The 288358-nt window shown below is 43.6% G+C and overlaps 3 protein-coding genes across 4 annotated transcripts; all 3 read right to left on the reverse strand.

Moving 5' to 3' along the window:
* Positions 1 to 66735: 66735 nt before the first annotated feature.
* On the reverse strand, positions 66736 to 67568 carry LOC147431465 (uncharacterized). Its single transcript, XM_086494062.1, has one exon. It carries the CDS (start codon positions 67558 to 67560, stop codon positions 67141 to 67143), a length of 420 nt encoding a protein of 139 aa, XP_086350188.1. The 5' UTR covers positions 67561 to 67568; the 3' UTR covers positions 66736 to 67140.
* Positions 67569 to 67977: 409 nt separating this feature from the next.
* LOC147431466 (uncharacterized) lies at positions 67978 to 69814 on the reverse strand. The gene has a single exon (XM_086494063.1). It carries the CDS (start codon positions 68548 to 68550, stop codon positions 67978 to 67980), a length of 573 nt encoding a protein of 190 aa, XP_086350189.1. The 5' UTR covers positions 68551 to 69814.
* A 17565-nt stretch (positions 69815 to 87379) lies between these two features.
* On the reverse strand, positions 87380 to 212974 carry ILA (putative protein kinase regulator ILITHYIA). 2 transcript variants are annotated; one of them, XM_086494064.1, is made up of 60 exons: positions 212716 to 212974; positions 195910 to 196289; positions 195696 to 195830; positions 195238 to 195619; positions 193825 to 193971; positions 193563 to 193747; positions 193358 to 193484; positions 192921 to 192994; positions 177915 to 177991; positions 177798 to 177837; positions 177547 to 177713; positions 177139 to 177322; positions 160742 to 160819; positions 160284 to 160403; positions 160135 to 160194; positions 159796 to 159918; positions 159563 to 159662; positions 159239 to 159417; positions 158528 to 158827; positions 158252 to 158368; positions 157630 to 157731; positions 157406 to 157555; positions 157149 to 157313; positions 156883 to 157059; positions 156663 to 156785; positions 156464 to 156544; positions 156272 to 156388; positions 156027 to 156199; positions 155838 to 155915; positions 155599 to 155746; positions 155130 to 155252; positions 154981 to 155037; positions 108716 to 108826; positions 108427 to 108618; positions 108179 to 108352; positions 107994 to 108104; positions 107680 to 107749; positions 107519 to 107597; positions 107336 to 107438; positions 107074 to 107244; positions 106847 to 106969; positions 106656 to 106769; positions 92102 to 92208; positions 91833 to 91884; positions 91648 to 91754; positions 91501 to 91560; positions 91038 to 91152; positions 90807 to 90917; positions 90531 to 90668; positions 90340 to 90462; positions 90177 to 90248; positions 89975 to 90087; positions 89721 to 89879; positions 89495 to 89591; positions 89232 to 89411; positions 88804 to 89001; positions 88547 to 88723; positions 88297 to 88429; positions 88110 to 88188; positions 87380 to 88025 (listed from the first exon to the last, which is right to left on the reverse strand). In XM_086494064.1, the coding sequence occupies exons 1-60, from the start codon at positions 212819 to 212821 to the stop codon at positions 87986 to 87988; spliced, it is 7884 nt and encodes a 2627-aa protein (XP_086350190.1). In that variant the 5' UTR covers positions 212822 to 212974; the 3' UTR covers positions 87380 to 87985. The 2 variants fall into 2 exon arrangements, with proteins under 2 accessions (XP_086350190.1, XP_086350191.1); XM_086494065.1 differs by having other exon boundaries at positions 159563 to 159659; positions 212716 to 212970.
* Positions 212975 to 288358: the final 75384 nt, after the last annotated feature.

Here is a 288358-nt window from a genome sequence, read left to right on the forward strand (position 1 = left end):
AAAACTACCTCCTGATACGGACAATGATATACAATCCTTGTATGGGGATTGCGGCTCTGAAGCATCAGGAATGTCTAAACCAATGACTCTAAAAACACTACCCTCTTACTTAGGAGACAACAAAGATGAGTGTAAAACCACTCAGGAAAAAAGAGCAGAACAAACCCTAGAGGTAGACAACATCCATTCAATCATGTCTACACCCATTCAATGCACTCTTTACCTTGGGAAAAATGTTAAAAATCAGATCAAATTTATGGAATGATTTACAAAAAACTCTAGAGAAGGTGGGAATAACAGGGCTAATCGCAAGAAAATTAGTTAAGTTGAAATATGAATGGGATAACAAGAAGATTAGATCCATCCCCATGAACAAAGTTGGAGAATACTACGAAAGGGAAGAAGGAAACACAACCCTTCCGGTGAGATATAATGATGTAGAGACCATGGCAATACTAGACAGTGGGGTTCGCATAGCCATAGCCACAAAAGCAGTATGGAAATCATGGAGAAAACCGGCCATTATACAAACTTGAATGAAATTACAATTGGGTAGAAGCATGTTAACGTGTCACTTAATATGTTGTCTCGGACAGTGCTAGTTACTTGTGCTTATTACCATATACTAAAAACGGATGGGCAAGTTCTTTGAATTTCAAATGTTCCATTTTAAAAAAAAATTCTCCTCGTGTGCTTCTGTTTTCAGTTATTGAAGACGACATGGGAGTCTCTCTCTCTCTCTCTATGTGTGTGTGTGTGTGTGTGTGTGTGTGTGTGTGTGTGTGAGACTAGCAGGCGGTTTGCTGAGTCTCTCTCTCTCTCTCTCTCTCTCTCTCTCTCTCTCTCTCTCTCTCTCTCGTGTCAAGGAAACCGCAGATCTGCACTGTTTGTCCCTCCCAGGCTCAAGGGCGGGCCTGTGGAGGGGTGCTAAGCCCTCAAGTTTGCCCACTACCACAGAATCAAAGCAGACCTCTTGCAGCTCGTCTCTCTCTCTTGACCTGAATCTTTTCGACCTATTGGTTCAAATCTCGGGAGCTGTGAGGACCTGCAAATCTTGCAAGCTGTCATTCTCTGCAGCTCCCTGGCCGCCCACCTGACCTACCTGTAGCCCGCTCGCCCTCTGCAGCTCATTGGCCGCCCACCCGACATACCTGCAGCTTGTTCATCTTCTACGGTGTTGTTGCCTTTTGCAATTCATTGGCCCACCCGACCTACTGTGGGGACCTGCAACTTGGTTGGCTCTGGCTCTGTCCACATACGAGCTGCATACCACCCACTTTCAAAATCCTCCAAGGACGCTGTTCCCACAGCTTCCCCCCCAAAAAAACAACAAGCACAATTGTCAACATTTTTCTAGCTCTAGAGAGGCTTGACCACATAACAGAGATTTTAGATTCTCCGAGGGATCAAAAAATAGAGATTTAGACTTCAATGTCCTCCTTCATCACACCGCTTTCCAGTGCATGCAAGAGTTTTCTTGCGGTGGCAGCTGCACCCAAGAAAGATCCCACCACTCCCCAAGATGCAAGGCTCGTGGCCCTCAAAGATCAACTCCGAGAACTTCTTTTGGAGAATGCCAAACTCAAAGAACACTTGAGCAAGCTTGAGACGAAGGCGAAGGAGAGTGAAATTTTGCTTGCAAAGACACATGAAGTCGAAGCCTCTCTCACTGAGACGGTCAAGAAAGCCCAAAAAGAAGACCACTAGGAAATACATAAGAAGATTGATAGCAAAATACAAGCAGCCTTACAAGAATGCCGACTACAAGAAGCCCTCGGCCTCAAGATTTGGATTGGAGGGCTTTGCTCACCATGGTGCACAGATGAGGATACTCTCAAAGAAGCCATCACCAAGCTCAATGACATTGTGCAATCAATCAACATCGAGCCAAACACTGTCTCTTGGATCAACGATACACAAAAAAACTCCCTCAAATATTCTCTAAAAGCAGTGTTTATTAATCTTTGAAAAGTAGCAGGGGCATTGGTTAAGCCAAAAGCCATAACACAAAATGCGAACACTCCAAATTCGGTTATAAAGGTTGTTTTAGGTTGGTCTTCTAGCACAATTTGTTCTGAATATGGCAAGGAGTAATGGTCCCTCCTAGTGGCGGCGTTGACCTTCTTGAGATCCACGCACACTCTAAGTTTCCCATTCTTTTTCGGTACAATCACTATTGGAGACACCCATTCTAAATGCTCAATAGGGTATATGAATCCGCATTTCACAAGATTTTCAATCTATTCTTGAACGATCTTTGCATATTTAGGATTCATCGGGTAGGGTCGTTGTTGAACTAGTTTAGCCATGCTATTCATGGGGATTGTGTGATGCACCACAGAAGGTGGAACACCTTTCATACATGATAAGTCCAAGCAAATATATCCCTAAATTCCTTGAGAAGTTCTTTAGGTACACAATTCTTAGTCTCTGTCAGATCTTGGGCAATGAAGACAAGTTTGGACTCTTCTCTTGGGTTTGCTAACTCGATTTCCTTAACTATCATGGGACTGTCATAAACTCCATTTTTTCCATTGACAGGTTTTCTTTGAGACTTTGTATACATAACTTTACTTTCCTCTGTGGTGTAGGATTTGAAATGTTCAGGTACAGGGTGTAAGTCTGTGGGGTCTGGTGTTCTGTGGACTGTGATTTCACTTCTGATTCCTTTTGTTGTTGAGCTAACTCTCGATTTTGTCATCTCCTTACAATACGGCTTGACTTTGGGTTCTTTGTAGCCTCTAGTTGTGCGATGTCAATGGGTTGTGGACTACACCACATAAAGCTTTGAAGGTATTCACCCCAGTTATCTACCAACTTCCGATGAGCATCACATGCCCCTATATAATTAAGCCATTCTATGGTAGATTTCTTTTCCTTTATTCTAGTACGCACATTTGCTCAATATCATCACCTCTTATATCTCTTACTCTTCTTGTCCAATTTTTTATTACGGCCGATCTCTAGTGAAGAGTCACTTGATGAATCGCTACTTGTGTCTTCTGCTCCCTTGGATAGATTGTCATCTAAGGTACCACTAGGCCCTGAATGGTTTGTCCCCACATTTACACTAAGATTTAACTCAAATTCTTTGTCCTCAGAGTCAATTTCAATTGATGATTCTGACCCCAAATCGTGTGGGCTATAGTCTTGTGAGATGCTACTGGTTCCAATGCCAGTCAGACCTTCATCTTGTAGGTCATCAAAAAAGCTATATGCATTGCTTCTAGCATATTTAAGGGTACGAGTGGTGGCATTTCATCCCACTAAGGTGTTACCCAGGTCGTCCCCCTGTTTCCCCAAGTGTCTATGGTTGCTGCTAGGTGGATCCAATCCATATTGTCCGATTCAGTCATCCCAGGTAGTACATCCATATAAGGAGAATCTTTCCCAACATCAGTGTCCGCTTTACACGTGTGACAATACTGCAATGGGACTGAGTGAACTGTGTGTCAGATCTATGATCAATTATAAACCTGTTTCCTAGAGGATGTGCTCGACCAGATACAAGATCCACTCCAATGACAGAATCTTGGAACTGCAACCAAGTAGACATGGTTTTTAGACCAGTCATGCACCATTTTGCTTCCCTCATGAAAGGACGTCCTAAGGTCATCTCTGATGCGATAGTGTGATTGGAGAAATCCATAACAATGAAGGTAATTCTTATTTTATGTCCAAAGACCTTGACCTTGAGATCTTCTAGCATCCCAATAGGTTTAACAATAGACCCATTGGCCATTACTACTACTATGGTTGTGATTCCAAGGTGAGGTCTCCCAACAATTTTTAGTCACAATGCTAACCCTAGCGCCACCATCAAGGATTCCCTTCATAGTTAATCCCTTGGTAGTGATTTATATGGTTGCATTGGATTCATCTCCCTCAAATTATTATCCCAACTTGTTAACATGTATTTCTACCATAGATTGGGTTGTGGATCTAAGTGTTCCTCCTCTATTGGAATCTCCCTAACTCCATCCATCTGTGCAATTTGTGGTAGCCCGACCTCAATTCTCCATTGAGGAAAGCTCGAAGAACTAAGAATAGCTTAGGGTCTCTAAATAGTTTGGACATGATGGTGGTTCTAACCTCTGAAGCCATGAAATCCATCAACTTGGAAATATTTAACGGCACCTTTTGGGATTTAGTCCCTTGACGTGGGGAAGATGGGATCTCCATTTCTTCGATAGGGTCAGGTAGTCCCTTTGTAAACATTCTTTCCAACAAGAAGTGAGTATGTCCACTTTTCCATGATTTTAAGTCACTTTCTTCTTGGATGACACTAGGTATGGCTAGGGGTCTATGGAATTTCTAAGGTTATTGTTAGGTAGGGAACACTATGTCTGTAATCTGGATCTGCCTAGGTGCTCGCTCTAGATCCCTTTGGGTATCTTCTACCAAAATCCTTAATTGCTTGACCCGCTTGATCTCCTCTGTAGGGTTTGGACAAGTTAATATCTTCTTCTTGGATCCTGGCCATTGTGGCTCATGACGATCTTCCTTGCTGGTTTCTTTCTTAGTGGTTGTTTTGATCTCCGCGGTTTCACCTGTATCAGAATCCTCTTTAGCATCATTCATATATACGGGGTCATCACTAGTTCCTATGTTGGTCTTTGAATTGGGATTTGACTTCACTGCTTTTTGCGATCTCTTCCTTCATGTTTTCTTCTTCTTCTGAGATTGGGCAATTGATACCGTGTCACTTTCCTCAAGAATATAATTTTGTTTTTGGAGCATCGATCGTGTGAGTACGTTTACTGGTACCACAAGCGTACTTTGTGATGGCTCCTCGATAACCTCAATCAAGTTTAATGGCGTGATCTTCAGTGCATTTGGATTATTTGGACATTGTGCAATCAAATGATCTATGCCACATCGATTACACATATCTGTATTGTAGACGTGCTCGCTTGATTGGTTTGCAATAGTGTGGCGTTATTTTGTAGCCTAATAGGACACTCCGCCACAAGATGTGGTCCTACACACTCATAGCATTGAAGAGGTGGTCTCTTAGCACTTTAATTGATATTTTGGCCTCTTGCAGCAAGAGAAGCTACTTGATAGACAGGTTTGACTTGTCCCCAATAGTCCTCCATGTAGTATTGTGGACTTTCTTCAAGTGCATCCATCCCATAGCAATATTAGGGTCTATATCTTCCTCACAGCCTTCCAAACAAGCAATAGATGACTCACAACCCACTTGATTCATAGAAGTGATTTTTGGATGTGGTGGTTTCGGTCCTAGCACTGGAGGTGGTAAGGGTGTTGTATGAACAACATTTTGGGCCCTAGGGACCATGTGTTGTGACGTTTGTTCAAGAGCTGGGGTTGGCATCAATGCAGGCACTCGAGGTGTGTCTGTCCATGCTAAGGTCAATCTATTGGCCATCACGTGCTTAAATACTATGCAATCCTTAGCTTGATGACCATACCTCCCACAGGCATTGCAATTCCCATTGAATTTTACTCTAAATGTAGGCATTCACTGGTACTATGTAGACCATAGCATATTGAGCACCATCGTTGTTCCCTTCTTGGATACACATGATTGTTTTGTGGAGCACGGTTGTCTCTAAGACTCTCTTGAATGGCCTTGTAAAGATCTGCTAAAGTCATCTTAGATATGTTTGGCTCCTTAGCAATAGGATTTAGGATCATTGGCTCATGCCCCGATGCTTGCAAGCTAGTGGATTTAGGCTCAACAGACACTCTTTCTCCTTGAATCATTAAGTTATCCTCCAATTGTATCGCATTGGTAATGACTGCTTCCCAAGTGGTGATACCTCTAATGACTAGGCCATTGTCGATATCCTCATGTTGTAATACCCTAATGAATCTATCAAGCAATTGATTATTATTGAAGCGCTCATTTGGATAAAAACAAGAATTTAAATGCTTTAAGCGACTAATAAAGTCTCTCACCGACTCTCCTTCCTCTCATTGGGCTTTTGGAACTGAGAGGCTACATCCCAAAGCACTCCCTCTTGTATGTATTCTTTCAAGAACAGTCTCCTAAGAGTAGGGTAAATTGTTTTTTCTTCCACCCTTAGGGTTCTATACCAATCCCTTGCCTTCCCACTTAAGGTTAGGCTTAAAGCATTACTCTTATGCAGGTCATTGTGTTCTCCTAGAGAATCACATATTTGTTCAAACACTTCGATATGCTTTCGCACATCCCTGTATCCACTAAATTTTTGTGTGAGCTTGGCTATTTGTACTGCCTTACTTCTAGGTTCTCTATCAGGCCTGTTATGTATATTCTCAACAATACATCGACCGATAGCTTGAGCAAATGTTGCCAGGTCACCTAAGTGAGCAGGCACCGTGGGTGAAGGCGCTCCAGAGACTACATGTGGAGTAGGTATTGGCATTGGGCTTGGCGCATATAGGAAGCCCTTGGGTTCCATGTTTTGTACGGTGTTGTGCCATGTGGCAACCCAAAGTTCATATGTGTGGCCCTAGGCATAGCAAGCGTCGAACATGACTTGCTAATGCTAGCCGGTATGATCCCATGGAAATAAGAGCTTGGATGTTGTGGTTGTGGAGCATAAGTTGTTGAAACAATGGGAGGGGTAGGAGGTACATGAGCATGAGGACCCATAGGTACGTACAATTGATACACACTTGTAAGGGCTGTTGTCGGCATTGAGCTACTATGTAGCAGTACTTTACTAACAAATAAGGTCCATGGCGTGTTTTTTGGAATGCCCATCATTGGGGTAGGCATGGTAGCCGTGGTGTCATCAAGGGAAAGATGATCTAGACTTGGAAAAGTAAAGCTATCACTTGTGGACTCAAATTGCACTGAGACCCCTGGCAAAACAATATATGGAGGATCTATCGGACTTAACGAGGGAGTCTCCATTTGCGTAAGGTTGGTTGTTTAGCCTTCCCTGTATCCAAGAATCTCATGAGACCCATTGAAGGCATGTGGATCCCCTTGTTCTGTCTCTCTAACTCAATAACCCTATAAATGATCTCACAAACTCTTTGTTGTTGATCCTTAACACTAGTAGCACCCATTGTGGATTGTAGGACATCTAACCAATCCACGTGATAGGTGTGACATGTGTATAGGCCGGTTAGAGTTTCCGTTTGTTGTTCGTACTCCTTGTTCTCATTTAGGAACGCCCCATCTAGGATTAAGGTGCTAGGGGTGTCCTTTGAATTAGATGCAATGTGGCTCTCTATGGGTTGAACCTTAGTGGTCGCTAATTCAAGAGCACTCGATTGATCTCCTAGCAATGATATTGACATAGGGGGTTTTGCTATTAACTCTCTTCGGTGCTCCACCATGTGTAAGCTCTCAAATTCTTTTTCCCTAGCTGCAATGATATACCACTCAACTTCTTGTACTTTGTTGGCAAGGCTTCTACCATTAGGTAATATAACCTCGGAGGGGAATAGCTCTGAAGACTTAGGGGGTGTAGTGAATGGAGTATTCATGTGTGCACTCTCCAGGAGCATGGGGTCTATGTTGGTTATGAATGGAAAATTTAATTCCCCACCCCCCTCTATTACATCATTAGCCCCATGTTTGGAGAGAGTGGATCTACTAAAGGTTTTCTTCAAGCGGCTAAGCACGCTTGGCCCAGAGGGTGGGCCCATGGCATGCATGTCTTGGCTTGAGCTATTGGGATTAGGCATCAGGTAACCCTCCATGACGTCATAGTCAGAGGAAGAATCACTAGACACAATATGTTGGTCCTGAGTGGTACTACCTTGAGCTCCCGCTAAGGGCCTAGAGCCTAAGGTAGAGGAATAATGAGTGCCCACGTAAACGAAGACGCTCTTGATGTGCCCATCCTCTAGGACATGACCAAAGCATAGGTGCATGTGACCTCAACACTCTAGAGGTGTTGGTGAGTGCCCGTGAAGGCCGCTCACCTAGTTTTTTAGGTGTTTACAACCCAAATTTTTTGTATTTTTGGTCCCCTTTTTTTAAAAACCGAGCCACAAAATATGACGTGCGATAGCTCAAAGCGAGCGTCTTGGCTAGAGGGACGTGCCGTGCTTTACAACCCCCAATTTGGTTACGTACATCCCTCGGAATCCTAAAACTAGTCTTTCCTAGGTGGGGAGAGGACTAGAATTAGTAAGTCCAAAGGGTGAGTGTGAAGGGGATTGTGGAGGACTTGAGGAACTTGTCCCACATGCCCTCCCTTCACTTGAGATCCTAGTCTTTATATATAAGGTAGTGTAAGTTGTATATCATAAGACTGAGGATTGAGGCCTGGGCCTGGCGTTGGGCTTCTGGCCTTGGGCTTGGGCTTGGGAAATGATCCCGATCCTTTCCTTTTAGGATAATAATTTTTTATTTTAATTCTCAAATTTCTTTTTGGTCCCAAATATCTGGAGCATTTTTTTAATAATAATTTTATTTTAATAACAATACCGTGGACGGTCGCGTGCAGTTTCAGTGGCCTTTTTGGGCTACACACACACTAAACCTTTACCTACTCTCCTAACTAACCTAACCTTATCTCCTCTATAGCTAACTACTCTGCTAACTAAGCTTAACTACTATGCTAACTACTTTGTTGAGTACTAACTGACAGTGAAGCTACCTACTCTGCTGACTGCTTACTCATTCAGTAGCTAACACAGTATCTACTAACTGTGCAAATTAACTTTTTTGTGTAAAAGCAGACATTGGTAGAAAACAAGCTATTCACTAACTATGTAAAGACTCTGTGCAAGCAAACATTGGCAGAAAACAAGCTAATTGTCTTATCTACTTACTCATTCACTACTAACACACTAACTACTGACTGTGCAAAAGATTATGTGCAAGCAGACATTGGCAGAAAACAGAGATTATGCAGGAAATAAAAACTTGTAGAAAATAACTTCTTCTTCTTCCTCTTCCTTCCTAACACAAACACTCACAAAAGAAGCACAGAGTACCTCTTGAGCTTAGTGCAGGGCGATTCCTCGACAGCGGTGCCAAAAATGTGGGCTTCTGTCGTATGTATTGAAGCAAGGGACTTGCCTAACACTGTGCGCGAGCCACAGATGGCTCCAAGCATGCAACTAGCCTAAACTAGTAAGTTCAAAGATGACAATGGTGTGTCACTCACCGCTCTACGCTTGCTGTCGTGGAGGACTCCTTGCCGCAAAGAAGAGGGAGCCACCACTGTGCCGCGCTCAAGCACCTCGCCGCCATCGTGCCGCCGCAATGCTCGATCACTCCTCTCTCTCTCTCTCTCTCTCTCTCAAGCACACACGCACACTAGTACACAAAGGAGATGGAGCAAGAGCACTCTTCTTGCATTGCACAAATGAGAGAATCAGGTAGTTTAGGTGTAGACTGACTTTTATATGGGCTTGTCCATTCACATTTGGGTGCCCACACTTAGCCAATCTTACCCAAACATTATAGGTTCCAATTTTAGAGTGCGCCTCTCATTGGCGATCACTCTTAACCATTCCTACCTGACCGAGAAGCCCGGCCAATAACATAATACACTACTAGCGGGTCCGACAAGCCCGGCCCATGGCTACATAAAAGGTGGTCGCTTGGTGGTAGCATTAGAAAATATGACATAGCTAAGTAAATAATTGATTAGTTTACTTAATGGAGAGAGATAATTTTCACACATGAGAGATTATAGAGAGAGAGAGAGAGAGAGAGAGAGAGAGAGAGAGAGAGAGAGAGAGAGAGCACATGATATACGTGGTTCACCCAATGTGGGCTAAGTCCATGAGAAAGCAGCCACTCAATGGCTTTAGTACTTCAAAACAAGAAGTAGGTTATAAAGGGATTGTATCCTTTTGGAGCTCTCGACTTGCTTCACTCTCACCACCTCACATCAACTTCACAATGCACCACAATGCTTTACAATCCGTTTTTGTGTGTAGAAAAGGCCTCCTTTTATAGGCCAAAAGGGTTGCCCTCTCTCATGAGAGGCACGCGTGTGTAGCCATCTTGTGTAGACAAGTCCGATTTGATATCTCCTATGCACCCATGTGTAGCCGCCTTTGAGAAGACAAGTCCGATTTTAAATCAACCACCGACCATTGGATTTTGGCCACCCGGTCCCACCGGCCAATCGATCGGCCATTTTTTGACCACTTTTTGGCTGCCATCCGCCGGCCATAATATTTTGGCAAAAAGGAATATTGCAGCGAAGCCTTGAAAATTTTGGTTTCCGAGGAGTGATTTTTCTTCATGCACTATGGTTTCTCCTCATAATAGGGGCCTTACAAATGTGCATTTTTAATACATAAAATTACAAGGGTCAAATCAGGCTCCATACTTAACAAGGTTCATATTCTTAAAGGCAGTAATTCTTAGATAAAGGAGAGTTAATCAATGCTCCCTTTGCTATGAATTTTTGGATCCTGTCATATGCTCCACCAATACTAGGATTTATGGACGCACAAAGAACATTATGGATTTTTCTAAACCAAATGCAAACTAATATTTAGACTCTATATGGAATATTTACAGGCCTTATATCAAATGTGTTTGTAAGTTTCTAGACAACAAAGCGGCATGCGAGTCAAGCATCATTTGGTTTGATCATGTAGTCTGGTACATTCTTAATCATCTAGAATTATTATTCCCTGACAAAGCTGCAAAGTTTCACTTATTTTTAATAGGTTTGTGGCTGGAAAGACGAGCTCAAAACTTGGTATTAGCACAAATTGCATTCACTCACTTACACAACATGATGCTTGAAGTTCTCAAAGAGCTTAAACAAGATGAACGTGGAACTTTTTTGACATCCTATGGAAATTACAAAGGAGTGAAGACCCTTCTTAGTCTGCTTACACCCAACAGGAAAGAAGAATCTACCCCATCTCTTAAAAGACCTATTCTTTAAGTAACACTCCTAATTTGCTTACTTCTTTTTTGACTCCCTCTATTACTTCTAGCTCTAACTTTGGTAGAGAACACCATATTAGAGAGTTTGAGACTTTAAAGTTAATTTGGAAATCACCAATGTTTTGAAGATTTGGCCATGTGGACAAATCTCAAACTATGTTTTAAGGAAAAATCTTTCCACAAAGTAGTACTTCAAAAGCTCTTCTAAGCCATGCTTTCAAAACTTTGGCTAAGATTTGGCTATGTAGTCAAGTCTTAAGCTCATTTTGAAAGTGAAAATTTCCAAAATTCACTAATATGGTGTTAGAGGTAAAACTAAAAGCTATACCGGTAGAGGGAGAACCAAAAATCTTCCTGTAAAACATCTTCTTGATATGTGATTGTAATATTTTCAGGTTATTACCAATCTGGCAAGCAAGAAGATCTTGAGTAGAAAAAAAGAGGCTCAGATTCAGACTTTTGTGCATTGTCTTTTTGTTTACAGTATTCTAGAATTGTACCTTCCTAAGTCTATTTTTATGGAAATCTTTCATCAATATTTTGGTAATACTTCACTACTTAATTAAGTTACTTTTGGCTAGAAATATACATATCCACTAAAAATTTGGTTTTACACTACTAACTTTTTAAGATTATACATCACTCCTACTTGTAATTGTATTGATCATACAGAGTTTGCATCACAATTTGATAAATTTGGTTCACACATCTATACTTAAAACTTAGACATTTGTGGGGATGATGAGATTGGGGCTTTGCTGAGAAAAGGATTAAATCATATTCGCCTCCCTCCACTGTACCCTCACTACTAGGTGTTCTAAATAACATTGATGGTGGCCAGCCAATGCTATTTGGGTCATCAAGTGGAGTGGGTATGAGCGTCAATACTAGCCTTGGTATGTGGGTCAATATTTTTAACTATGTTAGTGACTATGATATTGACGCTAATACCGATTCTACAATGGGTAAATTTGCTTTTAAAAGAATTCACAAGCTCATTTAAGCTCTTGATGGCAAGAAGAGTCTACCTCTCTCTCTCTCTCTCACACACACACACACACACACACACACACACACACACACACACACACACACACATTGTGTAGATCTACGCGTGCGCACACACACATGAAAAAAAAAACAAATTTAGAAGAACTTTTTTCCCTAATGTTAACTTTGATTTGTGAGCTTGGTAGTAGATTTAAGTGTTTTATAGAGATATTCTTATATGTAGTTAATTTTTTTGAGTATTATTGTTGTTTATGATTAAAATTTTGTAAATTATTTTTCAGTTAAAATTTGTACAGATTATTATTGTTTATGTTAAAAGTTTTGTAAATCAAGAGTAAGTTTGAATGCTATGATGAGTTTTGATATATTTGAAATTGTTATTGTTTGAAATTAAAATTTTGAATTAATTATTATTATTATTTAATATTATATTTTGTCTAATCAGGCTTTTTTAGGGTCTAGATTTAAAAAAACTTATGGAATAATGTTATGGTTAGCTTAAGATTACTTTTATAGTGACTAGTTTAATATTACTTATTGATTAATTTTAGGTTTTTTCAATATGAAATTAATTTTAATTTCATATATATTGCTCAATTTAAGGTTAGGTTTATGATTAGTTTAGTATTATTTTAAACTTTCTTTATTGGTTCAATTATGGTTAGTTTAAGCTTCTTTTAGGGATAGTTTAGGTTTAGTTCAAGATGTCTTTAGGGATGTGATTTAGGATTAGTTTTGGGTTAGTTTTAGAGTTGAGTAATGATGCATGAGTACTACATGTACAGGTGCTTGGATGTTCACAAAGCACTCAATTAGGATGGATGGGACAGACCTTCTTGGATTGACAAAGAAGATTGGGGGTGCATCAAAGAAAAATATCAAAACAACCTTGACAAATGGGGCCATTAGGGAGAGGCTTCTAGGGCATGAGTGGAGATAGGGTGTTTTGTCACCTTGGCAAACGTGATTGGGAGACATTTGAGGAGTATTCTATAAGTGTTTCTGCATTGCTTTGATAGTTAAAGATTTGTTTATGTTTTGTTTTTTTACTTCTAATAGTGCACCATCAATGAAAGGGAGCCACCGAGCTTGAGCATAGTTATGGCACAAAGAAATATCTCCATATGTTGATCGAGAAGTTGTGTTGCTGAGCCAGATCCATAACCTGTACAAATTTTGAATACAGTTTACATTGATGTTACTTTGTGTTTTTGCAATTAGTTGAATTTTATAAACTTTGTTTGTTCTCTCTTTTTTATTGCAAGACGCGCTTAAGCTCCATTTACAACGAGAGGAGCTATCATCATCAAAAGTAGCACACTAAGATGCCTACATATATTTTTTGTATATCTATGCATATGTATACTTATTGGAAATAACACATATATCCCATTTTGTAATTTAACATTTGGTTCTTATATTGATATGCTTTTCTATTTTGCTATCGGCACTGTCATATTAATCAATATCTATTTCTCCTAAATGATTTTCTCATATTAAACTGATCATTTATTGTGGGGAAGTGCCAGGGGAGAAAAAGCTAGAATATTGGTTAAGCTAGTAGACCGGCCACAGTAGGGATCCAAAGGACGGAAAATAGGGATCCAAAGGGGGGGCCATCTGCAAAAGAGCTATGTGCAACAATGGGCTAAAAAGACCCTAAGGTTCAGCCCATTAAGACTTCCAAAATGCTAAGGTTCCAAAATTCAAAGGTTGTGTCCAAAGGTCAACCCTAGGGAAATTGGATGCTTTGTGTGTGACCAAAAAAGTCTTTGAATATCCCTACATAGGAGGGGGCAAGCCTAGCAAGTAGGGGATGAGAGAGAAGGCCACACACACACACACACACACACACAAGCTCCCTTTACACAAAGGGAATTACGGACACATGTCAGCTCCCTAGCCCAGATGCCCACAAGGTGTGCCCAATTCCTATTGGATGGCCTTGGAGGTGGACCAATGAGAATTAGACTAGAGTAAATTTAGCCTAATTAATTTTAAAACACTTAATAAAAAGAACCAATGAAAATGAAGTCTCCTGGATGATTATTGGGCAGCCTGTGAAGGGGTCCAACAGGAATTGAGCAGCCCAATGGGCTACTTAATTCCTATTGGTCAGAATGGGGAAAGGTCCAATGGGGATTTAATTCATTTAAATCAATTAAGTTTAATTGATTAAGCTCTCACAAAAGGGGAAAGGGGGACACATGTCAGAAGGCTATCACTTATGCTGCTTAATTGTGATAGGCTAGCCCTGGGGAGGTCCAATGGGGAGCCTGCAAGAGCAAATAGCAAGAGGGCTCACCCAAGAGAGAGAGGGGGCTGATTTTTGCAAGGCATTATCACACACACACTCACACAATCTCATGTGTGAAGAAAGAGAGGACTATCTCTTCCCAAGCTTTAATGGAGAACTCATCACCTACGTCTCCAAGCTTGTGAGATAGAAGCCTACATCGACACACTCTTGGATTGTGGATGCAAATCCAACCAAGAGCCAAGCTTCAATGCATGCTCATCTCCTCTACCAAGCTAATTACTAAGCTAAAGCTATGCTAATATGAGTGATTATGTGAGGAGATGTACATCTTTCTCGTAAGATACTCCTTCTTCCTCTCAATCTACTCTCATACCCTGCTAGCTCTCACCATCTTCGAAGGTGTGTGAGGTCTTGGGTCTGAGAACGGGGATAATTAAAGTTGTGTTTACTAAGTGTTTTGCTTAGTGCATGAAGCTTTCATCTTCATTGCACTAGTTAGTCTTGAAGGAACACAAAGAATTGTATTGTACAATGTCTCTCTTGATGGGAGAAACCATAATACAAAGCCTTTTGGAGGGGGGACCGGCTCCATGCAAATCCGGTCCTCAACTGTTGTCAATAGCTTAATTTCTCTCTCTTTTGAAGTATTTTTGATGCGATCTAACTAGGTGTTATGCTTTTTGTTGCTCTCTCCACCCAAGCACTCTTGTAATTCTCATTAGGAATCTATTCTAATGAAATGCCCACTATGTTCATGCTAATTTCCGCTACACACAAGTTATTAGGCCATTAAATGTTACATTGGTATCAGACAAGGTTTCTCTTTCCTTGCTCAAGAAGGGAGGTCCTCAAGCTAGCTATAAATGGTTAGTATTATTAATTGCCTGTGAGTAAGTAGAATCGGGATTTTTTAGCCTTGCAGTGCGCCTGCCTTCGTGCAGTTAACAGGGCATCACCGTCGAGAGCTATGGTCTTAATAGTGGAGTCCTACGGGGCTTAACCACTATTGAGCTATTAGAAGCTTGATAGGAGCCGGTGCTATTTTGGTGTCGAAAGACCCTCTCTTCTATTCCTTGCAATTAATGGTATTCGAGCCGCGGGTACAGTAGCTTGAGTGCTTTTTCTAAAGGGGTAAAGAGGAGTAGCAACTAGGGCTTGAAGTGCCAAGTACATCTAAAAAGTTTACACCTAAAAGTTGTTAGAATGGCTGACAATAGTAAAGAGAGTGAAAAAAATGTTGATAACTTTGATTTTGCTCATGAGCAAGCTACTAATGATGCTTCAATGTTTTTTAACTATCTTGTTTCTAGGCTTCAACAAGCCATGGGCAAAATCCATCTCTCCAAAGTGAAGTGCAACCGCAGCTCTGTGCTCACGGGATTCTCCAAGCTCATCACCATGACGAGAGAACACCTAGGAAGCCTCCTTGTGAGACTACCAAAAGAGGTCTCTCTCCGATTCGGGAAGAAGAAGAGAATCCATACGAAGGGCTCAAGAATTTACTTCTTGATGATGCATCTCCTTCCCAAAGGAGAACTCAAGAGCCTCTACCGAAGGAACGAGAAATAAGTGAGTCTCCCGCCCCCTCGGCGGAGATGGATCCACGAAGACGGCGGGCTAAATGCTCTCCATCACCACCAAAGCGGAGAAGACCATCACACTCTTCTCCACGCCATAATTCAAAGAGGGATGATAAAAAGCAAGAGAAGAAGAAGGCGAGAAAGAGGACACCCTCTTCTCCATCTTCTTCATCCTCTTCCTCTTATGAAAGTGACGGTGAAGACAACGAAGATCAAGACAAGAAAAAGGTGAGAAAGAGGTCACCCTCTTCTCCACCTTCTTCAAATTCTTCACCTTCTAAAGAAAGTGATGGTGCAACCTTTGAACCATCAAAAAGAAGAGGCCATAGGAAATCCTATGCCGCATGGAAGAGGTCGTCCAAGTTGAAGAAATTCAAAGAGGGAGGGAAGAGCATCTCTTTCCTTACGTATGATGGGACCTTTGGTGCTACGGCAAAGTCTTGACCTTTATCCAACAATTTGATGCGGCGTTTGGAGATGAGGGCTTCACGGAGTCCTCTAAGCTACGCCATGTAGCTATGCACTTTCAAAAGTCCGCCAGGCAATGGTGGTCTAACCTACGAGCCAATGGTGAAGCTCCACGAACATGGAAAGCTTTAAGAGCTTCCATTATGAAGCAGTTTTTGGCCACCGATGCCAAAGAAAAAGTACTCACCGAATAGCGAAGCTTAAAGCTCTCTCCCAATGAATCCATCCACAAATATGTAGACAAATTTTGGGACCTACAACTCAAAGCCACTGTCTTTAAAAAGTTGGATTTTGGAGAGCAAAAGCAACAATTTTGTGCGGGCTTAACCGAAGAAATGGTGGAGTATGTCAACTCCCAAAGGCCGCGTACCATATCGGCGGTAATACACCATACTATGGTGGCCTCACGAATCAATTTTTAAATGGGGGCTAAAAGAAATAATAAGCCCCCGGAAAACAAGGGTTCCAATGAGCCTAAGGGGAAGGAAAATGTCCAAAAGTCTCCTAAGGGCAACTCCAACAAAGCTAAAGAGAAGGGAGTTTACAAAGGTAAGAACAAACTCTCTCCTGAAGAGCTTGAGCGTTATCGCAAGGATAACCGGTGTTTCAAGTGCGGCGAACAAGGGCATGCGTACCGCACTTGTCCCCAAAAGAACAACCACCAAGATCCTCCTCTAGCTTCCTTGGTTGAAATCCAAGAGGAGGAGACTCACCAAACTCATCACAAAGGATCTCCTCTATGCCATGCTTGGGGAAAGGTAAGAGAACATGATGCTTTTATTCTCTTTGACCCTAGTTCTACTCACAATTTTATATCTGTAGAGTTGGCCACCAAGCTAGGCATACAATCCTACGAGATGGGAGATGTCCTACCCGCAGACAGTGCCTTCAAGGGGCAAGAAGCTTCAGTCACTCCCTTAATCGGGAAATTGAGGCTTCATGTCCAAGGCTATGTGGACAAAGAGGACTTCTTTATCTCTCCTCTCAAGCATGAGGATGTAATCCTAGGGGCACCATGGTTTGATCGCCTGGCTGCCGATGTTAAATTTCCTGAAAGGAGAATCTCCTTTAAATTCAGGGAAAAAGACATGTATATAGATGCTAAGGAAATGGGTAACACTATTCCCATTGTACATATACACCAGCTTTCAACAAGTCAATAAAGAGCTCTATTTCCGTGTACATGATTTTTGTTAAAGATTCTCAAAATGAACCTAATGCTTTAGCAAAAGAAAATAAAAGCAACCAAAAGGAATTAGAGTTATCCAATTTTCTCAAGGGGTTTCAAGATGTTTTTATTGACGACATCCCTTGTGAGCTACCTCCTAAACGAGGTAATGATGACCATGCAATTGAACTTCTTCCAAGAAGTTCACCGCCTAACAAACCTCCTTATAGAGTTTCTCAAGCTCAACAAGAGGAGATTATACGGCAAGTGCATGAGTTAGTTGAGAAGGGCATGGTTAGGCCTAGATAATCTCCATTTTGCTCACCGGTGCTATTAGTGCAAAAGAAAGACGGCACATATCGTATGTGTGTCGACTATAGAGCACTAAATAGGATCACTATCAAGAATAGGTTTCCCGTTCCACGGGTAGAAGACCTATTTGATAAGCTACAAGGATCGACCTACTTCAGTAGGATTGACCTAAAAAGTGGCTATCATCAAATAAGGATAGTTGATCAAGACATTGTAAAGACCGCATTTCGCACCACATTTGGTCTTTACGAATACATTGTCATGCCTTTTGGCTTGACCAATGCACCAGCCACATTCAACCGCTTGATGGAGAAGCTGTTTAGGCCTCATCGAACCTTCACTGGAGTGTTCTTTGATGATATTATCATCTACTCTAATTCATTAGACGAACACAAGCAACACCTCCAGGTAATATTTCAAGCTTTAAGAGAGAATAAACTTTATGTTAATCGAAAGAAAAGTGAATTTTTCTTGCAAGAGATTCAGTATTTAGGACACATTATCTCTCAAGATGGCATCCAAATGGATCCATCCAAGTTAGAGGTAATAAAAGGATGGCCTAAACGAAGGAATCTTCATGAACTAAGAAGCTTTATAGATATGTGTGCATACTATAGACGCTTCATAGAAAAGTTCTCACAAATTGCGGGACCATTACATGACCTAACAAAGAAAAGCGTTAGGTATACATGGTCTGCTAAGGAGGACAATGCTTTCGAAAAGCTTATCTCTCAACCTGTGCTTACACTACCGGATCTCTCAAAACCATTTGAGGTCCAATGTGATGCTTGTGGTGATTGCCTTGGAGCTGTTTTGCTCCAAGAAGGGCACGCCATAGGCTATGAGAGTCGAAGGCTCGACCTTGTTGAGCAAGCTCTAGGCATATATGAAAAGCAACTCCTTGCAGTTCTACATGCCTTAGACTCATGGAAGCACTATTTATTGGGGACTCCTTTCATTCTGCGAACGGATCACCAAAGTCTTAAGTACTTCATGACGCAGACCAAGCTCTCCGACAAACAAATGAGGTGGGCAAATTTCCTTTCGCAATTTCATTTTCATATTGCTCACATTGCTGGCAAGCATAATCAAGTAGCTGATGCACTCTCAAGACGGCCGAGAGTGAATGCGGTTTCCATAGCAACTCACAATGATCTATCTTCAATGATAGATGAGTATGCTATTGATCCCGATTTTAGAAATGTAATTTCAGCCCTTGCATTAGGGAAGAAAGAAGAACCATTTACTTTACAAGATGGTTATCTTCTCTATGGCAATAGACTATGTGTTACTAACTCACTACGTGAAAAAGTAATGTATGAATCTCATGCTCCACCGTATGCGGGGCATAGAGGGATTCAGTCTACCTTAAAGGGAATTGAAACATATTTCTATTGGCCTACCATGAAAGTGAACATACAAGAGTATGTTTCTAAATGTGTGGTATGCCAAAAGACAAAATTTGATAGAGGGAAGCAACTTGGATTGCTTCAATCCTTGCCAATCCCTAATTCACCATGGGAGAGCATATCCATGGATTTTATCTTTGGATTGCCTAAGTCTATCCATGGGAATACGGGAATATGGACAAGAGTAGATAGGTTCAGTAAACAAGCTCATTTTATACCTGTCAAAAAGACTATCAAAGCCCATCAAATGGCAACCCTCTTCATTTCACAAATTTTCAAGTACCATGGCTTGCCGATGTCTATAGTGTCGGAAAGAGATCCTAGAATGACCAGTAATTTCTGGAAGGTTCTCTTTGAGAATTTAGGAACAAGGCTAAACTTCTCTTCGGCCTATCATCCACAAACGGATGGCCAAAGTGAAATAGCTAACCTAACAATTATCGATCTACTAAAAGCCTATGTAACGGAAGTAGATCAAAGATCCCAATGGGAGAAGTACTTACCCTTAGTGGAGTATGCTTACAATAACACTGTACATACTTCCACGGGAAAAGCACCTTTCGAGGTAATTGAGGGAATATCAAAAATTCCCTTGCTACTTAAGGTACATGGGAAGATCTTCGCTGCAGATGAGTATAGCCGAGACCTACAAGAATCTTTTCAAAAGATTAAGGATGCTATCTCTATCTCACAGCAAAGGCAAAAGGCTGCTGCTGACAAGCACAGAAGAGAAAATGATTGGGTCTTATTAAAGTTTCCCAAGGCTCGATTAAGGCACACGACGGGCAAGAATCCTACGGGCCACCAAAAGTACTATGCTAAACTAGCAAAAAGGTACTATGGTCCCTTCCAGATTCTTAGAACAATCAATGAGATGGCCTATCAACTCAAGTTGCCCAATCATTGGCTCATACAAAATGCTTTCCATGTGAGCCTATTAAAGCGAGCCACCTCAAGAACCAACTATTGAAGACCCACTGGAGATCGAGGACCAAGAGGAGGTGCTGCAGCCCGAGTCCATTCTCTGACATGAAGACAAGGTACTAAGAGGCGGTAAGACTATCCGACGATATCTTATTAAGTTTAAGAATTATCCTTTTGAAGATGCTAGATGGATGCAAGGCATACAATTAAAGGATAATCTAAACCTTGTCAATGCTTACAATGCTTCCCAAGAGTAAGCAAATGTACAAAATGTTAAAAATGAACAAAGTTTTTGTCTTATAAGACTCTCTTTTTCTTTATTGTGCACAAAAATGAAGTAGTATGCATGCTTAGATCAATTTTGCGGAGACGACGTCTCCCAAACACCAAGTAGATCTTGTCACTCTACTATGGAAGATTGATAGGACTAATGTGAAGACATGCTTGCGGCAGCCTCAGGCTCTCAAGCACCAAATGGACTATTCATCCATTGTGGAATGATGTCGTAGGGTAACATAGGGATCCTCTACCCCCTAAGGAAAGGACTCATGAATATGCTTTATCTTCTCTATACCATAGTCGAGGACGACTATGATTTCAAGAGAGAGGTAATGTCATAATAATCAATATCTAATTCTCCTAAATGATTTTCTCATATTAAACTGATCATTTAATGTGGGGAAGTGCCAGGGGAGAAAAAGCTAGAATATTGGTTAAGCTAGTAGACCGGCCACAATAGGGATCCAAAGGAGGGAAAATAGGGATCCAAAGGGGGGGCCATCTGCAAAAGAGCCATGTGCAACAATGGGCTAAAACGACTCTAAGGTTCAGCCCACTAAGACTTCCAAAATGCAAAGGTTCCAAGATTCAAAGGTTGTGTCCAAAGGTCAACCCTAGGGAAATTGGATGCTTTGTGTGTGACCAAAAAAGTCTTTGAATATCCCTACATAGGAGGGGGCGAGCCTAGCAAGTAGGGGATGAGAGAGAAGGCCACACACACACACACACACACACACAAGCTCCCTTTACACAAAGGGAATTAGGGACACATGTCAGCTCCCTAGCCCAGATGCCCACAAGGTGTGCCCAATTCCTATTGGATGGCCTTGGAGGTGGACCAATGAGAATTAGACTAGAGTAAATTTAGCCTAATTAATTTTAAAACACTTAATAAAAAGAACCAATGAAAATTAAGTCTCCTGGATGATTATTGGACAGCCTGTGAAGGGGTCCAATAGGAATTGAGCAGCCCAATGGGCTACTTAATTCCTATTGGTCAGAATGGGGAAAGGTCCAATGGGGATTTAATTCATTTAAATCAATTAAGTTTAATTGATTAAGCTCTCACAAAAGGGGAAAGGGGGACACATGTCAGAAGGCTATCACTTATGCTGCTTAATTGTGATAGGCTAGCCCTGGGGAGGTCCAATGGGGAGCCTGCAAGAGCAAATAGCAAGAGGGCTCGCCCAAGAGAGAGAGGGGGACTGATTTTTGCAAGGCATTATCACACACACACTCACACAATCTCACGTGTGAAGAAAGAGAGGACTATCTCTTCCCAAGCTTTAATGGAGAACTCATCACCTACTCCAAGCTGGTGAGATAGAAGCCTACATCGACACACTCTTGGATTGTGGATGCAAATCCAACCAAGAGCCAAGATTCAATGAATGCTCATCTCCTCTACCAAGCTAATTACTAAGCTAAAGCTATGCTAATATGAGTGATTATGTGAGGAGATGTACATCTTTCTCGTAAGATACTCCTTCTTCCTCTCAATCTACTCTCATACTGTGCTAGCTCTCACCATCTTTGAAGGTGTGTGAGGTCTTGGGTCTGAGAACCGGGATAATTAAAGTTGTGTTTACTAAGTGTTTTGCTTAGTGCATGAAGCTTTCATCTTCATTGCACTAGCTAGTCTTGAAGGAACACAAAGAATTGTATTGTACAATGTCTCTATTGATGGGAGAAACCATAATACAAAGCCTTTTGGAGGGGGGACCGGCTCCATGCAAATCCGGTCCTCAACTGTTGTCAATAGCTTAATTTCTCTCTCTTTTGAAGTATTGTTGATGCTATCTAACTAGGTGTTATGCTTTTTGTTGCTCTCTCCACCCAAGCACTCTTGTAATTCTCATTAGGAATCTATTCTAATGAAATGCCCACTATGTTCATGCTAATTTCCGCTACACACAAGTTATTAGGCCATTAAATGTTACATTGGTATCAGAGCACAAGGTTTCTCTTTCCTTGCTCAAGAAGGGAGGTCCTCAAGCTATCTATAAATGGTTAGTATTATTAATTGCCCGTGAGTAAGTAGAATAGGGATTTTTCAGCCTTGCAGTGCGCCTGCCTTCGTGCAGTTAACAGGGCATCACTGTCGAGAGCTATGGTATTAATAGTGGAGTCCTACGGGGCTTGCCTACGGCTTAACCACTATTGAGCTATCAGAAGCTTAACAGGAGCCGGTGCTATTTTGGTGTCGAAAGACCCTCTCTTCTATTCCTTGCAATTAATGGTATTCGAGCCGCGGGTACAGTAGCTTGAGTGCTTTTTCTAAAAGGGTAAAGAGGAGTAGCAACTAGGGCTTGAAGTGCCAAGTACATCTAAAAAGTTTACACCTAAAAGTTGTTAGAATGGCTGACAATAGTAAAGAGAGTGAAATTAATGTTGATAACTTTGATTTTGCTCATGAGCAAGCTACTAATGATGCTTCAATGTTTGTTAACTATCTTGTTTCTAGGCTTCAACAAGCCATGGGCAATCCATCTCTCCAAAGTGAAGTGCAACGGTAGCTCCGTGCTCACGGGATTCTCCAAGCTCATCACCATGACGAGAGAACACCTAGGAAGCCTCCTTGTGAGACTACCAAAAGAGGTCTCTCTCTGATTCGGGAAGAAGAAGAGAATCCATACGAAGGGCTCAAGAATTTACTTCGTGATGATGCATCTCCTTCCCAAAGGAGAACTCAAGAGCCTCTACCGAAGGAACGAGAAATAAGTGAGTCTCCCGCCACCTCGGCGGAGATGGCTCCACAAAGACGGCATGCTAAACGCTCTCCATCACCACCAAAGCGGAGAAGACCATCACACTCTTCTCCACGCCATAATTCAAAGAGGGATGATAAAAAGCAAGAGAAGAAAAAGGCGAGAAAGAGGACACCCTCTTCTCCATCTTCTTCATCCTCTTCCTCTTATGAAAGTGACGATGAAGACAACGAAGATCAAGACAAGAAAAAGGTGAGAAAGAGGTCACCCTCTTCTCCACCTTCTTCAAATTCTTCACCTTCTACAGAAAGTGATGGTGCAACCTTTGAACCATTAAAAAGAAGAGGCCATAGGAAATCCTATGCCGCATGGAAGAGGTCGTCCAAGTTGAAGAAATTCAAAGAGGGAGGGAAGATGCTCATACCGATGGTCTCCTACAAATTCTTCTACAAGTATTTATACCAAAACTTTGAGCATATAAATACTAGTTCAATAGAATTAATATTTGGGCCTTAAGTTTTAAGGGTCCCTTGTAGTGAGCATAAGATATCAACATACCAACACTTTGGGCATAAAAATACTAGTTCAATAGAATCAATATTTGGGTCTTAATTTTTGAGACTCCCTTGTAGTGGTCTTAGTGAAATTCCACCAGTGAAGGGAGACGAACTAAATCATATTTGGGATGCTATAAGAAATGAAAATGATGGAAGCTAGATGTTAGGATCCGCTCCACTTGAAGAGTTGTGTTTGGATCATTTACCCATGGAGGTCGATATGCAATCTTTACATGGAAATTAGGGTTTTGGTGAACATGAAGAGTAGTCATTAGTTTATAAGAAAACAAAGGTACTTATTGCCAAATAATCTTTGCATGCTGGAAAACTTGCACTATACCATGTCCACACTGATCAAATCTATACTGTTATAAAAGGGGGAGGGATTCCCCCCCCCCCCCGACAGGTGTCATGAACACCTCGATCTGCTGGCCTGTGTGCCCTGCAGCTCCGACAAAACAGAGAACAACGTGTGCAGCTAGAGAGAGAGAGAGAGAGAGAGAGAGAGAGAGAGAGAGAGAGAGAGAGAGAGAGAGAGAGAGAGAGAGAGAGAGAGAGAGAGAGAGAGAGAGAGAGAGAGAGAGAGAGAGAGAGGCTACTGCCATACTAGTGCACACTAATGCTCAGAGAGTTGTTAGCACTTGGACCAAATCTATGGGCAATTTACACAAAAGCCTAGAAAAAATAGGTATTGCGGATCTAACTCAAGAGAGCATATACAAGATGAAACAAGAACAATCTTTGAGGAAAAGTTTCAAACTTGTTCTAATTAACAAGGTTCAAGACTACTACAAGGGTGAAAAAGGAAACACTACTTTACCTATAGAGTGTTGAGGCTAGGTCTTATCGTCGATACTAGAAAGTGGACCACAAAAATTTAGGAATCCTAGGATAAACCAACTATAATAAAACTTGAATAAAACTTTGGATTACTTAAGGGCATATTGAGAGACCTATGGGATGATTCAAGGGAATTGTGGTCCATTCTTGTGATATTGACTACTAATGTAACTTTGCGATAGTGGATTGTGGTGAGAAATTCAACTATGACATCATATTGGGGCGACCTTTTATGGAACAATATAGATGATTCTTGATTGCCATTGGGGATATGATTACATATACCTTGCATAAGTGGGATCAATTAATGAGGATTTATTTGGAAGACATTCTTCTAGAGATGTGTATAATACCCCAATAGAGGAATTTGACTTAGTATTTATTGCAGATACTAAACTGCAATCATGGTTAAAGTACAAGAACACATCTTTGGATAAGTAGAGCTTCAAAGAATGGTAGCTTACAACAAGAAAATTTCATTCTATAATTAGATTTCAAGGACAAAGAATATATACTTGAGCCATTTCCTCGACACTTATTTGAGCCTTTTGAACGAACTTGAAGTTTGTCAACAATGTATGCATATGACATTGAGTCCAACCATATGAAAATTGGCAATGAGAAAGAATATGACGTAATCCCTATTGAAATGATGCCCATAGTGAGTGGAGATAACAAAGATCTAGAATAGGAACTCAATGTATGGGGAAACAAAACCAAAGAGGATAAACTTGTATTCAAGATACAAAAAGAAATCTCCATCAAAGACTTATTTGAACGGGGAAATGAGGATGAAGCTACATTTTACGCTAGCGTCAACGAGACAAAGAAGGATTCGGTCACTTCTAGTGGTTTGGATTCCGAAAAGAGTGTTCAATGAAAAATTGAGAGGAACTTCTTCTTTGGGGATTTCCCAAACCAATGATGCAATCGATAAAGACACATTAAATTTCTATGTTGAAGACATAACTCATTATCTTATGCTAGTGAATGCATAAGATTGTGTCAATGAAAAAATAGTGGGATGTTATTAATCACAAGTTATAGAGCCTTTACAGAAGAAAATATAACTAAAAAATTTGAGAGAGAACCAAAGAGGGACAATGAGAGTGAACAAGAGTCATAATTGAAAAAAGTAAAGTGGACTACTAAATACAAGAAGTTAAAGAAGACTTTGAAAGAACTTTGGGCAACAAAGATAGAATTGGATGAGGGCACACATATTAATTCAATAAGTGTTTCATCTCATTATAAGAAATCTACACTTCAAGATAGGAAAGTTGTGGTTCAACAACTGATGAGGGAGTTGAAAGAACCTGGGAAATTATATGTGGATGAGAAGATGCAAAGTAGATAGATCTAGCCTTGTCAGGTGAAGATCAAAAGTTTGCATATATAGCTAGTGTCTTATCTCCTAAAGAGGAATAAATCCTAATGAACACCGTAATATAGTGATGTATTCACTTGGTTTTACAAAGACCTGAAAGTGATAGATCTAGAGATATGTCAACACACAATTTCTATGAGGGATGAAGCAAATCCATCAAGATAAGAGCCACATACTTATAACAAGACCTTTACAAAAAAGAAAATTAAAGAAGAGATAAAAAATATCAAGGACGGGGAATTCATCTACAGTAAGTGGGTGTCATTAATTGTGGTACTACCCAAGAATAATGGCAAATTTAGTTTGTGTAAATCTCAAAAAGGTGAATGTAGTAGCTTTAAGAGATAACGATTCTGTTTTCACCATTGATAGTAACTTAGACAGGGCAACAAGAACTTAGGCTTATAGCTTTTTGGATGGTTTTTTAGATTATGAACAACTGGATATATATCCTGAAGATCAACACAAAACAACTTTTGGTATAGAATGGAGCATGTTTTCATATAGAGTCATGCCTTTTGGACTGACCAATGCACTATCCCTACTCCAACCACCTTTTAAAGACTTATGAGCCATGCTTTTAAAGAATAACTAAGGATTTTCTTAGAAGTTTGCATGGATGCCCCATGTGTTCATTCTTGTTTGTTAGAAGATCATTTTGATTATATATGAAAGGTCGTCTTTGAGATATGTAAATTGTACACAATTTGTTTTAATATTGAGAAGTGTCTTCATGGCTTGACAAGGTAAAATTCTTGGACATATAGTGTCAAAGAATGGGATTTCAATAGATAATGAAAACAGCAAGTCCATCACAAAATTGGTTAGACCCACCTACATATTTATCTACATGTATGCTATTGTACTAAGCCTCTTCATGGCTTGTGTACTAACTTCAACTTAATTGATGAGTGCAAGGAGTCATTTCAAAATTTGAAAGATGCATTGGTAACATCTCGTATTTTAAAGATGCTAGATTGCGCAAATAAAAAAATCATGTGCATGTGGATGCATCAAACTTTGCTATCGGTCGTGTATTGGCTCAGTCTGGCAAAGGTGCAATGGATTTTCCAAAGCCATGCAAGTAGACAATTGAATACTACATAGAAGAATTATTTAACTACAAAGAGAGAAGGACTAGGTATGATATATTCTATATGTAAAAGCAACATTATCTCTTGGCATACAAATTCACATTCTTTGCGGATCACCAAGCCTTACACTACTTGGTAAACAAGCTATATTATACTTAATGGATAGTACAATGGTTTATAATATTATTAGAATTTGACTTCATTGTTGTAATAAAGAAAGAAACAGAACATATTAAGGTTGATTAACCATCTTGGATTACTTCAAGGAGAAGCACCTCAAAGGGTAGATGATGATCTACTATATGCTTATTTATTCTCTATCAAGATGATACCAAAGTGGCTAGAAATATTGTCTCTATTAACCATAACACAAATTCATATGGAGATTCCAATTCCTTTAACCCCTAGAATCATTGAGTAGGCTTCGATGCACAAATTGCTATAGCAAGAGGCTATATAGAAAGAGTCCTCGTGGAATAATGCAATTATGTAGAGAACCTTATGAAAACAATTGTTACTTGAACCAAATTCATAAAATGATAATTGGTCTGCATTTTGCAAAAGGTCGGATTGTTAAATGGCTTAAATAGTTGGATGCGTATTTGCTATCAAATGAAAACATATGTCCATAGATATGTCAAGGATTGTGAAAAATGTGTAAGGTATCTCAAACACCATTTACAACATTGTTTCAAATCATGATGATACCCAAATGGGGGAAATTTTGATAGAATACATTTTGAGCAAGAATTTCCAAAAAAGATGAGAAAACATAGATAAAGAGCTATTGAGACTATGCTCAAAACTATGCTCTTATTAGAAAAGTTTTATGTAGGTGGGGTAAACACCAACAATTTTACTTCTGTGCTAGTGAAAACGAGTATATTCCTATTCTAATAAGCACATGCCAGATTAGCAAGGGGTCTATTTTTAGTTAACACTATAACAAGATTGATCATGATGGTTGGAAGTTGGTGGCCTAATCTATGCTTAAATACCAAAGAATATGTTAATGATGAGATGTTTGCCAAAGGACAAAATTCCACAAGGAAAAGATAGTATACCTTTGAGATCAATGATGGGATCAAGATCACTTACCAAATGAGGCATTGATTTTGTATGACCCATACAAATGCCGACATATAGAATATAGAAGACATGCTCAATATATCATTGTAAAAGCCACAAGGAAGAACAATCCCAGGACTACTGATTTATTTTTGTAAGAATATGTATTCATGAGATATGGCTTATTGATTGGGATAAGTAGTGATTGGGTACACATTTATTGAATAAAGTGACTTGTTGAGTGAGTTCATTATCACTTACAACAAACTGACACCTTATCACCTGCAAGCTAATGGCCAAGCCAAATATACCAAAAAAAAATTAAGCTTAGTCATCATAAAGATAGCTACTTTAGGAAGAACATACTAATAGATGTATTTTCATTTTGCATTGTGGGATTATTGATTAGCTTACAAGACTACCTTAGACAAGACACCTTTCAATTTTGCATTGTGGGCTTTTTTGCTAGCTTCTTACAAGACTACCTTATCGGTTAGCTTACAAGACTATCTTAGACACAAAACCATTCAATTTAGTTTATGGACTAGAAGCTATTCTACCAATGGAATTCTATTACTTACTTTATGAATGTTCCAAAAACTTGAATGGATAGGACATGAGCTGCCTAAGAGATTAGAAGAACTAAAAAATTTGGATGAGCAAAGACTTGCAAAAATGGATCATATCTATGCTAAAAAAATGAAAACAAAAATATTTCTTCATATCACATTTCATTACAAATGAGGTCAAAACAGGGAGACCTAGTTTTAGTGTACTCCTTGAAGCAGCATATCCCCCCTAAGTTCAAGGAAAAAGGAAATGTACCATTTGTTATAGAGGATGTCTCACCAAGTGGGGCTATAAAGCCAACCATTTTAAACAATCAAACCATGGCCAATTGGGTTGGTGAATGTAGACTACATACATATAATTTACCACTAACCAATGAGATGTTAATAAAACTAGATGCAGGTAGAGAGTGAAAATTACAAAATCAAGAAGTAAGGATCTTGAAACGTAAAGTAATGTAACAAAGAGAAGTTCAACATTGCAATGTCAAATCCAATTAGATGAAGATATGGATTTGAAGATCATAGTAAGGTCATCAAAGGAATACACGGAGAGGGATCTAATATACACAAGGGCCAAAATAATTGTCATCAATTACCTAACCTAGTGCCAAATGACAATACAAGACACGAAGGCCTATTACTATGACTTTGGCGGCTACTAACACATCTTTGTGCAAGACCATAGGAAAAATTTGTCTTGATACCATGGTAGATAGAGTAGCTTGTCTACATTTTGTTCTATCTGCTACCAAATGTAGACCTGGCTCAAAAAGTGACACTAGGAACACTATTGATTTGGACCTAGAGGGAAACTCCGGATTGGGGTGCTAACACTCTAATGATGAAGACTCTAGAAGGATCCAAAACTTCATCATTTACTCCTAATGATTTTCCAAAGAATTGGTTAGATCCAAACACTCCATAACAAATAAAAAAGAAACCACAACCTACAAGCAAGGGCATGCAAGGAACCAAGCAAGTTTGGGTACCAAAAAGCGTGCTTGAAGCAAATCCAAAGTATGTTTGTATACCTAAACACAAATTTAAACAACAATAAAAATCTCATCACGAGATCAAGAAATCTCTACAAATGATGAGGAGATAGAAGGAGAAACAAAAACTAATGGAACAACTTGAGAAACTAGCACCCAAAGTAGTAGCTTCAATGGAAAGCACGGATACACGTAACACCGTCGAAACCACATCGTAAACAGCCACCATAGAAATGGCTATGGATGCGAAAGACACCAAGTACACCAGTTTAGAAACCATGAACTTTCATAAAGGAGAGAGCACAACATTTGAAAAAATTTCTCTTTTGAACCAAAAAACTAGAATAAGAAGTCTCAACATCAATAACCGGCTTGAGCAATTGGCTCAAGACCTTCCTCTTGCACAACATTGCATTTTGAACTACATTGACATTAGTATCATGGTAGAGCCAATGATGGCTATGCATAGACACAAGGTTTTTACCCATGCATTGGACTACCCTAATAATTCCTTGTCATTTAAGAGGACCTCAACTAGGAGGGGGAAGGCATTCTAAATATGAACTCAAGTTAGTCAAGGAGGATAAGCTTAAATTGTAAAATTCTTGTGTTTGAGTTTGATTTTTTTCAAATTTTCACTTATGCTATTAAGATTGTCCAATATAGCAGACAAATGCTATATATAACCCCCTATGTGTGTATAAATATTTATATAGGAGTATTTCTGCTTGTTTTTTGCAAATTTTTAGCCAAAGTAGTACCAAAATGGAGCAATCTACCAAAAACATGGTTGTTTGTTGGTTTTAGGTAATTTTGTAATTTTTTGGTGTGGGTTTGCTATTTTTCTTTTATTTTATAATAGATAGGTCAAAATTAATAATAAATGGCCTATAATATTTGATGAAAAATCTGATCTCAAGCAACTGATCATGACAACAAGATGAATAGGGAGTAAAAATTTGGAAGAGTTTGGGACATGTCGACGGAAAGTCTACTTGGTCACTGAAGTGAGCATCAAGGTAAACAAGTCAATAGATATCCAAATCAGGTAATATTTGAGTCATTTGTAGATAGCATGACCTAGCAAGACCATTGGGTAGACATGGAAAAAAACGTGTTATGAAATGCCATCGCTCATATACCCAAAGTTGTCGAATCTTAGCTCATTTGTAGTTGGTGAATGAGAGAGAGCCTTTTGTGGTGATCCTACTTCTATGCTTTTCTATACCACTGATGGACATGTTTTGTAGGAGAAGCTAATATATGCATTGATCTTGCAAACCATTGTGAACACAGTTTGTGCAAAATAGGGAAGATAGCTAGAAAAAAGGCCATTGGGGGAAAATTTGTTTGTCATCATAATTGTACCATATGCTCAAGATCTAGTATATGACAAGTCTATAATGGCAAAAGTCAATTTTAGCCAAGCGCAACAATGACCAAGTAAAAAATCACCAAGGTGGGGACCAACAGCTCAAAAGTGGATTTGACCTCACCTATAGCTCCAAATGGATAGGGAATACACACATATATTCACTTCACCAATGTGGGCCCATATGGTCACCAAATCATCAGATTTAATAGAAGAGCCAGTGTCCTAGAAAAGAAGCTCGTCCAAAGAGCTCATGTTTCTCATAAAAACAAAAAGAAAGCTCACTCCAAGAGCTCCCATTGCTTGTAGAACTAAATGAAAGGCCAACAGCTCCAATAGATTGCATCACCTAGGTCTCTCTCTCTCTCTCTCTCTCTCTCTCTCTCTCTCTCTCTCTCTCTCTCTCTCTCTCTCTCTCTCTCAATACACACACACACACTTATATATACATACATACATATTGTACATGTAGATTATATATGATTATATATATATATATATATATTTATATGAGAGAGAGAGACACACACACATATATACATACATACATATTGTACATGTAGATTTTATATGATAATTTATTTATTTATTTATATTTATATTTATATGAGAGAGAGAGAGAGAGAGAGAGAGGAAAAAAGGGAGCTTTTTTTAGCTGAGCAAAAATATGCAAAAAGATCCCTCAAAAATCTCTCTCCATCCTCAACTCAAAAAAGAGATGGGGTGGTGGCAAGCATGGCAGCCAATTATGGCGCAGAGTGCAGAGACCACTCTCCTATCAACGACGAGGAGAGAGAGAGAGAGAGAGAGAGAGAGAGAGAGAGAGAGAGAGAGAGAGAGAGAGAGAGAGAGAGAGAGAGAGAGAGAGAGAGAGAGAGAGAGGAAAAAAGGGAGCTTTTTTAGTTGAGCAAAAATCTGCAAAAAGATCCCTCAAAAATCTCTCTCCATACCTCAACTCAAAAAAGAGATGGGGTGGTGGAAAGCATGGCAACCAATTATGGCGCTTAGTGCAGAGACATTCTTTTGTCAACGCTGAGAGAGAGAGAGAGAGAGAGAGAGAGAGAGAGAGAGAGAGAGAGAGAGAGAGAGAGAGAGAGAGAGAGATGGTTAGGCTACGTCTGCGTGCCTAAGTAATGATTGGTGGTAGCGTGCATCAACGAGTCTATAGGTAGCAAGCATGTGGCCCGTGTCCACAAGTGGGAGTTGCGGGGTTTAGGAGTTTGTAGGTATGGGTGAAAACGAGTGTGTGTGCGAGTTCAAAGCCGGAACGAGGCAAGCGACAAAGTTAAATGTGAGCGTTGAGAGATAGTAAACATTCTTTTTTTCCAAGGAGAAAGACAGGTAGAGTGGAAGAGAGAGAATGAGGAGATAATAAGCGCGCTTCTTCAAGCTGGGGATGATTTTTTTAAAACCTTAATAGAAATAAGAGGGAGTTCCCACGAACACGGGCCATAGAATCTGATTTTTCGTCAATAGCCGAAACTTCACTATTGAGCTAACGAGTGTCAAAATTATTTCGGTTGTTGTACCAAATCATTGAACTTCGTCGGCACCCATCGTGGCAAAAATTTCAATTTTAATTTCATAATGAACCAAAACTTAGCCCAAAGATTAGCCAAAAATAAAAAAATCATCTAAAACGTCAAAACATTTCCAAAATTTTTTGTAGATCTTAGAAAATAATTGTCAATTACATTTAAACACTTTTGACCCGTACAAGCAAGCCAAAAATAGTAGCTTTTGCTAAAAAAACAATTATGACAAAATACCAAATCAGCCTTTAAAAATAGCAAAACGCACAAAACTCGACCAATGAGGGTACCCAAGGGCTCATATCATGCCATAAATATGCATCCAAAACAGCTCAGCAAGATCATAATTTATAAAAATTTTACAAAATTAATGCAAGAATTAGAAAAAAATTACAAACATTATCTGAAAATACCTTTAAAAAAAAACAATTCTTCACACATAGATGAATGGTGCAACCAAATTGAATCTCAATTATCACATGGATTCAATTGTCAATTAATTTTACCAATAAAAATCACAATCAGGCATCAAAACGACAACATGAGGTCAAAAATTGGCACAATTAGTGTGTGTAAAACACTGTTTCAAGATAAAAAATGCAGCAAGTAATCATTACATACATCAAATTTACTATCAAGCATCCAATTATGCAAGCACAATAAACAAATTTTATGCACACACGTGTACACACTTTAATGATTGGCAGTTGTTACCAAGTTTTAGGTGCACACACACAAGCTTTGATCTTGTCAAAATTGCAAATTGAACACACAAATGCCTAATTAGTAATGAGCATATCACAAATCAAAAATCACATTTGCAAAATCAATAAGCACACATTGATTTTTTGGGGCATACACAAGGGAAAATTAGTGCATACACCTAAAATTAGGCGTACACACCCTCAATTAGAATGAACACACACTTAATTTTAGTGCACACAATTGCAATTGACCATTCAAGCATGCATTTGGCAAATCAACGATGCACATTAGCACATGAAACCAACAGTTTATGCACATTTGATTCTAGGAAAAATTCAGCATTGCGATGGCATGCAAACGTGCAAATCAAAAGCTCAAATCATCAAATTGATAATGACGATGCATACCGCACAATTCTTGAATCCAACGGCATTGCACATTTGCCAATTATACAATGTGTAGGCCAATTTTATTGATGCTCCAAGCCCTAATCTTGCATTCAAAAATCAACAATCGATTATGTGATTAGCACAAATCGTCGTTGTTCGAATGCAATTCAAGCCTCTAAGTAGGGAAGTACCAAAGCATAAGCACAAACTGTTAGTCCAATTAGTAGAAAATTAGTGTGTAAGCTAGCAAAAATTAGTGAAATTAGCAAGGAAGGGGTTAGGGAGAAATTAGAGTATGTAGGCACACAATTAGCAAGATTTTGTTTCAAATTAAGGGAAATTGATTACATTGCCATATGCACACACGTCCAAAATCTACAAAACAATAGACACACAAGTGAAATTAGTGAGGAAATCAATTCAATTATGCCATACACTAGCATAGGCCACCGATCCCCGGCAATGGCGCCAAATGTTGGGGGTACCATTGTAGTATAGCTCTAATGACCAACACATAATTGTCAATCCGGAGTGATGAGCTACCTGGCTCACTCTGTGAAGTGAGATTTTTTGCCTATGGAGGAGCTAAGCCACAATGATTGGCAATCTCCACATCCACTTCTCTTCATCTCAAATCAACCCGATCACACACACTAATGATTGCAACAACGCACACATCACTAATCCCCATCATGCAACACACTAATCACAAGTGCACACACATAGATCTATTGAGCATCTGCACTCCAATCAAATCTACATACACACAAAAAGAATAGAGGGCACACAAGATTAGAGCGGGATTAGCCTGTAATTAGCTACAATCTAGCTGATCAAAGCATCATAGGCAATCAAAAGAGAGAATGAAAGAGGTATAGTGAAAGTGAATTAAGCATTGATTAGTGTCAATTAAGTCACTTGAGCAAGCAGACGCTCAGTGACTCCATAACCACACACCTCATGAGTTCTTACTAAGAGTGGTCTCAACAAATGAGGTTGAGAACCCTAATTCCATTTACAAATTGCCTTATATACCTAGGATTAAAATGTGCATTGTCTAGGCGCCCAAGGCCTTTAGGACTCCACAACTTATTATATCTGCAACTTAGGCACACGAATTGACCTATTCTTTATAATTTAAAACTCTCACTGAGCCCGTAACTTGTTATAATTATTGCAATGGCTTGAAATAAATCAGGAAATTACAATACATGTCGGTTTTGGAAAATGTGAAAATGTACAATTTCAATCTATACTACTTCTCTACATCCATCTTTGATGTGCATTTGCAAGGCTTTGGCCTTTAGCAACACATGTTAATCAATGTTGGCTCAGTTAACAAATCCATGTATGGTTTGCCTTGTGCTAGGTGATCTCTAAAGTCCCCAAATGCACACATTGGACTATTTGCAATGTGGACTTCATACACCTCACCTTGAACCTAGAACTAAATGTACCAATTAGGAAATTTTCATGCATATTAGCCTTAACAACAGTGTGCCCCACAATTTGAGCCTCCATAAAAACTATTGAGTCTATTTGTTACAAGGTTATAATTGAGATGCCTAGTCGATAAGGCACACTATATGATTATCTCATTGTTCTCTTCTTGATTGTGTATCTTGTAGCCTCTAAAGTCATCAATTCACTAGCTGATAAGCTACTTCCCTTCTTTATGGCCCATATGCTTGATACTCTTGTTGAACACTGTGTGATGGTGCTACAAATTAGTCATGTGTGATCCATACTGTCCTTGCAAAACCACATGAGTTGAACCTTTCAGCCTCTTTTGTGTGCACTATCTATTATGCTATCCCAAATTCTAATCCATTAGAACGACGGTGCCATTGCCCTATATCGATGTTTTTGATGTTTTTATGCACTTTTTGGCTTGTGCACAAAACCATCCTTGGTATTGTACTTTTCTACCCTTTTGGGATATGCTAAAAATTTCCCTAGTTGTCTTATGTGTTTCAGTCTCCTTTGCAACTAGTCTTTCATCATATTCATTGCCTTTTTGGGTGGCCAATCCGCTTGCTGCATTTCATTTTGAACCAGGTACTCAGGTCAGTGTGAAGCATTTTCTTCCTCTTGATTGGCATGAATTGTTTGTTTTTGTTCCTAGATATTGTAACATTATCTCCTTCAACAACTGGTCACTGATAGAGACGAGTATCCCTAATGTGTTTCTCAACCTCTCTTGCAATTTCTAATGGTGTGGAAGCTTGTCCTTGCTCGTTGTGGTAAGCCAACTTTTTTGTAGATGGATCAACCCCATGATATTTTCCCTTCAGAAAAGGAAGAATCTTTCCATTTTGAAGTAACAATTTGGATAGATCAGACACCCATGCATCATATAAGCTGAACGTCTCTTTATTGCCCTCAACTTCCAACTGGCATGCTTTGTATCCACCAAGTTTGCTGTGGTAATGAATGATAAATCCTCCACCTTGTGCAAAACAATTCTCATCAATGACATGTGAAGATGATGCTTTTAAAGTGCATTTATAGTATCATATTTTTGTAGTTACTCCTACAAAGGGTTTCCTCCAATGAGGATGTTGTACATGCCACCAACTTAGCCAATAATCCATTTGTGACAGATTTGAGTATGCTACCTTGCCCAAGGCCCACCAATGCTTGTGTTCATTTTGAAAATTTTTATGCATGTATTGACTAGTGTTGAAGAGTGCACAGTGTGTGTAGAGTGAGAGGGAGAAGAAGAGTAGACACAGAGGGTTGGTGGATCTCTCAGTGAGGATTGGAAGGCCTCACTATTTCTTTTTGTTATATACGATCAAAAGAATAGATAAGGTTAGTACAATTAGTGTGATGGTTGTCCAACAAGTTGTCCTGAACTCTCATAATCTCCCACTTGAAGGCCTATGTATGCACAATTGTACAATCTTGAAGCAATCCTATGGATTCACCCTACATTCATCATCTCCATATAATGTGAAAACCACTATGAGGGTAAACTCTTTGTGAGAGCGTCTAGAGGGTTGTCATCCATATGAACCTTGACTAGCTCAATGTGCTTGATAGCCAATATGACATGTATCACATGATAACGGAATTCTATGTGTTTCAACTTGGAGTGAGACACGGAGTTCTTTGCTAATGCAATCTCACTCTTACTATCACAATGCAACAATGGAGTCTGAGTAATTCCGAGATCTTCCACTAGGTGAGCTATCATCAAAAACTACCACATACTCTGCTTTTGTGGTGGAAGATGACGTATAATTCTAGAGACATGACCTCCATGACATGACTGCTCTAGAAAATAGAAAAACATAGCCAGATGTGGATCTTCAACTATCCACACAATCTGCATAGTCCGCATCCATGTAATCTACAATGGATACATCACTATTCCCAAAGCATAAGCACTTGTCTGTCATACCTGTTAGATATCTCAAAATGTGCTTCACCTCTTCTCAATGCTTTCTTCTAGGATTTTCCATAAATTTGCTAACCACTTTCACTACAAAAGAAATGCTTGGTCTCCTGGTTACCATGGCGTACATAAGACTTTCAACAACTGCTTAAGAATATGGTTCCTTGGACATTTTTTCTTTCTCAATATAAAACTTGGGAGCATCATTCTTGCTAAGTTTTTCATATGCCTGCATTGGGGTACTCAATGTAGCTTTCTCCCCTACATATGAAAACATTTTCAAGGGACTTGAATCTCCCAAATCCTTTATAGAAAATTGTGTGCTTAGTGACTTTTTTTAAAATGGAAATCTCATCTAAGTTAGACTTCCTAGCAATGAGCTTATCATCAACATAGAGTATGAGGATAATGAGGGAACCATCGTTCAACCTCTTGGTATATAAGTAGTGATCTTCTTGGATCCTTTTATAACCTTGGGAGGATTGTATGTACTTGTCAAACTTCATGTACCATTGCCTTAAGCCCTGCTTTAGTCCATACAATGCCTTACATAATCTACACACTAGTTCTACCCTTGTAGGCCTTTTAGGTTTGACTTCAAAAACCTTTGTCTACCTTACAATAAAGATACCCATGAAGGAAATCCATCTTCACGTCCATCTGGACAAGTTCCATGTCCTCAGTGCCTACTAGTCCAAGCACAAGATGAAATGTAGTCATCTTGACCACTAGAGAGAAAATATCATCAAATTCTATACCTTTCTCTTATACACCCATTTGCAAGGCAAAACTTATTTGTGCCATCTTAAAACTCTATCAAGTCCCAAGTTTCATTTTCCATAATCGAGTTGTACTCAAATTGCATTGTTTGTTCCCACTCTATGCTATCTCCCATCTCAATAGTCTCCTGGTAGCAGGTGGGATCTCCCTAGTCAATGACCGATTGATAGTCTAACCCTTGCTAAAACCACTCAAGGGCATGAGAGATACGCGTAGATCTCCTCATTGCCTAACTGCTAGACTCTACTCTCTTAAGAGTATCATTAGCTCTCTCTAGAGCACCACTAGCAGTAGGTACATCACTAGTAGACTGAGCTATTTGTGTAATTGGAATTGAGGCTACCTCCTCAAATCTCACTTTGCCATACTCAACCTCTTTCATAGGTTGTCTATGCATTTTTTTTCATTAAAGATCACTTGTGAGTTGCAAATGCCTCATTTACTACAAAAGTCCTTAAACCCAATGGAGACATATTCTCCCCCATTGTAAGTGCACAAAGCCTTCGACTTCTTGCCGGACTAGTTCTTGACCATATGAAGGAACTTTTGAAAGACATCAAAGATTTCCTCTTTCCTCTTCAAGAGGTAGATCTATACCTTTTGAGTAGAGTCATATATGAAAGTCAAGAAATATAATGCCCCCCTAGAGAATTATGTGGCATAGGCTGCATAGATCACTATGAACCAAATCTAGAGAATTCCCTAACTTTTGATCTAATGACAAAGTGGTAAGCCTAGTCTATTTTCCATATACGCAGAGCTCACACAAACTAAAATCAATATATTTTTACACAAGGATATAGCCAGAATGTTGTAAGTGCTTCATCCCCTAACAACTCATATGACCAAGCTAGCTATTCCACAACTTAGTAGAAGGCAGTGACAACATAGATATAATTCTCTTTCATATAAGAGACATAGAAGGAATATAATGAGCCTAAATTTTGGCATTTTAGCATGACCAAGTTACCTTTTTTGATAATTAGGAATCATTGCCAAACACTATAGTGTATCCAAGATGATATCCTATTGAAACCAAGATTTTAGCTAGCTTTGGCACATGTCTAACACCTCACAACGTGAACTCAATACCATTGCACATATGCAACGTCACATCTCCAATGCCACATTTCTCAAGCTGATGAGAATCACCCAACTTAAGTGAAACACGTGTGGAATCATAACTGGAGAACCACCCCTTGTGAGGAGTAGCATGAAAACTGGCACGTGACTTAACAATCCAAGTTTGTGCATACATTCCTCAAGCACTAATAATGCCTTTGGAATTAACCTAGAAGTAAAAATTAGTACATCTTATGGCTATGGCACGCCAGGAACAATATAAACATGTGGAGACTCAACAACATTGAGCTCCTCTATCTTCACACTGCTCTTAGGAGGTGTAGAACTTACAACAATGGCTTTATCCTTCTCTCACTATAACAAATGAAAATCCTTTTTCATGTGTCATTTCTTGTGACAATGGTAGCATTCAAAGTTCCTCGTGTCATGCCCACGACTCTTGCTACATGCATTCTTGTGATCCTAAGAATGACTGTGACTGCCACTATGACCTCTCTACCTTTTATTATTTTCCTGGCTACTTACACTTGCCATATACACATCACATTTCCCACTAGTATCAAGAGATTGACATAGAATCTTTTTTGTGAGCAAAGCGCTAGTAATATCACCAAAAACAAGGTTACCGTTAGAGAAATAGTTACTAACAATAGTGTTAAAAGTGTCCCACAACAAAGGCAAAGAGCATAGCAAGAAAATAGATTCCATTTCATCTCATCAAAATTGAGTTCCTTATTGTGTAAACAAGCTATTGAACTCATTTAAGTGTTAATTGACACTGTTGTCCTCTTTCATATTCAAATGCATGAGCTTTTTCATGAGACAAACTTTATTTGAGGCACTCTTTCCATCCCATGTTGAGCATAACAACTTCCATAATTTCTTTGTAGTAGCCTTGTCCCATAATCGTAAACAGAAAATGGATTCACCAAGGTGCAGCAAATGGTCTCCATAGCACGAGAATCAAGCTCCTCCCACTGATCATAAGTGTAAACACACTTTTTATGCTCTTTGAATGGCATTGCAAGGACCTTATTGACCAAGACATCAAGTTTTTGTATCGTGAGTTTGTGCCATCAAACTTCGTGATATAATACTCTTCTTTCTTAGAAGTTCCAGCCATGACTGACAAGAGAAAATGCAAGAGAGTGACACTAGGAATTTATGGCATATTTTTCCAAAAATCACTCTTGGGCCAAACTCAAGTGGGTGCTAGGTACCCACTTGAGCTTGGTTGAGAGAGAGAGAGAGAGAGAGAGAGAGAGAGAGAGAGAGAGAGAGAGAGAGAGGGAGAAAAAAGAAAACAAAAATTTAAATCAATCTCTCTCTCACTCTTCCTTTCTTTCTCTCTGCCTTTGCCTCTCTCTCTCTCTCTCTCTCTCTTCCACTTCCACTTCCACTTTATATAGATTTTTTTAGAACATCTCTCTTCCTATGCGTCCCTCTCTCTCTCTCTCTCTCTCTCTCTCCCTATCCCTCCCTCTCTCTCTCTCTCTCTCTCTCTCTCTCTCTCTCCCCCACTTGATATAGATTTTTTAGAGCATCTCTCTTCCTATCCATCCTTCTCTCTCTCTTGCTCTCTCCCTATCCATCCCTCTCTCTCTCTCTCACTCTTTCACTCTCTCTCTCTCTCTCTCTCTCTCTCTCTCTCTCTCTCTCTCTCTCTCTCTCATACCCCTTCCTCAAGTGGGCGGTGCCCATGTGAGGAAGGGGGGAGAGAGATAGAGGGGGGGAGAAAGAAAGGCTCAGGAGAGAGAGAGAGAGAGAGTAGGAGAGATTTGATGCTGTCAAGAAAAGGAAGGATTGTTCTCAACATGCATCACAACATATACCTCCCTCAATAATACTGGAATGCACTGTAGTCAGACTACCACTACATCGCAAGTGTGTAATTGTTGACAACCATATTACAAGGTACTCTTAATTTGCAACTGGTCGGCTTGCTTTGAACTAATGTCATAATAGCTTGCGATATACTATCATGCAGCTTGAGAAAACTATAGAGGCTGAAGGTACACACACACATGCCTGCACAAAGGAAAATACTAGGTTACAATGCTTATTTTATTTTGAAAAGATGCTCTAAACACAAGATTGGCCATTTTTAAGAGGTGTCATTGCTTTTTTATTTCTTTGATAGCAAGAAAGAAAAGTGTTTGAAAGTCTTGAAACAAAAAAATGGATGTGTCAGACTTACCAATAACAACGTACTCCTCAACCGTCGTCAAAGTAACAAACATCCGAATGGTTGATATTGTAGTTGAATAAAACTTAAATTGACAAAGTATGCTATGTGAAATGATTCAGGTACTAACAGTGGTCATGTCCAAATTGCACATTATAGTCCTGATGATAAGATGGAGGAAAACACAAAGAATTCTCTCTTAAACCTCATTGAGCCACCTATCATCAAGAAAAGCCTTAGTCGTGATTGGGAAGAGATGTTTGTAAGCTATGTGGTGCATATATCAAATTTATTCTTTCCCACCAATACTCCAATGCACGAACTATTAGATAATGAAATTCCACACACACACACACACACACACACACACACACACACACACACACACACACACACACACACACACACACACACACACACAAAGAAGAGTATGGAGCAAGATTTTGGATAGGTTTTCTTGCTAAAACTGGGAATTAGAGTAGAAACTCAAAAGAATCTCTCCATACTAGTTTGGGGCGAGCTTTTTTGAGTGATCTTTTCTTGCTAGATTTGGTAAGTACAACAAAAACCAAAAAAGCTTGTTCCAAACTCCTACTCCCTCAAAATGACATCACATGGCTCCATACCAAATCAGGGAATGCAACCAAGTGGAAAACTTTAGAATTTGACAAAATATAAAAAACTTAGGCTATTATACATTTTTGCCAAACTAGAAATTTGTCATCACATAAAAGGGTTTACCAAGTGAAAATATGGACATTTGCACTTATTGGGATCAATTTGGTCACATGAAAGCTTTGTAAGCCTAGTATGGTATGTGCTTCCCTAGATTTAAGTATACATCACAATAAGTCTCCCTCCAGCGGGGTTTGTGGGGGCGGGGTGGGGGGGGGGCAAGAGATAGATGTATTGGAAAAAGAGAAACATATATTCTCTCTATAAAGTCTACCAATAACATATATCCTATATACGCTTTTGATAGAGTTTGATTAATATATCAAACGCCAATGTTTCTAGCACAATATTTGTAATTCCCATCTGATGCCCATTAAAATTCACTCTTTGATATTACAAGACCTAAACTATTTTCAAATAAATCAACTCAAGTTTATACATATCACACATTGCTATCGAGGATTACCTAATGAGTACTTCTATATTTTTGTTCTCTCTTATGGTGCTAGGATTATTTAAAACCTAGAAATAAGGATTATCCCATCAAGATATGATGACATACAATAATGGTAAAGACAACACAAAAGAGAGTTTTACTACATCACAGATTTAAACATAGTTTGTCTTCAAAGACCCATACAAAAAATTATACATAAAATAGGGATATAATATTTTTTTCCATACAACTCTTATAAACGTAAGAAGAGGGGTCATAATTACCATGTATTAGTCATAAATAAGGGGAATTTTTAAGACTCTTTGCTCGCAAGTTGCATGTCCTTTTCTATAAAGAGTGAATCCCTTGGGGTCTTATATCCATCAAGCCTCTACATTGGCTACTTGTATTTTTCCTCTTCTTAGTTTTAGCCTACTCTTCTTGGGCTTTCATTTTAGGCTCTTTTCTCATTGTATCTACAACTTCCTTAGCCAATTTCCATGTGGTTGCTTCTCTTGCTCTTTTCTTTTCATCTACAAGCTCTGTGGTTCTTTCAAAATGATCCCTCTCATGCTCCAATCTTGCTTTCTTATGAGATACTATGTCATTTAATTCTATCTTTCTCTTCTTAGTTATGGCTGAAGTGGTATCCATTTTCTTTTCAGTGTATCTTTAAAGCTTTTCTTATAGAATTGTCACAGCTTCTAGCCAACGGAGTCTTTAACAATGGAGATTTTCTTTGTTCTTGTTCTTCAAGGTGTTGCCATGCACTTTGCTCCAAAAATGGTGGTAAGTTATCAAACATGCCCAAAGCATGGCATGCAATGCTTGTGAAACCCAATTTGCCTAACCTTTATCACCCTTCTTTGATGGTATCTTAGTAAGACTTTCATGGATGTACTTAGCAAAGTTCACTTGCTTTCATGAGCCTATGTTTAGGTGATCTGTAATGGTTGGTAATGGTGTTGGCTAGAGAATTTTTTGATGCCGTCTGTCTTGTTGACCTTATCTTCACAAAGTTCAACTATTCATGATATAGTATGAGGGGTAGCTCTACTTTTGGTTTGAGTAAATCTCCAAAAGTGTCTACTTGCCCCATCTTTGTAAAGTCCTCTGCACTAGATTTATCTGTTGTTCTTACTCCTTCTCTGGTTCCTTGCATCTTTAAGCTTCCACTACCACTTCTTTTGGTATCCTAAATTCTATCTTGTATGAGTTAGCATCTAAACATTGTGGAGTACCATCTTCCTTTATGAGGCTCATGTACTCTTCCAAAGTCCACTCTGCATGGCAATAGCTCAAAATACTCTTGGAGCCCCATTTTCTAGAATAATTTCTTGGCAACTTTGTCCTTGGGTAGATCTTCTAACCCCTTTGGCATGATTGGCACTTCTACCAATGTACCATCTGCATCCTTGAATTTTCCCTAAGAAGATCATGGTTGAGTTGATTCTGAGAATTTGCTTTATCAAACCAATAGCAACTTGCTTCCGTGATTGACTCCTTTTCCAATTGGTAGGGTTGGATCCCCACCAACCCTACCATCTTCCTACTTCTAGTCATCCTCATTTGCTTCCTCATCATTAAATCATATGTTGTTGCCCTTCCCATCTCCTAACAAATGTCACAAGTTTTGCAAAATTCTTTAGCATACACCATCATTGTTTGCCACCTGAGGCTTGTTGCAAGATTTTCTTACAGTAGAGAAATGTCCACCTGCATCTCCACTATGAGCTTATGTGATGCTAGTAACTAAGTGATGGGGGTTTTCACAAGCCAAGCTCCCATATCCCTCTTCTCTCGTCCCCACCCCATGAAAACCCCCTCTTAGGGAGGGAGTGATAAAAAAGCATTGGAAAAAGTAAGAAAAAAATAAAGTATGATTATGTAAATATATAAGAAAGGTAAAATAGGCCACCTCATGCCTACGGGGTAGCCCATCCCCACCTTGCCTCCTTTTTCTTCAATGTTGCCCCGCCGGGTGTCCCTTTTCCTCTCCTCCACTCAAAAGGTCAACCCCCTCTCTCTTCCCCTTGTCCTTTCTCCTTTCTCTCTCCCCTCAAGCTACCCCACCTCTCACCAATAATGCATTATAACTCACCAATAATGCACCCTAACTCACATGCAACTTACCCTATCTTCCAAAATAGTATACCCCACCCCCTCTTTCTCTCTCCTATCATATCCCATGACCCAAATACCCCCCCCTCTCTCTAAAGGGCGCCATGTCTCTTGTCTTGTAGCTAAATAACCTCCCCCACACTCACACACACTCAGTTTCACTGAAAAAGGTGCCCACAGACCCATCCCCACCCGGTGGTTACCTGATTTTTCTTGTGTTCACACACATCTGCACACAGATTCACCTCTGAACACACTCCCCTCTTGTAATTACTTTATTCTCCATGTCACCTCTCACTTTTTTCATCAACCCATCTCTCTCTCTTAGTCTCTCTCTCATGAGACTGCTGTTCTGGCACATATACACACAGCCAGACAAGTGGGGCCCACAGTCACATGGCCTATGTAGATAATGATTTCTTCATTTCTAAATTCTAGAATTTCTCCCCCCTCCTCCCCTATATAAAGAGGGGTCACCATCACACTAAAGACACAACATCACCAAAGAACACACTATGCACTGTGTGTGCCTAGTGCACACACACACACACACCCACACCCACACCATCACCATCACCATCACCATCACCGCAATCACCATGCTTGTCTTGAGCATGAACTCTACACCCTTGGCTATGGAAGATGAAGGGCAACTAAATGAAGGATGATGGCCATAATCCTCGTGCGAGTCTTCGTCATCAACTCCCACCTATCCGCCATGTGCTCTACCACTCTCTCCCTTCTCATTCCCCTACCCTATGCTCCCCATTTCATCCCTAATTCTCTAAATAAAGCTTGAGGTTTTGTGAGTATGTTTTCTTGCAATGTTTTGCCCATGTGAGGTGTGCGGAATCGCCACCTAGTCTTGTGTTTTGGAGTGAGCTTGTGTATGTGTGAAGGGTGTGCGGATTCGCCATCCTTTTGTGGTGCCTAAGTACTAAGCCACTATACCCCCTCCCTCACTCTCTCTCTCTCTCTCTCTCTCTCTCTCTCTCTCTCTCTCTCACTTGATCTCATTCCCTTTCCTCTTCATCATTACTCCCAAGAATCCATCTCTCTTGGATGAAAACTTTGTTATGGTGGTGTGTTGTTTGCGTCCTAGCCGCTGAAGCTAGGTGGTGCCCCCTGTTTGCTTTACCATGACAGGCTCGAGGCGCGCCATTCGGTCCCCGGTGTTTTAGAGGCCGTCGGGGTTCGGGGTTCGCTTTGCTCCCGTCATAAGCTAGTAAGATTTAGAGTCAGTGATGATTAACAAAGTCGCTTTTCCTTTAGTCTAATTGTGACATGCTTATCCTTCTTGTGCTCCAATTTGCTGAGCTTGTTCCTGAGTTTCTCTAAACGGTGGGTTGTCTTCAACTAGCTTACTTGAATCCTGATTCAAAGGTGTACTCCGCGTTGTTGATCCCCCCCCCCCCCCCCCCTGTGAAAGTGTATTCTAACCACCTATTTCATCCTCATCATTAGCATCATCATCAAGTTTCCTCTGGTTTTGATGATCTTGATCCTGATTTTTATCCTCACCATCATCTTCCTCATAATCCTCATCCTGATTTTGTTGATTGTCTAGTGTTGTATGATATTGTCCTGCCTTTTCTCTAAGCTCTGACTGAACTGTCTCAATGAAGGTCTCAAGATCAGACACGTTGAGGGTTAAATCCCCACTCTTGTCCACAATTTGTACCAGACTATGATAGATCTATTTGTGGGATATTTCCTCCTTTGTCACTTGATGTTTCTTAAAAAAATCCCTGTAGTCTGATTTCTTAGTCTCCAAAAGCGTCTGGAAATGATCAGCATCTCTCAGAGCATCCTCTCTTGACTCCTAGATAAGTTTCTGAATCTTCTTTTCCAGGCCTTCCCTCTCTTGTGTATGCTACTATTCCTATATCTACATGGTCAAATTTATAGCTGACCAGGTAGCCTTTTCCTCTCGTAGATTCTTTAGCTCAGCCTAGGCCTACTAAAGTTCCTCTTGAACTTTTGTATTAGCATTGGAGGTAGATGTCTAAGCATCCCATCATTTGACCGATGGCATTCACTATTGTGTTTCAACTAGACTAAATGGCGACTGCACACCCTTGAGTGATGACATCAGGATCGGTCTAATCTGTCTCATAGGCTGTCAACGAAAAGGGATATGGCAAAGCAGCTCTATTCGATTTCTTTATGACTAGCTTTCCCTTCAGGAGTGCTCGCAACCTCTGTAGCCGCCAACATTACCATTAAAAAGTTGCTGGTCTCTGGTATCGATCCATTGCCAGATGCATGGTTGTTTGCTTTAGTTTGGTTGGTTGTTTGTTTCTTTGTTGTATGGACTATTTGATCTATAGGTTTTTTCTTTTCCTACGTACTCTGCACAATAAGGGTATTTATGCCAGTTGGTTTCTGAGTTCTGGATTTGAACCCCTTGATCATTTCTAGTGTTTTGGGCTTCATAGCAGCAGATCTAGTGGTTGTGTTAGTATTAGAGCGTTTCTCCCCAACTAGCTCTTTCCCTTTGCCTGCGTCATTAGAGGGCTTTGTTGGACTTTCCTTTCTATGTGAATCAGCCCTTTGTGATTCAACCCTATCTGAACTTGTTTGATCCTATGTTTACTCATCAAATGAATCCACATTGATTTGTTTTTGCTCTAAAAGCAGCTACTCTATCCCAAATTGTGTGAGTAGTAATAGGTACAGTAGATAAGCTTTCCCAGTAGACAAACTGCCAAACATACTAAGCCTTGAATAGACTCTTGGTGGCCTTGACAGTCTACTAAATGACATTAGTATACCAAAACTATGTGATATTTATATTGCCTTCTGGATTCAAAATCTTAAGGAGTAGCATCACAAATAGCTTTTTTGATAAATATGTGGGGTTATTCTCAAGCTGATGGTCTCAGTGATGAATCTGTACATTGCAGTGTGTTCCAGTGCTACTACTGGAATACCCTAAGCACCATCTTTTCGCTTCTTGCACGCTTAGTCATCTTCCTTCAAATACTGGTTGACTTCCTCAGTTGTTGCTAGTGTGGCTTTCTGAACATTGGGGAGTTTGAAAACATGTTCCGACTCACCAGCAGCCAGCTCAAGCTTATGACCATTAATAACAACAATATTGTTCTCTGCTTTGTAGGAGGAAATTACCTACTATGTGATTTTTCCATCAAAGGCAAGTGCTGTAGCTTCCACGATGACTTCTAAGCCCCACGGTTTGAGAAAAGATTACTCGCTTTTTTGAAATACATACTTTGCTATCTTATTGTGTGGGACCATACCTAATCTCTCCTTAATGCTGTCAATTTTTGCGATCATCTTGTCCAATCTTTCTTGCATGCATTGTGACTTTGCTTTTCTTCCCATGCATGACTCATACAAAGAAGTGTCGGTTTACGATGACTTACTTGTTGTCGTTGTCATAAACAAGTCATTGAAAGAGTGGTGAGGTGTGTCGAGGATGGTGATTGTTGAAGGAGTTTGGCTATGCGGCAAAGAAGCAAGTATCTATAGTCTTGAAGCATTCTCTGCCGGTTGAGAGGCAAGTGGCACTAGGGGTTGCAAGTAAATTGTAGATGGGTGAGTTCATTGCATAGTTATATGTATCCTTGCCATGAATGCTCCACTAGCTGCCCGCCCTTGATGTCGGCGCTTTGCTTGTGATGTGTCAAACATGAATTGGCTTGTCTAATTAATCATTACAGGTGAGATTTGTTCCAAGATTTGGTGCATTTCCCACTTGCAAAACTGGCTGGTGCTATGAATGGGACGGTTGTGTCTAGTTGAACTGGTCGGTTGACTAGAATTTGCATTGATGCTAGAACTATTGACTCTAATTGAAAGGCTAAAATTGGTACTGATGCTGGCTCCTCGATTGGTTTTATAATTGAATTGACATAGAAAAAATCCAGTAGTTCCCCTTAAGTTTCTAGTTTTGGTTCTAGTTCAAATGGAACCTCCTCTATTCTGGAATAATATAACTTAATCTTGGCTCCATTGTATACTCCAAGCAACAGTAAACCCGACAAATCTCTAAGTCTCGTTATCCTGTTTGAGAATACCCAATCTACCTCATAGGGCCATGGCCAAGCTATTTTTAGATTCTGCTTCTTTGGTCCAATTTTGGAATGGTATAGCAATATTAAGTCACCATGCTGTAACTCTCTGACTTTGATTCTATTGTCATGCCAATTCTTCCTTCTTTGTTGCACCACTTTTCATTCCAATAAATCCCTCTACCTAATATCATCCAACTATAGTAGATCATCTAACCATCGCTTTATGTTCTAAGTAAAATCAATCCCATACTCAATTGCCAGTCGTAAACTTGGAATTAAAAATTCCATGGGCACAATTGCTTCGTTCCATAAAACGATTTAAATGGAGTTATTCGTGTGGTGACTTTGTAAACAGTGAAATATGCCCATCATGCTTTATGAAGTTTGGCATCCCACTAATGTGGTTCAATTTGAACAATCTTAGTGAGGATGGTTTTGATGGTTTTATTATTGCTTCAACCTGGCCATTGTATCTGGGATAATATGGCATTGATTTCTTGTGTTTGACTAAAAACATCTCCATGAGGATTTCCATCGTATCATTAATGAAATGAGTGCCCTCATCTGACACTATTTCAATAGGACATCCATATCGGCAAATGATATTCTCATAAATAAATAAATAAGGCAGTAGACCTAGCAGTGTTATATGGAAGTGCTTTAGCCTCCACCCATTTGCTGACATAGGATGTAGCCATAATGATGTACTTGTTCTTTCTGGGAGTTACCTTCTTGAATGGTCCCATGAAGTCAAGTCCCCATTTCATAAAAACACCCAATGGTAGAACTTGAGTCAAAAATGTCATATCAGTTGTTATAGGTCTACCCATTCTTTGGCATATATCGCAGGGCTTGCAAAAATTTATGACATCAACCATCATCGATTGCCACCATAATCCTTCTTGAAGGATTTTCTTATATGTGATATCAACTGAAAAATTGCCGCCTGTGTCACCATTATGTGCCTCAGTGATAACCTACATTCGTCCCTATAATGACACTCATCACCAAAGTACACGATCAATACCCAGCCAATCTATAAAGTGCTCCAGCAATAGTGGTGACCTTTAGACTTAGAATAATCAGTGCCTTTTTCTTGTTTTGAGACCAGTCTTCTGGGAATTTGCCTAGATGAAGGAAATCATATACTTCTTGCCATTCTATATATGACTGTTCTTAACTGTTCTTTGAAATAATTCAATGTCTACTGGTTCATCTCGCAAAAATGTTTTTGAATAGCCTTTAGTGCTTCTAGAAAGAAAATCAGCACCACAATGTGATTTTTCTGGCTTGTGGAAGATCTTGAATTCAAATTCCATTAGGAACATCATCCACCTGATTAACCTTCCTTGTATGATCACTTTATTAATCAGAAACAATAAGGTCTGATAATCAACATAAAAATAAAATAACTTCCCAGTAGATAATGTCGGAATTTGGTTGCAATGAACACCATTCCCAGTGCCTCCTTCTCTATTGTTGAATATCCTTGTTTTGCTGAATTGAATCTGCAAATGGCAAAGTAGACTGGGTAGTCTATCTTTCCATCAAGCCGAGCCATTATAGCCCCCATCACCATTCCTGAAGCATCAACATGTACATGAAAGATAATATCCCAATTGGGTTGGCATCTTGTTGATCGCATCTTTCAAGAATTGGAAACCTCATTCACATTCTTCAGTCCAAATGTATTTATTCCCTATCTTTGTGAGCTCATATAGGGGTAATTATTTGGCTACAAACATATGAACAAATCTTCGATAAAAATTAATGTACCCCAAGAATGAACTCAATTCTGAAACCGTGGTCGATGCTCTGGCTTGCTGAATACTCTTAATCTTATCTTAAGCCATCTCAATACCATTTCTTGAGACAATACGTCCCAATAACTTACCCTTCCAGACCATAAAAATAGACGAATGGATTTAAACAAATCCTCTTCTCCATGCACCTTTCCAAGACCATTTCCAAAAACAGTATATGCATTTCTTCAACGGAAAGGTAGTAGTCGTCCACAAAGATGTCCAAAAATTTATGCAAAAATTCACTGCCATTGCCAAATACAAAAATGCTCCCCATTCAATTATGAATGTCATTTTAGCTATGTCTTTTGGTGCAATCTTCAGTTTATTGTACCCACTATAGCCATCCATGAAGCTATACATCTCGTGGCCTACAATCTCATCTAACATCATATCCGTGAATGGTAATGGGAAGGGATCTTTAACGGTCTATGCGTTCAATTTCATATAATCCATGCATACTCTGAGCTTACCGTTATTTTTTGGAACATCCACTATAGGGAATAAACAGCTGCTTGCCACCTCTGTGATGAACCCACCTTTAAGCAAGTTATCGATTTCCTCCTTGACCTTCTTTGCATAATTATGATTCATATTGTACCTGTGCAATCATGCTAGTCTGGAATCAAATTTCAGTGGTATGCAATGCTGGCACACTTCTAAATCTACTCCCTTTAGATTCGTATGTTCCCAAGCCAATACATCTTTGTATTTTTTGAACAATACCGTGGGATTTTCCTTGATCTCTGGATTCAGATGTTTGTTGATTTTAATCATTCGGGATCTCCTCTAAGCCCAAATTCCATTTATTCTACTTCTTGATCATCTGGAAGCAACCAATTTGGCCCACCTCCCTTTCTCTTGGCCAATGACTCTGCTTCCTTGTCTGTCTGAATACCAATAGCATAGTCATTAAATGGATTGGTGACTTCTAGTAGATCATTCTGAACATCTTGTTGTAGTACTACTGGAATTTCTTCATCAACAGAGCTGAATCATTTACTGAACTAGGTTCTGGTCTTAAGTTAAGCTTTTTTGGTGTAGACTGATTTAGTACTCTACCATCGATCTAGACTGACCTTTCCCCAGTGTCGGTAAATTGTTATGGATATTGGTGGGTTTTTTGTTCATCTTGTTACTTGTCCATGAGTACTACACTAAGGTTGATCTCTGTTAATGTGCGCGTCTATCGCACGTGTCAATGCAAGGGACTTGCTGATACACTGTGTACGAGCCACAAATGGCTCCAAGCACACAACTAAACTAATCTAGCAAGCTCAAGAGAGCAAGGGTGTGTCACTCACCGCCCTACGCTTGTCTTCGTGGAGGATTCCTCGTCACAAAGAAGAAGGAGCCGCCGCTGCGCCGCGCTCAACCGCTTCGCCATCGTCGTGTTGTTCTCGCAATGCTCGATCGCACTCTCTCTCCTTCTCTCTCTCTCTCATGCATACACATACACACACAAGGAGATGAAGAAGAAGAAGATGGAGATGGAGAAAGAGCACTCTTCAATTGCACAAATGAGAGAATGAGTGATTTTTAGGTTTAGGTGACTTTTATATGAGCTTGCCCCATTCACACTTGGGCACCCATACTTAGCCAACTAACCCTTGAATGTTCCTGTTAGAGTGTGCCTCTCCTCGGCGATCACTCTTACCCTTTTCCTATTGGGCCGACAAGCCCGGTACCTGACTCTACCAAATAAATAATACGACGTCTATTGTAGGTGGGTGATAGGAATGTGCGTGAGGGTTAACATGCCCCCCTTCCTGATGTACATTCCGTCCTCGGAATCTATTGAGTTGAAGCTCGTTCATGGAGGTGGAAGAGCCTTTGAGATGAGTGTCCTTAGCCTTCTTTAGTCATTGCAAAATCAAACAACATTGGCACAGTAATTGCATTCTCATATACAATTAAAAACCATATGTAGTCGTAGACAGACAATTTGATTGGTAATATAATTTTAAACCATTTATCAGCAATAAACATTAAATTGCAATAATCAAACGCATAAACAGTTGTAAAGATAAAAAATTAAACAAGTCTAGGGTCACTAATTTAACGGTCAAAAGGCACTAAAGATCGACTATTAATACCATGGGCAAGCTTCTCAATTTTCTCTGGTCAATTAAGTTGTTTAATCGCGAGAGCCAAGTATTTCATGTCCGAGGGCTGACTAGAGGCTATACCTAGAAGACCTTGTAGTTAAGCTACGATAAAAGGAATTGCTCATGAAATGATCGCCTGACTTATTTCCTTTTCTTTGACCCCCCAAAGTCTTTTCATAGTGATTCCATTTTGATGTGTGTGCTTATTTTGTATTCTTTGGGTTTTTTGCTTTTCAAGGAAAAGCACCCACACTGGGAACCTCTAGGGCTCTAGTACCATAGGCGATACATGTGAGTGAAGTACCAAATCAAGCTGAGATTTTCCTTTCCGCTTTAGATTTTACATTGTGGCACTTTGATTTTTATTGTTTGTTCGTTTTTCCATTTTAATTTTGTAACTTTGGAGGGTCATATAACTCTGTTATCCTCCCCAGGCTCATCACATTTGTAAACTCCCTTTATCGTACTTAAGCTAAAGATCAATAGGGACTAAGCCCACTAGAAAGCCTTAGTACATTTCACACTATGCTGCTTAAATCGGATTAAGAACCTAAGTAGCCATTGATTATTAGGAAGGCATTCCCCATGGTATTAAGAGAAGATCTCTAACGCCTAGCTTGGTCAAACTAGCTTAGTCGGACTGCTTGATTTTTAAACTTAGACAAGTGATTATGACAAAAAATTACATTGAATTTAATGTTTGATACCAAGCAAATGTGCTGAATATTATGCTATCAATTACAATTAAAGCATACAAACATGGATGCAAAAAAGATAAGGGGCAATGCTAATGGACAAGAAACACCTGTTTGTGTTGATGATCGCGCTTGATTTGAAGAGTGAACGAGAGAAAGATCCCATGAAGGTCCAAATCGTAACAACAGCAACACATTCCTATACACAATAGGAAACACAAAGAATACCTCTAGGAGGAACATCAGTGGGAAGAAAGAACTTTGCTAATCACTAAACTCTAAAATAGAAACACTCCTATCGTATTAATCCTACCTACCCTCCATCACTCGAGTGATGAGGATCAAAGGTGTTTGATGACATAGGTTTCTATTTCAGTGTACCGGATGTGAATGTGTAGGTCTGGGTCAATGTTTTGACTTTTATTGTGCACACTCATTTGCTAATTGCTCTTGTTCTTTACTATTTTTGTTTTTTTGTGAAAATAAGGCTTTATATATACATTCCCTAATATTGGGAGATTGAGAGGTCAGGGAGGAAGGTTGAGAGGGGAGTGAGTGAATGATGACTGTCAGCAAACACTCCCCCTTCCTTGGGTAGATCATACCATTTGAAATGTGCTCGTCACCCTTTGAAACCAATTATTCCAGTTGGTACTAGGTGAGGATTTTTGCCAGTAGTTTTCTATTACCTTAGGTGCCTCGTCAAGTTACAAGGGTGGTAAGGTACTCTCCCAGGATTGAACTTAAAGTGGTTCATCAGGTGATTCTTGAACACTGGGAGGTGTGGATTCCTTTTTAGTTTCATGGAGGTCCACTAATGTAGGTGGAGGTTGTGGAGAAGCTTTTACCTCTATGGATGCGTTACAGGAGGAGTTAGAAGCTTCATGGGACTCCCCCCTTCCTGAGCTAGATGGAACAAATCGTTCTTTCTTCGGTACCCAAACTAGCTCTGGAGCGGGTGTATAGCATTCTGTGATTTTTTTCTTTCCGCGATTGTTGATTCATTTTGGAGCTACGGGATTGGGCTCACGTGGGTTAGGTGACAAGTAAGAACACAATCTACGTTTTGGCACCCAAATTTGATCATTTCCTTGATAGTAGCCTTGCGCTTCCAATAGTCGTTTAGGAATCCACCGCCACGTTTCCTAACATTTCTTGGAGCGAGTGGGACGTTTCTTACAAGGCTTCTATTTTTTAGCACTAGCTATGGTCGCTAAAGAAGATTTGGGGACCCACTTGTATGTTTTCTTTGTTATATTAGGATGAGTCTTGTCAGAAGCTATATGCATTGCTTCTAGTATATTTAAGGGTACGAGTGGTGGCATTTCATCCCCCTCAAGTGTTACCCAGGTCGTTCCCTTGTTTCCCCAAGTGTCTATGGTTGCTGCTAGGTGGACCCAATCCACATTGTCCGACTCAGTCATCCCAGGTAGTACATTATATAAGGAGAATCTTCCCCAACATCAGTGTCCGCTTTACACGTGTAACAATACTGCAATAGGGCCGAGTGAACCGTGGTGTCAGATCTATGATCAATTATAACCTGTTTCCTAGAGGATGTGCTCGACTAGTTACAATGTCCACTCGAATGACATAATCTTGGAGCTGCAAGTAGACATGGTGTTTAGACCAGTCATGCACCATTTTTTCTTCCCTCATGAAAGGACGTCCTGAGATCATCTCAGATGCCATAGTGTGCTTGGAGAAATCCGTAACAATGAAGGTAATTCTTATTTTATGTCCGAAGACCTTGATCTTGAGATCTTCTAGCATCCCAATAGGTTTAACAATAGACCCATTGGCCATCTTCACTACTATGGTTGTGGTTGCAAGGTGACGTCTTTCCATAGTTTCCCAGCAATTTTTAGTCACAATGCTAACCCCAGTGCCACCATCAAGGATTCCCTTCACAATTAATCCGTTAGTAGTGATTGGTATGGTCGCATTGGATTCATCACCCTCAAAGTATTGTCCCAAATTGTTAACAGGTATTTCTATAACAAGGTTCTCATCTAGGTTGGGTTGTGGATCTAAGTGTTCCTCCTCTATTGGGATCTCCCCAACTCCATCCATCTATTCAAATTGTGGTAGCCCAAACTTCAGTTCTCCATTGAGGAAAGCTCGAAGAGCTGAGACTAGCTCAGGGTCTTTATATAGTTTGGACATGATGGTGGTTCTAACTTTTAAAGACATGAAATCCATCAATATGGTAATGTTTAACAGCACCTTTTGGGCTTCAATCCCTTGATGTGGGGAAGATGGGATCTCCATTTCTTCGATCGGGTCAGGTAGTCCCTCTATAAATATTCTTTCCATGAAGAAGCGAGTACGTCCACTTTCCCATGACTTTAAGTCACTTTCTTCTTGGATGACACTAGGTATGGCTAAGGGTCTATGGACTTGGTGAGGTTGGTGCGTAGGGAACACTGTGTCTGTAATCTAGATCTGCCTAGATATTGGTTCTAGATCCCTTTGGGTATCTTCTACCAAGCTCCTTAATTTCTTGGCTTGCTCAATCTCCTCAATAGGGTTTGGATAAGTTCCTATCTTCTTCTTGGATCTTGGCCATTGTGTCTCATGAAGATCTTCCTTGTTGGTTTCTATCTTAGTGGTCGTTTTGATCTCCATGGTTTCACTTGAATCAGAATCCTCTTCAGTGTCGTTCATATATATGGGGTCGTCACCAGTCCCTATGTTGGTCTTTGAACTGGGATTTGACTTCGCTACTTTTTGTGATCTTTTCCTTCGTGTTTTTTTCTTTTTTTGAGATTGGGCAATTGATGCCGTGTCTCTTTTCTCAAGAATATAATTTTGTTTTTGGAGCATCGATCGTGTGAGTAAGTTTAGTGGTACCACAGGTGTACTTTGTGATGGCTCCTCGCTAACCTCAATCAAGTTTAATGTCGTGATCTTCAGTGCATTTGGATTATTTGGACATTGGGCAATCGAATGATCTATGCCACATCGATTACACATTAGTATCGGCATTGTAGACGTGCTCACTTGGTTGGTTTGAATTAGTGTGTCGTTCTTTTGTAGCCTAATAGGACACTCGGCCACACCATGTGGACTTCCACACTCATAGCATTGAAGAGGTGGTCTCTTAGCAATGTAATTGATATTTTGGCCTCTTGCAGCAAGAGTAGCTACTTGATAAACAGGTTTGACTTGTCCCCAATAGTCCTCCATGTAGTATTGTGGACTTTCTTCAAGCGCATCCATCCCATAGGCAATATTAGGGTTTATATCTTCCTCACAGCCTTCCAAACAAGCAAAGGATAACTCACAACCCACTTGATTCACATAAGTGATTCTTGGATGTGGTGGTTGCGGTCCTAGCACCGGAGGTGGTAAGGGTGTTGTTTGAACAACATTTTGGGCCGTAGGGACCATGTGTTGTAACGTTTGTTCAAGAGGTGGGGCCGCATCAATGCAGGCACTCCAGGTGTGTCTGTCCATGCTAAGGTTGGTCTATTTGCCATCGCGCGCTGTCAGGAGTTTTTTGGAGCAAGGGATTGCGCATATGTACATACACATGCATGGTGCATCGAATAAAGGATTGCCCATTTTCCAGAGCCAAGTGTTATGTGGGACCCACGTGTGTACAGGTAGGACAACATGTACATAGTGCATCGATTTTCACTATCACCAGTACCAGTGTGTTTTTTCTATAATAATGAGGAGTTGGTAGCGCGTAAAACTTCTCGAGGAATCTATCCGCAGGCCGACGACATGAGGTAAGCAGGTGCGTCAGATGGCATCTAGTGGCGTCAGGAGGCCGAATGGGGTCAATATATGCACGTGGGTAAGTACGGACACAACGTGGGTGTTTTCTTGTGATAATTATGCAGAGAGGTCATCATGAGGATCATTTTTTGGGGCCACTTCACGTGGTGGCGGGATGCATTATTGAAAAAAGTTGAGTGCTAGGTGTGAGGATGATGCAAAAAGGTGACAACTATGCACTGCGAGGTCAGTTTTTGGCCTGTTTGGGGTCCGTTTGAGGTCAACTAAAAGGCCAAGGGTTCCCAAGTAATAAAGCTAAGTGTGGGAACTGAAAAAACAGAGAGAAGATCAGAAAAAACGTGGACAAGAGAGGAGGAACAGCCACAACTGCGTTTTTGCTCCTTTTGGAGCTTGTTTTGGTCGTAAACTTCTCATCCGAGGTCGGATTTGAGCACTTTGACATTGTAGACTGCGGTTTTGGGCCGTTCCGGACGCGATGGTGCTGTCCATTTTGCCAAATTACTCACTCTTTTTCTGCTTTTTTTCTGTGTAATCTTCTCTGGTGAGTGAAGCCTCTGCTTAACTTTGTGGTTGTATCTGGTGTATTTCTTAAATACTGTGTAAACTATTTGCCCCATTGGTGTTGGCCCAAGCTCATTTATATCTAAACATAAAAAATTCTAGCTTTTGGGTGTGTGTGCATGCGCGCGTCTCTGTGTTGAGTGGGCAAGTGGGAAGTCTCTCTCCTCTCACTCCATTGGTGTGTTCCCTGTCTCGGCCAAGTGGATTGTGTAAGCCGAGTGGTGCCCCATAGTGTGTGTGTATATCATTCCAAGAGTGTGTGTCGGTTCAGTATAGAGGCGTTCTGTGTGTTTCCATCCCACTCACATTCTTTTGGCGCCCCCACGGAGGATCTTCTTCGAGTACCTTCTGCTTCGAGCTTCAAGCTTCGAGATTCGGGATTCGGGTTGCAGACTACAGGTTACAGGTTACAGGGACAGGTAAAGGTACAGGTGATTCACACAGGTACAGGTAGCTGGAGTACAGCGATATACTAGCAGTGGTTTCACTTGCAGTTGTTGTGGGTATGCATCACTTGGCGCCTCTTTGAGCGCATTGTCTGTTGGATGGTACGTTACTTGTGGAAACTGCCATTGTACGCCTTTGTGGAGCCATATTTGGTTTTATTTGGCAGTCCCAGCCATTTGTGAGACTTGGTCTGGAAGATAGTCATTTATGAGACTTGACTATACGCGATTTGCATAAGCCATCGTGTGAGGGTCAATAGCGTGAGGTTTTATTGATCTGGGGGATTCTCAAATGTGGAAATCCTTTCGGTGATACAGGTAGCTGGAGCACCCTTTTTGTGACCTCGCCATAGGCTATGTACTAGTGATTCCTAATTGATGCTCGGGTTCTATTGTTGGCAGTTTATGCATACATATACAGTCTATATTTTGGGTTCACACTGCTCTACTTCTAGGGAAACTCTGTCAAAATTTTTCCAAGTTATGATGGATGGTTTTTTGGTCTTTTGAGCCATTTATGCTATTATGCAGCTGAAATTTTGGCAAAATTAGAGGATAAGACAGGTGTGCTTTCTTGGAAGCTACATGGATGGCTTTTAATGGATAATCACAACAGACCTTAGTTCACTCCTTTTCATTTAACTCAGAGAATCTAGATAAATGTTCATGTATCCAGGAAGATTTTTTTCCAGTAGCGCATAGTCTTTATGTTCAGGCCAAGAAGATTAAGAGAGATCCTGGAATGTCCTTTGCCTATTGTAATTCCGATGATTAACTATGAAAACTCATTTGATGTGCATGTGTTTGTCCTTATCTAAAGTTGAGCTCCATTGATGTTTCTGGGAATTGAGTCAGTCAAAAGTTTTGGGTTCTTGCACTTGTGTTTGAAGGGGTTTTCAAAGCGTCGTAGCTTGGGTAGCCATGGCTTTCTCTTATCCAGAATTTCATGGAAGAAGTGATGAAGATGTGAAAGACTTTTTAGAAAAGATGGAGGTTGCGTGCATTAGCAACCAGATCCATGACCTAGCACAGATGTAACGTCTTCTCCAGATTTGTTTGAAGAGTGATGCACGAGTTTGGTCCAAAGCATTTGAAGAGGAGTTGCGTGTGGCTGATCCACCTGTAAGATTGAGTTGGGATAATCTACGACATGGGTTGGAAGTGGAGTTTGTGAAGATAGAAGATCCTGACAAGGTGTGGCAAGAAGTACAAGGTTTAGTGCAAAAGGAAGGTGAGCCAGTAGATGCGTACATACGTAAGTTCTCATTGGCATGGGAGCGGATGTGCAAGGCCTTAGCACCACAGGTACCTCCACCTGACATGATGAAGAAGGACATATTCTTGGCTGGTCTTTGGGAGAATATACGTTGGAGAGTGGAGCTAAAGAAGCCTAGGACATATGAAGATGCATTGGAGGTGGCAAGGAACAAAGAGTGGAAGTTGAGAAAAATGAGCCAGTTAGGGGTGGAGTCTTTGCCCATGAGGTCTGAATTTCAGCCTATTGACTCTTTGCAAGGTCGCATGCCAGTGGTTCATCATGAACCAGTGGTTCCTGTTACTCGTCAGGTTATGCCATCAGTGGTCACTACAGCAGTGCAAGATGATGGGCTAAGGCAAGACATGAGGCAAGTGGTAGATTTAATGAAGAATCTCAGCCTAAACATGCTAGGTCAAGTGGGAAATAATCGAGGTCGAGGGAGGTTTGCAAATCAGCCAGGAGGTGAAGAAAGACCTAGGAATGGTGTTGGACAAAGAAATGGTAGGTTCTGGAGACAGACGCCCACATGTTATAATTGTGGAGAGTTGGGCCACATCAGCCCGCAATGTGATAAGCCACCAAGGATGGGGGGAGACATGTATCCATTGCCAAAGCAGGTGCTAACTAGGTCCAATGATTATGGCATCGAAATTAAGGGAGATGAAGGAACCAGTGGATTAACCCAAGAGGAAAAGGGAAAGACAAAAGTACTAAGTGTAGTCACCTTGGAGAAGGCATCAAAGCTAGAGGAACATTAGTAATGCCTATTGGGAAGAGGACCACAGGGGACAAGGAAGGAAGAAGTGTCCCAAGTCCTAGTAAGAAGAAGGAAAAGAGCCATGAAGGCGAGGATGTCAAGGCCAAGAGGAAAAGGAGGGCTCGTCGCGCAAGTTTCATGTTTCAGATTTTCCACTAGGGGATGGGCAATTAAGCTATGACTTGAAGGAGGATTTGACAAGCATGAAGGCAGATGTCACTTTTGGGCAGCTCATAGAGATGGTGCCTAAGCTAAGGCGACAGTGGAAGAGGATGGTTAACCCAATGGAGAAAGAGCCAGAGAGAGGTTCAGTGAAGGTGTTGGCGATGGATGAGCTACCAGACATTTGCCCAATAGTAGATGTGTGGCATAAAAGAAAAAATTTAAGACAAAGTTATGTGGATGGTGGAGCCCAAATATGTGTCATAGCACACTCATGCGTTGAGAAGATGGGTCTTACAGTGACTGGGGTGTCAGGCTTCCGGATCAGATTGGCAAACCATCAAAAAGTAAAATGTTTGGGTGTTTTAAAGAGCTTAGAAGTGGAAGCATATGATGCAAAGGCAGTGGTTGATTTTCATGTGATGCCAACGGGGTTGGGAGCATATCCTACTATATTGGGCAAACCATGGTTACGTGCAGTGGGAGTTGTTCAAGATTGGCGAAGTGGTACGATTAGCCTCTATGGAAAGACAGGTGCCAAGAAACTATATAATATGGACACAAGGAAACGATTGGAGGATCTCTATGAAGATGAGGATGAGTCTAGTGATGAAGACTATTCAACAATGTCTAATGAGGATAGTGATAGTACTACCAGCAGTGATGAGGATGCTGATGTTGCATTTATTTTGATGGACAAAGAAATCCAGGAGTCTGGTTTAGTCGCATTTGCAAATGAGATTGAAGATGAAGGTGAAGGGACTTATGAAGTGATTGAAGGGCTGATGCAAATCAAGGTTGAATTGTCGAAGAAGCAAGAATTGATGACACAAATGATCAGTGGAGACCTCTCAGCTATGGAGCAGGAGATATATTTGCACACGCAGGTCTATGCCAAAGTAATTGATGGTTTTCTTGATGCAAAGTTGATATATGGCATCTCTACGAGTTTTCCTTGGGAACCAGGTGGAAGCTTGATTAAGCTCTTGATGCAAGGAATGCCAAGTGTTTTTGTGTGGGATCTAGGTGGAATGAGCATCTACTAGTGTTGCTACTGCTGAGCATGAATGCTCTAGCAGGCTAGGGGATGGGCAAATTATGTCAGGAGTTTTTTGGAGCAAGGGATTGCACATATATACACACATATACATGGTGCATCGAATAAAGGATTTCCCATTTTCCAGAGCCAGGTGGTTATGTGGGGCCCACGTGTGTACAGGTAGGACAACATGTACATAGTGCACTATCACCAGTACCAGTGTGTTTTTTCTATAATAATGAGGATTTGGTAGCGCGTAAAACTTCTCGAGGAAGCTATCCGCGGGCCGACGACATGAGGTAAGCAGGTGCGTCAGATGGCATCTAGTGGCGTCAGGAGGTCGAATGGGGTCAATACATGCACGTGGATAAGTACGGACACAACGTGGGTGTTTTTTTGTGATAATTATGCAGAGAGGTCATCATGAGGACCATTTTTTGGGGCCACTTCATGTGGTGGCGGGATGCATTATTGAAAAAAGCTGAGTGCCAAGTGTGAGGATGATGCAAAAAGGTGACAACTATGCACTGCGAGGTCAGTCTTTGGCATGTTCGGGGTCCGTTTGAGGTCAACTAAAAGGCCAAGGGTGCCCAAGTAATAAAGCTAAGTGTGGGAACTGAAAAAACAGAGAGAAGATCAGAAAAAATGTGGACAAGAGAGGAGGAACAGCCGCAACGTCGTTTTGCTCCTTTTGGAGCCTGTTTTGGTCGTAAACTTCTCATCCGAGGTCGGATTTGAGCACTTTGACATTGTAGACTGGGGTTTTGGGCCGTTCCGGACGCGGTGGTACTGTCTATTTTGCCAAATTCCTCACTCTTTTTCTGCTATTTTTCTGTGTAATCTTCTCCGGTGAGTGAAGCCTCTGCTTAACTTTGTGGTTGTATCTGGTGTATTTCTTAAATACTGTGTAAACTATTTGCCCCATTGGTGTTGGCCCAATTTCATTTGTATCTCAACATAAAAAATTCTCCTCTTTTGAGCTGAGTTTTTGGGTATGTGTGTGCGCGTGTCTCTGTGTTGAGTGGGCAAGTGGGAAGTCTCTCTCCTCTCACTCCATTGGTGTGTTCCCTGTCTCGGCCAAGTGGATTGTGTAAGACGAGTGGTGCCCCATAGTGTGTGTGTGTGTATATCATTCCAAGAGTGTGTATCGGGTCAGTATAGAGGCGTTCTGTGTGTTTCCATCCCGCTCACAGCGCTTAAATACTATGCAATCCTTAGCTTGATGACCATACCTCCCACCACAGGCATTGCAATCCCCATTGAATTTTACTCTAAAAGTAGGGCATTCACTGGTACTATGTGGCCCATAGCATACCGAGCACCATTTTCGCTCCCTTCTTGGATACATATGATTGTTTTGTGGAGCACGATTGTCTCTAATACTCTCTTGAATGGCCTTGGTGAGATCTGCTAAAGTCATCTCAGATATCTTTGGATCCTTAGCAAAAGGCTTTAGGGTCATTGGTTGATGTCCCGATGGTTGCGAGCTAATAGATTTAGGCTCAACAGACACTCTTTCTCCTTGAATCATTAAATTGTCCTCCAGTTGGATCGCATGGGTGGTGACTGCTTCCCAAGTGGTGATACCTCTAATGACTAGGCCATTGTAGATATCCTCATGTCGTAATCCCCTAATGAATCTATCAAGCAATTGATTATTATTGAAGTGTTCATTTGGATTAAAACTAGAATTTAAATGCTTCAAGCGACTGATAAAGTCTCTCACCGACTCTCCTTCCTCTCGTTGGGCTTTCTGGAGCTAAGAGGATACACCCCAAAGCACTCCCTCTCGTATGTATTCTTTTAAGAACAATCTCCTAAGAGTAGGGTAATTTGTTTTTTCTTCCACCCTTAGGGTTCTATACCAATCCCAAGCCTTTCCACTTAAGGTTAGACTTAAAGCATTACTCTTATGCAGGTCATTGTGTTCTCCTAGAGAATCTCATATTTGTTCAAACACTTCGATATGCTTTCTTACATCCCTGTCTCCAATAAATTTTTGTGTGAGCTTGGCTATTTGTATTGCCTTACTTCTAAGTTCTCTATCAGGCGTGTTACGCATATTCTCAGTAATAGATCGACCGATAGCTTGAGCAAATATTGCCAAGTCACCTAAGTGAGCAGGAACCGTGGGTGGGGTGCTCCAGAGACTACATGTGGAGTAGGTATTGGCATTGGGCTTGGCGTATAGGAAGCCCTTGGATTCCACATTTGGTACGGTGTTGTGCCATGTGGCGGTCCAAAGTTCATATGTGTGGCCCTAGGCATAACAGATGTTGGATGTGACATGCTAATGCTAGCCGGTATGGTCCCATGGAAATAAGAACTTGGGTGTTGTGGTTGTGGAGCATAGGTAGTTGAAACAATGGGACTGGTAGGAACTACATGAGTACGAGGACCCATAGGTGTATACGATTGGTACACACTTGTAAGTAATGTTGTAGGCATTGAGCTACCATGTAGTGGTGCTTTACTAACAAATGAGGTCCATGGCATGTTTCTTGGCATGCCCATCATTGGGGTAGGCATGGTAGCCGTGGTGTCATCAAGGAAAAGATGAGCTAAACTTGGAAAAGTAAAGCTATCACTTGTGGGCTCAGAATGCATTGAGACCCCTTGCGAAACAACATATGGGGGATACATCAGACTTACCGAGGGAGTCTCCATTTTCTTAAGATTGGTTGTTTAGCCTTCCCTATATCCAAGAATCTCATGAGACCTGTTGAAGGCATGTAGATCCCCTTGTTCTGTCTCTCTAGCTCAATAACCCTATGGACGACCTCACAAATTCTTTGTTATTGATCCTCCATACTAGTAGCATCCGTTGTGGATTGTAGGGCATCTAACCAACCCACGTGATAGGTGTGACATGTGTATAGTTCAGTCAGAGTTTTTGTTTGTAGTTAGTACTCCCAGTTCTCATTTAGGAACGCTCAGTGTCTTTTGAACTAGATGCAATGTGGCTCTCTATGGGTTGACCCTTAGTGGTCGGTAATTCAAGAGCACTCAATTGCTCTCCTAGCAAAGATATTGACATAGGGGCTTTAGCTTTTAACTCTCTTCATTGCTCCGCCTTGCGTAAGCTCTCAATTTCCTTTTCCCTAGCCGCGATGATATACCGTTCAACTTCTTGTACCTCGGCAAGGCTTCTACCATCAAGTAATATAACCTCAGAGGGAAATAGCTCTAAAGAGTCAGGGGGTGCAGTGAATGGAGTTTTCACGTGCACACTCTCTAAGAGCATAGGGTCTACGTTGGTCATGAATGAAAAATTTACTTCACCACCCCCCTCATTTACATCGTTAGCTCCATGTTCGGAGCGAGTGGCTCTACTAAAGGTTTTCTTCAAGCGGCTAAGCATGCTTGACCCGGACTGTTGACCCATGGCATGCATGTCTACCATGCATGTCATGGCTTCATGAGCTATTGGGATTAGGCATTGGGAAACCCTCCATGACGTCGTAGTCAGAAGAAGAGTCACTAGCTGCTATGTTTGGGTCTTGGTTTGTACTACCTTGGGTCCCCGCCGAGGGCCCGGAACCTAAGGTAGATGGATATTGAGAACTCGCGTAAGTCGAAATGCTCTCTAGTTGCTCTACCTCTAGCGCATGACCAGAGCGCAGATGCATGTGCCTTTGGCACCCTACAAGCGTCGGCGAATAACCTCGAAGGTTAACCGCTTACTTTTTTAGGCATCTGTTTTCACTCGTTTTTTGATGTTTTTTAATGATCGGTTTTGGATTAGAGCGTGTGATAGCTCGAAACGAGTGTATCGCTTAGGGGATCATGGTGTGCTTTACATCACAACATTCAATTACCCAAAGCTCCGTTGGTCCTCAAAAAGGTCGATTTTTACCTACGTGTGAGGCTAAAATACGTAATTTCAAAGGGGACAGAGGCCTGAGCCTGAGCGTGGACTTGAGCTTGGGTCTTGAGCACACACACATCTAACCTACCTACTTACAACTAATATAGCTATTGTTACACACTAACACACTACTATAACAACTCATTAGCTAACAGGACTACTTACTGTACTTTACACAGAACTAACATTATGAATCTACTACCTTAATTCTAACACCTTATCACAGAGAAAACACAGTACCTTTCAACACCTTATTAACAAAACAATACACAGCAGCAAAACAAACTCAAGACCTTTCCTTCTCTACCTTTCCTACATTTCAAAATGCACCACAAAGTAGCATAGAGTGCTACTCGAGCTTAATGCAGGGCATTCCCCGGCAACGACGCCAAAAATGTGCGCGTATGTCGCACGTTGGAAAGGGGAAAATGAGAAAACCACCAGCACACTAATTGAATGCCTCTCTATAGCCCACTTATCTCACAGCACCCCTATCCCCTATCTAACATACACACAAAGATCCGATCTACTAACAATTGTTATCCGTGCTCAAACCCGACAACCCTTATTGTATACACCCGATCACAAAGCACGCAATTACCTCGACCTTTAACCCTTGACAACACCATATAATCTCATATAAGTAATGCCGACATTCACAGACACCCCAAAAGTATGCATATACCTAATAACCCAATAGGCAATCATAACATCAAGCCTCAACCCTTCAAAGAGCACTCCCATCCAAAAGAAACTAATCCGGACCCATTCGACATCTCAAGATCACTGGCCGACTTAAGTTTGTCCACAAGCTTGCATATACCACAACCATATACGGAGAGTCTACTCACTCAACTCACACCAGAAGCCTGTATATGCGTGATATACAATAGGACACAAAAATGAGAGAGAAAGATGACACTGTTTTGAGACAAGATTGGACTAATATCAAGGCCAAATGTTTTGAAACGGGGTATACACTGACGGGACTTCAAATGATACTTTAGATATGTTCATAACCTTCTTTCAATGCTCTTTTGAACGTTGTGTGCTGTTTTTTCAAACCTCGATTCCCTTGTCAGCACTCCACTCTCTCTCTCTCTCTCTCTCTCTCTCTCTTTCTTGCGTCTTTGTTCACCCCACTCGAAGCCCGCTTGACATGCGGCCAATAATGAGCAGATCCTTCCCTTGTAACATCCCAATAGCCTTCTCCTCTTGACATAGGTGATGGTACCACGCCTAGGCACTTGGGGACTCTGCTGATCTCATGCCGCTCCAATCCTTGGCAACACCCAACTCTCGGCATCGGCAGAACCCGTTTCTCCTTGACGCTCACAAACGGCTCTACCTTGCATTGCCACAGGCTAGTGTACCTTCTTTGCAACCTTCTGCAACAACGGATCATCACCCCCTTGGTTGCCCTCAGCCCCTTGCCTTCCTTGTAGCCACCTGCGGCTCCTCAGATCTTGGCCCTACAGCAGCCCTCGCCACCCTTCATGCTTGGAGACGCCCTCCTCCTCCCACACGCCTTGGCGGCCCTGGTATGGTGGCTCCTCCTGTAGCAGCTCTCCTGCATCCCCACTGATCCTTGCTTGCAACAGGCTGCCCTCCCATGCAGCTCGGCCCCCGAGCCCCTCTCCCTTCTCAGGCCAATAGCAAGGTTCCCTTTCTGTAGCTCTTGACTCTCCCCAGCTACCCTTGACGGCTCTCAGCTCATGGCCCTCATCACCCTTGCCGTAGGCGGCCTTTAGCTCCTGTACACCCCGTGGCACCCTTCTTTTTCCTCTGAACTGCCTCCCTCAGAGCTCTCATGCAGCTTTTTGGCGAGCCTCCTCGTGCCATCCATCTGTCCTCGTATGCCTTCGAGCACTCCAGACGTGGTGCCGCCACTCTCTTGCATACCAATAGTCAGCTCGTTTTATATATATATATATATATATTCATTGAGCCTTTAAAAAATCCTCCCTTGGTGCTCCTTCACACGCGTGCTTTGTTTCTTTTGAAGCCCCTTGTGTCGATGTCCAGCTCGAGTGCAATCCACATAAAACTTGAGCAAAGACAAGGCCGCGCATCTACAATAGACAATTTCTCCATGTGGTATAGCCTTGCCTAATAGACCCAAATTCGAAGCTGTACGAAACACCAAAAAGTCCGACACTTCGAGCCTTCTAAACTCCCCCGATCGGTAGTGCTAAAATTTGCCCTGACCTTCTAACAACCACATTTAACATACACATCCTAGCAATGCTTGCCATATCTAGGCCCATCAAACAGTTGGCCAATCACTGTACCACCCACTTGGTATCTTCCATGTACTTGCTTCAGGCTTTCTCAATGGTCGACAATGTTTGGCTACACCATCATTGTCCACCCCCCGTTGAGCATTCATGCTCAACCACAGTATTATTTAGGTAAAATAGGTATTTATAGAGAGAATGATATAACATAGATATATAGATCACAGAAGGAATAGTGGCTATATAGATAGGATAGATATAGAGAGAAGAGTGTATGTTGTATCATCCACCAGGATCAACTGGAAAGCTCAAGGCTTCCCCAAGCATGGTGTATAGTCCACCTGGATCAAACGTAAGGCATTGGCTGTGGCCATCCACCTGTAGAGCATGTATATCCAAGCCGTCCTTTGCACTTGTAGGCCAATAGACAGGCCACCCTAACAGCTCTTCATAGCATGGAGCTTTGTCACCCTGCATCCACAAGCCTTCGTGCCAACCATAAGAATACTTTCGACCACTTGAAGGATTGGTACCATAAGCAACTATCATGTCACTTTCTAGAGAACTCTCCATATCATCACCTTTATCATATGAGCAGTGAAACCTGCATAGTACACCTTGCAAAGCAACCTGGAACAATATAGCTATCAATAGCATAGCATAAAGTAGCCAAACCCTACCATTTGCCTCCACCTGCTGCATAGCCAAGCAAACCTAATGCCTTTGCAAACCTGTATCCAAACCCTCTGTAAACGGCTCCAAGGCCACCTTTTCATACCCAAGAGTATGACTAGCTCGAGTTTCAACCTGTCCTTTAAATACCTCATCACCTGCAAGGTTGGCGGCACCTTCCTCTTTGCATGGATCCTCACTCTCATAGGCTGCACCTATACCAGTTTCCATAGAGTCATCTGTCGGAGCTATCTCTCCATAGCTACACACAAACTCCGAAACTTCAAAGTGCACCTCGACATGCCCATCAAGGCAAAGTTGCCCCATCCCCTGCATATACAAATCAACTTGACCTACCACTGCTTCTACTCCTAGCTCCTACAATTCATCCTCAACAACCTGCTCTTTAATTAAGTCGGATGCACAATCAAACCAAACCTCTTCCTTCTATAGGGACTCACCATCACAAGACATTTGATAGGGCTGCTCGACTGGCAGATTCACACAAGGTGCAACACTATACTTCTCTTCGACCTTTAGCTGGGTGGTAGGAAACTCACATACATCTTGCTCCACTTCATCTACATGAAAAACATCATAACTTTCATACCTAGAAGAGATGGATTCTGTCTCCCACATGCTATCTGTGTCCAAACTGCTGCTGGAGCTATGAGAGCTGTCGGACCCCTCTTCTGATCTTGTTGGTTCTTGCATCTTTGCTGTCAGCCTCATTGCTGGCTCTGGAACCAACACTTCTTCTTTAAGATCTTCTATCACCTCGTCCTCTTGAGGAAGCAAACTAGGTGGCACTCTGAATATACCCCTCTGTATCTTTTGAGACGTGATTGGCACTTCTTCTGCCTTTTCTAGCCTGGCATCAGCTTCACGTGCTTTGATCACATTCATATCAATAAAAAAAGGAGCTTTTACCTCTTGATGCTCATCAATCTGTTTGGGCCTAGGTCCACTGGCTATCGTGATTGCCGACTGTAGCAATCCTGCCTCTATCTTCTTCTTCATCTTTCAACTCTTTGCTCTGGAAACTCTGACAACTTCGTCATAAGTGCTTGGATCTTCATAATCCACTCTCTCACGAACATAGGGATGCAAGCAGGATAGAAACCTTTCCAGCTTAAAGTATCCCACATTTGTTGCTTGGGTAGCAGTCGCAAAATCCCCCCAATAAGCTTCAAATTTATCAACAAAAGCATCAAAATTTGCACTTACGTCTGCTGCAAGCCTTTGAGCTGTGCGTCTGCTTCCGAAGCCGGCACCACCTTTCGATACCTTTGTAGAAAGTGTTCTCAAAATCCGATCCAATTCTGCTTGTATGCATCTTCCAAGCCATCGAACCAAGATTTCGCTTTACCTCGCAGCACCAAAGGTAGAGTCTGGACCCTTTGCTTCATCACCTGGCATCTGCAATACTGCCAGCATAAATAGCTCAAAATCGGCTATCCACTCTTCAGCATCTTCATTTCCTTTGAACACCGGACCAAATTCCTGCTTCATCTCGACTCACGAACACTTTGTTAGGAAGCAATCAGTGGTTCCTCAGTGGGCACAAGATGGAAAGGGGGAAATGAGAAAACTACCAGCACACTAACTGAATGCCTCTCTATAGCCCAGTGATCTCACAACACCCCTATCCCCTATTTAACATACACACAAAGACCCGATCTACTAACAATTGTTATTCGTGCCCAAACCCGACCAACCCTTACTATATACACCCGATCACAAAGCACGCAATCAATTACCTCGACCTTTAACCCTTGACAACCCCATATAATCTCATATAAGTAATGCCGACATTCACAAACACCCCAAAAGTGTGCATACACCCAATAACCCAGTAGTCCACAAGCTTGCATATACCACAATCATATACGGAGCGTCTAGTCACTTAACTCACACCAGAAGCATGTATATGCGTGATATACAATCGGACACAAAAATGAGAGAGAAAGATGACACTGCTTTGAGACAAGATTGGACTAATATGAAGGCCAAGTGTTTTGAAAAGGGGTGTACACTGACGGGACTTCAAATGATACTTCATAACCTTCTTCTTTCAATGCTCTTTTGAACGTTGTGTGCTGTTTTTTCAACCCTCGATTCCCTTGTCAGCACTCCACTCTCTCTCTTTCTTGCGGCTTTTTTCACCCCACTCGAAGCCCGCTTGACATGCGGCCTATAATGAGCAGATCCAGCATCCCAATAGCCTTCTCCTCTTGACATAGGTGATGGTACCACGCCTAGGCACTTGGGGACTCTGCTGATCTCATGCCGCTCCAATCCTTGGCATCACCCAACTCTCGGCATCGGCAGAACCCGTTTCTCCTTGACGCTCACAAACGGCTCTACCTTGCATTGCCACAGGCTAGTGTACCTTCTTTGCAACCTTCTGCAACAACGGATCATCACCCCCTTGGTTGCCCTCAGCCCCTTGCCTTCCTTGTAGCCACCTGCGGCTCCTCAGATCTTGGCCCTACAGCAGCCCTCGCCACCCTTCATGCTTGGAGACGCCCTCCTCCTCCCACACGCCTTGGCGGCCGTGGTATGGCGGCTCCTCCTGCAGCAGCTCTCCTGCATCCACTGATCCTTCCTTGCAACAGGCTGCCCTCCCATGCAGATCGCCCCCAAGCCCCTCTCCCTTCTCAGGCCAATAGCGAGGTCCCCTTTCTGTAGCTCTGACTCTCCCCAGCTACCCTTGATGGTCTCAGCTCATGGCCCTCATCACCCTTGCCGTAGGTGGCCTTTAGCTCCTGTACACCCCGTGGCGCCCTTCTTTTTCCTCTGAACTGCCTCCCTCAGAGCTCTCATGCAGCTTTTTGGTGAGCCTTCTCATGCCATCCATCTGTCCTCGTATGCCTTCGAGCACTCCAGACGTGGTGCCGCCACCCTCCTGCATACCAGTAGTCAGCTCGTTTTACATATATATATATATATTCATTGAGCCTTTAAAAAATCCTCCCTTGGTGCTCCTTCACACGCGTGCTTTGTTTCTTTTGAAGCCCCTTGTGTCGATGTCTAGCTCGAGTGCAATCCACATAAAACTTGAGCAAAGACAAAGCCATCCATCTACAATAGACGGTTTCTCCATGGTATACCTTGCCTAATAGACCCAAATTCGAAGCTGTACGAAACACCAAAAAGTCCGACACTTCAAGCCTTCTAAACTCCCCCGATTGGTAGTGCTAAAATTTGCCCTGACCTTCTAACAACCACATTTAACATACACATCCTGGCAATGCTTGTCATATCTAGCATCAAACAGTTGGCCAATCACTGTACCACCCACTTGGTATCTTCCATCTACTTGCTTCAGGCTTTCTCCATGGTTGACAATGTTTGGCTGCACCAACGTGTCAATGCAAAGGACTTGCCAATACACTGTGTGCGAGCCACAAATGGCTCCAAGCACACAACTAGATTAATTTAACAAGCTCAAGAGAGCAAGGGTGTGTCACCCACCGCTCTACTCTCGCCTTCATGGAGGATTCCTCGCCGCGAAGAAGAAGGAGCCGCCGCTACGTCACGCTCAACCGCTACGTCGCGCTGAACCGCTTCACCGCTGCCATGCCGTCATCGCAATGCTCGATCTCACTCTCTCTCTCTCTCTCTCTCTCTCTCTCATATACACACATACAAGGAGATGAAGAACAAGAAGATGGAGATGGAGCAAGAGCACTCTTCAATTGCACAAATGAGAGAATGAGTGATTTTTAGGTTTATGTGACTTTTATATGAGCTCGTTCCATTCACACTTGGGTGCCCATACTTAGCCAACTAACCCTTGAATGTTCCTGTTAGAGTGCACCTCTCCTCGGCGATCACTATTACCCTTTTCCTATTGGACCGACAAGCTCGGTACCTGACTCTAGCAAATAAATAATACGGCGTCTATCGTAGGTGATAGGAATGTGCGTGAGGGTTAACAGTTAAGGAAAGATGTTCATGGAGGCTAGCATTCTCTCAGTCTTCTCCATTCCATACTTTTACACAACACTTTTGGTTTCAGTGCTTTCCTCCATGTCTTCGTGTTGGTTATCTTTATGTGAATTCTTCTATTGAAGCCTTGAATTGTTAATGTTTGGTTTGCATAATCATGTATAGCTCCAGCATTTTTGAGCCATGGTCTTCCCAGCAACATACCATAAGCTCCTTGAATGTCCAACACCAAAAAGCTGGTTATGAATTCCTTTTTCCCCACCTTTATCTGCATGTTTATGATAAGACTAGTGGCTTGGACTACTCTATGATCTGGCATCCTTTATAGGGATTTTGAATAGGTATAGTTGTCCATAGAAGTTCTCGTTTAGAAATGAGCTGGTTTTCCAAGATTTTGGTAGTTTATGTATACCATATGTCGATTTGCTACTAAGACACTGAGTATCCATTTATGGTCTATGCAATTTTGGTGAGATTTTTAACGTTTTGCTTCAATTTCAGGGAAAACTTTGTCCATTTTTCCCTAGCTCTTGCTATGCTTTCTACGTATTTGCAGCTTATTCTCTGATTCTTTAGTGATCAAGATTTACTCCCACTTTGACAGTGATTGAGTTTTACTCTCACTTTTGACAGGTTTTGTCGCTTTGGGGACAACTTTGTATTCTTATTATATGCTTGTTTGACCACGAGTTACAGACTACCTTTTTTTTAGCTTTGATATAGACTTTACAGCTTATAGATGCAAGTTACTTGTAGTTGTCAAATTGTGCGTGCACTCTTTCCTTACGCATATAGCTACGCATTTTATGCTCTTTTCATAGTTTACTCCCATTGTCCGTGCATATATTCTACTTGGTATAGTAGAGGCTACTCCATCGTAGTACGTCAAATCTTAAACACTACAAGTGTACATCATAGGTAGAGCTATTCTATGCATATGCGGTGATTATGTTTACGTGACGCAATGGTCAAGTTTGTCTTCCACTTAAATGCATATGCGGATTTTGGTTTCTTGACATCCATTTAGTAGATATGTGTGACATTTTAGAATTTGCAGAGATGACTCTAAGAGACGGAGATCTCTTTCATGTCGCTACTTGCATTGTTGGCATTCTGGTCACACAGGGGACATTAGGTGTCGTTACTTCAGGTTGAGACAATGGAGGAGATATATGCGAGATGTAGATTCAGCTTTGACACACATTATAGAGGTGGTTGAGATGGTTGCATACATCAGTGACAATGCTACCGAATTTGCCTTTAGTTTCCTCCCAGTTTCCTCTTTTATATATGTCTATGGATGGCACACTTTCTTCACGTTGGTTACTAGGTGATGATGTTGTTTTCCATGTCACACCATGTTGTGATTGGTTTAGCACATTTTCTTGTGGCATACTTGGTTGTGTGCATTTGGCTCATGGTAGCATATGACATTGCAGGTGCATGAGATGTTTACTTTTCATTGCCCAGTGGTACATCATATACACTTCTTCAACCTATGTGCTTTACATTCCTCAACTGAGACAAAGTTTGATCTGAAGGAGAGAGTTAGTAGATTGTGGGTGTCAGATACTTCTTAGAGAGCAGTCTTCCCAGATGCATTGCAGATCACTAGTGATTGCCAAGGGAGCCGAAGTGACTTGGTATATCCTATGTCTGTATCTAAAGTATGAGATAGCATAGTCTTGATTTTGTTGCTAGCATGCATTGAGTGAGAGATGAGACGTGTCTCCTTTGCTAGTAAATTCACCATGCTCACGAGACAAAGAGTTTAGCTATGGAGGACATGTCAATAGACTCTGTAGAGACAAAGGTAGAGTGGCAGTGCTCTAGTGAGACACACTAGGTGTCATCGGAGTCTACACGGACAAAGGTAGAGCAAATCTGACACAGCAAGAGATGACACACATGGAGCTCTTTGATATGCTCATGTTAAAGACTGATGAGTTGATCCCAAGACACATAGTTCCGCCTATGGATAAGAGAGATATAGCCATCACAGTGTCGGCGATTACACATCCATACTAAGGAAGTTAGTATAAGCAGGTTTGTGCAAATTTCATCAATGTTCGGGTGTCTCATGTATGATCTACTAGCGTCGAGACCCAACCTAGCAGCTCCATCGGGTGCCTTTGCAAGAGGGATTGTCAGTCGTACAATGACTGACACTAACGTGATGTGTTGTGGAGCTATACATTCCGTATAGAGATGTCTACAAGATTTGCATGCAGGCTCTAGTGTGGATACACACACTTAGCTATCGCTAGAGCCGATGCGGCTACCAATGTATATCGAGTGCGCGAGCTAGTGGGTGTAGCTTGAGAGTCTCTCACATATTTCTTTTACATGCTAGTAGTTTATCTAGTAGGACCTACTTATGGGCACATGCGCCTTTAAGTCGAAGGTTGTTGGGATTAAGGCAGATGTGCCTTTACGTCGGGCTAGATGTTTAGTGTTCGAATGTCCATTGATGCATCTCTTATTCATTCTAATATACATAAATAAGGAGTTCCTCATTTGAGGTTTGCTCCACCCCACACACAGTCTCGTTCCTCGTTCGCATCGCAAGTTTTTGCATCGGGTGCACTCTTCACCTCTTCCGACAACATAAACCAGTTATTTTAACTATTGTCCCACCCAACATTAGTTTGAAGCCCTTGGCATAAAAGTCATTTTGTAAGGATTTTTGGCCTAATTTCCAAGAAGAACTCTCTTCTTCTCTATGGTGGCAAGCTCAAGCTCTCCATAGCTTGTGTGCTTGTGATGCATGCTTGAGCTATGTTGTAATGGTTATGGGATTCTAGTGTATTAATACTCTCTTTGCTCTCCTTTGAGCCATGCTCTCCTTTGAGCCATGCTCTCTTTCTCTATGCTTTATAGTGTACATGCATGTGTGTGATCCTATGAGCGTGTGCTTGCTTGCATTGAGAGAGAGAGAAGTGATCTCTCTATAGTATGTACGCAATCTCTTGAGTGTGTGAATCTGCATTCTTGTGCACTAGAGGCTTGATCCATGAATGTGTGTGCTTTATTTGTGTAGGGATTGTGTAGATTGTAGCTTAAGATTGAGTATGTGCATATGTAGATCTCACCCATAGCTTGTGTATTTTGGTAGAATCACAACCGCCTTGTTTACGTGTTTATTCCCATAGTCATCCTATGGTGCCTCCATGCCCTATCCAAGTTTAGAGCTCACTGGATTGGCGTTTATTGTGTTGGTCTAGTGTGTGTAGCTTATTAGTACACTACAACGGCTACACACCATACCAATGCTGGTGTGAAAGATCATAACCTTGGCTAAAGTACATCTAAATGCTACTATAAGCCCTCCTATGACTTAGAGATCATGAAAGTATTATTGACATTAAACATGATATCGGCTTCTGTGCTAGCAATCTCTCCTCCTCAACTCTGTCACAAATTTCTGACGTGTCAAGACACTGAAGAACGGAGCCAACTTGCAGATCTTGGCCGAGGGCATGTTGTGGTCTTTGTGTGGCTAGCCATACCATGCCTTCATTGAAGAATTTGGGGGTCGATGGCCATGGTTATGTTGACTAAGATATGGGAGATTGATATGGTATCTAACATAATCAGTTGTTTGGCCTCAACACTATTAGACACGCGGTCTTAAATGCCCCAAGGCAGTGGGATCAACGGCGGAGGGTGAAGCGCATGATCTCAGGGCAAGGGAAGGGTGCATAAAAAAGTCAATGCAAGGCAAGGGTATGAGATTTGAACCGGGTTTGAACCCAGCACCTCAACATTGGGAGCTTGGTGATCTAACCACGTGGGTGTGTGTGCGTTGTTGAAACCCGTGTGAGTCCACATGTTTATAAAGTTAGCTTTTGTTTACCTCTCCCATGTCCTTGTTTAATTTTCCTATCCTTGTTTACCTTTTACCATCAGACGTCTTCGTGCACCTCTGTTTGCGTGGGTGGGCTGTCCGCCGTCGATCCCAAGCTTTATTCAATACCCCATGTCGAATAGTGGTGAGTGGTGTTTGGGGCCCGCCAATCATACCACACAATGCTATACCGAACTTTCTGCCTATCAGCATTTGGAAGAGATCCCCACTCGTACCTCCTCATAGATGTCTCATACATATGAAAAAGTGGGCATCTCTCATCTATCCTAAGAGTCTCTACTCTCAAAGGTGTAGATATTTGTCCTAAGCGTCTCTACTCTCAAAGGTGTTGAAAGAAAGAATCAGCTTTAAGAACATCTTCTAGAAGTCAAAATCAACCTATGAAATACATTCAGTGTATACATGTGTGAGGGCTAAGGGGGATGGAGGTCTAACTCTGATGTAGGTGAAATTGTATGCATAGGGTAATACAACTATGGCATGCACTAGCTAGGTTCATCTAGTACCAAACTGGGGGTGTAGTATGGCATTAACACCCATTGACATTTAGAGAGGGGTCCCACTACAGCAAACAAAGATTGTTTGAGCTTGTATATACCAAGGGATACCATGTCCAAAGAGCATCATTGTGCCATTTGTTTGCGACATAAGTAGACCATACAAGAGGGAGACAAAGAAGGCTCTCTCATACCCAGTTGCAATGTTGTGGGGTGTAGGAACTCTTCACTGCCTACCCAACTATGCATGGAGCAACTTTTTGATTGCAAGAAGTCCATGAGTTGAGACTGTCACACTCCTCTAAGGTGTGCGAGTGACTAATGGTGTCTCCTTACTTCTCTGAACCATTAGAGAAGCAATCCAACACCCTCAGGTCTTTTGACTACACTAGTGTTGTAACTGGGTTGCCCTATGCAAAAGATTGTATCATTTATACTCTACACCCCACCCCTCTGACAATTTAGGCTGCCCACCCAACCTCAATCTCTAGTCTCTAAGATGAAATGCTATGATGTCCAATCACTACTCTTGCACTATGTAGCATATATGTGATGGCTACTAGATGAAAAACAACCACTAGAACAGTCACAAAGTGGTCTTTGTGACAATACACCATCTTCAATGGAAAAGGCAGAGAGAGAGAGAGAGAGAGAGAGAGAGAGAGAGAGAGAGAGAGAGGGATTTACTAACGTCCACTAGAGGCTGAATTGGGCCTATTCGACATGTGTCCTGTGTATCCGACAGGAAAAAAGTGCACCTACTACCAAACAAGCCGACACTAACGCGCAGACGACGGCGCTGCCTGCTGTTAGAGAGAGAGAGAGAGAGAGAGAGAGAGAGAGAGAGAGAGAGAGAGAGAGAGAGAGAGAGAGAGAGAGAGAGAGAGAGAGAGAGAGAGAGATCTTGACTGCTTTGGCAACACAGATGAGAGAGAGAGAGATAGAGAGAAAGATATGCTATTTTTATTAGTAGCCTAAAAGAATGCCTAAAAAATGTGTACACAATTTGGTAGGCACCACGCCTATATCACTACCTGCAAGTAGGCAGTGCCAACAAAATAGACTCACATGGGATGTGTGTATATGTATATGAGGGACGAGGGGACAAGAGGTCTAATGGATGTGGAACTATATACAGAGACTAGTTAGCTCCATCCGATACAAAATTAGGGGTGTAAGAGCATTTTGTCATCAAAAATTGTGAAGTACAATACATTTTCGTAGGAGAAAATATTGTGCATTAAAATTCACATAGTACAATATAGATTAGTACGATCTGTTTTCTTTAATACTCTTAAGAACCATTGAATAGCTTAGGGTGTGGCATGTCATACTGTAGTGTAATATGATTATAAAGCACACCGTATTTGTACAATATGAGCATTCCTCCACCATGTAGAAAACTTCCATGGAATGCAATATGAGATGCAGAGGACACACAAGAGTCCCCACAGAGAGAGAAATAAAATGAAATGAAATGTTATAGGTGGGTAGCCTCGTTACTAATTGACACCTCCTTTTTTGAGGTGGGATCAACGGCTCACGATCACCGGATGATTGTGACCGTTGGATTGCCTAGGGACTGAAAAAGATTCCCACTTTTCTAGATCCGAGGCTTGAACCTGCTACCCCCTCCCCCTTGGAATTGACTCTAACCGCTAAGCTATCACGCGTTCGTTGAAAGGCTTGTATGGGGTAATTTTATAGATCACGGCATCGCGGACAAGTTTAGATCTACTTCACACCGAGTTCACATTGAGTTCACACCAAATTTGGTGTGGTGTGCATACCCTCCCAAGCTCACACTTGTTCACGTCGAGTTCACACCGAGTTCACACCAAATTCGGTGTGGTGCACATACCTCCCGAATTCACTCTTAGTTCACACCTAGTTCAAACGACGATAAGACGGTCTGGATTGCACCCACCTCGCAACGCCTAATGTGGGCCATTGATCCCACCTCCCTAGGGAGGTGTCAATTTGTGACGAGGGGTGGGTAGGGTGTGAAGAGTCCCCAAAGAGAGAAATGAAATGAAATGTAATGTTATATTAACATCTTCAAAAGGCCAAAATGACATGTGAGACCAAAAGATTACATCCATGTGTAACTTCAGTTCAGTGTCAAGAGAACATAAAGATAAAGATAAAAATAGATGAGGGTAACTAGAGTGGATAGTTATGTAAGCCTAACCTATATCATCATCATCGTCTATGTCCTCATCACATAATACATCACCAACAAAACACATGGGAAGGGGGTACAATCACATAAGGGCTAATGAGGTGCACAACCATGGAAGTAGACAATAGTGATCATCCCATGAGATCTCTCATGGGTCTCTGCAGTATAGCCTCAATGTCCTCCATGGTCATCTCTCAGGAACTGGGGGGCTATTGGGGGGTTTGGGGGGGGGGGGGGGGGGGGGGGGGGCACCTTGATGTCACTCCATGATGCTCCATAGCCTCCGATGTAGACCTCCACTTCGGTGTGAAGATCCTAGCATCGTCGGGCACCGTGAGCAGTCAAGCAGGATGGCTGGATCAAGAAGAATCCATTCCGAGTAGTCCCTCTATAAAAATTAGTGTAGTCCCTCTATAAAGTATTGATCTTGCTCTGTACGGACCCTCTATTTGTAGGTCTTTTGCTCCTAAGGGTAGTCTCTTCGAGTCTACAAATCTCCATGAAGAAGAGACATAGCCACCTTTGATCATAACAATCCATTTTCCGAGATAAGGGGCCAAAGCCCTCTCTGAATAGTGAGATGAGATTCCTAGCTAACCAATAAACATCTAATGCCATGAGACAGGTGGGTGTCCATATACTTGAGGTGTGAGATAAACCCATCATCTGTCATCTGAAGAGGATAATTGCAATCTTTGTCCCCCAAACTCGTGTGACAAAGACAGTGAAGTCCTTTTAGTATGCAGTCAAATGAGATCATTTCTGATAATTTTGCTAATCTCTCGATGTGTGAGGGTAAGAGAGTGCATCTAGGGAATACTGAAAAGGGGGGAAACTTGTCATACTAAATCCATGTAGCTCAAACCAACATGAAGTATCACCCTCAAGTGCTAGTTGTGCATATACGTTGCGTGGTAGGTCCCATGTGGTATGAATGAAAGACACTAATCTAGCAAGAGCCCCCACTACAATTGGTGGTGCACTCATCTCAACTCTTATAATCTCATGTGGCACTGAAGATTTCACCTGGATCAAATTCGAGATCATGGATACAAGTGATCTCTCCATGGATCTCCATTCATCATATGTGCGCCCTGATCTACTATCATGATCTAGGCTTGGCCCCATATCTGCACTCCATAAAGCATGGTGGAGATGACCAATGTGTCAAATAGCCACATCTTAGTGTGTGACTCCTAAAACTGCACCTGTAAATATATCGTCTCTAGTCCTTCTCATGTTGCATATCCCCTCGTCCATCTCGCCTCTGCAGCACCTCTTATGGAGAAAATAGGTCCACTAAATACATCAAGATATGTATAAGGGTTTACAGAGTCTACTATCTCTTGTGCATATGTAAAAATTGGAGTTGATCTCCTGACCCACTGGGTTGTAGTATTGAATACCATCACCTTAGTGTTGCCAAGGTTGATGAAGAGCCCACTATCATGTGCACAAGCATTTAACGCATTGAGATGTCTTTGTATACCCTTTCGAGAGTATGAAATAAGCACAATATCATTGGCATAAAGCAATAGAGGTATTCATGTACCTGACAGTTGTGCTCCTCTATCCCCTACAGTCTCAATATGGTCAACAATCTCATTAATATACAATCCAAACAAAGTTGGAGAAAGTGGGCATCATTGCTTCATGCCAATAGTAGAGTAAACAAGGTCTGAAAGAACCTCTGTTGTACGTAATCTCCTATAGTTGTCTCATACAATGCCATGATACCAAAAAGCTCCTGTGGGACTCCAACGTCATGTAGTCACTATATCAACCTGGCTCTCATGACTTTGTTGAAGGCTCTGCGGAAATCCACAGAGCTACAATAATCCTTCTCACATGTTCTCTGCCCTCCTCAATGATGTCAAGATCTGATCAAGTGTAGAGAATCCCCTCCTGAATCGAGTCTACGTTGAAGCTCGTACACCCTCTCTCTACCCATCTGCTCAACTCATGCTCAAGTATAGATACATATAGCTTGCCAATGAGTGGCCATCATGATGGTGAGATAGTTAGTTGGCAAAGTCGGATCTCCAAACTTTAGTGGCACAATTGTAGATGTACTCCAAGTTTTAGGAAACCCCTCACACATAGCCCAGTTAAACATGAAGGCCAACAAACCATCAATCTAATTCCTAGCATGTATGAAATGCTCTCCATGTGTGCAATCTTTCAATGGCTCATCTCACAATCTTTGATGTGAAACAAGTAAAAGTGGGAGGACACGGCTTTGATTGGTCTGGCAATGGTAACTGCCATGTTACTATGCACAAAGAGGATGTATATAGTGTCCATGTCTCTATAGGAGTAATGACTGGCGAGCGTGAGTGCCTCTAAAGAGTGTCCAAGCCTCCCTAGAGTCTTAGCTCAAGAGTATTTGATAAATCTCTCTCTCAAGATGAGCTAAGAAAGCTCTCTTCTTTTGCCGTATAAGGCGGCGGAAGAGGATACGCAACTATTCATGTGTGACTCTCCGAAGGGGCCTCTCTTTGTAGTCGGCATTCGTATCTCGACATTCATCATCAGACCAACTATTTTGAGGCGTGCTCCTAGAGTGCGGTCTCCCACTAGGCTAGGTGGGGAAAACTTGTGTGACTATTGTTGTGTGTATCGTCTCTGTCAATATCTGGGTGAGCTCTGACAAGGGTCTATGGGGATTCTCCCTTGTTGGAAGACTATACAGCTCTTTTATATGCACTCCATCTGTCTCCGAAGGGGCCTCTCTTTGTAGTCGGCATTCGTATCTCGACATTCATCATCAGACAAACTATTTTGAGGCGTGCTCCTAGAGTGCGGTCTCCCACTAGGCTAGGTGGGGAAAACTTGTGTGACTATTGTTGTGTGTATCGTCTCTGTCAATATCTGGGTGAGCTCTGACAAGGGTCTATGGGGATTCTCCCTTGTTGGAAGACTATACAGCTCTTTTATATGCACTCCATCTGTCTCTCTATAGAAGGTATCTTGGATGGCTATGTGCTGCATGATGAAACCCACCAAAAGTGTCAGTAAAATCTACTACAAAAACATTTGAGTATGATCTAAGCCACTCCAACAGGTCTGGGCGAGACTCGTACGTCTTGAATGCATGGTATAAGTGATGTGGGAGCCCAAACATAATCCACAGTGCTAGCACCATGTCCATGCGGGAAGCAAGTGAAGTTGCTTGAACCGGAGAATCTATCAAGACCATTCAAAATAGTCAATCCATGTGTTGTGCCCATCTTAATCAGATATCTTCCATACTCTGTAAATTCCTCAGCATCCTTTGAGGTCCTAGCGAGAAAATGAAATGAAATGTCATATTTACGTCTTCAAAAGGCCAAAATGACATATGAGACCAAAAAGTTACAATGCGGTGAATCTAATACAATGTCTCAGTACTAAAAACAAAAAGGCATTGAAAAAGAGGTACTACAAAATCCTACACTGCTAGATGTCAACTAAGCAATAAGCTGGAATTGTGTAGGATATAAGTAGGGGTTTAAAGTAGTGAATGAGGGCTAATACAACACAACGTGAGAGCTGGTACAAGATGAGAAGGGGTGTACAATCCTCAAAAGAGAGAGAGAAATGAAATGAAATGAAATGAAATGAAATGTTATATTAACGTCTTCAAAAGGCAAAATGACCTATGAGACCAGTGTGATACAAAATAGTAAATCTGATACCATGTCTGGGTACAAAAAGACTAGAACAAAAATACTACTACCACTAGAATCCATCCTCATCTGCACTTTGGATGTCAATAGAGTAAATCTGATACAAAATAGTAAATCTGATACCATGTCTGGGTACAAAAAGACTAGAACAAAAATACTACTACCACTAGAATCCATCCTCATCTGCACTTTGGATGTCAATAGAGTATGGCTCGAATCCTTTGTTGTAGTCCCCGTCAATGTTGTGTAACCCCTCTCCTCAATCGTGGTCGTCTGGATCTCTGCAGCTCCAGAGCTCGATCGATAGAAGTGCCAGTAGTGGTCGAATGAGTGGGGGCCGAGCTGTGTAGGGATGGTTGCTCCTCTGGCTGTCCCATATCTAGTGAAAAGAAATCTATAATCTGTCTCTAGGACCATCTCTCTCTAGCTCTCTGTAGTAAATTGTCTCTATAACTGTGTAACTCAAGTAGATAAAGCCCAAGACATCTTTGATCCTCATAATTGTGTGTCCATGTAGCCGCGCCGAATCACAAACCCATCTGGTGTGAGGTGGAGAAGATGCTCTCTATAGCAAGCCATCTTCGTGCCCAACTCCTCCGGTGGCTCTATCCATGTCCTACTGGTATCCAACTGCATCAAGTCCTGAGGAATGAGTCTAGTAATCTCCACCCATGTAAGAGACATCGAGGGTGCTTGAAGAGAGTATTGGAAAGGGGGAAGCCTATCCATGGTGAAGCCATGCGACTGAAACCATGATGTCCTCTGTGCATACCAGCATGAAGTGTCCCCCTCAAGAGCTAACTGCTTGCAGGACTCAAGGGCCAATCTAGCATATATGTCTCTAGTAGTATCCCACAAGCTGTGCACAAAGGAGACTGATGTGGTAAGCGCTTGAATCTCCATAGAAGGGGCAGCTAGCTCTGCTCGAATGATAGCGTGGGGTACGGAGGCCTTCGCTTTGATCAGTCGAGAGATCATAGATACCAAGGGCCTCTCCATATGTCTCCAACCATCCTGGCCTACAGAAGGTCCCCATATATGCACCCCATACAACATAGCTGAGGTTACTATAGTATTAAAGAGCCATAACTTTGTCCGAGATTTCTGGAGCTGAACCTGCAAACACATCCTGTCCAAGCCTCCCGAGGTCGCATAAGCTCTAGTTAGTCTAGTCTTTGCTGCTCTCCTCAAAGAAAACCTCGGCCCAATGAAGACAACCCCAAGGTAAGTGTATGCATCTATGTACTCTACAATCTCCTGACCATATGTGAAGGTCAATGATGATCTCTTGATCCACTGTGTGGTGCTAAACACAATAACCTTGGTTTTACCAAGGTTTACAGACAATCCACTATCCTACGCAAAATTGTGTAATGCATCCAACTGTCGCTGCATAACCTCTGGTGAGTCAGAGATCAACACAATATCATCACATATAACAACAATGGGATGCACGTCCTTGCCAACTGGGCAACTCTATCACCCTCTCTGTCAATGTAATCAGACACCTCATCAACATACATACCAAATAGAGTAGGAGACAATGGGCAACCATGTTTCACCCCAATGGTGGAGTGAACTAAATCAAATATCCCCTTGGGGGTGTGTAGCTCTCGGTACCATGTCGAAGGCTTTGCGGAAATACACAAAGTTACAATAAATCCGTCTCCCATGTGACTTGCGCTCCTCAATGATGGCTCTGAGTGTCAGAATATGATCAAGAGTGAAGAAACCCCTTCTAAAACCGGTCTGGCCCTTTGTCCGTACACCCTCACCCTCTGCCCAATTACTCAACCGCTACTCAACAATGGATGCATACAACCGTGCCAATGTGTGCCCAACCATGATAGTGCGGTAATTCCCAGGCTCTATAGAATCACCTGCCTTGAAATTAGGCACAATAGTAGAAAATCTCCAAGTCTCAAGTAACCCCTCACACACGGCACAATTGAACAACACTGCAAGAACCTCTACCAACATATCTCTAGCATGTATAAAGTGCTCTGCTACTAGACCATCATGATCATATGCCCTGCTCCTCATCCCGTCAATGGCTCTTTTTACCATCTCAATGGTAAAGAAGGTGTTGATAGGTGGACATGGCTCTGTAGGATCTGGAAGGGGATCTTGTCCAGCAACTGTATATAACGATGTCGCATACTGGCCCCACACATCATCAAGAGAAGTAATCACTGGGGGAGGGGAGTGCTCATGAAAGAATTGTCATGCCTCTCCTAAGTCTCTGCTCAAGAACAACTCATATAAGTCTCGCTCCATCTCGGCCAAGTAAGCTCGTTTCTTCCGTCCCACAAGGCGCCGGGAAGCAATCCGAGACTGTCTGTAAGTGATGACTCCTAAAAGAAGATCTCTCTGAGCTGGGGGACTCTCATCTCTCATCACTCATCGAATCAACCAATCTCGGTCTTGCTCCAAGAATGTCGTCTCCGACCCGGCTAAGTGTGTCGGTATGTCTCTAATGTTGTATCGTGCAGTGTCTCAATCAGTAAAGTCATGCACTCCTCCACTAAGAGGCCAAGACTGGCTGTGCATAGAGAACTATACCGACCCGGTTGAGTGTGTGGGTATACCTCCAATGCTGCACCATGGAGTGTCTTAGTCAATAAAGTGGTGCACTCCTCCACTGAGAGGCCAGGACTACATGTGCATAAACAGCTATAGGTCTCCTCTGTATATAGGCCTCTTTTTCAAGAATTTCAACTTCTCTTCCAAGGAGGGGAAGCGTAGTATGAGAGCTATCTCTTCTCTTTTTTCCACTCCTTCACTTCAACTTCAAGTTTTGATATCCGCTTGTTGGTGATCAAGAACTTCATGTTGAGAGGGAGGCAAGCCATAGCTACTCGAGAGGCCATGTCAAAGGGGGTCAATGGGTAGCCCAATGGAAGGAGACCATGAGAGAGAGAGAGAGAGAGAGAGAGAGAGAGAGAGAGACTAAAACAACCAAAAAAATACAAGAAACTCTAAAAAACAGCAAGAAACGCTTCTAAAACCTTCAAAAATAGAGAAAATCAACTTTGAAAATTTTAAAAACAGCACCACATTTGAAACCCTAAAAAACTGGAAAAAAAATAGTGAAGAAACCGTTAAAAAAAATGGTAAAATCAATTTCAAAACCCTACAAAACAACAAGAAACAATGACAACCCTAATAACAACAAAAATAGTGGCAAAACCTTTAAAAAAAAGCAAAAAAAACAGTTTTGAAACCCTAACAATAGTTAAAAAAACAATGACGAAACCCTAAAAACAACAAAAACACAATGCCAAAACCCTTAGAAAATCAAAAAACGGTATCGAAACTCTGACAACAGTTTTTTTTAAAACGACAAAACCCTAAAAACAACCAAGAAGAGGTCACAAAGCCCTAAAAATAGTAACTCCAAACCCATGGGGAGAGAGAGAGAGAGAGAGAGAGAGAGAGAGAGAGAGAGAGAGAGAGAGAGAGACCTTTTTATTGTTTGTGAGACCGAAGTCAGCATATGAGACAAATCAAGTAGACGTGTGTGTATCCTCTGTCTATTAGAAAAGACAATAATTCAGATTGATACAAAATAAAAGAGAGGACGTCTCGTGGGTGATGAGATCTATGGGGGGTGGGTGGAGCTCTAGTATTAGGGATATGTACATGTCTATATATTGAGGGTAGTACAACCATGTAAATGCATCAATCTCTCCCAAAGCCACCTCTCTCTGTAGTCGGGCTCAGAGAGAGAGAGAGAGAGAGAGAGAGAGAGAAATGAAATGAAATCAAATGTTATATTAACGTCTTTAAAAGGCCAAATTGACCTATGAGACCAAAAAGTTACAATTGGTGAATCTGATACCATGTCTGAGTACGGATACCAAGTTATAATGAACTAACACAAAAACACTAAGGCACTAAGGAGAGAGGAAATAAGGGGGGGAGGGAAGGGGGAGGGGGGTTTGTGGGTTCAGATGAAATCTCTCATCGGTCGCTGTCGGATCTCATCGACTTCCTCCATGGTCAGAACTCTGGTTGGGCGTCTTGCATGTCGAGCTACAGTGACCTGTATCATCTGCTGCAACCTTCGTCGGTAGTGGGAGACCCCCCGAGGTCATGGACGTCTGGATCTACCAAGTTCAGTGGCTCTGTCAAGCAGTGTACTTCTAGTATGAGTAGGCTGTAGTGACTACTCTGCTTGCTCTCTTTGTCTGGTGTAAAGAACTCTGTGATTTGTCGCTGAGACTGTCTTTCCCCTGATGTCCTATAAGCTCTCCCTAAGTCTGCGCAGCTCTAGCAGGCACAATCCGAGACACTTCTGATCCTTGCATCTCATGACTCTAGAAAAAGGTTCGAACCCTTCTCTGAAGAAGCAGTGGAATCGTCCGCATATCTCATAGTATGCCGAGGTGTAGTGCAGTTCTGTCTCTGGCTCTAAGTTACATAGATGACATATTCTGGCTCCTGCCGGCACCCCTCAAAATCGGCCAATCTTGATCTGGAGCTAATGTGAGGATGTGCGTATCTGTCCAATAGCGCATCTTATTCCATGAGATAAGTGTGTATCCCTGTATGGTGGCCTAGTCACAAAGCCGTCCTCCGTGAGTTGCAAAAGATGCTCTCTGTAGAAGGCCATCTTCGTGCCCAACTCTTGTGTCAACTGTATCCATGTGCTTCTGGTATTTAGCTGAATCAGATCCTGACGTATGAGCCTGGTGATCTCTGTCCGTGTGAGAGACAAGGAGGGTACATCCAAGGAGTATTGAAGCAGAGGTAATCTATCCATGTTGAGACCATGCGACTGGAACCATGATGCCATCTGTCCATACCAACATGCTGTATCGCCTTGTAGAGCTAGTTGTCAAGATTACTCCAGGGCAAGCCGAGCGTATCTGTCTCTAGGGAGATCCCATAAACCATGCATAAAGGAAACTGATCTCGTCAGTGCCTCCACTACGAGAAGGGGGGGGGGGGGGGGGGGGGGGGGGGGGGGGGGGGGGGGCTAGCTTGGCTTGGATAATCTCATGTGGTACTATGGCCTTAGCCCGAACAATCCACTGTCACGAGCAAATGTATGCAGAGCATCCAAATGACATTGCATCCCCTCTGGGGAGTCTAAATCAACACAATATCATCAGCATATAGCAACAGCAGAATCCATGTCCCTGCTAGCTGAGCCCCCCTGTCTCCTTGCCAATCTACATAGTCTGAAAACTCATCCACATACATCCCAAAAAGAGTCGGGGATAGTGGGCATCCCTGCATTACTCCAATAGTGGAGTGGACCATGTAAGACATTCCCTCAATGGTGCGTACCCGTCCCGTCACTGTCCTGTATAAAGCAAGAATACCCCATATCAGCTCTATGGGCATACCCATGTTCGGTGGTCTGTGTATAAGTCTAGCTCTCAGCATTGTGTCAAAAGCTTTGCGGAAATCCACAAAGCTACAATAGATTCTCTTGCCATGGTGTCTACCCTCCTCAATAATAGCTTTGAGTGTCAGAATCTGGTCAAGAGTCGAGAAACCTCTCCTGAAACCTGCTTGCCCTCGTGGTCTTATTCCCTCTCGCTGTGCCCATCTACTCGGCTCCTGCTCAAGGACGGATGCATACAACCTAGCTAATGTGGGGCGGAGGAATGTGCAAAAAAGGAAGAAAGAAGAGAGAGGGAGAGCTCAAAATTGATAACCTCACTACATCAAGATTTAAACCACACTAGATACAAAAACTAGAAAACCTCAATCTTTACAGTTGAGTCCATTGGCCATGAGTATCTTCTTTGTACAAAACCAGAAATACAGAACACCTCACTCTTGGAGGCTCCAAATGATAGGGCTGCTGAACTTGTACATAAACATGTTGATAAATTACATGGAATGTATCTACCAGAACAAGATTTTACTGAAAATCTGATAGATGGACCATCGACTCACTCTACCAAAATTTTGTGAGCAGCAGTTGCTCCTCGTCTATAATAGGGTGCTGCTTGTATGTTCTTACAGAAAAGCAACTGCACCCCAACTCCACTGGTTGATATTGTTGTGGGACTTGGACAAAAGAATAAATGATAATGAAGCTGAAGGAGTTCCTCCTGCATGCTGGAAGCAAATGCAGATATTAAGGCAATCCCCTTGTACTGTCCTTTTCCCCTGCACCACTTGACAAGCTCTGGTTTGAGCAGTGTCTGTGCTACCCGAATCCTACTATTGGCCAAAATATTCCTTGGGTCCTCACAGCACCTTGTCAATGGGAGCCTCTAAAGGCAGAGGATTCAGCCTAATTGGTATGCATTGGCATCTCACACATTTAACTTGGAGAATCCTCCTCACTATCCTCACTCGCATCGCTGCAAAAACAAGAAAACTTGGCCGCATAAGATACACTACGTACTGGATATTGCAACTATAACATGATTACCCATTTTTTATACCTATGCTCTTGCTGCTTAGAGATGCGCCTGGCATCAAGCCCAGTTAAAAACTTCTGAGAAGCAGCAATAGCCTCCGTCCCTGGTAAAAATTTAAAGATAAAAGTGTTAATCAAGCTTATTTTTCAAATGTGTCCAAAATACATATGCAGCTTGTTTATCTATGCGATCAACAGGAAAATACAAATACCTTTACTGAGTTGCATAACATGAAAGACACATCGTTCTGCCGCCATACGAACAGGAGTACTGCTGTCCTTTACTAAATCCCCGAGCACCGGACCCAAGTTATTGATAAATGGGCTCACCATATCCACATTTGCCTGTAGATTCAAACTCTCTCAGTACCATGGGGAACGACTAGAACCACGCACTTTTAATCAGAAATATATAAGTTTGTGTAACTTAAAGCAATGGAGTACAGTTTGTATGAAACTCGCCTTGGCAATGGATTTCAGGCTACTCAAGGCTCGTCTACGTACATCACTAGAATAATCCTTCAAGAATGCTACAATAAGAGGCATCAGTTCTGTAAAAGAAGGCCCAGCATGATGCGTCTTTGCCTGATATACCATAAGCCTGCCCAAAGCCTTCGCAGCAGACTCACGTACAGGAACCTTTCAACAGAAGAGGGGGCCAAGTTAATCCAACAACAAAGGTAACTTTAAAAGGGTTCTATAATTGCAGATTGGCGTACCTTGTCATCTCGACTTCGGGCTTTGATAATATCAAGCACCATCGATAGTAAAGCAGCTGAAGAAAAAATTGGAGAGGCAGCATGCCGCAAAACTGAGGCTATTGCAAGGATTGCACCATGGCGTGCCACCCATCCTGGTGATTGCCCAAGGGTGGACAATCCATTCAACCATGCTTTGAGTTCATCCTCTTTCAGAAACTGCAAGAAAGAATTTACAGCTTTGTATTAAGATTAAAGAGACCGACTACTTTTCAACAGTTAACCAGGAAAGAGAGATCTTCACATTTTGAAGTGTCTGCCTAGAGACTAGACTTAACTAATCGCTCATTTCCTCTCATAACCTATAGAGGCCTATATGTGCAGCAGTGTTGTAAGGCGTATAGAAATTGATGAATGCTTGCGTACAGAGTTCACAAGTAGCAATTCACCTGTGAAACCATGCCCAAAGCCCTGGCTGCTGAACCTCTGACTTCATCCTCATCAGAGGGAAGAAACTCTTGCAGACTTAACACTCGGGTCAACACTGGAGCACTCAAATTTTTTCCCGCATGTTTAAGAACACCCTTCAATGCAATCAGCATGGCCTCCTTCACACCTCCATCGGATGTCTGCAACATTAGAAGAAGTTACCAGAATCCACAATTGAGCATTGTTGATGCAGACACAGGAATAGTACAAACAGAACTCGTACCTGAAGACCATTCAAAAGATCGCCTACTAAAGGATCTACACGTGTACTAAGAGATGCCAGCTTGCCGAGTGCCAATGCCGATCTAGAACGTACAGGTCTATACAAAACCAAGAAAAGTAATTGATGCAAAACACAGAATAACTTTGCATGTTCCTCCTTAATATAAACAAGGAGAGAATCACACATGTTTATTTATTTAATTGTATTTAAAGGCAGAAGTACAAACCTTGCATTATCCTGAAGGCATTTGATAAAAGTTGTCTGCAGTTGTGGCAGAAAAGGTTTCAGAGCAAGGCCACCTTTGCTTATAATGATACCGAGTGTTGCTAGAATTGCGCTTTTGACTTGCCAAGGATATCTATCTCCTATAATACGAATTAAAGGGCTGCAACAGAAAAACAACAGCTTTATATAATATACATCCTAGAACGGCAATAAAGAGAGCGAATATCAGGGATAGCATAGAACACTTCCCCATACCCTGTTACAGGAACAACGAACGGCTTCAATGCATCAGGACTAGTAACATCAATTAACTCCCCTAAGCCTTCAGCTGCCTGCTCCCTCAACTCAGCAGATCCACTCATCAGACCCTGAGAAATGGAGGAATACAGTTTCACCACTCGAGTTCCAATATTGGAAAAGATAGCAACAGATCCAACGAAATTCTTAACATATACACCTGCAAGAATATTGGAAGGACAGGCTGCAATGCCTTTGGAAGACAGAACCCAGGAATTGTGATTGGAACACCCTGCAAAAACATAAAAGAAGTGACACAGGGATCTTTACCCACACATCCTTAAGCAAGCCTAGCTGAAATCAGCACATCGATATTTCTAAACCTTCCGTTTCCGTCGCTCCTTGTCTCTGGCTGTTGACACGGCATCTCTGAGAACTTTGACATGATTTGGCAAATTTTCCTTTGCTATGGAGCCCGTCACACTAGAAAGTGCTTCCCAAGCCGCCTGATAAAAAAGCATGATCAGTAAGATTAACCAATTCTACTCATATAAAGACGAGTGTCGGAACTTACTGTGACTGTTAGACTGTCAGAATCTGTTAGCATGACCACCAAAATGGTGATCAGGTTAGGAACTTCCTCTGAAAGATCCAGCTTGCTGTTTTTAAAGAGAAACCCAACCAAATATGCGCTTCCTCTTCTTACTTGAACCTGAATGAGCACAGACAAAGCCAACCAAAACACTTTAGACCCGTGAATGGACAGCCTCAAAAACTGGCATGCTTCAATCTATAAACCACACTAAGCACGTTATAATCCTCCATGGGGAATCACAAAACATTTCCCAACCTGGGTGTCACTAAGACCTCGCACAAGCTCCGAAATCAGCAGATAAAGACCCTCGTCATCTATGACCATAGCCACTGTTTCTGCAGCCTTTCTTGCAATCGGCTCCATACTCTGATTTACACAAGCCACCAGCACAGGATTTGAAAATAAATTCATTCAATGAAGTGCATCACTTCTAATAACCCTTCTCCGAGTAACGAACGAATGAAAGATGAATAAAACAATACTTGCCTGTTCCTTGTTACCCATTGCAGCTATTAAAGGTGGTAAAACAGTGGCCAAGTGAGAGTTCAAACCAGATCCAGCAACTTCTGCCAACGCTCCCAATGCATGCGCATTCAAGGAACTGCAAGAGCAAATCCACAAAATATCCAACATAAAGATCTCATGTTAAAGTTAGCTGACAGCTATGAGATGTGTAATGAATCAGAATGCACTCTGTAATACCTATATCTGTCTTTCACGTGAAAACGCTCCCCCAACCCCCTCAACCCCCCACGCACCCAAAAAAATAAAATTAAAAAAATCAACTGTCGTGGCAAGAAATCTACAGCTCAGCAGGTAATCGAAGGGTTAAAGATCTTCCAAATGAAAAATCTCACTTTCTAAACCATTATAAACACCACTTTATTGTATCTGTTGAAAATGCATCAATGGCACGTAGAAATGTAATACATCAGTGAAAAGAACTTACGTTAGAGGTGGTTTCACCAACTTCGGTAAAATGTGGGGAAGCACAGCCGCAGTGCGGACACTGATACATAGCAATCGAAAAATCCAATCAGGATCAAACGAGCTGAGGAAAACTTAGCAAAAATCAAAATACACCCATCCAGCTTACCTGAGAATTTGCTTTAAACCATCAAGAGCTGTTTCTGAAGTTTCTTCCGTTTCCAACGCATTCAACAGGTTAGGAACAATCTCATCCACTGCCTGCATTCCTGCGCTCTGCAGACACACTCAACGTGATTAATTAAGCAGGTAAATCACCTGCACACATTCTAACAGATAGAACCCACTACTCACCTTAAAAAGGGTGCTGAATGCTAATCCTGCCGCTTCACGCACTTCTGAAACACTGTTTAAGCAAATGTTATCAGCTTAACATTTACATTCGTTAAAAAAAAACACAAGCCAAATAATAATCTGTCATTTGGATGCAAACATTAGATAACAGCCTTCTAGCTGCTGCATAAGAAAGCTTTTGGCACATGGATAATAGCATTGACCTTGAGTGTACACAATATGATCTTAGAACCTGGAAATTTGAAATGGATGTCCATGATTCACCATACCTATCACAAAGAGCATCCCGTATGGTTGGTATGAGGCTGCTCATATAAGCAAAAAGCTGATCCTTCCCGGCACTTGACAACACCTCACTCAGACCAATGCAAACACCCTGTGTAAAATAGCACATCAATTTTGGTTAAACAAAGTCAGAAAACCCTTATTGGCATCAGTTGATGAGTATGCATCATACATGTTATGGCTATATCTCTGCTCAAGTGACCGGTACAACTCTAACTGTAATCCTCCTCAAACTCCCACTCTTACAAAGTGTGAGGGTCCTCATCTGTATCGCCCTCTAAACCCATCATCATACCATCAGTTCTAGGGCATGGTCCCAGAGCCCAGTGCCTCCTATGTGAGTGGTGTGGTGGAGGGAGCTGCTAATGGAGGCGACTCCCAAGTGCATCTACTGGTGCCGAGGGTCCAACTGGTAGATGCCCTCATATACATGGTTGAAATCATGTATGAAGTATATAGCGGTATGAGGTGTTTGTCACATATGGGTGACGTGGCATGGCACTGGACATGGGGCAGGAGTACACACACACCCTGGCTGGCAGCCTGCCCGGAAAACCCGCAGACAATGACACGTGGTGTCACAAGCCGGGCACCACGTGCCAATAGAAAAGAACAGACTGAACAGACTTTTAGCACTTCAATAAAAACCGAAAGGGGCACCAGTCTTTGGGGCCAATATCTCTAGGCACGGAACTCCGCCAAGCCGTGTCGAATCAATTGTGAACTGTGAACTGTTTTGAAGTGAATCTCTGCTTTGTCGCGGTAGAATCTTGACTTGAAGTGTCCAAGTTTGTTACAGTGGTATCAGAGCACGGCCGATTTCTCTTCTACCGGGAAATCCGATCCTTTTCTCACGGCACTTATGGATTCCAACAACGAACAATCGACTTCCTCTGCATCTGGGGATGCGGGAAGAGATCACGAAGAAAATTCTCACGAAGAGTACGGCCCGCCTCGGCCTACTCATACGGAGATTGAAGACATGGAACGTCGACAATTGGTTGACGACGCGACAAAGATGATGATCAATGTTGCGAACGATCCGAAATTTGCAAAATTTTTGACTCAGATGTCCTTCAACGAGGTGCAACGCCCAGTGGTTGGCAGAATGCCATGGAGCCACCCCTCAAACCGGCACTCAAGAAACCTCCCACTCCGAGGATGTTTACAGAGCAAGAATTGGAAGAGGTGGTTGATACACGGATTACTCAGCTTTTTGACGCGAGCAACAAAGCCAAAAAGCACGACAAAAAGCAAAAGAAAAGAGCTGACTTCTCGGGTTATTTGAGGTCGTCAATCTACTTTTGCCTTGATAAGAAAGCAGAAGAAGCGTGTGCAACTTGAAGGAGTATCTTGTTCTTCTTCTTCTACTTCTTCTTCTGACAGTTCTTCTAGCTCTTCTAACTCAAGCGAAGAAGACAAGAAAGGGAAAAAGCTAAGAAAAAAGCAAAGCTTCGGAAAGGGCAAAAAAAGGCAAAGAAGCCTAAGTTTCGCCCAGTTTCTGATGGTTCTACAGAGGACTAGTCTTCAGATGGTACGGACTTTGACGATCACAGATTTTATGCAAAGAAGAAGCATTTCTATAAAGCGAACCAATATGACTTCCTCGAGGATAAAAGCAAGAAACTTCAAGAATTTAAAGGTGGACAATCAATTAAGTTTGACACTTTTTCTGGATTCCGAGATGCTTCAAGGGCTTTGGCTACAGCAATTTGATATAGCTTTCTCTGGAGGGCATTACTCAAAGCACTTCAAGATTCGCAGGGCTACCTCTTTCTTCAAGGGGAAATGCTCCAACATGGTGGTCCACTCTTTTATTGAACAAGAAAGCGCCAGTTAAATGGCTGAAATTTAAAAGGCGTTTTATTTCTTGTTGGCTGACTCGAGGTACGAACGAGATATACGAACTGCTTGAAATCATCTTCAGACGACCAAGAGAGATTCTTTGGATGCATATTGCGAGAGATTTTGGAGCTCTTTTCTACCCGCTTCTTCATTTAAGAAGATCTTGTTTAAAAAACAGATTGAGCGGCTTTGCTCCGGACTTCCCATGGAGATCCGAGATCACAAAAGTCAAAATCTATTCAAGAACTGACGGGGCATGCGAAACGGGGTTTTGCCACACATTCAGGCAACCTAACTTACCCCACAGATGAGATCATGACTGAGACAACCGAACAGACTTCTATATGAAAGTAGAAAGAAGAAGAACCCCCAAGAAAAGAAAGATAAGGATTCACGACCCCGGCTCACTCTTCAAGGGAGGGCCAACTACATCAAAGAGGAAGCAGTTCCAGATTGCATGGGTACTGACCCAAGCACGATTGATGAAAGTACAGAACTTTGCCGAGCTTGGGGCAAAGTGAAAGACAAAGAAGCGCTGATTTTCTTTGACGAGGGAGCCAAGGCCAACTTCATTTCACCTGAATTGGCGGCGTGGCTCGAGATTACACCCGATCAGATGGGAACACAAGCAGAGGCAGTTCTAGCGGCACCGGACAGGGACGTGGCCATTACACCTGTCATTGGCAAACTTCGGTTGCATTGTCAGGGGTATTTGGGGCACGAGGACTTCTAAATAATGCCCTTGGAAGGTTGTGATATCCTCTTGGGAGTCCCCTCGTACCATAAGGACAACGTCGTGATCGAATATCGGGCAAAGAAAGCGACATTGACTACTCAAAAGGGCCGAATTGTTGTACTTGATGTGAAAGAAAGCGACATTGACTACTCAAAAGGGCCGAACCATTGTACTTGATGTGAAACTTAAGGGCGAGTCTGTCCCTATTGTATTGGCTTCGACCGTTTCAAAATTAATGAAATCGAGTCTGTTCGTTTACTCTATCTTTCTGAAAGAGTTGAATGATGAACATAGGACAAATACATCTAACCTTGATAAAGAATGCCAAGATTTTCTCCACACATGTTGATTGCTTTTTTTAGGGCCTGCCAAGCGAGTTGCCACCAGCTCGTCGTGAGGATCATACCATTGATCTGATACATGGAAGCACACCACCGAACAGGCCACCTTACCATGTAAGCCGAGCCTAGAATGAAGAAATTATGAACCAATTGAAAGACCTCTTGAAACAAGGTCTTATCCAGCAGAGCACTTCACCTTACTGCTCTCCGGTGTTGTTGGTTTTGAAAAAAGACGGATCTTGGAGAATGTGCATTGACTATAGAGCTCTCAACAAAATCACCATCAAGAACAGATTTCTGATTACTAGGGCCGATGATAATCTTGACCGACTGTCACAAACTAAGAAGAAGTCCTACCCACTTATGCGGACCCCGTTTGATGGGATCCCAGTGACAAAGGAATTAAAATAAAGCACGACCCACCCACACACACGCACACAGTTGATGACGTGGCAGCAATACAAACGCTTCGGAAATCACGCTGACAACGCTGACGTGGCAGGCCGTACACATTTCCGCCTTTTGTATTGACAAGGGCTCATTCTCTCGCATGCTTCCTAGAGAAGGTACAGAGTCTGGAGTACCGGCTTGTACAGTGTTGATGCAATATAAAGAAATACCAAAAGGGGCGCCAAGGTTTGGGGCCAATACTCTTTGTGAATTCCACCACTCCGTGTCGCATGTCGTCTGTCTCTTTCAATTCAATTGTTATTGAAGTGCTAAAAGTCTATTCAATCTGTTATTTTCTATTGGCACATGGTCCATGTCTTGTGACACCGACTACAGGGATCCTCTTGTTTCAGCAGGATCGACCTGAAGAGCGGATATCATCAGATCCGAATCGTGCCAGAAGATGCCTACAAGACAGCTTTTCGGACGACCTTCGGTTTATTTGAATTTTGGTGATGCCTTTTGGCCTTACCAATGCTCTAGTGACCTATAACCGAATGATGGACAGGATTTTCAGAGAGTACAGATCTTTTGTGGGCACTTTCTTTGATGACACTATTGTTTTCTCCAAGGATGAGGCAGAGCATAGAGAACATCTGCTACAGGTCTTTTAGGCATTGCGGGATCACAAGTTGGTGATCAATGCAAAGAAGAGTGAATTTTTCCTACGAGAGATACACTTTTTGGGACACATTGTCTCAGCAGTAGCAGATGTACCCGGCCAAGATTGAGACTATACGTGATTGGCCCAATTTGAAGAATGTCCATGAAGTTAGAAGCTTCTTGGGCTTATGTTCTTACTACCGACGGTTCATTAGAAATTTTGCAGAGGTTGCTTCCCCTTTGCATATCTTGACATAAAAAGGAGTCCATTTCTTGTGGGGACCCACAGAGGTGACTGCCTTTCAGACACTGAAAGAGAAATTGACTACAAGACCTGTTTTGACTTTGCCGAATTTGCAGCAGTCATTTGAAGTATATTGTGATTCTTGTGGTCATAGTCTGGGTGCGGTCTTAATGCAAGAAGGCCATGTCATTGCCTATGAGAGCCGATTGTTTTCAAGGCCGGAATTGACAGCACAGATATATGAGAAAGAGCTTTTGGCGGTTATCCATGCTCTTACTCAATGGCGACATTACCTACACGGAGTCGATTTTACGGTCTTCACAGATCATCAGAGTTTACGCTACTTCTTGTCACATAAGCGGACAAAAGAATTTTGTGGCAAATGCCTTGTCCCGGAAGCCGTTGGTTCTAGTTATTTCCATGATACACCATATAAGCTTCGAGGATATGGTCGATCAGTATGCCACAAACACAGATTTTGTAGATATATTCAGTCGAATACAGAATGGGGAGGTAGTAGCGGGATATTCCATTCGAGATGGCTACTTGATGAAGAAAACGATGTTGTGAGTTACACAGCCATTGAGGTAAAAGGTTCTAACCGAATGCCATTGTCCACCTTTTATGGGTCACCACTGCATTGATACCACCTTGAAAGGTGTGGAGAAATATTTCTTTTGGCCGAGACTCAAGAAGGATGTAGACGATTTTGTACGCATTTGCTTGGTATGCCAGAAAGTCAAGTTTGACAGGCATAAAGCACAGGATTGTTACAGCCTTTACCCATACCCACCGCCCCTAGGAAAGTATTGCAATGGATTTCATTTTTGATCTCCCGAAGACTCAAAGTGGGCACAATGTTATCTCGACTGTTATTGACAGATTTAGCAAGCAAGCTCATTTCATTCCAGTGAAGAAAATAGTCAAGCCGGCTCACTTAGCAAGACTGTTCATTGCCCAGATGTTCAGATTACATGGCATGCCTGAGACAATTGTCTCTAACAGAGATCCCCGATTCACGAGTTTGTTTAGGAAGGCTATTTGGGAGAACATTGGCATGTGGTTGCAGTTCTCGTTATCTTTCCACCCACAGACAGATGGACAATCTGAGATTGCAAATTCAGTCATACTGGATTTATTGAAGTCTTACATCTCGGATCAGAAGACTCAATGGGAAAAGTATTTTCACTTGGTGAAATTTGCCTACAATAACACGATTCACTCTTCGACGGCGAAGGCGCCATTTGAGATTATTGAGGTGCTCCAAAGGTTCCACCCTTCTTAAGCATGAAAGATAAGATTTTTGAAGCCGACTAGTACACAAGGAACTCGGACACAGCTTTTGCCAAGGTCCAAGAGGCTCTACAGAAATCTCAGGAAAGACACAAAAAGACAATAGATCCACATCGTCGCGATTTGAAATTAAAGGAGAACGATTGGGTGCTCTTACATTTTGAGAAGGCACGCCTAAGAAAGAAAAAGGGAAAGGAGCGGCTTTTTCCAAAGCTTAGCATGAGATACTATGGACCTTTCCAGAGAAAAGAAAAGATAAATGATGTCTCCTTTAGATTGAAGCTGCCTGATACTTGGAGAATTCACAATGCTTTTCATGTGAGTCTCTTGAAGCCTTTCAAAGGCGATGTGCCTTTGTATAGATTAGTAGTAGGGCATGTACGCACTTCAGAGGGTCTTTCTACACCAGTTCACTCCACTATTGGGGTGAAGCAGGCTTGCCCGCTTTCTCCTACTCTATTTGGGATGTATGTGGATGAGGTTTCTGACTACATTGAGAGAGATGGGGATAGAGGTGCACCGCTGGCGGGGACATGGATCCCGCTATTGTTATACGCTGATGATATTGTGTTGATCTCCGACTCTTCGGAAGGGATGCAACACCACTTGGATTCTTTGCATAGGTTTGCCCATGAAAGTGGTTTGTCTGTCAACCTTGGAAAAACCAAGGTCATGATATATACCACCCCACTGTGGATCAGGAGGTCAGCGCCCGCATTCACATACGGCCAAGTGAAGGTGGAGTATACAGATGCTTACACTTACCTTGGAGTGGTTTTTAGTGGACCAGCATTCTCGTTAAGGAGAGCAACAGAGACTAGATTGACCAGAGCACATTCAGCATTGGATAGATTGGAGAGAATGTGTTCACACGCTCAGTTTCACGAGCCTCGGACGAAGCTCTGGCTCTTTGACACACTAGTGGCTTTTGCGTTGCTCTATGGAGCTGACATATGGGGGCCTTCATTGGATCGTCACAGGAGGATAGGTGGCACTGATGGATGGGGGGACATGGAGAAGCCCTTGGTCTCTATGATATCGCGGCTCATTAGAGCCAAGGCCTCAATACCACGTGCCATTATCCGCGCAGAGCTAGTCACTAGTAGTTAAGGCGCTCACTAGATCTGTCTCCTTCATACACCGCATGTGGGAACTTCCCAGAGTGTAGCGCGGATAATGTGTCGTGCTCTCTACAGTGTGGGTGTCCCCCAGTGCAATGTGCGTGACAATCTCACTCAACAATTAGAAACTCTCTCAACAGAATGAAATACAAGAAACAATGGATAATAACAGAGACACAGCTGTAGACCAGAACATGTGGACTCGACTAACTCAAAGGACCATGTACAGACTCTGGAGTGGCAGCACACTCCGCTCCAGCCCAAGACTCACAGGTACAAAATAGGGTGTCGAGGCTCAGATGTGCATGGATGGTGTAGCAGTGCTCTGTGTAAGACTCTCTAGACGACTACGTGCAAGATAAGATGGAACTGTCCCAAAACGACTACTGATATGTACAACCATAGGAGCCACCAACGGCCCATAAATGTCCAGCCAGCTAAGTCTATCTCCAAACTGAGTGGTGGTGGTGACCTGGCCACGACGTCCACTAGACCACCGTAGGTACCCTGCCACGTGTCACTCCCAGCCAAAGGGTCCGTCCAATGTGAACCAGACCAACTGTAGCTAACTGTCCAACTGCCTGTCCTATGAAGTGACACTGTAGCACGCTACAGGTTGCCCGCCACAAGACTGGTCACCGTCTCGGTGAGCTAAAACTGAATGAAACTGCAAAAGTAACTATATGTACCATGAAAGATGAGGTAAGAGCACAGTCCTGTCACCCAAGGGAAAGGGTCGTCCCCACTGCTGCTCCAGAAGCTTCCGGATCGGGAGGAGCCATCAGATCAATAGTGTAACCATGCGGGGGCAACTAGAATAGGCGCTTCAGTGAGACGTTTTTTGAGGTAGGTAAATGCTTCGGCCTCAGGTGTTGACCACCGAAAGGGAACAGCAGCACTGGTGAGCTGGGTCAATGGTTGAGCCACCTGTGCATACATACGTATAAACCTGCGATGATAGCCGGTGTGGCCCACAAAGCTCTGAACACCTTTGGGATTTATGGGAGGAGGTAACTTCAAGATGGCCACTATCTTCTCTGGGTCCGGTGCCAAACCTTGAGCAGACACCACATGGCCCAACAGTGTGCCCTCTGTGACCAAAAAATGACATTTGTTCGGATTGAGCTTCAAACGTGCCTCTCTACACCTCAAGAAGACTGCAGAGAGCTGAGCAAGATGCTCCTTTAGATTTTCTACTAGGGTCGAACATTGAGCACCCGAGAAGGTGGAAAAGTCATCCATGAATATGCGAAGGTGATCAGTAAGCAGAGGACAAAAGCTGAGATATACTATGCGATTGAAAGAAGGCGGTGCATTTTTAAGCCCAAAAGACATTCTAGTGTAGATGAAAATACCCCATGGAGTCACAAAAGCTGTTTTGATTTGGTCGTCAGGATGTATTCCTAACTGATTGTAGCCGTTGAACCCGTCCATAAAACTATACAGTACATGGCCAGCGACATCTTCGAGGACTCTCTCAGTAAAAGGTGTCGGAAATCCATCCGGGATTGTGACCTTATTCAGAGCCCGATAGTCGACACAAACTCGAATTTTGTTGGACTGCTTCTTTGGGGCAATAACCATAGGAGACAACCATTCTGAGTGCTCTACTGGTACAATAATACCTGCTTCTTGCATTTTTTCCAACTCGATTTTGACTGCTTCTGCATACTTGGGATTCAGTTTGTAAGCACGTCCTCTGACCGACTTAGCCCCCTCAACCAGAGGAATTATGTGGACTCCTAGCTCTGCTGGGATTCCTTCTAAATCGTGGTAAGACCAGGCAAACACATCTTTGAAAGAGCGCACGAAGGAGATTACCAGGTCAAGTAGACCGGGGTGATCCCATGACCAAGTGGCTAATAAGATGGGCTGATGGCTGTCAGGGCCTCCTAGGTTGACCTCTCTGACTGGGTCAGGCGGTGCAGTGGTCGAGGCTGCGTCAGGTGGAGAAGATTGTGCCGCCTCTGTTAGCCTTTGGACATTATGAGCTGGCGTCTGATCAATGTTGAAATCAGCATACTCTTCCTGCAATCAACCTGATGGAAGCTCTGCAAATGGTAAATCCTCAGATACCTTAAAGTGCTCCGGCATGGGTGGAGAGTCAGATGGAGTAGAGGCTAAGGAGGGAGCTGGGGTGTTGGCCAACTCTTGCAAGGGAGACTTTTTTCCCCTTCTATGGTGGGTTATAGGCTCACCCAGGCCGACGGTTTCCATCAAGGGACCCTCTGAAGGATGGGCACCAGAGACCGGTCCACTTGGTTCTGACTCACTTGAGACTCGTCCACTTGGTTCTGGCTCACTTGGCTGACTGGGATTCTTGGTCTCAAGTGTAGCTTCAGATGTAGGATCAGGGGGATAGGGTGAATCTGTTGGCAAAGGTTGAAGAGAGACTACATAGCATTGCATCGAAGAGGTGGCTTCTAACCACTGCAGTAAGTCTTCATCGGACCCATCGGGAGGGACCGGCTGGTCCAAGTCAGGGTTGGACTCTACTGACAAAGAGCTATGCTGAACGACCGGATCCATACCTCCTTCGAGACGAATTTGTTGCATTGGAGAGCCAGGAGTATGTATCCACATGGCGTCGGTTTCCCAGTCGTGAAGTGCTTTCGTATGTCGCAGCCATGGCCTACCAATCAGCAAGGGATAACCTCCCTCTACTAGGGGAAGATAAACTACCACAAAATCCAAGTTAAAAGTGAAATCTTGTACCTTTAGCGGCACCTTGTCGACTATGCCCACTGGGTAGACTGTTCTCTGATCAACCAATGTAACAGTGAAAGGAGCAGGTCGGGTAGGCTTTAGACCTAAGGCCATCATAGTGAATTCGGGCATCAAATTGATTCCAGATCCTCCATCAACGATGACACCGGATAGCTGGTGCCTAAGAATAGATACAGTGAGGCGAGGACTTTTATAATCGGTGAGGGGAGCAGATGGATAGGAAATCAAATAGGACTCTGAGGGCTGTACAGGGAGGTGCCCGCCACTAGGCCCAGCCCCCGGGTACAAAGACTGAATGACTAACAGGGTGTCACTTCTAAGTGTTGCATCAAGCCTTAGCATGTCGTATAGTGACACCTGCTGAAAAGTATTTATCAAGATGGCTTCTGCTGTGGGCTTGGCGCCTTCGAACTGGGCTCCTTTTGTGACCTTAATCTATTCCAAGTCAGCCACTGCTTCTAAGAAGGCTCCATCAATGTCAGATAACAAGGAAGTTGGTTTGCTCTGAGCAATTGGGAAGGACTTGTCCTTTGGGTCAGGTAGACCAGAGTGAGGAAGTGGAGACTGGCGAGGTGGACCTGTGGGTAGACTGAGACCAAGAGCTGCTCTTTGTGCCCGAGTAAGGACACCAGCAGGCTCCTCCACTTGCAGAGGCTTAACCACATGAGTAGCAGGTGAAGGTTGAGGCACGGTGTTCACAGTAATCAAATTTATCTTCGGAAAGGTGAATTCGGGCTGGTTCTGAGTCGAGCCTGAAGACGTGGATGCCCTTTGCTTGGGACAATCTTTACTGTAGTGATCCTTCAAATCAGGGCAATGACGACAAGGAGGGGACCCCTCGGGTAAAGGACACTTGCTCTGATAATGCCCATATTCTCCGCATCTGTAGCAGAGTATGGGCCGATTGGAAGGACGAAACGGGGGACGAGGTGGTTGCTGCATGGAATTTGAGGCTGAGGTGTAGAAACTTTGGGGAACTGAGGGAGTACTGGCATGATAAAAACTGTGGGGTGCAAAGTTGTTGTGCATACCTTGCTGCATAGGGGGTGTTGTCAGCAGAGGAGGCAACTGGTTTTGATGGCCATAGGGTGAGACCATGTTGGATGTAGGTGCTAGCCCTTGTTGGAGAGAAGGACCAAGATTTTGTTGTATTTGACGCAATCCCTTGAGGTAGTAACAATCCTTATCCTCATGTCCAGCTTTTTCACAGAAGTGGCAGTAAAACCGAAGGGAGCATTCCTGTTGTGGGTGCCCTGGAGAGCGGCATGAGCTACACCAAACCATAGCCTTAGTCTCTTGCTGACACTTGAGCTCTTCTAACTCGCGCTTAATCTGTTCCAATGCCTCATTATGTGTAGGCTTCTCTTGTCTAAGAGAGAAGGACCTCTCCTCTTGAAGAGCTCGTTGTAGCTTTAGGGCTTCCAGTTCCCTACGTAAAGAAGTTAAAGGATCAGTAGGACTACCTTCCGAGAACACAGAGGGAGTATCTATTTGAGGAGAGTTGTTGAAGAGCTTCCTAGCTCCCTCTATTCTAGTAGCACCTGCGATGAATTCGTCGAGAGTGGCGTCGGGTCGGAGACTCTCTCGGAGTTTTTGCTGAGAAGTTTTGGGAAGCGCCTTCTCCACCCACTTTTTAACCATGAATTCACCGGGTTGTTGGGGAAGCTTGGCCACCAGCGACTTAGTTTTCGTCATAAGCTCCGCAAAAGTCTCCTCAGGTTTGAGCACCATGTTGGCCAACTCATCCAACACCTTCTCCTGGTAGTCACCTGGCCTGAAAGCTGCACAGAACTGCTGTCTTAAGGCTGCCCAAGTTGCAAAATGGTTCTCTGCAAATTGGCTGTACCATTTATCTGCTAGGCCATCCACGGTGGAAGGAAATAGTACCAAGTAAGCATCTTCTCTGTTCAGCCCACGTCCCCTACAGAGAGATACAAATCTCCTTGCATGGTCGTCAGCATCTTCTGAAGACAGCCCTTTGAATGTAGGGAACTTGATGTTCACCTTGGCCAAAACACTAGCTAGTGGCTTCATGATTCCTTGCTGAGTCTGTTGCACAATAGCTTGTTGTAGAAGAATAGGAGAGAGCTTTTCTGGAGAAGGTGATCGCGAAGATGGGGAACCTGATGAAGGAATGGGTGATGTGATATGTGGAGGTATAGGTGATGAGGTTGAAGGATTTCTACAAGGTGTCAAAGGTCGTCTTCTGTGATAGTACTTCAGAGGGCTCAGTAGTGGGCTTTGACGCTCAACTGACCTCCTTGTATGTGTCATGCAGTGACCTCCAATCCAACCAAGCTTTGGGCAAGAGAACCTTGAATTGGCTGAAGACTGGTCTAGACTCTACTAGACCAGACGAGTGACTAGACTAGCTGGACCAGGGACGAGGGACGAGGAGGACTAGACCAGGGTCGAGGGGTCTAGACCAGAGACGAGGCAAGTTGGACCAGGGCGAGAGGGGACCAAGCCAGCAAGGCGAGAGACTAGACCAGCTACATTAAGCTATCAAGGGTGAAACTGGACCAGACCAACAGGCTGCACAGGCGAAGCGACCAACAGGCTGCACAGGCGAAGCGAAGAAACCAGCTACTCAACAGAGTGAGACTTCAGTTGAGATCCCATCGTGGTCGCCAAAATGAGAGCACCTGTAGCGCGGATAATGTGTCGTGCTCTCTACAGTGTGGGTGTCCCCCAGTGCAATGTGCGGATTGTCACTCAACAAACAGAAACTCTCTCAACAGAATGAAATACAAGAAACAATGGATAATAACAGAGACACAGCAGTAGACCAGAACATGTGGACTCGACTAACTCAAAGGACCATGTACAGACTCTGGAGTGGCAGCACACTCCGCTCCAGCCCAAGACTCACAGGTACAAAATAGGGTGTCGAGGCTCAGATGTGCATGGATGGTGTAGCAGTGCTCTATGTAAGACTCTCTAGACGACTACGTGCAAGATAAGATGGAACTGTCCCAAAACGACTACTGATATGTACAACCATAGAAGCCACCAACGGCCCATAAATGTCCAGCCAGCTAAGTCTATCTCCAAACTGAGTGGTGGTGGTGACCTGGCCACGACGTCCACTAGACCACCGTAGGTACCCTGCCACGTGTCACTCCCAGCCAAAGGGTCCGTCCAGTGTGAACCAGACCAACTGTAGCTAACTGTCCAACTGCCTGTCCTGTGAAGTGACACTGTAGCAGGCTACACAGAGATAGATACGCCCGCCTTGCACTTGAGTCCTCTCGACAGTTAGCCATGCAGGGAGATACGGCATGTTGGTATGGGGAGATGACATCATGGTTCCAAGCGCATGGGTTCAGTATAGACAAATTGCCCCCCTTCCAGTACTCCTTGGACGCACCCTCCATGACTCTTACACAGTCCAATATCACAAGGCTCATCGGCCAGGACCTGATTCAGCTACACACTAGGAGGACATGGAGACAGCCAATACAGGAGCTGGGCACGAAGATGGCTTTCTACAGAGAGCATCTTCTCCAGCTTACAGCGGACGGTTTTGTGACGAGGCCCAGATACATGGACACCCACTTGTCTCATGGGATACGGTGTGCTGTAGGCCAGATATGCACATCTTCACACCAGCTGCAGATCGAGACTGGGAGATACAGCAGAGTGCCAACAGAGGCCAGGACATGCACCCTGTGTGACATGGAGCCTGAGACAGAGTTACACTACACATGCCACTGCCCAGTCTACTACGAGATACGAGGCCGCTTCCACTGCTTGTTCAGAGAGGGCTTTGGACCACTCTCCAGAGTCCTGAGGTACGAGGATCGGAGATGCCTGGGTTTGTTTCTGCTCGAGCTGCGCAGACACAGGGAGAGCCTGCTGAGAGGAGAGGCTAGCCAGTCCCAAAGACACATCACATACTTCTTTAGAGCAGACACTGGACACCCAGAGGAGCTACTACCACAGCAGATCTTGTCGCCTCACACAAGAGGCACACTGATCGATCGAGCGACTGAGCTAGGAAGATCCAGACGCCCATGACTGTGGAGGACTACAGCATCGACGGAGGCTACATCAGAGGATTCGGATCACTTTGGCCCAACATGCACGACGCCCGGTCAAACTACTATCCATGGAGGAGATTGATGAGATCCGCCAACGACCGATTTTGGATTTCTTGTGACTTGTGATTTAGCTATCCCAGCTAGCAGCTTAGTTCACACCTACCAGTTTAGGATCCCATAGTACTTTAAATTTATCATTTTATCATTTTGTCGTTTCATTTTGTTACTCTGACTTTGTATCAGATTCACCACATTGTGACGCTCTGGTCTCATAGGTCATTTGGCCTTTTGAAGAAGTTAATATAACATTTCATTTCTCTCTCGACTTTTTCGAGAACACTCCGATCCATTTACCAATCTCGGAGGATTACTATTTTTCCGAGGCTGATTGCATAGAAGGGGGCAACGGTGTGGGTCTGGCCAGATAGTGGCCACCCCTTGGTGTGTCTTGGGTGCAGGCATCTCCCACAAACTTTGCTTATGGGATTGCCAGTAGGCACAACAAATATGGCTCAGGATTCTCCGCACATTTTCTCCCAGAGATGAGCATTGCAGACCACCTGTGTCGCTCTTACCCTCTCTTATTTTATGATATAACCATCGTATTTTCTGACCAATAATTTGGGAGAGTCTCCCCCCTGTGTACAATGTACCCTCTTTATAGTCCACCTTCCCTTTTTTTTTAATTGCTAAATTTTTTTTCTTGTGGTGATTATGGTGAAATAAAAGCAGGTTTGGCAGCAAACGGTGAGTGCGAAGCTACAACAGGCCATGACGGGGGCTATGGGTGGAGGCACGTAGGGCAGCTCAGGACTGAGCCTGAGGTTGACAAAGGGAGTGGCAGCGTACACCTCAGGCTGATTCGTGCAGGACTGCTGCACCAGCAGATGATGTTGTAAGGGGAGGAAGAGGGCCCTGCTTGTTGTAGAACTTTAAACACCTCCTACCCAAACCGCACTAGGTTTCCATACACAAAGAAAGGTGCAAGGTCTCACAAAAAACAAACGAAGCCATAGCTTTAAGTAACATCCGAAGGTGTCTTTGCAAAATATGATGCTGCTATGCCTAACCTAATGAATGGTTTTAAGAAGATATGGATACAATAGCCACCATAATACCAAGAACAATAACAGACCTGCCGAGTACTTTCATCTCCTTTCTGCAAACGTTCAGCGAGAATGGGAATGATTGATGGCAAAACTCTGCCTCCTAGCTTGCGGACGAGTTCACCAAGGGATCGTCCAGCAACCTAGAAGTTATAGGCATGAGAAGAAGATAGAGCTACTTGTGCCACACAGAAAATTCTTATGGATTGTTCAACTTTACCTGTCGGCGTTCTGATGAACTGGATGCAAGAGAAGCAATGAGAGTATTCATTAAAACTGGCATGATCTCCTTCAGTGTCTTTGGCGTATTAGCCACCACAGTTTTCCATACATGCAAGGCAGCCTGCAGCCAAAACACCAGAACCATCCTCACTTTTCAGAGGGAATCAAACGAAAAAAGAAAAGGCTTTTCTAGTCCCAATGGGAAAGAACAAAGATGTGTACTACCTGTCTCACTGTTAGGCTGACATCAGAGCGAACCATGTATACAGCCGCAAGAACCTCATTGCGCCTATCTTTACCAAGCACATCGACGATAGCACGGCCTTGTGCTTCAGTGCTAGCACCCTCATCATCACTGCCACCTTCCAGCACAACTTTTCCAGACGTACCTGCAACCTACAAGAGGTCAAACATTTGTTAGCACAACACATTATCTGCTTGAAGTAGACCACAGTAATGAGCATGACGCTCTGCAGGTCAACTACACCTTAAAAAGGAGGTCTCCCAACAGTTCCACTGAACTTTGCCTGATACGCCAGTTGTCATTGAAAATACCTTCCTCCACAGCCGGTAGAAGCAGGGGAAGTGACCTATTGCAAACAAAGTCTTTAACATAAAAACAAAGGATAAGCAGTGAGAACTATCTATATCTAACAAGCCATGGACTCACGTAGCTGCATAGTGCTCTACAAACACATGGCCAGCACCTAAAGCAGCATCACGAACTGACTCATTCTCGTCAGCCAACCCTGAATGTCAAATAAGAGTTACGATTTCATGGTTCATTGGAAAACAGTTCAGCAGAAAAGCCAAATCAAATGTGATCATTACCATCCAAAATGGCAGGCAAAACACGCGGTAGATAATTCTGGAACATTGGCCCCAAGGCAATTGGTAAATACTGCCAAAACAAGAAATTAGGCATTTGGAACCACAATCAAATACGTGTACCAAAAAACAAACAAAGAGAAATTGTTTCTGTGAGAGCAAGGACAAAAGGATATGGCTACAAAGCAATGTTGTATCCTCACAGGCAAAGAACCATTTATACCCATAATGTCAAAGTGTGCAAAGAGAACCCCTTATTTCAGATCTGAAGAAGCCAAAAATCACTGCAGATTGGAAAAAGCATCCAGAGCTAATACCTTAAACAGTGTCAAATAGCCATCACGGACAGCAGCTCGTTGGTGAGAGCAGTTTTGTATTATTTCTGGCAGCAAGGACTCAAAATACGCTGTGCCTAAAGCTGCCACCACCTGCAGATAAAAGAAATTATGTAAGTCGATTGACCCAAACTATGTGATTCCTTGCATCCTCTGTTCATATATACCTCGCTCAATCCTTGTGCAGCTCCAGACCTCTCTACTCCACTTGCTTCTGACTTTAAGGTGTCAAGCAGCCATGGTACCAGATCTTTGAAATTTTCTTCTCCCATGCCTTTGATGAGTGAGCCCAATGCCCTAGCTGCGACAGTGCGAACTTCCGGAATGGGATCTACAAGAACCTGCAGAAGCCCGACACAATCTTTTAAACTTGATCTACATAACAATCAATTTTTCTGGATATAGCAAGTTTTACCTTCTTGACTTCTGGAAGTAGCAACAAAAGATAAGGAAGCATATCCTTGGGCTCTGTTACAAGAGAGCACATATTGCCAACAATTTGTGCACCCTTCTTTTTTGTCTCAGAACTTCGTTCTCTTAGTCCTCTGTGGACTATGGGAACTATTAAAGCCAATGATGGTGCATCAACTGTATTCACAAAGGTTGTCTGCAAGTAATCCCTTTCTTTAAGTAAATGCTAAAATCTGTACACAATTTCCCAAGCTAAAACAAAAATAAATATTCTCATATAAGCAGTTTTGAACCTGTAAAAGAACATCCAGCGAGTGCTTGGTGTTTTCATTTGGATCAGAAATCCCCAAAAGGAGGGTGGCCACGAGTGCTGAAATCTCTGGATTTCGGATAACACTTCCAATCTGTAAGGCAGATAAAAAGCAATTAGTAAAATCAAAAGTACAACCAAGCTGAGTGAGAAACTTTGTCTTTCATACAATAAAGAAGCCTCACAACCAATGAGAAAGAAAGAGAGTATATTAACATTTCCTGGACAACTCCTTGTTGTCTTTCTTGACTGACCAGAATTCTTCAATGATGGCACAAGGGAGAGTATAGCTACTTTCAAGATAGAATTGGCTCTAAAGGTCGACTCCCCTTACGGTTCTTCTTCCTTTCTTAGCATAATAGTACTTACAAGAGAGTGTTCATGACAAAAGTGGCGCATAGAAAATTCTTATGCAGATCCCAAAGCCTTCCATACAAAGCCAGGCCTCCCAAAAATTGGGCCCCCAATATCTGGCAAAAACACATGCAAATGTTGCGTTGCAGCCAAAAATCAGCTAGCCATGCATGCAATCTTCCTTTAAGGGCAGTTCTAGCATCAGTTCCGTACACCATTACACTTTACGGAACGTGACTCCTGAGATCTTCAAGATTATACCCAATTTGCGCCAAAGCTCCCACATCATCCCGGGCTGATATATTAACACCCCTCCCTTCCCTCCCTTCTTTTCCCCCTTTTGAAAAATCCAATCGACCTAAATCGGGCACAAGCATTCTGCGCAACAAAACAACAGCAAGAAAACACATCCACTCAAATTGTCAAACTCAATATCACTTGTTCTCAAACACAAAAGTAACATGTTCACATGTGTTTTTGCTCATACGAAATCCACACTACGTGCCTTTTGAGTGACTTTTGTTTGTTTCAAACCCATATTTTCATCATATAGCCCACTTTGGCTTGCTTCCCTTTGATTTCAAAAAGGGTGAGTCCCCCGAGATTCACAAAAGCGACGACCTTGGGTAATGTTACTCTGAGAAAGTCAGTTCCTTTTTCCCAATCATCAGATACTCCACCCACTCTAGTATCCTCTGGACAGTCTGAAATAAGCACAATATCAATGGCATAAAGCAATAGAGGTATCCATGTACCTCACAATTGTGCTCCCCTGTCCCCTGTAGTCTCAATATAGTCAGTAAATCAACATACAATCCAAACAAAGTCGGAGAATGTGGGCATCCCAGCATCACGCCAATAGTAGAGTAAACGGGGTCTGAAAGACCCTCTACAGTCTGTACTCTCTCTATAACTGTCTTTTACAGTGCCATATTACCCTATACAAGCTCCTGTGGGACTCCAAAGTCATGTACTCGTACCATCATGATCTTGTGCCCTCCTTGTGTGCATCTGTCAATGGCTCGCCTCACCATCTCTGTTGTGAAGAAAGTAGAAGTGGAAGGACACGGCTCCGGCGGGTCTGGCAATGGTAACTGCTCAGCTACTATGTATAGAGAGGATGCATATGTGTTCATGTCTCTATAGAAGTGACCCTGGACAATCCATGCCGCAAGTGACCGGATATAGATGGGAGACAGCCTGCAAACAGGAGACCTAATCGGAGCATCGAGGACAGGGCTCAGGGGGAGTGGCAGTTCTATTCACGGAGGAGCTGCAGCCATTGATATATATAGCGCGCAAGGATAAACAGGCTAGGTACATGTGGGTGAGGCTCATGGCAGAGATGGGCAGATACCTCTACATTGTTATCTGTTACTTTCCTCCTAGTAAATCAATATATGCATCACCTAGAGGACAGTCCCTCTTTGCTATTTTGGATAATGACATATGGGAGTTTGCCAAGGATGGTGATATCATCATACTAGGGGACTTCACTGCTAGGATTGCCCATCACCAAACAATATTCTATTATACTTTTGACACGACAGAGATGGGCCCATCCAAACTATCACAAGATGACGAATACACTGAGTATGGCAGATACTTGATAGATATGGGAACTGCACATAGATTGGCCATTTTGAATGGCCTACAAAGATTTTCGACATCTACAGGTTTTACTTGCTTTCCACACCGTCATGGTGCTAGCACAGTGGATTATGTTATGGCCCAGCCAGGTCTCATTCCATTCTTACAGGATTTCATAATGGGCACTAGGCCAGTTGGAGTAGCATTTGATCATGCTATCTTGTCTTTCACCCTAACGTTTCAGCTCAGCACAGCTCCATTCGGAGAGGTCCTTACACACACTCGATATACCTTCATGAGGAAGACGGATCCTATGTATATGGATGAGATATACATGCAGCTATGCAGTCAGGAGCTATGCAGTCAGGAGTCAGCTATGCAGCCATGTATGAAGGCTTCCCGGAGACTTGGAGTATGTCTACGATTGTGCCTATTTCCAAGTTAGGAGATCCCATGATTCCCGGGAATTATCGCACCATCATGGTTGGTCACACATTAGCTAGGCTGTATGCATCCGTTCTTGGAGCTGAGTAGATCGGCAGCGCGGGAAGGCATACAGGCACCAGGGCAAGCAGGATACAGGAAAGGTTTCTCCACTCTTGACCAGATTCTGACACTCAGAGCTATTATTGAGGAGGGTAGACACCATGGAAAGAGGATCTATTGTAGCTTTGTGGATTTCCGCAAAGCTTTAGACACAGTGCCACGAGCCAGACTTATACGCAAACTACAGGACATGGGTGTGCCTACAGAGCTGATTTAGGGTATTCTGGCTTTATACAGGACAGTGATGGGGCGGGTACGCACTACTAAGCGAATGTCTGACGTGGTCCATTGCACTATTGGAGTAAAGCAGGGATGCCACCTATTTCCGACTCTTTTTAGGATGTATGTGGATGAGTTTTCGAACTACGTAGAGCGTCAAGGAGACCAAGGGGCTCCGCTAGCGGGGACATGGATTCCGTTGTTACTATATGCTGATGATATTGTGTTGATTTCTGACTCTCCAGAGGGGATGCATCATCATTTGGATGCTTCGCATACATTTGCTCGTGAGAGTTTTTTTTGTTTTGTTTTCAGAGTCGGGTAGGGCATGCCCGGCGGCTCCCCTCTATCAACCTGGGGAAACCATGGTTATGGTGTTCAACACCACACCACAATGGGTCAAGACGTCAGCACCCACATTTACGTATGTCCAGGAGACTGGGGAGTACACACATGCATACACTTATCTTGGGGTAGTCTTCAGTGGACCGATATTTTCAGTAAGGAGAGCATCAGAGACTAGACTGACAAGAGCATATGCAACCTTGGGAGGACTGGAGAGGATGTGTACGCAGGATCAGTTTCAGGAACCGCGAACAAAGCTCTACCTTTTTGACACTCTAGTGACTTCAGCTATGCTCTATGGAGTTCAGGTATGGGGACCCTCAGTAGACCACCATGGGAGGTCTGGCAACACAGATGGATGGAGATGTATGGATAGGCCTTTGGTCTCTATGATCGCTCGGATGATTGGGGCTGAGGCATCAGTACCGCATGAGATTATCCGAGCCGAGCTAGCCGTTCCCCCCCCCCCGACGTGGCGGAGGTATTGACTAGACCAGTATCCTTTAGACATGGTTTATGGGATCTCCCCAAAACAGATACGCTCGGCTTGCCCTGGAGTCATCTCGACAACTAGTGCTACAAGGCGATACAACATCCTGGTACGGACAGATGCTTACATGGTTTCAGTCATACGGTTTCAACATCGATGGATTGCCTTCGTTTCAATACTCCCTGGATGCACCCTCCTTGACTCTCACACGGACAGAGATCGTGTCACAAGACGGGCACCACATGCCAATAGAAAAGAACAGATTGAACAGATTTTTACCATTTCAATAACAACTAAACTAAAAGAGAGAGACGACACGCGACACGGAGTGGCGGAATTCCACCCCAGAGAGTATTGGCCCCAAACCTTGGCGCCCCTTTCGGTATTTCTTTATATTGCATCAACACAGTACAAGCCGGTACTCCACACTCTGCACCTTCTCCAAGAAGCATGCCAAAGAATGAGCCCTACCCTCATATTTAAAGGCCCTTGGCCTGAAAAGCAGTTACAGTACAAAGCCTTTAAAACTCAAAAGCTTCTGGTCCAAAAGCAAAGCGAAAAAGCTGCCAGAGTAAATCACGGAAATCTGTACAGCTGCCATGTCATCAGCCAACGCAAAACGCGAAAATCCGTACATCATGCCAATGCAATTTTTGAAAATCAGCCACGTCATCAGTTTTTGCGTGTGTCCGGATCCTGCTTTATTTTCTTCCTTTATGTCACTTGGGGCCCCATCGAGCGGGGTCCCCATAAGTTGGTAGGACTTGTTATTCTTAGGGTTTAGGCCCCTCGGCCACATCTGTGAGTTGGCTCCATTCTTTAGGCTTTGACACGTCAGTAGTTTGTTACATCTACCCTTCTTGAAAGAGAGTAAACGTCCGCGATTACAACATATCTGCAAAACAACTCAAGTTAGCTCAAAAATTTCCGAGGGTCATTCCGAGGGTCATTCCGAGGGACATTTCGAGGGACAATCAATTTGCTCTTTTTATTAAGGAGTTAGCTTCTCCTTTCGGTTGTTTTGATCAAGGAGTTAGCTTCTCCTTTCTGCTCTTTTGATCAAGGAGTTAGCTTCTCCTTTCGTCCAGATCAGAACTCTTGATATTCCGGTGTAGTAAAACTAGCCATCACACCCAGACCGTACTGATCTTCCACGGGTGTCTTGATGCACTAAAATTACATACCCAGGCAATCTCATCCAATTAGGAATATTCAATAATTGGCACATCACAATGCAGCACAAATACTTCCTGTGATCCTGATGAGGAATGTATATCATGCTCACTCTTGTATCTGCCCTTGTATCACTTCCATCTCAGCCGTGTATCAGCGCCCCCCCCCCCCCCCCCCCCCCCCCCCCCCCCCACACACACACACACATACACACACTTACCATCTAGTAGAGAGGGATTTTTTATATTTTTTTCAGCACCCCACTTTTTATCTTTTGTACCCAGACATTGTACTAGATTCCACCATGTTGTAATTTTGTGGTCTCATAGGTCATTTTGGCCTTTTGAAGACGATAATTAGCATTTCATTTCATCTCTATCTCTGAAGATGGCTACTTGGAATTGTAAAGGATCTATGAGGTTGGACGTTGGTGCCTTTGAGGACAGTTTCAGAGACAGAGACAGAGACATTGTTTTCTTCTCTCTCTCTCTCTCTCTCTCTCTCTCTCTCTCTCTCTCTCTCTCTCTCTCTCTCTCTCTCTCTCTCTCTCTCTCTCTCTCTCTCTCTCTCTCTCTCTCTCTCTCTCTATCCCAACAAGCCGCCCATTTTTTGCTTAGTCTTTTGCTTGGTTCACATCGATCAACTTAGGACCCCATAGTATATATCTTTGTTTTGTACTGTTGTTAGGTTATTTTGTTACTCTGACTTTGTATCAGATCCACCACTTTGTAACTTTCGGGTCTCATAGGTCATTATGGCCTTTTGAAGACGTTAATATAACATTTCATTTCATTTCTCTCTCTCTCTCTCTCTCTCTCTCTCTCTCTCTCTCTCTCTCTCTCTCTCTCTCTCTCTCTCTCTCTCCTCTCTCTCTCTCTCTCTCTCTCTCTCTCTCTCTCTCTCTCTCTCTCTCTCTCTCTCTCTGCGCATGCTGGTATGGACATATGACATCATGGTTTGATCTAATGGATTCAGCATGGACAGACTACCCCCTTCCAGAACTCATCGGATGCCCCCTCTCTGACTCTTACACGGTCCAAGAACATGAGGCTCATTCGCCAAGAAATGACTCAGCTGGATACCAGGAGGACTTGGATTCAGCAGACACAGGAGTTGGACACGAAGATGGCTTTCTATAGGGAGCACCTTCTCCGGCTCATTGAGGATGGTTTTGTGGTGAGGCCTAGATACATGGACACCCACTCATCTCACGGGATTCGGTGTGCTATTGGCCAGATACGCACATCTTCACACCAACTTCGGGTGGAGACCGGCAGATACATCGGAGTGTCAACAGAGGCGAGGACATATGTCCCCTATGTCATACGGAGGGTGAGACAGATTTGCACTATGTATGCCATTACCCAGTTTGCTATGAGATACGAGGTCACTTCCATTGCTTGTTCAGAGAGGGTTTTGGACCGCTTTCTAGAGTCATAGGGTATGAGGACCAAAGATGTCTCGGATTGTTCTTGCTAGAGCTACGAAGACACAAACAGAGCTTGTTGAGAGGAGAGGCTAGCCAGTCTCAGAGACAGATCACAGACTTCTTCTGTAGAGCGGATATTGTGCAGTCGGAGGTGCAGCGACCACAGCAAAGCTCATACTCTCCTCACACCCGAGGCACGCTGATCAACCGAGCGACTGAGCTTGCGAGATCCAGGCGCCCACGACTGAGGAGGACTACACACCATCGGCGGAGACTACATCAACGGATTCGGGTCACCCTGGCCCGATATGCACGACGCCCGGTCAAACTTCTCACCATGGAGGAGATTGATGAGATCCGACAGCGACCGGCGATGGACTTCCTGTGATCCTGATGAGGATTGTATATCATGCTCACTCTTGTATCTGCCCTTGTATCACTTCAATCTCAACCCTATATCAGCCCCCCCCCCCCCCCCCCCCCCCCCCCCCCCCCCCCCCCCACACACACACACACACTTACTATCTAGTAGGTAGGGATTTTTTATATTTTTTTCAGCACCCCACTTTTTATCTTTTGTACCCGGACATTGTACTAGATTCCACCATGTTGTAACTTTGTGGTCTCATAGGTCATTTTGGCCTTTTCAAGACGTTAATAGAGCATTTCATTTCATCTCTATCTCTGAAGATGGCTACTTGGAATTGTAAAGGATCTATGAGGTTAAACGTTGGTGCCTTTGAGGACAGTTTCAGAGACAGAGACATTGTTTTCTTCTCAAAGACTCATCAAGCCCCTGGACAGCTTATGCCACATGTGGTGAGATACAGATGGGAGAAAGCCCACAGGACCCTCGCGAGAGTTGAGCATGGGAGTAGAGGTTCAAGGAGTAACAATGCTATTTTGGGAGGAGTTACAGCCACTACTACTTATTGTATGGAGAGATGATACATGTGGGTGAGGCTGAGAGCTGACACAGTCCGATTTCTATACATTGCCATATATTACTCCCCCCCCCCCCCCCCCAACGTCAATATATGTTGCATCCAGAGGACAGTCGCCTTTCTCTATACTACATGATGATATATGGGAGTTTTCTAGGGATGATGATATCATCCTTCTAGGGGACTTCAATGCCCAAACGGACAACTCTTAGACACTCTTCTACGACACTTAAGATGAGATGCTTAGAGAGTTGGACGTGAGTGAGTTGGGGCTTGACAGATGCTCACATGACAAAGAGACAAAGAGCAGATGGAGTATGGGACATACCTCACGGAGATGACGACTACACATGGGTTAGCCATACTTAACGGCTTACAGCAATTTCCTGGAGCAGCCGGTTTCACATGCTTTCCACACATACACGGCGCCCGTACAGTGGACTACGTTAAGGCACAGCTGAGCTTTATTCCTTGTATTCAGGAGTTCATAGTGGGAGCCAGACCAGTGGGCGCAGCAGTGGATCATGCTCTTTTGACATTGTCTGTTTCATTTCAGTATAGTACAGCCGAGACATCAGGAGGCAGGTCACATACTCGTTATACATTTACACCTAAGACTAGCTCGATTTACACCAGAGACTGACTCGGTTTATGCAGAGGAGATCTATAGTCGTCTATGTGCAGCTCGTCTTGCCCTCTCAGTGCAGGAGTGCACCACTTTACTGACTGAGACACTGCATGGTGCAACATCAGACGCATACCCACACACTCGAGGCATACCCACACACTCAGCCGGGTCGGAGGCGACATTCTGGGAGCATGCCCCAGAATAGTTGGTATTATGAGGTGTAGAGAGATGAGAACCCAACTTCAGAGGGATCTTTTTTTAGGAGTCATCACTTGCAAACACTCTCGGATTGCTTCCCGGTGCCTTGTGCGACGGAAGAAACGAGCTTACTTGGCTCAAACGGAAAAAGACGTGTAACAGCTGTTCTTGAATAGAGACTCAGGAGAGGCATGGCGATTCTTTCATGAGCACTCCCCTCCCCCGGTGATTACTTCTCCTGATGTGTGGGACCAGTATGCATCATCGTTATATACAATTCCTGGACAAGACCCCCTTCCAGATCCTACAGAGCCATGCCCACCTGCCAGCACCTTCTTTACCACTGAGATGGTAAAGAGAGCCATTGATACGATGAGGAGCAACATGCCATATGATCATAATGGTTTAGTAGTAGAGCACTTTATACATGATAGAGATATGCTGGTAGAGGTTCTTGCAATGTTGTTCAATCGTGCCATGTGTGAGGGGTTACCTAAAACTTGGAGGTTGTTTACTATTGTGCCTATCTTTGAAGCAGGTGATCCTATAGACCTGGGAATTACCGCACTATTATGGTTGGGCACACATGGGCACGGTTGTATGCATCCATTCTTGAGCAGCAATTGAGTCATTGGGCAGAGGGTGAGGATGTACGACCAAAGGGCCAGCCAGTTTTAGGAGGGGTTTTCCACTCTTGATCATATTCTAACACTCACAGCCATCATTGAGGAGGGAGGGTCACATGGGAGACCGATTTGTAGCTTTGTGGATTACCGCAAAGCATTTGACATGGTATCGAGAGCTCAATTGATGCGCAGACTGTAGGAGATGGGGGTGCCCATAGTGTTTATTTGGGGGATTATGGCTCTATACAGATCAATGATGGGACATGTACGCACTCCGAAGGGGATATCTAATTTAGTTCACTCCACCACTGGGGTAAAACAGGGTTGCCCATTGCCTCCTACTCTATTTGGTATGTATGTTGATGAGGTGTCTGATTACATTGATAGAGAGGGTGATAGAGGTGCCCAACTAGCAGGAATGTGGATCCCATTGTTGTTATATGCTGATGATATTGTGTTGATCTCTGACTCACCAGAGGGTATGCAGCGACAGTTGGATGCATTACATAGTTTTGCAGAGGATAGTGGATTCTCTGTAAACCTTGGTGAAACCAAGGTTATGGTGTTTATCACCACACCACAGTGGATCAAGAGATCAACAACGCCTTTCACATATGGTCATGAGATTGTAGAGTATGCTTACACTTACCTTGCGGTTGTCTTCATTGGGCCGAGGTTTTCTTTGGGAAGACCAACAGAGACCAAACTGACTAGAGCTTTTGCGGCCTTGGGAGGCTTGGAGAGGATGTGTTCGCAGGAACCACGGACATGGCTCTTTCATACTTTACTAGCCTCAGCTATGTTGTATAGAGTGCAGATATGGGGATCTTCTGTAGGCCAAGATGGTTGGAGATGTATGGAGAGGCCCTTGGTATCTATGATCTCTCGACTGATCAGAGCCAAGGCTTCCGTACCCCACGCTATCATTCGAGCACAGCTGGCTGCCCTTACTATGGAGATTGAGGCGCTTACCAGATCGGTCTCCTCTGTGCACAGCTTGTGGGATACTACTAGAGATAGATATGGTAGACTGGCCCTTGAGTCTCCCAGTCAGTTAGCTCTTCAGGGGGACACTTCATGCTCGTATGCACAGATGACATCATGGTTTCAAATGCATGGCTTCGTCATGGACAGCCTGCCCCCTTTCCAGTACTCTCTTCACGCACCCTCGATGTCTCTTATACAGGTGGAGATTTCTATACTCATTCGTCAAGACCTGATCCAGCTGGATACCAAGAGGACATGGATAGAGCCGCCACAGGAGTTGGGCACAAAATGGGTTTGTGATTCGAACCAGCTACATGGACACACATATGTCTCATGGTTTGTGGTTGGCCATTGGTCAGATACGCACATGCTCACATCAGCTGGAGAGTGAGACTGGTAGATTCAGAGGGATACCAGCAGACAGCAGGATATGCTACTTATGCCAGCTAGAGCAAGAGACAGAGCTACATTACATATGTCATTACCAATGGCACATCGCACACCATGAGAAAGATGCCTGTCCATATAGCTAGGTCGAATCACAAACCCATCCCCCGTGAGGTGGAGAAAATGCTCTCTATAGAAAGCCATCTTTGTGCCCAACTCCTGTATCGGCTCTATCCATGTCCTCCTCGTGTCCAGCTGGATCAGATCCTGACGAATGAGTCTATTAATCTCTACCCGTGTCAAAGACCTCAAGGGTGCCTATAGAGAGTATTGAAAAGGAGGCAACCTGTCCATGGTGAAACCATGTGTCTGAAACCATGATGCTATCTGTGCATACCAGCATGATGTATCCCCATTAAGAGCTAATTGTCTGGAGGACTCTAGAGCCACCCTGGCATATCTGTCTCTGGTAGTATCCCACAGACTATGTACAAAGGAGACTGATCTAGTCAGCGCCTCAATCTCCATAAGAGGGGCAGCTAATTCCGCTCGAATGATATCATGCGGTACGGAAGCCTTGGCTCTAATCACCCGAGAGATCATAGATACCATGGGCTTCTCCATACGCCTCCAACCCTCCTGGCCTACAAAAAGTCCCCAAACCTGCACCCCATATAACATAGTAGAGGCAACCAAAGTATCAATGAGCCATAACTTTGCCCTAAGTTCTTGGAACATAACCTGCGAACACATCCTCTCCATTCCTCCCAGAGCCGCACCAGCTCTAGTTAGTCTAGTCTGTGCTGCTCTTCTCAAGGAAAATCTCGGCCCAGTAAAGACTACCCCAGGTAAGTGTATGCATCTGTATACTCCACAATCTCCTGACCATATTTGAAAGTGGGTACTGATCTCTTGACCCATTGCGGTGTGGTGTTAAACACCATAACCTTGGTTTTACCTAGGTTTACACACAATCCACAATCCTCTGCAAAACTGCGTAGTGCATCCAACTGTCATTGCATACCTTCTGGTGAGTCAGATATCAGCACAATATCATCAGCATATAGCAACAATGGGATCCACGTCCCTGCCAACTCGGCACCCCTTTCACCCTTTCTGTCAATGTAATCAGACACCTCATCAACATACATACCAAATAGAGTAGGAGATAGTGGGTAGCCCTGTTTCACTCCAATAATAGAGTGAACTAAATCCGATACCCCTTTCGGAGTGCGTACATGTCCCATCACTGATCTGTACAAAGCCATAATCCCCCAAATCACCTCTATGGACACCCCCATCTCCTTTAGTTTGCGCATCAATCGAGCTCTTGGTACCATGTCAAATGCTTTGCGAAAATCCACAAAGCTACAATACATCCGTCGCCCATGTGCTCTGCCCTCCTCAATGATGGCCCTGAGTGTCAGAATATGATCAAGAGTGGAGAAACCCCTCTTGAAGCCGGCCCGACCCTTTGCTCGTACACCCTCGCCCTCTGCCCAATTACTCAAGTGTTGCTCCAGAATAGATACATACAACCGTGTCAATGTGTGTCCAACCATAATAGTGCGGTAGTTCCCAGGATCTGTAGGGTCACCAACCTTGAAGATGGGCACAATATTAGACAACCTCCAAGTCTCAGGTAATCCCTCACACATGGCACGATTGAACAACACTGCGAGAACCTCCATCAACATATCCCTAGCATGTATAAAGTGCTACGGTACTAGACCGTCATGATCATATGCCTTCCCGGTCCTCATCCTATCGATGGCTCTTTGTACCATCTTAGATGTAAAGATAGTGCTCGTAAGTTGGGCAAGGCTTGGTAGGGTCTGGAAGGGGTTCCTGTCCAGGGACTGTATATAATGATGTCGCATATTGGCCCCACACATCAGGTGAAGTAATCACTGGGGGAGGGGAGTGCTCATGGAAGAGTCGCCATGCCTCTCCTGAGTCCCTACTCAAGAACATCTGATATAAGTCTCACTCCATTTGAGCTAGGTAAGCTCGCTTCTTCCGTCGCAGAAGGCTTCGGAAAGCAATCCGAGACTGTCTGTAAGTGATGACTCCTAACAGAAGATCCCTCTGAAGCTGGGCTCTCATCTCTCTGCACTCCTCATCATACCAACTATTCTGGGGCATGCTCCGAGAATGTCGTCTCTTGCCCGGCTGAGTGTGTGGGTATGCCACTGATGCAGCCCCATGCAGTGTCTCAGTCAGTAGAGTGGTGCACTCCTCCACTGAGAGGCCTGTACCATTTATGCCAGTTGTGCCTTCCAATAGACGGTTCCAGATCTCCTCTGTATAAACGAAATCAGTCTCTGGTGTAAATGTATAGCGGGTGTGTGACCAGCCTCTTGATGTTTGGGTTGTACTATACTGAAATTTTACAGAAAGTGTCAAGAGAGCATGATCTACTGCTATGCCCACTGGCCTAGCTCCCAATGTGAAATAATGAATGCAGGGGACAGCTCGGTTGTGTCATAACATAATCCACTGTATTGGCCCGATGTCTGTGTGGAAAGCATGTGAAACCGGTTGCTCAAGGATATTGTTGTACGCCATTAAGTATGGCTAATCCATGTGTAGTCGTCATTTCCATGAGGTATCTCCCATACTCCGTCTGCTCTCTGTCATCTGAGCTACAAGCGAAGCACAACTAGCATAAACTTCGATGCAAGCCAACCAAAATGTGACACAAATTGATGCTCAAAATAGCTGAAAATCAGCCCACATATGCCATTGCAAGGCGAAGAATACCATCCGCCGAAAAGCGCACATCATGTGCATTCACATGGCAATATAAACAAGCATCAAGCATGTACCAAATGTGTATCAAAGAGCATCCAAATGAGCTAAAAATTCAGCTCACAATCATGCCAAAAATGCTTGCAAAACTCTCTGCAAATCTATGCACCACACTTTCCGAAATCTGCTCAATCGCATAAGTCAATGCACGTAACCTGTAATGAATCCACTCTCGAACCTGAGAGTCCACAAGAATGCATACATCCACGAATTGTTCTCAATGTGTGCGCATAAATGTGTTCAAAATATCAACCCACACTCTCTTTACTGAGAGCAAAACATCAATCCGCAAAACAAGAGAATGACAAAGCTCAATCCGAGCTCTCTGAATGTAGCATATCACCACAATGTGCATAAATACTCTTCAACTTTTCGAATACCCTGCAGCCTGTCAGCCCATATCTTCCAAACCGCTCAGAATTTGCAGAAACTTCCTTTTGCAAAGTTACAAGTCCCAACTCACCCACATCCAGCTCTCTAAGCATCTCATCTGAAGTGTCGTAGAAGACTGTCTGCGAGTTGCCCGTTCGAGCATTGAAGTCCCCTAGGAGAATGATATCACCATCCCTAGAAAACTCCCATATGTCATCATCTATTATAGAGAAAGGCAACTGCTCTCTGGATGCCTCATACATTGATGTACTGGGAGGAAAGTAACATATGGCAATATATAGGAATCGACCTGTGTGAGGTCTCAGTCTCACCCACATATATCTAGTATGATCATCTCTTCGTACAATATGCAGTAATGGTTGTAGGTCTTCTCTAAATAGAATTGCTACTCCTCTTGAACCTCTACTCCCATGCTCAGATCTCGCATTTGTCCTGTGAGTTGTCTCCCATCTGTATCCCACCACATGTGGCATCACCTGTCCAGGGGCCTGATGAGTCTCGGAGAAGAATACAATATCCTTATCTTTGAAACTATCCTCAAATGCACCCATTACAATTCCAGGTAGCCATCTTCAGTGTGGTCCCATAGGTCTCGCACCGTCATGCAGTGCGCCGCTCTAAAATCACCACCCGTCCATCCCTGTAGAAGGCTATCTTTCCCTTCTCCCTTGCGCTGTAATCACTAGCATTACCTCTCTCAGATGTGCGAGCTGTGAGAGAGTCAGATCATCACCGAGGAAAATACCTGTCTTTTTGAGAGTAGGCCTCTTCCTCAAGAATTCCTTCTTCTCTTCCAACGAGGGGAAGCGTAGTATGAGAGCTCTCCCCTTTGAAGACTCTCCCGTGCCATCACTTTTCTTACCTACCCTCCATGCCTTTGTGTGCAAAGGCTTCTCCATCCCCATCATGGATGAAAGGCTTGTGACCTCTTTCTCCACATTGTTTATGTCCTTGAGACCGGTCACTCTCACATGCAGTGCTCGCATCCGCCTTCTTTGTTCCTCTTCGAGGGTCATGTTGATAAGCGTCGGTGTACACAGAGTTTCTTGACCTTTCCCTTTCTTGGCGGCCTCAATCCATTTTTCGGCCTCGTCCGCCTTTTGCTGTGTCCTTGCTATCATCTCCGCCTATGAAGATGTCTTTGCCACACTCAGTTTCTCTTCCTCTGTGATCATCCTTACCTGTTCCTTGATTTCCTTGATTTCATCTATTACCGAGGGCTGAAATTCGCCTTCTTCTAGTCCACTGCTTACTCTATCAGCAAGCTCCTGTTTAAGGGCTGAGACTTCTTTTTTGAGTGTCTGTATCTCGGCGTTTGGGTTCTCTTGTTTGAGGGTTGAGACTTCTTCTTTGAGTGTCTGTATTTCTGTGTTAAGGCTCTCTTTCTCCTTCTTCCATTGTGCACCTTCATTGAAGACCATCTGAAGGAGGTTGGCCTTCTCCTTCCACCATCCTTCCATCTCTGTTTTCCACTCCTTCATTTCCCTCTCCATTTGCGCCATCCGCTTGTTCGTGAGCATGAAGGTTGCCTTTGCTCGCGACTTGCAAACAGGTGAGACATTGACGGCTTCCGTGTCCTGTGCAGGGGAGATTGCTTCCATGTTTTGTCGTTCAACAGATGTATCGGGCTCACTTACCATTTCGCACACAGAATTTCCCACTGGATCCTACGCGTATGATGTCACGTATGATATCCCTTTGTGTTATGCTGTTGTCACCTGCACCTGTCGATAGAATCAAAAGCACACAACCCACTGTGGGTAGACTAGCGGCCTGCACAATCAAGAATGCACGCGGCCCCCTTGCTGGGTCCGCTCGCGGCGAACGGCCCCCAATTTTCCAGCCCCGCTGGAGCTCACTGGAGGCTGCAAAGGGTAAGGGAAAGTGGCAGGCGGGTGTGGGGGCTAAGGCCAGGGAAAGGCTGGCGAGCAGGGACAGATAGGGCAGCAACGTGAGTGAGCAGCGGCCTAAGGCTATTGGCAGAAAGCACACCCGGAAATGATGATTCGGCACCTCACAAGTTCAGAAATGATGACGTGGATTAAATTGGGCACCTGACAGGTTCAGAATGACGCGGATTAATTAATCGTCAGTGCGATAAGATGCACAAGCATTGCACGCGACAGGGATGGAGCAAATTCGTTGCCTCTGCCTCCTCACGCAGAGAGAGACCTCTGCTGCAACACACGAGCCAGCCCCTGCTTCTATTTGGCACCACTCCAGCCTTCCGCGACAGAGAGAGAGAGAGGTGCTACCAAAAAAGCGAGAGAGAGAGAGAGAGAGAGAGAGAGAGAGAGAGTCCCAGAGACAGATTACAGATTTCTTTTCACTAGATATGGGACAGCCAGAGGAGCAGCCATCACTGTAGAGCTCGGTCCACACTCATTCGACCACTATCGGGACTCTCATCAACCAAGCACTGCAGCTACAGAGATCCAGACGGCCATGATTGAGGAGAGGGGCTACACAGCATCGATGGAGACTATAGCAAAGGATTCGAGCCATACTCTCTCGACATATAAACTGCAGATAAGGATGGATTCTAGTAGTAGTATCTTTGTTCTAATTCTTTTGTACCCAGACATGGCATTAGATTCACTATTTCGTAACAGATTGGTCTCATAGTCATTTTGGCCTCTTGAAGACGCTAATATAACATTTGACCTCCCTCTCTCCCTCTCTCTCTCTCTCTCTCTCTCTCTCTCTCTCTCTCTGGTGCGTGGTGCGGCCCTCTGCTCTGTGTGGTGACGAAGTGAAGGCGGCCCTCTGCTCTGCACCTACAGTCCCGCCTCAGTCCCGCCTCAGCAGGCTTCAGTCAGCTCCACAGCGCGCGCAGGCTTCAACAAGCAGGGGGTCCTCCTCTTTCTCTCGCGAGAAAGCTTCAGCCTCAGCACCACAACGCGACAGGCTTCAGCCTCAGCAACTCAGAGCGCAGGTGGACCTGTGGCGGGCCTAGGGGATTCACGCGAGAGAGGTGGAGCAAGCAGGAGCTCACGCGAAGGGCAGGCAGCAGAAGAAGTCCTACGCGTAGCATGTCCTAGCAACCCTACGCGTAGCAAGTCCCAGCATACGCGCGCTCTTCACCTACGCGTAGGAAGTCCTAGCCTTAGAGAAAATTTTAAGCCTTAAGGTAAAAAGCCTTAAGGTAAAAAGCCTTAAGATAAAATATTTTAAGTTTGTCCTATTCTCCATAGTACCCTACCCCACATTTGGGGCTCGGGTTGGATGGATCCGCCTACCGAAGGGGAAGGGCCGGGTGTAGATAGCCACACCACCCCAAAAAAGACAACAGCTACATTTAAGCGAAGAAACAGAGATATTGTACTATCACCAGGATCATTACGAGTGGGGAAAACGTCCAAGATACATGATGAACTAATGATGGAGAAGGTCCAGATGATGCTCAAATCCGAGCTAAACTACATGAGAGATGACATCAGGAAGGAAATGCACGCGAGCCCTAAGAGCTACAAGAACTCCATGTATGGAGACATGATGAGAGAACTAAGGAGAGAGATCCGGGGGATATAGAATGAGGAGATTCAGATCTTGAAAACGGAATTACAAAACCTAATCAAGGCCGAAGTAAATGTAACAGAATGCGTTATGCAAAAGAAACTCGATGAGGCAGTAGCAAGTTTTGAAGCATGGAGAACAAATATGGAAAAGCACATGGGGGAAAAAGATGCAATAATTGAGGAGCTAAAAGGAGAACTTGTGGCTTGCAAATCTGCAACTAAGGAGAAGGGAGACGACCAACCTTCGGTGCTGAAGGAGCTCGAGGACATGAAAGATCAAATGAAAGCTCTACGGGAAGGAGATGAACAGAAATCGAAAACGGTATCTTCATGGGCGGAACGTCTTTTTAAGACACAAGAAAAGGTTGATGAAGCACAGAAATGGATTGAGGATGTGAAGAAAGGGAAGGCCCAGATGCTCGAGACCACACCTACTTCTACCATTATTAATATGACCATTGAGGAAGAGCAGAAAAGGAAGAATCGGGCTCTGCATGTGCGGGTCACAGAAGTCAAAGACAGAGAGAATGTAGATGAAGAAGTGAAGGAACTGCTACAACGAATGGGCATCACAGAGCCTACTCACACAAGTGCATGGAGAGTGGGCAAGAAAGGAATCGATGAGAAGGGAAACGTAAAGGATCGCGCACTTATTCTCCGCTTCCCGAATATAGAAATAAGGACAGAATTTCTAAAGAAGAGGCCAACTCTTAAGAAAACCGGTATTTTCCTGGGAAATGACCTTACATTGGAACAAGTGGCACACATGCAAGAGTTGATGCCAGAGATCAGGGCAACAAGAGAAAAGGGGAAAATCGCCTTTTATAGAGGAGGGAAAGTAGTGGTTCTGGAAAGCGCTCAGCATGACGGTGCGAGACCTATGGGGCGACGCTCCAGATAGCGGCGTGGAATTGTAATGGGTCATATAGGCTAGATGTAGGTGCCTTTGAAGACAGCTTTAGGGACAGAGACATAGTTTTCTACTCAAAGACACACCAAATACCGGGACAACGTATGCCACATGTGAAGGGTTATTTATGGGAAACAGCTGGTCGACCAGACAAGAGATCTCTACAGAGTAGCCGGGGGTCAGGAGGAGTAGCAGTCTTATTTAAAGAGGAGCTGAAACCACTACTACAGATTATCAGGAAAGATGAGCAAGCAAGGTATATGTGGGTGAGAATGAGAGCCGAGACACGTAGATTTCTATATATCGCTATATGCTACTTCCCTCCAAGTACCTCAGTCTACTCCTCACCTAAAGGACAGTCCCCTTTCTCCATATTGAATAATGACATATGGGAGTTCTCTAGAGATGGAGACATAGTTCTCTTAGGAGACTTTAATGCCAGAACGGCCAACTCTCAAGCAGTATTCTCTGATACTTCTGAGGAAATGCTCAAAGAAGTGGATTTATCACAAAGGGGGCTTACTAGAAACTCACAGGATAAAGAACACACTGAATATGGGAGACATCTCATGGAGATGGCAACCATACATGGTTTGGCCATACTTAATGGTCTAGAGAATTTCCCGTTATCTCGGGGATTCACATGCTTCCCACACAGGCATGGGGCCAGTACAGTGGATTATGTCATGACTTCACCAAGCTTTATTTCTAGTATCAAGGACTTTAAGGTGGGACCCAGACCGGTTGGGATTGCAGTGGATCATGCTCTCTTCACCTTATCAATCTCCTTCCAATACAATGCCTCTCAAGTACAAAGGAAGAAGATACACACAAGATATACTTTCACGCCAGAAACTAATTCAGTCTGTGGAAAAGATCTATAATAGGATGTGGGCAGCCGAGCCAGTATATATTGTAGAGGAGATTACTTCTCAGTTAACAGAGATACTACATGGAGCAGCACAAGAGGCATACCCACATACTCAACCTGATCAGAAGAGAGGAGCTGGGAACATGCCTCAAAACAGTTGGTATGACGAGGAATGCAGAGAGACGAGAATCCAGGTCCAGAAAGAGCTTACACTTGGGATCATCACATATAAGCAGTCTCGGATTGCTCTTCGGTGTATAGTACGTCGCAAGAAAAGGACATTTTTAGCCAAACTACAGAAGGATTTATATCAGCTCTTCTTGAGTCAGGACTCACATGAGGCATGGCGCTTATTTTGGCCTTTTGAAGACGTTAATATAACATTTCATTTCATTTCTCTCTCTCTCTCTCTCTCTCTCTCTCTCTCTCTCTCTCTCTCTCTCTCTCTCTCTCTCTCTCTCTCTCTCTCTCTCTCTCTCTCTCTCTCTCTCTCTCTCTCTCTCTCTCTCTCATTCTTTGGGCCTCACCGTAATGGATCAACGTCAAGGCCATGAATGCTCAATGGATGTTGCACAAACTGTCACACTAAAAGAAGACTCTGCACAGCACACGAAAGCCGTCAATGTCTCACCTGTTTGCAAGCCGCGAGCAAAGGCAACCTTCATGCTCACGAACAAGCGGATGGCGCAAATGGAGAGGGAAATGAAGGAGTGGAAAACAGAGATGGAAGGATGGTGGAAGGAGAAGGCCAACCTCCTTCAGATGGTCTTCAATGAAGGCGCACAGTGGAAGAAGCAGAAAGAGAGCCTTAACGCAAAAATACAGACACTCAAAGAAGAAGTCTCAACCCTCAAACAGGAGAACCCAAACGCCGAGATACGGGTACTCAAAAAAGAAGTCTCAGCCCTTAAACAGGATCTTGCTGATAGAGTAAGCAATGGACTAGAGGAAGGCGAATTTCAACCCTCGGTAATAGATGAAATCAAGGAAATTAAGGAACAGGTAAGGATGATAACAGAGGAAGAGAAACTGAGTGTGGCAAAGACATCTTCATGGGCGGAGATGATAACAAGGACACAGAAAAAGGCAGACAAGGCTGAAAAATGGATTGAGATCGCCAAGAAAGGGAAAGGTCAAGAAACTCCTTGTACACCGACGCTTATCAACATGACTCTTGAAGAGGAACAAAGAAGGCGGATGCGAGCACTGCATGTCAGAGTGACTGGTCACAAGGACATAAACAATGTGGAGAAAGAAGTCACAAGCCTTACATCCATGATGGGGATGGAGAAGAAGGAAGAGAAGAAGGAATTCTTGAGGAAGAGGCCTACTCTCAAAAAGACAGGTATTTTCCTCGGTGATGATCTGACTCTCTCACAACTCGCACATATGAGAGAGGTAATGCCAGAGATTACAACGGCGAGGGAGAAGGAAAAGATAGCCTTCTACAGAGATGGACGGGTGGTGATTTTAGAGCGGCGTACTGCACGACCGTGCGAGACCTATGGGACCACACTGAAGATGGCTACCTGGAATTGTAATGGGTCTATGAGGTTGGACGTGGGTGCATTAGAAGAGAGTTTCAAAGAAAACGATATTGTGTTCTTCTCAGAGACTCATCAGGCCCCTCTCACAACTCGCACATATGAGAGAGGTAATGCCAGAGATTACAACGGCAAGGGAGAAGGGAAAGATAGCCTTCTACAGAGATGGACGGGTGGTGATTTTAGAGCGGCGTACTGCATGACCGTGCGAGACCTATGGGACCACACTGAAGATGGCTACCTAGAATTGTAATGGGTCTATGAGGTTGGACGTGGGTGCATTAGAAGAGAGTTTCAAAGACAACGATATTGTGTTCTTCTCAGAGACTCATCAGGCCCCTTAACAGGTAATGCCATATGTGGTGGGATACAAATGGGAAACAGCTCACAGAACAAATGCAAGATCTGAGCACGGGAGTAGAGGTTCAGGAGGAGTAGTAGTGCTATTCAGAGAGGAACTACAACCATTACTGCATATTGTACGAAGAGATGATCATGCTAGATATATGCGGGTGAGACTGAGACCTCACACAGTTCGATTCCTATATATTGCCATATGTTACTTTCCTCCCAGTACATCAATGTATGCCGCATCCAGAGGACAGGCGCCTTTCTCTATCCTAGATGATGACATTTGGGAGTTTTCTAGGGATGGTGATATCATTCTCGTAGGGGACTTCAATGCCTGAACAGGCAACTCACAGACAGTCTTCTACAACACTTCAGATGAGATGCTTAGAGAGCTGGATATGGGTGAGTTGGGACTTGACAGATGCTCAGATGACAGAGAGCAAACGGAGTATGGGAGATACCTCATGGAAATGACGACTACACATGGATTAGCCATACTTAATGGCTTACAGCGATTTCCTGGAGCAGCCGGTTTCACATGCTTTCCACATAGACATGGGGCCAATACAATGGATAATGTAATGACACAACCGAGCTTTATCCCCAGCATTCAAGATTTCACAGTGGGAGCCAGGCCAGTGGGCATAGTAGTAGATCATGCTCTCCTGACACTATCCGTTAAATTTCAGTATAGTACAACCCGGACATCAGGAGGCAGGTCACACACCCGCTATACATTTACACCACAGACTCATTTCGTTTATACAGAGGAGATCTGGGACCATCTATTGGAAGGCACAGCTGGCACAAATGGTACAGGCCTCTCGTTGGAGGAGTGCACCACGCTACTGACTGAGACATCGCATGGGGCTGCATCAGTGGCATACCCACACACTCAGCCGGGCAAGAGACGACATTCTGGGAGCATGCCCCAGAATAGTTGGTATGATGAGCAGTGCAGAGAGATGAGAGCCTAGCTTCAAAGGGATCTTCTTTTAGGAGTCATCACTTACAGACAGTCTCGGATTGCTTTCCGACGCCTTGTGCAACGGAAGAAGCGAGCTTACCTAGCTCAGATCGAGTGAGACTTATATCAGATGTTTTTGAGTAGGGACTCAGGAGAGGCATGGCGACTCTTCCGTGAGCACTCCCCTCCCCCAGTGATTACTTCGCTTGAGGTGTGGGGCCAATATGCGACATCATTATATACGGTTCCTGGACAGGAACCCCTGCCAGACCCTATCAAGCCTTGCCCGGCTACGAGCACTTTCTTTACACCTCAAATGGTACAAAGGCGCATCGACAAGATGAAGACCGGGAAGGCATATGATCATGACGGTCTAGTATCGGAGCACTTTATACATGCCAGGGATATGCTGATGCAGGTTCTCGCAGTGTTGTTCAATCGTGGCATGTGTGAGGGATTACCTAAGACTTGGAGGTCGTCTAATATTGTGCCCATCTTCAAGGTTGGTGACCCTACAGAGATTGGGAACTACCGCACTATTATGGTTCGACACACATTGGCATGGTTCTATGCATCTATCTTGGAGCAACACTTGAGTAATTGGGCAGAGGTCGAGGGTGTACAAGCAAAGGGTCAAGCCGGCTTGAGGAGGGGTTTCTCCACTCTTGATCATATTTTGACACTCAAGGCCATCATTGAGGACGGCAGAGCACATGGGAGACGGATATATTGTAGCTTTGTGGATTTTCGTAAAGCATTTGACATGGTACCAAGAGCTAGACTGATGCGCAAACTACAGGAGATGGGGGTGCCCATAGAGGTGATTTGGGGGACTATGGCTTTGTACAGATCAGTGAAGGGACATGTACGGCGTACGCACCCCGGAAGGGGTATCTGATTTAGTTCACTCTACTATTGCAGTGAAACAGGGCTGCCCATTGTCTCGTACTCTATTTGGTATGTATGTTGATGAGATGTCTGATTACATCGATAGAGAGGGTGACAGAGGTGCACAACTGGCAGGGATGTGGATCCCATTGTTGCTATATGCTGATGATATTGTGCTGATATCTGACTCACCAGAAGGTATGCAATGACAATTGGATGCACTACGTAGTTTTGCAGAGGATTGTGGATTGTGTGTAAACCTAGGTAAAACCAAGGTTATGGTGTTTAACACCACACCGCAATGGGTCAAGAGATCAGTACCCACTTTCAAATATGGTCAGGAGATTGTGGAGTATACAAATGCATACACTTACCTGGGGGTAGTCTTTACTGGGCCGAGATTTTCCTTGAGAAGAGCAGCACAGACTAGACTAACTAGAGCTGGTGCGGCTCTGGGAGGAATGGAGAGGATGTGTTCGCAAGTTATGTTCCAAGAACTTAGGACAAAGTTATGGCTCTTTGATACTTTGGTTGCCTCTACTATGTTATATGGGGTGCAGGTTTGGGGACTTTTTGTAGGCCAGGAGGATTGGAGGCGTATGGAGAAGCCCATGGTATCTATGACCTCTCGGCTGATTAGAGCCAAGGCTTCCGTACCGCATGATATCATTCGAGCGGAATTAGCTGCCCCCCCTATGGAGATTGAGGCGCTGACTAGATCAGTCTCCTTTGTACATAGTCTGTGGGATACTACCAGAGACAGATATGCCAGGGTGGCTCTAGAGTCCTCCAGACAATTAGCTCTTAATGGGGATACATCATGCTAGTATGCACAGATAGCATCATGGTTTCAGACACATGGTTTCACCATGGACAGGTTGCCTCCTTTTCAATACTCTCTACAGGCACCCTTGAGGTCTTTGACACGGGTAGAGATTAATAGACTCATTCGTCAGGATCTGATCCAGCTGGACACGAGGAGGACATGGATAGAGCCGATACAGGAGTTGGGCACAAAGATGGCTTTCTATAGAGAGCATTTTCTCCACCTCACGGGGGATGGGTTTGTGATTCGACCTAGCTATATGGACAGGCATCTTTCTCATGGTGTGCGATGTGCCATTGGTGAGATACGAACGTCCACACATCAGCTCAAGATTGAGACTGGCAGATTCAGAGGGACACTAGCAAAGAGCAGGATATGCCGCTTATGTCATCTAGAGCCAGAGACAGAGGTACATTACATATGTCATTGCAGAGTGTACTATGAGATAAGACGTTAATATAACATTTCATTTCATTTCATCTCTCTCTCTCTCTCTCTCTCTCTCTCTCTCTCTCTCTCTCTCTCTCTCTCTCTCTCTCTCTCTCTCTCTCTCTCTCTCTCTCTCTCTCTCTCTCTCTCTCTCTCTCTCTCTCTCTCTCTCTCTCTCTCTCTCTCTCTCTCTCTCTCTCTCTCTCTCTCTCTCTCTCTCTCTCTCTCTCTCTCTCTCTCTCTCTCTCTCTCTCTCTCTCTCTCTCTCTCTCTCTCTCTCTCTCTCTCTCTCTCTCATCAGGCTCCAGGACAGTTGATGCCACATATATTAGGATACAGCTGGGAGACAGCTTGCCGGACGTGCACCAAATCTGAGCATGGGACTAGAGGATCAGGAGGTGTAGCAGTTCTTGTCAGAGAGGACCTCCAACCACTACTGCACATAGTTCGGAGGGACGATCAGGCCAAATACATGTGGGTGAAACTAAGGGCAGAGACAGGACGTTTCTTGTACATCGCCATATGCTATTTTCCTCCCAGCACTTCAGTGTATGCTTCACCCAGAGAACAGTCTCCTTACTCTGTACTTGATGATGATATTTGGGAGTTCTGCAGGGATGGAGACATCATTCTATTGGGGGATTTCAATGCCCGTACATGCAGTTCACAGACGGTTTTCTATGACACCTCAGAGGAGATGCTCAAAGAGCTAGAGCCAGAGGAGATGGGGCTTGAGAGATGCTCAAACGACAAAGTGCATACAGAGTATGGGAGATACCTCAGGGAGATGACGACTACTCACAGTTTAGCCATACTGAATGGCTTACCGACCTTCCCACCATCTACAGAATTTACTTGTTTTCCACGCAAACATGGGGCCAGTACTATAGACCATGTTCTGACACATCCGAGCTTTATCTCTCACATTCACGATTTTACAGTGGGGCCCACGCCTGTTGGGATAGCAGTAGATCATGCACTTTTGACATTATCAATCTCATTTGAGTACAATACATCTCAGGCCTCTCAGGGTGGTAGACATCCACACTTTACTTTTACACCAGAGACTGACTCACTCTATGCAGAGGAGATACATAGGCTTTTATGCACATCAGAGCCAGTACACACAGTGGAGGAGATCACGTCTAAGCTGACAGTGACATTACATGGGGCAGTGACAGAGGCATACCCACACACTCAGCCTGGTCAGAGACGTCATTCTGGGCACATGCCTCAAAACAGCTAGTATGATGAGGAGTGTCGACAGAGGAGAGCTTAGATCCAACGGGAGTTTGCTTTGGGAGTGATCACCTAAAGACAGCCTCGTATTGCTACACGACGACTAGTACGACGGAAGAAGCGAGCTTTCTTGGTCCAGATGGAGCAGGATTTATATCAGCTCTTCCTTAGTAGAGATTCAGGAGAGCCTTGGCATCTATTCCATGAGCAATCTCCCCCACCAGTGATTACTTCTACAGAGATATGGGGGCAGTATGCATCATAATTATACACTGTACCTGAACAGCCACCACTACCAGATCCACCACTGCCATGTCCGGCTACGAGCACCTCTTTACCACTCAGATGGTAAAGGAGGCCATTGACACGATGAAAACTAGACAGGCACAAGATCATGAGGGTTTGGTAGTAGAGCACATTATACATGCTAGGGACTTGTTGGCAGAGATGCTTGCACGGTTGTTCAACCGTGTCATGTGTGAGGGCTTTCTTGAGTCTTGGAGATTGTCTAGTGTTGTACCTATCTTCAAGACAAGAGACCCCACAGTGCCAAGGAATTACCATACTATCATGGTAGGACACACATTGGCACGGTTGTATGCATCCATCCTTGAGCATAGGCTGAGCAGTTGGGCAAAGACTATGGGCATACGGGCACCTGGACAGGCTGGTATCAGGAGGGTCCAGCACATGGTAGACAGACTGGATCATGTCTTTACACTCAGAGCTATCATTGAGGAGGGTCCGGGTCCAGCACATGGTTGAAACATATATTGCAGCTTTGTGGACTTCCGCAAAGCTTTTGAAACAGTACCAAGGGCCAGATTGATGCACCGACCTATGGAATTGGCGGTACCCACAGAGCTGATATGGGGGATTATGGCATTGTACAGTTCAGTGATGGGTCATGTACGCACCCTAGAGGGGATATCTGACATAGTTCACTCCACTATCGGAGTGAAACAGGGATGCCCATTGTCCTCTACTTTATTTGGTATGTATGTTGCTGAGGTCTCTGATTATATTGACAGAGGAGGAGATAGAGGTGCTCAGCTTGCAGGGACATGGATCCCTCTTTTATTGTATGCTGACGATATCGTGTTGATATTAGACTCACCAGAGGGTATGCAGAGACATTTGGACGCATTGCATAGTTTTGCAGGGGATAGTGGATTGTCTGTCAACCTTGGTAAAACCAAGGTCATGGTATTTAATACCACGCCACAGTGGGTCAGAAGATCAGCACCTACATTCACATATGGTCAGGACAGTATGAAGTACATTGATGCATACACATATCTTGGGGTGGCCTTTAGTGGACCGAGGTTCACACTGGGAGTGGCAGCAGACACTAGATTGACTCGTGCCTATGTAGCCCTAGGCGGTTTAGAGAGGATTTGTTCGCAGGTTCAGTTCCAGGAACCTCGAACAAAGCTCTGACTCTTCGACACTTTGGTCGCTTCAATTATGCACTACGGGGTTCAGGTTTGGGGACCATCTGTTGACAGTGCTGGATGGAGTAATACGGAGAGGCCCTTGGTATCTATGATTTCTAGGCTGATTAGAGCCAAGGCCTCAGTTCCACATGACATCATTCGAGCGGAGCTGGCTGCCCCACCTATGGAGATTGAGGCACTTACCAGATCAGTATCATTTGTACACAGCTTAAGGGACACCACCAGGGACAGATATGCTAGGCTTGCTCTTGAGTCATCCAGACAGCTGGCATTACAGGGAGATACATCATGTTGGTATGCACAGATGAGCTCATGGTTTCAAAGACATGGTTTCAGCATGGATAGGCTGCCCCCTTTCCAGTATTCTCTTGATGCACCATCTTTGGCTCTTACACGGATGGAGATTACTAGACTCATTCGGCAGGATCTAATCCAACTTGATACCAGGAGGACATGGATAGAGCCATCACGAGTGTTGGGTACGAAGAGGGCTTTCTATAGAGAGCATCTTCTCCAACTCACGACAGACGGATTTGTCACACGGCCCAACTACATGGACACCCATCTATCTCATGGGTTAAGATGTGCCATAGGCAAGATACGCACATCTTCACACCAGCTTGGGGATTGAGACAGGTAGATTCAAAGGCATACTAGCAGACAGTAGGATATGCCAGTTATTTATTGCAAAGCCACAGACAGAGCTTCACTACATATGTCACTGCACAGTCTACTACGAGATACGGGGACACTTTCACTGCTTATTTAGAGATGGTTTTGACTCGTTAGATAGTCATAAGATATTAGGATCAGAGATGTCTCGGATTATTTCTACTTGAGATACAGAGACACAGAGACTCTCTATTGAGAGGGCATAGACAGAGACAGTCCCACAGACGCATCTCAGAATTCTTCAGTCCGAGTATCACAGAGGCAGAGGGGCCACCACCACCATAGAGCTCGGTTCCCACCAATGGTACTCCCATTGACCGAGCTATAGAGTTGGGGAGATCAAGACGACCACGACTCAGAAGGAGAGCCACCAAGCACCGACGGAGATTGCGTCAGAGGATCCACAGGATTCTAGCACGACACTAAGAGTGTCGATCAGGATAGACTTCATGCTACAACTATATTGTATCATGGTGACACTTATCCCCATTTTGTACCTTTGTGGCATTCTACCATTGCTCAGCTTACCAGCCACCCATAGGAATCGGTAGCACTCCTATCTCAGTTTCTAGTTTGTAGTTTTCTTTGTTTGTACCCAGGCTTGGTACTAGACTCACCATTGTAATCAGTTTGGTTTCATAGGTCATTTTGGGCTTTTGTAGACGTTAATATATCATTTCAGCTCATCTCATCTCATCTCTCTCTCTCTCTCTCTCTCTCTCTCTCTCTCTCTCTCTCTCTCTCTCTCTGCCCCTGCTCTGCTCCCGCACCCGATGCCCCTACCCACCCTCGCACTACACTTGCACTTGCCCCCTCGCACCCTGCCTGCTCTCTGCACCTGCTCGCGCGCGCTCTGCACCCTCCCACCTCCTACTCGCTCCTTCTCTCTCTCCCCTGCTCCCCCCCCCCCCCCCCCAAAACCCTAAACGCCCTGCCGGCCTATAGAGAGAGAGAGAGAGAGAGAGAGAGAGAGAGAGAGAGAGAGAGAGTTTTAAGCGTAGAGAGAGAGAGAGAGAGAGTTTTAAGCGTAGAGAGAGAGAGAGAGAGAGGTAGAGTAGAGAGAGAGTGGGAAGGTTTTAGGCGTAGAGAGAGAAAGAGGTTAAAAAGGACATAGAGAGAGAGAGAGAGAGAGAGAGAGAGAGAGAGAGAAAGGAAAAAAAGGCGTAGAGAGAGAAAACCCGCGACCTTAGGATCTCTGTCCGCGTGGAGAGAGAGAGAGAGAGAGAGAGAGAGAGAGAGAGAGAGAGAGAGAGAGAGAGAGAGAGAGAGAGAACCTCTTCCTCTCTCCGATACTCCCTGTCCCTTCTCTGTCAAGGCCTCTCAATCATGAGAAAGCCTAATAGCAAGGATGACCCGGTGGAGGATGCCATCCAAAAATGCAAAGAAGAACTCAGCAAGTCCATCAGCAAGATCAACCGCCACCACTTAGATACTATTAACGGACTCGACGCACGGGTGGCAGCACAGGAAAGCACCATACGTACACTCGAAGATCGCATGAAGGCCCAAGATGATGAAAACGCACTACTCAAGAAAGAGCTTGCAAAGGTGTGATCGCAGAATGTCCTCGAAGAGGGAGAACTTCAACCCTTTGTCATTGAAGAGCTTAATACGATCAAGGAACAAGTGCGGGCCATCAAAGAAGGTGGGGAGCAACAAAAAGAAATGACGACCTCGTGCGTAGATGTCATCACAAAGACCTGGGATAAGATGCGCTATAGGACAGATACGGACATCCTCACATCAACTCTAGATCGAGACTGGCCGATTTCGAGGGGTGCCGGCTAGAGCCAAGATATGTCACCTATGTAACTTAGAGCAAGAGACAGAGCTGCACTACACATGCCACTGCCCGGCATACTATGAGATACGCATACGCTTCCACTGCCTGTTCAGAGAAGGGTTCGGACCTTTTTCTAGTGTCATGAGATACAAGGATCAGAAGTGTCTCGAATTGTTCGTGCTAGAGCTGCGCAGACTTAGGGAGAGCTTGCTGAGGACATCAGGGGAAAGACAGTCTTAGAGACGAACCACAGAGTTCTTTACACCAGATAGAGGAGAGCCAACGAAGCAGTCATTATAGCAGATCTCAGAGCCTACGGATACTAGAGGTACACTGCTTGACAGAGCCACTGAACGTGGCACATCCAGACGTCCACGACCTCGAGGGGTCTCCCACTACCGACGAAGGTTGCGACAGAAGATACAGATCACTCTAGCTCGACATGCAAGACGCCGAAACAGAGTTCTGACCATGGAGGAGGTCGATGAGATCCGACAGCGACCGATGAGAGATTTCATCAGAACCCACAACCCCCCCCCCCCCCTCCCCTCCCCCTTATTTCCTTTCTCCTTAGTGTTTTAGTGTTAGTTCTTTGTAACTTGGTAACTTTGTAATTTCCGTACTCAGACATGGTATCAAATTCACCAATTGTAACTTTTTGGTCTCATAGGTCATTTTGGCCTTTTGAAGACGTTAATATATTATTTCATCTCATCTCTCTCTCTCTCTCTCTCTCTCTCTCTCTCTCTCTCTCTCACACACACACATTTTTGTTACTCTGACATTGTATCCGATCCACCACATTGTAACTTTTTGGTCTCAAAGGTCATTTTGGCCTTCTGAAGACATTGATATAACATTTCATTTTCATTTCATCTCTCTCTCTCTCTCTCTCTCTCTCTCTCTCTCTCTCTCTCTCTCTCTCTCTCTCTCTCTCTCTCTCTCTCTCTCTCTCTCTCTCTCTCACACACACACACATTTTTGTTACTCTGACATTGTATCCGATCCACCACATTGTAACTTTTTGGTCTCATAGGTCATTTTGGCCTTCTGAAGACATTGATATAACATTTCATTTTCATTTCATTTCATTTCATCTCTCTCTCTCTCTCTCTCTCTCTCTCTCTCTCTCTCTCTCTCTCTCTCTCTCTCTCTCTCTCTCTCTCTCTCTCTCTCTCTCTCTCTCTCTCTCTCTCTCTCTCTCTCTCTCTCTCAGGGAGAATGGCTCAGAACAGCTGGTACGATGAGGAGTGCCGCCAGACTTCAGAGGGAGGTGCTTTTGGGGGATGTCACTCACGAACAGTCACATATTGACTTCCAACGCCTGGTGCGGCGGAAGAAAAGGGCTTCTTTGGCTCAACTCGAAAAGGACCTATATCAGCTATTCTTGAGTAAGGACTCATGTGAGGCGTGGCAGCTCTTTCATGAGTAGTCCCCCCCCCCCCCCCTGCTATTTCCTCCACAGAGACCTGGGGTTGGTACGCATCATCTTTGTACACAGTACCTGGACAGCCACACCTCTCCAAACCCCCCGACCCATGCCCCCACACATGTGCTTTTTTCACCCTTGAGATGGTGAAGAAAGTTGTTGACAGGATGAGGAATGGGAGAGCATATAATCATGATGGTTTAGTCGCTGAGCATTTCATGCCTGCCAAAGACCTACTAGCAAAGCTTCTAGCAGTTATGTTTAACCGTGGCATGTGTAAGGGCCTACCGGACACCTGGACCCTATCTACGATTGTACCTATCTTCAAGTCAGGAGACCCCATGGAGCCTGGGAATTATCGCACTATTATGATTGGGCACACACTGGCATCGTTGTATGCGTTCATTCTTGAGCAAAAGCTGAGTAGATGGGCAGAGAAGGAAGGAATGCCTGCAACTGGGCAAGCAGGGTTCAAGAGAGGCTTCTCTACTCTTTGACCATATCTTGACACTCAGGGCCATCATCGAGGAAGGCAGATCTCATGGGAGACGGATCTATTGTAGCTTTGTGGACTTCCGCAAAGCTTTTGACACAGTACCGAGAGCTAGATTCATGCACAGATTACAAGAAATGGGAGTACCCACAAAGCTCATTTGGGGGATCATGGCATTGTACAGATCAGTAGTAGGGCATGTACGCACCCCGGGGGGACTTTCTACACCGGTTCACTCCACTATTGGGGTGAAACAGGGCTGCCCGCTCTCTCCTACTCTTTTCGGTATGTATGTAGATGAGGTTTCTGACTACATTGACAGCGATGGGGATAAAGGTGCACAACTAGCAAGGACATGGATTCCACTTTTGTTATACACTGACGATATTGTGTTGATCTCCGAATCCCCAGAGGGCATGCAACGTCAATTGCATGCTTTGCATACGTTTGCCCACGAAAGTGCTTTGTCTGTCAACCTTGGTAAAACCAAGGTTATGGTGTTTAATACCACCCCACAGTGGATCAGGAGGTCAGCACCTAAATTCACATACAGCCAGGAGACTGTGGAGTACACAAACGCTTACATTTACCTTGGAGTGGTTTTTAGCGAACCCACATTCTCACTCAGTAGAGCAGCAGAGACCAGACTGACTAGAGCCCACGCAGCATTGGGAAGATTGGAGAGGATGTGTTCGCAGGTTCAGTTTCAGGAGCCCCGGACGAAGCTCCGGCTCTTTGACACCTTGGTGGCTTCAACATTGCTCTATGGGGCTGAGATATGGGGACCTTCATTGGATCACCACGGGAGGCCGGGTCGCACAGACGGATGGGGGAACATGGAGAAACCTCTCGTCTCTATGATCTCGCGGCTCATTAGAGCCAAGGCATCAGTACCACGGGCCATTATCCGAGCATAGCTAGCGGCCCCCCCCACTAGTGGTGGAGGCGCTCACCAAATCAGTCTCCTTCATAAACCGCACATGGGAACTTCCTAGAGACAGGTATGCTCGCATAGCACTTGAGTCCTCTGTAGAGTTAGCCATACAAGGAGATACAACATGTTGGTATGGGGAGATGACATCATGGTTTCAGGCGCATGGGTTCAGCATAGACAGGTTGCCACCATTCCACTACTCATTGGATGCACCATCTCTCATTCTTACACAGTCAGAGATCACCAAGCTCATCCGCCAAGACCTAACCCAGCTAGACACCAAGAGGACATGGATACAACCAGCACAGGAATTGGGCACGAAGATGGCTTTCTACAGAGACCACCTTCTCCAGCTCATGGAAGATGGTTTTGTGACAAGACCAAGATACATGGATACCCACTTGTCTCATGGGATAGGATGTGCTATTGGCCAGTTACGCACATCGTCTCACCAGCTACGGATTGAAACTTGGAGATATAGCGGAGTACCGACAGAGGCCAGGACATGCCCCTTGTGTGACCTGGAACCTGAGACAGAGCTGCATTATACATGTCGCTGCCCCGTCTACTACGAGATACGAGGCCGCTTCCATTGCTTGTTCAGAGAGGGCTTTGGACCACTCTCAAGAGTAATGGGATACGAAGATCAAAGATGCCTGGGTTTGTTCTTGCTCGAGCTGCGCAGACACAGAGAGAGCCTTCTGAATGGCGAGGCTAGCCAAACTCAAAGACGGATCACAGACTTCTTCAGAGCAGACACGGGACAGCCGCAAGAGCCACTCCCACAGCAGAGCTCCCTCTCGTCTCACATCAGAGGCACACTGATTGACCGAGCGATTGAACTGGGGAAATCCAGGCGCCCACTACTGCGACACACTACACAGCATCGACGGAGGCTACGACAAAAGATTCGAAACACACTGGCAAGGCATGCATGACGCCCGGTCAGACTACTAACCATGGAGGAAACTGATGAGATTCGCCAACGACTGATGCTAGATCTTTTGTGATTCAGCTATCCCAACAAGCCGCCAATTTTTGCTTGGTTTTTTACTTAGATCATATTGACCAATCTAAGATCCCATAGTATATATCTTTGTTTTGTACTCTTGTTAGGTTATTTTGTTACTATGACTTTGTATCAAATCCACCACCTTGTAACTTTCTGATCTCATAGGTCATTATGGCCTTTTGAAGACGTTAATATAACATTTCATTTTCATTTTCTCTCTCTCTCTCTCTCTCTCTCTCTCTCTCTCTCTCTCTCTCTCTCTATCTATCTATCTAATACTTTGTATTTAGTTTTTTCACATTTACTTTCACACTTTTCACACTTAGTACTTTAGTACTAAGGTACCCAGACATTGTAACAGATTCACCACTTTTGTATCAGTTTGGTCTCGTAGGTCATTCTGGCCTTTTGAAGACGTTAATATAACATTTCATTTCTCTCTCTCTCTCTCTCTCTCTCTCTCTCTCTCTCTCTCTCTCTCTCTCTCTCTCTCTCTCTCTCTCTCTCTCTCTCTCTCTCTCTCTCTAAGTTCCATGATTTTGAAGTTTCTATTCGTGTGTTGCTATTGATTTTTGGCTTGGACACTCCAAGCCTGTACTGTCTATGTGTGGTGATACCCATAAGCACCCCTCTCTGCAGTCTGGTCCTCATCTCTCCACACTCCTCATCATACTAGTTGTTCTAGGGTATGCTCCCAGATCGTCTCCGTGTAGGCTGACTGTTAGGATATGAGAGAGAAAGAGAGAAATGAAATGAAATGAAATGATATATTAACGTCTTCAAAAGGCCAAAATGACCTATGAGACCAAGATATTACAACGTAGAGAATCTGATACCATAGCCGGAATAAAAAAGTAGTGAAACAAAAAATAAAACTACTACAAGCTGGGACTGTATGGACGTGCCAACTAATACAAAAGATGCCCAGTACAATGTGTAGTACAATGAGAGAAGAAAAGGGGGGGGAGGGGGGATATGGTAGAGATCCATCCTCATCCGCACTCTGGACATTAAGAATGTATGGAGCGAACCCTCTGCTGTAGTCTGCGTCGATACTATGTAGCTCCTCTCCTCAATCGCGGTCGCCTAGATCTCCCTAGCTTCAATGCTCGATCTATGAGAATGCCAGTAGTGGTAGTATGAGTGCGGGCAGAGCTCTGCAATGGTGGTTTCTCCTCTGGGTATCCAATATCTGGGTGTCCAATATCCCCAGACCTGCACCATATATAGCATAGTAGAGGCAACCAAAGTATCAAACAGTCATAATTTTGTCCTAGGTTCCTGGAACTGAACCTGCGAACACATCCTCTCCAATCCTCCCAAAGCCGCATAAGCTTTAGTCAGTCTAGTCTTTGCTGCTCTTCTCAAAGAAAATCTCAGCCCAATAAAGACTACCCCCAAGTGAGTGTATGCATCTGTATACTCCACAATCTCCTGACCATATGTGAAAGTAGGTGTTGATCTCCGAATCCATTGTGGTGTGGTGTTAAACACCATAACCTTGGTTTTACCAAGGTTTACACACAATGCACTATCCTCTACAAACTGTGTAGTGTATCCAAATATCGTTGCATACCCTCTCGTGAATCAGATATCAACACAATGTCATCAGCATATAACAACAATGGGATCCACGTCCGTGCCAGCTGGGCACCTCTGCCACCCTCTCTATCAATGTAATCACAAACCTCATCAACATACATACCAAATAGAGATGGAGACTATGGGCAGCCCTGTTTCACGCCAATAATAGAATGAACTAAATCAGATACCCCTTCTGGAGTGCGTACATGTCCCATCACTGATCTGTACAAAGCCATAATTCCCCAAATCAGCTCTATGGGCACCCATGTAGTCTGCGCATCAATCGAGCTCTTGGTACCATGTCAAATGCTTTGCGGAAATCCACAAAGCTACAATAAATCCGTCTCCCATGTGACCTGCCCTTCTCAATGATGGCTCTGAGTGTTAGAATATGATCAAGAGTAGAGAAACCCCTCGTGAAACCCGCTTGACCCTTTGCTCGTACACCCTCAACCTCTGCCCAATTACTGAAGTGCTACTCAAGAATGGATGCATACAACCGTGCCAATGTGTGTCCAATCATAATAGTGCGGTAGTTCCCAGGCTCTGTAGGATCACTTGGCTTGACGATAGGCACAATAGTAGACAACCTCCAAGTCTCAGGTAACCCCTCACACATGGCACGATTAAACAACACTGCAGGAACCTCCATCAACATATCCCTAGCATTGATAAAGTGCTCCACTACTAGACAGTCGTGATCATATGCCCTCCTAGTCATCTTGTCAATGGCCCTCTCTACCACCCCAGTGGTAAAGAAGGTGCTCGTAGCTAGGCATGGCTCTGTAGTGTCTGGAAGGGGTTCCTGCCCAGGAACAGTATATAACGATGTCGCATATTCGCCCCACATTAGGTGAAGTAATAACTAGGGGAGGGGAGTGCTCATGAAAGCATCGTCATGCCTCTCCTGATGCCTCTCCTCAGTCCCTGCTCAAGAACACTCGCTATAAGTCTCGCTCCATCTGAGCCAAGTAAGCTCGCTTCTTCCGTCATACAAGGCGCTGGGAAGCAATCTGACACTGTCTGTAAGTGATGAGTCCTAAGAGAAGATCCCTCTGAAGCTGGACTCTCATCTCTCTGCACTTCTCATCATATCAACTATTCTGAGGCATGCTCCCAGAATGTTGTCTCCTGCCCGGCTGAGTGTGGGTATGCCACCGATGCAACACCATGCAATGTCTCAGTCAGTAGAGTGATGCACTCCTCCACTGAGAGGCCTGTATCAGCTGTGCCAATTGTGCCTTCCCATAGACAGTCCCAGATCTCCTCTATATAGACGGATTCAGTCTGTGGTGTAAATGTATAACGGGTGTGTAACCTGTCTGCTGATGTCTAGGCTGTACTTTACTGAAATGAAACGAAAAGTGTCAAGAGAGCCTGATCCACTGCTACGCCCAATGGCCTGGCTCCCACTGTGAAATCTTGAATGCGAGGGAGAAAGCTCAATTGTGTTATAACATAGTCCACTGTACTGGCCCCATGTTGTGTGGAAAGCATCTGAAACCGGCTGCTCCAAGAAATCGTTGTAAGACATTAAGTATGGCTAACCCATGTGTAGTCGTCATCTCCATGAGGTATCTCCCATACTCAGTCTGCTCTCTGTCATGTGAGCATCTATCAAGCCCCAACTCACCCACATCCAACTCTCTAAGCATCTCATCTGAAGTGTCCTAGAAGACTGTCTGAGAGTTGCCCGTTCGAGCATTGAAGTCCCCTAGGAGAATGATATCACCATCCCTAGAAAACTCCCATATGTCATCGTCTAGTATAGAGAAACGCGACTGCCCTCTGGATGTAGCATATATTGACGTACTGGGAGGGAAGTAACATATGGCAATGTATAGAAATCGACTTGTGTCAGCTCTCAGTCTCACCCACATGTATCTAGCATGCTCATCTCTCCGTACAATATGTAGTAGTGGATGTAGCTCCTCTCTTAATAGCATTGCTACTCCTCTTGAGCAATGCTACTCCCATGCTCAGATATCGTAGCTGTCTTGTGGGCTGTCTCCGGGCTATATCCCAGCCATCCAAGGGCCTGATAAGTCTCTGAAAAGAATACATTGTTCGTGTCTCTGAAACTGTCCACAAATGCACCAACCTCCAACCTAATAGACCCATTACAATTCCAAGTAGCAATCTTCTATGTGGTCCCATAGGTCTCGCACTTTCACCACCCGACCATCTCTATACAATGCTATCTTTCCCTTGTCCCTTGCCACTGTAATCTCTGGCATTACCTCTCTCATATGTGCGAGCAGTGAGAGAGTAAGATCATCGCCGCGCGCACACGCGCACACACACACACACAGAGGAGAGAACTGAATGAAATGTTTTATTAACGTCTTCAAAAGGCCAAAATGACCTATGAGACCAATCTGTTACAAAATGAGAGAGAGAGAGAGAGAGAGAGAGAGAGAGAGAGAGAGAGAGAGAGAGAGAAGAAGAAGAAGAAGAAGAAGAAGAAGATTGTTTTAACGTCGTAGGAAACTATCCCAAGAGACCTAAAGATCTATCGGACGAGGGGGGGGAGAGAGAGAGAGAGAGAGAGAGAGAGAGAGAGAGAGAGAGAGAGAGAGAGAGAGAGAGATGAAATAACATGAAATGTTATATTAACGTCTTCAAAAGGCCAAAGTGACCTATGAGACCAGAACGTTACAATGCGGTGGATCTGATACAAAGTCAGAGTAATAAAAAGACAAAATGACAAAATAAAAATACTATGGAATCCTAAATTGGTAGATGTAAATTAAGCAGCTAGCTGGGATAGCTAAATCACAAGAGATCCAGCATTGATCGTTGATCTCATCAATCTCCTCCATGGTCAGCAGTCTGACCGACTGTCATTCATGTCGGGCCAAAGTGATCCGAATCCTGAGATGTAGCCTCCGTCAATGCTGTGTAGTCCTCCGCACTCGTGGGTGTCTGGATCTCCCCTGCTCAGTCGCTCAGTCGATCAGTGTGCCTGTGGTGTGAGGCGACGAGCTCTGCTATGGCAGTAGCTTCTCCGGGTGTCAGTGTTTGCTCTATAGAAGTCTGTGATGTATCTCTGAGACTCGCTAGCCTCTCCTCTCATCAGGCTCTCTCTGTGTCTGCGTAGCTCGAGCAGAAACAAACCCAGGCATCTCTGATCCTTGTACCTCATGACTTTGGAGAGTGGTCCAACGCCCTCTCTGAACAAGCAGTGGAAGCGGCCTCATATCTAGTAGTAGACGGAACAGTGGCATGTGTAGTGCAACTCTGTCTCAAGCTCCATGTCACACAGGGGGCATGTCCTGGCATCTGTTGGTACTCCGCTGTATCTCCCAGTCTCGATCCGCAACTGGTGTGAAGATGTGCGTATCTGGCCAATAGCACATCGTATCCCACGAGACAAGTGGGTGTCCATGTATCTGGGCCTCGTCACAAAACCGTTCTCCGTAAGCTGGAGAAGATCTCTCTCTAGAAAGCCATCTCCATGCCCAGCTCATGTGCTGGCTGTATCCATGTCCTAGTGTCTAGCTGAGTCAGGTCCTGGCAGATGAGCCTGGTGATCTTGGATTGAGTAAGAGTCAGAGAGGATGCATCGAGTGAGTACTGGAAGGGGGGCAATCTATCTATACTGAACCCATGCACCTGAAACCATGATGTCATCTCCCCATACCAACATGTTGTATTTCCCTGCATGGCTAACTATCGAAACAACTCAAGTGCAAGCAAGGCGTAGCTGTCTCTGGGAAGTTCCCACATGCGGTGTATGAAGGAGACAGATCTAGTGAGCGCCTACACACACAAAGAGAGAGAGAGAGAGAGAGAAGAAGAAGAAGAAGAAGAAGAAGAAGAAGAGTATTTTAACGTCGTAGGAAAATATCGCAAGAGACCTTAAAGATCTATCCGACAAGCAGAGTTGAACTCAAGACCTATTATTGAAGAGGGAAATGGCATAACCAATCTACCACACTTGGGTGATAGAAAGGTTATACCATTTTCCTCTTTTTATTAGCGTACACACACACCCGAGAGAGAGAGAAGAGAGAGAGAGAGAGAGAGAGAGAGAGAGAGAGAGAGAGAAATGAAATAACATGTTATATTAACGTCTTCAAAAGGCCAAAGTGACCTATGAGACCAGAAAGTTATAATGTGATGGATCTGATACGAAGTCAGAGTAACAAAATAACAACATAACAAAAGAAAAAATACTATGAAATCCTAAGCCGCTCGATGTGAACTAAGAAAAGTAAGCAGCTGACTGGGATAGCTAAATAGCTAAGATCCAGCATCGGTCCCTGGCGGATCTCATCAATCTCCACCATGGTCAGTACTTTGACCGGGCCTCGTGCATGCATCCGTCGATGTTGTGTAGTCCTCCACAGTCATGGGCGTCTCAATCTCCCCAGCTCAATCGCTCGGTCGATCAGTGTGCCTCTCGTGCGAGACAAATGTGAGCTCTGCTTTGGTAGTAGCTCCTCCGGCTGTCCAGTGTCTACTCTAAAGAAATCTGTGATCCGTTTCTGGGACTGGCTAGCCTCTCCTCTCATCAAGCTCTCCCTGTGTCTGCGCAGCTCGAGCAAAAACAAACCCAGGCATCTCTGATCTTCGTACCCCATGACTCTGGAGAGTGGTCCAAAAGCCTCTCTGAACAAGCAATGGAAGCGGCCTCGTATCTCGTACTAGATGGGGCAGCGACATGTGTAGTGCAACTCTATCTCACGCTCCATGTCACACAAGGGGCATGTCCTGGCCTCTACTGGTACTCCATTGTATCTCCTGGTCCGCAGCTGGTGTCAAGATGTGCGTATCTGGCCAATAGCACATCGTATCCCATGAGACAAGTGGGTGTCCATGTATTTGGGTCTCGACACAAAACCGTCCTCCATAAACTGGAGAAGATGCTCTCTGTAGAAAGCCATCTTCGTGTTCACCTCCTGTGCTGGCTGTATCCATGTCCTCTTGGTGTGTAGCTAACTCAAGCCTTGGCGGATGAGGCCTGTGATCTCGGACTGTGTAAGAGTGAGAGATGGTGCAATCTAGCGAGTACTAGAAGGGTGGCAATCTGTCTATGTTGAACCCATGCGCCTGAAACCATGATGTCATCTCTCTATACCAGCATGCTGTATCTCCCTGCATGGCTAACAGTCAAGAGGACTCAAGTGCAAGGCGGGCATATCTGTCTCTGGGAAGTTCCCACATGCGGTGTATGGAGACTGATCTAGTGAGCGCCTCAACCACTAGTGGGGGGGCTAGCTCTGCTCACATAATGGCACGTGGTACTGAAGCCTTGGCTCTAATGAGCCGCGAGATCATAGAGACCAAAGGTTTCTCCATGTCCTCTCATCCATCACTGCGACCCGACCTCCCATGCAATGAAGGTCCCCATATCTCAGCTCCATAGAGCAATATAGAAGCCACCAAAATGTCAAAGAGCCATAGCTTCGTCCGAGGCTCCTGAAACTGAACCTGCGAACACATCCTCTCCAATCTACCCAATGCTACATGGGCTCTAGTCAATCTGGTCTCTGCTGCTATCCTCACTGAAAATGCTAGTCCGCTAAAAACCACTCCAAGATAAGTGTAAGCATCTGTATACTCCACTGTCTCCTGGCCGTATGTGAATGTAGGTGCTGACCTCCTGATCCACTGTGGGTTGGTATTAAACACCATAACCTTGGTAAAACCAAGGTTGACAGACAAACCACTTTCGTGTGCAAACTTATGTAAAGCATCCGAGTGACATTGCATCCCCTCCGGAGAGTCGGAGATCAACACAATATCATCAACATATAGCAATAGTGGAATCCATGTCCTTGCCAGATGTGCACCTCTATCACCATCGCTTTCATTGTAGTCAGAAACCTCATCCACATACATACCGAATAGAGTAGGAGAGAGTGAGCAGCCCTGCTTCACCCCAATAGTGGAGTGAACCAGTGTAGATAGACCCTCTGAGGTGCGTACATGCCCCACTACTGACCTGTATAATGCCATGATCCCCCAAATGAGCTCTGTGGGTACTACCATCTCCTGTAGTCTGCGTATCAATCTAGCTCTGAATATTGTGTCAAATGCTTTGCGGAAGTCCAGAAAGCTACAATAGATCTGTCTCCCATGTGATCTGCCCTCCTCAATGATGGCTCTGAGTGTCAAGATATGGTCAAGAGTAGAAAAGCCTCTCCTGAACCCTGCCTAGGCGGCTGCGCAACTCCTCTCTCTCTGTGCCCATCTACTCAGCTGCTGCTCAAGAATGGATGCGTACAACCGTGCCAATGTGTGTCCAATCATGATAGTGAGATAATTATCAAGCTCCATAGGGTCTCCTGACTTGAAGATAGGTAGAATAGTAGATAGGCTCCAAGTATTAGGCAAGCCTTCACACATGGCACAGTTAAACATAACTGCTAGAAATTCTCCTAGTAGATCTCTTGCATGCATGAAATGCTCAGCCACTAAGCCATCATGATCCTATGCTCTACCAATCCTCATCCTATCAATGGCCTTCTTCATCATCTCAGCGGGTGACAAAAGCACATGCGTGTGGGCATGGATCGGGAGGGTCGAGAAGGGGCGGCTATCCAAGAATTGTGTACAAAGATGAAGCGTACCGGCCCCAGGCCTCTGTAGAGGTAATGGCAGGGGGAGGAGAGTGCTCATGAAAGAGCCACCATGCCTCACGTGAATCCTGACCCACGAATACTAGTATAGATCCTGCTCTAGTCGAGCCAAAAATGCCCTCTTCTTCCACCACACTAGGCGTCGGAAGTCAATCTGTGACTGTCTGTGAGTGATGTCCCCCAAAAGCACCTATCTCTAAAGTCTGACTCTAGTCTCGTGCCATTCCGCATCATACCAGCTGTTCTACGGCATGCTCCTAGAACGGCGTCTCTGCTCGGGCTATGTCACAAGATGGGCACCACGTGCCAATAAAAAAGAACAGACTGAACAGGCTTTTAGCACTTCAATAACAATTGAACTGAGAGAGAGAGAGAGAGAGATAGATGACACGCGACACGGACTGGCGGAATTCCACCCAAAAGAGTATTGGACCCAAACCTTGGCGCCCCTTTCGGTGTTTCTTTATATTGCATCAACACAATACAAGCAGGTATTCCAAACTCTGCACCTTCTCCAGGTTGCATGCCAGAGAATGAGCCCTAACCTCATATTTAAAGACCCTAGGCCCCAAAAGCAGTTTTACATGAAAAGCCTTCAACCTCAAAAGCTTCTGGTCCAAAAGCAATGCCAAAAAGCTGCCAGCGTAAATCACCGAATTCTGTACAACTACCACGTCAGTACTGTCAACGCGTTTTGCGAAAATCTGCAGCGTCAGTACTGTCAACGTGCAACGCGGAAATCCGTACAGATCTGCCACGTTATCATGTCGACGCAATTTCCGGATTTGTATGTGTGTGGATCCTGCTTTATTTTAATCCTTTATGTCACTTGGGGGCCCCATCGGACGGGTCCCCATAAGTTGGTAGGACTTCTTCTTCTGTTACTTGTTCTTCTTAGGGTTTAGGCCCCTCGACCAAGATATGCAAGTTGGCTCCATTCTTCAGGGCTTTGACATGTCAGCAATTTGTGACAGGCTAAGTGTGAGGGTATGCCTCTGTTGCTACCTCATGTAATGTCTGTGTCAGTATAGTAGTAAGCTCCTCCAGAGGTCACTCTGGCTCCTTAGTGCATAGGCGTCTGTAGATCCCGCCTATGTATACAGAATCCGTCTCCCTCGTGCAGACCTCGTGAAGGTGTAACGAGTAGGGACTGCTATCCGTGGACTCTGTGCTACACTGAACTGGAAAGAGATGGTCAACGACACAAGAGCATGATCCACTGCCACCCCAACAGGTCTGGGTCCAACTATGAGATCCTGGATACTAGAGATGAGGCTCGGCCGTGCCATGACATAATCCACTGTGCTGGCTCCATGTTTGTAAGGAAAGCATGTGAAACCTCCCACAAGGGGAAATCTCTGTAGGCCATTCAAGATGGCCAATCCATGTGCAGTCCCCATGTCTATCAAGTGTCGTCCATACTCAGTTGGTTCCCCATCCTATGATAATCTGGATAGGCCCGTCTCTGCAACATCTAGCTCTCTTAGCATCTCCAATGAAGTATCATAAAATATTGTCTGATGATGGGCATTCCTAGCATTGAAGTCCCTAGAATGATAATGTCACCATCTCTATGTCATCATCCAAAATAGAGAAGGGGGACTTTCCTTTGGGTGGTGCATATACTGACGTATTCGAGGGAAAGTAGCAAATAGCAATGTAAAAGTATCTGCCAATCACTGCTCTCAATATCACCCACATGAACTTAGCCAACTCATCCCTGCGGGCTATATGTATAAATGGCTGCAACTCCTCTCTGAATAACACTGTCTCTCCCCCTGATCGCCGCTCTCTTTGCTCTGATCACGTCTCCTGTCTGCAGGCTGTCTCCCATCTGTATCCATTGATGTGAGGCATAGATTGCCGAGGGGCCTGATGTATCTCAGAGTAGAAGATGATGTCTTTTCCAGTAAAACTGTCCTGAAAAGCACCCACATCAAGGCGCATAGATCCATTACAATTCCAGGTGGCAACTTTGAGTGTGGTCCCATAGGTCTCGCACCGTCATGTGGAGCGTCGCTCTTGTATTACCACTCTTTCATCTCGGTAAAAGGCAATCTTGCCTTTTTCCCTTGCCGCTCTAATCTCCAGCATTAACTCCTGCATATGAGCGATCTGCGGGAGGGTAAGATCATCCCCGAGAAAGATGTCCGTCTTCTTAAGAGTTGGCCTTTTCTTCAAAGGTCCTTCTTCGCTTCCATGGAGGGAAAACGAAGGATGAGTGCACTTTCCTTCGAGGTTTCCCCAATGCTTCCATTTTTCTTGTTGCCCACTCTCCAAGCTCTTGTGTGCATCGGCCCATGAACCCTCATCAAAGCCATGAGTTCTTTTACCTCTTCGTCCACATTATCTTTGTCTTTAAGGCCACAAATTCTCACATGTAAAGCGCGCACACGTCTTCTTTGCTCCTCCTCTAGTAATAATAGTGGGTGTGGACATGGACGTCATTTTCTTGCCTTTTCATTTCTTGGCAACCTCAATCCATTTCTCGGCTTCATCCGCCTTCTGTTGAGTCTTTGTAATAACATCCACCCAAGAAGTCGTCAATTCTTTGTGCTGCTCTTCTCCCTCTTTGATGGCCCGTACTTGCTCTTTGATCATGTTGAGTTTTTCTATTACTGAGGGTTGTAATTATCCCTCTTCAAGTGTGTTTCTTGATCGTGCTTCAGCGGGATCCTTCTTAAGTGACGCAATCTCTTCATCCTAAGCCATCACACGATCTTCCAATGCATTTATCTTGCTTTCTTGGATCAACACGCATCCTTCGAGCATTTTTATTGTGCCCAATAGGTTGCAGTTCATCTTGCTAATGGTATTCGTCATTTCTTCTTTGCACTTTTGGATGGCATCCTCTAAGGGGTCGATCTTATCATTCTGCTTCCTCATGCTTAATCGCCGCCAAAACGAGAGCCAATATGTGTACATATGTTTCCACATTATGCATACATTTTCTCCCGCATCAAGTACACATTTTTTTTTATTTTTTTTTAAAAAATTTTGGTTTTTCCCTCTCTCTCTCTCTCGATGTGCAGATTACAGCAAATGGGAGTACCCACAGAGCTCATTTGGGGGGTCATGGCATTATACAAGTCAGTAGTGGGGCAGGTACACACCTCAGAGGGTCTATCCACAGCGATTCATTCCACTATTGGGGTGAAGCAGGGCTGCCCGCTCTCTCCTACTCTATTTGGTATGTATGTGGATGAGGTTTCTGACTACATTGAGAGAGATGGTGATAGAGGTGCACAGCTGGCAGGGACATGGATTCCATTATTGTTATATGCTGATGATATTGTGTTGATCTCCGACTCTCCGGAGGGGATGCAACGTCACTTGGATGCTTTGAATATGTTTGCTCAGGAAAGTGGTTTGTCCGTCAACCTTGGTAAAACCAAGGTTATGGTATTTAATACCACCCCACAGTGGATTAGGAGGTCAGCGCCAGCATTCACATACGGCCAAGAGACTGTGGAGTATACAAATGCGTACACATACCTCGGAGTGGTCTTTAGTGGGCCAGCATTTTCATTGAGGAGGGCAGCAGAGACTAGACTGACCAGAGCCCATGCAGCATTGGGTAGATTGGAAAGGATGTGTTCACAGGTTCAGTTTCAGGAGCCTCGGACGAAGCTCTGGCTCTTTGACACTCTAGTGGCTTCTGCATTGCTTTATGGAGCTGAGATTTGGGGACCTTCGTTGGATCATCACGGGAGGACAACCGCAGTGATGGATGGGGGGACATGCAGAAGCCTCTGGTCTCTATGATCTCGCGGCTCATTAGAGCTAAGGCCTCAGTACCACATGCTATTGTTCGAGCAGAGCTAGCTGCCCCCCCACTAGTGGTTGAGGCGCTCACCAAATCCGTCTCCTTCATACACCGAATGTGGGAACTTCCCAGAGACACATATGCCTGCCTTGCACTTGAGTCCTCTCGACAGTTAGCCATGCAGGGAGATACAACATGCTGGTATGGGGAGATGACATCATGGTTTCAGGCGCATGGGTTCAGCATAGACAGATTGCCTCCCTTCCAGTACTCACTGGATGCACCCTCTCTGACTCTTACACAGTCCGAGATCACCAGGCTCATCCGCCAGGACTTGACTCAGCTAGACACCAAGAGGACATGGATAAAGCCAGCACAGGAGCTGGGCACGAAGATGGCTTTCTACAGAGAGCATCTCCTCCAGCTAACGGTTGATGGTTTTGTGACGAGGCCCAAATACATGGACACCCACTTGTCTCATGGGATACGATGTGCTATTGGCCAGATACGCACATCTTCACACCAGCTGCGGATTGAGACTGGGAGATACAGCGGAGTACCAGCAGAGGCCAGGACATGCCCCCTGTGTGACATCGAGCCTGAGACAGAGTTGCACTATACATGCCACTGCCCCGTCTACTACGAGATACGAGGCCGCTTCCATTGCTTGTTCAAAGAGGGCTTTGGACCATTCTCCAGAGTCATGCAGTACGAGGATCAGAGATGCTTGGGTTTGTTTTTGCTCGAGCTATGCAGACACAGGGAGAGCCAGATGAGAGGAGAGGCTAGCCAGTCTCAGAGACAGATCACAGATTTCTTTAGAGCTGCCACTGGACACCCGGAGGAGTTACTACCACAGCAGAGCTCGTTGTCTCACACTAGAGGCACACTGATCGACCGAGCGACTGAGCTGGGGAGATCCAGACGCCCACGACAGCAGAGGACTACATAGCATCGACGGAGGCTGCATCAGAGGATTCAGATCACTTTGGCTCGACATGCACGACGCCTGGTCAGACTACTGACCATGGAGGAGATTGATGAGATCCGCCAACGACCGATGCTGGATCTCTTGTGATCTAGCTATCCCAGCTAGTTGCGTAGTTCACACCTAGTAGTTTAGGATTCCATAGTATTTTATTTTATTTTTATTGTGACATTTGTCATTTCATTTTTGTCATCTTGTTACTCTGACTCTGACTTTGTATCAGATCCACCACATTGTAACTTTCTGGTCTCATAGGTCACTTTGGCCTTTTGAAGACGTTAATATAACATTTCATTTCATTTCTCTCTCTCTCTCTCTCTCTCTCTCTCTCTCTCTCTCTCTCTCTCTCTCTCTCTCTCTCTCTCTCTCTCTCTCTCTCTCTCTCTCTCTCTCTCTCTCTCTCTCTCTCTCTCTCTCTCTCTCTCTCTGCACGTGCAGGTTTTCTCTTTACACTTTCTTTCTCTACGCGTATAGGTTTTCTCTCTCTACGCTTTTTATTTTGTAACCGTTTGGTCGCATAGGTCATTTTAGCCTTTTGAAGACGTTAATATAACATTTCATTTCATTTCATTTCTATCTACGCTTTCTTTTCCTCCACTTTCTCTCTCTACGCACGGGGCAGTGGGGGGGGGGGGGGGGGGGGGGGGGGGGGGGGGGGAGCGCGAGGGTGGCAGGGGTGCAGAGGGGCGGAGCGCGAGGGGGCAGGGCAGGAGGGAGAGAGCGCGAGGGGGCAGGGGTGCAGAGGGGGGGGGAGCGCGAAGGGTAGGGGTGAGCAGGGGAGAGAGCGAGGAGGGGCTGCACAGAGAGAGAGAGAGAGAGAGAGAGAGAGAGAGAGAGAGAGAGAGAGAGAGAGAGAGAGAGAGAGAGAGAGAGAGAGCACCTGCTGCAATGCAGTTTGGGCAGCAGCTTGGACCTTTGGGTGTGTATCTGTTAGAACCTGCACACAGTTTGCTAATCACAGCTCTGTTCAAAATCCACACCTTAAGCAAATTGATTGGCTAATAATAAACAAGTAAACAAGGTGATCACCTCTGTTAGCTTGGGCACAATCTTTGGGAGACACTGGGATAATTGCCGTGGAGCACAAAATGCCATGGCCCCCAGAAGTTGAACACTTCCTTGCTTTGTCCGCCAGGCTTTGTCCTCGAGTCCCTATACAAAACTCATACAATTACATCATATAGAAAGACAAACTAACCATACCCATCAGAAAATATTCTCTGTAGATCGGTACAAATGTTGATAGTTCAAAGTTATTAGCCCTCTTGCTGTGAATGTTTTTGTCTGCTGTCAGTTAACCTTGAAAAAACACCACTACCAAGAACCTTTCAAGACAACAGGTCCTTAATTCCAACCTTGGTGCATACAATCTTGAAAGTGTGAATTTACGTAAAATATCACACATGAAGGTCTTATACTTGACTCTGACTGACCTAAAAAGTTCGAAAGTCTTATTCACAAAAGAAGGCTACTTTACAGCTGAAAGTGTGTGTTACACCTTCAAAAGAGCAGGTAGGACCAGCTTCACCCCTTGTCCACTGAGTTTAGCCATGATGACTCTGGCAGCAGAATCAGCTGCTTCACGCACGGCAACAACCTGATCAGAAAAGCAAACTAAGAGAAGAGGCAAAATATGGATGACATACCTGCATAAACAGCATTCACATCAAGTAAGAAAAAGATACTTTTTGGTAAAGCAAAGGCGGGCACAAAGAACTATGTTATGGCCAAACTTACGGTTCAAATAATCTTCCAAGCTTTTCACACAGGCACTCGAAACCAAACAGCCCTCCTTCGCGTGACTTCGCTGAATTCCTGTAAACATCGTCAGAACTCCATAAAACATGTTCAATGAAGTACAAAGATTTCTGCAGAAACTAACAAACACAAGGCAAAGCAGCAGCTCATGCAAACTTCAGTAGAAACCTGTCTTCAACTCCAGCTTTAAGGGCATCCATAACTCCGTATTTTTTGAGGCTTGGAAGACCCAAACCTTTCACGACACCAGCCAACCCGAAAGCTGCACCTCGACGTTCACCGTATTTTTCACTTTGCATCATTTGTTTCAACAATCTCAAAAGAAGAGCCTGAGCATTCTCCTGTAAATGAAAGCAGCATTATGAAGCGAGAAGATGGTGCTTACACATTAAAATTAATGTTCATAACTCTACCTGTTGAGATTGCATAAGAGGGGGTAGGCAGTCTGATACAGCACGTTGCACAGATTCTGATGGAGTTTTCAAAACCTCCAAGAGCTTCTCAATGATCACTGAAACTTTTGGGTCATCCTGCGACATTCACTGTGAGGCCACAAACAGAGAGGGAATGCCACCAAATCCAGTGCTTTCAGTGCAAGAACTTACCATCAATAAATGCTTAGCAAGAGCCCCCATGAAAACAACTACACCCTCACGAACTAAATCATATTGTTCTTCATCGGTAGCCTAGCAATAAATGGCAACCATTAAAGTCAGCCTGAAGACTGAGAGTTGCTTGACTCATAGCTTTTAACAGAACAAGGTAATTTTAGACTGTTGGATACTTTAAAGAAAGGCATCTTACTTTCTTGTCCAGATAGTTCTCAAAGATGGGAAATAAAAGTCCAACATTGTCTTTTCCATGCTTGTCAATGATGGCAATGCCAGCATCTACCATTCTTGCCCTTACCTCCATGTTTGGATCACCCTGCACATAATATGGAGCAAGCATTTCAAGAATTTAAACCACTGTTTGCCAAGCTACCTGCTTACTGTATCCATAGCACTTTGTTAAAAGAACACACCAGCGCTCGAGATATAAGAAACGTTGACACAACAGGAAGATCCTTCATAGCTAGAACATCTGCAGCTGCATATAATGCAAGTGCTACTCCTTGCCTAACTGGCCAGTTGGGATCTAGTTCACCATAAACACTGGGCAGGTACTCTACATAATGTGTAAACAATGTGGACAGAGTTTCCTGCATTTTCAAATAAAATGCAGCATTACCTTACATGCTTTCAAATCCCAAGAAATATCCTGTTCCAGTCTGACAGGAGTGAATATCACCTGAACACTGCTAGGGTAATCATCCATGGCAGATGCTAAGCCTTGAGAAGCAGCCAATCTTACGTTATAATTTACATGAGACAAAGCAGTAAAAAGGCCAGTAAATTCTTGGCCCAAATCGTGACTGTATAGATCCCAGACCTCCTCCGCTACCTCTGCATTGGACTGCAAAAAGACAGATTGGTTTTTACTCAACAGAAGACAGCTGTAATCCCATAATCCATTGTGCCTCTAGTAAGAGGGGTGGCCATTTGAACCTGCTCTGGGTCATGAAGAGCCATCCATAAGGTATTTGCCAAAGCTGAATCATGCAACACTGCTCGTTTTTTCAAAGCAGGTACAAACTTGATTGCATGCAGGCAAGCCACTCGAACATGAGAATGTTGAGAATACACTCCCACCAGTGCCTGAAATAATAGACGCTATACATTTATCTTGACCGCTCTTGAGCAAGTTCAGTTTGTTAGAAAAGAAAGCATACCTGTACCAACTGGTCTGGCTTCAGACCAGCACATAGCTCACAAAGAACTGGTTGTAGATCAGCTTGATATACAGGAATGCAGCCAAGAACATGATATAAAGCCTGCATCCATCAAATTTCAAAACTGATGTCGTAATTTCGGTTGCTTTAACCTTACAAGTTGAAATCTCAACACAAATGTGGACATTGATCTCCATGGGGAGAGGCAAAAGTCTTCAATATTGATTTCTCTATATCATATATGCTCGCCTTCCAGCTGTTACGTTTTTGAGGTTCGCCCTCACTTTCATTGACTTGATAGGTTTGAACTTCTACCCCTTGGAACCCAACAATTCATCTTTGTTTCCATTAGGCCTAATAAGCTTTTGATAGATTGACAAACTACACCTGATAAACTAAACAAATGTCGCACAGTGCTCCCATCCCCCAAAGTGTTGACCCGAACGCCAGTATAATACAACCCTGGCCAGTATGAGTGCCCCAAATAGGAATTATTGTATAAAAGTTTTCTCTATTTTCTTCCTTCCATTCCTCGGCCTGTTTCAATATGAGGTTTTTTTTAATATCCACAAAGAGAGAAACAAAATAAAGTTGCTTATGAGTTTCAGTTAAAAGAGCTCACCTCCAGCATCTTAATCCTCGGTAATGTCATGACAGGTGATGTGTGCAGCGATAATACTTCCAACAAATCATCATGAAGGTTTGTCTTTTTGGGCAATCTTAGCACTTGCTCCATAATCTATGTGAACAACATCAACAAAATGAAACTTTAGTGATTTGTGCCTACAGGAATACAAGAGACTCAGCTTCTATACAAAAGTCCCTCCCCTATTAAAAACCCTTCCCCTAGTATCACTGTATAAATGCTTGAATGTAAATGCTGATGAGATGATCCTACCGGAAATACAAACGCAAATGTTGGTGCAGGTAGTGGACCCTCCTTGCAGGCAAGAACTAGACCACCAACAACGCGTTCAACAACTGTCAGCTTCCTTTTCTGTGCATCAGGTCCTTTGGGAACATTAACAAGTTCTTGCAGTAAAGAAAACTGAGATGTAGATATAATAGTTAAAGAGGCTGCCAAGTCTGCTGCTAGGTGTCGTAGGGAGGGTGCAACACAACCAGCAAGCTTCACCAATGCCTCATAAGCTTCAATGCTCACAATTGGAGACTTCAATAAGGCTGCAACTTTTTCTGCCTGCAGATTTAAATAGTGCACATCAACACGTTCTTTGAGTAAGAATTTAATCATAAAAAGACTTAAATCATTCAACTGTTTCAATGATGTACATAGAAGACGCCATCACTCTGCAAAAGGGCTACACCCTAAAAAACAAGATGTTAAGTCAACAGTACTGAAGAATTTAAGACATCCTATGTTCACTAAATTGACACAGTTCAGAATCCAGACAGCATCCATAAATCAAGCCTCGTAGGACAAGACTGGCAGCATAACACTGCAATGAAGAATAGACAAACAGGGGGAGGGAATAATTGAAAATATACGGAAGGAAAAATCTCAGAAACTAATTTTCTTAAGAAACCGTTCATACACTTGCAGTGTAATATGCACCCTAGCAAGATACTCTGTGCATGGAGGTACACTAACCAGACAAGGAAGCTCCTCATGAGCAATAACTGGATTTCCCGAGACTACTTCTCCAAGAGCTTTCAGCCCCAAGGACAAGCTCTCCTTGATTGCTGCAACCCTGTCCCGTATAACTGCTTCCTCCTTGAGCTGGAGCTCTCTTGCCTCCTCCTTTGCTGACTTTGCTTTATCACCCTCACCTGAGAAGGTACAAGAATTTAAGATGCAATTTGCACCCATATTTAAATAAATAAAAAGGAAAGAGAAATCCAATTAAGAAGCAAACCACAAAGGAGGTGAGGGAGTGGCAGACAAATTCCCATGCCTTGAGTTGAGAAAAAGTACCAGGCTTTTTCGAAGCTTTAGAAGCATCCTTCTTTCCAGCAGGTGGAGCTTCCTTTTTCAGAGATGGTTGTCGTGGCTGCAAAACGCCTTTGACAGCCTCCTTTTCAACACATGACATACAATTCAATTGAAAACATAAAGGTGGATGAAAACAGGGAAATAATGGCTCATTCAGTAACTTTTGACATTAAATACATGATTTGAGCCATTAGATAAAGTGATTTACAAGATACCTGATCATCATCCTCATACATTCTGAATCTTCCTCTTGCCTGCTTGACATTCTTATCTGTAACCACTTCTGCAATATATACACCTTGTTCGGTTGAGAGAGTGCCGGGCTCTGTTTTGAAGATCTGCCATGAAAGTGGAAAAGGAATAAGAGCTTTATCACCTTTTCATTCATTAGTCATTGGTGTGCCTGCCAGAGGTCATATACTTTCTTGTTCATGCCGTGTGTTCACGGTTTGATTGCAAAAGATTCAATATGTAACGAAACTCCTGACCGAGTTTTTGCAGCTTTATTTCTACTAGTTCAAGGTAAATATTGACATTTAAAAGATTGAAAATACCTTAATATCAGCTTCAGTCAGTCCATCATGAGCACTGGTATCAATTAAGCCCTCAAAAGCCTACAATGCATAAGACACATTAGGAGATTTCGCCAACCCAAAAAAGTTTTACATAAAAAATGCAGCTATGTAGGTGCCCCGACTGATACATTGAGAAACTTTGGAAAAAACTCCATTGGTATGGTTCGCATGATGGTATGAAGCGCTCTAAGCGAAGCTTCTAGCTCCAATTTCTTCCCACTGTGTAACCCATGATGTCCCAACAAGACCTGAAAGTATAAACAAGAAACAGTAAACCCATAGAAATCTACAGAAATGTGGCCAGAAAGAAATATAGTAGGTCCATCACTGCAGTCTAGAAGGAGTTAATGTTTATAGATGTTGCAGAACACTATTATCTCCATCAAAGGAGCTTAATCAGCCTTCCCATACTTTTAGATCCTAGAAGGGTGGGTTTCTCGATCTCTCTTGACTCTTCAAAGCATTGCTCTTCTGCTGACACTCAGAACTTCTATCGAGCATTGCATTTCGATATCAACCACCAACAATAGTAGTAGGCCAGACACAGAATTAGGGACTTAAAGAATGTTGGCAGGATATAAATTACCTCACATAATGAACTGGTGTCATCAACTAGAGCAGCAACAGCATTAAAGCATTGCCCCTTAAACCTTCTGAGAATCGCCTAGGACATGGTATGGAAAAAGTAATTCAGTCTCAAAACCATCAATTGCAGCATTGATAACATGCTTGCATATATATAAATGAAATTTGAAAGCATTAACATAAAAACTTCACATCAGGTGCCACCATGCTGCCTATATATATGCAACACAGAATAACATCAAAGAAACCTAAAAGCTTTCTACAAAATAAGAACCTAAATTCTACTTCACTGGCCCCCTCTACACACAAAAAAATCTTCAATTTTATCACTGCCTTGCATCCAGCAGGTGTTCATCAAAATTCAGAAAATTTTCAAAGCCTCACCTGAAATAGAAAGGGGGCATCACCTTTTTGCAACAAACTTCCCATGATAAGGATAGGACAGGATATACTCACTTTGCAAGCCCAACCAAATAGCCAAATGTGGACAAGTGCAACTCCATAACCCACAGAAACGGCTCACGTTTCAGCCACAGACTACGCACAAACAAACTTCTTTTGACACGAAACGATGTCTAGTACAAATCTAATGCCCCCCTAAAAGCCCCTAAATTTGTGATTATCCTGATTTTTCCCCCAAGACAATTACCCAGCACGTCCCAGAAGCATGGATTTCCTCAAGATTTTAGGAAACTGGGGTCCCTTACTTTTATCTTCCTCCACCTATCTTGACAATAACTTCATTCATGCTGCTGGATTGTTGATGTAATGCCAAAATAGTCGCCCGGATCTTCCATTTCAGGCCTTTGAAATCTTCTTGTTTGTCTCAAGCTTCCATGTGTTTCATAGTCATTTAAGTTTCCTAGCATATTGTCACAAGAATAAGATGTTTCAAAGCCTTAAAAGGTCGTTTCCATGCTTATAAAGCCTACCCATTACCACATATGTTTCCCTCTCCTGTGACTACGGATGTCAAGTAACATCCTTCCATACAAGTCTAGATTTCAGGTCTTTCCAGAAACCACAGATAATGAGCACAGAGCAACAGAGAAATACGAAAACAAGGAAGGACCTTCTAGATACTCTTACCACCTATGCACACCCGTCCAGCAAGCAACCGGACCATAGCCACCACCACCACTACCACATAGATGGAGCCAGCATATTTAGCAGTACCCCCTCAAAGCATAGTCACATGGGGATGGGGACGGGTCTCAGGGACGTGATGGGTCCCGGGGACGGGGACGTGGCAAAACAGGGGACGGGTCAGGCGACACGTATTAAAAAACACTTGTTCTATACTAGACAACACTAGGAGCACAAGATTGCAAAGAAAAAGTGGGCTTTGCTCTCATAAATACCAAAATATAACATGCGGTAAGAACGCGGCGAGCATGTGCCACACATGTTGACGTGATGATCAATCATCATACTCAAAGGGGAAAAAGTAATGATGTACAAGTGAAGAGTGGATTAGAAGAGTCTGGTGGGAGACATTGGCATATAGCTCAAGACTCTGAAAAGCCCAGAAAAAAGGTGTGGGGTCCCCTGTCCGCATCCCTCTTGCAAGTGTCACCGGGGACCCGCGCCCCGTGACGCGTCCCCTCTGCGTCCCATGTGAGAGACCCGTCCCCGTCACGTCACCCCATCCCGTCCCGCATCCCCACGTCCCCCGTTCCGTCCCTACCAAAAAGGGCCACGTCCCCAGGTCCCCTGTTTCTATGCCTCAAAGTGATCTTATGTTGTCCTAGACTCACACACTCTCCACTAGCAGTTTGCGAGTGGTGGGTCTGTTCCAATTTGTTCTTTTCAGTTGGCACGTGGCGTCATCCCGTTACAGTGGTATCAGTGCTTTAGGCGTCTGCTTTTCTAAAAGCATACCGGTCCCTCCAAGAACACATACAGCAAGATGGCACTTCTAAATCTACAGAGTACCTACAGCTCCTCCTCAACAAACTTCGCAACATACTCTCAAGGCATCCTCAACAGAACCTTGTAGAACTTTGAACAGTTTTTAAGCTACATATTGTTGCCTCATGTTGCTCCGCCACCAAAAGATCAAGGGCTTCCTCTTGACAACCTACACAGTCCTCTATTCCGGTTGGGTGAGTTTTCAGGGACATGGTGCAACCTTTTCTCTCAACAAACTACACATTTCTCTATTTCAATCAGGGGAGTTTTCAATCTCATTTTTACCCAGCGCAACCGCCTGTACAATGTACATCTTTCGAGCCGCCGGTTTTCTCAAAGATAATGCTATGCACTTCTATAGCTACCAAGTTGCACGCTCCAAGGACTTGGCAAGCTTTCAAGAATTTTTATGCCCGGACTGCAATGGGATCTACTTTTCTTGGCCTTCTTCTTGTTCTTTCCATGTCTTTAGTTCTTTTGTCATTTCTTGCCCTTTTTGTCCTCATCACAGGAATCAGAAGAGGAGTTGTCGGAACTGTCAGAAGAGAATGAGGACGAACTGGACACACCCTCGAAGCGTACATGCTTCTTGGCTTTTCATGCATTTGCAAAAGAAGACTGTCAACCCAAATAACCGGGGTAATTTGTTACCTTGCTACGTCTCTTTGGAGGCTTCGTGGTCTTAAATATTTGGTTGTTCATCTTCAATATACATCTGCGGGACAAGTGGTTTCTTCAATGCGGAGTTTAATGGTGAACCGATGGTCCTACACCATCGGGATTGCATCTCATCGATCGGGTGCGGGGTTAAAACTTTCACGTACTGGGGATCCTTCGAATACTGGAGCATCTGCTTAGCACAAGCATCAACCTGTTAATAACGCTGCATCTCTATTCGTTCATACTTGGTAGGCCGTGGAGGCCATATTCTTGTTCCGATTGCCCGTTTGAATTTCTCGTACTTACACTGTAACAAACTGTTGACGTGTCAAAGCCTAAAGAATGGAGCCAACTTACAGATGCCGGCCGAGGGGCCTAAACCCTAAGAAGAACAAGTAACGGAAGAAGTGTCACAAAGTGATGACGTGGTTGCCCGAGAGCAGAAAACCCTAACCCTAATTTCTGCCAGAAACCCTAGCTGCTGAAACCCTAATTCCAGAAACCCTAACTGCTGATACCCTAATTCTGAAAACCCTAACCCTAAAACCTGCAAACCCTAATTTTGGAACCCTAACCCTAAAACTGCAACAACGTGGCTGATTTCCGAAAATTGCACTGGCATGATGACGTGGCAGGCTGTACGGATTTCCGTGATTTACGCTGGTAGCTTTTGGCATTGCTTTTTGGCCAGAAGCTTTTGAGTTTGAAAGCTTTTCATGTAAACTGCTTTTTGGACCAGAAGCTTTTGATTTTGAAAGCTTTTCATGTAAACTGCTTTTTAGGCCAAGGGCCTTTAAATATGAGGCTAGGGCTCATTCTCTCGCATGCTTCATGGAGAAGGTGCAGAGTCTAGAGTACCGGCTTGTACTTTGATGATGCAATATAAAGAAATACCGAAAGGGACGCAAAGGTTTGGGGCCAATACTCTCTGGGGTGGAATTCCGCCACTCCATGTCGCGTGTCGTCTCTCTCTTTCAGTTCAGTTGTTATTGAAGTGCTAAAAGTCTGTTCAGTTTGTTCTTTTCTATTGGCACGTGGTGCCCGCCTTGTGACATATACCGGGAATTTTCGGGTGGGTCTATCTAATTCTTGCGGGATTCATTGTTTGAATGTAACTGGGGCTTTGTATGGCTTATGTCCTGTAAGACAGAGCGATGAAGACGGGAGTGCGCGTGATGCGCGATGAAGTAAGGGTGGAAGTGGCTAATAAGTCCGGGGTTGGGACACGAAGATTCTTTAATAGTATTTCCAGTAAACTTTGGAGGACCGGTGTTGTAACAGACTTGGACACCCCAAGTCGGAAATCTGACACGACGCACGTGAGAATCACTTAAAATACTTCACAAACTTTTTCACTAGGGTCGACATGGCCCGGCGTAGTTCCGTGCCCAAAGGTATTGGCCCCAAAGTCTGGCACCCCTTTCGGTATTTCTTTATCATGAATCATTGCTAGCTACAACTCCCGAGGGACCTCTGCTCTCAGGCTTTGCATCCAAATGCTCTGCTGAGTGAGGCCCCAGATATTCTTATAAAATTCAAGGGATACTCAAAAGCAGAGCCCCAAAAGCATTCAATTCAAAAGCAATCAAACCCAAAGCATCTGTTCTCAAAAGAACTCCTGAAAAGCTGCTAGTGTAATTTTTGAAAATCTGTACAGCCTACCACGTCAGCATGTCAGCGCTTTTTACAAAAATCCGTACGGCAGTCCACGTCAGCATATCAACGCCATATGCAAAAATCCGTACTGCTGCCCAAACTGCCCAACACCTCGTCACCTTCTGTCCGGAGAGGTCATGCCATGTCATCACTTTTGTGACATACCCCCCTCTTGAAAGAATTGTAATCGTCTTTGATTACGCCTGCAAAATCAAACATAAGCCATAAACCAGTTCAATAGACACTGACTCTAAGTACCAGCGCACTAGACAACACAAATCCAACACTTGAACAAAGACCACATTCACATCATATCACATAGAATTGGATTGCATATTGATGGGATTGCTAACTATATTCAGACTGCAGAGGGATAGAGGAGCACAGTTGTCAGGTACATGCATACCTCTTTTGCTTTATGCCGATGATATTGTCCTTACTTTAAATTGTCCAGAGGGTATGCAAAGACAGCTAAATGTGTTAAATGTTTATGCACATTACACTGGGCTCTCCATCAACCTTGGTAAAACCAAGGTGATGGTATTCAATACTACAGCGCAGTGGGTCAAGGGATCAGCCCCTGTTTTTACATATGTACAGGAGATAGTACAATATGTAAACTCTTATACATACCTTGGTGTTGTATTTGGTAGACCTAGTTTCTCTATGAGAGGTGCTGCAGAGCGTGATTGACGAGGGGAGATGCAGCATTAGGAGGACTAGAGAGGATATGTTCACAGGTGCAATTTCAAGAGCCACGCACTAAAGCTGTGGCTATTTGACACATCAGTCACTTCCACCATGCTTTATGGAGTGCATATATGGGGGCCTAGCCTGGATCATCATATACCTAGATGAATCCAGGATAAGCCCAGATTCACCCTTGAAGGAAAGTGCAAGGTATAGACCCATGGTAGTCACCCACAAGACAATATAACCATCAGTTCCATCATGCATAGTATTGACTAAATACCATGACATCCCCACTAACGTCATCAGTGCCCAATAGTGGGTGTAGAACTAGGTACTAACATATGCTCCCCAACACAACACACACCACACGCACACACATACATGAGCATACATAACACAAAGTTCAGCGTACTGAGTTTCTGTCATGACTCCGGAGATCAAGGGCAGACTCAGCCATAATGAAGCCTAGCACTAAAAGAAGCATTAAATCGAAAAAATTAGCACAAAAATGAGGTAGTTGATAGGGCATACGCACCATAAAAGATAGAAAGAATTAGCACAATATCAATTGGTTGTAACTCGGACGAAAACTTCACAATGTGAAGTCTGCATGTCCGCAATACAACTAAAAAATATACCTAGATGAATCCAGGATAAGCCCAGATTCACCCTTGAAGGAAACTGCAAGGTATAGACCCATGGTAGTCACCCACAAGACAATATAGCCATCAGTTCCATCATGCATAGTATTGACTAAATACCACGACACCCCCACTAACGTCATCAGTGCCCAATAGTGGGTGTAGAACTAGGTACTAACATATGCTCCCCAACACAACACACACCACACGCACACATTGTAGAGACCCATGAGAGAGCTCATGGGACGATCACCATTGTCTACTTTCCCAGTTATGCACCTCATTAGCCCTCATCTAATGTACCCAACCCCTCCCTATATGTTTTAAGCTGATGTATAATGTGATGAGGACATTGATGATGAGGAGGATATAGGTTAGGCTTACATACCTACCCACTTTAGGTACCCTCATTTATTTTTATCTTTATGCTACCCAGACACTGTACTAGAGTCACACATACTTGTAACCTTTTGGTCTCATAGGTCATTTTGGCCTTTTAAAGACTTTAATATAACATTTCATTTCATTATTTCACTTTAAAGACAGAGTTGCACTACACACGCCACTGCCCCGTCTACTACGAGATACGAGGCCACTTCCATTGCTTGTTCAGAGAGGGCTTTGGCCCATTCTCTAGAGTCATGCGGTACGAGGATCAGAGATGCCTGGGTTTGTTTTTGCTCGAGCTGCGCAGACACAGAGAGAGCCTGATGAGAGGAAAGATTAGCCAGTCTCAGAGACAGATCATAGACTTCTTTAGAGCTGCCACTGGACACCCGGAGGAGTTACTACCACAGCAGAGCTCGTCGCTTTACACCAGAGGCATATTGATCGAACGAGCGACTGAGCTGGGGAGATCCACACGCCCACGACTACGGAGGACTACACAACATCGACAGAGGCTGCATCAAAGGATCCAGGTCACTTTGGCTCGACATGCAAAACGCTCGGTCAGACTACTGACCATGGAGGAGATTGATGAGATCCGCAAGCGACCGATGTTGGATCTCCTATGATCTATCTATCCCAACTAGCTATTTTAGCTGCTTAGTCCACACCCAGCAGTCTAGAATTCCATAATATTTTATTTTGTCATTTTGTCATCTTGTTACTCTGAGGAGGGAAATATCTACCAAGACACCTGGAATGGGTACTCCTAATATGTCCTATTCGATGGGTGACTTGCACCATCAAGAAGAATTTTTCGACCAGCCTAAACAGGATTTGTAATGTGTCACAAGATGGGTGACTTACAGCATTGCAAAGGAAATGTGTTGTCACAAAGTGATGACGTGGCATGACCAACTGGGAGAGAAATGGCCGAGTGGACAAGAGAAACTGAACCAACCAACTTGAAGAAATTACAAGCATCGGCCATGGGGCCTAAAACCCTAAAGACCAAAAGCTTGGACTTTGGGAGAGATTTCCAAAAAATCACGTTGACATGCTGACGTGGCAAACCGTACAAAATTTGCGCAATTTTCATTGCAACTTCCACGTGGCAGGTTGTACGGATTTTTGCGATATGCGCTAGGCTACTGACGTGGCAGTTTTTACGTGAGCTTTTAGGATCGGTTGCTTTTGGGTTTACTGCTTTTGAACCTGATTGCTTTTGGGGCTCTGCTTTTGGGCATGCCTTGTAAGAATAAAAGAGCCCTTAGGCCTCTTACTCTGCAAAGCATCTGGACGCAGAATCTAAGAGCAGAGGTCCCTCGAGAGTTGTACTTTGCATTGATCAATAATAAAGAAATACCGAAAGGGGTGCCAGTCTTAGGGGCCAATGCTTCTGGGCACAGAACTCCGCCTCTCTCTCTCTCTCTCTCTCTCTCTCTCTCTCTCTCTCTCTCTCTCTCTCTCTCTCTCTCTCTCTCTCTCATGGGGAGCATTTTTGTTCTAGTCTTTTTGTACCCAGACATGGTATCAAATTCACAATTTTGTGACAGTTTGGTTTCATAGGTCATTTTGGCCTTTTAAAGACATTAATATAACATTTCATCTCTCTCTCTCTCTCTCTCTCTCTCTCTCTCTCTCTCTCTCTCTCTCTCTCTCTCTCTCTCTCTCTCTCTCTCTCTCTCTCTCTCTCTCTCTCTCTCTCTCTCTCTCTCTCTCTCTCTCTCTCTCTCTCTCTCTCTCTCTCTTTGGGGAGAGCAGCAGAGACTAGACTGACCAGAGCTTATGCAGCCTTGGGAGGCTTGGAGAGGATGTGTTCGCAGGTTCAGTTCCAGGAACCTCGGACCAAGTTATGGCTCTTTGATACTTTAGTAGCCTCAGCTATGATGTATGGGGTACAGGTTTGGGGACCTTCTGTAGGCCAGGATGGTTGGAGACGTATGGAGAGGCCCTTGGTATCTATGATCTCCCGATTGATTAGAGCCAAGGCCTCCGTACCTCACGCGATCATTCGAGCAGAGCTAGCTGCCCCCCCCATGGAGATTGAGGCGCTTACTAGATCAGTGTCCTTTGTGCACAACCTATGGGATACTACTAGAGACAGATATGCTAGACTGGCCCTTGAGTCTTCCAGACAGTTAGCTCTACAGGGGGACACTTCATGCTGGTATGCACAGATGACTTCATGGTTTCAGACGCATGGCTTCACCATGGACAGGTTGCCCCCTTTCCAGTATTCTCTTCAGGCACCCTCGCTGTCTCTTACACGGGTGGAGATCACTAGACTCATTCGTCAGGACCTGATCCAGCTCGACACCAGGAGGACATGGATAGAGCCGCCTCAAGAGTTGAGCACGAAGATGGCTTTCTATAGAGAGCATCTTCTCCACCTCACAGGAGATGGGTTTGTGATTCGACCCAGCTACATGGACACACATATGTCTCATGGTTTGAGTTGTGCCATTGGTCAGATACGCACATCCTCACATCAGCTCGAGATTGAGACTGGTAGATTCAGAGGGATACCAGCAGACAGCAGGATATGCCGATTATGCCAGAGAGAGCCAGAGACAGAGTTGCACTACATATGTCATTGCACAGTGTTCTATGAGATACGGGGGCGTTTCCACTGCTTATTCAGAGAGGGTTTTGTCCTCTATCTAGGGTCATGAGTTATGAGGATCAGAGATGTCTTGGACTATATCTACTTGAGTTACACAGGTATAGAGACACTTTACTGGGGAGAGCTAGAGAGAGGCAGTCCCAGAGACACATTACAGATTTCTTTTCACTAGATATGGGACAGCCAGAGGAGCAGCCACCACTGCAGAGCTCGTCCCACACTCATTCGACCACTACTGGCACTCTCATCGACCGAGCATTGGAGCTACAGAGATACAGACGACCGCGACTGAGGAGAGGAGCTACACAGCATCGACGGAGACTACAACAGAAGATTCGAGCCATACTCTCTCGACATCCAGAGTGCAGATGAGGATGGATCCTCACCATTTCTTCCATCTTTGTTTCACACACTGTTACATCCAGTTTACCGGGTACCTATTGTATCAGCTGCTACACCCACGTAGTTTTAGATTGTAGTAGTAGTAGTAGTATTTTGTTCCACTTCTAGTTCTTTTCTAGTTCTTTTGTACCCAGACATGGTATTAGATTCACTATTTTGTAACTGATTGGTCTCATAGGTCATTTTGGCCTTTTGAAGACGTTAATATAACATTTCATTTCATTTCTCTCTCTCTCTCTCTCTCTCTCTCTCTCTCTCTCTCTCTCTCTCTCTCTCTCTCTCTCTCTCTCTCTCTCTCTCTCTCTCTCTCTCTCTCTCTCAGAGACACATTACAGATTTCTTTTCACTAGATATGGGACAGCCAGAGGAGCAGCCACCACTGCAGAGCTCGTCCCACACTCATTCGACCACTACTGGCACTCTCATCGACCGAGCATTGGAGCTACAGAGATACAGACGACCGCGACTGAGGAGAGGAGCTACACAGCATCGACGGAGACTACAACAGAAGATTCGAGCCATACTCTCTCAACATCCAGAGTGCAGATGAGGATGGATCCTCACCATTTCTTCCATCTTTGTTTCACACACTGTTACATCAAGTTTACCGGGTACCTATTGTATCAGCTGCTACACCCACGTAGTTTTAGATTGTAGTAGTAGTAGTAGTATTTTGTTCCACTTCTAGTTCTTTTGTACCCAGACATGGTATTAGATTCACTATTTTGTAACTGATTGGTCTCATAGGTCATTTTGGCCTTTTGAAGACGTTAATATAACATTTCATTTCATTTCTCTCTCTCTCTCTCTCTCTCTCTCTCTCTCTCTCTCTCTCTCTCTCTCTCTCTCTCTCTCTCTCTCTCTCTCTCTCTCTCTCTCTCTCTCATTCTCTCTCATGGGGGAGCATCGGAGAAGTGCCAACGGCTTCCCCCACGTGTAAGAAGACGCATCCCTCGCCGGCCGCCCACAAAGCCTCTTTCATGCAGACAGGGAAGAGGATATCGGCAATACAGAAGGAAATGAGAGAATGGAGAAACAAAGTGGAAGAGTGGAGGAAGGAGAGGAGCACTATTCTTCAAAGATGGACCGAAGAAAGAGATGGCATGTGTAGGAGGATCGCTTCGCTGGAGAAGAAACTTGAAAGTGGTCATCCAAGATTCCATCATTCGAAATCTACAAGCAAAACGTGAGTGGCTCGAAGAAGGCAAAATTCAGCCATCCATGATGGTAGAATTGAATACCAAATACAGGTTATCAAGGAAGGTGAGGAGAAAAAGTCATGGGCCGCGGTCATCTCTGCAACACAAAAGAAAGTAGAGGAGGCCGAAAAATGGATTGAGGTTGCCAAGAAAGGTAAGGAAGATCCTTGTACACCCACTCTTATTAACATGACCCTCGAAGAGAAACAAAGAAGCAAGATGCGAGCTCTACATGTGAGGGTAACCGGCCTCAAGGACATAAACAATGTGGAAAAAGAGGTCACAAGCCTCACATCCATGATGGGGGTGGCCAAGCCTTCACACACAAAGGCATGGAGAGTGGGCAAGAAGAGTGATGGCCCGGGAGAATCTTCAAAAGGGAGAGCTCTCATACTACGCTTCCCCTCCTTAGAAGAGAAGAAGGAATTTTGGGACAGCCAGAGGAGCAGCCATCACAACACATCATTGACGGAGCCCACAGCAAAGAATTCGAGCCATACTCTCTCGACATCCAGAGTGCAGACGAGGATGGATTCTAGTAGTAGTATCTTTGTTCTAGTTCTTTTGTACCCAGACATGGTATTAGATTCATCATTTCGTAAAAGATTGGTCTCATAGGTCATTTTGGCCTTTTCAAGACCCCCCCCACCCCCACCCCTCGCGCTCCGCCTGCAGCCCAGCCCCTGCTCACACGCTGACCCAGCTCCCCGCTCCCCCTGCAGTCCCACCTCCCCTACGCGTAGCATGTCTTCTTCTACGCGTAGCAAGTCTAGCAGCCGATAACCCCCCCCCCCCCCCCCCCCCCCCCCCCCCTCTTCTTCTATGCATAGGGAGTCTTAAATTTTTTTAATTTTTCTTTTAGAGAAGACCATACTCCGCCCCCCGCCCCCCGCCTCTCTCTCTCTCTCTCTCTCTCTCTCTCTCTCTCTCTCTCTCTCTCTCTCTCTCTCTCTCTCTCTCTCTCTCTCTCTCTCTCTCTCTCTCTCTCTCTCTCTCTCTCTCTCTCTATACACTCTATCGCTCCCCCTCCCTTGCCATACCGCCTCACGCTCGCCCAGCTACCGCACCCGTTGCTATTGTGGGTGCACACGTACGTTTAGTGACTCCTTGGCGGATGGCGATCAAGCATGAGAAAGCTGAACGATAAAGCCAACCCCCTAGAGGATGCCATTCAAAAGAGCAAAGAGGAAATGACTGAGATCATTACCAAGATGAACCGCAATCTCTTGGGCACAACAAACATGCTCGAAGGACGCGTGCTGATCCAAGATAGCAAGATAAGTACGCTGGAAGACCGAGTGACGACTCAAGAGGAACAGATTGCGTCGCTCAAGAAAGAGAGAATTTGCGGTCTTAAAGACAAAGGCAATGTGGACGAAGAAGTAAAAGAACTCACAGCCCTGATGGGGGTTCATGAGCCGACGCACACAAGGGCATGGAGAGTGGGCAACATAAAGAAAAATGGAAGCAGTGGAGAAACCTCAAAAGAAAGAGCACTCATCCTCCGTTTTCCCTCCATGGAAGCGAAGAAGTCCTTCTTGAAGAAAAGACCAACTCGTAAAGAGACTGGCATCTTTCTCGGGGATGATCTCACCCTCTCGCAGATCGCTCATATGCAAAAAGTAATGCCGGAGATTAGAGCGGCAAGGGGAAAAGGCAAGATTGCCTTTTACCGAGAAGGAAAAGTGGTAATACTAGAGCGACGCTCCACATGACGGTGCGAGACTTATGGGACCACACTCAAAGTGGCTGCCTGGAACTGTAATGGATCTATGCGTCTTGGCGTGGGTGCTTTTGAGGATAGCTTTACTGGAAGAGACATCATCTTTTACTCGAAGACACACCAGGCCCCTCGGCAATCCATGCCTCACATCAGTGGATACAAGTGGGAGACAGCTTACAGACAGGAGACACGCTCAGACCACAGAGGGCGGGGGGGAGTGGTAGTGTTATTTAGAGAGGATCTGCAGCCACTCATACATATAGCCCGCAGGGATGAGCAGGCTAGGTACATGTGGGTGAGATTGAAAGCAGAGACACGCAGATATCTCTACCTAGCTATTTGCTACTTTCCCCCAAGTACATCAGTTTATGCATCACCCAGAGGACAGTCCCCTTTCTCTATTTTGGATGATGACATATGGGAATTCTCTAGGGATGGTGACATTATCATCCTAGGGGACTTCAATGCTAGGACTGCCCATCACCAGGCAGTGTTTAATGATACTTCAAAGGAGATGCTAAGAGAGCTAGATGTTGTAGAGACGGGCCTGTCCAGACTATCACACGATGTGGAATATACTGAGTATGGGCGACACCTGATAGACATGGGCACTGCACATGGATTGGGCATCTTGAAAGGCCTACAGAGATTTCCTACTGCGGGAGGTTTTACACGCTTCCCACACAGACATGGAGCCAGCACAGTGGACTATGTCATGCACAGCAAATCTCATCTCTAGTATCCAGGATCTCACAGTTGGGCCCAGACCGCGGTCGGGGTAGCAGTGGATCATGCTCTGGTGTCGATGACCATCTCTTTCCAGTTCAGTGTAGCACACAGGCCACGGGTAGCAGCCCCTACTTGCTACACATTCACACGGGAAACGGATTCTGTATACATGGACAGGATCTACAAACGCCTATGCACTGAGGACCCAGGGCGACCTCTGGAGGAGCTAACTACTATACTGACACAAAGATTACATGAGGCAGCAGCAGAAGCATACCCACACACCCAGCCTGAGCAAAGCCGCCGATCAGGGAGCATGCCTCAGAACAGCTGGTACGATGAGGAGTGCCGCCAGACTAGAGCCAGACTACAGAGGGAGGTGCTTTTGGGGGACGTCACTCACAGACAGTCACAGATTGACTTCTGACGCCTGGTACGGCGAAAGAAGAGGGCTTTTTTGGCTCGACTCGAGCAGGATCTACATCAACTATTCTTGAGTCAGGACTCGCGTGAGGCGTGGCTGCTCTTTCATGAGCAGTCCCCCCCCCCCCCCCCCCCCCTCTGCTATTTCCTCCACAGAGACTTGGGGTCAATACGCATCATCTTTGTACACAGTACCTCGACAGCCGCCCCGACCCATGCCCACACACATGTGTTTTTTCCACCGCTGAGATGGTGAAGAAAGCTATCGACATGATGAGGACTGGGAGAGCATATGATCATGATGGCTTAGTCGCTTACCATTTCATGCATGCCAAAGACCTACTAGCAGAGCTTCTAGCAGTTATGTTTAACCGTGCCATGTGTGAGGGCCTACCGGACACTTGGAGCCTATGTACGATCGTACCTATCTTCAAGTCAGGACATCCCATGGAGCCTGGGAATTATCGCACTATTATGATTGGGCACACACTGGCACTGTTGTATGCATCCATTCTTGAGCAACAGCTGAGTAGATGGGCAAAGAGGGAAGAAATGTGTACAACTGGGCAGGCACGGTTCAGGAGAGGCTTCTCTACTCTTGACCATATCTTGACACTCAGGGCCATCATCGAGGAAGGCAGATCTCATGGGAGACGGATCTATTGTAGCTTTGTGGACTTCCGCAAAGCTTTTGACACAGTACCCAGAGCTAGATTGATGTGCAGATTACAGGAAATGGGAGTACCCACAAAGCTCATTTGGGGGATCATGGCATTGTACAGATCAGTAGTAGGGCATGTACGCACCCCGGACGGAGTTTCTACACCGGTTCACTCCACTATTGGGGTGAAACAGGGCTGCCCGCTCTCTCCTACTCTTTTCGGTATGTATGTGGATGAGGTTTTTGACTACATTGACAGCGATGGGGATAAAGGTGCACAGTTGGCAGGGACATGGATTCCACTTTTGTTATACGCTGATGATATAGTGTTGATCTCCGAATCCCCAGACGGAATGCAACGTCAATTGGATGCTTTGCATACGTTTGCCCACGAAAGTGCTTTGTCTGTCAACCTTGGTAAAACCAAGGTTATGGTGTTTAATACCACCCCACAGTGGATCAGGAGGTCAGCACCTACATTCACATACGGCCAGGAGATTGTGGAGTACACAAACGCTTACACTTACCTTGGAGTGGTTTTTAGCGGACCTGCATTCTCACTCAGAAGAGCAGCAGAGACCAGACTGACTAGAGCCCACGCAGCATTGGGAAGATTGGAGAGGATGTGTTCACAGGTTCAGTTTCAGGAGCCCCGGACGAAGCTCCGACTCTTTGACACCTTGGTGGCTTCAACATTGCTCTATGGGGCTGAGATATGGGGACCTTCATTGGATCACCACGGGAGGCCGGGTCGCACAGACAGATGGGGGAACATGGAGAAACCTCTCGTCTCTATGATCTCGCGGCTCATTAGAGCCAATGCATCAGTACCACGGGCCATTATCCGAGCATAGCTAGCGGCCCCCCCACTAGTGGTGGAGGCGCTCACCAAATCAGTCTCCTTCATAAACCGCACATGGGAACTTCCTAGAGACAGGTATGCTCGCATAGCACTTGAGTCCTCTGTAGAGTTAGCCATACAAGGAGATACAACATGCTGGTATGGGGAGATGACATCATGGTTTCAAGCGCATGGGTTCAGCATAGACAGGCTGCCACCGTTCCACTACTCATTGGATGCACCATCTCTCATTCTTACACAGTCAGAGATCACCAAGCTCATCCGCCAAGACCTGACCCAGCTAGACACCAGGAGGACATGGATACAACCAGCACAGGAATTGGGCACGAAGATGGCTTTCTATAGAGACCACCTTCTCTAGCTTACGGAAGATGGTTTTGTGACGAGACCCAGATACATGGATACCCACTTGTCTCATGGGATAAGATGTGCTATTGGCCAGTTACGCACATCTTCTCACCAGTTGCGGATTGAAACTGGGAGATACAACGGAGTACCAGCAGAGGCCAGGACATGCCCCTTGTGTGACATGGAACCTGAAACAGAGCTGCATTATACATGCCGCTGCCCCGTCTACTACGAGATACGAGGTCGCTTCCATTGCTTGTTCAGAGAGGGCTTTGGACCACTCTCAAGAGTAATGGGATACGAAGATCAAAGATGCCTGGGTTTGTTCTTGCTCGAGCTGCGCAGACACAGAGATAGCCTGATGAATGGCGAGGCTAGCCAATCTCAAAGACGGATCACAGACTTCTTCAGAGCAGACACGGGACAACCACAAGAGCCACTCCCACAGCAGAGCTCCCCCTCGTCTCACACCAGAGGCACACTGATCGACCGAGCGATTGAACTGGGGAAATCCAGGCGCCCACGACTGCGAAGGACTACACAGCATTGACGGAGGCTACGTCAGAAGATTCGGAGCACGCTGGCCAGGCATGCACGACGCCCGGTCAGACTACTAACCATGGAGGAAATTGATGAGATTCCCCAACGACCGATGCTAGATCTCTTGTGATTCAGCTATCCCAACAAACCGCCCATTTTTGCTTAGTTTTTTGCTTAGCTCACATCGACCAATCTAGGATCCCATAGTATATATCTTTGTTTTGTACTGTTGTTAGGTTACTTTGTTACTCTGACTTTGTATCAGATCCACCACCTTGTAACTTTCTGGTCTCATAGGTCACTATGGCCTTTTGAAGACGTTAATATAACATTTCATTTCATTTCATTTCTCTCTATTAAAGCTCAGTGATTTTGAAGCTTCTGTTCGTGTGTTGCTATGGATTTCTCGCTTTTCAGTCCCTTAAATAAGTGTGTGGAGGTTGAGATATTTTGAGCCACTTGCCTGCCCCTGCCATGCAAGAACTGCCTATGTGTAAGGTGCCTGGATCCTCTATGCTTGGAGTGCCTGTGTGTGCACATACTATCCAAAGGCTGCTTGTGTGTGGGTCCCCCTGCCTTTTGCTATGCCAGGAGTGCTGTGTGTCCACTTTCCATGCATGCACTGCCTGTCTTTTAGAATTACAAGACGAAGAATTCTTCAACTTTCGAATTTCTGAAACAAATAAACACCTAAATTAGGGCTCCTTAGACATTAACACTTCACGACATGTAATAGACTGTCTCAGGCTGCGTGAATCCATGACCTTTGGACAGGGCATGCACTTGTAAGGGTGCTCTAACATTAATCTATTAGCTTAAAAGTACAACTACAGATAAAAAGATTGTCAATTCCAAAATCAGTTTTAGGGTAGTAGAGAATTTCATAGAAAAGATTCTTGTTTGAGACGGTGCTAACAGCAACCTGGTAGTTGATTACCTTCCAAACCATATCTGCTTGGCGACCTGTCACAGCACAAGGATGATGACATGCCAACAAAACTTTAGCACTTATCCTACAATCCTTGAAAAGAGCTGGGACAGCTAAAGCAATCAAAGCCTTTGCTATTGCTTCAGTGTGAGGTAAATTAGTAGCTGCTCCATCTGCAACATTTTCTGTCTCACTGCCAGCCATTCACACAACAAATACACGATTAGGATTGATTTCTATCACACACACTGTCAAACTTGATGGAATGAGATACAAAAGCAAACAGAAAACAGGCTGCAAGTATATCCATATTTTCACATAAGAGTCGACCAAATACTAGTGACACTTTGTAATGGCATAAACTTCATTAACAAAATATCAACACACATCCACAGGTCACAAGACAAACATTCTAACCTCACTTTATGTGCCCCAATCTGATCTTCAAACAGCATGAGCCATGAGAGAAACCCATCAAACAAGTTCTCCGCAAACTTTTCTGAAGTAGCCTGAATGCGTCGAACAGAATCAAAAGCCCTTTTTCTTATGTCCTTGGAAGAATGCCAGAGGAAGTGGACAACAAGCTGTAAGGTTAACAGCATATGTCATAATTTATAAAAGCTTAATGGGCTGGCTTTTCCAATTAAAGATTACAAACAACATGATACCTGAAAAAGCTGCTGGCTTCCAACTTCATATTCCAACAATCTGCAAAATCGTACTTTGTGACTCTCCAATGAAGAAGAGTAAAAAAAAAGAGTTGGCAAAAGGATTAAAAGCAAGACCTTGAGTAGTGCTTTACAATAACAACTTCAATCAGCTCTATAAGAGCAATGCAGTCTTCACCTTGCATTTTGCCTACCTGCAAACAATACAGTGAAAAGCAACTACTCTGAACAACTTGGCATCCATATCTTGAAAACGACAATGACAGTGAAATGAGGAAAAAAAAAACAAATATATACCTATAACTACACACACATACGTAGTTTTCTTTTTGGATAATCTTCTTATACGATCCTAGGAATCCCACAAACATTGAGGTAGAATTAGGTAGAATTAGGGGAACTGAAGAGAAACTAGGCTAATTAGACAGAGTCTCGAGGGAATTAAAGAAATTGGGGCCATTGGGGGAAGCTTAGGGGAATGAGTAGTTAAAGAAAAAGACACAGAGCAATAGAGAGAGAGAGAGAGAGAGAGAGAGAGAGAGAGAGAGAGAGAGAGAGAGAGAGAGAAAAATGACATGAAATGTTATATTAACGTCTTCAAAAGGCCAGAATGACCTATGAGACCAGAAAGTTACAATGTGGTGGATCTGATACAAAGTCAGAGTAATGAAAATGACAAAATAAAATAAAATGACAGAATAAAATGCTATGGAATCCGAAACAGCTAGGTAGGATAGGTAAATCACAGATCACAAAAGCTCCAGCATCACTCGTTGGCGGATCTCATCAATCTCCTCCATGGTCAATAGCCTGACTGGGCCTCGTGCATGTCGGGCCGAAGTGTTTCGAATCCTCTGATGCAGCCTCCGTCGATGTTGTGTAGTTCTCCGCAGTCGTGGGCGTTTGGATCTCCCTAGCTCGGTCACTTCGTCGATCAGTGTGCCTCTGGTATGAGGCAACAAGCTCTCCTGTGGTGGTAGCTCCTCCGGGTGTCCAGTGTGCTCTAAAGAAGTCTGTGATCCGTCTCTAAGACTAGCTGGCCTCTCCCCTCATCATGCTCTCTCTCTGTGTCTGCGTAGCTCGAGCAAAAACAAACCCAAGCATCTCTGATCCTCGTACCGCATGACTCTGGAGAGTGGTCGGAAGCCCTCTCTCAGGAAGCGGCCGCGTATCTCGTAGTAGACGGGGCAATGGCATGTGTAGTGCAACTCTGTCTCAGGCTCTAGGTCACACAGGGGGCATGTCTTGGCCTCTGCTGGTACTCTGTTGTATCTCCCAGTCTCGATCCGCAACTGGTGTGAAGATGTGTGTATCTGGCCAATGGCACACGTATCCCATGAGACAAGTGAGTGTCCATGTATCTGGGTCTCCTCACAAAACCGTCCTCCGTGAGCTAGAGAAGATGCTCTCTGTAGAAAGCCATCTTCGTGCCCGGCTCCTGAGAGAGAGAGAGAGAGAGAGAGAGAGAGAGAGAGAGAGAGAGAGAAATGAAATGTTATATTAACGTCTTCAAAAGGCCAAAATGACCTATGAGACCAAAAAGTTACAAATGGTGAATTTGATACCATGTCTAAGTACGGAAATTACAAAGTTACAAAAAACTAAGGAGAAAGTAAAAGGAGGGGGGGGGGGGGGGGGTGTTGTTGTGGGTTCTCTCATCGGTCGTTGTTGGATCTCATCGACCTCCTCCATGGTCATTACTCTGGTTGGGTGTCTCGCATGCGAGCTAGAGTGATCTCAGAGAGAGAGAGAGATGAAATATTATATTAAACGCCTGCAAAAGGCTAAAATGACCTATGAGACCAAACTGATACAATCTTGGTGGATCTAATACAATGTTTGAGTACAAAGTAAAATGAAGTAAAATAAAAGCTAACATAAACATAAGTGTCCAAGGATGCCCGGCATCAAGCGTTGTCAAAGGATGTACTGCATCGGTTGCTGAAGAGCACGTCAATGTCCCCTGGACATCTCCCATGTCATGCTAGAATAGTCCTGATCCTCTGATGGAGCTTCCGTCAATGTCGTGGTGGCCCTCATAGATGCGGGCGTCTAGCTCTCCCAAGCTCAATGGCTCAATCAATCAATATACCTCTCGTGTAGGTGGACTCTGAAGTCTGCTGTGAAGCTTAACTGCAGAGTCTCTCCCTCTGTGAATGTCTCCTGAGTCCCACTGTCTAATCTCCTCAAGAGACTCTCCCTGTGTCTGTGTAGCTCTAGCAAAAACAAGCCGAGGCATCTTTGGTCATGATATCTGATTACTCTAGCCAGTGGTTCAAAGCCCTCTCTGAATAGACAGTCAAAGCGCCTCGTATCTGATAATATACCGTACAATGACATGTGTGATGTAACTCTGTTGCTGGCTCTATGTGACACAACTGGTAAATCCTGGCCTCTGCGGGCACTCTCCTAAATCTGCCACTCTCAATCTCTAGCTGATGCGATGATGTGCGCATCTGACCAATAGCGCATCTTAATAAATGAGTGTCCATATAGGCAGGTCTGATCACATATCCATCCTCTATTGCTGGAGAAATGTTCTCTGTAGAAAGCCATCTTCGTGCCAAGCTCTCGTGTCGGCTTTGTCCATGTCCTCCTAGTGTCTGGGTAATCTCAGTCCGTGTGAGGGACAAGGAGGGTGCATCCAGCGAGTACTGGAAAGGGGGTAGTCTGTCAAGACTAAAACCATGTAGCTGAAATCATGATGTCATTTGTGCATACCAACAAGATGTGTCTCCTTGTGAGGCTAGCTTTCGAGAAGACTCCAAAGCTAGGAGAGCATATCTATTTTTGGGGAGATCCCAGATACTCTGTATAAAAGAGACGGATCTATAAGTGCCTCTATGACCAGCAGGGGAGCAGCAAGCTCTGCACGAATAATCTCGTGCGGTCCAGAGGCCTTTGCCCAAATCATCTGGGAAATCATAGAGACCAAAGGCATCTCCATACATCTCCATCCATCGTTACTGCCAGCTCGGCTATGATGGTCTACTGATGGTCCCCATATCTACACCCCATTAAGCATAGCTGAAGTAACCAATGTGTCAAATAGCCAAAAATTAGTTAGAGGTTCCTGAAACTGAATCTGCGAACACATCCTCTCCATGCTCCCCCAAGCTACATATGCTCTCGTCAGTCTAGTCTTTGCTGCTCTCCTCAAGGAGAACTTTGGACCACTCAAGACCACTCCCAAGTAAGTGTATGCGTCTGTATACTCAACCGTCTGCTGACCATAAGTGAAGGTCAATACAGACCACCTGACCCATTGTGCTGGGGTGTTTAACACCATAACTTTGGTCTTGCCAAGGTTCACCGACAAGCCGCTATCACTAGCACAAGTATCCAATGCATCCAAGTGTCGTTGCATCCCCTCTGGCGAAATTGAGATCAACACAATATCATCTGCATACAATAGTAATGAAATCAAGGTCCCTGCTAGATGTGCTCCTCCGTCACATCCCCTCTCGTTGTCATCTGAAACCGCATCAACATACAAACCAAACAATGTAGGGAGAGTGGGCATCCTTGTTTCACTCCAACAATGAAGTGAATACCTCGGGAGTACGAACCTGCCCCACGACTGTCTTGTATAAAGCCACGACTCCCCAAGTCAGCTCTATGGGTACTTCCATTGTCAGGTGCAGCGGAAGTGTTTAAGGATTTTGCTCGGATCTAGTACTAACACAAGGTTGCTTTACTTCACTTAAAACTGAAACTGAAAACAATGAATAAGAGAGACGCACAGAGAGAGAAAAGAGAGACGAAACGGCATGTCGGGTCCCAACCACCCTCAAGGGCCCCCTTGTTCTGTTGCCAGAGCAAGTACTTTCTTTATTACTTGCACAATGCTCATACAATGATGCTAAATGATGAGATGCGAATGGGTACTTGATGCTACTGATGTTGAGTACTGACGAGGTACCGAAGGGTATTGCATAAATGCTTGATACTGCGAGGCTAAGGACTGGGTACAGCGGGTACTTGGTGCTTGGGACTGCGGGTACTGTTGGGTACAGCTGGTGCTTGGTACTACGGGAACTACTTGGTACTGAAGGTACTTGGGTGCTAAGGATACGGAGGTCCTGATGATCCCTACGTTGAGCTAGGCAAGAGCCAAGCCAAAACACAAGGGGTGCTAGATGCTGGGGTACTATGTCGACGACGACGACGACGATGAGGGGTACTTGTGCTACGGTGTTGCTGAGGTACTAATGGGTATTGTTGGAGATGCTTGGTTCTGCAGCGATGATGACGACGACGACGTTGTGGGCTAATCTACTATCGCCGAGGACGGCGATGGCTGAAAACTGAAAACGCTAATGGAGTTGCCGCGAAGACAGCGACTGCGACAAGGCTAGGGCTGAATGCTGAAAACGCTGAGGCTCTGGATGACAAAACGTTGATGGGCTGCTAGGTACTGCTGAGAAGAGGGTGTTGTCGATACTACTTCATCGTTTGCCTCTTCTGCCTTCTCTAGCACCCAAAGGGGCTTCATTTATAGGTCTTTTAGCCATTTGCCCTACCTACTTTTGATAAATTTCATGTCAAAGTCACTTTTTAATAAATGACTTAAGTGATTGTTCATATGCCTATATGCTTAAGTGACTTAACTGTGCAAGTGAGGGTATGCAACTATGACCGGTCTGGACATGCACGTACATCTCCCGGCGCGATTTGGATCTGATGATATCCACTTTTCAAGTCGGTCAAGTATATCATCAAGTATATGATCAATTATAGGAATCGGAAATCTGTTCTTGATGGTGATTCTGTTGAGAGCTCTATAATCGATGCACATTCTCCAAGATCAGCCTTTCTTCAAAACCAACAACACTGGAGAGCAATACAGTGAAGTACTAGAATGGACAAGACCCTTTTCCAAGAGGTCTTTCACTTGGTTCATAATCTTTTCGTTTTGGGCTCGGCTCACACGGTAAGGTGGCCGGTTCGGTGGCATGCTTCCGATGAAATGAAGTTGGCCTTGGCTCCTCCATCAAAGAAGATCAGGGCTTCTTGGTCTTTCACTTTGCCCCAAGCTCGGAAAAGTTCTGTACTCTCGTCCATTGTGCTGGGATTGGTACCCACGCAATTTGGAATCAGTCTTGTTTTCATCTTTCCTTTTCATCCATGTTCCTCGGCTGCTCTCGAACTCTCAGGCCTTTTGTCGTCCTTGTCGACTTGTTCTTTCTGTGCCTTTTTAGGGCACTTCGCGGAGATATGTTTAGTTTCCCCGCATCCAAAGCACTTCCCTTTCTTGATGAAGCGAGCTCTCTCCTGAGAAGTCAGTTTGGGTCGTGCATCTTTCTCTTTCTTTTTTGGGTTGCTCTTCCTCTTTCTACTTTCATTTGTCGAAGTCTGTTCGGCTCTTTGCGTCATGATCTCATCTGTGGGGTAGGTCAAACTGCCTGAATGAATGGCAAAACCCTGTTTCCCATGACTCATCAACTCCCGAATGGAAGCTGACTTTTGTTCCAAGCAGTGATCTCAGATCTCTGTAGGAAGACCCAAGGTAAATCGCTCAATCTATTCCTTGAATGAGATCTCCTTAAATGAAGAGGCGGGTAGAAAAGAGCTCCAGAATCTCTCGCAATAAGCGTCCATTGTATCCTTCTTGGTCATCCGAAGATGGTTCCAAGCAGTTCGTATGTCGCGTTCATTCTCGAATCAGCCAAGAAGTAATAAAAAGCCTCTTGAATTTCAGCCATTTGATTGGCGTTGTCTTGTTTAATAGAAGCGTGGACCACCAAGTTCGAGCATTCCCCTTAGAGTAAGAGGCAGCTCTCCAAATCTTAGAGTGCTCTAAGTAACGCCCTCCCGCGAAAGCGATGTCAAACTGTTGTACAAAAGACAAAGCCTTCGAAGCATCTCTATAACCAGAAAACGTGACAAATTTAATTGACTGTCCACCTTCCTTAAACTCTCGGACTTTCTTGCCTTTGTCGTCCAGAAAGTCATACTGGTTGGCTTTATAAAAATTCTTCTTCTTTGCATAAAAGCTGCTGTCATCAGAGTCCGAACTATTTGTAGACGAGTCCTCTGTAGAACTGTCAACCACGGGGTGAGATTTAGACTTCTTTGTCTTTTTCTTTCCCTTTCCAAAGCGTTGCCTTTTGCTTCGCTTTTTGCCTTTTCTGTCTTCTTCGCTCAAGTCAGATGAACTAGAAGAACTGTCAGAAGAAGAAGAAGAAGAAGAAGAAGAAGAACTGGGTACTCCTTGAAATCGAACACGCTTCTTTTGTTTCTTTGCCTTTTCAAATGCAGATTGACGACCCAAATAACCCGAGAAGTCAGTCCCTTTCTTCAGCTTTTTGTCATGCTTTTTAGCGTTGTTCTGCACGGCAAAAAGCTGAGCAATTCATGCATCAACCATCTCTTCTAACTCTTGCTCTGTATACTTCCTGGGAGTAGGAGGTTTCTTGAGAGTGGTTTTGTGGTCTTCTTCCATTGCGTGTGCACCTCATCGAAAGAAGTCTGACTCATATATTTTGTCAATTTCGGGTCCTTCGCAAAATTAAGCATCATCTTTGTTGCATCGCCGATCAATTGTCGACGCTCAATCTCTTGACGCTCCGCCTTAGTAGGCCGAGGCGAGCCATACTCCTTGCGTGAAACTTTGTTGTGATCCCTTCCCGCATCTCCGGATGCAGAGGGAGTCGATTGATCTTTGCCTGAAGCCATAGGTGCCGCGTAAAAAGGATCGGATTTCCTGTAGGAGAGAAATCGGCCGCGCTCTGATACCACTATAACAGACTTGGACACTCCAAGTCGAGAATCTACCGCGACACCACAAAAGATCACTTTAAAACACTTCACAGTTCACAATTGATTTGACGCTGGCCTGGCGGAGTTTCGTGCCTAGAGATATTGGCCCCAAAGACAGGCGCCCCTTTCGGTATTTCTTTTGTATTAATCTGTGTTCAAAGTACAAGAGTGCAGGCAGGGGCTCACACTCAGACTCTGCGTCCAGATGCCCTGAGTTATGAGGCCTACCCGCTTATTTAAAGGTTTTACAAAGGGAAGCTAAAAGCAGAGCCCCAAAAGCTTCAAAAGCTGTCCCAAAAGCTGAAAATCAAAAGCTTTGAAAAATAAAGCAGGAGAGGCTTCCCTCTCTCTCTCTCTCTCTCTCTCTCTCTCTCTCTCTCTCTCTCTCTCTCTCTCTCTCTCTCTCTCTCTCTCTCTCTATATATATATATATATATATATATATATATATATATATAGCCAAAAAGCATTCCCAAAAAGCAAAACTGCCGCAGATTCAGCCTCCGCAATTTCCACCGCAAAACGCGGGCGTCCGTACAGCTGCCACGTGTCAATCATTTCCGCGTGATTTTCGGGAGAGGCTCTGCCACTACAAGAGAGAGTGTGTATGTTAGGGTTATGCCACGTCACCATTTCGTGACATGTTTCATGTCAGTCGCCTTGAAGAAAAATTAGGTGAAGCCAACGTTCTTGTGCCTATCGAGGAAAATGTATGGCAAGATATGCAAACTTAGTATATTCCTCGAGAACCAGAGGATGTTTTAGATCATCGTACCCATCATTTACGCCAAAACGCTTATGACGAGTACTTACACTTTATGTGATTTGATTTGAATGTGATTTGAATGTTCAGTGACGGTCGTCTTTGTGCAAGTGCTATTGTCTAGTGCGTCAATGCTTAGAGTCAGTGTCTACTGAACTGGTTTCTGGCTTATGTTTGATTTTGCAGGCGTAATCGAGGGCTATTACAATTATTTCATGAGGGGGGTATGTCACAAAATGATGACGTGCCAATGTCCAATCGGACAAATCCCAAAGAGATTGATTTATAAGTTATTCCAACCTATGGATCCCTGTTCAATGGGACCCAAGGGACACAAGATCTATTAAATTAAGCAAGGATCAAAAATCCCATGGAGCTGCTTACGTGGCAAGCCCCGTAAATTGCGTTGGCTGGCTGACATGGCAAGTTGTACGGGTTCCGCAATTTGCGCCGCGTTTTGCATTGGCTGCCTTGGGGCGCTAGCTAGGAGGCCAAGTGCTTTTAGGACTCAATGCTTTTGAGACTTGAAGCTTTTTATGTAACTGCTTTCGTAGTTTCCATCGATGTTGTGAGGTACCCTTCAGTCGCAGGCGTCTGGACCTCCCTAGCTCCATAGCCGAATTGATCAATGTACCTCTGGTGTGGGTGATATTGGGCTCGATTGAGTGGCCTACTCCTCACTTTGCCAGTAGGTGGTCTAAAAAAATTGGTCAATGTACCTCTAGTGTGGGTGATATTTGGGCTTTGTTGAGTGGCCTACTCCTCTCTCTGCTCAGTAGGTGGTCTAAAAAAATATGTAATCTGCCTCTAAGACGGTCAATCTACTGGTGTCCGCATCAAACTCTCTGTGTCTACGTATTTCGAGTAAAAATAACCCAATACATCTCTGATCCTCATGCCCCTAGATAGTGGTCCAAAACCCTCTCTAAAGAGATAGTGAAATCGACCCTGTATCACATAGTACACCGGATAGTGACATATGTAATGCAGATATGTCTCAGGCTCCATGGCATAGCTGGCATATCCTAGCCTCTGAAGGTATCCCCCTAAATTTGTTGACCTCACGCTGATGTGAAGAGGCGTGTAGCTGACCGATAGCGCACCGTATCCCCCAAGATAAATGTGTATCCATGTAACTAGGTCTAGTCATAAACCCATCCTCCGTCAGTTGGAGAAGATGCCCTCTACAAAAAGCCATCTTCGTGCCCAACTCTCGTGCCGGCTGAACCCAAGTTCTCCTACTATGAAGCTGAATAAGGTCCTGACATATGAGCCTGGTGATCTTTGTGCGCGTAATAGACAAAGAGGGTGCATCCAAAGAGTATTGGAAAGGAGGCAATCAACCCATACTGAAACCATGACGTCATCTACCCATACCAGCAGGTAGTATCCCCCCACAGTACTAGCTGTCGAGAAGATTTAAGAGCTAAGCGAGCATATCTGTGTTTGGAGAGATCTCAAAACTGTGCATAAAGGAGTTTGATCTGGTGGGTGCCTCAACCACGAGTGGAGATGCAGCCAGCTCTGCTCTGATAAATCTCTGTGGTATTTAAGCCTTAGCCTTAGCTCTAATCGTCCGAGAGATCAAAGAAACCAAGGCCTCTCCATACAGATACCCATCTTCTTAAGAGTTGGTCTCCTCAAGTTATTCCCTTCCATAGAGGGGAAACGAAGGATAAGTGCTTTTTCCTTTAAGGTTTCCCCCTTGCTTCCACTTTTCTTATTACCCACTCTCCAAGCCTTGTATCAGGCTTAAGACACTCCGAGCGAGAAATCAATAGCAACACACGAACAGAAACTTCAAAATCACTAAACTTTAATAGAGAGAGAGAAGGAGAGAGTCGACACAATCCGACGTAGTTCCATGCCCAGAGGTATTGGCCCCAAAGTCTGGCGCCCCTTTCGGAATTTCTTTTATCATTTATCATTGCCAAGTACAACTCCCGAGGGACCTCTGCTCTCAGACTCTGCGTCCAGATGCTCTCCAGAGTGAGGCTAGGGGCTCTTTTATTTTTACAAGGGATGCCCCAAAAGCAATTAGTTCAAAAAGCAGTACATGAAAAGCTTGAAACTCAAAAGCTTCTAGGTCCAAAAACTAACGCTAATGGCTGCCAGCACAAATCACGGAATTCCATACGCCTTCCATGTCATCAACCAGCACAAAACAAGGAGCGTCCGTACAGCTGCCACGTCAACGGGTCCCCACACGATCTCTCTTTCTCTTTGTCTCTAGTGTCCTCGGGGCCCCATCGAACAGGACCCTATAAGTTGGAACAACTGATAACTTTAGGGTTTCGTCACGACATGCCACGTCATGAATTTGTGACATACCCCCCGCTTGAAAGAACTGTAAGCGCCCTCGATTACGCCTACAAAAACAGACAGAGGCCATAAACCAGTTCGGTAGAAACTCACTCTAAGTACCGACGCACTAGACGACACAAATTTAGCGCTTGTACAAAGACAACAATCACTGAACATCAAATTATATTCAAATCAAATCACATAAAAATCCATCCAGATCTAGGACCATATTCTTGGCAACGTGTTTAGTAATCACATCTAGATCCACACCCGACCTCATTGATGTCAGATTAACTAATTCTTATTGCGATCATGTCCATAGAATCTCAAGACCGAAATGTTGCAGTCATTTCGTCTTTCGAACCTGTACTCAGACACAATCACATGAGTGAGCACAAAAATTAGATTCATTTTCGGGAATTCCCATTTTGAAGTACTTCTTTCATAAAGTCATCCAGTGGAATACTGTCAACCCATCAGTATCCCTGAAATCCAAAGGAAAATCAATGACTTTATTCCATCTGGGTAATCTGTGACAAAGGAGTGGAGTGACTCCCCTCTTGTGCAGTCCTTGCACCAAATTCAACCTTGCGGATCCACGCGATCTCTCGGAATAGTCCAAGCTAGACTAAAAACCTCAAGGTAAAGTTCCAATATCTGAGGAGTATCTGTTAGTTCCTCCTCCTCCATCCACTTCGCATTCAATGCCGGATAGTTCTTGACTAAGAACCGCCGTTCACTTTACCTTTCTCTTTCCTTTCCCGATGAGCCAATATCTGTTCCAAAACGAGTATCTCCTCACTCTTCCACTTCAGGTTGCTCCTCAGGCTCCCTGTCGTCTCGCACCTTATCTAGCAACTTCAGTCTGAAGTTTACATCATTTATCTTCTCTTGAATCTGGAAAGGGCAATAGTCCCAGATTCTTCGCTTTAGAAAAAGCCGCTTGTCACAAATTGCTGACATGTCAAGCCATTGAAGAATGGAGCCAACCTATAGATCCCATCCGAGGGGCCAAAACCTTAAGTGAAGAAGCAGAAGCATTTACCAACTTGCCAAGTGGCCTATTTTTAAAGAAGAGTTCCCACCAACTTATGGGACCCCGTCCGATGGGGCCCAAGTGACCTAGAGATGTTAAAATAAAGCAAGGCCAGCACACACACAAGCTTATTTATGTAGAAGCTAATGATGTGGCAGCAGTACGGCTCTCTGAATTTTGCGCTAACTGTTGACGTGACAACCTGTACAGATTTCCGGATTTTATGTTGACCTGCTAACGTGGAAGCCTGTATGGATTTCCATGATTTACATTGGGCAGTTTTTAGCGCCAGCTTTTGGGACTAGTTGCTTTTGAATTTGACTGTTTTTCATGTAACTGCTTTTCAAGGCCAAGGGCCTTCAAATACGTGCAGAGGGCTCGTTCTCTGGCACGCTTCGGTGAGAAGGTGCAGAGCGCTAGTACAGGCATTGTACTGAGTTCAAGTAATATAAAGAAATACCGAAAGGGCGCCAAGGTTTGGGGCCAATACTCTCTAGGGTGGAATTCCGCCACTCCGTCTCGCTTGTGCTCTCTCTCACTTTCAATTCACTTGTTATTGAAGTGTTAAAAGTTCGTTTAGTCTGTTCTTTTCTATTGGCACATGGTGCCCAACTTGTGACACCGCTCCTTTCCCTTTCGTTTTCTTAGGCGTACCTTCTGAAACCATAAGAGCACCCAATCTTCTTCCTTCAATTGCAAGTCGCGTCGAATCTTGTCCACTGCCCTCTTATGCCGAGCTTGAGACTTCTCGAGAGCCTCATGCACCTTGGCAAAAGCAATATCCAAACCTAGATCATACTGATCTACTTCAAAAATCTTATCTTAAGTCTAGGGAATTCTCTCATCTACCAGCTGATTCCCCTCTTGTGTCACGTCACTCTCAATCATCGAAACCCTAAGACGCACTATCATCTAATCTCCTTTCTCCGAAATCCTTTGATGAACTTGCATCTCGTTCCCTTAATTCGTCGGAACCTTCGGATGTGCTACCATATGATTCTCCAAAATCTTGCGATGAGCTGTCATCCGGTTCCCCTCATTCATTCTTTTCATTGGCTTTTCACACATATACCAACCTACAGTTGACGTTTGTACTCCATTCTAGTAAACTTTTCCGCCAAAAATTTGTCCAAATCTTCATTCTTTTCTTCAATTCCCACGCCGGATTTCAACTTTTCTCTGCCTACCCACTGAGAGGTGTTATCTCTATCAGATTCTGCACAAAAACCCATGTGTAATTCAAGGTTCTTTATGGCTTATGCCCTGAAAGACAGAGCAATGAAGACGGGAGCACGCAGGATGCGCGATAAAGTAGTGTAGACTGTAAAGTCTCTCATATCATTGTAACAGGCTTGGACACTCCAAGCAAGAAATCAATAGCAACACACGACTAGAAACTTCAAGATCACTGAACTTTAATAGAGAGAGAGAGAGAGAGAGAGAGAGGAAGAGAGTCGACATGGCCCGATGTAGTTCTATGCCCAGAGGTATTGGCCCCAAAGTCTGGCGCCCCTTTCGGTATTTCTTTATCATTAATAACTGCCAAGACAACTCCCGAGGGACCTCTGCTCTCAATCTTTGCGTCCAGAAGCTCTCCAAAGTGAGGCCCCAAGGGCTCTTTTATTCTTGCAAGGGATGCTCCAAAAGCGGAACCCCAAAAGCAATAAGTTCAAAAAGCAGTACATGAAAAGCTTGAAACTCAAAACCTTCTAGGTCCAAAAACTGGCGCCAATGGCTGCCAGCACAAATCACGAAATTCGGTACAGCTACCACGTCATCAGTCAGTGCAAAGCACGGAGCGTCCATATAGCTGCCACGTCAACGGGTTCCACACGATCTCTCTTTCTCTTTAGGCTCCATCAGACGGGACCCTATAAGTTGGGCCCCAAGGGCTCTTTTATTCTTACAAGGAATGCCCCAAAAGCAATCAGTCCAAAAAGCAGTACATGAAAAGCTTGAAACTCAAAAGCTTCTAGGTCCAAAAACAGGCGCTAATGGCTGCCAGCGCAAATCACAGAATTCCGTATGGCTACCACGTCATCAGCCAACGCAAAGCGCAGAGCGTCTGTACAGTTGCCACGTCAACGGGTTCCACACGAAATCTTTTTCTTTTTATGTCTCTAGTATCCTCATGCCCCATTGGACAAGACCCTATAAGTTGGAACAACTTATAACTTTAGGGTTTCGTCAGGACATGCCACGCCATCAATTTGTGACAAGCCCTCATATGCGTCGGCTCATTAACCCCCATCATAATCATGAGTTTTTTCACCTCTTCATCGACATTATCTTGGTCCTTGAGATACAAATCCTCACATGTAAGGCACGCACACGCCTCCTTTGCTCCTCTTCTAGTGTCAAGTTAATGATGGTGGCTGGCCGCTGTGGAAGTTGTTTCCTTGCTTTTCCCTTCTTTGCGATCTTGATCTCATTTTTCAACCTTGTCCACTTTCTGTTGGGTCTCTATAATAACATCCACCCAAGAAGTCGTCATTTCTTTGTGTTGCTCCTCCCTTCTTTGATGGCCTGCATTTGTTCTTTAATCGTGTTGAGTTCTGCAATTACCAAGGGTTGAAGCTCTCCCTCCTCGAGTGTGTTTCGTGATCGCGCCTCTGCAAGCTCCTTCTTAAGTAAGAGAGACCGGAGAAGAGAAGCAAAGAAGAGGAGGCGGCGGCATCGGGGGCAGACAGAGGTGCCTTCAGTCAGACAGATTTATAGACGCAAGGATCCACCTCTACACACTTGCTCCTCTTCGGCTGAGATACAACCTACTTCTCCTGAACCCATTACGGTTCCTGGGGATTCTACTCTACCTTTGTGCAGTTCTGATAGTGATAATGGTCCTCTTGCTATGCTGATGACACCGTAAGAGGAGAGTTTTTCCCCTCTTGGATTACAGAAGAACGTATATGTTAGGAGATCTGTGAAACTTTTAAAAACCACGAAATAGTCTTGGTCATTCAATGTATATTTTATGGACATTTGTGGCAGCACAACTCCATCTTGATCAGCTTTGTACATTTATCTTGAGGCTGTGCCCTCAAGATGCTTATTTTAATAGAAGATGTTCTCTTGGTGAAAAGAAAAGAGAGCAGAGAGAAAGAGAGAAAGAGAAAGACTTGCACATTGCCGCTCACAAAGCCTGCTCCTGGATGCCTGCACATGTAGCTCAAACAGCCCACCAGTGCGAGCAAGCTTAGTTACGCCCTAGTTCGACGGGGTCACGCTGCTGCCCAGCACGACAGGGTCAGGCTACATTGACCTGATGTTCTGTCACATAGCTGCCTGCAGGTGGATGCAGCACAATATGGCTGCTGGCTCCATTTTGGCATCTGCTGTTGTTGGCGAAGCCGCAGCCGCAGCTCGCCACCTTCCCTTCTGCCTTGCTTTTGCCTGCTCCCGCCGCTCCATTCACCACTCACAGTACACACACTACCCTGCCACGCCCACACCTCACACACAGACACACAAGCATTTTCATCACACACACTCACTTACCGCCAGTCGCCCATTTTGTTTGTCTTGCCCTTAGCTGCCTTCGCTTTTGCCTGTCCCCTGCCGCTCCATTCACCACTCACAGTACACAGACTAGCCTCACACACACACACACACACCAGCATTTCCATCACACACACACACACACACTATCAACACACAAACACCTACACACAAACACCTACACACACACACACCATCAGTCCCCCATTTTGTTTGTCTTGCCCTTACCTCTACACGCGCCAGTTTGCCCTTCCGCGGCCTTATGCTGCAAGGAGGGGCCTTAGCTGTTGCAGCAACTAAGTATGTGTTTAGGCCACTTTAGGTGGGCTGAGGTTTTCTCACATGCCACTACCACCACTCACCTAGAAGCTTGTGAGGGTGGGGTGGGATTGGGTTTTGGGGTCAGCAAAGAAGTCCAATGGCTCCTCCCGAAAGCTCGGAAAGATATTAGGGACCAGCTGGATACTATTTCTAAGAGAGGATTGATATGCCGTATGATTGGAGCCTCCTTCTTGAAGAGACGCAACAAAGATTGGTTGCAATCATCTCTTGCTATCAGAGACAAGGCCGTTGCAAACAGGAAAGTGACATGGGAGGAGTCACCATATTAGGTGTTGTCAACACTGACACAGGCTTGCAAATGTCAAATATGCAACGGCCACAAGCATAATCAAAACACATCCATACTCTTTCCAACAAGCAAATCAAAAAAATATCAAAATACATTGGATCATGTATCCAAGAGTGTGCACTTTGTTACCGCAGTCAAAGAAAAAATGCTGGAGTCTTTTTGTAGAACCAAAGCCCAAAGCTTCTCCTTTGCTATCCTGTCATCTGGAAAAAACACAAACAAAATGTACAGATATTTTATCCATCTCAGATTTTCAGCACTAGGACATCACGAAAAAATGCCCTAAACGCAATGCGTGTTTTTCATTCCTCAGGTTGCAGATATAAGATTGCAACTCTAGACAACAAAAGGCATTTGTGCACTGCTTTGACTACCAAGGAACCAAGAAGCAGATATAAGATTGCAATTCTAGCCAACAAAAGGCATTTGTGCACTGCTTTGACTACCAAGTAACCAACATGAAGTGCCAAAAATGTGCAGTTATTTGAATTTATTGGATTGCAAGTTTTAATATCTATTAAATTTTCCAACATATGATGCACAATGTAACAGGCAGTGAAGAGTACCGGTTTTGACATCAACTGATGCAATCTGAAACAATATAAGGAGAGCATAACTACAATCCACTCGTTGTGAGGGCTTTGTTGCCCAATTCTTACTGACGGTTAACAGAGTTTCACATAATGGATGCATCTGAAAGAGCATGAGCTGGAATCAGTAACCAGCAGTACAGTAAGAAAATTTATCTTCCATAATGACGACAATATTTACCTTCATACAAAACTGAGAATTCTGAAAACCCAAGCGAAGGCTGCGCAAATGAGATCGTCGAAGGTTTTCTTTCTCTTTCAAGCCAGCCAAGAAAAAAGCTGCTGCACCATCAGGAGCCAGATCTCCCGCTCGTGAAATCCATTGTCCCAAAGCCATAAGAGTGGAACACCGCACCTCCTCATTCCCTAGCAAGTTGGGATTATTAAGTCAAGTATAACCATCAAAAGGAACCAAAGCACATTCAATTGAGTTTCAAACATACCATCTTCTTTATAATGAGACATGAGAAAAAGGCAGACGTTTGCTGCCAATTGAGTCAATGTCTTTCCACCTGGTGCGCTGGATAGGGCTCGTAAAGAATTAATCATTCCATCTCTTTGATAAGGAAAAGAGAGCTTTCCTTCAGAGCCTGGATGGACAATATCAAGAGGCAGAACATTCAATCACTCTAATTTCATACAACAGAAAGATTACATAGAGTATAAGCCTCAACTCAGAAGCATAAACAACAAACAAATCTGTCTGAACCCCTCATGTGTGGTCTGATTAACCAGAGGTAAGGCCATTTTTCAATTTATACAACGACACAAAACATGAGTCGCAACATTAAGCGAGTGCTCATCAACTGCTTGGGCTCTTTGCCAGTATAAAACATCACAAAATTCAAAAATCATGGGAATTGAGCCCTTTGCATTGTTCATAAGTTCTTATATTTAAATTTACTTGGTATTTTGTGTCATGCTTGTACACCAAGATGTAGGCACATACCATCAGACCTCAAACTTTGGTTTTTACTGTTAGGTTGCTGTACCACATTAGTCATGTGATTGATGGCAAAGTACACTCTTCCTAGAGAAAGCAGGCACAATGGAAAAATGTACTACCAGACATGAAATTACATTTGCATGCAAACAATTTGCTGAACTTGATTTCTGAATCATTACAAAACTCTTAATCAAATACAGGGTTTCACACGTTGCACCTGGTCTACCCTCGACGCCATAATTGCCTACTATAACATAATAATGTACTGGCTCTCTTGATTAAAAAACAAATACTACTCTCTAGTCGCTCCTTCAAGAAAGAAATACATAAAAGTAAGAAAAACACGAAGGAAAAAAAGAGAAAGACTGAATATAATGAAAGAAAAAAAGAAATACAATGTCGAAAAGACGAACACGTTTGTAAAACAGCAGAAAAGTCTCTTATTTTGGCAATGCAAGGGCTTTGGCTTTCCAATAGTTTTGGATTTTCATTGCTCCCAAATTATTCAACTATCCAGCCAGCATTTTTTCATCTTTAGATGTTTTGAAGAAAAAAAAATTGCCAGACGCTAAAGCTTCAGAAAATAGTCACATCTCATCTTCCCCCCCGCACGTGGCCGAATTCTTTCCAGAAAATTAATTATAGAAAAAAAAAACGATAAGAGGAGAATCCGGAGAAAATATTAACAAATCTTTCTTACAGAAAAGACCTGCAAACTATAATTGTCTGTCAACTTGAAAGCATGATCAACCATCATTGCACACACCTGAACGTGTCAAAGAAATAGTATCCAAAGAGAATAATGAGTTTTTGAAAATTATGAGTTTTTAGCTAGGTATGTGCTTATCTCTATGTCTAGTTACATTTGGGTAAGGGGATACAATCAAAGAGAGTTGATACTATGACGTACCCCCAATAACTGACTTTATTAACTGAACCATTGATGATATTGCATCTGGATCACTTGATTGCGAAGCAAGAATTGCAATTTCTTCGACAGATTGTCTTCTCCTGCTTTCATCACTATGGCGTGCTTGGACCAACAAGACAGGCAAAATATCACCAGCATATTTACTCAAATCAAGAACTGTCGACTTCAAAAGAATGCCCACTGCCTCTAGCACCAGTTCGGGATTACGTTTCAGCATCTTAACAGCAGTAGGTACAAGAACCTTTCCAAAGTCTTCATGTGTCAACTTCTTGAACAAAGGTGTAAATGCATGGCTTAAAGCGTTGGAAGGCTTTTCCTTCGAGCTCAACACTGCCTTAATGTAAAGATCCAAAAACAATTCCTGCACAAGCAAAAGATGGCATTTGCGACCAAGCTCTAGTGTGTCCAACAAAATTTTACCATTAAGCCTCTCATACCTTGTGGCTGTCCAAAAGCTCCGTTGACCTCATAGAGCAATAATCTAGCAAGATTTCAGTCAGTCCACATAGTGCATATGCGCTCAGGTGTGTTCCATTCAGCTCATTTGTGTAAAGCTCAAACAGCCCTTGAACCTACACAAGTGCATTGCACATTCACCGGGCATTGCAAACCAAACATATTTTAGACTGTTAAACCTAAAAGAAACTGTACCTCTATCAATGTGCGGAAAAAGACACTTCTTGTTGCCCTTTTGACTCGAAAAGCAGCATGAAGCAGAGAGGAGAGAAGAACCCCCTGAACTGCAGCTAATTTTGAAAATGCCACCTTTGCAGTTGAAATCCCAGGGTTCCATCTCAGTAATAGACAAGACCACCTAAACAATTTGTAATAGACAGAGAAGGCTCCTGCTTTTGTAGATCTATCTGCATTCTGTACAAGCATTCCTACAAACACTTTCACAAATTGTGGATGTTTCAAGGCTTTTGCAAGAACAACTTCAACAGCTGCCTGAGAGGCCCGGTCATCGTAAAGATATAGTGTCTCAAAAATCAAGTCCGCCAAGGATGTAGCATGCTCAGTAAGATTCTCGTCTACAAAAGGCACTTAAACAAATCAGTAAAAACCATTCTCACAATAACTGGAAAAAATGCAAAATTTTTCTTTGGTGTTTTTAGTTACGTATCCATTTGATGTCCATTAAGGCAAATACACAGTTTTGTCTTTTTTTCTTCTTTTTTTGCAATAAAAGTGCAACTTTAACCTTTTGCATTACATAAAATCAACCGTAGGTCCATATACAAGACATATGGGAAAACCCCTAAAAGATATACAATGAGATCATGGGGAAAAATCCCACAACAAACCACAAGATACATCTAGGGATAAAGATACTCTAATCAGGTGGTGAAATGTAGCTATCTGGGCTGTGATCAAGTCTACACAAATCTGCCCAAAGCTCTGTCCACCTCAGATGTAGTGAAAACCACAAAGTCTAGTGCTGTGTATCTGGCTGATATAAATCATCCGCTATAAAAAACTCCTGTAGCAGCTCACAAAAGCCAAGGGACTGTGAAACCCCTAGGCTGTGCCTGTGCCTCCAAAATCATTTGCATCCACTCTTAACATTTCCTAATGGCATACCCCAAAAAGGGATGCAGATCTACAGCACAACCATACTGTAAGACAGGAGGGAGGGACCGACTCATCGTCCACCTCAAACGCCAAGGGAAGGTACCAAGATGCACATCTCTTCGACCCCAAGGCCTCACTAAACTGACTCTCAAACAAAACTGCAAACTATCTGATATCCATAAAGTAATTGGCTTCAACCATTGTCTGTTCCTGTATCAGAAACAGCCTCCCTTGCCAAGAAGAGTCCTCGAACATAGTTTTGTCTCAACATATACCTAGTTGAATCCAAGATAAGCTCAGATTCATCATGCATAGTATTGACTAAACACTACAACATCCCAAGTAATGTCGTCAAAGCCCAATAGTGGGTCTAGAACTACCTACCAACATATGCTCACACACACACACACACACACACACACACACACACACAAACACAAGAGCATACATCAATACAAATATCTGCATACTGATTTTCTCTCATTACTCTAGAGGTGGAGGGTAGACTCGGCCATGATGAAGCCTACCACTAAAAGAAGCATTAAATAGAGAGTATTTAAAGAATTTAAAGGTAGTTGATAGGGCTAACACTCGTAGCACTACAAAGATAGAAAGGATTGACTCTGTCACAAATTGTTGATGTGTCATTGTTGATGCGTCAACCACTAAAGACGAAGGGGGATGATCCTAACCCTAGCCAACCTGCAGATTCCGGCCAAGGGGCCTAAACCCTAGCAAAAGAAGAAGAAAAGACCAACTCACTGACGACGGCAGAGGGACCTAGAACCCAAAAAGGGTTAGTATTAAACATTCTGTCACAAACTGCTGACATGTCAAAGCCCTGAAGAAGGGAGTCAACTTGCAGATGTCGGCCAAGGGGCCTAAACCCTAAGAAGAACAAGTAACAGAAGAAGAAGTTCTACCAATTTATGGGGACCCTGTCCGATGGGGCCCCAGTGACATAAAGAAACTAAAATAAAGCAGGATCCACACGCAAAAACTGATGATGTGGAAGATTTCCAAAAACTGCAATGGCATGATGACGTGGCAGGCTGTACGGATTTCCGCGTTTTGCGTTGGGTGATGACGTGGCAGCTATACGGATTTCTGTAAATTACGCTAGCAGCTTTCTGGAATTGCTTTGGACTACAAGCTTTTGAGTTTGAAGGCTTTTCATGTAGGCTTTTGAGTTTGAAGGCTTTTCCGTGTCACGTGTCGTCTCTCTCTTTCAATTCAATTGTTATTAAAGTGCTAAAAGTCTGTTCAGTCTGTTCTTTTCTATTGGCACGTGGTGCTCGTCTTGTGACACATTCTAACCCTACCAACTTGTAGAACATTGGCCGAGGGGCCTAAACCCTAAAATAAAGCAAAACACACGCGCGCGCGCACACACACAATTGCGTGGAGCATCATGACGTGGCAAGGTTGTATGGACAAGCCCGCAAATTGCGTTAGTTATCCCCTGACTTACGCTGCAAATATTGGGGACCAGATTTTAGACTGGATGCTTTTAGATGCAATGCTTTTCATGTACATACTTTTGGATAGGCCAAGGTGTTGTGTGGGCTCCCTCTCTCTGGCATTCGAAGCAATATAAAGAATACCGAAAGGGGCACACGTGGGGAAGTGTCGTTTGGGAGTGGATCTCCGTCACTCCATGTCTCGTGTGGATACTCTCTCTCTCTCTCTCTCTCTCTCTCTCTCTCTCTCTCTCTCTCTCTCTCTCTCTCTCTGCTCTGCACCCGCCCTCGCGCCCACCTTCAGCCAAAGGCCTCTCTCCCGCTCCTCCCGCCCGTCCTCCCCCCCTTGCTCGCGCTGTTTTGCACCGCCCCTGCTCGCGGCTGCTCTGCACCCGCCCTCACGCGCTCTACAACCCGCTCCCCGAAACCCTCACCTAACCTTTGGCTTCCCCCCCCCCCCCCCCCCCCCCCCCCCCCCCAGAGAGAGAATGGTCCCTTTTGCACGAGCGTAGAGAGAGGAGGGAGTTGTAGCGTAGAGAGAGAGTGGTCTTTCCTAGCGTAAAGAGAGAAATTTAGGCGTAGAGAGAGAGTGGATGGATTTCAAGGATAGAGAGAGAATGCGTAGAGAGAGAAAATCCGAGAGCATAGAGAGAGAATAGGTCTGCTCGCGTGGAGAGAGAGAGAGAGAGAGGGGAAAAAAAAACTATGTCCGCCTAGAGAGATAAAACCCGCGACTCTGTCCGCATAGAGAGAGGGAAAAAAAAAACTCTTCCTCTCTCCGGTTTGTCGCGGCCTCTCAATCATGAGAAAGCCAAATAGCAAGGATGACCCGGTGGAGGATGCCATCCAAAAATGCAAAGAAGAACTGAGCGAGTCCATCAGCAAGATCAACCGCCACCTTTTAGGTACTATTAACAGCCTCGACGCACGCATGGCAGCACAGGAAAGCACGATACATACACTCGAAGATCGCGTGAAGGCACAAGATGAGGAAATCGCACTACTCAAGAAAGAGCTTGCAGAGGTGCGATCGCAGAATGTCCTCGAAGAGGGAGAACTTCAACCCTCTGTCATTGAAGAGCTTAACACGATAAAGGAACAAGTACGGGCCATCAAAGAAGGTGGGGAGCAACAAAAAGAAATGACGACCTCGTGGGTGGGTAGATGTCATCACAAAGACCCAGCAGAAAGCAGAAAAGGCCGAAAAATGGATCAAGATTGTCAAGAAAGGGAAAGGCAAGGAAATAACTCCCACCCCCACACCAACAACCATCATCAACCTGACACTCGAAGAGGAGCAAAGGAGACGTGTGCGGGCCTTACACGTAAGGATATGTGGCCTCAGAGACCAAGATAATGTAGACAAAGAGGTGAAAGAACTCATGACCTTGGTGGGGGTCAACGAGCAGACGCATACAAGGGCTTGGAGAGTGGGCACTAAGAAAAGTGGGAGCAAAGGAGAAACCTCGAAGGAAAGGGCACTCATTCTCCGCTTCCCCTCCATGGAAGCGAAGAAAGACTTCTTGAAGAAGAGAGCGACTCTAAAGAAGACGGGCATCTTTCTTGGAGATGACCTCACCCTCTCGCAGATTGCTCATATGCAAGAAGTAATGCCGGAAATAAGAGCAGCAAGGGAAAAGGGGAAGATTGCCTTTTACAAGGATGGAAAGGTGGTGATATTGGAGCGACACCCCGCATGACGGTGCGAGACCTATGGGACCACACTAAAGATGGCAACCTGGAATTGTAACGGGTCACTCCGTCTTGATGTAGGGGCCTTTGAGGATAGCTTTATGGGGAGAGACATCATTTTCTACTCTGAGACGAATCAAGCACCGGGACAATCCATGCCACAGGTGAGCGGATATAGATGGGAGACAGCCTGCAGACAAGAGACTAGATCGGAGCATCGAGGACGGGGCTCAGGGGGAGTGGCAATTCTATTCAGGGAGGAACTGCAGCCGATGATATATATAGCACGCAAGGATGAACACGCTAGGTACATGTGGGTGAGGCTCAGGGCAGAGACGGGCAGATACCTCTACATTGCTATTTGTTACTTTCCTCCTAGTACTTCAGTATATGCATCACCTAGAGGACAATCCCCCTTTGCTATTTTGGATAATGACTATGGGAGTTTTCCAAGGATGGTGACATAATCATACTAGGGGATTTTAATGCTAGGACTGCCCACCACCAAACAATATTTTATGATACTTCCGAAGAGATGCTCAGGGAGCTCGACGTCACAGAGATGGGTCTATCCAGACTATCACAAGATGAGGAATACACTGAGTATGGTAGATACTTGATAGATATGGGAACCGCACACAAATTGGCCATTGTGAATGGCCTACAAAGATTTTCGACAGCTGGAGGTTTTACTTGCTTTCCACACCGACATGGTGCAAGCACAGTGGATTATGTTATGGCCCAGCCAGGTCTCATCCCATGCTTTCAGGATTTCATGGTGGGCACTAGGCCAGTTGGAGTAGCAGTTGATCATGCTATCGTGTCTTTCATCCTGACCTTTCAGTTCAGCACAGCTCCATTAGGTGGGGTCCCCATACACACTCGGTATACCTGCATGAGAGACGGATTCTGTGTACATGGATGAGATATACAGGCAGCTATGCACCCAGGAGCCGGGACGGCCACTAGATGAACTCACTCAGATTTTGACAGAGACGCTCCATGATGCAGCATCAGAGGCATACCCCCACAGTCAGCCCACACGGAGACGATCTGGGAACATGCCCCAGAACAGTTGGTCTGATGAGGAGTGCAAAGAGACGAGGATCAAACTACAGAGGGAAGTGCTCATGGGTATTACCACACATCGACAGTCACGGATTATCTTTCGCCGCCTAGCGACGAAAGAAAAGGGCCTATCTATCTCAGCTAGAGCGGGATCTATATCAGCTATTTATAAGTCAGGACTCGAGAGAAGCATGGAGGCTATTCCACGAGCATTCACCACCACCCGCGGTCACCTCCACTGAGACATGGGGGGAATATGCCACATCTCTCTACACAGCATCAGGGCAACCACCTCTGCTGGACCCACTAGAGACATGCCCAGAGACATGTTCTTTCTTTACTGCCGAGAGGGTAAGGAAAGCCATTGACAAGATGAAGACAAGGAGAGCGCATGATCATGATGGTCTGGTAGCAAAGCACTTCATCCATGCCAGGGATATGCTTGCAGAGCTCCCGGCTATGATGTTTAATCGAGCCATGTATGAAGGCTTCCCGGAGACCTGGAGTATGTCCACGATTCTGCCTATTTTCAAGTCAGGAGATCCCATGATTCCCGCGAATTATCGCACCATCATGGTTGGCCACACATTAGCTAGGTTAGGTTGTATGCATCCGTCCTTGAGCAGGAGCTGAATAGATGGGCAGAGCGAGAGGGAATAAGAGCACCAGGGCAAGCAGGTTTCAAGAGAGGTTTCTCCACTCTTGACCAGATTCTGACACTCAGAGCTATTATTGAGGAGGGTAGACACCATGGCAAGAGAATCTATTGTAGCTTTGTGGATTTCCGCAAAGCTTTTGAGACAGTGCCGAGAGCCAGACTTATACACAGACTACCGGACATGGGTGTGCCTACAGAGCTGATATAGGGTATTCTGGCTCTATACAGGACAGTGATGGGACGGGTACGCACCACTGAGGGAATGTCTGACATGGTCCACTCCACTGTTGGAGTAAAGCAGGGATTCCCACTATCCCTGACTCTTTTTGGGATGTATGTGGATGAGTTTTCAAACTATGTAGAGCGGCAGGGAGACAGGGGGGCTTAGCTAGCAGGGACATGGATTCTGCTGTTACTATATGCTGATGATATTGTGCTGATTTCAGACTCCTCAGAGGGGATGCAGCGTCATATGGATGCTCTGCATACATTTGCTCATGACAGTGGATTGTCGGTCAATCTGGGAAAAACCAAGGTTATGGTGTTCAACACCACACCACACCACAGTGGGTCAGGAGGTCGGCACCCACATTTATGTATGGCCAGGAGACTGTGGAGTACACAGATGCATATCTTGGGGTAGTATTCAGTGGACCGGTGTTTTCACTAAGGAGAGCATCAAAGACTAGACTGACGAGAGCATATGCAGCTTTGGGAGGACTCGAGAGGATGTGTTCGCACGTTCAGTTTCAGGAACCGTGAACAAAGCTATGGCTCTTTGACACTCTAGTGACTCCAGCTATGCTCTATGGAGTTCAGGTATGGGGACCCTCAGTAGACCACCATGGGAGATCTAGTAACACAGATGGATGGAGATGTATGGAGAGGCCTCTGGTCTCTATGATCACTCGGATGATTCGGGCTAAGGCCTGAGTACCACATGAGATTATCCAAGCCGAGCTAGCCGCCCCGCCCCCCCCCCCCCCCCCCCCCTCCCCTCGTGGTGGAGGCACTGACGAGATCAATTTCCTTTATGCACGGTTTATGGGATCTCCCCAGAGACAGATACGCTCGGCTTGCCCTGGAGTCATCTCGACAACTAGCTCTACAAGGCGATACAGCATGTTGGTATGGACAGATGGCATCATGGTTCCAGTCGCATGGTCTCAACATGGATAACACTCCTTGGATGCACCCTCCTTGTCTCTCACACGGACAGAGATCACCAGGCTCATACGTCAGGATCTGATTCAACTAAATACCAGGAGCACATGGATACAGCTGACACAGGAGTTGGGCACGAAGATGGCCTTCTACAGAGAGCATCTTCTCCAACTCACGGAGGACGGCTTTGTGACTAGGCCACCATACATGGATACACACTTATCTCATGAGATAAGATGCGCTATTGGACAGATACGCACATCCTCACATCAGCTCCAGATCGAGACTGGCCGATTCCGAGGGGTGCCGGCAGGAGCCAGGATATGTCACCTATGTAACTTAGAGCCAAAAACAGAACTGCACTACACATGCCACTGCCCGGCATACTATACAGAGCCAGAGACAGAGACATATTATATGTGTCAATGCACAGTGTATTACGTGATACAGAGTCGATTCCACTGTCTATTCAGAGAAGGCTTCAGACCCTTCTCGAGAGTCATGAGCTATCAAGACCAGAGATGTGTTGGCCTGTATCTACTTGAGTTACAGAGACACAGAGAGAGTTTACTGAGATCCACACAGAGAGAATCCCAAAGACAGAGTACTGATTTCTTCACACCAGACACTGGACACATAGAGGAGCAGCCACCATTGCAAAGCTCAGCTCATACTCACACCCGCGGTACTCTCATTGACCGAGCATTGGAGCTAGGGAGATCGAGACGCCCACGACTAAGGAAAGGAGCTTCACAGCATTGACGGAGACTACAACAAAGGATTCAAGCCGTACTATCTCGACATCCAAAGTACAGATGAGGATGGATTTATCACCCATTGTATCTCTCTCTTGTATTGGGCAACCGTTGTATCAGTTATCACACATACCCTACACAATTCCACCTAGTAGCACTTCTAGATTCATTTTAGTATCTCTTTTTTTGTACTCAGACATGGTACCAGATTCACAAGTTTGTAACGGATTGTTCTCATAGGTCATTTGGCCTTTTGAAGACGTTAACATATCATAAAATCAGAGAAGCAAGGAAGCAAGGAAAATGGGTAGTGTATAGAGGAGGAAAAGCTATTATCCGAGACTTCAAGAATCCATCCATTCCCACAAAGACATGGACTTAGGTCTTCTATATATGTACACATTATGCACACGGTGATCTCTTACCATTGTAAACCTGGCTCTCATGAGAGCAATGAGGTTATGTTTTGCACATGCACTTATTTTCCTTTTATGATACCCGAAGTGGAATGTAACCAAAGATGTATCGGTTTTGTCCTATAGGTCAGCTTTGGCCTCAACAGGACGTTAATAGACTCTCTCTCTCTCTCTCTCTCTCTCTCTCTCTCTCTCTCTCTCTCTCTCAAGTGTGGTAGATTGGTTATGCCATTTCCCTCTTGAATAACAGGTCTTGAGTTCAACTCTCGTCCAATAGATCTTTGAGGTCTCTTGGGATAGTTTCCTACGACATTAAATCCTCTTCTTCTTCTTCTCTCTAATTTATGGGAGACAGATATGCCACATTGACCCCTTGCGTCTGTAACAAACTGCTGACGTGTCGACCTATTGAAGAACGGAGCTACCGGCCGAGGGGCCTAAACCCTAAGAAGAACAAGCAACAGAAGAAGTGTCACAAAGTGATGACGTGGTTGCTCGAGTGCAAAAAACCCTAACCCTATTTTTTGCTAGAAACACTAATTGCTGAAACTCTAATTCTGGAAACCCTAATTGCTGAAGCCCTAATTCTGGAAACCCTAATTGCTGAAGCCCTAATTCTGAAAACCCTAACCCTAAAACCTGCAAACCCTAATTCTAGAAACCCTAACCTTAAAACTCCAACAACGTGGCTGATTTCCGAAAATTGTGCTGGCATGATGACGTGGCAGGCTGTACGGATTTCCGTGATTTACGCTTGCAACTTTTGGCATTGCTTTTTGGACCAGAAGCTTTTGAGTTTGAAAGCTTTTCATGTAAATTGCTTTTTGGACCAGAAGCTTTTGAGTTTGAAAGCTTTTCATGTAAACTGCTTTTTAGGCCAAGGGCCTTTAAATATGAGGCTAGGGCTCATTCTCTGGCATATGAGGCTAGGGCTCATTTAAATATGAGGCTAGGGCTCATTCTCTGGCATGCTTCCTCAAGAAGGTGCAGAGTCTGGAGTACCGGCTTGTACTTTGATGATGCAATATAAAGAAATACCGAAAGGGGCGCCAACGTTTGGGGTCAATACTCTCTAGGGTGGAATTCTGCCACTCCGTGTCGCGTGTTGTCTTTCTCTCTCTCTCAGTTCAGTTGTTATTTGAAGTGCTTAAAGTCTGTTCAATCTGCTCTTTTCTATTGGCACGTGGTGCCCGTCTTGTGACAGCGTCCTCCAAACAGTTAGCTTTACAGGGGGACACATCATGCTGGTATGCATAGATGTCATCATGGTTCCATATACATAGCTTCTGCATGGGCAGATTACCTCCCTTCCAGTACTCCCTTGATGCACCACATCTTTGTCTCTTACACGGGTGGAGATTACTAGACTCATTCGCCAAGACCTCATCCAGCAGGACACCAAGAGGACATGGATAGAGCCGACGCCAGAGTTGGGCACGAAGATGAATTTCTATGGAGAGCATCTTCTCCAACTCACACAGGATGGGTTTGTGATTTCGACCGAGCTCTATGGATACACATCTCTCTCATGGATTACGGTGTGCCATTGGTCAGATACCGACATCTTCACACGAGCTTGAGATTGAGACTGGTAGGTTCCGCGGGATACTAGTAGGCAGCAGGATATGCCGCCTATGCCATACAGAGACAGAGACAGAGACTGAGATGCATTATATATGTCAGTGCACAGTGTATTACTAGATACCGGGTCGCTTCCACTGTCTATTCGGAGAAGGCTTCAGACCTTTCTCCAAAGTCATGAGTTATTAAGACCAGAGATGTCTTGGCTATATCTACTTGAGTTACACAGACACAGAAACGGTTTACTGAGGAGATATGGAGAGAGACAATCCCAGAGACAGATAACTAATTTCTTCACACCACACACCGAACAGATAGAGGAGCAGGCACCATTGCAAAGCTCAGCTCATACTCACACCTGTGGTACTCTCATTGACTGAGCATTAGAGCTAGGGAGATCGAGACGCCCACGACTGAGGAGAGAAGCTTCACAACATCGACGGAGACCACATCAGAGGATTCGAGCCATACTGTCTCGACACCCAAAGTGCAAATGAGGATGGACTCACCACCCATTATATCACACATACCCCAAACAGTTCCAGCTAGTAGCACTTTTAGATTCATCTTAGTATCTCTTTTATGTATTTCTTTTTGTACTCAAACATGGTATTAGATTCACCAGATTGTAACGAATTGGTCTCATAGGTCATTTTGGCCTCTTGAAGGCGTTTATATATCATGTCATCTCTCTCTCTCTCTCTCTCTCTCTCTCTCTCTCTCTCTCTCTCTCTCTCTCTCTCTCTCTCTCTATGAGGAGTAAAAACTACAAGCGAGTTGCAACTTATGGCACTTACACTCAGCAAATTTAGAAGGCTTTGTCACAAGACGAGCACCACGTGCCAATAGAAAAGAACAGACTGAACAAACTTTTAGCACTTCAATAACAACTAAACTGAGAGAGACGCGACCCAGAGCGGCGGAATTCCAGCCCAGAGAGTATTGGCTCCAAACCTTGGCGCCCCTTTCGGTATTTCTTTATAAGCATCAACACAGTACAAGCCAGTACTCCACACTCTCCACCTTCTCCAAGAAGCATGCCAGAGAATGAGCCCTAGCCTCGTATTTGAAGGCCCTTGGCTATTAAAAGCATTTACAATGAACAGCTTCAAACTCAAAAGCATCTGGTCCAAAAGCTGCAAGCATAAATCACGGAAATCCATACAACTGCCATGTCAGCACTATCAACGAAAATCTGCCACATCGGCATTGTCAAAATCTGAGCTGTCCGTATAGCTACCACATCAACAATTTCTGCGCCAGTCTTTTGTGTGTGCGTGAGGGTCCAGCTTTATTTTAATACCTTTGTCATTTGGGCCCCATCCGACGGGGTCCCATAAGTTGGTAGGACTTCTTTTGCTGTTGCTTATTCTTCTTAGGGTTTAGGCCCTTTGGCCGGGACCTGCAAGTTGGCTCCGTTTCAGTGGCTTGACACGTCAGCAGTTTGTGACATCCCCCCTTCTTGAAAGAAAGCAATCATCCACGATTACATCATATCTGCAAAACAACTCAACTTAGCTCAAAAGAATTCCGAGGGACAATCACTTTGCTCTTTTTTTGTTAAGGAGTTGGCTTCTCCTCTCGCCTCTTTTGATCAAGGAGTCGACTTCTCCTTTCGTCCAGATCGGAACTCTTAAAATTCTGGCGTAGTAAAATTAGCCATCACACCCAGACTGCATTGATCTTCCACGGGTGTCTTGCTGACAGCTTTTTGGCATTGCTTTTGGACCATATGCTTTTGAGCTTGAAGGCTTTTCACCGTAAATTGCTTTTGGACCCTAGTGCCTTTAAATATGAGGCCATGGGCTCATTCTTTGGCATGCTTCCTGGAGAAGGTGCAGAGTCTGGAGTGCCGGCTTGTATTGTGTTGATGCAATATAAAGGAATACTGAAAGGGGCACCAAGGTTTGGGGCCAATACTCTCTGGGTGGAATTCCACCACTCTGTGTCGCGTGTTGTCTCTCTTTCAGTTCAGTTGTTATTGAAGTGCTAAAAGTTTGTTCAGTCTATTCTTTTCTATTGGCACGTGGTGCCCGTCTTGTGACAGAGAAAGAGAGAGAGAACACGCGACACGAAGTGGCGGAATTCCACCCCAGAGAGTATTGGCCCCAAACCTTGGCACCCTTTCGATATTTCTTTATATTGCATCAACACAATACAAGCTGGTACTCCACACTCTGCACCTTCTCCAAGAAGCATGCCAGAGAATGAGCCCTAGCCTCATATTTAAAGGCCCTTGGCCATTAAAATCATTTACAGTGAAAAGCTTCATCCTCAAAAGCATATGGTCCAAAAGAGATGCCCAAAAGCTACCAGCGTAAATCACGGAAATCGGTACAATTGGCACGTCAACACTGTCATCGCATTTTGCGAAAATCTCCCACGTCAGTACTATCAGTGGAAACTCCGGGTTGTCCGTACAGCTGCCAGGTCATCAATTTCTGAGCAAGTCTTTTGTGTGTGTGTGTGTGAGAGACTCCAGCTTTATTTTTATTCCTTTGTCACTTGGGCCCCATCGAACGGGGTCCCATAAGTTGGTAGGATTTCTTCTTCTGTTATTGCTTGTTCTTCTTAGGGTTTAGGCCCTTTGGGCGAGACCTGCAAGTCAGCTCCATTCTTCGGTGGCTTGACACGTCAGTAGTTTATGACAGGCGCTCTCTCTTTCTCGCACTTGTCCCCTGCACCTACCACTCTCGCGCTTCTGCACCTCCCCCAACTCGCGTCTGTGCGCCTCATCTTTTCGGCCCTTCAACCCATCTACCCGCAACTGCCCCGCCCAGCTTGTGAGTTTGCACACTTTCAGCTTGTGCAATCTCTTAGCTCTACACACCCGCTAGGAACTAAACCTCAATACCCCCCTTGAGGGAAGGGGGGGAGGGGGCTTTTCAAGGGCTGATTTCCAGCACTCCTGCTTCTACAACATGGCCCCTAAACAGAAAACCTTTGCAGCCACCCTGGCCTCGAGCCCCCCACTTGTTCTACCCCCCATCAAACTCCAAAGTTCATGGGAAGCATATTTCATGGGAGAGATGAAGAAATTACAGCAAGAGGTAGCACACCTCCGTCTTGAGGTAGCACACCTCAAGACGGAGCTCTTGTCACGGGGGACGGGCACCACGTGGCAGCGGAGAAAGAACAGACTGAACAACTTTAAGCACTTCAAATAACAACTGAATTGAAAGAGATGGAGAGTGCACAATACACGAGCCAGGGAGTGGCTGAGTTCCACCCCAAGAGAGCATCGGCCCCAAACGTTGGCGCCCCTTTCAGTTCCAAGGAACATTCCAAGGGACAATCAATTTTCTCATTCGCTCTTGATTTCTTGGGTCGTTGACTTCCCAAGAGAATCTCATCCAATAAGGAGTTTCATTCCAAATTGGAGCTCTTGATATCCTGGGTCGTTGGTTTCCCAAAAAAATCTCATCCAATAAAGAGTCTCATTCCAGATCGGAACTCTTGATATCCTGGGTCATTGACTTCCCAGAAATATCTCATCCAATAAGGAATATTCAATGGTTGGACATCACGATGCAACACAAATGCTCACATATGCATATTACAAGAAATAGAAAAATAAAGTCGCCAATGAAAACTTCCCCCACAAATAACCATCCACGTCTAGGCCATGAGTTGTTAAACGACTTCCTCATCACTCCTCCCGCATAACCTAAAAAGGTCCGGGCTGAGAGATATAGAGGCCTTTTACAACCAAACGCCCCCCAAACCGCAGCATACAATGAAACGCTCCCCAAACATCCTGTCTGCATCGTTCGAGGTTTTCAAGCATACAAAGAAACGCGCCCCAAACATCCTGTCTACGTCGTTCGAGGTTCGAACAATACCAAAACAACATTTCTCATTAAGGTGCTGCGGAAGTGAATGTTGAACTTTGCTCAAGATGAGTGCTCTGAATTGTGTTCAAGGTTCCTTTTACTTACGGAAGGGAGAGCCTTCCGTTCCTTTAGTGAGAGAGTACAATGGCCACAAACAAAGTGAATAGACACTGTCAAAAGCATTTGGTCCAAAAGCAATGCCCAAAAGCTGTCAGCGTAAATCATGGAAATCCGTACAACTGCCACGTCAACAGTGCAAATCACAGAAATCCGTACAAGCCTAGACACCCTTTAACTGCTCGGATTCCAATGCTGACTGGCCCGACCATCTCGTGACTACCTGCCATGCCCAACTACAAGTGAAACTTTCAGCCGTCGGCCATTTCACATTGGCCACGCAATGTCCGGCCATTTGTGACTTCAAAAAGAGGATCCCAAAAATTAAATAAAAATCATCGGAAAGAAACCAACAACTAAGGTTAGCAGTTACCACGTCCTCATGACAGTAATTAGCAGTTGCCACGTCCTCAAGACATTAACCGTCTTCTTGATTGGAATAAAGTGAGCCTGCTTGCTGAATCTATTGATGATTGTCCAAAAGCCATGATGCCCACTTTGAGTCTTGGAAAGATCAAAAATAAAATCCATTGCTGTACTTTCCCAAGGTCGGCTAGGAATAGGTAAAGGTTGCAAAAGACCTGGTGTCTTATGCCTATCAAACTTGACCTTTTGGCATATCAAACAACTTTGAACAAACTCATCCACATCCTTTTTGAGCCTCAGCCAGTAGAAAAAACATTCCACACCTTTCGAGATGATCTCTATGCCGCGGTGGCCCGAAAAAGGTGGACAGTGGCACTCGTATCAAAACCTTATTTCTCAATGCTTGTGTAACACACAAGTTCTTTCGCATCAAATAGCCTTCCTTGAGTGAATAGCCCACAACTACTTCCCCACTTTGTAACTGGTCAAAAATGTCTGCAAAGTCTGGCTCTGTGGCGTATTGATCTACCATATCCTCGAAGCTGTGATGATGAACTGCAGAAATAGCCAAAACCAATGGCTTACGAGACAATGCATCCGCCACCACACTCTTCTGTCCCTTAACATGCACAATCTGAAAGTGACATCGTGACAAAATGTTTTCCCACCGCATCTGCTTGTTCAAAAGTTGTTTCTCCAACAAGAAATATCGTAAACTCTAATGATCGGTGAACACTGTAAAATCGGCTCCAAGTAAAAAGTGTCGCCATTGTGTAAGAGCATGGATAACTGCCAATACCTCTTCTCGTAAATCTGTGGAACCCGTTCTGGTCTAGAAAACATTCTGCTCTCATAGGCTACAACATGTCCTTCCTGCATCAAGACCCCTCCCAAACTGTGTAAGAGTGTAACCCGTTCTGGTCTGGAAAACATTATGCTCTCATAGGCACAACATGTCCTTCCTGCATCAAGACCCCTCCCAGACTGTGGCCACAGGCATCACAGTATACCTCAAATGGCTTTTGCAAGTCTAGCAAAACCAATATTGGGTCAATCGTTAACTTCTCCTTGAGAGTCTTAAAGGCTGCAATCTTAGATAGTCCCCAAGTAAAAGGAGCCCCTTTCTATGTCAAAGTATGCAAAGGAGCAGCAATCTCTGCAAACTTTCGAATGAACCGCAAATAGTAAGAACATAAGCCCAAAAAAGTGTATATCTCATGCACATTCTTCACCTCTGGCCACTCTTTTATGGTCTCAATCTTGGCCAGAATTAATTTGACACCCTCCGCAGAGACAATGTACCCCAAAAAGTGAATCTTTGGTAAGAAAACATCACTCTTCTTTTCATTTACTACTAACCGATGTTGCCTTAGTTCAGAAATACATGTAAGAGGTGTTGTCGATGCTCTGTCTCATTCTTGGAGAATACAATGATGTCGTCGAAAAAGGTGCCTACAAATGACCTATACTCTCAAATTATCATGTCCATCATTTTGTTGACGGTTGCAGGAGCATTTGTGAGACCAAAAGGCATCACTAAATACTCGTATAAACCAAAGGATGTCTTAAAGGTGGTCTTGTAAACATCTCCAAGAGCAATCTTGATCTAATGATAGCCACATTTCAAGTCAATTCTACTAAAATAAGTAGAACCCTGTAACCTATCCAGTGTATCATCAATCCTAGGTGTCGGGAATCTATTATTGATGGTGATTTTATTGAGAACCATGTAGTCAATGCACATTCTCCAGGAAGTAAACACTCTTTTGAACTGAAGCCACTTTGTTGGTGCCTCCCTCCGTAGAAGCAGGGTAGACCACCAAGTCTGTGCATTCCCCTTGAAGTAGGATGCCGCTCTTCGGACTTTGAAGTGCTCAGAATAGCGTCCTCTAGAGTATGCAATATCAAATGTTCAATGAAAGCGAGGGCTCTATGGGTATCCTTAAAGCTAGAAAAAGTGTCAAACTTTATTGCTTGCCTGCCCTCCTTAAAATCTATGGGTTCCTTCTTCCTATCCTCAAGAGAATGATATTGGTTGGCTCTGTAAAATTGCTTTCTCTTTGCAAACATCGGCTCATCAGACTCTGAACTGTCCGAGCAAGAGGAATCCTCGTCCGAACCGTCAAAGTGCTTTCTGGATCTTCTATGGGATCGACTCTTCTTGCCTCTGCTGTGTCTCTGGATCTTTCTCCTCTTCTGGCTCTTTCTTCCTCCTTCACTCTGGCATGGTAATATTCGAACTCACAATATTATAGCGTGGGGGTTCAAGGAGTAGGCTGATTGGGCTGCATTTTCAGCAATCAAGAGGGTCCTGTGTTTTCAACCTCAAGGAGTGGGCTGATTGGGCTGCATTTTCAGCAAACAGGAGGGTCCTGTGTTTTCAACCTAGATTGCACAAGAGGTTGGCCGCATCTTCCATCAGGAGAACACTGGACAGTTGACATGTATTTTTAACGGTCACATCAAAAATCCGTCTTGGATCTGAAAATGCTTTAAGATAGCTAAACCTAAGGTGAGAACTCCTGAATTCCAAGGTTGAAGCAGCAAGACCAGCTCACGAGCTTGGGCTGACCTTGACAGATGCAGAAAAAGCGTGTGCAACAAGAATTTAAATTAAGACAGTTCTGCACGACTATAGCCGATTGCCCAAAACGCATAGCTAAGCTTAGCTTTAAAAAAAGGATTTCATAAAAGCAGAAGTGGTAAGAAACCGTACATATGCTCCAAATCAAATACATGCAGGCGCAAACAAGAGTCAGAAGAGAGAGTGCATACCTGGGTTGTTGAGGAGAGAAGTAATGCTTGCCCTGAAAATGGCAATCCGCAGCTTGGCGGAGGGAGTGCTGAGCTTTTGAGATGCAGCCTGCAGAGTAAGGGCCATGAATGGCTAAGTAACCAAGCTTCCTTGCCCTTCTTCTGTATGGTCGAGGAGATCCAAGCTTACGAGCTCAGCTACGTCGTCGATGCTGCTGGCTGGTGTCGTATATGAATACGAGAGTGCGTGGTTTAATCACTTCCCTAACTGGGTTTCCACTCGTGGTGAGGTTTTTGCTATTAGCTATTAGCTAATCACATGATGCTACTTTATTTAATTTCAAACTATGGTGTTAGAGATTAGTAAAATATCATCAGAGTTGCCACTAATCTTAGAATAGATTCAACGAGAAGTTATCGCCCTATGTAAGCCCACGTCTCCCTTGAGAAAAAAATGTGCCCTATTGCATGTGTCATAATGTCACTCTATGTGTCAAGGAAGGTGTTGTGGTTGTTAATGTCCTCCTTCGACTTGTAGTGAGAGATGGAAACGATGAGAATAATGAAGAGACTGCTCTTTGGAATGAATACTCTGTGCAAAAGGAGTAGGCAAGAGAGAAAAGAAAAATTACTTATGAAAGGAGTGTGCTCGATTGAGTGAAAGCTCGTTATTATCGTTTGTTGTTGCTCCCTACAAAACCTTGATTGACACTCATATTAGAATTATCCCCCAAATACAGATCAGCTTTTTTTTCTAGTACGTTGTTAACCTTAGACACCTTAGCAAGTCTACTACTCTATCATCTAGATGTTATATTCACATAAGATGATGAGGTCTTCTTGCACCTTGTTAAGGGCACTTTTGACCTGGCATTATCCTCAATGCCTATTACACCTTCACCAATTAACCATCACCATCGAATGCTAGATTTTTGGGTTAAATGTTCCCCTTTATCTATGGCCCTTAACTTTGCTTACCGCCTTAACTTACCATAGTCCTCTACACTCAACACAAAGAGACATGCACATATATCATCCAATGGCAAGGTAGGGTATTGAGACAAGTAAATGGCATTCCCATGGAGTTTGCTTGCTCATCAAGGTGCAGCTCCACTTGAATGCCTTGGAATACAACCATATCAAAAAGCTTATAAAGGATGCTACCCAGTGACACATCATAAAAATAATAATCAAGTTCCTTTTAGCTATTTTGATTGCATTCCTTTCAAAAGATAACCAATCCCAAAAGTTCATCGATATGGTGCAACTTCCACCTCAATGCCTTGGAATACAACCGTATCAAAAAGCTTACAAAAGATGCTACCCAGTGACACATCATAAAAATAATAATCAAGTTCCCTTTAGCTATTTTCATTACATTCCTTTCAAAAGATAACCAAATCCCAAAAGTCTTCCTCACCATTTATTTGGCCTAGCTCATCATTGAATCTAATGCCACCCACATTTCTAAAGGACTTGAGACCTCAAAAAAGTTCCTTGGCTTGAGTCTTTCTATATCTATTGATGGCCAACTAATAAAGTCCTTTGGGACACGACATATATGCTCCCCTTCATCCCCATAAAATATCTTTACAAGATAGCAGTAAACCAAATGCATGAGCTTAGGACCACCGGGGCATTTTTTCCCTCTTTAGGAGGTTTTTCCCCCCGTGCATTGTATATACGCCCATTCATTCTAGGGCTATCCATCTTTCCACTGCGCACTAAGTAATACACTCTTTGTTGTGTGCCTTGATCTTCCTTCGTCTTCTCCAAGCTGTGTGTGTTTTCTTGCAACCCTAATTCTAACAATTGCTATCAGAGCAGGTTGCGTCCTCCCGAGCTTAGTCGCCAGCAGCTCCAGCACACGCCTGCTCACTTTCTCCGATTTCTGTGAGCTTTGGCGAGCATTCGCAAGTCGACAAAAATTTCAAGTGTGCTCGAAGAGCTCAGTGTGCTCAAATTTCTTATTTGGGCTCTCGGCCTCCATTTCCACTACAGGCAGTATTGCAAGGGCTATTTTGTCATTTTGTGCAAAATTTTTGTCAGTGTCATTTTTTGCATAACAAGTCCCTTACAGTCTTCTATGGTTTGTGCTCTATAGCACGTATTGCTCCCCCTTCATTTCTCCTCTTTTTGGGCAGTTTTCACATTAGATGCAGCATTTACCATGGCTGACAACAACACAGATGTGTTCAAGATGTTTGTTGTTGAGGACAGATTGGATGGGGACAATTATCCTACGTGGGCTTACATGATGCAACATGTTCTTGTGTCAAAGGGTGTCTCGAATATTGTGCAGGGCATTGATATATGTCTTGGTTCTGAGGATGTAGGCGATGTTGAGGATGTTGTAGGTCTTGCTGCAAGGATTGTTGTTGTTAGAGTTGTTTTGCCTACGACAGAACAAGCTCGTTGAGATGTAAAGGATGTGCACACTCATGCATTGATTGTGTTGTTTGTGAAGCACACCATTACACCCCATTACTCCTCACATTCGTTCAACAAAATCTGCAAAACAAGCTTGGGATATTCTGGCTGGTCTTTATGCAAGCCGCAATGAGGCAAAAATTGCATTGCTGCGTAAAGAGCTGGAGTCGAAGATTAAGCATGAGGAAGACGATATGGACACTTTCCTTGCTAGTGTCAAGGATATCAATGAGCAACTTATTTCTACACGTGAAGTCATTTCATATAGTTCCCTTGTGCAGACTATTCTTGATACCTTACCAGATTCTTACCAGACTTTTGCTAGTACTTGGAGACTTATAACCCAAGTAAATCCGGAAGTTGTCAAGTTTGATGCATTATGCACATTGCTTTGCAAGAGTCACTTTCCAGAAAAACTGGACAAGGCAGCGTGCAGTTGAACAAGCTTTTATTTTTGCTCAAAGAAAGGGTGGTAACAACAATGCAACCACTTCTTATGATTCTTCTGCGATGTGGAAAATCACATGTTCCTAATGCTTCTGCTGGCGGCAATTCGTTTGGAAATTCTGGTGATAAGGGAAAAAGAAGATGCTTTGCCATTATTGTAAAGCTAACGATCACTTGATCAAGCAGTGTCCTAAGTTGAAGGCAAAGGGGCTAAGAAGAAAGAGGGTGGTTCCACTGCAAATACTGGTTCCACTAAAAATGCAGCTATTGTTGAGTCTTCTGTGAAAGGAGATTGTGATGCTGATGTTGATGTAGAATGGGCTTTTAGTGCAAAGTGCACCTATAATCTTGTTGTCCACGATGCATGCATGTCAATTGCTGCAGTTTCACGTGTGTGGTAATTTGACAGTGGTGCTACAAATCACATTACCTCACATTGTGATTTGTTCACCTCTCTTGAGTTTGTCCCTCATGGGAATTCAATTACTTGTGCCAACAATGCCTTTTATCCGGTTCAGGGAGTTGGAAAGATTGTGCTTATTGCTGCAAATGGAAGTTCTTTGACACTTGTTGATGCACTTTATGTACCTGGGATCAAGAAGAATCTTTTGTCTGTATATGCACTTGCTAGACTTGGTCTTGTAGTCAAATTTGTGGATGAATTTTTCGGTGATGAAATTGTTTCATCTGGTATTTTATGTCGTGGGCTGTATAAGCTCACTCTGTATGACAAGTGTGGGCAGAATTTTGCAAATACAGTTTTGGATTCAAATGCTATTTCAGATGCAAAACTTTGGCATGCACGTTTTGATCATCTGAATTTTGCTAGTTTGTTGTGTTTGCAGAAATCTGATATGGTTACTTCTTTACCGCCTCTTGAAGCACCTGTCAAACATGTTTGCGAAGGCTATATTTTGGATAAGATGCAACATTCTAAGTGTCCAAAGGATGGTTCAGTTAGGGCCACATGCAGGTTGCAGCTTGTGCATAGTGATGTTTGTGGGCCCATGCAAACTCCGTCCTTGGGAAATTACCTTTACGTAGTGACCTTCATTGATGATTACTCCAGACATGCATGGGTATTTCTGCTTAAAGCGAAGTCTAAAGTTTTTATTTGCTTCAAATAATTTCTGGCAATGGCTGAAAACATCTTGAAATGTATGTGGGCACCCTCCATTCCGATCGAGGGGGGGACTAGACGTCTCATGCATTTAATGCATTTTTGGCTAGTCATGGGATAAAACACCAATTTTCAGTGCCTTATACACCTCAACAAAATGGTGTTGTTGAGAGGAAAAACAGGTCACTTACAGAAATGGCACGATGTATGGTCAAAAGTCAAGATTTGCCGCATTCTTGGCTCTGTTGGAATTAGGGTTGCAGAGAAACACACAGAACTTGGAGAAGATGAAGGAAGCTCAAGGCACACGATAGAGAGTATGTTACTTAGTGTGCAATGGAAAGATAGATAGCCCTAGAGTGATGGGCGTATATACAATGCACGGGGGGAAAAACCTCCTAAAGAGGGAAAAAATGCCCCGGCGGTCCTAGTGTGTTCACACACATCACTACCACATGTATATGGTAACAAATCCCCCCTGGAGTGATGCGGTGAACGAGAGCTGGCACATGAGTAAAGGGAAGTGCCATGCCCTGAGTACAGGATCAGTCCACAAAGGGGAGTAAGCCCAAAGCTTTGCGGAAAGCTTCAAGCTTCTCACGAGACAATGCCTTTGTGAAAAGATCTGCAAGGTTGTCCTGTGTTGGCACATAAGCCAAGCTGATCTCTCCTGCTGAGAGCCTCTCCCTGACATAGTGGTAATGCACCTCAATGTGCTTTGTGCGAGCATGAAAAACTGGGTTCCTCGCAACTGCCAATGCGCTCTGACTGTCAGTGTAGATAGTGTTGGCAGTGTCCTGTCCAACACCCAAGTCAGCCATAAGGCGTCTGAGCCATACACACTCAACCGTAGCTGTGAAGACTGCCCTGTACTCAGCCTCACAACTCGAAGTGGCCACAGTAGGTTGCTTCTTGCTCAACCATGATATACATGAACTGCCAAGCATGAAACAAAAACCACTTGTGGACACTCGTGTGTCAAAACAACCAGCCCAATCTGAGTCCGAAAAAGCATGTAAGTCTGGCGGCAATGATCCCCCCTTGGGATAAAACAAGCCAAGATGTAAAGTGCCACTAAGGTAGCGGAAAATCCTCTTGACAGCCTGCCAATGCTTAGACCCTGGGCTATGCATAAATCTGCTGACCTGCGAGACTGCAAACTGAATATCTGGCCTCGTGTTGCATACATAAATGAGGCAGCCAACAGCAGTTTGGTAAAGAGTGACATCAGCAGGATCGCCAGCATCATGTAGACTCAACTTCAAACCTGTTTCCATGGGAGTGGCAATAGGTTTGCAATCCTCAAGTCCAAACTTACATAGCAATGTCTCTATGTAACTTTTCTGACACAAGGCAATACCACCATCACACTGCTTAAACTGTATACCCAAGTAATGATGCAACAGCCCCAAATCTTTCATCTTGAAAGTAGCATTCAAATCAGCCTTAAATTCAGCAATATGTCTCTCATTTGGTCCAGTGATCAGCAAATCATCAACATAAAGAACCACAATGAGAAATACATCATCCTCACGCTTTACATACAATGTGCTTTCTGTTGGACTGTTACGAAAGCCTCGTTTAACCAAATGAGTGTCAGCTTTCTCATACCAAGCACGAGGAGATTGCTTCAACCCATACAAAGCCTTCTTACATTTGCACACTTTGTCCTCTTGTCCTTTTATGACAAAACCGCGAGGCTGCGTTACATAAACTTCCTCAAATATGTCACCATTCAAGAAAGCAGTAACAATGTCTGATTGATGTACATCCCAACCAAAATGAGCTGCCAATGCACATAGAAAACGCACAGTAGTCATACGACAAGTGGGAGCAAAAGTCTCTTCATAATCTATGCCTTTTTGTTGTGCATAACCCTTTGCAACAAGTCGAGTCTTATGGCGATCGATCTCACCATCCGGCTAGCGTTTCAACTTGTAAACCCACTTCGTACCAATGGCCTTTTTGCCAGGAGGCAAATCACATAAAGTCCATGTGTCATTCTCTATAAGTGCATCATATTCTGATTTCATGGTAGCAATCCAATTTTCTAAATTCTGTGCTTCATCAAAAGACAGAGGCTCCTTAACGTCATGTAAACTAGACACAGCCAAGGCATAACAATCTGATGCATAAGATGCATGGCGAGAGCCTGAACGAGTACGACTAGATAAAGCTGCATCCAATTTACTGTCACGCAAAGTGTGCACCAGCCATTTTGGCATACCTCTAGACTGCTCATTTTCAGCCCTTTCCTCATCAAGTACATCATGTACATCTGCATCAGTAATAGGCTCTTCTAAAACATTTTCAGAAACCCCCATAGGCTGTACATTTGCCTCATTGGAACTTACATTCGTATTTCCACCACTGAAAAGAGGCAACAAAGTGTCATAAATGTCCTGTGAGCTTACATTACTGTCTCTAGTACATGACAGCAAGGGCTAAACAGAATCTTCCACAAACACTACATCCCGTGAAACCAGAATACGTTTTGTTTGTGGATGATACAACCTGTAACCTTTGCTTTCAACACTATAACCAACAAAAATACATTTGACAGCCTTATCATCCAATTTTCTGCGCTGCACTTGTGGCACCAAAGCATATGCCAAACTGCCAAAAATACGCATGTGCTCAATAGAAGGCTTTCTATCATGCCATGCTTCATATGGAGTAATAGACTGCAAAGCTTTCGTAGGACACCTGTTAAGTACATAAGTGGCACACATGATGGCCTCAAGCCAAAAAGAATGCGGCAAAGCTTGACTTTTGACCATACATCGTGCCATTTCCGTTAGTGACCTGTTTTTCCTCTCAGCAACACCATTTTGCTAAGGTGTATAAGGCACTGTACATTGGTGTTTTATCCCACGACTAGCCAGAAATGCATTAAATTCATGAGACATATACTCCCCCCCTCGATCGGAACGGAGGGTGCCCATAGTACATTTTGAGACATTTTCAGCCATAGCCAAAAATTGTTTGAAGCACATCAAAACTTCAGACTTCGCTTTAAGCAGAAATACCCATGCATGCCTGGAGTAATCATCAATGAAAGTCACGAAGTACAGGTAATTGCCCAAGGACGGAGTTTGCATGGGCCCACAAACATCACTATGCACAAGCTGCAACCTGCATGTGGCCCTAACTGAACCATCCTTTGGAAACTTAGAACGCTGCATTTTACCCAGAATACAGCCTTCACAAACATGTTTGACAAGTGCTTCAAGAGGCGGCAAAGAAGCAACCATATCAGATTTCTGCAAACGCAGCAAACTGGCAAAATTCAGATGACCAAAACGTGCATGCCAAAGTTTTGCATCTGAAATAGCCCTTGAATCTGCAACAGCATTTGCAAAATTTTGTCCACACTTGTCATACAAAGTGAGCTTATACAGCCCACGGCACAAAAGCCCAGATGCAACAATTTCATCACCAAAACTGAGATCATGAACTGTACATCTGTCATCCACAAATTTGACTACAAGTTCAAGTCTAGCAAGTGCGGATACAGACAAGAGATTCTTCTTGATCTCAGGTACATAAAGTGCATCAACAAGTGTGAAGGAACTGCCATTAGCAGCAGTGAGCACAATCTTTCCAACTCCCTGAACTGGATAAGAGGCGTTGTTGGCACAAGTGACTGAATTCCCATGAGGGACAGACTCGAGAGAGGTAAACAATTCACGATGTGAGGTAATGTGCTTTGTAGCACCACTATCGAAATACCACACATGTGAATCTGCAGCAACTGACAAGCATGCATCATGGACAGCAGGATTGTAAGTGCACTCTGCGCTAAAAGCCCATTCTGCATCAACATCAGCATCACAATCTCCTTTCACAGAAGACTCAACAATGGCTGCATTTGTAGTGGAACCAGCATTTGCAGTGGAGCCACCCTTTTTCTTCTTAGCCTCTTTGGCCTTCAACTTAGGACACGACTTGATCAAGTGATCATTGGCTTTACAATAATGGCAACGCATCTTCTTTTTGCCCTTATCACCAGAATTGCCAGACGAAGTGCTGCCACCAGAAGCATTAGGAACAGAATTTTTGCCACTCGCAGCAGAACCATAAGAAGTGGCTGCATTACTGTTACCACCCTTTCTTTGAGAAGCAATAAAAGCCTGTTCAACTGCACGCTGCCTAGTCCTGTTTTTTCTAGAAAGTGACTCTTGCAACAGCAATGTGCATAATGCATCAAACTTGACAACTTCAGGATTTCCTTGGGTCATGAGTCTCCAAGTACTAGCAAAAGTCTGGTAGGAATCTGGTAAGGCATCAAGAACAGTCTGCACAAGGGAACTGTTCGAAATGACTTCACCTGCAGAAATGAGTTGCTCATTGATATCCTTGACACTAGCAAGGAAAGTGTCCATATCATCTTCCTCATGCATAATCTTCGACTCTAGCTCTTTACGCAGCAAAGCAATTTTATCCTCATTGCGGCTTGCATAAAGACCTGCTAGAATATCCCAAGCCTGTTTTGCAGATTTTGCTGAACGGATGTGAGGAATAATGGTGCGCTTCACAGACAACGCAATCAATGCATGAGCCTGCGCATCCTTAACATCCCAACGAGCTTGTTCTGCCGTAGGCAAAACAACTCTAACAGCTGCAATCCTTGTAGCAAGACCTGCAACATCCTCAACATCGCCTACATCTTCAGAACCAGGACGTACATCAATGCCCTGCACAATGTTCCAGACACCTTTTGACACAAGAACATGTTGCATCATATAAGCCCACATAGGGTAGTTGTCCCCATCCAACCTGTCCTCAGCAGCAAACATCTTGAACACATCTGTGTTGTTGTTGTCAGCCATGGTAAATGCTGCACCTGATGTGAAAACTGCCCGAAAATAGGAGAAATGGAGCGGGAACAACTTGTGCTATATAGCACAAACCGTAGAAGACTATAATGCACCTGTTATGCAGAAAGCGGCACTGATAGAAAATCTGCACAAAATGACGAAATAGCCTGTGCAGTACTGCCTGTAGTGGAAACGGAGGCCGAGATGAGCCCAAATCAAAATTCTGAGCAGACCTGCGAACGCTCGCCAAAGCTAACTGAAATCGGAGAAAGTGAGCAGGCGTGTGCTGGAGCAGCTGGCGACTAAGCCCGGGAGGACGTGACCTGCTCTGATACCAATTGTTCGAATTAGGGTTGCAGAGAAACACACACAGCTTGGAGAAGACGAAGGAAGCTCAAGGCACACGATAGAGAGTATGTTACTTAGTGTGCAATGGAAAGATAGATAGCCCTAGAGTGATGGGCGTATATACAATGCACGGGGGAAAAAACCTCCTAAAGAGGGAAAAAATGCCCCGGCGGTCCTAGTGTGTTCACACACATCACTACCACATGTATATGGTAACAGGCTCGAGGCCATCATGTGTGCCACTTATGTACTAAACAGGTGTCCTACGAAAGCTTTGCAGTCTATTACTCCATATGAAGCATGGCATGATAGAAAGCCTTCTATTGAGCACATGCGTGTTTTTAGTTGTTTGGCATATGCTTTGGTGCCACAAACACAGTGCAGAAAACTGGATGATAAGGCTGTCAAATGTATTTTTGTTGGTTATAGTGCTGAAAGCAAAGGTTATAGGTTGTATCATCCACAAACAAAGTGTACTCTGGTTTCATGGGATGTTATGTCTGTGGAAGATTTTGTTCGGCCCTTGTTGTCATGTACTAGAGATAGGAATGTAAGCTTATGACACTTTGTTGCCTCTTTGAAGTGGTTCGAATGTAAATTCCAATGAGGCAAATGTACAGCCTATAGGGGTTTCTGAAAATGTTACAGATCAACCTATTACTGAATGATGTACTTGATGAGGAAAGGGATGAAAATGAGCAGGCTAGAGGTATGCCAAAATGGTTGGTGCATACATTGCGTGACAGTAAATTGGATGCACCTTTGTCTAGTCATACTTGTTCAGGCTCTCACCATGCATCTTATGCATCAGATTGTTATGTTTTGGCTGTGTCTAGTCTACATGATGTTGAGGAACCTCTGTCTTTTGATGAAGCACAGAATTCAAAAATTGGATGGCTTCCATGCAATCAAAATATGATGAACTTATAGAAAATGACATATGGACTTTATGTGATTTGCCTCCTGGAAAAAAGGCTATTGATACGAAGTGGGTTTACAAGTTGAAACGCAAGCCGGATGGTGAGATTGATCGCTACAAGGCTCGACTTGTTGCAAAGGGTTATGCACAGCAAAAAGGCATAGATTGTGAATATACTTTTGCTCGCACTTGTCGTATGACTACTATGCATTTTCTATGTGCACTGGCAGCTCATTTTGGTTGGGATGTACATCAATGAGACATTGTTACTGCTTTCTTGAATGGTGACATATTTGAGGAAGTTTATGTAACGTAGCCTTGTGGTTTTGTTAAGAAAGGACAAGATGATAAGGTGTGCAAATGTAACAAAGCTTTGTATGGGTTGAAGCAATCTCCTCGTGCTTGGTATGAGAAGGCTGACATTCATTTGGTCAAACAAGACTTTCGTAACAATCGAACAGAAAGCAAGAGTGAGGGCAATGTACTTCTCATTGTGGTTCTATATGTAGATGATTTGCTAATCAGTGGACCAAATGACAGACATATTTCTGAATTTAAGGCTGATTTGAATGCTACTTTCAAGATGAAAGATTTGGGGTTGTTGCATCATTACTTGGGTATACAATTTAAGCAGTGTGATGGTGGTATTGCCTTGTGTCAGAAAAGTTACATAGAGACATTGCTATGTAAGTTTGAACTTGAGGATTGCAAACCTATTGCCACTCCCATGGAAACATGTTTGAAATTGAGTCTTCTTGATGTTGGTGATCCTGTGGGTGTCACTCTTTACAAACTGTTGTTGGATGCCTCATTTATGTATGCAACACGAGGCCGGATATTCAGTTTATAGTCTCACAGATCAACAAATTAATGCATAGCACAGGGTTTAAGCATTGGTAGGCTGTCAAGAGTATTTTTCGCTACTTGAGTGGCACTTTACATCTTGACTCGTTTTATCCCAAGGGGGGATCATTGCCGCCAGACTTACATGCTATTTCGGACTCAAATTGGACTGGCTGTTTTGACACGTGAGTGTCCACAAATGGTTTTTGTTTCATGCTTGGCAGTTCATGTATATCATGGTTGAGCAAGAAGCAACCTACTATGGCCACTTCTAGTTGTGAGGCTGAGTATAGGGCAACCTTCACAGCTACGGTTGAGTGTGTATGGCTCAGACGCCTTATGGCTGATTTGAGTGTTGGACAGGACACTGCCAACACTATCTACACTGACAGTCAGAATGCATTGGCAGTTGCGAGAACCCAATTTTTCATGCTCGCACAAAGCACATTGAGGTGTATTACCACTATGTCAGGGAAAGGCTCTCAGCAGGAGAGATCAGCTTGGCTTATGTGCCAACAAAGGACAAAGGCATTGTCTCATGAGGAAGTTTGAAGCTTTCCACAAAGGTTTGGGCTTACTCCCCTTTGTGGACTGATCATGTCCTCAGGACATGGCACCTCCCTTCACTCATGTGCCAGCTCTCATTCACTGCATCACTCTAGGGGGGGATTTATTACCATATACATGTGGTAGTGATGTGTGTATACACACTTAGGACCGCCGGGCATTTTTTCCCTCTTTAGGAGGTTTTTTCCCCATGCATTGTATATACTCCCATTCATTCTAGGGCTATCCATCTTTCCATTGGACACTAAGTAATACACTCTCTGTTGTGTGCCTTGAGCTTCCTTCGTCTTCTCCAAGGTGTGTGTGCTTTCATGCAGCCCTAATTCCAACAAAAAGAATGATGTCAAAGTCAACAGAGCTGAAAGAATGAAAGCCAAGATTGGGAGGATTAGTGTTGGTAGATAAAATCTATGCACCCATCAATGCAACATTGGGTGCCTTCTAAGCAAGTAGGTCAAACATTGGTGGAAACTAAATGGAAAACTATCCAACACCTAATATGGAAGCAGCAAAGCTGGAAGCTTCTAAAAACTTGGTGCAAATCATGCAATCAATTATGGAAGCCCAATTATTATTTTTTAAATGGAGACCATTGGGAATCCAAAAAAAGGACAAAACAAAACCAAATTGGTGAAAACAACAGACACTAAGGAATCGAGGGATTCTTTAGTTCAAAGTGACAAACCTGAATTGATAGTATCATATAGGGAGGAAGGGCTAGAGAGAATTCCCTTAGTGAAAGAGGATTGGCCAAATACCCATGGGAAAGAGTAAGAGAAGCTAACTATAGAAGCCTGAGTCTGAAATCAACTCCGCTTGAAGAAGTTTGGTTAGAACAACCACCCATGGAGCTAGATGGACAGTCTCAATATGGAGATTTGGGATCAAAACGATCAAGCTTTTCAAAAGCTCAAACCCGCAAAACTTTACCCTCATACTTGAGTGATAACGAAGAAATATCGCTGGTTTGCAAGATCACTACATTAAACCAAGCAAAGCAGACTCCCAATGTGGAGAAATTACAGTCTATCATGTCAACACTGATTCAATGCACCATAACACTGGGTGAATTGTAGAAGATCATACCACATTCATGGAAAAATATGCAAAGTACTTTAGAGAAATTGGATATATTAGGGCTAAGAGCTGTGCTTAGAAGAATCTCGGGGGAAACTCATTAATATGTTCCTATGAACAAGGTGGGAGATAACTACAAGGGAAATGAGGGAAACATGTTAGAGGGAAGCACTTTAGAGAAACTACGTATAACAAGGATAACGAAAGAAAAAACCAAAGAGTTGTGCTTAGAAGAATCTCGGGGTAAACTCGTTAAATTTTTTCCTACGAAAAAGGTGGGAGATTATTATGAGGGAAATACAACTCTTCCAGTGCTATAAAACGATGTAACCACCGTGGCTATACTAGACACTGGGGCAGGCATTGCCATCGCAACAAAAACAGTTTTGGGAAGCTTTTAAAAGACTTGCAATTGGGCAAACGAGATTGAAAATGCAATTGGTAGATGGGCACATTGAATGACCCATGGGATTGTTGGAAAACGTGATAATAAGCTCATGTGGGATTGACTACCAACACATATTTGCCATTGTAGATTTTGAAAAAAAAATGAAATGTGAAATCATCTTGGGACAACCTTTCATGAGGCAAATACAATTGATCCAAAACCAGGGGAATGATTATCTATACTTGAAACAGGTTGGATCAATTACATGTGTAAGCCCAAAGGATTACTCGTATAAGGATGCCCTTAAAACACCTATCCAAGTGTGCTTGATTTTAAATCATCGGTTGAGACTAAATCACCATCATAGTTGAACAAGGACACTCCTATTTGGATGTGCGAAGCTTCGGAGAATGGTAATTTACGATGGGAGGATTGCATCTTGGAACAAGAAGTAAACGATGCAGATTACATACTAGAACCTTTTCCTGAACATTTGTTTGAGCCATTTGAGTGGACTCAAATTTTGGCTACCATGGACATGTGTGCCAACGAGTCCACATCGACCTTGTTTTGCAATGAAGAAGGTTATGATACAACTATACTATTGGATGAGTAGCAAGTTTTCTTTGATCACTATTACGATGCTATGGATGAGCAAGAAGAGGAAACTCTTACTACTATAAAGGAATTTGATTTGGAAAAAGTTCATGTTAGAGAAAACTATTGCTATGAGGAGGGGAGGAGAAGTTTTTTGAGTTCTCTAATCAGCATCGGAGATGACAATAGAGATATCAAAAGAAATGAGAGGATAAACTAAATTTTTTTTTGAAATATGCAAAAAATAGAAGACAAGGCACAATTTTTTATGATGGTCAACATTGAGGACTGTATCAACGATAAAATCACCGACATTACAAAAGATAAATAAAACAAAACAAAAGGAATCTTCTATGATGAAAATGGAGCAAAAAACCAAATACAAAGAGTTGAAAAGGACCTTGAAAGAAGTATGGATCACTTAAATGGATTCACATCAATGAGCATAACACCTATCAAGAATCACCCTCAAGAGAACTTCCCAAGGGGTTTGATGACAACTTACCAGATGCTTATATGTTCTTAGTCAAGACGATTCCTAGAAGGTCAGAGGATCTACTCTCTCTCTCTCTCTCTCTCTCTCTCTCTCTCTCTCTCTCTCTCTCTCTCTCTCTCTCTCTCTCTCATGACTCTAGCATAAGTAGATTCACAAATTCCACTCCCAATCACACAATGGATGATCGAGCAATTGGCTATGTATAGTTGGTAGCAGGAAGACTGTATAGGAAAACAAGGACGAGATTCTAGTATGCATAAGCCCATAAGAACTAGCCAACTACTCAAAGTCGGCTCATACTACAATGGCAGGAATCCATTTTGCAAAAGACGGAACATTGAGACTACCTATGTGGTTAGGGGTTTACTTGAAAATAAATGTTAATGCCTATGTAGACAACGACTCCCAATGCAAATAGAGAGCAACAATACCACATGCTACCTTGTTCCAGACCTCGATTGCACCTAAGTGGAGCAAATATCTAGTGAGTACTTGGTAAATAGAAAATTCCTTTAAGACATGAGCAAACAAATACAAAGAGAAATCAAAATAGAGGCAACAAATTACACCATGATTAGCCAATAGCTATATAAAAGAGGGAAAGACCAACCACTTAGATTGTGTGCCAATGAAGATGAGTACATTTCTATCTTAGGACAAGCACATGCACGTGGGCATTTCTCTCATGTGCCTATGGCTAGAGCAATACTGATTGTTGGTATCCAATGGCCAACTCTGTTTGTAGATACGAAAGAATTCGTCAGAAGATGTGACTCTTGTCAAAGAGCAAAAATGCCGACTAGAATGGATAGCATGCCATTGTGACAAATGACGGGAGCAAGATAATTTTCTAAATGGCACATAGACTTTGTTGGTTCTATACAATCACCTGCTTACAAAGCTCAAGCACAATATATTATTGTAGCCATTGATTACCTGACCAAGTGGGTGGAAGCTAGAGCCACTAGGAAGAATGATGGACGAACCACAACTGCATTCTTTTACAAATGTATATTCACATGATACAGACTTCCTATTGAGCTTGTGAGTGATAGAGGACACATTTCGTCAACGAGGTGATAGAGAACTTGCTTAACGAGTTTATGGTGATCCATAACAAATTTGCACCCAATCATCCGCAAGAAAATGGCCAAGCAGAGCATACAAATAAAATCCTTAGCTATGTGCCTACTAAGATTGTAAGATTTGGAAGAAGAGACTAGGAGATGGATCACCATTTATCTCTATGGCCTTATAGGGTTTCATACAAAACAGCTCTGAACACCACTCCATTTTATTTGTTCTATAGAATAGATGTTATATATATTGCCAATGGAGTTTTTAATGCCAATCCTTAGAGTTGCGCATGAACTAGATTGGATGGGTCACAAACTGTCAGAACGACTTAAAAACCTCAAGCAATTAAATGAGCAAAGGGATATTGTATTAGTCTACTCTTTGAAGTAACAATCCCTGGGTTCAACAAAAAGGGGTATGGTTCTTTTGTAATCGAAAGTGTTTCACCAAGTGGGGAGGTTAAATTGGCCACCTTGGATGGTGAATTAATGAAAAACTAGATTAGTGGATGTCATTTATGCAAGTATAATGCGCCATTGACTAATGATCTCTTAAAAAGTATGCATGCAACAATATAATGCAAGATGAAGTGACAACAAGTCATTGAAGAAGCTTAGGAAGAAGCTCGCATTCGGGTTTTGAAAAGGAAAGTGGCAATGCAACAAGAATGACTCTACATTTCACTCAAGCTTTAACAAAATTTGAAGTAGAGATGGATGACAAATGGCTGGATGGATTGGACATGAGGATAACAATGGGCGAGAAAGATGGATTCAAAGGCAAAGGATTAGTAGATATAGGTGCCAAGATAAACGGAGTAAGCTATTCAACCTACAAGAAGGTGACTACCCAACCCTTGTACTGCAAAGCTAAGGTGAAAGCATGCTATAAAGAGTTCACTATAACATTGGGCATGATCAACTTGAATATCTTTGTACATGGATGTCTATGCCCACACACATTTATCTGCATTCGAGGCGAGCGTATGAATGAAAGATGGTACTAGGAGTGTCTTGGATGTGGACATATAAAGTTGTCCAAGATTGGGATACAAAAGCATTGGAATTAACACTCAAAGGTGAACAGTTAAAGGTACCATTTGCATATAGCAAGGAAGAGTGGAATTAGACCTAGAGGCTTTGAAGTCAGCGAAAAAAAGTTTAGGCACAACACCTTTATTAGCGGCTCAACACAAGATCTATGCTCATTGCAAAGGCATGCAAGGAACCAAGTAATATTGGGTACCAAAATCTCAACTAAAAGAAAATATTAAATAGATTTGTGTAACCAAGAAACAATCAACCAAGCAGAGAAATCACCGCAACCTTGAGCAAAATAAGAAAGAGCCTTCACCAAAGACCAAGTCGACGTGGGTGCCAAAGAAGTAAAGCAACTAACCAAGCTGGTATACAATTGGATACCAAAGACCAAGCCAGACTTAAAGGAACCAAGTAAATTGGTTTACAAGTGGGTACCAGTACTCCAACAATCATAAAAGCAACAACCATTCTCTCCACACGATGCTCCCATAGCAATAAAGATAGTTGTTTGCCACAAACTATCAAAGAATGAGCACAATTTCTCTAGGATCTGTTGGGGTAAAAGCCTCTGTGCCTTGCCCAACCACCTAGGCTATGGGCGCCCGCCCACTGACCAACTTATTGCTTTGTACATATACAAAGAATAAGGGGAAGCTCATCTAGAGTGTTGCTCCACCCACACACCTTGCACTCCTTCTCCTTCTCCTTCTTCCCCTTCCCACACACACCACGCACGCATTTTGCAATGCACAACACTCTTCAACTGGCTACGTCGGCGGTCGACGGCTCCCTCAACAAATGACAGATTTCTTGGCGGGGGACTATGGAAGCTTGATGGAGCTTTCTTGAGTAGATTCCACACGACAAAATCAAATCAGGGTGGATCAACCCAACATCAATGGTGTTTGGCTCCTTGCACCCGCCGTATGTGCAACCCTCTCAACCAAGCAAAGAATCTTGAGAGAATTGAGAATCTCTGCAAGAAATTGGACGTGGTAGTTGAAGTCTACAGAGCATCGAGTAGAGTGCAAACTTATCAAAGCCAGGCATCATTGCTTATGAGCTTTGGAAAGCAAGAAGGGAATTGTCCTTCAAGTGTGTGTGTCCAGGAATCCAAAGGAAATCAAGAAGCTGCAAAGCATTAGCAAAAGGAAGCTCTACCAAAGTCAAGAAGAGCATGGGAGAGATCCACAAATAGCACAACAGACTTGGAGAAGGGGATCAAGGCAAAATCGAGCAAAGTTGGCAGGCCGCAGTTGTAGCAAAGCTAGATCGAATGGCAAAGGAATCGACAACAATGGCCATGTTTTGTGTGATGGTATGTGGTTGTAAACACACACGCACACACATTAAGTCTGTAGCAAGTGGAGTAGAGAGTCGACTAGTGGACAACAAACACCGACAAGTGGAGCTTGGCAGTGTGTGTGTTGAACACACACACACAATCGAGTAATGAGTAGGAACCGAAGCTCTGCAAATTTTTGGGGCATTGGATTGCATATGCTCCTGTGAGAACTGAGGCAGGGGAAAGTCAACACTTTGCTTCAAGTCTTGAAGCGAGCAAATGCAAGGGATTGAGAGGTGCAACAAATTGGGGATCTGCAAAAATTGATAGAGGCAACCCCTCTCCCCCCTCGATGGCATTTTGGCATCGATTGTTCCCTAGTTTCCTACTTCGATGGCACACTGACGTATAACAACCGTGATAGCCCATTCTGAAGGAGTTTTTCCCATGAGCGTGGCTCTCCAACAACAATTTTGACCACACACAGCTGGTTGATTGTGCTTTTTCTTTGGCTTTCAATCGACGTGTTTTTTTTACTGATGAGGTAGTGTGCCAGAGTCCAAGCAGTTTTGCTCACGTGTTGCACTTTCTTGTAGTGTAGACTATGTATGATTGTGTGGGGCATTCCATAGAGCAGTTTTTTGCATAGTTTTGTGCAGTCTTAAGCTATGTATGCATTTATGGATACAGTTTGAGCTAGGTATAGCTTGCAGGTACCAGGTTCATAGGTTTACAACGTTTTGGATAGGTACATGTCCATAGAGCCACTCGTTCAGGAGTGACCTAGTTTGCCAAGGTTTGGCAGTGCATGTATACCATTTGTGGATTTATTTATTGAGACACTCAATGTCTATTTTCATGCTGTTTTTGTGAGAATTTTTGAGTTTTTAACTCAGTTCTTAGTGGAAACTTTGTCGAATGTTTCCTAGATTCTGGCTATGTTTTATGCGTATCCACAATATACTCTTTGATGGTTTAGTGGTCAAGTTTGATTCCCACTTTGACAGGTTTTGTAAGTTTTGTATCCACTCTTGCAGAAGTGAGGGTTGCATATGCTCGTGTGGCTATAGACTTTGCCAATCACAGGTTTGACAAGTTTTTTGCAGATTTGTGCAGGCATTTTCTCTTGTGTGATGCATTTTAAGCTAGTTTGCTTGGTTATGCGCCTTACACTCAGTTGAGTTGTTTTTCCCAGATTGTGTGCTTATAGATATATAAATTGTGGAGATTATTTTATGCATATGTGAGCATCGATTTTGATGCATTTGATCATGGTCTTCATGATTGTGTAGTGGCTGAGTGATCTCCCAGTTTGTTGCCAGTTTGGCATGGTCTATGGTTGAGATTTTGCTTGAGGTTCTTGCTCAGTTTAGAAAATTTCTCCTAGGTTTTCTTACCATAGTTTCTTGACATTCACTTATGGTTTTTGCAGATATGTGTGACAATTTAGAGTCTACAGTGATGACTCATGAGAGACGACGGTCTCGTAGTTGCCAATACATGCAATGCTGGCATTGTGGTCACACAGGGCACATTAGGCACCGTTGTTTCATACGTATGAGATAAAAAAAGAGATGTATGCGAGATGCATATGAGGTTTTGACACATGCAAGAGCGGTGCTTCATATGCCAATGACAATTATGTCACGTTTGCTTTTAGCGTCCTTCCTGCTTACATGTCTTTAAGAGGTGACACTTGTCCACGTTGGTTGCTATATGAGAATGTAGTCTTCCATGTCACACTTGTACACGTTGTTTGCTGCTATATGAGGATGCAATATTCCACGTCACACCACATCGTGATTGGTTTAGCACCTTCTCTAGTGAGAGCTTTGGCCATGTGCACTTAGCTGATGGTTCGGTGTTTGACATTGCAGGTGCAGGAGATGTTTGCTTGTCATTTCCCAGTGGTGCATCATATATGCTATGACATGTGCGCTATGTTCCTCAGCTGAGATAGAGCTTGATCTCAGTGTGATGATTAGCAGATTATGGGTGTCGGATATTGTTTAGAGAGCAGTCTTTTTAGATGCATTGTGGTTCATTAGTGATTGCTAGAGGAGCGCGTAGTGGCTTGGTATATCCTATGCATGTGTATAGGGTTTGAGACGGCATGGTCTTGATTTTATTATTGGCATGCTTTGAGCAAGAGACAAGACGTGTCTCCTTCATGGATGAGCTCCACCATGCTCACGAGACAAGGCATTTAGCTATGTAGGACATGCCAGCAGACTCTATGGAGATAGAGATAGGGCGGCAGTGCTCTAGTGAGACACAACAAGTGTTGTTGGAGTCTGTGTAGGCGGAGGTAGAGCGGGTCTGCTCCATAGAGATACATGCATAGATGACAAACATGGAGTTCTTTGATATGCTCATGCTAGAGGCTAATGAGTTAGTGATTGGACGCATAGTTCCACCTATGGGTGAGAGGGACGTAGCAATTGCAGTGTCGGCATTGATATATCCATATGCAATGAGCAATCTTGATGATGCAACACATGCAGATAGGACAAGGGAGGCTAAAACATCCATGTTTGCATAGATTTTGTCAACGTTTGGGCGTCTCATGTATGACCTATAGTGTCGAGGTCTGATCTAGCAGCTGTAGTGGGAGCATTTGTACTAAAGATTGTCAGTCGTATGATGACTGAAACTAGCATGATACATAGTGGAGTTTTTGTAGACCATACAAAGTTGTTTGCAAGATTTACATACAGGCTCTAGCATGGGTACTCATGCTCGCCTATCCCTAGAGCCGATACAACAGCATGTAGATCGAGTGAGCGTGACAATGGGCATAGGTAGACAGTCTCTCACCTGCTTTCTTGTACATACTAGTAGTTTAGCTAGTAGGACCCACTTATCGGCACATTTGCCTTTAAGTGGGAGATTGTTGGGGTAAAGGCCTTTGTGCCTTGCCCGATCGCCCAGGCTATGGGCGCCCGCCCACTGACCACCTTATTGCTTTGTACATATACAAAGAATAAGGGGCAAATCATATAGAGTGTTGCTCCACCCACACACCTTGCACTCCTTGTCCTTCTTCCCCTTCCAACACACACCACAGCGCGCACGCATTCTGCATTGCACAGAACTCTTAAGGATCTACTCTTCAAGATAGTCCATTGGATTGCAACCTCGATATCAGAAACCCTTGACCAATCTTCTCAAGACCCTCCTCTTGCATAACATAGTGTTTTGAATTGCATTGACCTCACAAGCATGTTAGAGCTAATCATGGTTGTGCGTAGACACGACTTATTTAACCCATGCACTGCACTACCTGGGCTACAAACTGTCGTCTTGGAGGACTCCAATTAGGAGGGGAGAGGCATTCTAATGCAGATCTGGATGGATAAGACCTGCTAGAAAAGGGCAATGTTTGAAGTGTTTGTATGTTAATGTGTGATATTTTTTTGCCAAATCCATATGAAATGCCCTTATAACTAAAGAGAATGGAGATAACGTACTATGATAACCCCTAGGTGTGTGTAAATATCAATTGAAAAATAAAAAATAGTGCAGATTTTATTCCTTGCATGTTTTTGGCAAAAAAGTGATCAAAATTAAGAAATCCACAAAAATATTTATTTTGTAATTTTCTTTTGATTTTTCTAATAAAAAGGTCAAAAATAGAAAATAAATAGCCAGCAAGTTCAGATCGAGGAATGAAAGAGACCTTGATGATCAAGAAGAAGGGACGAACAAGCATGTCAAATCTTGTTCAATTCTAACGACATTATAACGGGAGGCCTAAATTAGGCCCACGAAGCCTGATCTGCTGAAATTTTCAGAAATAGGGCAATCAGAGTCCAAATGAAGAAATTTTTGAAAGGGAAGTATACTTTAGGATCTAGTAGGGCTAACCCAGGGATTTGATTTGGGAAGCCCAAGTATGTATAGTTCTAGTTGGTCAAAAATAGTCTCATTTGTACTTGCCACCTTTTGGAAGCGCTCTTGTAGGCTTCCTTGTGTTAGGAAATAAGACGTAGCTAAATAGATAATTGAGTAGATTACTTAATGGAGAGAGACAGATTTACATACACGAGATTATAGAGTAGAGAGAGAGAGAGAGAGAGAGAGAGAGAGAGAGAGAGAGAGAGAGAGAGAGAGTACACACGATATACGTGGTTCACCCAATGTGGGCTACATCCACGGGAAAGCAGCCACTCAATGTCTTTAGTACTTCAAAACAAGAAGTAGTTTACAAAGGGATTATACCCTTAATGGAGCTCCCGCCTTGCTTCACTCTCACCACCTCACACTCACCTTGTTGCATCAACTTCACACACTATGAAATGTGTGTAGAAATGGCCTCCTTTTATAGGCCAAAAGGGCTGCCCTCTCTCATGAGAGGCAGCCATGTGTAGCCGCCGTAGATAAGTCCAAATCGAACCCTTCAATCCGCCCATGTGTGGCCGCCCTTGAGAAGACAAGTTTGCTTTTGAATTCAGCCACTGGCCATTGAATTCGGCCACCGGCCATTGGCCATTGACTTCCGACCACCGGCCAACCGACAGTTGTTTCCCGACCACTTTCCGGCCGCCGTCCGGCCATAATATTCCGGTGAAAAGGAATATTTTGGCGACGGAAAAAAGGCCCCTGATTTTTGGCCGTGAAAATTTTGGTTTCCGGCGAGTGATTTTCCTTCACGCACGATGGCTTCTCCTCATAATGGGGGCCTTACAAATGTGCGCTTTTACCACAGAAAATTACAAGGGTAAATCAGGCTCCATACTTAACACCTTGTGCGTGCTTTCTGCGATCTCTAGCAACTTCCATAGTGCAAAGTCTCACACGAGACATGAGGGGTAAGTTCCAAACCTACTAATGAACATGTTTGATCGTATTGGAGCAGTCCAAAAAAACCCTAGGTTAGCACAACCTTCCTGGGAGAGAATGAGAGAAAAAATGATTGTAACGGCCAGCTTGGTACACCAAATCCAACCAAACTTGAAGGGAGATGTATCATGGGTATATAGAACATTCCCACAAGCTTAGATGACCATTTCATTGGGGGACTGGGGGGTGTGCTTATAGATAATAAGCCCAAATTTGGACCAGTGTTGAAATTGAGTTCTGACTTCATTGAAGACTCTCTCGTAGGTTCCATAAGCAATGTACCTAGGTGGGATCAAAAGAAAACATCATTTGGGACCTATGGCATAAGAAAATGGCTGGAGATGTGCAAAGCATCATTTTTGGCAAAAGGCATCAAATTGATTCTATACTGAACCAAAGTAAAAATGGGGATTCTTCTCAACATGTGGGACAAACCCAAATGCTTCTAGGTGGAAAAAAGTTGTCACTACTAGAGCTGGGGCCAATACCACAAATATCGAAGAACAAAGTGGAGAAGATGACTATATGACAACCAATTCTAGCTCCAAAATCCTAAAGCCTGTGTATTAGGCCTAGCTAGCATGTGTGTGACCAAAAAAGTTAACTTTGGATGAAAATTAGCATAGATAGGTAATAAGCACGATTATTATCTTAAAGCCTAGAATGACCAAATTTTGCCAAAGTTCCATTACACCTTGCTTCCTCATTTCATTTAGGAGCCCATTCATACAGTAAAACCTGAAAAAATCATTTTCACTGTTACACTTATCCAAAAACGCACCAGTGCTTCTCACTTTCAAAATTGGGCCCAAGGGCATTTGGAGGATTTCAAATTTATCAAAACCATATTTTGGGGCTTTATCTCAACATGATCAACAAGTGTGTATAGTCAAAATGCCAAAAAGTTGCAAAAAATAGCAAGGGAGATAATAAGCAGGATTAATAACTCCCTGCCTAAAAATGGCCCAACTCCCCATGCCATTATAGGCCCACCCACCAAGTTTGAACAAATTTGGAAATCCAATGTATACCCTCTTACACTTAGTCGGTTTCACAGCTATTTATTTCCAAAAGTCACCCCATATCTCACTTCAATGATCAAAATCCTTCCAGAAGTCAATTTGTGCTTATTCGCATTGTCCTTGAGCCATGCATGCAGTCAAAGTCCAAAATCCATGCTTGAAGCTACCAAGAAGCTACCCCTAGATAATAAGTGCGGTTATTAGGCATTTTTACGTTCATGTTTACTTAGCTTAAGAAACATTCTTTAAAGCACTAGAATAGAAATTGGCACTTTCAAGCTTCACAAAAGGAGTTACACATATATGTCCACTTTGATGTGTACCTAACTGCCAAAACTATGTTGCCAACTTATAGGTTCAATGTAGACATCACTAGGGCTTGCCCAAAAGAAGAAGATCTTAAAGTAGAGGCTTCAAGATCTCCCAACTTACCCGTTAGAAGATAGGTCTATCAAGGTGGCTCAGAAGGGCTACATCTCAAAGGCCAAGGCAGTGGAACTTCAGCTCCTACCTAATTAAACCTATGATGTGGAAAGGATCCGGCTATAAGGGAAGCCAACCAATGGCTAGGATTGCTAGTCTACTATGAGATGGAGTTGTGCAGGGTGGACCTATAGAGATCCTTTGAGCTTCTGAGCTTCATTCAAGAGTATGGCACTACCTAGATCATCAACCCATCAAGACATGCCATAGAAGTCAATATCACCAAGGAGATTGTAGCGGAAGCTTTGAAGCTACATACCACAGGTGAATCAATGAGATTGAAAGAGAAAAAGCACACCAACATCTTCACCTAGGATTCAATAGATGCTACCTTCGACGATATGACTCATAAGCAGGGTGAAGATCCTACAAGGCTCTACCTCCAACACTTCCATTTTGCAGCCAAGAGACCTCCAAGGTACACTACACCAAACCATGCTGTGGCTTCAACATTTACAACCGCCCTAAAGAACAAGCAGTCAATGGCTATTGACCACGCCCAGTACGTGCTCAAAACCCTAAAGAGCAGCAAAAGAGCAAGGGTGTATCTTATATTGAAGTGATTACAAGAATACCTTATCATACTATGGGCATTGATTGATAACCTACCACCCGCACCCGAGCAAAATCCATGGTTAGTTGCTGGTTTGGATAATGAAGAAAACAAGGAAGAAGAGATTGAAGTTACTAAGTCTCCAACTACTAGATCAAAGAGGAAACTAGTGGAAAGCTTTGAAGAAGAAAACTAGGAGTTAGATGAGGAAAACCAAGAGGATAAAGAGGAAGAATCTACTCCATTGAAATTAGAAGAGGTGACAAAAAGAGCAGGCAAAGGCAGGTGGAAGGGGGAGGAAAAGAAAGCAAGAGAGCACGAGTACCCCCACGAGTTTGCATTGAAGACCCATCTCAGAGGGCAGCTCGACTACAAAGAGAACGAGAAGCTTTCAAGCTAGAGAGGGGGTTGCAAGGCGACTTTGAGGAATATTGGCAACCTCACCCCAGAAAGCTTTCGTACTTAGAACCCTATGCTCAAACATGTAGTGATCCATTGACTGGACTTCAATATCTCTATGGCCTTGAGGAATAGACAAAAGCACAAACAACTACTCAAAATAAAGAAAACATATATGAAACACAGGCTACCACTGCTGTTGACTCTACAAAGGAGCAAGGATCTGTTTCAAAAGCAACAACATCTGAAACGGTAGCAACACCACCAGCAAACACTACAATGCAGACAAAGCATCTTATTTTGTCCCCCATACAACATGATCCCCAAGAAGATGAGTTACCTATGAATATGGAACTCAATCAACAAAAAGATGACATGGAGGACCAAGGAACACAAAGTCCAAGGTAAGCCACACCAGCTGACGAGGAGGAAAAGAGAGTAAAGCTAAAGAAAGAGAAATTCAAGAAGAGGTGAGCACATCTATTGCCAATCAAATGGCTCCTCAAGAAGAAATTGATGATTTTGCCGAGCACATCCACTCAATGGTGGACCTCTAAAAACCTAAGTACGCTCTCGGCAACAAAGCATCCACACTCTAGAGAGCAAGGAACATTATTGGGTCACCAATGTCAAAAGAGGGTCAAAATCACTAATGCTCTACTTGATGATTATAGCAACATGCATGATCAAACACATGGAACAATCAAAGACCTACAAGAAAAAGAGCAGAAACATACAACAAAGATGTAGACCATGGCCTCCATTGTCGAACATCTCACATTGTCAACAAAAGATCAAGAGAAGTAGTTGCAAAAGGCCAACAAAACTCTATTGGACACAAATGCTCATGCCCAGTGGCTATAGACTTAATTAGAGGTAGCAAACCTGTAGGTAGCTCAAGCGAATCAGTTTGGATACCAGTCTCCCACTTTCCACACCACACTCACCCATTCCTCTTGTTTTATAATTACTACCACATTGTTTTACATGTACAAACAGGGTTCCTTTCTTAATTTTGGGCACAAGTTCCTTCATACAACTCTTCAAACATCACCAAAACAATCCTTTCTCAAACAGGGTCTGTTGACCGCTGGGTCAACAACACAACATAACTCAAGTTTCGTACCAAAGTCTTATCTTTTGCGAGTTATGAAATGTTGCGGATTATGGCTATAAATGTCATTTGTAATGAGTAGTTATTCTAGTTTCAGAAGCCGGGGTGCAATGGCACTTCCAGATTGTAAATACAAAGCCATTTGACCCTTTCAACCCCATTTTTGGGTAAACCTAAGGTAGCCTTAGTATATAAGGTACCTAGGTCATTTTTGTAAAGAGGAATTTTCATAATCAGAACTGAGCGCTGCCGTCTACTGTGTGTGAGAGAGAAAGAGAGTGAGCGTGAGCTTTATCCTCTCGCTACGCCCGGCTCGCTCAACACATTGGAGATCTGTCTGCACCATTGCTGTAGGCTCAAGGAGAGCTACGCGACAACGCCAAGCATTCCACGCGAGACGAAGCGCACATGCCGACGCATCTACAAGCTATTTGTGGCCGTGAGTGTATCAAACGATGCCTGTTTTCTGCGTGCTAGTAGTCTATAGAATCATGGCGACATAAGCTACGCATAGGTACTCATAAATTTCAGTTTCGGGCACTTTCAAATTTCTGCTCTGTCATCCTACGCGTTTTCCGCAGACGGGTTTAGAGTGAGGGTTTTGAGTGTAGAAGCTTAGGGACAGGTGTATCCTAGTGAGGGGATGGTGTTCCTTAAGTTTCGTATGAATCTGGCATGATTAGGTGAGTTACCTTCCGTATGTGTGTATGTGGCTAGGTGGTGTAGTTGAGAGCAGTGAGGTTCTTGATTGTGGTTTAGTTGGCCTTCTAGAGTGTTGTATGTGTAGGATGGTCTCAGCCTGACAAGCTTAAGAGATTTCCTCCGTGTGCCTATCGTGTCATCTGTGTCCCAAATTGACATTATGTTGATCTAGGTAGTGTTTGCATGCACTTCATGGGTGTGTGGGTCGCTCCCGTCCAACATTGGCGCCGCTGCCGGGGACACAAGGACCTATGTAGGTTTCCTACTAACACTTGTGTGATGGTTGCTTGATTTAGTTTTGGCTAAAGAAAGCGTTTTTCTTAAGTGGATCCGGAAGAGGATAATCCGCGATCAAGTGGATAGCCAGGAAGCGTGTGTCTTGCCGAGGGTCTGCGACTAGATAGGTTTAGTTAGGATCTGTGGATTAGAGTAGTTGTTGGTGGTCGAGTGATTTGTGAGGTGATAAAAGCGTTTACTAGTCCGTGTGTGGCAGTGAAGCGTTTTTCTACTCATAGATGCAAAACCCCATATGATTTGTAGGAGTAGCTTTAGGTAAGTGATCCGATTCTGATCTAGAGCTATTCAGCATTGAATTATTTGCTAAAGTGCTTGATTGCATTTGAAATCACGGAAAAGTGTGCTTTTGAGGGTAAAAATTCATTAAACAAGCTTTTGTGGATATTTTTGTATGACTAACTGATGCTGTGCATATAAAAGAGCATTTGCAAGGGTTCTGTGAAGAAAACCTGCAATTCTGTAAACATAGACATCCTATGTGTAGGATGTCTCAAGGGGGTTCTGGAGACCAAATTTGAAAATTGTGACTGCACCAGTGGGTTCAGAAGGTAGGTTTTACCCTATTTTCATATTGACTTGGGTGTTTTTCCCTATTTTTGTTGACCAAAAGCCAAAAGGCGGAGTCAGAAAACGTAAACTTTCAGAAAAGGCTAAAATTGAGTGATTTTTGCATGTTTTTGCAATTGTGAAGCATACTTGCACTTGCTGAGAGCATAAGGAAGCATTAGGGACACTTCAGTCTCAAAAAATCAGCAGTAGACATCCTACGCGTAGGATGTCTACAAGTGATGTGGGTATTTTTTTGAAATTCTGAGTTGACCAGTGTGTTCAGAAGGTAGGTTTTACCCTATTTTCACATGGAAAGTGGGAATTTGACCAAATTTTGACAGATCAAAGCCAAAAGACGAGAATTGCCAAACATCCTACCCAAATTGTGTCCAAGGCCTAATTTTGAGACCAAACCATAGGATGACTCCATAGGCATGTTCTAAATGTTGTATTGAGTGACTGAAAGGGGTTTCACCTCATTTGGGTGAGAAAATTGGGTTCAAAGCGGACTTTAGCACTTTTGACTGAAAAAGGGCAAGAACAGCTAAAATTTGGGACTTTTGAAATCCAAACCAAAATCTAAGCATACCACTGGGTTACTGACATCAAGGGGAAGCTATGGGACAAGTTTGGGGTCAAACAGGCCAAAAAGACATCCTACGCGTAGGATGTCTTCTGTGTGATTTTGGACTCTAAAACAAATTCTGAGCATACCACAGTGATCAACACCTTAAGGAGAGTCTGTGGTTCAAATTTGGGGCAATTCTGAGCAGTTAGACATCCTACGCGTAGGATGTCTAAGGCATAATTCTGAAACCAAAATTCAAACTGTGGACATAGCAGGGTGTTGTATAGCCTTAGACATAGCCTTAGGCAAGCCTCCTAGTCAAATTTGGTCTAGTTTGGAGTTGATTTGACTTAGGAATTCATCAAAACAGACATCAAGCTTTTGGAACAGATTCTTGATCATTTGACCAACCTATAGGTGTCAGAATCAAAAAGTAAAAAGAGCTGTGAGATTAGCACATCAAGGGGAAGCTACAATGCAAGTTTGAGCTGAAACAGAGCAAAAAGACATCCTACGCGTAGGATGTCTCCAGCTTGATTTAGGACTCCAAACCAACCTATGAGCACACCACTGTGATCAAGACACCAAGGAGAAGCTGGGGTGAAAATTTCAAGTCATTTTTAGCAAAAAGACATCCTACGCGTAGGATGTCTCAAGGCCATTTTTAGGTCCAAATGAAATTCTGAGCATACCATTGTGTTGCTGGACTTAAGGGGAGTCTGTGGACCAAATTTTGTTCAATTCTGAGCATATAGACATCCTACGCGTAGATGTCTCTAGGCCAGTTTTAGGGTCCAACTGTACTTTTGACCATAGAGGAGTGTTCACAGTGTCACAGAGATCCCAAATCTTCTTTTAAAATTGAATTTTGACTCATTTTGACCATTTTAAACTGCATTTCATTGTTTTGGCCATAACTTTCAAAAACGGTATCGGATCGGAAAAGTTTTTATATCAAAACGTAGCCTGAGAGCGGCAACCATTTAGTTCAACCTTCTCTCTTGCTCAATCCAACCCTTCTTTACTTCAAGCGCTATGTAGATGATGCCTTTGGACTATGGGTTGGCTCTCGCTCCTCACTCGCCTCTCTTTTGAATGATTATGGGAAACCACTTCAAGAACACATTAGAATCTCGAGCCACATCTCTTCCAACCACGCCACTATCCTTGACATAGAATTCTATGAAGGTACCAAGTTTGCCTCCTCATGCATCTTGGACTCCCATTGCCACCAAAAACCCTTAAATGCATATAACTACATCCCTTGGATCTCTTGGCACCCTACACATCAAAAAGTGGCGTTCATCATCAATGAACTCAAATGATATATCATTAGAGAGAGCTCCTTAGAAGGTTTCCTCACTATCCGCAGCCTCTTCTACAAACGCCTTAGGACAAAAGGCTACCCACAAGTCTTTCTACATAAGGTGTTCAACAAAGTCACCTATCATAACCGTACCTCCCTCATGGAACCATCACTCCATTTTAATAAAACCCTCCCCATACCTTTTACACCTTACACAAGAAGGCTATCACCCTCTCTTTGTATCAGTAATCCTATTGCTCGGGCCTGTCAGTTCAACCCCACACTCTCGCATCTACCTAGACCCACCATTTGTTGGACTTCGGGGCCCAGCATCCATAAGCTTCTTGTGCATACCTTACACCACCCCGACGGACACCCTTAACTTTTTTGGATGGACTACATGTCTTTCTAGTAAAGCATGCCACTCAAATTTTGCAAATAGTAATTCGAAAAGCTCCACTTTTTTGCACCCCTTCCCTACGAGGTAGGGCTCTCTACCCCTTTTTTTAAAGGTCGCCACCCACCTTCGACTAATAAAATTTTGGAAAGCTCCACTTTTTTGGAAAGCTCACTTTTTTGTACCCCTAACCTGGGATGTTGCGGCTCTCCATGATTGATTGGTTTGCTCTTATGGGTAGTAGAGGTTGATACCTATTACGCTATCCACTATCTTCTTCCCATCAAATTCTCCCTCTCTCCATCAAATTCTCCCTCTCTCCATCAAACCCGTACAATTCCCCCCCCCCCCCCCCCCCCCCCGGCATAAAAATCTCTTTACTCCCAAATATTTTTTGGCATACCTGCTTCCAATGATCCCGTGCCTTCTTCCCTCTACACCCCTTGCAAAAGCCTCGCCTACCAATTGCACCCTTTACTTACTCGAACATAAGCAAATTCCCCCCCTTCCCTTCACACACACAACCCCCCCCCCCCAAACAAGTTTTTGTATCAAATCACACCATCCCCTTAACTCTATTTGGTACACATTGTCTACCTCTCACCAATAAAACAGGTACCACCCCTTCTACCCTAACTCTTTCCCTATGTACTTGAGTACATTACCATTAACTTCCCCCTTTCCCCCCCCAAAAAACATCCCACCTAAAATTGCCCCTCTATAAAAACCCTCTCACCACCTCCTTTTGTATCTCTAAACTCACACCACCGATGAGCTCACTATGAGCGAAACGCGTTTGGTGTCCCACCCTATTTATCACCTCAATCACCCCATAACCCCCTCGTGTATCCCTATCTACTTTACGATTTTTTAACGTCCCACAGATTTTTGTCTCTCTATATAGACTTGGAGTCGTTTCGCACGCTTGTTTACGTTTTTATATGGCAACCATTTAGTTCAACTTTGAAAAAAACATCGTTTGAGGCCTCAAAACTCATCCGAAAGTCAGGGGTGTCTAAAAGCGACAATTTGCGAGAATTGTGACGAAACGGTTGCGGTTTTGGACATAGTTTCGACTTTTCCCTAACCAAAGCACTTGAACACAGTGGACTAAGTCTACTTGAACCAAGCAAAAGCTCTTAAGCCCAGAAATCATGTCTACCCTAGATTCAAACGCAGCTTACACAAGCTTGGAGATCCCGACGATAGAGGAATATCCTCCCACAATGGATCTTCCAAACTTGCAATTGATAAAGACCCATCTTGTTGAGAGAGTTTGGATGATTGGTCATGAGAGTGAAGGACTATATAGATACATTGACGACAATGAGTTCAATCTTTATAGGTGCTCAGATCCATACCTAGAAGAGATAACCGATTACAAGCTCTTATATGTCTACACATACGGAGTCGACTATCAATGGAGATCTATAGTTGTCGACAAGTATGGACGAGAATACAGAGTTGTAGAAAGCACAAATCCACAGAATGTATTAGAAAGAGGTGGATATTTTCTCAATGAAGGACCACAAATGCCTCCACCAAACACGAGAATTCCTACAGGAATTCCAAGAAGAGAGCCACTAGGATTCCCTTCAAGAGCGATAACGAGAGAAGGATTGGGAGAGTCTCTGGTTAGACTTGTAGACAATCGACGAGTTAGACCATCCCAAGTCCAGAAATGGGTAAATAGAAAATCCTCCGGAGATAAAGATCCGAGAGATCACGTAGCGGCTTTTAGAAGAGTGATTAGAGCAGAGGAAGTTTCAGATTTTGCGACACAGTTTGCGGGATTTGGATTGACTCTAGAAGATGATGCAGCTACATGGTTTGACTCGGTGGAAAAATGGGATTTTGAGACCCTAGATGAGTTGTTTGAGGAGTTTATTGAAGAATTCTCGCCAAAAGGCATTGCTCACAACACGGTCTCGCAAATCCATAGATTCAAACAGAAAGAGAATGAATCAGTACGCAAAGCATCATTACGGCTCAAGAGATATGTTAAGCTCTGTCTGAGAGCAGAATTACCTACGCAAGCACGACTAATGCTGATCTTTATTTAGGGAATGAGCGATGAGGGCCTTCAGAAGGATCTACATATGATAAGGAGGATGACGCTAAACGAGTTGATCAAAGAAGCTCTTTATCTAGTGGATAACTGTGAGGCATACAAAGAAAAGGACTTAAAGAGTAAAGAAGATGACACATCCTCTCAGCACAACGTTTCACAGATAAGTGAGTCCATTGACAAACCAACAGCACCTATTGATCAAGAAAAGTTTATCGACGACTTGGTCAAGAGGTTGATTCCTCTTGTAAGGTCTGATTCGGGAGAGCCGAAGTGGTGTAAAATTGAGAGAAAATGGACAACAACAACCTCCGCTTCCAGGTGCTAGAATGCAGGTAGACATGAGATACATGCCAATGATGGAAGCATCAAATAAACCAACGCCAGTACCTGCTACAATGTGGTATGTTGGAATTAGGGTTGCAGAGAAACACACACAGCTTGGAGAAGACGAAGGTAGCTCAAGGCACACAATAGAGAGTGTGTTACTTAGTGTGCAATGGAAAGATAGATAGCCCTAGAGTGATGGGCATATATACAATGCACGGGGGAAAAAACCTCCTAAAGAGGGAAAAAATGCCTCGACGGTCCTAATGTGTTCACACGCATCACTACCAGATGTATATGGTAACAAATCCCCCCTGGAGCTGGCACATGAGTAAAGGGAAGTGCCACGCCCTGAGGATAGGATCAGTCCACAAAGGGGAGTAAGCCCAAAGCTTTGTGGAAAGCTTCAAGCTTCTCACGAGACAATGCCTTTGTGAAAAGATCTGCAAGGTTGTCCTGTGTTGGCACATAAGCCAAGCTGATCTCTCTTGCTGAGAGCCTCTCCCTGACATAGTGGTAATGCACCTCAATGTGCTTTGTGAGAGCATGAAAAACTTGGTTCCTGGCAATTGCCAATGCGCTCTGACTTTCAGTGTAGATAGTGTTGGCAGTGTCCTGTCCAACACCCAAATCAGCCATAAGGCGTCTGAGCCATACACACAACCGTAGCTGTGAAGACTGCCCTGTACTCAGCCTCACAACTCGAAGTGGCCACAGTAGGTTGCTTCTTGCTCAACCATGATATACATGAACTGCCAAGCATGAAACAAAAACCACTTGTGGACACTCGCGTGTCAAAACAACCAGCCCAATCTGAGTCCGAAAAAGCATGTAGGTCTGGCGGCAATGATCCCCCCTTGGGATAAAACAAGCCAAGATGTAAAGTGCCACTAAGGTAGCGGAAAATCCTCTTGACAGCCTGCCAATGCTTAGACCCTGGGCTATGCATAAATCTGCTGACCTGTGAGACTGCAAACTGAATATCCCGCCTCGTGTTGCATACATAAATGAGGCAGCCAACAGCAGTTTGGTAAAGAGTGACATCAGCAGGATCGCCAGCATCATGTAGACTCAACTTCAAACCTGTTTCCATGGGAGTGGCAATAGGTTTGCAATCCTCAAGTACAAACTTACATAGCAATGTCTCTATGTAACTTTTCTGACACAAGGCAATACCACCATCACACTGCTTAAAATGTATACCCAAATAATGATGCAACAGCCCCAAATCTTTCATCTTGAAAGTAGCATTCAAATCAGCCTTAAATTCAGCAATATGTCTCTCATTTGGTCCAGTGATCAGCAAATCATCAACATAAAGAACCACAATGAGAAGTACATCACCCTCACGCTTTACATACAATGTGCTTTCTGTTGGACTATTACGAAAGCCTAGTTTGACCAAATGAGTGTCAGCTTTCTCATACCAAGCACGAGGAGATTGCTTCAACCCATACAAAGCCTTGTTACATTTGCACACTTTGTCCTCTTGTCCTTTTATAACAAAACCGCGAGGCTGCGTTACATAAACTTCCTCAAATATGTCACCATTCAAGAAAGCAGTAACAATGTCTGATTGATGTACATCCCAACCAAAATGAGCTGCCAATGCACATAGAAAACGCACAGTAGTCATACGACAAGTGGGAGAAAAAGTCCCTTCATAATCTATGCCTTTTTGCTGTGCATAACGCTTTGCAACAAGTCGAGCCTTATGGCGATCGATCTCACTATCCGGCTTGCTTTTCAACTTGTAAACCCACTTCGTACCAATGGCCTTTTTGCCAGGAGGCAAATCACATAAAGTCCATGTTTCATTTTCTATAAGTGCATCATATTCTGATTGCATGGCAACCATCCAATTTTCTGAGTTTTGTGCTTCATCAAAAGTCAGAGGCTCCTCAACATCATGTAAGCTAGACACAGCCAAAGCATAACAATCTGATCACCAGCCATTTTGGCATACCTGTAGCCTGCTCATTTTCAGCCCTTTCCTCATCATGTACATCATGTACATCTGCATAAGTAATAGGCTGATTTAAAACATTTTCACAAACCCCCATAGGCTGTACATTTGCCTCATTGGAACTTACATTCGTATTTCCACCACTGAAAAGAGGCAACAAAGTGTCATAAATGTCCTGTGAGCTTACATTACTGTCTCTAGTACATGACAGCAAGGGCTGAACAGAATCTTCCACAAACACTACATCCCGAGAAACCAGAATACGTTTTTTTTGCGGATGATACAACCTGTAACCTTTGCTTTCAACACTATAACCAGCAAAAATACATTTGATAGCCTTATCATCCAATTTTCTGCGCTACACTTGTGGCACCAAAGCATATGCCAAACAACCAAAAACACGCATGTGCTCAATAGAAGGTTTTCTATCATGCCATGCTTCATATGGAGTAATAGACTGCAAAGCTTTCGTAGGACACCTGTTAAGTACATAAGTGGCACACATAATGGCCTCAAGCCAAAAAGAATGAGGCAAAGCTTGACTTTTGACCATACATCGTGCCATTTCCGTAAGTGACCTGTTTTTCCTCTCAGCAACACCATTTTGCTGAGGTGTATAAGGAACTGTACATTGGTGTTTTATCCCACGACTAGCCAGAAATGCATTAAATTCATGAGACATATACTCCCCCCCTCGATCGGAACGGAGGGTGCCCATAGTACATTTCGAGACATTTTCAGCCATAGCCAGAAATTGTTTGAAGCACATAAAAACTTCGGACTTCGCTTCAAGCAGAAATACCCATGCATGCTTGGAGTAATCATCAATGAAAGTCACGAAGTACAGGTAATTGCCCAAGGACGGAGTTTGCATGGGCCCACAAACATCACTATGCACAAGCTGCAACTTGCATGTGGTCCGAACTGAACCATCCTTTGGAAATTTAGAACGCTGCATCTTACCCAAAATATAGCCTTCACAAACATGTTTGACAGGTGCCTCAAGAGGCGGCAAAGAAGCAACCATATCATATTTTTGCAAACGCAGCAAACTGGAAAAATTCAGATGACCAAAACGTGCATGCCAAAGTTTTGCATCTGAAATAGCCCTTGAATCTGCAACAACATTTGCAAAATTTTGTCCACACTTGTCATACAAAGTGAGCTTATACAGCCCACGACACAAAAGCCCAGATGCAACAATTTCATCACCAAAACTGAGATCATGAACTGTACATCTGTCATCCACAAATTTGACTACAAGTCCAAGTCTAGCAAGTGCGGATACAGACAAGAGATTCTTCTTGTTCCCAGGTACATAAAGTGTATCAACAAGTGTGAAGGAACTGCCATTAGCAGCAATGAGCACCATCTTTCCAACTCCCTGAGCTAGATAAGAGGCGTTGTTGGCACAAGTGACTGAATTCCCACGAGGGACAGACTCAAGAGAGGTAAACAATTCATGATGTGAGGTAATGTGCTTTGTAGCACCACTGTCGAAATACCACACATGTGAATCTGCAGCAACTGACAAGCATGCATCATGGACAACAGGATTGTAAGTGCACTCTGCGCTAAAAGCCCATTCTGCATCAACATCAGCAACACAGTCTCCTTTCACAGAAGACTCAACAATGGATGTATTTGTAGTGGAACCAACATTTGCAGTGGAACCACCCTCTTTCTTCTTAGCCTCTTTGGCCTTCAACTTAGGACACGCCTTGATCAAGTGATCATTGGCTTTACAATAATGGCAACGCATCTTCTTTTTTCCCTTATCACCAGAATTGCTAGACAAAGTGCTACCAGCAGAAGCATTATGAACAGAATTTTTGCCACTCGCAGCAGAACCATAAGAAGTGGCTGCATTACTGTTACCACCCTTTCTTTGAGAAGCAATAAAAGCCTGTTCAACTGCACGCTGCCGAGTCCTTTTTTTTTCTGGAAAGTGACTCTTGCAACAGCAATGTGCATAATGCATCAAACTTGACAACTTCAAGATTTCCTTGGGTCATCAGTGTCCAAGTACTAGCAAAAGTCTGGTAGGAATCTGGTAAGGCATCAAGAACAATCTGCACAAGGGAACTGTCTGAAATGACTTCACCTGCAGAAATAAGCTGCTCATTGATATCCTTGACACTAGCAAGGAAAGTTTCCAAATTATCTTCCTCATGCATAATCTTCGACTCCAGCTCTTTACGCAGCAAAGCAATTTTAGCCTCATTGCGGCTTGCATAAAGACCTGCTAAAATATCCCAAGCCCGTTTTGCAGATTTTGCTGAACGAATGTGAGGAACAATGGTGCGCTTCACAGACAACGCAATCAATGCATGAGCCTGCGCATCCTTAAGATCCCAACGAGCTTGTTTTGTCGTAGGCAAAACAACTCTAACAGCTGCAATCCTTGTAGCAAGACCTGCAACATCCTCAACATCGCCTACATCATCAGAACCAGGACGTATATCAATGCCCTGCACAATGTTCCAGACACCCTTTGACACAAGAACATGTTGCATCATATAAGCCCACATAGGGTAGTTGTCCCCCTCCAACCTGTCCTCAGCAGTAAACATCTTGAACACATCTGTGTTGTTGTTGTCAGCCATGGTAAATACTGCACCTGATGTGAAAACTGCCCGAAAATAGGAGAAACGGAGCGGGAACAACCTGTGCTATATAGCACAAACCGTAGAAGACTATAAGGCACCTGTAATGCAAAAAACAGCACTGACAGAAATTCTGCACAAAATGACGAAATAGCCTGTGCAGTACTGCCTGTAGTGGAAACGGAGGTCGAAATGAGAACGCTCGCCAAAGCTCACTAAAATCGGAGAAAGTGAGCAGGCGTGTGCTGGAGCAGCTGGCGACTAAGCCCGGGAGGATGTGAACTGCTCTGATACCAATTGTTGGAATTAGGGTTGCAGAGAAACACACACATCTTGGAGAAGACGAAGGAAGCTCAAGGCACACAATAGAGAGTGTGTTACTTAGTGTGCAATGGAAAGATAGATAGCCCTAGAGTGATGGGCGTATATACAATGCACGGGGGAAAAAACCTCTTAAAGAGGGAAAAAATGCCCCGGCGGTCCTAGTGTGTTCACACACATCACTACCACATGTATATGGTAACATGGTATAGCAACCAAAGTGAGTACTACCCTTCGGAGCAACAAAATGTGAGAGAAACACATGGAGTGGTGAGGCCGATACAACCTCCACCTCCTGGGTTTCAGTCGAAAGAAAGAAGGTATGAAATGGACGAAAGGACATTGCGATTCATTGCAAATAGCGGCTTATTTAGGTCAAAGCTTGCTTATAGCCTAGAGGAAATGCTAAAAGAATCTCCTCAACCAGAGACAGATTGTCACAAAAGTTGTGACAACCACTTGGTCAAACAATGTCCTCATACGAAGATCACTGAAGTAAATGCCTATTGTCTTGAGTGTGGCATCACTCACTTGATCCCTGATGGCCCGAAAAAACCAAACCAAATCAGGAAAATCACGACAAATGTATTAGGGATTGTTCAGCTACCTAGTAGCTCAGAAAATGAAAATGTCGTACCATTTCAAGTGGTTACGAGAGCACAAGCTCAAAAGAAAGCTGATGAGAATCCAGAGACAAAGAACACGGAAAGTGACATGAGTCCAAAGACAGATGATGGACCAAAGACAGACGCACCTAGTCAGAAAACCAAGAGCCAACGAAATAGTTGGAAAGCTAGAAAGACTAGGATGAAAGCACGCAGGGAACGAGAGCAAAAGTCCCTAGCTGAGAAGATTACCGAAGCTGAGGACAAGATAAGACAACATGAGGAAAAGGAGGCACCTTCTCTTACACAGGTGGTTAAACCTCTAGAAGAACCATCCATGGATGAGAAACCGAGAAGTGCTAGTTCAGGAGGATCTGTGTTGTCAAAGAAGGTTAATGAGACATTAGATGCCCTCTTGAAAGCCTATGATGTGAGGCTAAAAAACAACCAAACCCAAGAACACAGGTGGATGACATATCCCTATGCGGAACTAGAAAAGCAAAGGTTTGAAATGTGCAAGAAAATGATTCAAACAGCCCAAGCTTTACTAGAACCACCAGTTGTAAAACCTGAGGATGTGATCCGTGTCATGCCTACACAAGTAATCCCACCAAACCAGGAACTAAAAGAGCCAGATTCTAGTCACGAGCACAGAAAAAACCTCAAGGACCCAACATTAGAACCAAGGATAGTACTGAATACCACGGATAACTCTTCCGAGGGATTTCACCAAGCTATACCTGAGGATTGTAAAGAGATAGATGGTCTTGATGAATTGTGGAAACAAGTCAGAGAGGCCAATGAAGCCGATGACCTAAGAAGATGAGTAGTTAAGACAAGTGATGAACGAGGAGTGTTTCTACCACCAATAGAGGAATTTGAGACTAGATCTCAAATGAATCTAGACGTGAATCGTATTAGGGCGAAAAAGGATCTGTACAATCTATGGATAGTCAACCCCATTCGCTAAGAACACTACCGTCCTACATGGGACAGTACGAGACCAAGTCAGATGTGGTTGCAGTCCCATCAAAGAGACTGTCTCCCAACAAGGCCATCGATTCAAAGGGGCTAGTAGATATTCTATCTACCCCAGTCACCTGTACAATAATGTTAGCCGAGTTGCTCAGAATAAGACCAAACATGTGGGCTAATGTGGGTAAATGTCTAGAGAAATTTGGTGTAAAAACCCCAATGACTCAAATTGAGGAAGGCATCAAAGAGCTTGAAATGCCTCAACTAAATACTAGGCCAGTGCCATTAAACAAGGTAGGCGAGTATTACGAGGGAGAAGAGGGAAACACCACCCTTCCTATGGAATTCAATAATGTAAAAACCATGGCAATCCTTGACAGTGGAGCTGGTGTGGCCATTGCAACCAAAGAGATTTGGAAAAAATGGGGAAAACCTGCCTTGATATCCACACGAATGACCCTACAACTTGCAGATGGACACAAGAAAAAGCCCCTAGGACTGCTAGAAAAAGTACTTGTTACTTCTTGTGGCATTGAATATGAACACACTTTTGCTATTGTTGACTTTGGCAAGAAGAACAACTATGACATCATTCTGGGAAGACCATTCATGCGACAATTGAAAATGGTCCAAGATTGCGGTTATGACCATATATACCTGAGACATATGGAAACCATAACAAAGATAAACTTGAGGGACCATAGCTATAGGGATGTGACGAGAACACCGGTTGAGGAGTTTGATTCCACCACAGTAGCAGGATCAGAACTTCCTGCTTGGTTAGGTAAGCCTAAAGAACTGTGGATGTGTGGAGCTTCATAATGTGGTAGCTTGAAACGTGAGGAATGTATCCTAGAACGGGTTATAGAGGATATGGACTATATCCCAGAACCATTTCCTGAAGAAGAGTTAGAGCCTTTTGGATGAGAACACATCTTGGCTACTCTGGACGTGTGCGCCGTGGAGGATGCTCCCACAACAAAGTTTTGTGATGAAAATGGCTATGATGTCGTTCCTTATTTTGCAGTGAGTGTAATCTAGGAAAACAAAGAGAACCAGACATCAACAAGCTCTCGACATAAGGAGCAAACAAAGAATTGTGGAGAATCAAAAGATGAAGAAGACGACGAGTTCTATGACTCTGTAGAACACTTCGAGCTTCAAGAAGATCAACGACCCGGGAATCAATGTCATCGCTACATGAATAAAGTGCATCAAAAGTGGATTCCAAAGTCCTCGATGAAGACACAGCCACCACAAGCATCCTCATACATGGATCCTAATAAGGATGCAAAGACTCAGCTAGGAGGAATACGACCAGAGCAACGAATTAACAATGCTCTAATCAATGGGCTAGAAAAGTCATCCAAGAAACTACCACCCACAAGCAAACAGACAGTAACTTTTCACTACCAGCCAAAAAATCAAGGGAAAGTACAAGAAGTCAACCTTGCTGAGGATAGTAGCGATAGTGATGAATCTTACGACATCCCCTATCATCAACTTAGGCCATCACTATCACCAACCCCTTCAGCAACAACCATGACAAGTCAAAAGAACAGGACAACAAGTCAAAGCCAAAAAGCTCGACAACTGTGGATACCAAAAAGCCAGATTGGCCAAAAACAAATATGGATCAAGAAGACAAAGATCTCTAATGACAAATCACAAGATCTAACACCAAAACAAAAACAAGGAAAGCGTGCACGAATGGGTAAGAATATCACAAAGTCGCAAGCTTTCACAACTCAGGTTTGGGCTCCAAAGAAGTTGATTCAAGCACAAAAAAATCAGGAATTCATTTGGATTCCAAAACAACCATAGTATCAACTTTCAAAGCCTGAATCGCGTCCCCAACCAAGCGTATAAGGGCTAAAGCAAAGACCACTGTAGACTCACACAACAAAAAGGTGGATCCCAAAGAAGTCTCTTCAAACACAAACGAAGCACGGGCAAGTATGGGTTCCCAAACGAGAGTCATCAACAAAAAAGCAAATAATCACAAAGAAATGGGTCCCAAAGAAGAACAACAAAACTGCTGTCTGTGCATCGCCGCTTGAATTTTTACAATTCTTCCTACGATTACAATACAGTTAGAAGAGAGCAAGTCGCTTCAATCAAGCAACGATACAGGAGCTTCAAAGACCATTACATTGCTTAGAATAGGAAGCCTCGCCAACAAATGCCAATAAGAAAATTGCTTATACCCACATCTTGCACAACATAAATCTTTTCCATGCATTGACTGTGTATGCATAATAGGGCTACATTACAAGGCCTGCATAGGCACAACTTGTAATTGCCCAAGCACAACACATACCCTTTGCGATACCCTGTCGTAAAGGATGACTCCAAATAGGAAGGGGGGAGGCATTCTGAATGCGGACCTAACGTTATGACTATTAGAGGGCAATGTTTTGTGAGATGCATTGAATTTTTGCGTTTTATTGGGATAATTTTTTGACGAAATTTAGAGTATATGCCCTCATAGTAGTGTTACAGAGGAGTATGGAGACAAAATCCATATATGAGCCCCTAGGGACATGTGTATAGTATACATAGCATTTAGATTTCTATTTGAATGATTTTTCTTTTGTTAAGTTTTTTTTGAAAGAATTTCTTTGTTTATTATTAAGAAAAAATTAAAAAAATCCATAATCCACATGAAGAAAAGATTGACGAGAGGCCTGAGCACTACAAAGAGAAGAAGGTACAGGGAAATGATGAAACTTCACGAAGTATGTCTCAGCAGCCACTACAATAGCCGAAGAACTTGTCACAAAGCAGTGTCAACAGGCAACCGACAAGTCATAAAAGTCAGAGTCGAGTAGCTAAGCCACAAAATCAGTGAGGTGTTAGTCCCAAAGCTTCAAGCAATATTCTCTATGGTCTAAGCGTCTTAGCTATTCTAGGTACTGCTCAAGTTGGAAGAGTTGAGCATATTTACGTTGTGTCGCTCATGCTGGTATAGGTGAGCAAAAGAGTCGAAGTCTAAGTACTTAAGTTTGGTGAAGTAAAGGAGAAGGTCCAAAAGACATTCACGTATTGAGCACAGTGAGATACGAGTGGAGAAACTTCTACATCGAAAACCCTTCTTGGAAAGGTGGAAGCTATTGAGACATCTTTTGATGTCACATGTGCTACATTTATTCCTCGAAACACCCATCATCTCCTTCTTTCACATTGCATGCTTTTGTTGACAAATTTCTCATATGCATATAGAGTGTCCCATAATTGGCACTTGCATCAAGCACTCTTTCCGTGTTTCACCCACGCACTCACCTTTCATGAACATGTACTTCACGTTCAACTGCTCAATTCCAATAAGAGCGTATACCAAAGGCATTTTTTTCCGACCGGGTTTTTTCCCTTTGGTCATCCAGGTTTTAGACCCTAATCTAAGGACACCAATCACCATCCTCTTGTACATATTCCTTCTACATCAACAATAAGTAAATGCTACTCAAATCAATTGACAAATGAATTGGAGCACCAATTTCAGATCATAGCATACTTCTCCTCAATGGCGAGTCGAAGAATGGCCTACAATGACAAAGTTGCAGACAACACTAACAACATGATAACTCAAGAACAAAGAAGTCCTCAATGATAAAGAGCAGACATAAGGGTAATCAGAGGACCTCAAAAGCTTGACCTTGATAATGCGCATTGAATGTTCGGTAGGGTTTTTGAACCTCAAATTAGAATAATAAAGTCTTGGATTCGGCCTTACAGACAGACTTTGCATTGGAGTGCAACTTGGCCTAAAGAAGTTACGGGTTTAGCCATACAATTTCTACAAAATCCTTACAAAGTTGTCATTGGCTCACAAGATCAGAAAGCCAATCACTCAATTCTACAGATTGTAGAAGTTGTTTCTGAGAATCACAAATACTCCGAATTGACAGATTTGGTGGAGCAAGTGATGGATGGAGCTTTATCTATCCATGATGATAAGAGTCAAGTTAAACGACATTGGGTTCTTTTTGAATTTAGATCTGGCAGTAGACCTATAATGACAGAAACAGATGCTGCAGCTCAGAGTGTGGATGTGAAAGACATAAAGTTCGTCATCAATTATGATTTTCCTGAATCATGTGAAGACTATGTACATCGGATTGGACGAACAAGACAAGCTACTGCCAAGGCTATAGTCTATACTTTCTTTACAACAACAAAACGACAGCAAAGACCACATCGCCGTCGACAATCAGGTCATGTCGGGGACGACATGAACGCGGAAGGGGGGAAGGTTGACCGCTGGGTCAACAACACAACATAACTCAAGTTTCGTACCAAAGTCTTATCTTTTGCGAGTTATGAAATGCTGCGGATTATGGCTATAAATGTCATTTGTAATGAGTAGTTATTCTAGTTTCAGAAGCCGGGGTGCAATGGCACTTCCAGATTGTAAATACAAAGCCATTTGACCCTTTCAACCCCATTTTTGGTTAAACCTAAGGTAGCCTTAGTATATAAGGTACCTAGGTCATTTTGTAAAGAGGACTTTTCATAATCAGAACTGAGCGCTGCCGTCTACTGTGTGTGAGAGAGAAAGAGAGTGAGCGTGAGCTTTATCCTCTCACTACGCCCCGCTCGCTCAACACATTGGAGATCCGACTGCACCATTGCTGTAGGCTCGAGGAGAGCTACGCGACAACGCCAAGCATTCCACGTGAGACGAAGCGCACACGCCGACGCATCTACGAACTATTTGTGGCCGTATGTGTATCAAACAATGTTTGTTTTTTGCGTGCTAGTAGTCTATAGAATCGTGGCGACATAAGCTATGCATAGGTACTCATAAATTTCAGTTTCGGGCACTTTCAAATTTCTGCTCTGTCATCCTACGCGTTTTCCGCAGACGGGTTTAGAGTGAGGGTTTTGAGTGTAGAAGCTTAGGGACAGGTGTATCCTAGTGAGGGGATGGTGTTACTTAAGTGTCGTATGAATCTGGCATGATTAGGTGAGTTACCTTCCGTATGTGTGTATGTGGCTAGGTGGTGTAGTTGGGAGCAGTTAGGTTCTTGATTGTGGTTTAGTTGGCCTTCTAGAGTGTTGTATGTGTAGGATGGTCTCAGCCTGACAAGCTTAAGAGATTTCCTCCGTGTGCCTATCGTGTCATCTGTGTCGCAGATTGACATTATGTTGATCTAGGTAGTGTTTGCATGCACTTCATGGGTGTGTGAGTCGCTCCTGTCCAATAGGTTCTAATGAAGACAATCCTATATTTCAACAAAAAGGAGTAATTAATTTTCTTATAAGTTTGCCGGTACTCGTGGACTTTCTCTGTCTAATTAACAAATCCTTTGCAAAGGACTTACTTATTTGCTAGCTACAAAATGTGCAAACTTTCCAAATCGCTAACCGCAAGGGGGCACCGTGCTAACCGCAAGACATCTTGCTAATCGCCAGGGACAAAAAGAGAGTTGATAACCTCATCTTATTCTTCGCTAACCACGAAATTATCTCTTTAATCGCAAGTTCCATCTAGAAACAAAATATTCCTTCAACAATAGTTTTCTTTAAGTGATTCTTCAAACATGATCAACTAAATCCTAATATAAAACACTAACAATTTATCAAACAAGAATGATTTATTAACCAGTTCTTTCACTACTCTATGAAAACATATGTTTGTTTCTTGTGATATAATCATGTTTCTTAGATGATTTAAGGAATTCCTAAGCTTGACTTATAGGTCAGCATGTATAATGATGTAGAATTATAAATTTCTTACGAGATTAGCAACGCATTTGACTACCTCTCACGTTGAAGGTTAGACGGCTTTAACTTCTTCCGCAACTGATCTTGATACCTCCGCTTGAGTTGGGATTGGAGTAGATGATGATACCTTCCTTTGTATCTTCCTTGGAGGGGGAACAATATGAGCATCTTTGGATCTCTGTGTCACTCGCTTTGGCGCCATCGTATTGCGAGAGAGAATTCCTGTGAAAAGCAGAGATAAAGAGAGTACTACAATCCGAGGGACAACACAATAGTGGTAGAGCTCTCTATCTTTCCCATGGGTCAACTCTTATCTTTAAACATAGTCTTAAGGTATTAAATTGCTCCCAACCTTACAAACTTAATGTTCGCAAGTGAACAAGGGCCATAATTAATAGCTCCAGAGTCTGATTCTTTACCTAATTGTTTCATTATAACATTTTATGACTTAACAAAAATGTGAGCCTTAGTAACTCTTACAAAATAACCGAAATAGTTTTTATTGAAATTTTTTGGGTATGTTACAGTTTTTGAAGTTGCAAATGCTTTTGTGAAGAGTTGTTGGAAGTGGGATGCTTATTGCATACTTTATTTGTTCAATATGTGGCTGATTTTCTTGGGGATTTTGAGCACACATAATAGAAATTCATGTGTGGCTTGTGAAGGAAACATATGTGCTCAAATTCTGCTTGTTGAGAAAATTTATGGTTGATAGTGCATCTTGCAGTTTTTTGCTTGCTTTGTGCATTGTTGATTACATTGATGCATGCTCTTATGGATACTGCTCATGTACGCATTTGTAGAGCCATCGTGGCTAGAATGGTAGTCGTGGCCATTCTTGAGACTTGGTTTGGAAGATAGTCATTTCTGAGACTTGACTATAGTCATGTCATTGCTTAGCATTTTGTGAGGGTCTTGCATGAGGTTATTTGAATCCGAACACTAGGGGCTGGGTTACCCAGTGCAAGGTGGATTAGGTCGTTGGTTGAAACTTTGCTAAACTTTTGTCAAGATTATTCTTGCCGTTTAGTGACATTATGGCTTATTCTTCTTCAAATAGTGCTTTGCTTAACATTGAAAATTGATGGAAACAGCTTTTCTTATAGAAGAAGCAAATCATGAATGTCTTGGTTCAAAAGAATCATGTTAAGCCCATAAAGGTTTAAGGTGTCAAACCTGAGAACATGGATGTGGAAGAATGGGAAGAGCTAGATCAGCTAGCTAAGTTTACCATTCAATTAGCATTGTCTAAGGTTGTCTACTACAATGTGGAAGATGTTGAAGGAGGTGCTTATGTATTATGGCAACATTTGTGCAATCATTATGATAAGAAGACTGCTATATCACAAGTCTATTGGCTAAATAATCTTATTGATTGTTGCATGAAAGAAGGGCGCTCAGTGTTAGATCATTTAATGAGTTTAATACCATTTTTAGCTAATTGATTGCACAAAAGGTTCCTCTTAATGATAGCTTAAAATCTATGTTACTATTGACCACTGTGCCACAAATTTGGGATACTTTCCATACGACAATTAGTAGCACCATGGAGAAGGTTGCTAGTTCTTTGTTGACTAAAGAGATGAATAGGAAGAACAATGATAGGAGAAAAGATTCTATTTCTCTTAATGTTCGTGGTAGATTGCAATCAAGAAAGGAATGAAGAGATGAATAGGAAGAACAATGATAGTGGGAAAGGTTCTATTGCTCTTAATGTTCGTGGTAGATTGCAATCAAGAAAGGAATGTATTGTAGAAAGATGAAAATCAAGAAGCAAATCTCATTCTTGTCATGACATAATGTGTTATCATTACAATAAGCTTGGTTATATACAAAAGGATTGTTTTAGATGGAAGAGAGAGCAAAGGAAAGTTAAAGATAAGAAAGTTCAAGACAAGGGTGAACAAAAAGCTTTATCAATGAAGATTGAAGAAGAAAATGCAATGGAGTCACATGGAAATGTGTTGTTCTTATCATCTCTTGACTATGATGTTTTAGTCGCAAGTTCCACTACTACCTTTCAAAATTGGATCATTGATTTTGGTGCATCATTTTAAGTTAATCCATGTAGAGAATGGTTTTCTACTTATGATGCTTCAAGGAAAGGTGTGGTCCATCTTGGAAACAATTATGCGTGTGACATAGAGGGCACTGGTGATGTGTAGTTGCGGTTTGATAATGGCTATAAGTTCACTTTGAAGAATGTGAGACATGTTTCAAAGCTGTTTTTTTTTTTCATTAGCATTGGGCAACTTGATGATGAGGGTTATCATGCCTCTTCTGGAGATGCATCTTGGAAGTTGTCAAAGGGTTCTTTGATTGCGTAAAAGGGTTGCAAACAAAAAGGGTTGCAAACATGGAATTCTTTACACTTTACATGTTGTTGGTGTTAAGAACAATGTTATATGTATAGCCGAGCAACCAAATACCTCTTTGTGGCATTGCTGGCTTGGCCATATGAGTGAAAAGAGAATGATAGCATTGTATCATTTGGGCTATATACCAGGTCTTGATTATTCTACCTTTAAGGTGTGTGAGCATTGTTTTTATGGTAAACAAACACAAAGTCCTCACAAAGCAAGTGGCTATAGAAGAAGTGAGCACTTATATTTCATACATAGTGCCATTTGTGGTCCTATGCTTAGCATCTCATTAGGGGGTGCTTCTTAGTTTTCCACATTCATAGATGACTATTCTCGCACACTGTGGGTTATCCTCTTAAACACAAGAATTGAATTCTTGATGCATTCAAATTTTTTATCTCATTATCTGAGAACTAGAGCGGAAACAAGGTCAAGTGCTTACGCACTAAGAATGGTAGGAAGTATGTTTCAAAGTCTTTTCAAGAATTTTGTGATTCAAAGGGAATCAAACATGATTTGAGTACCCCTTACAATCCTCCACAAAATAGTGTTGTGGAGAGGATGAACAAAACAATACTAGACCAAGTCAGATGTATGTTGTCTAATGCCAATATACCCAAATGGTTTTGGGTAGAAGCAGTTGCTACGACATTTCATCTCATCAATAGGTCACCTAATCGTGTGCTAGATGAGCAGGGTCTAGAGATGCTTTGGTTTAAAAAGGTCAACTTTTATGAACATCTTCGATTTTTTGGACATGAAGCATTTTGTCAAGTTCCTAAGAATAAGCATAACAAGCTTGACCCCAATTCAAGGAAATGTATATTCTTGGGTTATGGAAAATCTCGTGAAATGGGATATCATCTTTGGGATCCCGAAGCCAAAAAGATTGTTTGAAGTAATGATGTGTACTTCAATGAGTAGAAGATGCATAAGAAACTCATACCTATTGTTGAGATTTGATGTGTGGTGATTCAAGAGGATGGGATAGTGCATAATAGAGTTCGTAATGTACGTGAACAACAACAACAACAACATGTGAAAGAACCCCTTGTGTTAAAAGAAAGAGTGGAATAACCTAATGTGCATGAGTTAAGGAGGTCTACTTAAGTTTCTCGTCCTTTAGAACGTTTTGTTCCATCTCTTGGCCATGTGATGTTCATAGATTGTGGTAAGCTTTCATGCTATGAGGAAGCTATGTCTGCAAATGATAAGCTTAAGTGGCAATTGGTTATGCAATCTGAGATGAATTCTTTGAAAAAGAATGACACTTGGGACTTGGTACCTCTAAAAGAGGGCATGCATGTTCTTCCTTGCAAATGGATCTACAATCATTTTCATTATGATAAGCCAAAGTGGAAGGATAGACTCGTTTCCAAGGGTTTTAAGCAACAAAAGGGTGTTGATTTTGATGAAACCTTATTGCTTGCATTGTTATCCATTGAGTATATGGAACTTGTTCAAATGGATGTCATGATGACATTCTTGCATGGGGATCTTCATGAAGATGTTTATATGCAACAACCCAAAGGGTTTGTTATTGAAGTCAAGGAAGAGATGGCTTGGAAACTTAGAAAGGCTCGCTATGGGACAAAACAAGGATCCCGTCAATGGTATCATAAGTTTGATGCTTCTATGAGGTCTCAAGGTTTCAAAAGGATGGACAAAGATCATTGCTTCTACACTAAAGGGCTATTGATGGTAGTCTTTTGATACTGATCTTGTATGTAGATGACAAGCTTATCATCGGGAAAAGTACTAGCAAGTTAGATGCATTGAAATTAAAGTTGCACAAGATCTTTGATATGAAGGATCTAGAAGAAGCCAATCACTTTCTTGGTATAAGGATTGTCACAGATAGGAGCAAGAAAATAATTTACTTATCTTAGACTGAGTACATTTTTGAGGCACTTCAATGTTTTAATATGGAGAGGGGGAAGGTATCCAATAGCCCATTACCTCCATTATTATGTAAAACTTAACCAAATTGATTGTCCTAAATCAAAAGAGGAAAATGATGAAATGGCCAAGGTTCCTTATTCATCTGTTGGTAGCTTGATGCATGCCATGATTTCTACATGTCCAAACATTACATTTTCAATGAAAGCTGCTAGTAAATACATGTCTAATCTTGGTAAAAAGCACTGGGAGGCAGTGAAAGGAGTGATGAGATATTTGAGTTGTACAAAGGACAAATGCTTATGCTTTGGAAAGAAGAAGGTATGTGTAAAAGGATACACGGATGCTGATTATGCAGGGTATGTGGACAATGGAAGGTCCACTAGTGGCTATGTTTTCACATTTACTGGGTGTACAATATCATGGAGATCTCATTTGCAAGGTTGTATTGCTCAATCAACCACTGAGGCAGAATATGTAGACACCTCTGAAGCTTGCAAAGAAGCTATTTGGTTTGATCATGTAGTAAGAGATTTGGGCGTTAATGTTGTGATTTCAATATTGCATTGTGATAGTCAAAGTGCTATTCAACTAGCATGAAATTGTGTGTTTCATGCGAAGACAAAGCACATTGAGATCAAGTATCATTTCATTCAGGAGATGCTTGAGGACAAGTGCATCCAGCTTGTCAAGGTGCACACACATGCAAACCCTGTTGACCTTCTCACATAGGGTTTATCTCCTAAGTGTTTTGTAATTGTCATGACTTGATGGACATTGGGTAGAGCCATAATACTCTACTTACACTTTTCTCCGCTTATTGGCACATTGGTCTTTAAGTGGGAGGTTGTTGTTGGGGATAAAGGGTGTTAGATCAATACCATCATAGACTAACCGCTCACTAATCCTAATCTCGCTCTTTCTTATTGATAACATATAACAATAAGGAGCTCACACATTGTGTGAGAAGAAGCTCCACCAAAACCTATCTCTCTCTCTCTCTCTCTCTCTCTCTCTCTCTCTCTCTCTTCTTTTGAAACCCTAATCTCTCAACCTTGCATCGCTTCCATATTGTGCACTCATCATCAGTTATTTTTTCCAATAAGCCAATATGGTATCATTGTATATATCTAGTGAGAAACTATACTATAAAGGATCATGTAATAAGTGATGTCCACCACTCATAGACTAAACATGTAAAGAGGGGCCTCAAATACTTGGCACCAAAAATAGATAAATAATAAAAATCAAATACTTGACCCCACAAGAGGTGCTGTGGATTTTGGGGACTACAATTTTAGGCCATTCTCTTGAAAGATTCTCCTCTTTCAATTCTTATGCTAAGCTATGTGTGTAGAAATTGTGTCTACATCTCTTTCTCTTACAAGCTATCACTATCATGTCTATTCTTGTGTGTGTGTGTGTGTGTGTGTGTGTGTGTGTGTGTGTGCGTGCGCGTGTGTGTGCGTGCATGCGTTTATGTGTTTGGCGTCCTTGTCTAATTGTGTGTACTTGGATCTTGAGAGAGATGGTGAGAGATTAATGTGTGTGTGTGTGTGTGTGTGTGTGAGAGAGAGAGAGAGAGAGAGAGAGAGAGAGAGAGATGGAGAGAGATTGATGTGTGTGTGTGTGTGTGTGTGTGTGAGAGAGAGAGAGAGAGAGAGAGAGAGAGAGAGAGAGAGAGAGATGGTGAGAGATTGATGTGTGTGTGTGTGTGTGAGAGAGAGAGAGAGAGAGAGAGAGAGAGAGAGAGATGGTGAGAGATTGATGTGTGTGTGTGTGTGTGTGTGAGAGAGAGAGAGAGAGAGAGAGAGAGAGATTGAATCGATTAAGCATTTATTCTCCCGATCCCCAACAGAAAAAGAGTAATGTTTTAAAAACATGATCTCATATATAAATGAATGTGTAGAAATTATGAAGAGAAATACTACCTTTGTTTTAACTTTATAATGCAAAGGTCTGTTCTCATTAAAAAGATTTTTTATGAATGCTCTTGTAGATTGGGCCTTGAAATTAGCTCTCTTGTTGTGTTAACCATCACGGCTCACGGACACCCTATCACCTACGACGGACGTTGTATTATTTACTTGGTAGAGTCAGGTATCGGGCTTGTCGGTCCAATAGGAAAAGGGTAAGAGTGATCGCCGATGAGAGACGCACTCTAACTGGAACATTCAAGGGATTAGTTGGCTAAGCATGGGCGCCCAAGTGTGAATGGGGTGAGCTCATATAAAAGTCAACTAAACCTAAAATTCACCCATTCTCTCATTTGTGCAATTGAAGAGTGCTCTTGCTCCATCTCCATCTTCTTCTTCTTCATCTCCTTGTGTGTGTGTGTGTATGCGTGAGAGAGAGAGAGAGAGAGAGAGAGAGAGAGAGAGAGAGAGAGGGAGGGAGGGAGAGAGAGAGTGTGCGATCGAGCATTGCGGCGGCACGATGGCGGCAAGGCGGTTGAGTGCGGCGTAGCACCGTCTCCCTCTTCTTCGCGGCGAGGAATCCTCCACGACAGGAAGCGTAGAGCGGTGAGTGAAACACCAAATGCCATCTTTGAGCTTACTAGTTTAGGCTTGTTGTGTGCTTGGAGCCATTTGTGGCTCGCACACGGTGTATCGGCAAGTTCCTTGCATTGACACGTGCGACATACGCACACATTTTTGGCGCCGTTGCCGGGGAATGCCATACACTAAGCTTGAATGGCACTCTGTGCTTCTTTTGTGGTGCAATTTCAATTGTAGGAAAGGTAAGGAAGGAGGGTGTGTGTGTTGAGAAGAAGGAATTGTGTTACTACTGTGTATTTTTTTTGTTAATGGAGTTTTCAAAGGTACTGTGTTTTTTTCAGTGTAAGGTGTTAGTTTAAAGTGGTTAGTTATGTGTAATGTAATGTACAGTAAGTAGGAAGTAGATCTGTGAGAGCTAATAGAGTGTGTTAGTGTGTAATAGTAGGTGTATTAGTTAGAAGTGGGTAGATAGAGTGTGTGTGTGCTCTCGCGCAGGCCGCGGCGACCTTATCCTTAAAAATAAAATAAAAAAATAATAATAAAATTTTAAAGGTAGGACCGCGATGGAGAATATCTCCCAGACCCAAGCCCAAGCTCACGCTCAGGCTTAGGTATCTATCGCCCTTTAAAATTACGAATTTTAGCTTCATACGTAGCTAAAATTCGATTTTTTGAGGACCAACGGAACTTCAGATGCCTGAAAATTGTGCTGTAAAGCACACCGCGACTCTCTAAGTGATACACTCGTTTTGAGCTATCACACACTTTAATAAAAAAATCGATCATTCAAAAATATTAAAAAACATAAAAAAACATGAGTGAAAACGGACGCATAAAAAAGTAAGCGGTTAACCTTCGAGGTTATTCGCCGACGCTTGTAGGGTGCCAAAGGCACATGCATCTGCACTTTGGTCGTGTGCTAGAGACGGAGCAACTAGAGAGAATTTCAACTTATGCGAGTTCTCATTATCCACCTACCTTAGGTTCCGGACCCTCGGCGGGGACCCAAGGTAGTACAAACCAAGACCCGAACATAGCAGCTGTGACTCTTCCTCTGACTACGACGTCATGGAGGGTTTCCAAATGCTTAATCCCGATAGCTCAAGCCAAGACATGCATCCCATGGGCCCACGGTCCGGGCCGAGTGTGCTTAGCCGCTTGAAGGAAACCTTTAGTAGAGCCACTCGCTCCGAACATGGAGCTAATGATGTAAATGAGGGGGGTGGGGAAGTAAATTCTCCATTCATGACAAACGTAGACCCAGACCCTTAGAGAATGTGCATGTGAATACTTCATTCACTGCACCTCCTGACCCTTTAGAGTTATTTCCCTCCGAGGTCATATTACCCGATGGTAGAAGCCTTGCGGAAGTGCAAGAGGTTGAGCGATATATCCTTGCAGCAAGGGAAAAGGAAATCGAGAGCTTACGCAAGGCGGAGCAACGAAGAAAGTTAAAAACGAAAGCCCCTGTGCCAATATCCTTGCTAAGAGAGCAATCGAGTGCTCCTGACTTAGCAACCGCTAAGGGCCAACCTTTAGAAAGCCACATTGCATCAGGTCCAAAGGACACCCCTAGCACCTCAATCCTAGATGGAGGTGCTTATATGAGAATTGGGAGTATGAACTACAAACGGAAACTATGACCAACCTATACACAGGTCACACCTATCACGTGGGTTGGTTAGATGTCCTACAATCCACAATGGGTGCTACTAGTGTGGAGGATCAACAACAAAGAGTTTGTGAGGTCATCTATAGGGTCATTGAGTTAGAGAGATAGAACAAGGGGATCAACATGCCTTCAACGGGTCTCATGAGGTTCTTGGATACAGGAAATGCTAAACAACTGACCTTATCGCAAATGGAGACTCCTTCGGTAAGTCCGACGGATCCTCCATATGTTGTTTCTCCAGGGGTTTCAGTGCAATCTGAGCCCACAAGTGATAGCTTCACCTTTCCAAGTCTAGCTCATCTTTCCCTTGAGGACACCACGGCTACCATGCCTACCCCAATGATGGGAATGCCGAGAAACACGCCATGGACCTCATTTGTTAGTAAAGCACCACTACATGGTAGCTCAATGCCTGCAACAGTACTTACAAGTGTGTACTAGTCGTATGCACCTATGGGTCATCGTACTCATATAGTCCCTACTCCTCCCATTGTTTCAACTACCTATGCTCCACAACCACAACACCCAAGTTCTTATTTCCATGGGACTATACCGGCTAGCATTAGCATGTCACATCTGACGTCTGCTATGCCTAGGGCCACACATATGAACTTTGGGCCACCACATGGCACAACATCGTACCCAACGTGGAACCCAAGGGCTTCCTATGCGCCAAGCCCAATGCCAATACCTACTCCACATGTAGTCTTTGGAGCGCCTTCACCCACAGTGCCTACTCACTTAGGTGACTTGGCAATATTTGCTCAAGCTATTGGTCGATCTATTGCTGAGAATATGCGTAACACGCCTGATAGAGAGCCTAAAAGTAAGGCAGTACAAATAGCCAAGCTCACACAAAAATTTAGTGGAGACGGGGATGTGAGAAAGCATATCGAAGTGTTTGAACAAATATGCGATTTTCTAGGAGAACACAATGACCTACATAAGAGTAATGCTTTAAGCCTAACCTTAAGTGGGAAGGGAGGGGATTGGTATAGAACCCTAAGGGTGGAAGAAAAAACGAATTACCCTACTCTTAGGAGATTGTTCTTGAGAGAATACATACAAGAGGGAGTGATTTGGGGTGTAGCCTCTCAGCTCCAGAAAGCCCAACGAGAGGAAGGAGAGTCGGTGAGAGACTTTATAAGTCGCTTGAAGCATTTGAATTCTCGTTGTAATCCAAATGGGCGCTTCAACAATAACCAAATGCTTGATAGATTCATTAGGGGATTACGACATGAGGATATCTACAATAGCCTAGTCATTAGAGGTATTACCACTTGGGAAGCAGTCACCACCAATGCGATCCAATTGGAGGATAATTTAATGATTCAAGGAGAAAGAGTGTCTGTTGAGACTAAATCTATTAGCTCGCAAGCATCAGGGCATCAGCCTATGACCCTAAAGCCTATTGCTAAGGAGCCAAAGATATCTGAGATGACTTTAGCAGATCTCACCAAGGCTATTCAAGAGAGTCTTAGAGACAATTGTGCTCCGCAAAACAATCATATGTATCCAAGAAGGGAGAAACAATGGTGCTCAGTATGCTATGGACCGCATAGTACCAGTGAATGCCCTACTTTTAGAGTAAAATTCAATGGGAACTGCAATGCCTGTGGGAGGTATGGTCATTAAGCTAAGGATTGCATAGTATTTAAGCGCGTGATGGCCAATAGACCAACCTTAGCATGGACAGACACACCTCGAGTGCCTGCATTGATGCCGGCCTCACCTCTTGAACAAACAGCACAACACATGGTCCCTAGGGCCCAAAATGTTGTTCAAACAACACCTTTACCACCTCCAATGCTAGGACCGCAACCACCACATCCGAGAATCACTTCAGTGAATCAAGTGGGTTGTGAGTTATCTATTGCTTGTTTGGAAGGCTGTGAGGAAGATATAGATCCTAATATTGCCTATGGGATGGATGTGCTTGAAGAAAGTCCACAATACTACATGGAGGACTATTGGGACAAGTCAAACCTGTCTATCAAGTAGCTGTTCTTGCGGCAAGAGGCCAAAATATCAATTACACTGCTAAGAGACCACCTCTTCAATGCTATGAGTGTGGAGGTCCACATCGTGTAGCCGAGTGTCCTATTAGGCTACAAAAAAATGCCACACTAATGCAAACCAATCAAGCAAGCACGTCTACAATGCGGATACTCATGTGTAATCGATGTGGCATAGATCATTTGATTGCCCAATTTCCAAATAATCCAAATGCGAAGATCACGCTGTTAAACTTGATTGAAGTTATGGAGGAGCCATCACAAAGTACACATGTGGTACCAATAAATGTACTCACACGATCGATGCTCCAAAAACAAAACTATATTCTTGAGGAAAGAGACACGGCATCAATTGTCCAATCTCAGAAAAAGAAGAAAACATGAAGGAAGAGATCGCAAAAAGCAGCGAAGTCAAACCCTAGTTCAAAGACCAACATAGGGACTGGTGACGACCTCGTATATATGAATGACGCTAAAGAGGATTCTGATTCAGGAGAAACCATTGAGACCAAAACGACTAGTAAGATAGAAACCAACAAGGAAGATCTTCATGAGCCACAATGGCCAGGATCCAAGAAGAAGATAGGAACTTATCCAAACCCTACAGAGGAGATCGAGCGAGTCAAGCAATTAAGGCGTTTGGTAGAAGATACCCAAAGGGATTTAGAACCAGTACCTAGGCAGATCCAGATTACAGACACCGTGTTCCCTACGCAACAACAAACTCACCAAGTCCATAGACCCTTAGCCATACCTAGTGTCATCCAAGAAGAAAGTGACTTAAAGTCATGGGAAAGTGAGCGTACTCACTTCTTGATGGAAAGAATGTTTACAGAGGGACTACCTGATCCTATCGAAGAAATGGAGATTCCATCTTCCCCACATCAAGGGACTGAAGCCCAAAAGGTGCCGTTAAACATTGCCAAATTGATGGACTTTATGTCTTCAGAAGTTAGAACCACCATCAGGTTCAAACTATATAAAGATCCTGATGTAGTCTCAGCTCTTCGAGCCTTCCTCAATGGATAACTAAAGTTTGGGCTACCACAATTTTCACAGATGGATGGAGCTGGGGAGATGCCAACAGAGGAGGAACACTTAGATCCACAACCCAACCTAGATAAGAACCTTGTTATAGAAATACCTGTTAACAAGTTGGGACAACACTTTGAGGGTGATGAATCCGATGCGACCATACCAATCACTACTAAGGGATTGATTGTGAAGGGAATCCTTGATAGTAGCGTTGGAGTTAGCATTGTGACTAAAAATTGCTGGAAAACTATGGGAAGACCTCACCTTGCGACCACAACCATTGTAGTGAAGATGGCCAATGGGTCTATTGTTAAACCTATTGGGATGCTAGAAGATCTCAAGATCAAGGTCTTTGGACATAAAATAAGGATTACCTTCATGTTATGGATTTCTCCAAACACACTATGGCATCGGAGATGATCTTAGGATGTTCTTTCATGAGGGAAGCAAAAATGGTGCATGACTGGTCTGAAAACCATGTCTACTTGCAGTTCCAAGATTCTATCATTCGAATGGATCTTGTTACTGGTCGAGCACATCCTCTAGGAAACATGTTTATAATTGATCATAGATCTGACACCACAGTTCACTCGGCCCCATTGCAGTATTGTTACACGTGTAAAGCGGACACTCATGTTGGGAAAGATTCTCCTTATACGGATGTACTACCTGGGATGACTTAGTCGGACAATGTGGATTGGATCCACCTAGCAGCAACCATAGACACTTGGGGAAATAGGGGGACGACCTAGGTAACACCTGAGGGGGATGAAATGCCATTACCCTTAAATATGCTACAAGCAATGCATATAGCTTCTGACAAGACTCATCCTAATATAATGAAGAAAACATACAAGTGGGTCCCTAAAGCTTCTTTAGCAACCATGGCTGATGCTAAAAAACAGAAGCCTTGTAAGAAATGTCCCACTCACTCCCAAAAATGTAAGAAAATGTGGCGTTGGATTCCGAAACGACTATTGGAAGCGCAAGGCTACTATAAAGGAAATGATCAAATCTGGGTGCCAAAACGTAAATTGTGCTCTTACTTGTCACCGGGCCCATGTGAGCTCAATCCTGCAGCTCCAAAATAAATTGAAGATCGCGAAAAGGAAAAAAGCACGGAATGCTCTACACCTGCTCCAGAGCTAGTTTGGGTACCAAAGAAAGAACAATTTGTTCCACCTAGCTTAGGAACAGGGAAATCAAATGAAGCTTCCTGCTCTTCAATTAGTTCCTATACGGAAATAGAAGCTTCAACACAACCTCCACCTACCATTGTACAAATCCATCCAAGCAAGAAAGAGTTTGCACCTCCCGTTGTAAGTTCACCACCTACAACAATGTTGCAAATAAAATCATGGGAGAGTACCTTACCACCCATGCAACTAGATGAAACGCATAGGGTGGTCAAAAACTATTGGTTAAAGCCTTCACCTATAACAACTTGGAACAACTGGTTTCAAAGGGTGACGACATCATTCCAAAAGGTATGATCTATCCAAGGAAGGAGGGAGTGTTTGCTGACATCCATCATTCACTTGCTTCCCTCTCAACCTTCCTCCCTGACCTCTTAATCTCCAATCTTAGGGAATGTATATATAAAGCTTTATACTCACAAAAACAAGATAAAAAAGTAAAAGAGCAAGAGCCATAATACAAAATCATAAAAACACATTATACACAAGAACACGACCCTTGTAATATTTGCACTTTAACCATCATCTATTTGCATGTACAGATATGGCTAGTACGCTAGAGTCATCCACTCTTGCCTTGGGTGAGAGGTACCCTCGTTACTTTTCACAAATGTTTCACATGGTCTTTCCGGTGCTTGCATGTGAATGGGATTTGGTAGGTACGCTAGCATGTGAGAGGAATTTTGAGGAGTTAGAGTGGCTGATACGTCTCTTTACCACGATTGATCCATACTTAGTAGAGAGCGTTTCTCCCATTGCACAAGCCTACCCTTTTGACCAAGATGACTATAGGCGTCTATTGACCTTCTTAGTAAACATGGGTACCTATGATGAAGAAGAAGATTTACATGACTACATGGATGGCACATATGGTCTCAAGGATGATGACTTTGTTTATCTCGACGACGAGGATAGGGGTTTAGCCTTAGGGTTTCCCCCCAATCTCTACAATATCCTATTCCCTTGACTCTCTAGGGAGAGTGCAAATAATTAGGTTAGGGTTCCTTATGTTTTTTTGTTGCTTTTAATAAGTGTTGGTACCTTTTCCCACTGATGTGTCTCCTAGAGGTATTCCTTGTGTTTCCTAGTGTGTACAGGAGCGTGTTGTTGTTGTTAAGATTTGGACCTTCATGGAATCTTTATCTCGACTCACTCTTCAAATCAAGCGCGACCATCAACACAAACAGGTGTTTCTTATCCATTAGCATTGCCCCTTATCTATTTTGCATCTATGTTTGTCTGATTTGATTGTGATTGGTAGCATAATATTTAATGCCTTTGTTTAGTACCAAACATTAAATTCAATGTAATTTTTTGTCATAATCACTTGTCTAGGTTTAAAAATCAAGCAGTCCGACTAAGCTAGTTTGACCAAGCTAGGTGTTACAGATCTTCTCTTAATACCATGGGGAATGCCTTCCTAATAATCAATGGTTACTTAGGTTCTTAATCCGATTTAGGCAGCATTGTGTAAATGTACTAGGGCTTTCTAGTGGGCTTAGTCCCTATTGACCTTTAGCTTAAGTATTATAAAGAGAGTTTACTAGTGTGATGAGCCTGGGGAGGTGTAACAGTGTTATATGAGCCCCCAAAGTTACAAAATTAAAATGCTGAAAACGAACAAACAAAAAATCAAAGTGCCACAATGTAAAATCCTAAGCTGGAAGAGAAATCTCAGCTTGATTTGGTACTTCACTCACATGTATCGCCTATGGTAATAGAGCCCCAGAGGTTCCCAGTGTGGGCGCTTTTGCTTGAAAAGCAAAAAACCCAAGGCATACAAAATAAGTACACACATCAAAATTGAATCATTGTGAAAAGACTTTGGGGGGTCAAAGAAAAGGTAATCAATCAAGCGACGATTTCATGAGAAATTCCTTTTATCGTAGCTTAACTACAAGGTCTTCTAGGTATAGTCTCTAGTTAGCCCCCGAACATGAAATACTTGGCTCTCGTGATTAAACAACTTAATTGACCAGAGAAAATTGAGAAGCTTACCCATGGTATTAATAGTCGATCTTTAGTGCCTTTCGACCGTTAAATTAGCGACCCCAGACTTGTTTAATTTTTTACCTTTACAGCTGTTTATGCATTTGATTATATTGAAATTCAATGTTTATTGCTGACAATGGTTTAAAATTCTGTTACCAATCAAATTGTCTGCCTACAATTGCATATGATTTTTAATTGCTTATGAGAATGTAATTACTGTGCCAATGTTGTTTGATTTTGGAGTGACTCAAGGAGGCTAAGGACATTCATCTTCAATGCTCTTCCACTTCAACGAACGAGCTTCAACTCAATAGCTTCCGAGGACGGAATCTACATCAGGAAGGGGGGCATGTTAACCCTCACAGATCACGGACATCCTATCACCTATGACGGACGTTGTAACCTACGACGGACGTTGTATTATTTACTTGGTAGAATCAGGTACCGGGCTTGTCGGTCCAATAGGAAAAGGGTAAGAGTGATCACGGATGAGAGGCGCACTCTAACTGGAACATTCAAGGGCTTAGTTGGCTAAGCATGGGCGTCCAAGTGTGAATGGGGTGAGCTCATATAAAAGTCAACTAAACCTAAAATTCACCCATTCTCAACATTTGTGCAATTGAAGAGTGCTCTTGCTCCATCTCCATCTTCTTCTTCTTCATCTCCTTGTGTGTGCATGTATGCGAGAGAGAGAGAGAGAGAGAGAGAGAGAGAGAGAGAGAGAGAGAGAGAGAGAGAGAGAGAGAGAGAGAGAGAGAGAGCATTGCGGCGGCACGATGGCGACGAGGCGGTTGAGCGTGGCATAGCGGCGTCTCCCTCTTCTTTGCGGCGAGGAATCCTCCACGACAGGAAGCGTAGAGCGGTGAGTGACACACCAACGCCATCTTTGAGCTTACTAGTTTAGGCTTGTTGTGTGCTTGGAGCCATTTGTGGCTCGCACACGGTGTATCGGCAAGTTCTTTGCATTGACACGTGTGACATACGCGCACATGTTGTAACCTAATCCCTTGCCAAGAGCAGTAAATTTCATAGGCTTCATGCTTGGTACATTTGGACCTTTAAGTTCTCAAAAATTTTTGAATTGAAGATTTTTCTTCTAAGGGAGCAAAATTTGCATTCTTTAGGCTTCTTTTAGTTATTAATGCCTTTTTCTTAGGAATCATTCTCTACCTTTTTTTCCACTAGAAGTCTTTCTATGTTGAAAATTTGTTGTGACCATTTTTTGATTTTTAATTTCCAATAATCAACAACATCACCACCAAAAGGTAAAATAAAGGATGACCTTCAATCACCAAAGGTTAACCAAAACAATCACAACCACTCATCAAACATACATCATCAATGTCATCAAGGTGCATAAAGTACAATAATAGTTGTCCCAAGAGTGTATCATCATCCTTTTTATCTACATCAAATGTGTATGGATGTTGTATTTCTTGGCAAGAGAAACGCTATATTTCTAAGAAGGGTCATCAATTATCACCATCCTTCTTGAATCACACACGAAAAATTTAATTATTTTGTTAAGGGCATGCATATTGCCTCCCTACTTGGATTGTCTAGCCTAAACAATCTCTTCTTGCCATAAGTATAACAACCTTCTTGTCCGCAAATGACAAAAAAGGATATATCTACTCTTGCTTTCTTGAGCAAGCATGTCACCATTTGTTCCACACTGTAATTCATTGCATTTGATCAAATCCCAACATGAAATTTTTCAATAAGATCATGTACAAATTTTATGCCTCTAGGATGCAAAATTAAGTACTTATTTTTAGCATACATATACTTTTAGCATACATAGTATATGTATGCAAGGGAGATGGCTGAAAATTACGCTTTAACAATAATCCATTATTACCAATATCACAGTGAACATTGATCTCATATATTTGGTTGGTGTGTACACCTAGATTCCTCATCCACAAAATACTATTCTAGAACTCTAGTTGTGCAATTGTTCTTTGCCACATCTTCTACCATCTCCTTATTGTAAACTTATGGCCAAGACAAATATTCACAAAATTTTGCCAACATGTTGGAAAATTGTAAATGTAGTAAGTTTTGATCCATTTGATAATTTCTTAATCCATGAATCCAATAAAAATAAACATAGCTAGAAGATTGAAAACTTTGGTCTAGGAAGGTTCTTAGACTATGGTCCTAGGACAATCCTTACAACCATCACTAACATAAAAATACTTAGAATCCCTCATAAAGAGTAGATAAAGAGTGTCATGGTTTTTTTTATGTCCTATAGAGAAATGAAACAACCATGCTTTGACTCACAAAGGATGACTTATCAATGAAAGCTTTGATTGTGCTTAAGAGCCACAATAACATTTGATAGTGACTAGATTTAGTGAAAACTTATAATCTGCATGCTGTAGTCTCACGCTCAGAATATGCGTCGATGTGAGAACATGAGGCAAAATCAAAGGAAACTTGTAACCACTACGAGCATACTTTAAATGAATGGCTAAGAGCCAAAGTATTGCGAGAAATGTAGAAAATTTGACAGAATCTCCCTTGTAAACTGAGCAAAACCTCAAGTACAATCTCAACCATAAACCATACCAAATTGGCAAGAAAGTGGGAGGTAACTCGACCACTACACAATGCTCAAAAGCATGATCAATCGCATCAAATTTGACGCTAACATATGCCTAAAAGCAACTCCACAATCTGCAAATTTTGCAAGCATAAACAAGGACAAACTGCTCAACTGAGCGTAAAGCGCATAACCATAAACGCAAGTAGAGAGCAAACTAGCTCAAAACGCATCCCACAAGAGAAACTGCTTGCAATATCTGCAAAAACATGTGAAACCTGTGACTGTCTCTCTGTAGCCACACAAGCATACACAATCATAATCCTCACTCCTGCGAGAGTGGGTACAAGAACACCAAACCGTGTCCAAACAGACAAAACCTGTCAATGTGAGAGTAAGCACTCGATCACTGTCAAAGTGGGAATATATCGACCACTGTATAAGATGGCATAACATTACGAACTTTTATGGCGAGAATATATCGACCATTGTATAAGATGGCATAAGTGGGAATATATCGACCACTGTATAAGATGGCATAACACTACGAACTTTTATGGCGAGAAGACAGGGAAAAATGAACAGAATTTTCTTTGCAAAATGAGTCAAAACTCAATGCAAACCGCAAGCCTAAAAACTGCAGATAACTGCCAGAGTGGGGGTCAACTCGACCACTACACCATCAGAAGCAAACTGTGATACGCGCAAACCATGGCGAGAATCTAAGAAAAAATCCGGCAGAGTTTCCCCTGGAAATTGAGTAAAAACTCAAAAATTCTCACCAAATTGCATGAAAACTAGACACACAGTGTCTCAGTAAACAGATCCACAAATGGTCTACATATGTTGCCAAAAGCTTGGCAAACTGGCTCACTCTTGACCGAGTGGCTCTATGGACGTGTACTTTTGTCCAAAAACACCTGTAAACCTGCTAGCTGCGAGCTATACCTTGTTCAAGCTGTATCCACACAAGCATACATAGCATGAAACTGCACCAAACTGTGCAAAAAAAATGTTCTCTAGTGCTCCACAAGCTGCGCTGCAACCTGTAAGCAAAACCGTTGAAGAGCTGGCAACTACTACCTCATCGATCGGTAAACACGTCGATCGGAAAAAGCTGTCAAGAGCTGTGTGTGCTCAAGGGAGAAATCCACTCTGGAATGCTCCGTCAGAGCCGTATCTGTCGGTATGTGCCGTCGAAGCCAAAACAGGAGATGACCGTCGAAGTCCTAAAGCCAGGGATGGTTGTTGGAGCCGTCTTTCACCGCTGGGTGGAAGTGCCAATGCTATGGCTGCTTGTGCTCGAAGTTGAGAAAATTCTCGATGTCGGCTTTCCTCGCCGTGCGAAAGCGCGCTAGTCAAATAGCCACAAATCGGTGTCAAAACCGATACGCCAAGCCGAGCCGTCAATGCTCGAGGTCATAGAGGAGGAATACCGAGATGCTGAGAAAACGCCAAAAGCGGTGTCAAAACCGATGCCAGGTTGCCATGATCTGAAGTCGAGAAGGCGATAAAAAATCGCCGTAAAGGGCGGCAAAATCGGGCCGATGCTGGGTGATGTCCATGCTTACTCGTTGATACTTGCACACATTTTCTTGTGTGCATGAGCGCACGCCAAAGCGCTCTCTCTCTACTTCTCACTCGCTCGCTGTTCCTCTCTTAGGCTCACTATCTCTTTTCGCTCTCACTCGCTCGCTCATACTCTCTCAGCTGTGTTTCAAGCAGGATCGAGGAGTCCGAGGCGGGTGGGGGGGCTCGGCGAGAACCCCGTGTGAGCTGTTGAAGGTCGGAGAGTTGGGGGGGGGGGGGGACCGAAGCTCTGATACCAATTGATGCGTGCACACAGTTCACGACCGAAGCTCTGATACCTCCCATTGGCACACCAAGCAGACTCATTCTCTTTTGTCCCACCTGCATTGTAGAAACAAGCAAGGCCCTCCTCCTCCTCCTAATTCCCTTTACTCACACATGGCTAACTCTACTCGTAAAGGCGGCCAATGGATGAGGTCATTGGACTTGCATGCCACACTACAAGATGTGTAGACGGTGCCACCAAAGTTCACCAAAGGTGATTGGGTATACAAACAACCATATTGAAAGGACAAGAGTAATGCTATGTGCTAGGCTCCACCCAACCATGCTATCTTATAGCCTCCCCCTAACATACACACTATCAAGCCATGCCGATGGCCTTGCCCGTAGGAATCGTGTAATTACATTTACCCCCCCTTGGAGAATTTTTATTGTCCTAAAAAATGAACGTAGGAAAACGTTTCTTAAGTGCAGAGACATTCTCCCATGTAGAACCTTCTTCAGGTCTATCTAGCCATTTTACCAACACTTGTCGTCTGACATGATGTCTGGTGTGAAGCTCATGAGAATCCAAAATCTTTTCGGGTGAGGATGCTTGATGGTTCAATAAGGTCAGCTAACACACCTGTGTCAAAGAAAGTATCATTTTGTCCTAGCTGTTCTTGTAAATGGCTAACATGAAAAACAGGATGAGCTTGTGAGTGCTCAGGAAGAGCTAACTTATAGGCCACTTGACCTATACGTTTGAGAACGGTAAACGGTCCACAATATCATGGTGAAATTTTAGCAACTTTTCCCATCTTCAGACTTTTTGAATGTTCCGAAAGCTTGAGAAAAACCTTGTCTCCTCTTAGAAAGTAGCAAGACGACGATGCTCATCTGTGTACTTCTTATATCTATCTTGAGCTTGCTTAACATTCTGTCGAGCAACTCAAAGAATATCAAATTAGTTTTGGAGAAAATCCGTCACTTGTTGTATCTTCTCCGTAGCCAACCCTATCCTAACGGGTGATCTAGGTTGAAAACTATATAAAATCATAAATGGACTAAACCTTGTAGTCACATGCTTTGAACTATTATAAGAAAATTCCAATATAGGCAAGTAGTCTTCCCAATTGGTTTGCTTCTTGCTAATGTACGCTCATAGCATATCCTCTAGCACTTTATTAACCCTTCCGGTTTGACCATCTGTTTCTGGAAGATCAACCGTACTAAGATTAAGTGTAGTTTCCAACTTTTGGAACACAGCTCTCCAAAAGTGATTATCGAGCTTTCTATCTCTGTCACTAATGATACTAGCTGGAAGACCATAGAGTATATATATATGCTCTATAAATAGCCGTGCTAATTTTGGTGTCTTAATCGCAGTCATAATGGGAATAAATTGACAAATCTTTGTTAGATGGTTTACAATTACCCATATGGCATCATGGCCACGATTTGTATTAGGTAGTCCTACTACAAAATCCATATAGATACTCTCCCACTTACCTTGTGGAATCTCTAAAGGATGTAAAATGCCAACTACCTTGAGGTGCTCTGCCTTATTAACTTGGCATTGTTGGCAATTTAGTACGTACTCTTGAATATCATGATGTAAGCCATACGTCTTACGAATACGTGGATCACCAACACTTGGACTATCATGACACTCAAATAATATTTGGCGCCTAGTGTTTGAGTCCTTTGGCACATATACTCTACCCTTGTGAAGTAAGTAGTCATCATCAATGGAAAAATTCTTCCATCACTTAAGATTGTTCTGAGCAGGGGTGGAGCTCTCTGTGTTAGAGTTTGTATCTGTGCGTGCAGAAACATGTTGATCTGGCCGTGCAGAGACATGTTAGTGTGAGGTATCCCTTCTTAAAACTGCACTCCACACTTTAGCATATGATTGATCTTGCCACGTAATGACTCTAAAAATTCACTCTTTATTTTTGTGAAAGCAAGTGAATCAATCTGAGTCATCCGGCTCATCCGCTACTACATTATATCGCCCCTTGCAATATTGTAGCTTACAATCATATTCTTGAAGGATCTACGCCCATCTAGCTTTACGACCCTCCAAGTCCATTTGAGTAGTAAACCATTTTATACTCTCATGGTCAAAAACCACTTCAAACCGGAACCATATAAATAGTGTCGCCACTTTCGTAAAGCGTGAACTATGGCATAGAGCTCCTTGTCATAGACATAATAATTCATTTGAGCTATATCCAAATTTTTACTTTCAAAGGCTATAGGTCTTACCTCCTAGAGAAGTACCACACCAATTGCTTTATCACTAGCATCAGTCTCTACAACAAACGGCTTAAGTGGGTCAATGATTGCTAGGATGGGAGCAGTGGCTACAGCTACCTTCAGCTATTCAAAACTGCGTTGTTGGGATTCTTCCCAAGAAAAGGTCTTATCTTTTACTTTAAGTTGATCCGTCATAGGAACAATGATTCTGGCATAATCACAAATATATTGTCGATAAAATGCAACCATGTCTAAGAAGATTTGAAGCTCCTCAACCGTGTTGGGATGTGGCCATCGACGAAGAATGGAAGCAACCTTGTGAGTGTCCATCTTGATGCCAGAATAAGAGATCACATGACCGAGGTAATGTATCTATGTTTTAAAGAAATCGCAGTTGCTTGGCTTAGCATACAGGGCATGAGTTCGTAGATGTTCGAACACTAATTGTAAGCATTCTATGTGTTCATTTTTAGTCTTGTTGTAAATGAAAATGTCATCAAGGAAAACCACAGCAAATTTTCCAAGATAGGGATGTAAGACACTATCCGTGAGTGTCATAAATGTATATGGAGCATTGGTTAAACCAAAAGGCATAACCAAAAATTCAAAATGCCCGAACCGTGTTCTAAAGGTAGTTTTAGAGATATCTTGCAAAAGGATATGCACCTGGTGGTATCCTGAACAAAAATCTCCGTTTAATTCGTGATAATCTACGCATATGTGCATAGTACCATATTTCTTTTTTACCAATAGAATTTGAGATGCCCAAGGCTAAGTGCTACGGGCGAGGTAGTCAGCCAATTGATGCTCAACCTCCTTGACCTCACTAGCACTCATATGATAAGGTGGTTTACTCATCAGTTTAGTGCCCGGCATGACATCTAGTCCATGCTGCACATCACGTGTAGAGGGTAAACTCAACGGTAAATCACTTGAGAATACATCAGTAAATGGAGCTATGAGATGGCCCAATTTGATGTCGTGAATGCAAAATTGGGTTGCTTTCTTGTTAGGCCCATGCCTAAAAAATATTGCAAATTGCAAATGGATAATGAAGGAAAGCTATTTGGCCATGTCTTGAAGCAAGTAATGTGATGATTGTGTGTGTGTCGAGTTGCTAAAAAGGCACGTACTATGATGTCAATTTCTAGTATTGGGCGTGCCAACTTCAACACTTGGGCTAGATAAAAGTGGGCTAGATAAGAGTGGGATCAACCCAATGCAATGATTGGGACTTTGATTATTTGGTGCAAGTGCTTTTATGTCCAACCTTACTCTTCAATATCTGGCCTTGTGGTAGACCCAACTACCTCAATGTGATTGAGAGTACAGTCATCCACACAACAAGAACCATGTGTCTATGTTTTTTTGTGCATACATTTTTTGAGGGCTTTGATTTGAGCAAGGTGCACAAATTTCTACATATGAAAAGTATTTAACATCAAAACTAGGATTTGTATGGCCCATATGGTTCATCATCCATTATTCACTACAGTGGAGTCCCCATCATTGGGAGGCACACAAATTACATGACACATGGTCCTTTCCACAACAGCTTTTGGGAGGGTTGTCACAAAGCATGTCTATAAGAACGAATGTTTGATAACAAAAGCACACAATAAAAGGTTCATTTTTTATTGAATAAACTAATTTTCTTCTTGTGTGTTAGGAAATAAGACGTAGCTAAATAGATAATTGAGTAGATTACTTAATGGAGAGAGACAGATTTACATACACGAGATTATAGAGTAGAGAGAGAGAGAGAGAGAGAGAGAGAGAGAGAGAGAGAGAGAGAGAGAGAGAGAGAGAGAGAGAGAGAGAGAGAGAGTACACACGATATACGTGGTTCACCCAATGTGGGCTACGTCCACGGGAAAGCAGCCACTCAATGGCTTTATTACTTCAAAACAAGAAGTAATTTACAAAGGGATTATACCCTTAATGGAGCTCCCGCCTTGCTTCACTCTCACCACCTCACACTCACCTTGTTGCATCAACTTCACACTATGAAATGTGTGTAGAAATGGCCTCCTTTTATAGGCCAAAAGGGATGCCCTCTCTTATGAGAGACAGCCATGTGTAGCCGCCCTTGTGCGAATAAGTCCAAATCGGACCCTCCGATCCGCCCATGTGTGGCCGCCCTTGAGAAGACAAGTCCGCTTTTGAATTCGGCCACCGGCCACCGGCCATTGACTTCCGACCACCGGCCATCGGCCATTGACTACCGGCCACCGGCCAACCGACCGGTTGTTTTCCGACCACTTTCGGGTCGCCGTCCGGCCATAATATTCCGACGAAAAGGAATATTCTGGCGAAAAAAAAAGTCTCAGGGGGCCTCTGCCGCCGAGGCCTCTAAAGTTGCCTCTGATTCTTGTCCGTGAAAATTTTGGTTTCCGGTGAGTGATTTTCCTTCACGCACGATGGCTTCTCCTCATAATGGGGGCCTTACAAATGTGCGCTTTTACCACAGAAAATTACAAGGGTAAATCAGGCTCCATACTTAACAATCTCCCACTTGGAGACTGATCTCCAAACCAAACCTGTGACTGCTTTCCATTCTGGCTTCTTATCCTTGAATGCCGATTGAAGACGAGCAAAAGCTCAACTTCTCCTTGTTGACCACCTTTGTAAACATGTCTACAGGATTTTCACTTGTATGCACCTTTCCTAGCTTTAGCTGTCCCTCTTCCAAAAGAGTGCGTATGAAGTGATATCGCACCTCAATGTGCTTTGTCCTTGAATAAAAGGCTGAGTTCTTCGCAAGATGGATAGCGCTTTGGCTATCACTGTACAAGACACAATTGTCTTGTTTGAATCCAAGCTCTTCTAAGAATCTGTGAAACCATAGAATTTCTTTGCTTGCCTCCGTCATTGCTACATACTCTGCTTCCGTGGTAGAAAGTGAAACCACTTTCTGCAGCTTTGAAGCCCATCTTACTGCTGTGCCTCCAACCGTGAACACATAGCCAGTAGTGCTCCTTCGAGTATCTTTGTCACCTGCCATATCTGCATCAGCATACCCTTCTAGAGAAATATCAGTTCCTCCAAAATACAAAGCATTTGTTGTTGTCCCTTTTAGATGCCTAAGTATCCACTTTAAAGCTTACCAATGCTCTTTACCTGGGTTGTCCATGAACCTACTCACAACTCCCACTGCATGTGCAATGTCTGGCCTTGTCCAGACCATAGCATACATTAGAGAACCTACCGCTGCAGCATATGGAACTTCAGACATATAGGCTATCTCCTCTTGTGTCTTTGGACACATATCCTTCGTTAGTTTAAAATGACCAGCCAAAGGTGTAGAAACTGGTTTTGCATTTTGCATTGCAAACCTTTCTAGTACCTTCTTGATGTAATCTTCTTGAGATAGCTTTATTGTCTTCTTCGTCCTGTCCCTTGATATTTTCATACCAAGTATCCTCTTTGCAGCACCTAAATTTTTCATTGAAAAAGATTTGGACAGCTCCTCTTTTAGGTCTTTGATGTCCTGCATGTTAGCACTTGCAATCAACATGTCATCAACATACAACATTAGGATGATGAATTTCCCATCTCCCAAATTCTTCGTGTAGACGCAGTGATCCGAGTTGCATCTTGTGAATCCATGAGCCAACATCCATCGATCAAACTTCAAGTACCATTTCTTGATGCTTGCTTTAAACCATACAAGCTCTTCTTTAATCTGCAAACCATTTTCTCCTTACCTTTTACTTCATACCCCTTTGGTTGAAGCATGTAGATTTCCTCCTCTAAGTCACCGTGAGGGAATGCCGTATTTACATCCATTTGCTCGAGGTTTAGATCATGAGCAGCCACAAGGCTTAAGACAAGCCTAATTGAGTTCATTTTTACAACAGGAGAAAATATTTCATTGAAGTCAATACCTTTCTTTTGAGAAAAACCTTTTACCACAAGCCTAGACTTGTACCTTTTCTTCCTACCTTCTTCTTCCTTTAGCTTGTACACCCATTTGTTTTGAAGTGCCCGCTTACCTTTAGGCAACTCAACCAACTCCCATGTTTGGTTGTGATGTAGTGAGTCTATCTCCACTTGCATGCTCTTCGTCCATTCTTCTTTGGATTCATGTTGCATAGCTTCTTCATATGATTCGGGCTCTCCAGAATCTGAGATCAAGAGATGGTTGAAGGAAGGAACAAACCTTTCTGGAGGTCTACTTGCTCTTGTAGATCTTCGGGGAATAGGTTGAGGCTCCTCATTTGGTTGACGTTGTTGCACATTGTCACCGTTTGCAGTCCTTGAGTCTTCACCGTCCTCAAGCTCCATGTACTCATCACCTGTTTCTTTTGTTTGTTTTCTTTCCAAGTAATCTTTGTACATATTTTGTTCGTTAAAAATTACATCCCTACTCCTTAAGATTTTACCATCTTCAGGATTCCATAGGCGATACCCAAAGTCTCCTTCTCCATAGCCAATGAAGAAACACTTTTTAGACTTTGCATCTAACTTTGATCTTAGGCTTCTATCTATGTGCATGAAAGCCTCACACCCAAACACTTTGAGAAATGCATAATTCACCGGTTTACCTGTCCATGCCTCTTCTGGAACTCCCCCATCCAATGCCGTTGAGGGTGACCGATTGATTAAGTACAGAGACGTACTTACAGCTTCTGCCCAAAGCTCAAGCGGTAGGCCTACATGTAGCCGCATGCTTCGTGCTCGTTCCATGATTGTCCTGTTCATCCTTTCCGAAATCCCATTTTGTTGAGGTGTCCTTGGGGTTGTCCTTTGCCTCCGAATGCCATTGCTAGTACAAAAGCTTTCAAAAGCTTGGCTGCAATATTCGCCTCCATTGTCGGATCTGAGGCATTTAACCTTGGTACCTGTTTCATTCTCCACAATGACTTTCCACCTTTGAAATATGGAAAATACATCGGATTTATTCTTCATGACATAAACCCATGTTTTTCTAGTCGCATCGTCTATGAATGTTACATAGTACAATGAGCCACCAAGTGATGGTGTACTCGCAGGACCCCAAACATCAGAATGAACCAACTCAAGTTTTTTATTTTTTCTTTCATTTCCTGATTTTTGAAATTTTACCCTCTTTTGTTTACCATAAACACAATCTTCACAAAACTCTAAGTCCACTTCTTTCAAACCTGGTAGAAGCTTCTTTGTTTGAAGGATTTGCATTCCTTTGGCACTCATATGCCCAAGTCGGTAGTGCCACACCGCACTGTCAACTTCTGTAGTTGCTGCACAAGCTGAAGGTTGCGTGCTAACAGTACACAAGTAAAGTGTACCGACTTTTTCACCCTTGGCAACTAGCAAAGATCCCTTTGAGATCTTCCACCGTTTGTTTCCGAATGCAATGTTGTGACCTTCATCGTCCAATTGTCCTGTAGAGATCAAATTTTTGCGAAGAGAAGGAACATGCCTAACATCTTTAAGCTTCCATTCATTTTCGTTAGCAGTTTTGATAGAAACTGTACCTTTGCCAACAATCTCACAAGCTTCATCATCTCCCAAGTATACATACCCAAAATTACCTTTGGTGTAGTCTTGGAAATGTTGCTTGTGTGGTGTCGCATGGAATGAAGCCCCGGAATCTACTATCCAAGAATTAGACACATTGTCTAATGAGAGAATTAGAGCATCTTGCTCTACTTTACCTGCCACATTGGCCTCCGATTTTGGCTCGTTGTCTCGAGACTCTGACTCCTTCTTCTTCTTGGACCAGCAATCCTTCTTGACGTGGCCTTTCTTGCCGCAGTTCCAACATTCAAGAACTGACTTTGTGCGTGACTTGCTCCGCCTTGAGCGATCACGACCCTTTTGGTTTTTGAACCTCTCCTTAGGCCTTCCTCTTGTTTCCACTGATAGTGCAGCACTTGATGATTCTCCTGTGCTTCTCCTTCGCATTTCCTCACTTAGGAGAACACCCACAACATCATCAAACTTAAGAGTATTTGTGCCAGAGATAGAATTACTTACAGCCATCACAAGGCTGTCCCAACTATCCGATAGAGATGATAGTATAAGGAGAGCTCGCACTTCGTCATCGAAATTGATTTTCACTGATCGAAGTTGACTTATGTTTGTGTTAAAGTCATTTAGGTGTTCTGCAACTGAACCATTCTCTGCCATCTTTAGATTGAACAAACTCTTCATAAGAAATACCTTATTGGATGCCGATGGTTTCTCGTAGAAGTCGTCAAGTGACTTCATCAAGTCCTTCGTGGTCTTCATCTCCAAAACATTGAAGGCCACCGTTGACGCCAAGCTTAACCGGATTGTTCCCAGTGCCTTTCGATCAAGGACAATCCATGCTTCATCTGCCATTGTTGCGGGCTTCTTCGCAAGAGCGCCTAGTGGCAAATAGAGGTCCTTCTGGTAGAGATAGTCTTCAATCTGCATCTTCCAATGTTGGTAGTTTTTGCCGTTGAACTTCTCAATCTTGAGCTTCCCTTCCTCCGCCATAACTCCCACTCAATTCAAGGAATTCTTTCCTTGAGATAATTTAGCTACGAGCAAACCTTGCTCTGATACCAGTTGTTAGGAAATAAAACATAGCTAAATAGATAATTGAGTAGATTACTTAATGGAGAGAGACAGATTTACATACACGAGATTATAGAGTAGAGAGAGAGAGAGAGTACACACGATATACATGGTTCACCCAATGTGGGCTACGTCCACGAGAAAGCAGCCACTCAATGGCTTTAGTACTTCAAAACAAGAAGTAATTTACAAAGGGATTATACCCTTAATGGAGCTCCCGCCTTGCTTCACTCTCACCACCTCACACTCACCTTGTTGCATCAACTTCACACTATGAAATGTGTGTAGAAATGGCCTCCTTTTATAGGCCAAAAGGGCTGCCCTCTCTTATGAGAGACAACCATGTGTAGCCGCCCTTGTGCGAATAAGTCCAAATCGGACCCTCCAATCCGCCCATGTGTGGTCGCCCTTGAGAAGACAAGTCCGCTTTTGAATTCGGCCACCGGCCACCGGCCATTGACTTCCGACCACCGCCATCGGCCATTGACTACTGGCCACCGGTCAACCGATCGGTTGTTTTCCGACCACTTTTCGGTCGCCATCCGACCATAATATTTCGACGAAAAGGAATATTCCGACCCCTGATTCTTGTTCGTGAAAATTTTGATTTCCGATGAGTGATTTTCCTTCACGCACGATGGCTTCTCCTCATAATGGGGACAATACAAATGTGCGCTTTTACCACAGAAAATTACGAGGGTAAATCAAGCTCCATACTTAACATTGTGGTTAAAAAAAAAATTCAAACCAATGGAAAAATAGCAATGATATAGAAGGCAAGTGTCTTTGTGAAGAGTATGATATAAAGTTTATCACACGACATATTTTGTATGTGAACACATTAGGACCTCAAAGGCCTCCATTTTTGCTCTAATTTTTTAGCCCTTGTACATTTAGAAGCCTACTTTTGGCTCCTTCATCATCACACTCAACTAAGTAATCGAAATCTATGTAATGATTGAGACCCAGCTAGCCTTGCTTTGCATTGAGATTCATATAGCATGTTTATGGAAAATCTTGGCAAGCAACACATTAGGAGGTTGTAAAAAGTGTGATGAAATACTTGAAGGCTACAAAGGACTTGTGATTTTGATATGGAGGCAATGAAGCATGTGTAGTTAGATATGTAGATTTTAGTTATGCAAGGAGTGCATAGAATAGGTCTGTGTTATTAGGCTATATCACGAGACATGCATAGAGACCTACCTTACAAGGTTGTACATCTTAATCTACTATAGAACCAAAGTATTACTTTGTGTTAAGATGCCAAAAAGGAAGCTATATGGATTGCTAGTTCTAGTTTTGCCTTGTGATAGTGGAATTGTTAAGTTGGCATCGAATTTAATGAAAACATAGCACATTAAAGTGAAATATCACTTTCATTTACAAAGATGCTTCACTTCATGTGCAAGGTGCTCATGTTATTTGGAAGGTGCTTGAAGACCGCATTGAGCTTGTCAAGATTCACACAATTACAACCTTGCAATCTTACGAAAATTCTACCCTCCAAGAATTATGTACATTGGGTAGAGATAAGAACTCTAAATGGCTTGTATTTATGTCGTAGCCTGTTGAAAGGTACATCATCCTTTCACCTAGAGAGTTGCTATGTCGTGGTCCGCCATGCCGAGTCGATCGTCCACACTAACTACTACGCACTGATACAATCATTTGATATTATCAAGTAGACCTTAAGGGTGCACACTTGTAGGTATTCTTGTTGTTGCAGCAGCCACACGTGCATCCTCTTCTTCTATCTCTCATTCATTCACTCATGCATACAATCCTTTAAACAATGATCCTTAAGTAGCTATGGCAAGTCCCATCTTCTACACAAGAAACTGCACAAGAAATCGGAGCTCATATTTGCGAAGAGATGCTTGTTACTACACCCACTCATTCTTAGTTGTGTCGCTCAACTATTGCCCCTTTACCAAATCCCTTTCGTTCAAGCTCAACTTGCTAAGTATTGCTAGGTTTCTACTTAAGCAAGAGTATGTTGTAGGAGAAATTCTTGTGACAAGGCATCTCTTCCTTTAAGCCCTTGCTCTATCATGAATCAAAGCTTAATCAAGTAAATCAATAGGAACTTGAAATGAGAAAAGCATGAACATAAGCTTGAGCACGTACACTTGAATGTTAAGCAATCAATTACATTCTGAAAGCGTGCATTCTTGACAATGTAAGATGGAGAGGAAGGTAGAATACAAGGAGAGATTTTATGCAAGTAGTCACCTCACAAGCATAGAATAGCTTGGAGAAGAGAAGAATACAAAAGATATTTGGGGATTGTGTGATGGAGCTCATTCTCATCACCTCGAAGCCTCTTCTTAGAAGTGTATGCACATAGTACAAGATAGAAATCTCGCACATTAAGGAGGTTCACCCATATATAGGTGCTTAGAATTTTCAGTTCTAGGGTTCGTATGTGGCTAGAAATATTACTGTAATTTGGCTCAAAACTTAAAAACTGGTATAATCTTTCAGAATTTCCTTTAGGCTTGATCGATCAAGACCTAAGGCTATCCACATAGACTCTCCTAGGCTCTCTTGAAAAAAAAATTCATGGGGAAAATGATATAATTACCAAATACTCATAATTGCATTAATTGCCTATCGAACCCATATGGAGAAAAAGTTAGTGTGTCAACATGACTCTCACTAGCTCCAAGATCCTCCTGTAGTGTGTGCACCTAGCGGCTACACAACTTTTCTCGTAATGTGTAATGTGTTGGTGTCCCATTCATTGTCTAAATGTCTTTTTGGGAGGTCCTCTTCCTTAGACTTTGGTCAAGGAAGCGGATGTTGCTATATAGGCCCCTGTCACACTGGGACACCCAAAGCTTGGCCAAGCTGATGTGGCGTCGCCTCATTCGTCTGCGAAAAGGTAACTTGGGGCTAAAAGTTTTGTTAGATGGCCGGCCTCACAAGCTCGGCCAACTTTTGAGAGTGGCAGCTGACTTTCAAAAAGCAATGGCGGGAGTGCAAGAGGTAGGAGTTGAGCTCTGCCCGTCAGCGCAAGAAGCGGGGAAACCACCATCTGGGCTACGGGGGTTGGCTGCTTTTGATGGCCACCTTTTGCGTCATGGCCTATTGTGACACGAACTGGGTGCCCACCCTTCAAATCCGAGATGGGCAGGCGGCCCCAGTGGAGCTGGACCCTTTGATGGCATTGTATGAATGGGAATAAGTGTGCACTTGAATCTTCTTCATCTCTTTTAGCTGATTCAACTCATTTTTAATAATAGAGCGTAGAATGTGTAAACTCTTTTTGACATCTTTTTGCTTCCACTTATGGACTCACCTTGTAGGATGACTCAAACAATGGCTTTTAGCTAGACGCTAGCTTTCTAGCCTCAACACCCAAATATCGTTCAAACCCTACATGCTAACATATATATGTTCCCAACTCTCTACAAAGATGTGGCTTAGCCGTTATGGCCTCTTGATCACTTCCTACTCTTTTTGGCTACTTCTATTTTTCCTATTTTCAAAAGAAGTAATACATTCTTTTGGACTCTTTTACAAAAAGGAAATTGATACCAAAAATTCTTCTCGGCCAAAAAATACATTGTGTCTTG

The sequence above is a fragment of the Adiantum capillus-veneris genome, chromosome 21 (genome assembly GCF_014529385.1).
Source record: "Adiantum capillus-veneris isolate H3 chromosome 21, ASM1452938v2, whole genome shotgun sequence".
In the NCBI taxonomy this organism is placed as follows: Eukaryota; Viridiplantae; Streptophyta; class Polypodiopsida; order Polypodiales; family Pteridaceae; genus Adiantum; species Adiantum capillus-veneris.

Excerpts from the sequence above, each read along its gene's own strand:
- LOC147431465 (XM_086494062.1), bottom strand. The coding sequence starts at position 67,560 with ATGCAGCAGGTGGAGGCAAATGGTAGGGTTTGGCTACTTTATGCTATG.
- LOC147431466 (XM_086494063.1), bottom strand. The coding sequence starts at position 68,550 with ATGAAGAAGAAGATAGAGGCAGGATTGCTACAGTCGGCAATCACGATA.
- ILA (XM_086494064.1), bottom strand. The coding sequence starts at position 212,821 with ATGGCCCTTACTCTGCAGGCTGCATCTCAAAAGCTCAGCACTCCCTCC. Across the intron at positions 89,880-89,974 it reads TTCGTTGTTCCTGTAACAGG|CCCTTTAATTCGTATTATAG; the intron begins GTATGGGGAAGT and ends TTTCTGTTGCAG. Across the intron at positions 89,412-89,494 it reads ATCTTTTGAATGGTCTTCAG|ACATCCGATGGAGGTGTGAA; the intron begins GTACGAGTTCTG and ends CTAATGTTGCAG.